The 288,358-nt window shown below is 37.7% G+C and overlaps 5 protein-coding genes and 1 long non-coding RNA gene across 16 annotated transcripts in view; 3 read left to right on the top strand and 3 right to left on the bottom strand.

The window, feature by feature from the left end:
* Positions 1 to 73,776: 73,776 nt before the first annotated feature.
* On the bottom strand, positions 73,777 to 225,289 carry CDC73 (cell division cycle 73). 3 transcript variants are annotated; one of them, XM_088154158.1, is made up of 18 exons: positions 224,948 to 225,037; positions 211,776 to 212,712; positions 208,896 to 209,001; positions 199,146 to 199,215; positions 197,666 to 197,728; positions 197,527 to 197,579; positions 194,447 to 194,535; positions 190,795 to 191,011; positions 177,193 to 177,291; positions 174,818 to 174,896; positions 157,475 to 157,539; positions 99,198 to 99,255; positions 94,380 to 94,415; positions 94,091 to 94,178; positions 88,048 to 88,209; positions 86,664 to 86,764; positions 82,733 to 82,874; positions 73,777 to 81,305 (listed from the first exon to the last, which is right to left on the bottom strand). In XM_088154158.1, the coding sequence occupies exons 2-18, from the start codon at positions 211,802 to 211,804 to the stop codon at positions 81,269 to 81,271; spliced, it is 1,494 nt and encodes a 497-aa protein (XP_088010284.1). In that variant the 5' UTR covers positions 211,805 to 212,712; positions 224,948 to 225,037; the 3' UTR covers positions 73,777 to 81,268. The 3 variants fall into 3 exon arrangements, with proteins under 3 accessions (XP_088010284.1, XP_025024536.1, XP_007421049.1); XM_025168768.2 differs by lacking the exon at positions 224,948 to 225,037 and adding an exon at positions 219,843 to 219,942; XM_007420987.4 differs by lacking the exon at positions 211,776 to 212,712 and having other exon boundaries at positions 73,779 to 81,305; positions 224,948 to 225,289.
* On the top strand, positions 119,599 to 128,011 carry B3GALT2 (beta-1,3-galactosyltransferase 2). The gene is made up of 2 exons (XM_007420986.3): positions 119,599 to 120,258; positions 124,708 to 128,011. Exon 2 carries the CDS (start codon positions 124,835 to 124,837, stop codon positions 126,101 to 126,103), a length of 1,269 nt encoding a protein of 422 aa, XP_007421048.1. The 5' UTR covers positions 119,599 to 120,258; positions 124,708 to 124,834; the 3' UTR covers positions 126,104 to 128,011.
* A 222-nt stretch (positions 225,290 to 225,511) lies between the features above and the next one.
* On the top strand, positions 225,512 to 232,226 carry GLRX2 (glutaredoxin 2). The gene is made up of 4 exons (XM_007420988.4): positions 225,512 to 225,719; positions 227,986 to 228,049; positions 229,417 to 229,593; positions 231,403 to 232,226. Exons 1-4 carry the CDS (start codon positions 225,682 to 225,684, stop codon positions 231,547 to 231,549), a joined length of 426 nt encoding a protein of 141 aa, XP_007421050.1. The 5' UTR covers positions 225,512 to 225,681; the 3' UTR covers positions 231,550 to 232,226.
* Positions 232,227 to 233,277: 1,051 nt separating this feature from the next.
* Positions 233,278 to 257,093, bottom strand: RO60 (Ro60, Y RNA binding protein). 4 transcript variants are annotated; one of them, XM_007420991.3, is made up of 9 exons: positions 256,915 to 257,093; positions 254,229 to 254,832; positions 253,018 to 253,238; positions 252,649 to 252,795; positions 248,566 to 248,703; positions 247,984 to 248,100; positions 247,022 to 247,135; positions 243,158 to 243,304; positions 233,278 to 242,466 (listed from the first exon to the last, which is right to left on the bottom strand). In XM_007420991.3, the coding sequence occupies exons 2-9, from the start codon at positions 254,806 to 254,808 to the stop codon at positions 242,314 to 242,316; spliced, it is 1,617 nt and encodes a 538-aa protein (XP_007421053.1). In that variant the 5' UTR covers positions 254,809 to 254,832; positions 256,915 to 257,093; the 3' UTR covers positions 233,278 to 242,313. The 4 variants fall into 4 exon arrangements, with proteins under 4 accessions (XP_007421053.1, XP_025024597.1, XP_025024587.1 ...); XM_025168829.2 differs by having other exon boundaries at positions 254,735 to 254,832; positions 256,915 to 257,089; XM_025168819.2 differs by having other exon boundaries at positions 256,940 to 257,087.
* A 1,379-nt stretch (positions 257,094 to 258,472) lies between these two features.
* Positions 258,473 to 273,677, top strand: UCHL5 (ubiquitin C-terminal hydrolase L5). 6 transcript variants are annotated; one of them, XM_088153426.1, is made up of 13 exons: positions 258,473 to 258,724; positions 258,840 to 258,939; positions 259,906 to 259,969; positions 260,493 to 260,598; positions 262,128 to 262,253; positions 262,330 to 262,391; positions 262,480 to 262,610; positions 263,106 to 263,169; positions 263,891 to 263,993; positions 264,898 to 265,011; positions 268,649 to 268,678; positions 270,661 to 270,759; positions 273,336 to 273,677. In XM_088153426.1, exons 1-13 carry the CDS (start codon positions 258,638 to 258,640, stop codon positions 273,378 to 273,380), a joined length of 1,131 nt encoding a protein of 376 aa, XP_088009552.1. In that variant the 5' UTR covers positions 258,473 to 258,637; the 3' UTR covers positions 273,381 to 273,677. The 6 variants fall into 6 exon arrangements, with proteins under 6 accessions (XP_088009552.1, XP_088009553.1, XP_007421055.1 ...); XM_088153427.1 differs by lacking the exon at positions 273,336 to 273,677 and adding an exon at positions 273,054 to 273,286; XM_007420993.4 differs by lacking the exon at positions 258,840 to 258,939 and having other exon boundaries at positions 258,473 to 258,719.
* Positions 273,678 to 284,913: 11,236 nt separating this feature from the next.
* Positions 284,914 to 288,358, bottom strand: part of LOC112541042 (uncharacterized) — a 6,681-nt gene continuing 3,236 nt past the window's right edge. Inside the window, exons 2-3 of the long non-coding RNA XR_003085076.2 lie at positions 287,203 to 287,286; positions 284,914 to 285,606 (exon numbers count right to left, since the gene is read on the bottom strand). This is a non-coding gene — a long non-coding RNA (uncharacterized LOC112541042). The remainder of the gene's footprint in view (positions 285,607 to 287,202; positions 287,287 to 288,358) is intronic.

Raw genomic sequence — 288,358 nt, 5'->3', positions numbered from 1 at the left:
CAGATCATCTACTCATGTTACATGCCCAAAGCCTGTGACTTTCTCCTTGCTGTTCATTACCCCATAAAAGATCAGTCTTTATTTCTTCCAGGAGTCCCTGATGCTCTTACAAATTATTTCCAAATCCATAATTTGAAGGTATCCATCTTTGACTGGTATATACCAGCACTGGATGTTCCATTGCTCTAAGTATTCTGATCACTGTTGTCCCAGAAATGTTCTCACTCTTCATGATTATATATCTGAGATTACTATTGCTTTTTCCTCTAGGAATAATTTTACTTGTCCATAATACTTTCTATCTGTATCTCTTCTTGAGACCAAGAAACCAAATCTATCTACAACCTTTATTTCCTCAGTTGTCAGTGAATTCACTACTTGACATTCCCTTTGTCTTCCTAATATTTAACATAAACTCAACTTTTTTCCCTTTCCATTTTTATTTTCCTAACAAGCTTTTCTTCTTTACTTTCATCTAACATATCTGAAATTGTTTCAACCTCCATTAATATTTCAATTGTAATTTCTTCTAATTCTGTCATTCTTATATTTGCTGTACAGATTAAAGTGACAGGGAGAAACGTTGCATATACTGTACTGTACATCTGTCTTAATCACTTTGTTTTTCCAAAGCCAGTCCTTATTGCTTCTGATTCATAGTAAATATCCCATATAAGAATAATCAGGTGTTTTAGGATGCCAAGTTGCCTTAGTATATTCCTATTCAGGGATGATCTACATAATCAAAGATCTTTCTATAATCCAAAAAGCATAAAAAAGCTTCCTTCAATTGTCATGCTGTCTCCATTATTCATCATGCGTTAGATATGTAGTCTCACACGTCTCTGCTTTTTCTGAAATCTGCATTTTTTTTTTTCCATCTATGGTTCCAATCTTCTTTGTAAAATCTTAAGAAAAATTGACTTAAATGAAGAATTAATGCAATGCTTCAATAATTGCAACTTCTATTGTATTTTTTCCTTTAATATGGGTATGTACACAATCTTCTCTGATCTATAAGCCATATTTGTTGACAAAGAGCTATTCAGCAGGTATATCAACTGTGCCTGATACTTTTCTATTTCTCAGCTTATTATCTCTTGTACCCAACTTTGTAATGGAGTCACTTCCTGAATATTTTCTCTCTCTGCAAATGTTTTACAAACATTTAAATATACAGTAGTTCTTCTATTTTCTTTTAATACTATTTGTCCTATTAGACAATAATTGTGATTATTCTTGAGTAATGTTATCTTAGCTGAATGATTTCTCTCATCTTCTTTAAAAAAAAGGTTTCATCATATATTTGTTATTTTCTTTTGTTTTCTTCTGTACATTTTGATTTTTTCCCTTGTCCTTTCTCGCTTGATGTTGAAAGTCTGCATTCAATCTTAATACCTCCTTCTTCTTTTCCAAGAATTTCATCCTCCATCTTTCCCTGATATCATGAAAGCCACTTGGATGTTTTCTTTTATGAAATTTTGACAATTGGTTTTTTCTGGCCTCAGTTTTCACAGGTTTTCTTCTTTCTTCCCATAGCTCTTCATGTTCTACTTCACATAAATTAAATGTACTGAATCTGTTCCTTCCATCATCCTATAGTTGATTGTACATGCAGTCAGAATATAATTCTGAATCTTGCTGGCATACTGTATCTACTTTCATTAATTTTCTAAGTTTAACCCATAAATGTGATATCAGTCTTTTGTTTTCTGTTATGTAGGATGGTCGTGCACTGCTTTGGATTCAATTCTCAAAAAAGTGCTTTGGACCATGAACATTACACCTGCCTGCAAATTTTAAAGCAGCCACATCTTTTCTTGGGATCACATGGCATCTACAGAAGGCAATGACAGAATCTGACCATTCAACCCTACCCCCACCCCTCAGCCATCCAGGTTTGACTGTGGTTTTCCTTCTCTTAGGTAGATTGGCCTCCCTATAACCTACAGAATCCTACCTGCCCTCATCCTGTTTGTGCATCAGCTTCAACTCTTACTTTTTAATCTTACCTGTGAAGGTGACCCTGTGAGGCACTCACACTCTAACCATCATCACTCTCAGTGTCATTGGGGCTATTGAGCTTTCCCTCTACATGAAGGTGATAGTTACCTGAAACACCAATATACATAATTAATTGAATGTGATCAGAGATTTCCTACTGAAAGAGGCTAAAGCAGCAATCTGTCAGTCCAATAGACTATCAGAAGTGTTGCTGTCCTGGTTCACATTTAGGGTGAGACAGAAAGGCTCCCAAGTTACAGCAAGGGGCTATGAAAAATTGAGTAGGAGAGGAAAGAACTGACTAAATCAAGTTACATCCAAGAATGTTGAAGGAACTTGCAGATGTTATTCTCAGGGTAAGAAATCATGGGGCAGGCATGATTCCAGGAAGCTGGAGAAGAAGCAAATATTGTTCCTTCAAAAAGAGACAAAAGAGACAGTTTGATATCAGTGTTGATACTGGGAAAACTGTGGAACAGATTATTAAACAGTTGGTTTCTGAGCACTTAGAAAATAATTCAGTGCTTGGCAAGAGCCAGCAAGTTTTTATCAAGAACAAGCAATGCCAAATCAACCCAATTTCCTTTCTTGATAAATAACCAGTTTAGTTGACCAAAGGAATGTTGTACACATAAGATATATACAATTCAGAAAAGCATTTGGCAAAGTCTCCCAAAAATCCTAGATGGCAAAATGTGGACTGGTTTATTCTGTCATTTTGATGGATATGGACAATATATCCTGGTTACACAATCATATCCAATGAGTGTACATCAGTGAGTCCACACTAAACCTGAAGGAGGCTTTGTTCTAGGTTTTGAACTGTTTAACATATCTGTAACTGATTTGGATTAGAAGTTAGAAAACTCAAATATGAAATGTGTGGATGTCACAAAACTAGGGGAGACGTGAACATCTCAGAAGACTAAGATTCAGAAGTAATTTGTCAAGCTGAAACAATGGGCAAGAAAGTGAATTTCAATAGGGATAAATGCAAAGTTGTTCATTTGGGTAGGAAAAAAAAATCAGAGGCATGTGTATAGTATGGGGAGATCATACTGGGAAGTGGCATATGAAGAAAGGATCCAATGGTCCTGGTAGATTGCAAACTGCATATGAGCCAACAATGATACATTGGGGGGGGGGGGCTACTGCAACCCCACCCTGCATCAAGAGAATCATACTGGTTCAAGATTCTCTCTATTCTGCATTGGTCAACCAGCACATAGAATTTTGCATTCTGTATTGACCACCACATTTTAGGGACATTATTGACAAACTGGACCATATCCAGAGGAGAATAACCAAGATGATAAGGCAACTGGAAAGAAAAATTATGAGGAACAATTAGAGAAACTGGGTATGTTTGACCTGAGGAAAACTGTGGGGAGACATAATAGTTGTTTTCAGGTATCTGAAGGACTGGCATATAGAAGATGGTGTGGACTTGTTCAGTGTTATTCCAGAAGACACTACAAGAAACAATGGGTGCAAATTACAAGGAAGTGAATTTCTCTTGGCCATCAGGAAGAATTCCTTAATGGTAAGAGATATTTAATAATGGAATAAATTGCCAAAGGAGGTGTGGAGTTTCCTTCACAGAAGGTATTTAAGCAGAGGCTAGTTGGATTTCTCTCTGGGCAGCTGTAGTAATGGATTCCTGTACATGGCAAAGGGTGGAAACAAATAATCTCCGAAGCCTGTTCCAAATCTTATATTCTATGATTTTTATGTCCTTGTAGATATATTCATGTGCATTGTGTGTGTGTGTGTGTGTGTGTGTGTGTTTTAAATGCTCTATACCATGTTGATTTAACTATCATTCTATGTCAAGGGAACATAATCCTGCAAACTGTGTAAACTATTCATATTCAATACATTTGTATGATTTGGAGTTATTTGGCTTTTTTCTATTTTGCATTATTGTCTTTTGCTTCTACAGAAGTGACTCTGTGATTACCTTAATGAATTCTTACCATGGCTATAATTGTTAATTAACATTTTCTTCATCTCAGAAAGAAAAGCAAGAAGTTCGAATACTATACAAGACTGAATAAATATATCTATGCTTTGTTAGTTTATTTTGCTTCATGTTGCTTTATTCATGATAAACAATAAAAAGAAAATGTACCCAAAAATTCCTTTGCAAGTTTTAATAATTTGACTTCAGTGGAGAAATTAGTCTGTCACATATAGAGGGAAATTGTTGAAAATGTGCACTTGGTGAATTACACAATGGAAAGAGAAAGAGACAGGAAAGAAAGAGAAGCTGAAATTGAATTATCTTAATGATTCACCTGAAAAGATTCTTTTTCAATAATACAAAATTACAACTTTATAGAGAAATAATGGAATATTATTTTTTGGTAAGTCATTTCAGAGCAGGGATCAGAGTGCAAATTACTATTATTTGGTGTAAATGGTTCTCCATTAGGATGTTGTTAATATGAAATGTTCTACGTCAAAATTCATCAAGAACTTCACCGTTGTGCCACCCTTTTATTAGCTATATTAATTTAATAAAATTACCCATAATCACTAACAGATTATATGTGCTTAACCATCTTCAAATACCTCTGTCCAGCTGAAGCTTGTGGGATTGTTTTGGATGGTGTTTTTTTTTTTTTTATTAAATCACCTGAGACATTTCTTAAAGAACAGGAAGAAGATAAAAAGATATACCATTGACCATGGTATCCTTTTGGGTCGGCTTAGGGAGCTGGGGGTGGGTGGCACAGTCCTGTGCTGGTTCTCCTCCTTCCTCCAAGGCCTGTCCCAATCAGTGTAGATAGGGAGCGAGACGTCCAGCCCGTGGCCCCTCTTTTGTGGGGTGCCACAATGTTCAGTACTCTCCCTGTCCCTTTTTAACATCTACATGAAACCACTGGGTGAGATCATCTACCACCATGGGATGAGGTATCATCAGTATGCAGGGGATACCCAATTATACATCTTTGTCCTAGGTGATTTAAGTAATCCTGTGGCCACCCTTTTGCGGTGCCTGGAGACTGTGGGGACCTGGATGGGGATCAACAGGCTTCAGCTGAACCCTGGTAAGATGGGGTGTCTGTGAGTTCTGTCTGTATCCAGAAGTTTACCATCTTTGGTTCTGGATGGGGTGGGACTGCCCCAGGCAGACCCAGTGCAGAATCTGGGGGTCCTCCTGGACTCACAACTCCTGCTGGAGGAACAGAGGCAGTCGTGGCTAGGAGACCCTTTGCTCAACTGCGTGTTGTGCACCAGTTACGCCCTTTCCTGGATCGGGAAGCCCTCCAGTCAGTCACTCATGCCCTAGTCATATCCCGTATAGACTACTGAAATGTGCTGTACATGGAACTACCCTTGAAGAGTTTCCAGAAGCTATAGCTAGTTCAGAATGCAGCCACATGGGCAACTTTGGGTGCCCCAAGGATGGCACATGTATCATCTTTACTACGTGAGCTGCATTGGGTGCCAGTTTGCTTCCAGGACCAATTCAAGGTGCTAGTCATCACCTTTAAAACTCCACATGGCATGGGACCAGGTTACCTGAGGGACCATCTCATCCCCATTGTCTTACCCCATCCCATGCCATTATCAGGCAGGGAAGGTAAGCTATGGACCCCGTCAATTAGGGAGTGTCGACTAACAGGGTCCAGGAAGAGAGCCTTCTCTATATGATCCCCGCCCTATGGAACACTCTCCCCCCAGAGGTGAGGCAGGCCCCTACTCTCCCAGCCTTCTCATATGGGGCTTGAGGAGGGATCACCAACCCTGGGGGTGGTTGGCACCCTGAAGGTGCTCCCAGAGGTTGGTAACTTATTATATTTTACCACCAATTCTTTGGATTATGTCATTTATTAATGAACGCCATTTTTATTGTATTTTAAATGGTTTTTTATTCTTATTGTTGTTGTAAGAGTCCAGAGTCGCTGTTTGAGTGAGATAGGTGGGGACTAAATTTGAAAAATAAATAAATAAATAAATAAACAAATAAATAAATAAATAAATAAATAAATAAATGGTATATTTATAGTACCTAACCAAACTGGGTTAATGAATAGCAAATTGTACCAACTGGTTATTCATGTTTCTTAGGAAAGAACCAGTCAGACTCTCCTTTGATTGTATAATTATTCACATTTGTGTTGCAGGTCTCTGTTCCAAAACTGTGCACAGAAACGCATACATTAAAGAAAGAGGCATATGAAATGCATTGTTGATTGTCATTCATTAAGCAATAACAATATGATTTACAAAATATATCTATTTTTATTCTTTAAATATATGATCCTTGAAAACAAAATTTCCTCTGAGTGGCTATTTATTTATTTGTTTGTTTGTTTGTTTGTTTATTTATTTATTTATTAAATTTGTGTGCCACCCATCTCCCCCAGCAGGTAACTATATTTAAATATTATTTAATATTTATACATTAAAACCACAACATATGCCATAAATTAAAACCACCATATATTTACAAAGAGAGAGAGAGAGAGGAAAATGAAGATGAAGATGAATGAACGAAGATGAAGATGAAAATGAAGATGAATAGGAATAAGAGAGGAATATGAAGCCTCATTGCTGATTACAAATGAAAAGTATTAACATATGAATATATTGAAAAGGCTAGAAGAATTAAAATGTTTTTGGCATTGGAACCAGAACCATAACAGAGTAGGTGCCAGGAGTGCCTTAATTAAAATGAAAAGATAAAACTATAAAAATAAAAATAACACAAAAATCACAGAGAAATTATCCAAGATTGTCTGAAAAAATAAAAGGCATGGATAAAGCAGTACATTTTGTTTCAACAGTGATAGTGAATATATTACATCCTGTCAAGTGTGACTCAGACACCGAGCAGGTCAAAGATTGTATGATCAAATAGATGCAGAATTTAAATGCAGCAACAGATATGCAACAATGGTAATTTCAATGGAAGAAGAGTATGAAGTTCACACTGAATATTATACATAGAGAAAATAAAGAGGTTTTATTGTTGGAATATTAGCCCAATCCTGACTGCTAAAATGAATGGTTTATTTTCTAAAAATTGCCAAAAATAAAATGATCAGGTCAGATCATTATTTCTTACATGGTAGCAATGTGTAAAGCTCAAAAATTTTGGAAAGTTATTTATACTAGAATGAAACAAGTCTTAAAAGTACAATTCCCACTTCAACCTGTGATATATTTACTAGATTTTACTAAACCATATAATGTGGCAAAGTATCCTGAATTAGTTTTGTACATGCGATATGCCTTTTATTGGAAAGAACATTGGATCCCTTCTGTCAAAGAATGGTTAACTAAGTGGTGGAAGTGGGCCTCAATGTCTCCAATAACTTTGTAGCTCAAAAGTAAATCTGATATAGAATTGCATTCAAACTGGAAATAATTTCTAAATTACAGTCGAATGCAAGGATTTGTACCACATCCAAAGTTTGGATTTCTCTCTGCATAAAGAGAGATAAATTTTTGTCTGATAGGACTTTCAGTAGCCTGATCAGAATTTATAGCAGTTAACAATTTCATGTTAAGATTTATACTGTGCTGACTGGTGGTTCCTAATATTTATGGTTTCCTTAGAGTTTAATAGCAACTTTCAAGCTTTTAAAATGATATATTCCGTTATTAATGATCAGTTAATGATATGCTGAAAAAATATAATCCATATGACATTTGTAAATCCCTTGTTTACTCATTTGTATCCTATTTTTTCTTTCTTTTTTTTACTTCCCCTGTTTAAATATTAAATATTAAACAGGGGAAGTAAAAGAAAGATAAAAAATGTATAATTTTATTTCCTCTAAAATGTCTAATAAAATATATATTTTTAAAAAGAAGATACCAGATCCTTCCTAAGTAGGGAGCTTCATAGCAAGGGTACTACAACAAAGACCTTAACTTGCATTATGTATGTCCCCAAAATATCTTATATATTACATAGCAGGAGTTGGGTCATAGCAGAAAAGTTGCTCTAGCAAATGCATACAGTATATTAAGGAAAGAGTTATGAACAAGTGATTATATATTTTCATTTTTTTAAGATATGAATATTTATAGAATTATGTGAATTTCAATAGAACAGATTTATTATGGACTTTCAGTTTGTTTGGTGGTTCTAGCGCAGGAATGCAGCTAATGAATACCCTTGACCAAAGAATGATACTTTCCTTCTACTGGAATGTTTAGGTAAAGCACAATAGGCTTGCAAGATTCTGTTATTATAGCCAGTCTCAATAAAGTATAGTTCTAGTCTTCCTATGGAGTTGATTTTCTGGGCTTCTTCCTGAAACTCTTCCATATATACAGTACAATATAAGAGGGAATTCTCTTAATCCCCAAAAGGAAAGCCAGACTGACCTTTATGAACTTTCCTACTTTCATGATCACTTTCCTACTTTCATGATCTTTTTAAATCATTCAGCTACTTAAGTCAATCTGGTAAAAACCAGGTATTTATTGATATGGCCATTTTTAGGGAGTCTTTTATAAGAACTGAAAGACCTTGTAATCAAGATGAACAACCATTTTCTCAAATAGGTGAATAGAGAAATAATAGCTGCTATCAGTCAAGACAGCAGGTGAGCACTGAAAAGTTCCAGCACGTATTGGATGTGTGGATGGAAGAATGGGAACAGTAATGGGTAGACCATCAGACCCAGGCCCAATTTTACAGTTCAACCCACTGTTACAACATTATGGCCCTCAAAGTAAGACACAGGACCTTTTTTCCCTGTTCAAAAATGTAAAGGCATCTGGGTGATTAGAGATGAATTGTTCAAGAAACATGGGATGTAAAAAAGATTCTGAACTGACCAAATTTCTGTAGTCAAACCGAAACAGATATTTGATATCTGAGAAACGTAAGTTTCTTTGGGATATAATTAACATTTCTAATTTAGAAACATCTCAGTTTCCTCTTGCTATACTTTCTCAAGTCAGCATGCAAGATCAATTCCAACAAAAAAAACTATGGAGAATGGCACCAAAGGGGCCCCTGCGGATGATGCCAAAACATGGAACAGTAGTTCCTGATTACTTCTCTCCTACAATCTGTATTTCATCTGAGGTTGAGCTTTTTACAGAATCTCAGAGAATGAACAACAGCTATAGAAATAATTACAAAACAGGATCAATGGAAGACTTTTTAGGTTTTGGGGCCCAGCAGAATTAGGAGATCATGAAGTTCCCATATGTGGAATTAAAGATCTATTATTAATATAGTATCTACCTGGAAATAGAGTCTTCTTGTGGATTTGAAAGGAGAATTAAATCAAATTATTTATATTGAAATCAAGCAGTTTGGAAAAATACATTGTATAAGGACTTTTTGTTCTTATATAATCATTTCATATTATCTATTTAAAAAAAAAACTTGGGGAATGTGACAGATTTGGATTTACCAGAATATAAACGTTGTGTTGTTTTGTAATAAATTAATAAAGACAAGCCTAACTGTGGCTTGAACAGTTTTTGGAATCAATAGAACTCAAGAGGTCTTGTTTTTAGGAATCCCAGTCAACTGGGATTGTCCAACTTGAAGGCCTACTTCTAAGACCCATATTCTTTATTACTTTCTATATTCCTTGGTGATGCCAAACCTTCATGCTCTTCCAGTGGTGTAGAAAATTAGCTATAGATTTAGAAATGATTGCAAGGGACTTCCCAGACTCTGTTCTTATCATTTGCATGGACCTTAATACTAAGATAGGCCCTTCAAAAGAGATCGATGAAACTTCCCAGGGCAGAGATTCCACCCCCCCCATCCCCCCATTGTGTTCTGAGGACAAAGAAAAAATAAAGTTGGAAGATATATGCATGTGTGTGTTTTTCAAAGAGAAATTCAAGCACAGCAGATTAAATTTGGTTCCTAGCTCTATTGTAGAATATTATTTTCTTTAATGCAGACAGAAAAGAAGAAAGAGATCCCATTTCTGTTATCCTATTTTTTGGTATAGATAAGCAGCTTCTGTTACTAGGTGTGGGACTGAGGGATATTGTTGGGGAAACATAAGGTTATGTGGTCTATGAAGACAAATAATTTGGTAGCTAGGGCTTTGAACAGCTCACAGATTCTGTTTCTATGACACCAGGACATATCTTTTGATATAAAGATTATAATAGATTGTAATAATCAGATTGTATCTAATTTAAAACCATTGTTAATTCATGTGAATCTTCAAAAACCACCACTACATAATATGGTTGGATCAAGAGTGCAGAAAGGCAAGGAAAGATCAGTCAAACAAATTCCATAACCAATGAAGGATAAGATCACACGAGATATTAGAAGATCTAATCAAAGGTCAATATAATTAACTTGTTAAGAGAAAATTTGCTGAATTACAATTGAAGGAACTTGATTGTGTGGTAAGGGAGAAGGATCTAGGAACTGGTCACATGTGAAATGGGTACTTACGTTTACCCACTTACAAGTAAATATTCCATTGGAAGTATGGATTTCATAATTCAATACAATCTTTGCTACAGCCTGGGAAGTCAGCAGACCACTAGGTGAGCATTTCATGATCCTTTTGGATCAATGTAATTCTTGGGTGCCATTTTTCTCTAAACCAGGTGTTGAAACTCACTGCTTAATTGGCATCTAACAAGGCATTGGGTAAAGATATAATCCCTGCAGATGGATACAAATATTCTGCCAATTGATGGGCACCTCTACTGGCTACACTGTTTACTTATATTAACAAAATGGGAATATATCCAAAGGGCTAGAGGCTGAGCATAATAGTATAAAGGTACCTATATACAAAAAGGGAGATAAATAAGAACCCAAGAATTATCAACCAGCCAGCCTTCTGGATATTTCTGTTAAACGTCATGCCAAGAAGTTATTACATAAATTGGAGATCTGGGTGGAGACTAATAGGACTATTTATAGTGAAGAAGCAGATTTTAGGAAAAGTCAAAACATACCCAACCATTACTGATTTTTTGTTTTATTTTCCAGTACTACAAAATATGTGTATGTACTATTCAGTGATTTTCCTGTTCCTTCTGACTCAGTGAAAAGATGTAAGCTATGGATAAAATTAGCAAATTCTGATACAAATAAGTATTGATTTATTTAGTATAGCACTTACATTCTACTTCGTCTACTAGAGTGACAGTAGGTTTATCTAAATTACTTACGGTAATAATATTAATGAAATGAGGAGGGAATACAAAGCTGTGTTCTTGCACCTATATGATTTAATCATTACATAAACCTAGTGGTGCCTTATTTGTCAGTTCCAGAGGGTTTTTTTTTTCCTCCATTTTTATGTTCAAGGAAAGTATCTGATTATATGATTCTTTTCTTGGAAACAAGAACTGGGTTGAAAAGACTGTGAGGAAGGAGGAGAAGAAGGAGAAGGAAGAAAAAGGACATATTTACATTGAGGAACAACTAGAAAGTAATTATTCCAAAACCAAGGTTATGATTGTTGGGAAACAGCCTAAAATACTTAAATGGTCTACCAGAGAAGCTATCATAAAACAGTGTAAGTAGTTTAAATATCTGTGAATAGTGTTTAATGAAACACTGTCTTGGAAGGCTCACACAGAGTGTATTAAAATAGTAACAACTAAGACAATTGGGATACTACAAAAGAAAGCAGATTAATAGCTCCAACATTAAAATTGTCCTGTGGGAAAATTACCTTGCAAATTCTGGTTAGAAATTTAAGGCTAGAATGCCTTCTATGTAAGGTTTTTAGAAAATCAATCTTTCCCACCTTATACAAGTTAAATTGGGTTTGGCATCAATTAAAGTTCCTGTTAATAAAGCCAATCTTAGCTTTTACAAGCATACAGGGCACCCCAAAAGTATTAAAGCTTAAAACTGCACTAGAACTTTGGGGACACCTTCTATTTCTCTAAGAATCCAGGTCTGTGGTTAGGCAATGCTTGGATTTGTTAATCTAACAAAAGCACTGGAAATCTTCCTTACATACGTTGTTGGACAAGTAATCACTGTTAATACCAACCATTCCTTTGGAATCTAAGGAACTATGAGAGTTGGTTTATAATTTAAATAATCCAAGGGTAAAAGAACTTTATAGCAATAACAAAGTTCTGGCCTTGGTGTAGTAGGTTGAAACTGGACCACAGAAGAGCTAAGCGTTTAGTTAATATAACCTTTCACAAAGCTCAGCAAACATGGCTTTAAGATAGCAAGCTATGCCTTCAGCAATGATTGAAGATAGATAATTGGCAGAATCCTATTATATAAAGACTACCCTTCTGGTCATTTATAGATGGCAGATTTTTTTTTTTTTTATGGTGCCTGTTATGTTTACCAGTCCATGAGAAGTATATAAAAAAGAGATGGCTATATCTCAACTCAGTTGAGACAAAGAAAAAAGTGTTTTCTTTCTTTTATCTGATTTCAATGAGGTATGCCATAGAGTGTAGCCCTATTTCCACTAGCAGCACAAATATTCCTTTAAACTGTGAGGAAGTTAAATGGTAGCATATGTGAGGCCAATGTGGAATTCAGGCCCCCTGTTTTAATTGCAAACATAGGTGTTTAACAGAGGAGGAGTGTTAGAAGGTTACTTTGGACATTCAAAAACCAAGGGCTTACTGAACCAGAGAGATTCTGTATTTGAACAAATGTAAACTCTTTGCAGGTTTGCCCAGTAAATGACCTATTTTAGTGTTCCTGATGGATAATGAGCTTAATTAATACTTAATAAATAGGATGAATGCTGAGTCTAATGAAGTACATACACTTCACATGAACACACAGGTGCATGGACGTGCAGCAGGATGCTAGGGTGAACCAAAAGAATGATGTGCCAAAGACCAAGAGAAAATCAAAATATCGCTGTTGGACAAAAAGTACCAAGAGTCAGGACATCAATTTCCATGATCAAGAACTGCCATGAACATCTAGATCCTTCCCCAAATTGTTCTCTAAATTATATCAATATTCCATGACAAGAGTTCAAAATTTTAGGTCATAAAATAGGGGATGAAAAGGTGCTCTGTAAGAAATGAGTGAAATGTGTAAGGGTATGCATATGGTGTGTAAGGATTTCTTCTTTTTGCCTGCTACTTCTCTCGCTACACTTTCCACACAGGGAAGTTGTTCTGGAATCAAGGAGTTATGAGACACCTTCTGATCATATCCGATTACTAATTTAGGTAACTTCTGTGCTTAAGCCAATTGGGAAAATCATATTGGTCAGCAATGTGCACCTCTAATTAGTCATGCTGGAATTGAGAAATGTATTGAAAGGGCAACTGTTCTAAGCTTTGATTCAATAAACATATACGGTTATTGTATTGTATACTGTTGCCTTCTGGGGTGATTGTGCCCACTGGGGACAAAGATCCTGAGAGGGGCAGAAATAGATTGTCTCTATTTTCCCTCTCCCAAGAAACAGGAAAGCTGACTAACTGAAAATAATGGAAGTACCTGGCCCTAGGCAAGATAGAGGAAGTCTGACAAACTGTAAGGGCAAAGCTTAATTTTCACCTCAACTGCTCAGTAATGCAAATATAAACCCAACAAAGGCCCAAACATCCTTTGCATTATAATTATTTCGCAGTAATTATCAGAAGTCCACTCAAGGTCATGAAATAGAGTCTTAAAAAACAATTTGAACCTTCACATATAAAAGTTACAAGAACTATTTTCCAAATCACAAACTTGAGGTCCAAACTAAATGTTGTTGTCCACGTGCATATCTTATAAACAGAATTACTAGAGTCAAGAAGCAAGTGGGAGGAGCAATGTTCAACAGAATATGAGCATGGACTTGCTGTTTTTCCTCCAAAATTAAAACAAAACAAAACAAAACAAAATAATGACAACCTACATAAAGCCAAAGCAGCATGTCCAATGGCCAGGGATTATGGGTATGTATGGACATGTTAATTTTTAAATGAAAGGACCAGGAAAACATGCTGGAAGCAAATTAAAGAACAGCCAAGGGGGCAAACATAGCCACAGACATTGTTTATAAGCTCAAATTATCTGTCTACAGTAAATATTAAGGCAAAAGTCAGCTAATCAAGAACACTGCAGGCAATAGTAGGTAGCATCCAGAGATTGTTCAACATGTCTATGTTATTCTTTTTGGCACTCTGTTTGCTGAAAGAGTATTTTGTCCCACTTCTTATTGTTGGGGAGACCCCAAGGCTCAATGAAACATGAGAATAGTAGCAAAAATCATCCTTGCTATGCTCGGACTGTGAATAGTCATGGTTCAGAGTATCCCTCACAGGAATTGTCACACTGCTGACTGTTCCCCCTCCCCAGCTATAATCCCAGTTTTCTCCATATGGGACAAGATGAATTAGGAGAAAGTTCCTAATTCTCTCATTCATTTTCAGGAGGCCAAAGAATGCTTTACACATTATTAGTTTGCATAGGCTCCTTTTTGAATGAACTCTTGAACACAAGATAAATATTGAGGCTTTCTGTTAAGATGATTTCTGGTGGTCATTTAGTACCCAACCAGCTCTGTTGATTTCTCAGTTGTCCCACACATACTGAGATATCAGTATTCACAATCATATCCTCAAGATTATCCTGCAAATACCCATCATTTAAAAATCTTGGGAGTGGTGGCCATGGAAGCTTCTCATAGTAGAGTTTTCACCAAGCTTCTTAGGAAACCCAAGTCTCCCCATAACATTCATTTGAATGCAATTAGGTCAGATGACAACATTGGCTGGAATATGGAAGAATGGTTGGCATTTATGCAACTGCAGGTGAGATTAGTTTCCAAACTTCTGCTAGAGGATGAAGTTCCTCTGATGAACAGAAGGCAAAACGTTATACGGTAACACAGTAAGAGTAGATCTATGTCTCCACCTTCACCCATCAACCTACTTGGGTTTGAAGCTTTGGCATCCAGCTACTCCATCTATCACTGACCTATGCAAGAAAAGACATAAAGGGACCTTAATTTTTCACTTAAACCCGTTTTGTCAATGAGATGGATAAACTAGTATCCAATTCTAACTCTATTGTCCTTGTAGTCTTAAGCAATTAAGGCTACTAGGATTCATACAAGGTGCTGCAGTACATCAGCTTTGTTTTTTGTTGGTCCCTCTTTGCTCCTCATTAGGCTGTGTCTAATAATGATAATTGTGGCTATAAGTACTCCTTTCATTCTGTATTCCTCTGTGCAAATTTCATTTATAATGAGAGACAAACAAATTCATTCCAATTATCTCCATCAGATTAACCACAGGAAGATGCCCTCAGATACAGGTATCCTGAATAAATTGAGCTGCAAAACAGGGAGAGAAAGGACTTTAATGAAGCCTGGCAACCAAGGTGGTTAATGGCTGGCAGTTCCTAGGGATCAGGATACATAACTTGTGGTAGTGCCGCTGGGGCTAATCTCAGTGCTGAAATTCAGGGCTCTGCAGTTATGGAAGCCTGAAAATGGCCACCCATGGAGAAAGTGCAGGACTGAAGGGCTTCAGAGCTGACATTGCTCACCATAATACAGCTTCTTTGCTCCCTAAGTCCATTGCCACCAAATTATCTAATTGAACCATTAAGTACAAAAAGAGGTAGTTACACTCAGACCTGGACCTATTGGCTTCTTTTGCAGACTAGGTCCAGTATCACTTCTGGGCCCAACTTTCTTACTGCAAAAGTTAACTAGATTTCTTTAATTGTGATGATAACATTTCAGGAAGGAGATGCTGAAATGGATTGAAAACCCTTCCTTCCACCAGCCCTACAATAGGAGGAATGAATGTTCTCTGGTCAAGGGTTGTCACAGGTCTGAAACAAGCATCTCAGGAAGTGTAATCCCTCCCCCCCCCCCCGGTTTTCATTATCATAACCCATTTTGATAAAAGCCAAAAGGCTGCTAAGTTGTCCTGATTATGTTTTATTCTGAGCAACTGCAAGTTGGCCTTTGTCTTGGTAGAATGAGAAGCTGATCTCAATAGCAGTAACTTGGGTCAATTCTTAATTCTAAACCAATACCAAGGGAGCAAACAGAATTCCTATATAATTCTGCCAAGGGAAGACTGAAATGGATACCCATTCTAGTGATACAAGCCAGCTTCAGGACAGGAATGTTTTTAAGCAGTTAAAACCCTACACGCATTTCCCCTAACAATCTCACTTCTACAGCAGCTGAAATCTGGCTATAAAACAGGTAGGTAATCTGTAGCACTAGAGTCAGTTGCAATCCAAGGCTAATTTTGTGTGGCTCTGGACCAAATTCCAAAACTCTTAAACAAAAGATGAGTTCAGACATCTAGGAAGAACTAACCCTTTCCTGAGTTTGAAGACAGAGAGAAAGGTGTGTTAAAAGAGGGAAAAAAAGAGGTTAAAAATTATGCTTGTCCCCAATGTTTTTTGGTTCTGAACCCACCCACCCCCCAATACATTTCAGCCCCTCCCACCTGCAGCACCCAGTAGAGTACTTTGAGGGGTATGTCCATTGACAGAAAAAGAATTGTCTTCCTTCGGGTTATAATGTGCTAGTTGTTCCCCCATGTCTGGTTTCTTTTCTTAATCTTGTATTTTAACCCAACCCTTCATGTCTTCCTTTTTCCACCTACACAAAGCAGTATTCTGAGTAGGAAATAAGGGGCATAAACCTGATTCCACAGAGTAATACAGCAGCTTTTCCTTTAGACCTAGCACTGACACGACAGCAGATCATGAAATAATTGTCTTACAGTATTCATTGGAAATCACAAGAAAATAACATCTGAAATACTTCTGCAGTTAAAATATCACTTAAAATAGAACAAATAACCTCACAGTTTCCCCACAAAAAATGTTGTCTTTAAACAAGCATACTTTGAATATTTTTGTGGGACTTTTACTATCACTTTTAAAAATAAAAAAATTTAAAAAAATTTTTTTAAGATTTTGACAGAGGAACGTTAATGGCCCATGACGTTGGACTAATGGGGACTAATGGGGTCACTAATGGGGACTAATAGTTAAGTGAGGACTGAAAAGGTTTCCTGCAAATGTTGGAAAAGGGAAAATCCATCAGAGCGTGGATGTTTCTTCCATAACATGGGAATCACTACATAAAAAGCCAGAGATTACAGGCATTTCAAGCAGGGCTTCAATGCATGTCAATTTGTACTATTCCAGGGCCACACCCCTCTTATTTCTTTTCTTTTCTTTTCTTTTCTTTTCTTTTCTTTTTTCTTTTCTTTTCTTTTCCCCATTTTTGGTTCATTTTGTTGAACTAAGATTGAACTGTTCCTTTTGCTTCAGTACATGAGAGCAGACATTTTTGCCTGAAGCAGCAAATAGCCTTGGACAATACTATGCAATATTTTGTACAGTATACTTGTACTTTTCAGCACAACACCATGAGAGCACAACAGCTTTTCATACTGAAAAGAGTTTTCAGCAGCAGCTATAGATGAGTAGCCACTGTAGCAGAAATGCCTAAAACTGACATAGAGTGAAGAAAGCAGGCAACCATAAATATAAGTCAGCAAGAATTCTCGTTCTGACAGCCTAGCAGTGGCTCTCTCCTGATTGCCTGGTTCATTTCACATGAGCTCAAAATGGCTGAAACGGACAAGAGAAAAAATACTGAGTGAACAATACAATAGCCATAAAACCACGATTCTTGTTAAGATATATTCAAGAAAGACGATCAGCCTCATATGAATGGAAATTGATTTTCATTCAAATGATGCAATTCCCTTATAAGTACCATTATACTGACTGAATCTAGTGAATCAGAATGTATCAAGAGGCACTTGCTGGGCATTCTGAGGTAAATCAAATGTCTCCAAGGGTACTCTCTATGTAGCCTGTTCAAGGTGATCCAATCTGCAGGCTAACATAATATTAAGACATTTTAAAAAGCAAATTGTGCTGTTATGCCTTATAGCACCAGCTGACCCATATATCAGTTCTGGGTGAGTTAGAAGCCAGTGGGCTTATAAGAGGAACTGAATAATACAGCACCTTGACTTTTTCTTTCTGTAACCATTTTTTACAATCCTTTTTATTCCCACACTCCTTTTCCATTTTTAGTAAAATACCTAATTGATGGAAGAACAGTCTATAACCTCAGTTTAATTGCTTTATGGCTGTTTAAGACCGCAGGATGAATCTTGATTTGAAACCTAAGATGAAACTTTCCAAGAATTCCCTTACTTTGGAACATGATGAATAGAGTTCAAAGTTCAAACAGAACTGACAAATGAACTGCATGTCATTCCTGCAGGTGGAGAAAAACAGCCGGATACAACTGGCATTTTTACTGGAGAAACAACAGAAAAAGGACAAAAGGAAATCTGTCCTTTGCCTGCATAATGGGAGTAAGGGTGATCCAAGAAGGTATCTCACCTTCTGTTGCCATACTGAACTGAAATGCCTCGACTGGATGCGAATGGAGGCAGAGCAAGTACAATTTTTGTATGTGGACCAACGTACCCTGTATTCTAGGAAGATCCTGGACAATGTAATTATAAGGAGCACTGGACAAAGTAATATTCACACCAGTCTAAATCCAGTCCATCTCAGTCTGAACTCTTTATATATTATTTGCTGTCAATTTTTTATGAATTAAAATCAAGTTGGAATCTGCTGTATTCTGTAAAATTTCTGACACACTGACTGTACTTGTACAACTCAGTCATGGGATACTCAACTCAGTTTTCTGGGATTTGCAGAAAATTGAAGTATAAACCAACTACCCAAGATGGATTCTTTCAACATAATTAGTTCAAATGGCTAGTTTACAATTGAGCATGGGGTGCAAACACAGCCAATTACCCCAATATACATTTTAAAATTACATTAAATGTTAATATTTAAATATTAAATAGTTAAATATTAATATCTACTAATCATCTACTAATATAAACTGATTTGTACATCAACTTTGAAATAGGTACTTTCTCTGTGCAAATATTTGAGCAAAGATTAATAGATCCTAGCCAACTTTAATTACTACTGCCTGCCCAGGTGGGATCTAGTTTGGAAGTTTGGCCATCTGAAAACTACAAACACATTCTTTTTTACATCTTTAACCGACCTGATTGGACTTGCTTAGGCAGTTGACTATCTCCCATATTCAAGATGTGCGATTTGTCCAAGGGGCTGGAGGCAGTGTCTTTCCATGATGCCCCCTCCCTGTGGGCTAGTCTCCGTGGAGAGATATTGGCACCAACTTTAGGATCTTTCCATGAAGCAATTCAAAATAAGTTGTTCCCCAGGGTTTTCAAAAGATAGTATTGTTCACAATTAGGCTGACACTGTGGTTATTTGGAATGGTAGTTGCTCATTGACTTTTTTACGTTATTGTTATTCTCTTACTTAGCTTATGGTTTTACCTATATCTTTGTTTTTAATATTATATCATTGTAAACTTCCATGAGCTGAGAAAATGGGCAACGTAGAAAAGTAAAGAAAAAATAAAATAAAATAAACTCACTGAACCAACCATGTTTCAGTTTAGCATGTTGTATGACTCTACCTGCTTTATTAATTTATGGGTCAGTGTGCCAAATGAACCTTGACAGGTGGCTTAATCCAGCAAAAATTATGGCTAATTTAACCATGAATATTTATACAATCCAAACACAGTCTATTTCAAGGGCAGCATGTTAATCCAGCAATTGTGTTAAGTAAAGAGAGCATTGTAGCCTACATGTTTTTTACATGATTATTATTAAAGAGGTGAAGGCATTCATTTGAAATCCTTCTTTAAAAAAAAAAAAAAAGACAAAATAAGCACACAACTTCATTTCACGTCTTGTCTCAACTACGACTGACTTCCTTGAAAATAACTGGATGTGATTTGTTTACACATGCTCAGAGTAAATAAAGCTTCACTGTTTACCTGGATTCTTTGAAGAAGCTTCCCAGTTTGAGGGGCCTCCAGTTGCATGGACCTCAATTTCCAGAATTCTCAGCAATAGCCATGCTGGCTGGGGAATTCTGGGTGTTGAACTTCATATATTTTGAAAGTGCCCAGGTTGGGGAACACTGTACTTGAGGGTATCTCTGCCCTTCAACGAGGTGAAAATACTTGGCAGCATAATCATCAGCACCTAGTTCCCACTCTCTCAATGGTTTCAAGGCAGCTAAAGATGTTAATAGGACCTATAACCACACAGACACTTAGTTATTCTAACAAAACAGAAAATAACCATGCAAAATGAGAGGCTTTTTTCCAGGCACTTGAGAACTGGTCCCAACCATGAATGTAGCAGGCACATTTAAAGTTCATTCTTTGCTTTAAGCAGCTATGTGCTATGAAACAGGCCTTCTAGGAAGGAAGGCTTCTATAATTTGCCGCATTAAGGAACTTTTAACTTGTTTTGTTTTGTATACAAGCATTTTATGGCAGTTATATTGAATCCATTAATTACACCATAACTAATTAATTAGACCAAAAAAAACCCCAAACCCACCAACAAATTAACATTTGTGTTTTCTCAACTGAGATGATCATCACTGCTGCTGAAAGAATTCTGGTAAAATAAATTGAATATTAAACCAAGTTTTAAATCTGAGCAGTACATATATGCTTAGATTGTAGCCCAACAAACAAAAGCTGGAACTACTTTGCAGTCCCTCCCCTCTCCCAAAAAAAAAAAATCTGGCTACAGATATCAAATGTTACATTAATATTAAATGTCTAATTTCAGCATCAATTAAATAAGGGAGTGGGAGAAAAGCATACAATATCCATCAGCATCATTTTAATTACAGTTGCAAATTTTAAATGACCACATTACAGCTACAATGCAATTAAAAGGGAGCCAAAATAAAATGTGCTAATGAGAATAATTTAATGGGGTGTTCTTGGACTGTTACAGCAGTCTATAAACCTCATGGGTTATTGCACTTTAAAAAAAAATCTACCTAATTAAAGGCTTCATAAAAGTAAATACATAATACTTACTAAAGAAGCATAAGAGCAAACATATAACTATGAGAAGTGATTCAAAATTTTTTTTAAAATAATAATTTTCCAAATAATGATCTCCTTTTTAAGAAATATTTTTATTAAAGTTTATATATATAAAAACTAATACAAATCTAAAAAACCTACAAACAAAAAGAAAAAGAAAGAAAGAAAGAAAGAAAGAAAGAAAGAAAGAAAGAAAGAAAGAAAGAAAGAAAAAGAGAAGGAAAGAAATGTAAAATATGACTTCCCTCTCCTTCCAAACAAGTATATATATTAACAGTAACTTAACACCTTCTCTATTATTACTAAAAAAAAAACCTTCTTTATCCCCTTTCTCATCCCTAAATAATAACCAAATTATAAAAAGTATTCAACAATCAATCTAATCAGCAAAAGGATTAAAAGTGCCAGTAATAAACTATAATTTTTAAGCTTAAACAAATAGGTCAATTTTGCATTTTAGCTTCTAAGTTTTTTCTGAGAAGTGAAACCTAAAAGATCTCTCCCTTTAAGCATACAAAGGACCAATAATAATCGCATACGTGTTTTAAACTAAACCAAATAAATCACTTTTGCAGGTATAGATCATTGTCTTACAGTCCTGGTCAGAAAGAGAAAATTCAATATTAGCAATCCAAGATCAAAACATGGACAATTTAACCTTGATCTGATAAATCCACTTTGAATTCCTTTCTCTTCTTTTGGAAAGGTTCAGTCTCTTCTCCAAATAGAACCCCAGATAACAATCTCTTATCATTCTCTTCCTATCTATTTTCAGAAAAGGTTTCAGAGATTTGGTATTCCCTTCTCTATGTCTAAAACAGGATAATTCTCAAAGTCACTCTTCCAGTCCATTACAGCTTCTTTCTCCATATCATTCTCATAATCAAGCAACTTTGAGTCCATCTTCAGATCCACAGCATCTTTTTCCATATCTTCCATTTCTGGCATTTCTTTAAAGTCCATTTTAGAATCCTTATTCAAGTTGTCCTCCACTGCTATTTTATCCAATAAAATATTTTCTTCTACAGCCTCTGCTAGTCCCAATTTTACAAATAGTTCCTGGACACACTGATTCCAAACAGCTAAAAATTCTTCTTTGGAAGAAAGATACTCCGCTGTTATGTTAAATATTACGTTAAAAGAGATATATTGTTAGTGTCTGTTCCTTCTGACCCTGAAGGCTGTGCCTTATCTTATGTTTATTTTCAGAAGCCAAACTTCCCAGGGCAGATTTTCTTGCAATTAAATCCAAATTCACTTACCATATTTTCTTAAACATTTAAAACAATCCTTTAAAAAGCTGTTTCAAATCCATCTAGCCTTTTAATTGTCCCCAATCAACATTCTTAATTCCCTTTCACTGTTTCCAAATGTTAAAATATTTCTTTTTTATCTTTAATCTTATTTTAGTCTTCTTTCTCCCAGGATAGTAGGAAATTCTCCCGGTGTACTGCAACTTGTCTTTCAGGAGGTTTTTAATTGCCAGATAAATCACAGATAGGCAATTTACAATGTTAGTTAAAAGAAGAAGTAAAGCAAATCTAGTGTCTTTTTGAAGGCTCCACACCACAGCTTGGGCTTGATGTTTCCCTTGACTCCCAGAGTGCTTCACCCGCTAGAGATTGCTAGATTGCAATCTCTTCACAGGGAATCTCTGTAAATAGTACCTGTGGGTGATCCTGTTGATCTCCTTTATCTGGAGATGACTCTGAAGAACTGGACCAAGGCCAACTCCTCTAATTGCCGTGGGCATCAGCTCCACAAAGAATAGAGCCGTATTCAATCAACCATTTATTCCCTGGAAGCCCAAATAACAATCTCCTGAAGATATCTGAATGGATGGGTTCATAGCAAAAGTTTAACTAGAACCAAGTTGCTCAGCATTTGGTGAATATGAACCCAGTAAACATTTAAAATTATGAATTTTTAACTATATCCATTCCTTATGTTCATTCTTACACAGTCATTGATACATTTTGCATAAGACTAGAGTACTATGTTCTATATGGAATTACCCTTAAAGCCACCACCACAAAGTTCAGCTAGTACAAAATGCCATTGACTCTTTTCAAGAAACTGTCAAAGAATGTTCTTCCACTATTACTGTCTATTGCTTTTTATTCAATTTGTTAGTTCTTATCTTTAACCCTTAAATAGTTTTATAACTATTACTGAAGGATGGCCTCCTTCCATGTGTCTCTACCATATACTTCATTAACCATTCTTATACAGGTTTTCAGTGAGTCAGTGTCTACAAATGGCATGACTCATCAATGGCAAAACAAAAAACAAAAAACAAAAACCTACAGATTGCCTTGGTTGGAAATCCACCTAGCTGAATTATTCTGGAAATAAGCTGAAAATTATGCTTATGGCATGAATGGTTAGTTGCTTTGAAAAAAGAAACAAAGCTGTTTTTCATAAGACTAGATATACCTCATTGTACTTGAAAAGACGGAAATCAGATTGAGGTGAGACACTTTTATTAGGAGTATTTCCATGTATAGATTGTAGATGGAAGATAGGATATAGTCTTAGCTCTACATGTTAGAAGGGATGCATGAAAAAGAGCCCTTCTACACATAGAGTTCATATGAAGTGCATATATAAAACAAGGCTCAGGAAATAGGATTCAGCTTGTTCTGAATGGAATGGCATATCCAGGTCTGATTTCTGGGGTTACTTCCACATGGCACTTTTTCAATTCCCCAATCGCTCCAAAGTATTCAAGGTCAATTATTCAATGGTCTTCATGCTTGCTGACTTTGGAAGTTTGAGAACAGATAAGAACACCATGAGGTAATTGGTGCTTCCTCCAACTAACAGGAGAGTGTAAAAATTGTTGTTCAGTCCATGCTTCTCTTCTTAAGAAACAGCAGCTCCTGGAATAACAAAAATCTTCTTGCCATTTGTTCAGCACAAAAAAAAAAGGGGGGGGATGAAATTGCTACCTCCTTCCCCCCTGTGTTTTCAGTACATGTATATCTGGCCACTGATTTGCAAAATAAATTTTTAAAAAGAATGTTTGGTACAGTGACAAAACTGTTGTCATATGGAATCTTAAGAATATCTTCCCTGTAATAATGCAAAGGACAAAATATTATACCTAGCCGCTGCAGAAGCTTTCTTTAATTTGGGAAATATAAAGAGGAAAAAATAGCTTCCTGCTTCCTCAAACTCTTTGTCACTCAGGTGCTGGTTCCCCTTGTCATTTAATAATGTGGAGCCAGGGTTATCAAAACAATCCAACATGTGGTATTTTACTGTGGTATCTATGGGGACATCCATAATGCCTATATCCTACCTCTGCTTTGTCAGTATCCTGGAAGAACAGGTAACTTTATGATTTTACTTTTTTCAGATTCCAAACTCTCTACAACTTGGATTATAGCAAAATATTATCCAGCGGCAGTGGAAATGAGGTACCAGCTATGGAGCAAGATCTTCCATAGTTATAATTCAGTTTACTTGCTGATCACCTTGATGTTATTCAATGTTCTTTTTTTTTTTGTAATTTTTTAGTAATATTTTTTTTCCTAGCCTTTAGCTGTAATAAAGTATTATGTATATGTGCATTGCATATAAATGTCACTGAATGCATCTCATCGTAGTTGTGCATTCCAGATCCTTTCCCCACAGCTGCAACCAAAGTAGTAGATTATAATGAAGAGCCTCAACTGGGTGACTGAGGGAGCATCTGTATATGCATGTGAAGGAGTGAGAGAAGGTGGGACAAAAGGCTGGGAGATGCAGCAAAGTAAGAGTGTGATACATGCTGCTTTTAATAAACCCAATCTTAGTCTGTCTGGTATTACAATCCCTTTAAAAATACTATTTGGCTTGATTTTAGCTAAAGAATATTTTTACAGGGATTATAAAACTAGACATACAGTGGTACCTTGGGTTACGAACGCCTCTGCTTACAAACTTTTCGGGTTGCGACCACCTCAGGCCGCAAAAATTTACCTCGGTTTGCGAACTCCGCCTCGGGGTACGAACTGGATCCGTGGCCATTTTCCGCTGTGACACGTGGTCCGCGGCCATTTTCCGCCCTTGCCACGTGGTCCGCGGCCATTTTTCCGCCCGTGCCACGTGGTCCGCGGCCATTTTCCGCCCATGCCACATGGTCCGCAACCATTTTTCCGCCCGTGCCGCGTGGTCCGCGGATGCTGGAATGGATTAACGGTAATCACATTGAACCTTATGGGAAAATTTGCTTCGGGTTGCAAACAAATCGGGATTAAATTCGTAACCCGAGGTACCACTGTACTAAGATTGGGTTTGCTGTTAAATTACCTGTGAAATCAATGCAACATCTCCCAGTGCAGGCAATGGAAGGCAAAGTGAGGAAAGAGTTCCTACAAATGGGAAAACATCACAACCTGGCCCAAGTTCCATGGAGTTCCACTACTGCAATTTGAGTTGTACCACAGCCGAATTGGAAGAAAACTGATTTGACTGTCTGAGCAGTGACCAAAGCAGTGTCAATGGAAAGGTCCTGAGAGTGCCTCTTAACTAGGACTAACAGATTTGGGCTGCATAATTATGAATGACCAGTAGGTAGTGGCAATGTTCTACAAAAGGTCTATTTAACTCTTTGCTGCCATCTACTGATCTTCTAGACGTTTGCAGCTCTATCTTAATCTTCAGGTAATGTTAGTGGCACATTGGATTTTTAAAAAGTAATGCATGCATTCAGCTGTGCATGCCTCAGTCTCCTTTTCAGACATCCCACTTAATCAATGGATGTTGGGAGGGAGGGAGACAACACTTGGGGAACCAATTGGCTATGCTTTTTCCTTGATGATTTAACAAACCTGCAATAAGGAGTAAAGTAGAATTCATATTCAGTCCTGTTCCTCTTTGGGTATTTCAGAATAATTAATGCCTACACATAGAGACAGATACTGAAGTTTAAACATTAAATAAGCAATGCAATATTTTTAATTATGGTCACTTATTTATTACCTCTTAATACAGTCAGCAATAAGAACATTCCTGAGGAGTGGTCATATTATAATAGTTGCACCCTGAAAACTCTACCAAAATCTAACTCTCACAGCAGCTGTTGTTAGAATTAAGCTGTCCTTCAATGGCTGTCTGTTCTCCCAAATACTAGCAGCAAAATCCTTCAGGGCGATGCTAAGTCTGCCATCAATATGCATTTAATGAATAAATGCTTTATCTGTAATTCCTACAGACCACGCAAGCCTACAAATCAAGGATTAATTCAGGCATTAGAATTCAAAGAATGGCACAGCTCACCCACACATTTTACAGAAAGTTAGTCAAATTCTTTCCATTATGAGCTGGCCAGCAGACCTCTCCTGAATACAAGTGTTTCTTGAGTTTCACATTCAGCTGTAATCAATCATCTGATAGGGTAGGGAAAAGATCAGGAAGAAGGGAACCTGAATCACCTTGGGGAATTCTGGGAGTTGTAGTTCCAGCACATGTAAAAGATGCTAGGTTGAGAGAAGGGAGTTCTACGGCAGGAATGGGCAAGGTCTAGTTCTTCAGCTTTGCTACACTTGAACTCTGCTAGCCCAGGCCATAACAGAAAAAGATGCAGTGTGCTAGGACCTGCAGTTCAGTGATACCTGAAGGGCCAGAGCAATGGTAAAAAGGAAGAGGGAAAAAATAGACTTTATCATAGCATCTTGTGTAAACCCAGCATAGTAAAGGGATACAAAGGCAGAATGGATTGGAGGGAGGAAATGTGGTGTTATTCATATCTATTTTTAGAGCTTTCATCAGGAATTGGTCTGAAAGAACTCTTTGTTTTCCATACTAATCTCCAAATCAGGTCAGTGGCAAGAGTCCTAATTTTGCAACTATGAGCAAAGACCACCACCACCACCCCACACACCCAATTGAATTATGCATAGGTACACTTCCCTAACATCAAAAGATTATAGCAACAGTCTCAAAGGTCTCCATGCTTGTTCATCATCACCAATTCCAGCTTTTAACAATTTGCTCCTCCCTTTCATGCTGGAAGTAGCTTTGATCTCGCTGCAGGGTCAAAGCTCAGGATGAAATAGACAGCTTAAGCAGCTGGGCTATGTCTTTGATTAATGCTGCTCAAAAAAGGTCAGTCTTCTACGTTGTCACTTCTTTTCCTCCGAAGAAGATCCATAGAAGAATGGCAGAACACTTGCTTGGAATGCAAAAGGTCCCACTAGCCCAAAACCCTGGAAAGCCTCTGCCATATGCTGTTAATGCTGGACTATGTGGACCAATAATCTGATTAGATAATAGAGCTTTCTCTGCTCAGATCTGTTAAAAACGATTACTGTTGTTTTATACAAAAGACAGATTTGGACATCTGGGGTAGGATACCAACATTATGAGGATCTGATTCTATCCAAGTGGACTGTGTGTCAGACAAGGACTAGAAGAGTCAGATCGAAGTCATTCTTTCATGAAGCTTACTAAAAATGATTTTGAGAAGCCTTAAAGATGCTTGAGAAGCTCAAACATCTTTAAGGCTTATCATGATGTGAGTTTCTTGAAACTCACATCATGATAAGCCTTAAAGATGTTTTGAGCTGATTTTATTGTGTGAGCCTAGTCAATAAATCATACTTAAACAAACCTTAGATTAGCATGACGTCTGAACCCAGTCACCATCCTTATGTTTAATCTATCTCACAGATTTTTTATGATGATACTAGTGGATGTGGAATCACAGGTAAGAATCATGCTGATATTCTTTAAGGAAATGTCAGATAGAAATATAGGAAATAGGTCTGTCATCCAAGGATGTCTTGTTGGTGAAGGAAGGATTCATTATATTCCTTGTCATTGCAGAATGGAAGGAAATGTTACAAGATCCCACTACTATCCCCAATCGTGTTATACATAGGAATGAAGGGATAAAGAAATCCTACCCTATCACTGGGGTGGTAGAATTTTGTGGAGGTACAGTATAAGTACCATTCTGCAGAAAGAGGGATCCCACCCTTATTCCTAGCCTGTGCCATAAGGAAACAGATTTTTTTTTCTTTTAAGTCTCAATAATCATGGCTACCATATTATCCTCTGGTAAAGATTTCTCCCCTTGCTTGTTTAATTGTAGTGGGTTGGAATTAGAGTAAACAAACTGAAACCAAACCTTTTGACAAGTTAGTCATTGCTTGAATTCTATGATTTCTAGTGAAGTGGAAGCTTCATTGAATTCAACAAGATTTATTGTCTACTAAATGGATATAGAGTCACTGATCAAGACATGGCTGATTTCTATTTAGTTTTATTAGAACTAATCACAGCAGACATAGGCTAGATCCAATCAAAACCTCTCTTAATTTAAACAATCAAGTTATTTCATTTAAAATAAAACCAAACTGAGCATGAAACTGAATCACAAGTATTTAGTGTTGCATCACAAAAGTTTTAAGAACATGTCTTTTTCAGTTTTATAATTTTATCAAGAGCTTGGATTAGACATTAAAAATGGTATATTCTTGTTAGCTTTATATTGCCATTGTTGTGTAAAAAAAATAATAGTAACATTATATTGTTGAACGTTTTAGTCTTGGATAGATGGATGTAAAAATAGAACAGTATTGTTTTTTAAAAAGTTCTTTTTCATCTTAGTATTTCTCAAGATATTCAATTGCAGCACTTAGAAGAAAAAGGAAAAAGTTGATAGAAAAAGAAAATCAAAGTTGATAGAACATTGAGAAAGTAGAGACAATTTTAATAAGAATACATTATTTTTAATTTTTAAAGAAAAAGATAAAAATGTTCATTTTCCTCAGAGAAACATCCATTGTTTGAGAGCCATTCATCTCACAGACACGGCTCTTTTCTTTCTTTCTTTCTTTCTTTCTTTCTTTCTTTCTTTCTTTCTTTCTTTCTTTCTTTCTTTCTTTCTTTCTTTCTTTCTTTTCAGACCATCCTACAGCTCAAAGATTTCTAGTGGGCATACTGTTATATTAAAACATAAAGCCAATAAAAATATAATATAACCCACTAAAATAATAACAGCTGAACATGAAAAGAACAAGATAAAACCCACACCAAGAATAAGAACGCCAATGAACACAACATAAAATAGAACTGGCAGCAAATTTAAATTGTTCCATTTCATAAATATGTGCTGTCTCCCCTCAACCTCTCCCCCCCCAAAAGTTTCTTTTTATGGTTATGTTCAGAGTACAAGAGAAGGTTACAAATAGGTAGCTTCTAAATCTCTAAGTTAACTTACAGGATATTCCATTCCCTTTAGGAATTCCCCTAAATATTTCCTGGCTAGGTATTTCCTATCTGGCTTGTCTGAAGGGGGTTCTAAGGAAGCAATGTCTGGATTTGCCACAGTCTCCATGGGAACTTATAGTGGTAGGCTACAGTAGAAGAAAAAGACCCACGCCATAAGATCCCCTCTCTCTCTAGCTGGAGAAAATGGGCCAAATATCTGCCCAGAAGTATCCTATTGATGTGGAATGCACTTTTTTCTCAGTGGACGTTCTGAGAACAAAGGCAGTTCTGTCATCCAGAGGAGGGTGTGGCAAATCTTAAATCTGTAACCAAGTAATAATAAAAAAAAAGTTTCTATCCACTTATTGTGAATTACAAAAACGTTCCTTTCCTGTGGTTATTCATTCTTAAAAATGCATTTCCGTGTATGAAATGAAGTTGTCCCCTGTTCCTGTTGCACCTGTAATCCTGGATATAATGGATGGATGTGGGTGTTTGTATGCATGAGCAGAGGGCTGGGTTTATATATCATATTAACACATTATTTGCTTACACATAATTGGACCATAATCAGATGGGGTTATGCAACATACTTTCTCCTTTAGAAAAAAGAACAGAATCCAAAATAAATATAAAACTAGAATTCACATTAGTTAGCATGTTAAGACAAGACCCCAAACCACATTATGTATTAACACAATGTACTGTATGTGCCAGGGCAGCAGCGTTGTCTAAACTATGCATGGATAATATTCTTAGTTAGGTCTAGCCTAAATTCCTATTGACATCATTTGGAATTAAGTTAGGACTAACTTGTTTAAACCTAATTGTAACTATATGTTTGGGGTCCAAGTTTTGTACTGAGCTATATAGGTGGTGCCAATCTATGTTCCGTGTGTGTGTGTGTGTTGTGTGTGTGCCTTTGAGTCAGTTTTAACTCCTAGCAATTGCCTGGACAAGTCCTTGTAGCTTTCTTGGCAAGATTTTCAGAAGTGGTTTGCCTGCCTCCCTCCTAGGGCTGAGAGACAGTGACTGGCCGAAGGTCGCCGAGTCTGAGACTAGAACTTCCAGTCTCCCAGTTTCTCACCTGATGCTTTAATCACTACACCAAACTTGTTCTACTGGATAGAAACTGCTCAGCAGTAAAACACTTTGGATCAGCGGAGTACTGTTTTATACACTTTCTTATGCATCTATATTTTATCTCAGCATGGCTTGTCCTAAGGCCAATCATATGATGTGAATGCATCAGCAGAGGCTAGTAGGGCATAAAGTTTTTTAAAAAGGTTATCCAAAGGATTTTATATGGAGGGAAATAATTGAGTACAAAAAGGATTGAATTAGCCATTGCAATGAGATTTAAGTACTTGCCTTCCCTGGTAGAACATCACCTAATCAAGGAGCAAAGAAAAGATGTGTACTGTATTATTAATTGCAAGAATAGAGAATGATATGCTTTTCCCTGATCATAATTATACATTTTTACCTCTTGGCATGTTTCTTGGTTTTCTGAATGTCGGGCACTCTACATGGATTAAAGGGTTGTACAGTTGTATGATAAAGAAGGCTTGGGTAAATTAGAAATGAAGAAAGAGCAGCATGTTGTTACTAGATCTAGAGAATCCTTCACATCTCATTTTCCAGAGGCTGGTGCTTTTGGAAGAAGGCAAAAAACTAAAACAGAGTGAGAGAAAATGCTGAATCCTTGCAATGAAAATCAAACAGCAGCCCTTTGAATGTCTAATACTCACCTCTGGCTTCAACAGTGCAAGGCACAAGCAACTCTGGGGAATCTATTAACTACATACAGTATAGAAGAACAGGATTAGATGCAGAATTGTGCATTTCCTCCTTTTTTCCTCCCTCCTGAGAAGGTCCTCCCTTCTCAGAAGGACCTTTGGGCTTTCACTTTAACCATAGTTAAGGAACAAAATAGAACAGATGCAAACCACAGGAAAAGCTCACTTTTCTTTTTTGATGTACAAAATGTGCCAGTGCAAAACACTAGTTAGCAAACAACACAGAAAGATGTTATTGTAAGTGATCATGGTGCCAACATAATTCACAGAGGAAAAAGGATGGATTATTCCCATCAGAGAAAGTAGCCTGGGGGCATTGTGGTAACATTTTTCCTTCTTAAGCAAAGAGTACCCAAAAATTCAAGTGCTACCTTTTCCACCCCTATTTGTTTCACTTCTGTTGCTTGTGATGAACCCCTTGAGACAAAATCCAGAATTAGAAAAATCAAACAAGATGGAAAAAAAGAAAAATGAGATCTTCAGAAGAAAATACAAATATACTTGCTAGCATTTTGAATGTACTGTTCGAAGCAGGAAGTTTGAGAAATGAATGACATTAAAAATCAATTTTACTTAAATAGGCTGGCATTAGCTAGGGGCTAATTTTTCAATTCAGTTCAGCATGAAAGCCAACCCTTAGACCAACAAAAGTAAATCCCAGGTGAGATAAGAGGATCAGCGTTTATAGGTCAGCTAAAGATAATACCGGAATTCCAACAGAACGCTGTTTACATGAAGATGAGAACAAAGATATCATTATGTCAGAAGTAGCCTCTCAAGATTATTAACGTTAATTCTGATGAGTTAACAGATGTTTCCAACAGAAAATAACACATATTCACGGAACAGATTGACAGCAATATAGTACTGATACTCCCCTGACTATGGCAAATGCTATATATCCATGCTTTTCAGGGCTATCTACATTGTTTTGTGGTCTACACAGTCAAAAGCCTTTGTATAATCAATGAAGCACAACCAGACATCTTTTGGAATTCCCTTGTCTGTTCCATTATTTATTAGATGTTTGCAATGTGATTGTGTGTGCCCCTACCTATTCTGAATCTAGCTCCTATAGCTGGCAGTTTTTGCTCCATGTGTTGTTTAAGCTTAGTCTGCAAAATCCTGAATATTATTTTCCTTGCATGTAAAACAAATGCAATTTTGGGGTAGTTTGAAAACTATTTAAAAGTGCTCTTTTTAGTATTGGAATATATATTTATATGTTCTACTCCCTTGACTGTGGCTTTGCTTTTCTTACCTGCTTACAACCCACAAATAACACTTTCACTGTATCCTCCTGTTAAAATTCCATATCCCCAAGTTTAGGTCAGTAAGGAATTCTGTTGAAACTATTAACCTTCCTATAGAGGAAGTTAAAGAAGACCACAGCTTTATGCATCTACCAACTCCCAAGGTGATAAGAATCAAGAAACTATACCATTCTAACAGATTAAAATCATTTGGTACTATTGTAATTTACATCCCACTTACCCACTCATGGAATTGAGAATGGGGCAGGGCACAGGAAAGGGTAATCTTAAAATCTGCATTGGAATCCCTTGCTGGTCCAAAATTGGTCCTGCAGTGGATTGAAAAGGAGAGAGTATGCTTCTTCCTGACGAAATGCATGCTTTCATAATTACAGAGGATTCAGTTTTCCCAGACAATCAGGTCACAGCAAGTTCAAATGCATTAGCACTTAACTGCAGAAGTCCCCAAACCACCAGATGTCATTTTTAATTATGTTTGCTGCCATGCCACTTGTCTCTCAAGGTGAAAAGGGAGAAGTTCAAGTCCACTTCATGCACTTTTATAAGGTTTTATATCTTTGGACCTATAGGCTTCTGGTAGACCAGATGCCATGAGAGGTATGAGTCTACTGTTTCACATATGCTGGATATAGTGGTGGTTCAGAGGCAGAGGTACTAAGTCTTGATCTTGGGAAAACTCAGTGATGGCTCTCCGATGGCTTCTGTGAAAATCATTTAAAATATTCATCTGAGAAAACACCCAAGTTTATCTGAACTTTTTGAAGAGGCAAAATTTCTAATGAGGTCAATCAAACCCAAGGGCTAAGCCAAGGATTACTTTACTGAAAAGGATTGAACCACACATTCACATCATATGCAACAGCACTGTAGAATTAAAATTCACTCATACAATTTCATACTTCTAATTATTTTGACACATACAGTTCGAAGAATAGTATGGTTTAATTGGTGTATGCATGAGGGAAAGAAAGTGAAGGTATAGATAGACAAATGACAATCTAGTTAAGTTATGAGCTTGTGGGGGAAAGATTAGGGTACAATATTATAATACTTCTATTTTGGTTATGTAGTTTAGGGAGTAATGGAGACATTAGAGTCTTTATCCAGAAAAGAAAGTGAAATGGGGCAGGAGATTTCATTCTGAGGATATTTTATTTAATTAATTACTTGATTGATTGATTGATTGATTGATTGATTAATTCTGGGCAAGGTTAAACAAGTAATTTGGAAAACTTTGCTTGATTTGATTCTTTTATAAGAAACCTGACAAAAGACTTCAAATGAGTAGGCAAAAGCAAATTTATGAAAATGGATGACCCTGAAGGGAAAAGGGACTGATAACATAAAGCAGGCTGCTATCATTTCTAGAAGTATAAAGGGGGTGATTGGATGAGAATAATAAAGAGCAAATGTTTATGTTAGCTAGTGTTGGTGTCAGGAAGGGAGGATGGAAATGCAGAAATTTGAAGGCATCAGATGGCCTCCATAGTAAGGTTGCCCCCTCACCTTACCTAATGTAACATTCTTGGTATGAGAGTAATTTCCATTACCTTTATAATTTATTGTACCTTCTTGAAAGGTATATAATCTGTAACCATGTAGACTTTGGGGTTTTTCAGCATTTCCCTGACCAGGAACCTGGTGATCACTGTAGGTTTGTGCAATAAACTATACTTTGTTGCAATAGCTCCAGATGTTTTGGTTCCTTATTTAGTGGGCATTTTCCCCACAACAATTCTTTGTAAGAAAATTTAAGCTTCTTTTTTTTTTTTTAAATGTAGTTACTAATATGACCATTTATACATCCCAATAATTAACCATCAGACCAGGCACCAACAATCTTTTGGACCAAGTGGCACACTGGAAATTTTGAGAGCAAGTCGTGGGCACGCCTACAAAGTGGTAGCTATAGAAGGCTTGGCCAATCCTAATCTAACATCCCTATACCAGAATCTAAACAAATAACTGGGCTGTAGGCATCTGCCATTTATTTATTTTTAAAGAATATATTTGGGTCTATGTAGGGCCCAGATACAGAGGCACCATTGTGTATTATTGAATTATAAGTTATGGAGAGGCTGGCACTCTGCTTTACCACATGTTCCCTATTCATGCTTCCTATTCATTTTCTTTCTTTTTTTTTAAACATAGAAAAATAAAATTTGGTAGAGTAAGATGTTTTATGGGTCCCAATGAAGATGTGACAGGGACATTGTTGCCACTGTCTCTGTGATGGAAACCCAGGCCTCAGACAATGGTAAGAGCATTGTTTCTAGTGGTTCACCAGAAAACTGATGGAAATGCTAAATGGCTTACAAGTGTCTAATTTAGATAGATTAAGATTTATTATAATTTACCAAATGACCTTTCTAGGCTGGATATCACTTCTATAGTTTTGCCTTAAGTGCCAGGCCTAGCTTATAAGACTGAGGCCTTCAATTTATCTTCTCTTTGAATTTCCAAAGCTTCTTTTGTTCTAGGATCAGACTACAGTAACACAATGCATATCATATGCATTCAGAACCCATGCTCTTTGCACTCTGGCCTAAAAGTATACTCTTTATGTATACTAAAATATATCAGAGTATGGCAACAATAGGAATGAAAATATACGAACCAGATCCAAAACATGGGATCCCCATGTGGGCATTGCTTATCTATACAATAATATTCACCCAAGCTGAAAGAACTGATTGGTTGCAACTTTGAATGCAGATATGCATCCGTATTGAAAGAATTAGTTGTTGCTTATAAACTTTCCTAAACATAGTCAGATTTGAACTGAAATTTGTATGTTACAGTTCCCAGTGCTTGTTCCCAGCATGCTTCATGATCATGTTTATAAGAGGTTACTTCAACAATGCTACCATAAAATACATAATCAGGTCTGAAAATAAGGCAGTTTGTTAGAAGTGAGAAAAGCACCAAATTTGTGCCCTTGTCTATTTTTTTCCAGCCCCCACTGAATTTTGATTTATAGTTGAGCACTTTGTGTTATAGCATATATAAACCAATCACAGGCAGGATCAGGCATCTTAATGAATACACAGCATTTATATGTATTGTATGAACTTAAGATCATTATTTTCACTCCAAAAGAAAAAGGTAGTTTTCTGTACCTCAAAATGAATAATTAATAGAATAAATTATTATTTATTTGAATGATTTATAAAAGCTATTAGCCCTCCTGAGTTGGAATGTCAGAACACTTAAGATCACAAATATAATAAAACAATAGATGAAAAAGAAGACTGAATAAAACAGTTAAAATCAAATAGCCTTAGATTATTTAGCTATTAAATTCACTAGAAGACCTTGGGCTAGTCACTATATATATTTCAAGACTGTTGTGTGGATAAAATGATTGAGTTCTTCCTGAATCACATATTTTGCCTTGAGATCCTTGAAGGAAAGTCAGGGCAGAAATTTAAATAAGCCATCAACAATGTGTCTACAAAACCATGTTCAGCTATTATTATCCCTTTGAGAAGCCATCTAGTAAGTTTTACAGCCAAGTGGGACTTTCAGCTGGAGTGTTCTCAGGTCCAATGTTCTAAATACTATACCATATTTCTTCTATATTTCTTTCAACCATGAGCTTTCCAAGTCCATTTTCATACAGACATTTGTGGTGAGGAAGACAGTAAGCCCTTCCTGTGTTCAACTACCCATGTCCACATTCATTAATTCTAAGTTGCTGCCATTACCAAGCACTTGACTTTCTTTCTTTCTTTCTTTCTTTCTTTCTTTCTTTCTTTCTTTCTTTCTTTCTTTCTTTCTTTCTTTCTTTCTTTCTTTCTTTCTTTCTTTTTCTTTTTCTTTCTTTCTCTTTCTTTCTTTCTTTCTTTCTTTCTTTCTCTTGCTTCCTTGCTTCCTTGCTTCCTTGCTTCCTTGCTTCCTTGCTTCCTTGCTTCCTTGCTTCCTTCCTTCCTTCCTTCCTTCCTTCTCTCTCTCTCTCTCTCTCCTTCCTTCCTTGCTTCCTTGCTTCCTTGCTTCCTTGCTTCCTTGCTTCCTTGCTTCCTTGCTTCCTTCCTTCTTTCTTTCTTTCTCTCTCTCTCTCCTTCCTTCCTTCCTTCCTTCCTTCCTTCCTTCCTTCCTTCCTTCCTTCCTTCCTTCCTTCCTTCCTTCCTTCCCTCTGCATTTTCCTCAATCACTCTTCTTTAGTTTGATGGAAAAGAAACTTATTCCCTTTTTTCCCCCATAAAAAAAACAAAAACAAAAACAAAAAACAAGACTAATGGGAAGGATGTGATATTCTGATAGTTTCCTAAGTTATGAGGCATCTATGAGAATCCAATCTTTTCTTCCACAAACACTTACCTAGTATTTTGACTTCCCATGGTTTCATGAAATCCCAAGGGAAGATGTCATAAGGGAATTCTTCCCTCCCCCCCCACTTTCTTTTTCCACAAGAGGAAACATGGGCATCCAGAGTCTACAGAATGATGGAGAGAAATCTAACAAATAACATCACTACAACAATAAAGTAAGCTCACATTCACAGCCAAAATAAATTTGGAAGCAATTCTGAAGTGCTCTAGGAATGTGATAGAAAAACAGATGTTTCTTTTGTCAGGGAAGAGAAACTGAACGGGGGGGGGGGGGGTGATGGTGGATTATCACTCATTTCTAACCGCATTGCCCAAAGACCAATCAAGATCCGCAATGGCTTTAAGTGACCATTAGAAAAAAGACTCATTTGACTTCACCCCTTCTGTCACCTTGCCAAGTACTGAGATTTGTTTCCTGAAATTTCTGAATGGTGGGAAAGGTATCTTTTCCACATGACAGAATGCTCCAAATAACCACTTAACATAAACACTGTGCCACGGTTAGTATGTTTTCACCCTATCCTCCATTCCATCAACTGGTTAAAGAAAAGATGAGTATCTTGTGCAGAAGAAAAGTATGTCAGAAGTGTGCATAGCAAATTGTCAATGTTTATATTTGATTCCTCCACTTTTTTATCTGCTACATGCCGTAATAATTTAATCCTCTTCAGGCCACATTAGCTTTAAGAACAGTGGGATAGTGCCAGGATGGCACTTAATGGCCTGACAGCTGTAGAGGATCCCAACATTTCTGAACTTGGGGATCTGGATTATTTATTTTCTCCCATACTTATGTGTTCTTTCTGTTTCTCTCATTTATTCTGGTTAAGGTGGTTTCCATAAGAATGATGTTCATCTCTTGTTTCTACAAGCTAACAACTGCCTACTTCCATGTCCATATGTACATACATACGCACACACAACTTGGGAGGGGAATTCAATGCTCCAATCATTTCTTTTTTTCAATTTCCATCCCATGTAGCAAAATCCCCAAAGAAAGATGGCAAGGAATGACCTTACAGTTAGGTCAAAGGTGCAAAATTTTCATCTGGCCAAGGACTACTAAATTTTGAGCTATAGGTTGGAAGCTATTTTCCAGTCATTGAAAATGACCCCAAAACAATAGAAACATTCCAAAGAATTGTAAAACCATATTAAATGATGGAATTCAAATTAATATAAGTTATTTTATTTAAAATGCCCTCTCCCACATAGAACCACTACAATAAAACTAATTAAGAATACATTACGTTCCTCCCTACATTTCAAATATAAACTAATCTTTAAAACATAACAATTGTATAATGGAATGTGGGAATGAGAGACTGGACAAAGAGATGCTGACAAGGAATGGTCAGATAAGAGACAGCATAGCCCACAGCTGGATAATGGGTGGGGTAAGAGGCTCAGAAGAGACCCTCCTTAGTTTCTCGGGTGGTAAAGGAGATGGCGGGGCAGGGGGGAATTGTACTTTGAGACTTGCAGGAGTCTGTCAATATAGCATTATAATAAAGTAGAATTAGCTCATCGGGTTGTGATTCCTATCTGGTTTACCCCACAAGGCTGACATCAATCTTGCAAATCTTGTACTCTCTTTGAAAGAGAGGAATTTCAGGAATGGCCTCCAATCCTCAAGGAACTCCACTATCCCATTCATTGAGAGGAACAATCTGGTGCTGGACAACTATCGGGACTTATGGATAAACTCAAAGGACACTTTGGGGATCCCATACAGAGAATGACTGCTAGGTGAGAGATCCAAAAGCTCAAGCAAGGACAGAGGAGAATACGATCATATATTTCAGACTCTAAATTATTTGTATAGGGTGGAATGACTTAACCCTGAACCCAGTTCAGAGAAGGGCTGGCCAAGGACCTAAGAGATGAACTGGTGAGGCAAGGTGCCCCAAATAACCTGGAAGACCTGTATCAACATTGTATAATAATAGATGCCTGACTGAAGGAATTAAGGCAGGGAAGGAATGGTAAGGGGAAAAGAACCTACAGCCTGTCTTCCCCCATATCCCCCTTCCAAGTGGCCTCTTTGGAATCCAGCATGGGAGATCCCATGCAAATCAGTGCAGCCAAGAGATCCATGTCATCAGGAGAGAAGCAAAGAAGAGATCGGGGACTGTGCTTCTACTGCAGGGCCCCTGGACATATAGCCAGATCATGCCCAGTAAAAGCCCCAGCTGACACAGCAATGAGATGCAGAACTTGTAAATCAACAAAGCACATAGCCAACAAGTGCCCAGCTCACTTTGAAGCAGCACACCAGGGAAACTTTGCTGGCCCTCTTCCCAAGAATTCAGAAGGGGGGCCCTCCACCATTTAAAGAGCGCTTAGACCGCTGATAGCAGGCAAGCATACCCAATTACTCCTGTTATTGTTACTTTAAATTCCAGGCAGAAGGTGGAATTTTCTGCTCTGTAGACGTGGGGGCAACCATTAATTTCATAGATATAGAAACAGTACAGAAACTAAAGTTGCTACTCAAGCTCTAGAAAGCCCATTGATAGTCGAGATGATTGACCGACAGCCACCAAGAACAGCCAATTTTGCAGCTTGCAGCTCCTTTGCAGTTGACAGTCAAAGAGCACACAGAGTTCATAATGCTCTATGTAACTGCCTCCTTGCAAGTGCCCATCATCTTGGGAATAGAGGGCTTCAGCTGCACAATCCAGATGTAAGTTGGGCATAAGGGACACTCTCATTCCTTTCCCCTAAATGCCAGCAGCCTCACTTACAAGCAGTGCAAGTTTACCCCTCCCCCCCCACACACACTCCAATACAGAAACTAGGGATGGTCTTTTCTGAGCCTCTTGCCCTGCCCACTATACAGCTGCAGGCTATGCTGTCTCTTATCTGACCATTCTTTTGGCAGCATCTTTTTTCCCAGTCTCCCAAGGTCTTTCCCACATTCCATTACAAATTTTCCCACCATCATTTCAAGATTAATTTTTTTAAAAACAAAGTCCCATTTCCCTTTTTAATTTGTAAAACCTATTAGATAAATTAATGTAGTTAATTGATTTTCCACTTCCTTCAACAGCACAGGCACATACTGTATATAGACATAAACATCTGCAATAAATAGGTTCCTCCAAAATTTGGTGCCTTCCAAATGCATTATTACAATAACTCCCAACTAAAATGACCAATCTATGCTAGCTGGGAATTCTGGAAATCTTACTCCTTTATGAGAGGGAAGAACTGAGAGAAATTGCTCCAGGAGAAGAGAGGATAATTTCCAAACCAATGACACCATCCAGGTTAAGGAAACAACTGGCAAGACCACCAAGGTATGATCCTATGACCTTACCCAATCCTAGGAAATCCATGCTTCCAGGACCTCTTACACAAAATTAATGTGTCCTCACACCACTAAAATCACTGCTTTAATTTTATTTAACCCAAGACAAGAGACATAGAAGTCTTTTTATCCTGATTTTCATTAGCTGACATTCTTTGCTTGCTTTTATGTAGACCTTCCATCATTTTTTGAGTAACCAAAGTCGGTACTGAAAAGGAACCCTCATGTCTTCAGCATTTTTGGTAACTTTTAGTCAGCCTTCCCTGACCTAGTGCCTTCCAGATTCTTTATACTTCAGTTACCAGAATTCCCAGCCAGCTTGGCAAACAGCTGAGCTTTTATGACCTGTGGATTGAAATCCAAAACATCTGAAGGGCTTGGGAAGGCTGATCTTAAGTCCCCTAATGGTTCACTGTGGGACATGCCTAAACCCTGTTGAATTCAATGTAATTTATTCCTAAATAGAAACAGAAACAATTGCACTGTCTGACTTTAGGAAGGAGAAATTATGCTTATTAATGTTTAATTGTAACCATTCTTAGTTTCTTATACACAAAGATTTGCATTTCTCTAGGCAAAAATGCAACAGCACTGTGTTATATGAGTAATGCTTAAAAGATAGGTTCCTAGAGGCCCTTTGAGCAAAATTATCCTTATTTGAGATCCCCTAATGTTTGAGGCTGTGTGTGTCTTTTATATAAACACTTTCAGCCACAACTGCTGGCCATCATATGTCTGATTACAAAACGAGGTTATGAAACCCATGGAATGTTTCCAGGCTTTTAACAAAGATCTAAAGACTGGTTGGTTTGTAAATAAATTGCCAATTTACATGTTTGCTACCTCAAATCAGTTAGAGATGCCAAGTATTTTCAAGGTGGTTTCCCCTTTGCCCCACTCACAGAACCAATAGAGCATCCATGAGAAACTGCTTGCATGTTTTCAAATCAGTGTTATTTTACCATCCTCTGAACTTGACAGTTGGCAATGGAATATATAACTTGCTATACAACAAAGGCTTTTGGAATGAGAGAGAGAAATTAAATTACTCCCAGTGCCTTGAAAAGCAAACAGACAGACTTAGTCCTGTCTCAAATTTCAAATTTTCTGACTTAAGCTGAGAGAGAGAAAGAGAGAGAGAGAGAGAGAGAGAGAATGAGATGTAAACAGGAACAAATCCAATAAGGAAAAGGGAAAGGGTTCCAAGCTGAATTGACTAGAGATATAATACACTTTATTTGCCTTTTCCATGCAACAGTTGATCAGAGGGAAGCTGATAAAAAAGCAATTGCACATACATACACTTTCTTCCTCCAGATCTTCCTGTGAATAATGGCATGGTCCTTGGTGGTAAACCTTTCATGTGCCTACAGCTTTATCAAAAACACTCCACATCCTCTTAACATAAATATTTATCAAGCATTACTGTGTTTATATAGATAAAATACACTCCAATAAACAAAACATGAACATGACAGCTAGTGGCTGAAAAAAGATGAGCATCGTAGAAGAATACTGGTCAGTAATGGGCTGGCAATGGATTCTGGTGGAGGCCTGCAGTCTAAGCTACTTGTCTCCCGTGCTGGCAGAAATCAAAAGGGTGTCCCCTGCACAACGTAAGGATTGAATGAAGGGTTGAGGATACTTCATGGGCTTTATGGGGCATTGATGAATCAACTGAAATATGATTACTATTTTTTTCTTTAAAAAAAAAAAGGCAACTACCAACCAGTAGAGATCATAACAGCCTGGCAGCAGGGTTGAAATAGCCGCCAGGGCAGCAATCAGCTAGTGGAAGGGAGTGGACATGTCAGGCACTGCAGCCAATCAGAGTTGGGGCTGCAGAACAAAGTTCGGGGCTCCGAACAAAGTACGTAAGACATCTGTTCTGAAGGGCTTAAGCCAGTTCAGGTCAGAAAACGGCAATGCAGAAATAGTTGGCTGTGGCTGTCTTCTGTTTTTTTGTTTACCTTCTCAGTCAGATCTGTAGTTCTGCAATCTCCTAGTAGTTTCCCATCCAGGCACTAGCCATGTCTGATTCTGCCTAGCTTTTGAGATCAGCCAAAGTTGCTATGTGCTTTCATCTAGATAGAGACTTCTTTCCTGTTCAATCATTAATACTACTTGACTTTCTACCAAGGACAACACTAAAAATTATTCTCTAGCTTTGCTAACAGAAGGACTATTAGCAGAAGTGTCCACAGGAGGGAGGGGGCAGTCAAATGATGAAAACAGTGTCACTTCACTGTAATGCAGGCTCTGCCCCTGTTTTGCCTGTGTCATGATATTGCACACTTATATGAAGGGGGTGAGGCTTGCACTGAAGTGTTGGATCCGGTGGATGCCTCTGACCGTTAAGGTTTTTTCCCCTTGTTCTCTATGAAACCAGGAGAGAGCTTCACTAGTAGTAAGAAATAGATTGAAGACAAATGGCTTTTATGTCCTCAGGGCTGGGGAAGCCACCTTTTGCTTTATTCCTAAACAGTATGTGAAATCTGCTTATCAACTGTTGCCAAATGCATTTGGTCTGCAAGCATAAGACTGAATCTGACACAGGGATGAAACATCTGGCCTATTTTTTTCATTTGTTTTGCTTGTTCCCCATCCCCGGCTTTGTATAAATCGTGCCTGCTGAACAGTTCTAGAGAACTCAAAACATTGCACACTTTTTTATGTTATTATATTTGATCCTCCCAAATCTATCACCCAACTGTGGATTTTGGGTTTTATTTTCTGATTCAGGAGACACCTGTTCCCAATGTGGAAAGCATGAAAGCGAGAAGTCAATGAAACTGGGACTAATTATAAAGTGCAGATGCAATCACAATGAAGCAATTGTCTCCAACACTGTTATGGGAGAAAAGAGAGTTGTCATGATTCTGAAGAATGAAATCCTAGTGGACAGGCAGCCAGCCTGTCAGCAGATCATCTCAGCACTTTATGAGATAAACAACCACCAATTCTTTTTTATTTTATTTTTTACATTTCTGCAACAGGCATTCATGTCGCTTTCATTACTTGCCAACTGCTGTGCAAATTGTCAACTGTTTGCCTGCCACCTTTTGCAGCTTTAACTTTAGTGCTCAGTATATTTTTTCTGATTCAGAAAATAGGGCCACTATTGGTGCCTTGGAAATAAAAATCAAACCACTTATCAAAAAATGAGTTCATTTTTCCTCTTGTGATAGAGATGTCTGAGGTCCTCAGCAGAACGTGAATCCTGCAGTTTCTCTTGTCTGCTCCTATGTCTGACTTCCTTGTTTATAAAGATGGTACATCACAACAAAGCATAAAGAGCAGTTGCTGCAGCACCTTCTGCCCAGCATGCCGGGCTATGCTCAAGAGGCTCTCTGAACATTACTGTATATGACCCATCCTCAGTCAGAGGCCTGTAATGCAACAGCAAATACGCAGAAGCACTGTAGCAGAACTACTGGCTGATCCTATCATTGCCTGAGTCATTCTTTGCGGGCAGTTACTTGTAGCAGTAGAGAAGGAAGCTGTATTTGCACAATGCACTGAGCCACAAGCTAGCCAAGCAGATTTTAGTCCAATGGGGAATGCCAAATCAGCCTGTGTGGTTAGTTTATGGTTCAGTGCATTGAGCCAATCCAGAAAACATCTCAGTTAACTACAGCGAGTGTGCAGTGTGAACCCAGCTAATCTGAGCCATTCATTCAGGTGCCTGTAGACAAAGCCATGGATGTTCAAAAGCATCCAAGGGGCTGTAGCTGATTCACTGAATCAGCTGGTGGGATCCCACTACCATCAGCTCAGTCATTCACCTGCTGACTTCTGTCAATGGGGAAGGGAGGCAGTTTGCTCAGATGGCTGTAAACCTCATAGCATGTATTCAGAACCCTCCAGGTGATTGTAGCAGCAACTACAATTGCAAGATGAGAGTCACAGGCTAGGGCAAACCCAAGTTTAACTTTCTGGTGTGTTAAATTCAGCCTTAAACCAAAAGAACACTATCACACTAACTTTATTTTGGGGCAGGAAACCCTGTGGACACAGTTAAGCCTTGTTCAAGATCTCTCACACTTGCACACTTAAAGTAAGGGGTTCTATCTTCTTTTGGTTTCTTTCAGGGAAAAATGGGGAGCAAAATGATCACCCTTCAACTCAGCTTTGTGGTGTGGAAGAATTTAAGTATAGCTTTTGAGCATAGCAACCCATAGCAGCTATCACTAAGCAAGGTTCAACTCTGTATTAGCCATTAGGTTTCAAGAGGAAGTTGGACAGCTAGAACTAGTGGGAAGTTGTGGCTTTGCATTTGACAGGGGCATCATGGTGTGATTATTTTTGAGTTCGGACTTCTTTGTACCCAATCATGTTTTTACACATCTGTAGTTCCTTGTTGCTTGAAAATAAATAAACCACTTCCTTTCTTTCGGGGTCCTGCCCTTGGAATGTTTCTGAACATGTCCTGTGGGCATGATCAAGTTTTGCAAACCCTTTTTAATAAAGCTGGGAGATCGAACAAACACTGAGTACTGAGAGGAGAGAAAATGAACCTCATTGCATTTCATGCAATTGGGAAGGGGGAAACAGATGTAATACTTCTTACAGATTTTTCTTCTGCAATGGAAGACTGCCAGACGAATGGCTGTTACACTCTCCAAGCCTAGATTGAATTTATTTTCCCAACATAATTCACACTTTCCTGAGACTTTCAAACAGATTTTTTGACCCTCACACCAATGACAGAACTTGACATAGAAACATCCATGGAAGGTGACTCTGTGCAAAGGTTGGAAGTGGGTCAATATTGTTGGGGGAGGGCAGCATTCTGATTAGGCAGCTTGAGGTGAGTGCTGTTGAGGTGACTAAGAAGTGTTTATGTCAGTGGTAATCTGACAATTGATCATTTTAAAATAGCCTGAAAAGGATGTCATCTCAGAGAGAGACACAACTTCAACACATCCAGGAGATTGATGCAATATGACAGTAAAAGGAACCCTTGTCCTTTCGCAGGTTCCTTAGCAAGGTTTCCATGCAAAACGAGCTTGCAAAAGCTGACCCCCATTTCTCAAGGTCAGAGTTCAGGAGCTAGTTGCAAATAAGCTCACCAGCCTTGCCTTGCCTCGCAAACACAGGATACACAGGTTTACTGAATAAACTAAACCCTAAATAGAATCAGTTTTAAAAAAACAAGCAAAAGCCAGATCTGGATCTCTTGCTGTAATCTAACACAGACATTTTAAACAACCTCATAAGTGCTTTCAGAAGTGACTTTGCCGATAAATTCAAAGGCAATTAATTTGCCTCCCATGCCCAAAATACTAAATTTGTCTGTCTGAATTGTACTTTGTTCATTTTGTTTTGCATCCATAATCTACATGTGGAGAAACAAAGAACCAGCAATTTTACATTAAAAGAGCACTCTTGCGTCATTGCTAGGGATTACAAAGAAATATATCAGAAATATTGCTGGGAGCAAATTCTCATGTTTCACTGCTAGTAGATCTACAGTGCCATGAATGCCAGACAGAATGAAGCCTGCCATCATTTGTCATTCCTCAGGTGGAAAAAAAAAATCAGCAGTGACAAGAAAGAGGGATTGCACTTTCTAAAAATTTCAGGAAGTTGCCAGTAAGATCATAGCCATAACTAGCAATTTATAAAGCATGCAAACTCTAAAGAAGGACAGAGGAACTACTTATCTGAACTTACTTTAGATAATGCAGCAGTTAAAGATTACTGAGAAATCATATGAATGTTTATGTGATCATTTTTCTAATAGTCTACAGCCTTTCAATTAAATCCCAAGGAAAATATCAGGAGGAACAACTTCTTCTTCTTCTTCTTCTTCTTCTTCTTCTTCTTCTTCTTCTTCTTCTTCTTCTTCTTCTTCTTCTTCTTCTTCTTCTTCTTCTTCTTCTTCTTCTTCTTCTTCTTCTTCTTCTTCTTCTTCGCTTTGGAAATGCAAGCAGCCAGTAAGGCTGCACAGTGATGGACATGTGTGTAGGAGGGAAACAATGGCAGCAGCATCTTTAGAGCTTCACTAACAGGGTTCAAGTCAAATTCAACTCTTGATGACTTTGTAGACTTGTCTATGTAGTTTGCTTGGCAACACTATGAAAATGGCTTTTGTCCAGAATGCTTTCTTGATGCTGTCCCAGCCAACCCTCCTTAGCTTTCTAAGATAGCCAAGGTTGGCTAGATGCTGCCACCTAGCTGGATGAACTCTCTGTTATCTTGCAACAAATATTACACATCGCTGGGAAAAAAAATAATGTGTAACATATCTGCAGAGTAGTCCAGGGTTCAGGAAGGAAGGAAGGAAGGAAGGAAGGAAGGAAGGAAGGAAGGAAGGAAGGAAGGAAGGAAGGAAGGAAGGAAGGAAGGAAGGAAGGAAGGAAGGAAGGAAGGAAGGAAGGAAGGAAGGAAGGAAGGAAGGAAGGAAGGATCATATTCACACATATCTGTCAATCATATTGAACCCAAATGGAGCAGAGTAGATGGTCATGCAGAAAGTGGAGACATATGGTTGAAGCAACTGAGAAGCAAGAAAATATCAAGTTATAGGACCTGACATCAATTTTCAGTTTCAGTTTTCTCTCTCTGTCTCTCTGAGCACTGAATATAGCTTGTCTCTAGTATTACACATACAAGCACATTACATTCATAGAATCAGAGAGTTGGAATAGAAGCTGGAAGTAATCTAATCTAGCTCCCCGCTCAGGACAGGCTCTGCTACTGCACTTCAGGTAGATGCCTCTCTCTGAAAACCTCCAGTAAAGTAAAACATATATTATAGAATGAGGCAACCTATTCCTCTAGTTGACAGCAATCACAGCCAATTCCTCCTAATATCGGACCCGAATTCAACCAGCTATTTTAACACATTTGCAAGTTTTCTTTTAAACCTTTAATAGATCAAAATTGATAAACTGATTTAAACCTTTGATTTATACACACAGAGGCACACACACATGCCCATCACGCTCTTCCCTTTCAGGATAAGAAATGTTGTAGGAAGCATAGAAAAGGAGCAAGGAATAGAGCGTTCATTGTGTTGAGACAATGAATCAATCTCTTTTTCTAATGCATGAGTGTGATTTTGTTTCTGATATCTGCAAAGAGAGATCAGAGGGCTGCCCTGAGGCCTTAACTTGAGAAAAGAAAGTTAGCAGGTATATTATAGTGATGTGTCTCCATGGAAGACAAGACAGGTAGAGAATGAACAGAAAGCATTCCTCATCTGAATATTTCTTCCATCAAGCTAGAGAGAGGGTGCAAGTTGCAAGAGTGCTGAGCGAGACAGACACACAAAGATATTAATTTGGACTGTATGAGCATCACATTTGCTGATGGACTCCCTGAGGATCTGATATGGGGCCAATAGACCTGACTGAGTATGGGAGCCTTCAAGTTTCCTCTGCTGAACTTGTACATTTGTAATATATGTATATAATAAAATAATAATTATAATAATAATAATTATTATTATTATTGTCACTTCAAATAAATAAATATATATATATATATATATATATATATATATATATTACAGAGGGCTAATTAAGTTCCACTGACATTCTTGAATTCATGTTTCAGACAGAAGAGCAAATGCAACAATGCATTGCACTGTATTTAGTAGAAAGAAAAACCATTCCTGCCCAGGAAGATTACACAGGGGAAAAAAAAAAAAAAGAATCATCTGCTTCCATTATTGCATTTTTGGGGAATCCAAAACCTTCCAATTATAAATGTCCCCCATGATAGGGGAAAAATAATATTCCTTTCATGTAAATAATTGCTCTGAAGCTGTCTTTATCCAATATTAAACATCCAAAGGAAAAATACCTCCATAAGCTATCATTCTCCAGAGTTCCTTAATAAACACAAACCATATTATTTAACAATTTGGATTTCATATCAACTACATGCCAAAACTATCAGCTAAAAGTAAACATCATTCAAAAACAACTCCTGCTCATTACTGCTCAAAACCACAAGTTTGATCAATATTAAGGTAATATCTTTGCTAGGTCAACTCAAGATCAGTAAATAGCAAGGAAGCTTTAGAAGTCTTTATCATAAAATATCATAGAATAAACCAACAGGGATTAGCTTTCTCCCTGCTGTTCTGCCTGATGGAGATAAATTGAAAGCCTATGCGGTAGTTTGTGACCTTGAGTTGGCCTAATAAAAGTTCTGCCCTAATATGGATTTTGCATTTTTCTTCTTAAAGAAAGATATGGCAACTTTACCATATCGTTGTCTAACTAATTCCTCTTGCCGCATGTCCGTTGCCTTCTTTTAACCCTCTCAAACAGGAGAATAGTTCTCAGATAAAATGTATCCTCTTTCAAAACATGTTTCGCAAATATTAAGAATTCTTGGCTGCCAAAGGTCACTATTCTTGGCACTCCAGATGGTTCATTTGTGTCTTTATGTATGCATGGGCATCTGTGGATGTGTTTTTAAGACACAGCAATAAGATGCACAGAATGTAGAAGCAGATCAAAATTTGCCCTCCTGGAGTGGATTATCCAGAAAGTCGTACATAAAAGTTCATTTTCATCACAGTTGTCATGGATTCAATGGCAATCCCACTTTTTTCCCCCCCAGTATATTTGGGTGATATGGTTTTATCAGATGTGGGTCTGATAGGAAACAGATCAACCCAGGTGGGTGGGCAATCTCAGACTGAGTTTGCCTTTTTGCTGCGTCTGTTTTCTGGTCTCTCCAGGTCACTTGGCAGACCCTGACCCACCCACTTCTTCTGCCCTTAATGTGCAGGCAAGTTTGTTATGCCTTCCAGATCAATGTGTCAGACAGTGGGACTTCACTGCTATGCTTTCACCACAGGCACACTTACCAACAGAGAGGAGATTCATGGGAACAGATTTCATTTCTTCTGCAACTAGCCAAAACAACAGAGCACATTGGAAACATTGCAAAGGAACGTTACTTGGAGACAAATACAGTATGTCCAGCTGATAATTTCCTTGCGTATGAAGTCTGTGTGTTAGGGCTTAAGTCTCCATTTCAGCAAGGACTTTCATCTCCAAAATAATGCAATCTTAGGATCTTCTCCTACCAAGGAGTACCAGTGCCTTTCCCAGACCCCGTGCCTTCATTCTTCTTTTACAGCAATATACTACGAGAAAGAATACTTCTCCATCTTACAGGGTTTCCATGAACTATTGTGTGCTAACATTTACTGTGCTTAGTGCTTTCCATGACAAGTGTCAGCAGCAGCTGTAGAGAATCTGTAGGCTTCTAAAGAGAGGCATGGAATATGTGAAAGAAAATGTAAAAAGAGCCCTTCTGGATGATCGGAACAAAGCTTCATATAGTTCATCCTCCTTTTCTCTAAGGTGTCTCAACAACATGTCTCCATACTGGTGGAAGTCACAGCCTTTCCCCATTATTTGCATCCTAGCAACTGATAATCAGAGGAATGCTGATTATAACATTTTGTAACCTATACCTGTATTTATAAATCAGTCATACAGCAACATTTTTTTCTGCTTTCCCCCCAACTTGTCACAACCAATTTGATGAGAAAGGAATTGCTTCTTTTTAAAAACAATGGAGAAGACCTGTTAGCCTTTCAAGAGGCACTGAAGACGTGGCTGTTTCCCCAGGCCTTTGGGTCAGGTGGATAGGTGAGCTCTGCTGTTATTGATAGGAATTTTCTGTGAATGGGGTTAATGTTTATCCTTGGGCACCCAGAATTATATGTTATGGGCTTTTCTGTTTTTTAATCCTTGTAAGATGCCCAGTTACTTGTGTGAGATGGGTGGCTGTATAAATAAAATAATAATAATAAATAAATGGTTGTTGATGATGTTCTCATGGGTGGCATATGGGTTTCTTGCGGTTACCTTGGTTATGGGATGGCTGAGAAGTATCTTGAAGTAGCCTATCTTCACTGTAGTTCATCTGTGTAGGATTGGCTTCCCACAGGGAAGAAAACCATGTGGGAATGCATTCCTTGGGGGATGTTGGTGTTATTCTCAAGAATAGGAATCAGAAACAACTAGGGTGGCTACAGAGTAATGGAGATCAATATCAAACTTTCCACCACTTCATAACCGTTAAAGTAAGCTTAAAAACACAACCAAGCAAAATTCTAAAGCACTCTGAAATTGTGACAGAAACAAACAAGACTCTTTTGTTTAGGGGGGAAAAAAAATCTCTCAGGAAATTCCAGACAGATCCCAGCAAAAGGTCAGTGTGGAGAAGCAGACAAGTATTCAGACTGCTAAAAAAAGATTTCCACAAGTTGAACTTGACTCTTGGTGACAACATGGATGTGCCAATGTAATTTTTTGGGAACAATATAGAAGTGGTTTACTATTACTTTCTTTCAGGAGATTTTTGACTTTCCCAATCAAAAATTAGCAGCAGACTAATCCAACAAAAAGCCCTTGAAATCCTATCTCCCACTCCACAAGAAAACCTTTTGCCAGATAGAGAAAGAATTCTATCTGTCTACCTTGTTGGCTATATCTAAATGGCCAAACTGTATTTTTTCTGCAACAGAAGTTTCCCATAGTATAGTTATAGTTGCACAACCAGTAACCAACACGAGCATTAATGCTTATTTATGCAAGTATTTACTAGGTGTCATGGAGACAACTAGTCACCTCACAGGATCTAGACAAACCAGGTGACAAAAGCTCATGGTAGCATCTTTAAAGGAAGCTGAAGGTTTACCTTAGGAAAAACATAAGAACAGCTGTTTTCGTGCCTAAATTTGCTGATACATTAGCGTCAGAAAGTATATGTTTCAATCGCAAGTATTAGGGCCTAACATTGTAATTGTTACCAATGTTCAGGAAAAACAAACAGAGTTACGTTCCTTCTCTTGACAATTCTAGCATATATTCTCAGTTAAATTCTGAACATTTCATTTTCCTGGTGGCCATTTTGGTTCATGGAAGACTTCCGGTTTATTCTTCTGACCTATTCTTTTCATGCAATAAAAACTGTTTACTATCCACTTATACAGACATCAGATTCTCTCTCTCTCTCTCTCTCTCTCTCTCTCTCACACACACACTTTATTAGCTCTTCATATCTCAGAGTGAAGATCTTTAGAAAGTATCCTTGTCTCTCACTTGTTTGCATATGCTAACTCCTTTGCAGATTGGGACCCTTTATCATCTCTTGATTCTTCAAGCTGACATTCACAAGGAGGTGCTTATCAGCATTTCTGATTACAGCATGCACATAGTTGCTTTTTCATAGGAAATGAATTCTGTGGAAATCAGATGCTTGGGCAAACATACCAACAGCATGGGAAGCAAGGATGATGTGATCCTGCATTGAAATCAGCAAAGGCTATTTTCATTTCCGAAAATAGCACTAGGAAGCTCAGAGGCATGTCTAAAGTCCTGTTTCAGTCCCACATCCCTCTTCACGGTTTTAACACAAGAACACTCCTCCAAGGAAACTAACTTCTCCTGAACCAGCTAGGATTTGCACATCCGACATTCTGTGGGGAAGCTTTAACTAGATGGAAACCATGAAAATAAATGGGCCCTATTAGGGATGGCCAAATCCCTCACATGGCTGCTCAATTTTCCCAACTGTAATTTCCACCCCACCTTCATCTGTTTGCAAATACTGTCAAAACAATGAAACCTGCAGTTTAGTTTATGAAATAGTTACATATGATTCACCTAAAATATGTATTTTCTATGAAGCTCAGAAGGGATGCTTTGTTTAAAGAAGGTTTGTGTCGATCACCCCTTTGAAATTGCTTCACACAGCTAAGCGTCCCAGCAAATGGAATTGCTTTGCTTCACTTCATCTGGGAGTTGCAGTAGCCAGAAGAGACTTGCGTGCATTTCCTGTGTATGGGAATCCTATTCAAGGCCTTGAATGATGCAAACTGCCTCTGTGAGGAAACTCTGTATGCAAATTCCTTGTATGCATTTAATTTTGAAAATGATCCCCCCCCCCCCCGCCAGCCTGTTTTATGCCCACTGTCCCTGGGCTGAAAACATTTTTTGTGCTTTTCTTTCATGTACATGTTTCTGCACATTAAAAAATCTTACACATTGCAAAACTCTGAAAAACACAGCTTTTGGGCATGCAACTTCATTTGAGTTCACATATTGATTCAGAAGTGTGAACTGAGCATATCCATATATACATTTTAAAAAACAGCCTGTAAATTCCTTCTATTTTTGAATCACCTTAGAAAGAAGGTGTTAAATGAACATCTCACATGTTACAGCAGCAAAATAAAGTCTGGAACATAAATATCATCTGCTTTTTCTCACACATCCCCGAGCATTTCTGTTTAAATGTGTGTATTTCAAGGAGGACACACCCACCTAATTCCTATCATTTCTTTCAGAAAAGCCAGCTTTTGCATCAAGAATTCTCCAAGTTGCCAAAAACATGCAGATATCTGCATTACCAAGCAAAAATTGTTTTGCACAAAAGAGTCCTCCAAGCAATACAGAAATATGTGATAGGGAGGGTGATTATCAGCCCAATTGCTCCACACCTTTCTACTGCAGCCTCCACATGATGGAGAAAGAAATGCCAAGAATTCATGTCCATTCTCCTGTTCAATTCTAACCAAGTGGGTGGAGGGGAAATCTGTATAGGGTTCCTGAATCATTCTTAAGCACAATTAACTCCCACAGATTCTAAACAGAATTATAAGGGATAATGAAATGGTATAAACACATCTCCTACTTTCTAAGAATGGAAGCCAAGCAGCAAGCAATCTGCTATTACTGAGAATATGAGAATTAGGGCCTTTCCCCACTGCTGAGCTGAAATGCTCTCCACCCATCCATGAATTGGTACAAAACTATACCTGCATGAAATTTGCTATCATTTATCTCGCCTCTATTTCTTTTGTTTCAAGTTACTGCCAGTCATCTGTCTTCCCTCCAAGTTAATGGGTGACATTTTGTACACCTTGAGGCTGCCCTTGGTTGAAAAAGTGTTGGAAAAAGGGAAAAAAAATATTACTTTAACACTAGTACAGGTAGTCCTCATTTAGTAATTGCTTGTTTAATGACCATTTGCAGTTATGATGGTGATGAAAAAATAACTTTGCAACCAAACTTTACATTTACAATTTTCATAGGTCTGTAAAGCAAAGGAAAGGTGAAGTAAGATCGTAAGCACAGTGGCAGTTTCACTTAGTGACTGTTTCACTTAACAACCAAGTTGCTGGTCCCAATTATAGACACTAAATGAGGACTTCCTGTATTCTATTTTTCAGTGATCTGTTAAATAAGGATAGATCTTTTACTGTTTAGATAGAAATTGTTTTTTTTTTCCTCTTCATGATCTACACTTTGCTGATTATTGTCATTGATGTTTATCTGCTAATGAGATTTCAGCAATAACCTGCAGTTTAAAAATTGACAGAAGATATTCAGCTATGTAAAACTAGTGAAATATTGAAAATTCTTATCTAATAAATTCAGTCTTGTTTAATCCTATTATGCTTGCAAATAGACAAGCATTGTAACAAGACATACAGGAATACTATTTTATTTCTGTAGTATATAACAGCAGAATCTTGAAAGCCTGCCAGAGTTTCCTCTGCCCCTCTTATAACAAAGAGAATCAAGGAAGGATTATTTTGAGTCTCTTTCCTATGTTCCCTCCTTTCCCAGAACTGAATTCTCATTTACTTTTTCTTACTGGTTCTCCTACTGACTCTTGTGTTCTTTTGTCAACATTTTCTCTGTACTCTTCTATATGATTTGTGTTTTCTTTTCTTTCTTTGCTCCCCCCGCCTTTTTTCTCTTTTCGTGTTTCTCTTTGCAAAATTTTTTAATAAAATATAATAAAAGCCACAATAGTATCTGACAATCAACATATCCCAGCAGTAATATGGAATATGATATGTTCTTCTTCCAACTTGCCTTTCCCCAGTATACCTTTCTATTCCTGTCGGTCATGTCTTCTGTCATCCGACTTCCTCCTGCCCTCTTAACTAGATCATCCCGAGGTATATTCCATGGTTGAGAATCATATTGGGTCTTCATTGGGCTATTTTTCCCACTAGGGAATTTGGTTCATATTACTTATTATTTCTTAGAGAACATGTGTGTGGTTAATAACCATCATCTGATAGTTGTGGAAACATTGAGTGGTGCCAGACAGAGGACTTCTGCATTTCTTGCTAATGGTTCTCACCCAGTTTTCTACAAGAGAATTTGCTGTAGAATTTTTTTCAAGGGGGGAAAGAACTTCAGAGAAATCCTCATGGGTATTATTAACTAACTTGTAATTGAATTACAAGATGGCCAAAGAATGTGTGTTAATGTCTGTCTTTCATTATGCAACTATCTCTCTAGGAGTCTGCTACCTCCTCAGCTCCTGATGTTAATTAAATCTCAAGGGGAGCTATCAAAAATAAAGTCCTTTCACTGGGCTTGTTCAGTTGGAGTGCTATTGTTATAATTAAGGGAGAGTCCAACCTTTGAAAATTGCTGAAACATTTCTCCCTCTGAAAAGCCATTTATGCCCAGCTTTTTCATTAAATAAAAGTTTGCTAATTTCGCTCATTGTTTTTCAGAACAATTCTGTACCTAGCATTTGATTGCCACAGGGCTAATTTCCAAGAAAATGTGTACAGGATTGAAATCTCAACCAGTCAGACAAACAATAAACTCCTGATTCTGAAGTCAGATGGGTTAGTTCTGACATTCAGCGATCCCACCTTTTGTGATCGGGATTAAACAAGATGTGAAAACTACTTAAGTTCAGATTGTTTGAGTTTTAGGTTTCAGCTCCAATCCAAAGCTACTAACTATGGATTTACTAAAGTGATTTTTTTTTTAAGCTCTCTCTCAGTCAGCTTCATGAGGAGGGATGTTATGGAGATATACAAACGGTATGTTTTAAAGATATGAAGGTCCAGGTGTCAAACTGTCCAGCATGTGTACTCAAGTAGACAGGTCTCTACAGAGCAGTTCAGACCCCCAACATGCCACAAGGAATATACAGCAGGGATTGTTTGCAAGCTTTCTCTCACACAACAGTAACTGCATTATGCTGAGGGCAATGGGAGAAGAAACACTGTCTTGCTATCATATCATGTGTGGGCTGTCAGTAATGAATTTGGACTGAAATGTCTCTTTTACTGATAATTAGTCATCTTTTTTCCTCTCTTAAAAAAGAGGTGAAAGGGAACCATTTGGTGAATTAAGCCTCAAAGGTATACAACCACCTCAGCATGAGTGAAATTAATCTCATGCATCCATTATCCACCAGTCATCTTTGGCCTCCTATTTATTAACAGTAAATTACACCAACCAGCCTGATACGATACTCCCTTGACCTCCATAATTAACTGTAAAGTGAACCCTCCCTGCCAATAGTAGTCCTCTCCATGTGAGAGTGCATGTTACAAAGCTGTCTCCCCCGAAATCTCCCCTGAAACACACACACACACACACACACACATACTTACACACTGCTCCCAGATTATTCCTCAACTCTACTACCACATTTTAAACCAGTTTTTGATCCTGATGAACTCAGACATTGATTCCACATAAAGTCAGGCTGGCTGTGTGGGTGGCTGCAAAGGGGGGCCATAGCATCCATAGGAAATTAAAAAATGGCAGCCATGACTGTGTGATCACGACCCTCTTTTTTTGCACATGCTATATGTGCAACTCACATGGACACCATCTTTACTTTTTTGAACCCTCCCTCCTTTGCTGGTGCCCCTGAAAGTGTATACTACTAAAGGGGTCTAGCTTCCAAGCTTTCATTTAAGAAAAAGTGCTAGTCTGTAAGCCTTCTAAAATTGAAGGTACAAGGCAAAAACCTGTTGTTACATTTCTCAGCCATATATTTTTAAAAGAAGGCTTATATTCTTGCTTTTCAAAGGTTTTACCCAATGAATGAACAATTTTAATACTGACAGATATACTGAGGACAGGAAAGTCATTTTTTAAAAAGTGTTCTTTTACAATGTCGGGCTACGCTGTAAAGATTGGCTACATTTGCCTGCCATTACCTATAGTTAAGTTAACAATAGTTTACTCAATCCAATTTTCTGTAATCACATAACACAGTCACCCATAAACTAACCACATAGGCACTTACTTGTCTGCACCTTCCTGCCTGCCTTCCCCTTCCTCCTCTTCCTCTTCCTTTTCCATTCATTCAACCATGTAGATTGGGTTTATAAAAACCCAGTCATAAAACATGGCTTTGTGTGACTGAGACTACTTGACTCCTAATCTCTGAGCTGAAAAGTGTTGTTTTCAGCACTTTCCCTTGCCATCATGTAGAATCTGAACTTGGAGGTAATGGAGAAAGCTATGAAACACTTTGCTAGTCACAGGTGATCCACTGGTGGGTTAGTGGCAGGCTTTGACTTGGCCAAGGAATGACCCTCCAATATTTCAGTGTCAGCTTTGTATTGTACTGGCTTTTCAGACAATAAGACTTGGTTGGACCAGAGAAAGAAAAGGTGAAAGAAATTAACATTTTTAAAGAAGGGTGGGGAACAAACAGATGGTTGACAAACAGGATTGGCAGAACTCTTGTGGGTGGATGATAACGATCATGGTAATAGTAATTACTAATTGTAATAAATAGTAACACTTTATAGTTCCAAGAAGCACTCTGGCTTGCAAAAAGAGGCTAGAAGAAACATCTATCAGTATCCTCCTCATTTCACTCCCCTATTAACGTCATCAGCTCTCCTTGTGATATGGAGTAGGCAACACATTTCTCCTTACCCTGGCCAAGCCCTCTGCTTTCCTGTCCTGAGCAAGCAATGGAGTATTAACAGGATAAGCAGGAGCTGTTAACAGGGAGAAGGAAGACTGTAGCATCTGCAGGGGAGATGTGTGTGTCAAAAAACTCAAGATGGTAACTAATAATATATTGAGCAGTCGCCACCTTGATTTTTTTAAATCCCCCTGTGAACGCCCCTGACTGTAATGTCATGTGAAGGAGGAATTTGCAGACTGATATTTCAAGACAGGCTCATCAGTGTAACTGGGACCTTGCTGGTTATGCTTTTTAGCATAATGCAGGGGGTTGAAAAACTTTGGGGTAGGAGTTCCCTATAAGTTTTTAAAACCTGCTCAGGCTGGCCTAGAGAATACTTGATCATTCCTGAAATTCCTCACCTTGCCTGCACATTCCCGCAAAGCTGGAGAAGCCCTGCAATATATAGATTAAAATGCAATTATTCCAAGCCCCATATGTATTTCTTTCCAGATAAAATGGTTAGTTTCATTCATGAGGTTTCAGGCAAATCCTTATCATTTGGGGCAGTCATAGTAACATAACATTTGAAAACCCTTGAGGTGGCAGTTTACCCAGACCCAGAAAATTGTGTGAGTATAAAATATAGAAAGACTGTTCTCATCTAATCCCAACAGAAAACATGTTTTCATCACCTGGCAACAGATGTGATGACAAGACAATTACAGTTCAAACTGTTGCCAGTGAATATTCAGGGACGGGGAACATGTGGTGGCACGCTTGAGCTTTTCCAGTTGGAGGGTGGGAAATGGCACAGGACACTTCATTTCCATACAATAGTTGCTAAGTAACTGTTATCTTAATCTCAGGATGGAAACAGGGAGGCCTTTTTATTATAATTTGCTGCTGTTTTCTTCTGTGTTTTCCCCCCATCACTTCCTGACTAATGAGACTTACTTCGGATGCTATAAGCAAAGTTGGTTGTGATGATTCAACAACACACCATTGACATAGGAGTGAGGTGGCTTGCAATCTTTCTTCCATTTTTACAACACTTGACCACTACAAAGAACTGGTCTTATTTTTGTTTGTGTAGCCAGTTAACACCTGAGAGCATGGTTTGCTCAAACCCAGATAAGATGGAAGATTAGCCAGCATTAGTTTTCCTGAAACATGCTGTACAAGGAGTTTATTTATAGTCTTTAAATGTGTCTTCATGTCTGGCTCATTTATATTTTGTATTTTAATCAGTTCAGCATACTATTGCTTTGAACCTGGAACCCAATAGCCATTTAAGATTTGTAGTGTTTTTGGAAGGGCAAAGCAGCTTGGGGTCCCCGTTAGAAACCAAAATGAGCATCTATTCTCAAAGGAGATGAACAGATGGATTAGTCCAAAATTTACCTTTCAGTCAGTTAAGGTAAAAGGAGGTAAGGAACAAATGAACTGTGCTTTAATGCTTAGGTTTATACCAAAATTAATGCCTATCTGAAGATGCTAGAACATAGCTGGATTATCGCTTGATGTAACACGAAATTGCCTCATTTGCCAAGTGTAGTTTAAGCACATACTTGGCATTCTTCAAATCATTCCTCCCACATTAAATTTGTGATGATCATGATGATATCTTGGTAAGACAGAGAGAAAAGAAGTATAATAGTCATGTAGATCCATAAGGGTGGGGACTCCACCAGTCATAACAGAATGCATTCTGCCCCAAGTGCCTTGGGTCCAACCTGTGTATGTTATACTAGTCTTTTTAATCTATTCTCCTGGGCCCACCATTAATAGGCCCATTCAGGTTAATGCTTGTAACCATCCACATTACATCCACTTCAATCCTAAAATTCTCTGACACTTAGCAATCTGATCCCAAGAGATCTCAGCAAGGACCAAGCAATCTAATCTGAGGAATCTTCCATTAGAAGATGTAACCGTTGAGCATCAATAGCCTGTGAAAGCATCTGAAAAGAAAACTCTGTTTACCTTGCCTTTCTTCACCTTTCCCAATCATTTCCCACTACCAGTCTTGACCATCTCATTCATCTTCATCATTTCCAGCAACCAGCAGTTGTTTTGAACCCATCATCTGCATTTCTACTATAAAATGGGTTAATCCCTTTAGCCTGCCCTTGCTGTGAAAACAATACATTTCTTTAGAGTGGTATGAGTTAGGCACTTTGTTAAATGGGATTCAGATATATTTCTCACGAGAATAGAACAGAATAAAATATTTTGAAGAACTCTTTGTGGTCCTAATGCAGACATTGCCCTACTATGACTTTACTGGAAACTCACTTGTATTATCTCCATAGTACAAATTAACATATGAAAAGCATATTAGATAAGAGTTCCCAAACCGAACATGTTCCACATTAAAAGAGCAAATTTTAGATGCTAAAAGAAAAGAGCTGTCATGGTGGGGCATGTGTGTGTATGTGTGTCTTACCCATTTACAAAAGGATTGCAATAGAGGTGTGACCAATCACAAAATACCAGTTTATCAGAATGCAAAATGGTAGAGAGGGTTGTTCTTTCCCGTCTTCTCTAGCCCGACAAGTTACTTGGTTTCTTGATTACCTTTGTATTTTCCCTGTGTAGGTTGGCCCATTTAAAAATAAAATAAGGAAGCTATTACAGATCTGGTTATTCTCCCAGGTTCTAGAGCCGAGTGAAGACTGAATCCCGTCTGGATGGATGTTTTGGTTATATATTGGTTTTGGGGCCATTCCTCATCTATTTTTGTCTTTCTTTCTTTTTTTGCTTTTTTAATTGTAAGCCACCCAGAGTCTTTGGGATCCAGGCAGCCTATGAAGTGTATAAATAAATAAGCAAATAAACACCCCCTCAAACCAACAAACCATCCTTCTCTGTAACATCTTAATTAAATCTTTTTACTCGGTCAGTCAATCATGCTGAATTCCTGAAATTAGCCTTATTCTTGATTTCCCAAAGAATAACTGGCCATCCACAGAGTTTCTATTACTATTAAAGGCTGAGAGCAATTTATGAAAATTAAGAAATGCCTGGAAGTACTGTATGTCCCTGAATTTTAGTTCTGAGTGGAAACTATGGATGTACAAAAGACTTTCCCTCCCAAAAACACACAGAGAACACAACTTGTTCTCTGTGTTTTGTTGGGAGGGAAAGGCTTTTGTATGTATCATTGATTCATTTTTTTTTTCATTCATTCAACTTTTATCCCATCTTTCTGTCCAAAAGAGACTCAAGATAGTTAAACATAAGCAACATTAAGACCTTTGGAAGCTTGCATTTATTTATTTTATTTCCTGCGACTGATATACCATTCTAGTCCAGCAGGATCTAATAGATATATTGTGCTTTAAATTTTGGCCCACTGATTGTGATATTCCCAAGTTTTATTTATTTAATTATTGGTGGGAGGACTAAAGCGAGGCTGCAAAACAATCTAAAATGGATTGGCCATAAAATGCTACCTTTGGGGACAAATTTTTTCACACAGAAGTAGTCAGGTGGAATGGGGCAGCTGGAACCCTGACCCCACTGTCTGTTGCAAGTCCGGTTTCTAAGATAGACATGATTTGGTGCAATCACTGTAAAATAATTCCCTCAAACAAAATGGGACTTCTGTTACAGAGTCCCTGAGACAATGTTTTTTGGTTTTATGCTTTACTATACTTCAGTCCCTAGGGAAAATGTAAGAGGAGGGAATATGCACCCAACACAAATAGGATTATCACCAGATGTACCACTATCACTTGCATTAATTGGCTCAGTTGAAGAATTAACAGAAACACCCAGCTTAGCAGAAGGCAATGACTAGAAAGAGGCTGACATTCCAAACAATACAGCAATATCAATTAAAGCTTTTATGACTTCCACTATTGCACAAGAAAAGCAATTACGATGAGTAGTCTCTAAGAAGCACAGCATTAATTTACTTTTCCCTTGAAAATGCTATTTCATGGGACAAACCTTGCATTTAACATTAATTACAAAAAATAATTTAGCTGACCCTGTTGTGGGGGCAAGGGCACTACTTTAAAACAATCTTTTTGATATTGTTTTTGCACCAGATCTGTATGGCTTTGCTAAATGACAATTAGTAAGAGACAGTCAGCTAATAAATGTGATTGCCAGTTCCTGACAAACTTTAGTTTGCTCATAACTAAAATTATGCCATTAAATAAAACAACACCCTACTGCAGGGATAAGCTTAAATACCGAACACTCTGTGACTTCAGTGCTTGACAAGACAGCTGAATATAGCTAAATAATGAAATATTTACAGTCAGGACCAGAAATATTGGGACATTGACACAATTCTAACATCTTTGGCTCTATACACCACCACAATGGATTTGGAATGAAATAAACACAATGTGCGTTAACTGCAGACTGTCAGCTTTAATTTGAGGGTATGTACATCCAACTCAGGTGAATGGTGTAGGAATTACAACAGTTTGCATATGTGCCTCCCACTTGGTAAGAGACCAAAAGTAATGGGACAATTGGCTTCTCAGCTGTTCCATGGCCAGGTGTGTGATATCCCCTCAGTATCCCAATTACAATGTGCAGATAAAAGGCCCAGAGTTCATTTCAAGTGGGCTATTTGCATGTGGAATCTGTTGCTGTCAACTCTCAAGATGAGATCCAAAGAGCTGTCACTATCAGTGAAGCAAGCCATCATTAGGCTGAAGAAACAAAACAAACCCATCAGAGAGATAGCAAGAACATTAGGCGTGGCCAAAACAACTGTTTGGAACATTCTCAAAAAGAAGGAACGCACTGGTGAGCTCAGCAACACCAAAAGACCCGGGAGACAATGGAAAACAACTGTGGTGGATGACCGAAGAATCCTTTCCCTGGTGAAGAAAACACCCTTCACAACAGTTGGCCAGATCAAGAACACTCTCCAGGAGGTAGGTGTATGTGTGTCAAAGTCAACAATCAAAAGACGACTTCACCAGAGTGAATACAGAGGGTTCACCACAAGATGTAAACCATTGGTGAGCCTCAAAAACAGGAAGGCCAGATTAGAGTTTGCCAAACGACATCTAAAAAAGCCTTCACAGTTCTGGAACAACATCCTATGGGCAGATGAGACCAAGATCAACTTGTACCAGAGTGATGGGAAGAGAAGAGTATGGAGAAGGAAAGGAACGGCTCATGATCCTAAGCATACCACCTCATCAGTGAAGCATGGTGGTAGTAGTGTCATGGCGTGGGCATGTATGGCTGCTAATGGAACTGGTTCTCTTGTATTTATTGATGATGTGACTGCTGACAAAAGTAGCAGGATGAATTCTGCAGTGTTTCGGGCAATATTATCTGCTCACATTCAGCCAAATGCTACAGAACTCATTGGATGACGCTTCACAGTACAGATGGACAATGACCCAAAGCATACTGCAAAAGCAACCAAAGAGTTTTTGAAGGGACAGAAGTGGAATGTTATGCAATGGCCAAGTCAATCACCTGACCTGAATCCCATTGAGCATGCATTTCACTTGCTGAAGACAAAACTGAAGGGAAAATGCCCCAAGAACAAGCAGGAACTGAAGACAGTTGCAGTAGAGGCCTGGCAGAGCATCACCAGGGATGAAACCCAGCGTCTGGTGATGTCTATGCGTTCCAGACTTCAGGCTGTGATTGACTGCAACGGATTTGCAACCAAGTATTAAAAAGGGAAAGTTTGATGTATGATTATTGTTCTGTCCCATTACTTTTGGTCCCTTAACAAGTGGGAGGCACATAGGCAAACTGTTGTAATTCCTACACCGTTCACCTGAGTTGGATGTACATACCCTCAAATTAAAGCTGACAGTCTGCAGTTAACGCACATTGTGTTTGTTTCATCCCAAATCCATTGTGGTGGTGTATAGAGCCAAAGATGTTAGAACTGTGTCGATGTCCCAATATTTCTGGACCTGACTGTATATTAGGTTTGACACCGAGCAAGAATGAATTCTTCTTCCTCCCATCCTCCAAAAAAGAAAACCACCACCTTCCCTGAAAGTAATGTGTGTGTGTGTGTCATGTGTGATGTGCATGCCTATCCTAGTTCATTGGTTATATTCACACATGCTTAATTATGGAAATAACCCCATTTCTAGGTTACTGAATTACTAAATGGTTAGTGAATTAACCCCATTACTTGGTTCACACCACACTGAATTCCATACTGTCAGAAAACGACAGACACGGGTTCGGTTGTCCAGTAGACAGAAGTTTTTATTGGGCACGTTTGCAAAGGTGGGTCCCTCCCGCAGCAATGGAGGAACCCCGAAGCAAGGTCTGACAGGTTTTTATACCCCCTATCTGTCCTCCCCCTCCTACGAGGGCTTGGCTCACAATCTCACCTTTTTTACCGCCCCGGAGCGCCGCTAATTAACTGCAAAACCGCAGACATTCCACTCAATCAGCGCAATACACATTCCAATCCCCACTTGACCCGACAGCCGCCCCCTGCCGTTTCTCTTCACTCTGGTGCGAACGTGCCTCTTGCCTGCAGTCTTTCCTCCCTCCTGCCGTCCCTCTTCACTCTGGAGCGAGTGTGCCTTCTGCCCATCCTCCCTCCTGCCACCCCCCCCCAAGGCTGCCCCATGGTGTACAGCGCTCTCCCCTAGCAAACATGGTTCGTTTGAGGCCCTCACTTCTCCCTGCCTTCTCACAATCCCCCCTTTTTCTTTTCACGCCTCTGTTGGGCCTCAAACCTGGCTAACAGGATTGCTCCCTCGTCCCGGACCCGGGGCTTCACACACTGGGACAATTCCCACAAGCAGGGAGGCATTGCATTAAGCAACATACTAGGACCAGTAAGGCAATGAAGCCAATAGCTAGCACAGAAAGTTGTTTTAACCAAGCAAAGTTAGGTAACCAACTAGTGAGCCACGACCAATTCCATCCCTCTGGATCTTCGGATATGCGAGAGGCTAAGGTCTTCAACTTGGCTAGTTTTGCTTCAATATAATTCTCATTGTTGGTTAGGTTAAAGCAACAAAGACCTTGAAAAGATTCACAGCCTTGTCCTGCCCTTAATAGGAGATAGTCTATAGCTATCCGATTTTGAATGACCGCCCTCCTGATCTCAGTGACTTCTTCAGTGAGGGCTGCAATGAGAGAGGATGTAAGGTTGACACTTTTAGCCAGGAGGCAGGCCACCTTCCTTAGGTCCAGGTAAGCTCTTCCGCTTAGTGCAGGAACCCCTACTAAGGAGAGGGCCAGAGTCATGGCTTCTGTTTCGGACAAGAGTGTCACATCACTCTCACAATCAGATGGCAGCTCCCTTTTTCTTTTTTCTTTTGATGGGTGCGCTTGCATTGGAGGCAGGGCATATAGAGAGGTCAGGCGCCCTATGGCACAAGGGCCCCCTGAACTATAGGCTGGAACATAGGTGTAAGCTTCATGTCCACATAACAAAAAGAAACCTTTAGGTAGGTATAGAGGGGTTGAGGCGTAAGGGATATTATAGACCCCTCCACAAGTGAAAGCAGGACCTTTTGAGGGCAATGGGGGGTACGGTTCTGGGTATTGTTGAAATATACACATTGAGTTGCATTGGTTATCCCCAAGAGATTTAGAGCCATTTGCCTTTGATTAGTCCAGGGTCTTGGTATGGGAGAAGACCCAAAATGATAGAACATTCCCCCCACGGGGATCATCCCCAGTGATCAAAGCTGTCTGTGCCAATTCTACGCCTTTATGTTGGTCATCTCCTCCCCTGCCTTAGTTCAGTTCCTTTTAAGTTTTACTTTGAGTTCGTCTCCTGGTTGGGCAGTCCACGGTCGGGGGTCGGGAGCTCGCTTAACCCGATGGTAGTGGGTCCAACCCCCCTGTCGGGTCCGAACCGCTGATTCAGTTGTCAGGAGAACTTGGTATGGTCCCTCCCAAGACGGTTTCAGCTTCTCATCCTTCCACGTCTTTATCAGGACCCAATCCTCTGGCTTGTGGGGGTGTTGGTCTTTCAGCAAGGGGGCCGTTGAGCGAGGAGTCCCTGTTTTCTTAGAGACAAGAGAGATTGTGACAGTACCAAGAGATACTTTCTTAGGAAGGCATCCTTTAGCTCGGGGATAGGCTTTCCCATTGGAGCCAGGAAAGGTCTTCCCATCATCAACTCGAACGGGGAGACCCCCACATCCTTGTGAGGGGCTGTCCGCATTCGAAGCAGGGCAACCGGAAGTGTCTTTGTCCAAGATAGCCCTGTTTCCAATCCCAGTTTGGTGAGATGTTGCTTCAACACCCCGTTGGCCCTTTCCACTTTCCCACTGGAGTCAGGATGCCAAGGGGTGTGGAGTTCCCATCGAACCCCCAGGCTCCAGTACCACGGCTTTACAGTGTCTACCAAAGCCTGCACCCCCCAGTGAGACCCTTCGTGCAGTTTCTCCACCATCCCCCTCATGTCAGCACGGCTCACTACTGGGGTCCCCTCAATTGTAACCCAATGACCTGCTTCCTCCCTGCAACCTTCCCTTTCCAGCAGCTGTGAGTAAACCCCGTTCCAGCCAAATTTTCCCGAAAGTGTGCACTACTCCCCAGGCGTATCGCGAGTCTGTGTAGACGGTGAGGGACACTCCCTTTCCCAACTCTAGTGCCCGTTTCAAAGCGTGCACTTCACACAGCTGAGCCGACCAGTCCGCTGGTAGTGCCCCCTTCTCTATTGTCTCTCCCTCCGCCGTCACTATCGCATATCCTGACTTCCTTTGTCCCTGCTCTACTCGGCTAGACCCATCCACAAACCAGACCTCACCCTCCTCCAGCGGGACCTCCTGCAGGTCCTCCCAGGTCTTTGTTTGCAGCTGCAACAGGGTGGAGCACTCGTGCTCCGCTGGCTCCCATTCTTTCTGCTCCCCCACAAGAAACTCCGCTGGGTTCAAATTCCTGTCTGTTCCTACCACCACATCAGGACTTATCCGGAGAACTGTCTCATATTTCAACATCCTCCCTTCTGTCATCCAAGCAGCCGCCTGCTGACTAAGCACACTTAAGATCTGACGGGGTGAATCATGGGGCTCCCAAAAGTGAGTTTTTTCCCTTCTGTCACTAACACAACAGCGGCAGCCACTGCCTGCACACAAGTCGGCCATCCCCTCACCACTGGTTCTAGGGCTTTGCTCAGGAAGGCCACTGGTTGATATTTCCCAGCCCGTCTCTGAGTCAGCACTCCAATGGCAGTTCCCCATGGGCTGTAACGTATAGGTGAAAGGGGGGGCCAAGTTCGGTAGAGCCAGAGCCGGGGCCGTCACCAGGCTCCTTCGTAATTCTCCCCACTTCTCTGTGTCCCCGTCTGTCCATTCTACCCTGTCAGATGATCCTTTCAACTTCTCATACAGAAACTGAGCCTTGCTCATGTACTCATCTATCCATAGCCGGCAATATCCTACTAGACCCAGAAACCGCCGCACATCTGTTTTAGTATGAGGGGGCTTCAACTGCATTATCCCCTGTATCCGAGAAGGATCAATCAACTTCTCGCCCTTCCGGAGTACATGTCCTAAATACTTGACCTCCCTTTCCACAAATTGGACCTTCCCTTTTGACACCTTCAATCCTTCCTCAGCCAACCAGTTCAATAAAGCCACTGAGTCTTCTCTCACCTTTACTTCCTTCTCTCCAGACACCAACAAATCATCCACATACTGCAGCACCCGAGAACCCCCAGGGGCCCGGAACCCCTGGAGTTTCTCTTCCAATGCCTGTCCAAACAAGAGGGGGCTCTCGGTGTACCCCTGGGGCAGCACTGTCCATCTCAGTTGTTGCTTCAGCCCACGCCTCCCATCCCGGGACAGCGGGTATTGGGCTTGCCGCAAACCCGTCACCCCTGGTTTCAAGGGGATGCTAATTGGGGCTATGCGAAACCGACCCGCTCCCCCCTCCCCTGCCCATACCTCAGGGTTCACAACCTCCACGTCCACCTCCCGCAACAAACACATCCTTTCTGCCTGTTCCACATTCCACAACTCTATTCCTAGACTACCCATTAGATCCCTTTCCAGCAGGTTCACTCTCGCCTGTGGGATCAGTAACACATCTGCAGTTACCTCCTTCCCATTCCACTCCAGTCTCACTTCCTCCAGTACATTTGCCTTGACCGGAGAGCCTCCTACCCCCATCACCGATACCGACGCGCCCCGGGATTTCGCAATCCCTGGGATCGGTGGGCACAGCAATGTTCAAGAGGCTCCGGTGTCCACGAGGAACTGCTGTTCCTCGCCGGTGGGACCCACCGAGTACCAAGGGTTCCCCGTGGGTCCCGGTTGGGGAACCATGACCCCCCTAGTCGTACAGGGGGAAACTCCTCTCATGTTCTCCCGATGTTCAGCATTATTGGGATCCCAATTTGGGTCTGCCAGAGGGAATTTAGTATTCGCGGCCGGGGCATTTGGGACATTTGCATTCCTTCGCTCCCAAGCCCCGAGCACAGCTCGCCGAATCTGGCCCCTCTCTTCTGGCATATAGAGGTGGGCTAAAATGTAATTCAGTTCCCCCAGGAGTATTCCACCGGGCCGAGAAAAAGTTCCAATTGTTCGGCGGCGGTATGGGCGTTCTCTTGCATACGAGGGAGGGTCTTTTTTAATTCCCTCAACTCACTGGGTTTGATGGGAACCATTACGTAACTGGTGACGGCCACCCCCTGTGCGTTCGTTCCATTCGGGACCTCCAGGACGGGGAAGGCACTGGCTGACCTTAGAATAAAGGGCAAGTTCTGAATGTCTTGGTTCAGCTGGTCCAGCTCTTTCCACAGCCCGGGATAGGGTGGGGGCGCCGGAGGGGGAGCGGTAGGAAGAGGAGGAGGAGGAGGTGGCAGCTCCCATTGGGGTCCAGTCAGCCAGAGGTCCTCCTCATCCTCCTGTTCTTTTTGGACAAAAATTTTGGCTAACTTGGGTCGAGGCCCCTCCCAATGAACATGGAACCAGACTTCCACATAGGGTTCCTGTGTTAACATTTTATGTTCCACAATGTAGTTTTTTAGTTGGGTCACCCAGTAATTACTGGGGATTCCAAGAGTATCCCAATGGTAGGGGAATTCGGGGTCCACTAGTGGATATTTTGGCCTCAACGTAATACTCAACGGGGTATTACGGCCGATTACTCACCGGTTCCCCACAGTCCGGTCCACGTCAAGGACTCCTGGCTGGCTCGCCAATTTTGTCAGAAAACGACAGACACGGGTTCGGTTGTCCAGTAGACAGAAGTTTTTATTGGGCACGTTTGCAAAGGTGGGTCCCTCCCGCAGCAATGGAGGAACCCCGAAGCAAGGTCTGACAGGTTTTTATACCCCCTATCTGTCCTCCCCCTCCTACGAGGGCTTGGCTCACAATCTCACCTTTTTTACCGCCCCGGAGCACCGCTAATTAACCACAAAACCGCAGACATTCCACTCAATCAGCACAATACACATTCCAATCCCCACTTGACCCGACAGCCGCCCCCTGCTGTTTCTCTTCACTCTGGTGCGAACGTGCCTCTTGCCTGCAGTCTTTCCTCCCTCCTGCCGTCCCTCTTCACTCTGGTGCGAGTGTGCCTTCTGCCCATCCTCCCTCCTGCCGCCCCCCCCAAGGCTGCCCCATGGTGCACAGCGCTCTCCCCTAGCAAACATGGTTCGTTTGAAGCCCTCACTTCTCCCTGCCTTCTCACAATACTAACCCAACAGGATAAGTCTCCCTCTCTCTTTCTTTCTCTCTCTCTCCCTCTCTCTCTCTCTCTCTCTCTCACACACACACACATTTAACATGTAGCACAAATGCATCTATTAGGTTTTTCTTTCCTGCTTTAAGTGTGTTCAATGAACATGGATGCTTTTTGCACAGGTGTTGCCTTGTGGGACGAAATGGAATGATCTTTTGCTAAGACAGCATGGGTTGAGGTTTTCCAGAGCTGTGAATTCTGACTGACCCTTGTTGCCTTGGGAATGGAGCTTGCATGACTCCATCAGGGTCATCTTCCTTACTTTCTATATTCCAGGAATCCCCAAACTCTTCAGCCCATTGACCCCTTCATGAAGTTTCAGATTGTTCATTGACCCCAAACATTTATTATATGAAAATAATTTAATAAATACTACTTTAAGTACTACTACTAACAGTGATAATAGTCTCATCAACCCTTGGGTCTCATCAATAGTGACCACTTTGGGGAACCCTGCTGTACACAATGATAGAACACTGAGCTCATTATTGCCTGATCTAGAGGTAAGCCACCTGGTACCTGTTGGTACCAGTATAGTCTTGCACACCTCCCTAACCCACCTCACTTTTCTTTTTTTCCTTAGATTCCTTTAATTTACAAATAAGTACATGACCTGTTGGCATGTTTTTATTATTTATTTATTTATTATTAAATTTATATGCCACCCATCTCTCCCAAGGGTGACTCTGGGCAGCATATAAATTTAATAATAAATAAATTTTACAAAGGAAAGCACTAGCCTCTAACGTCATCTTTCTTTACAACAATTCTTCTGAGTCCCACAGAGTAAAAATCAGTCCCAGTCATTCTGGACTCGGGGGGGTACCTAAATCAAATAAATTAAAGTAAAGTAAACATGCTCACTTACCACCCCTTTTCTCCACCCAAAAAGACAAAAGATCATTCTCACCAATTTGTTGTTTTGGAGCCCACCATGGCAGACCTTTAGAAAAGAATAAGCCACCCTCCTCATGGGAGCACTGCTGAAATTCTCTCAGAATCTTATGAAACTGTTGGAAGAAAAAGTTATCTTACCAAGTCCGTTTCTGAGCCGGGAGTAAAGACACTGACGAATTGCATGAAGTTAGGAGATTTATTCTTCACCCAAGTGCAGAAGCAATGACAGCAAGCAGTTAGGTGGGCGGCCACGCTGGACCCCCGCCATACAGCATATTATATACCTTTTGTTACATTCAGACCTACATTAAGATGTCATGACCCTCTGATCCAATCAAAGCCAGTTACCTTCATCCATACTCCTCCCTTTACCCAGGACCCCTTTCTCTGGTCCTGATTAAGATTCTCCCTTCTTGTATGTAAACTAATTTCTATCACCTTGATTGTTTACAGCCATATGTAAAGTATCCTTTATCACTCTGCTTGTTCACCGGGTGCTGTCCTGATCTACATCCCTAAGAAACAAGGTCAGGACCGCTTATCTCTCTTTGTGAAGGGTCATCTGAACACTTTTGATAATTTAAATAAGGTCAATTACTGTGAGGTCAACCATACATACAGGAAAGGGAATATTGGCATATTGCTGGGCCGGCTTTTACTTCATGTTACACAAGCAGGTAAAGGCAAGTGTTTAAAACATCTAAATGTCCAAATATCCAAAATGTCTACAAATATCTAAAATGTCTCTCTCTCTATATATATAAAATGCCTATATGTCCCAACCTTCTAACCAAACATTTGCTAATCTTTAGGCTATAAGGGCAACAATGAGTCTTTTCCAACCCTGCAAATTAATCTTTTTTACTCAATTGCCAGAAAGCATGTGCTGAGCACATGTGTGGCAGCAGCAATGAGAATGATGGCTACTTATGTCCTGCCAAAACAGAGCAAATGCCTCACCGAAGAGGAGTAAAGTGAGGTAGCTACTTGGGTCTCAAATAAACTCATTTTTGCAAACCAAGAATGTGATTGAGCTTAATCCACTGTCCCATTTTGAGAAATTAATGAGTACTTATTTTGCACAACTGAAATTAATAATAATAATGTAAAAAAATAATTATATCAAAAATTTACTCATACTTATTCAAAATAGACATAGATAACCATTGGATGATACAATATGCAACCATTATGGAAGTCTGGGGAATTTTTATCTGATTTATTGCAGAAATTGTATTTTAAGATCTTCCACTGCTGACATTTAACCCCTATGAGAATCTCGCATTCAATACAGAATCATTCTATGAGCTGCTAGAGGCATTGCAATCAAAAAGGAACTTTCTTCCATCTTTGGGGAGAATGAGATAACAATGCAACAATTTTTAACATAGTGATAAAAATAACCAGAAGTTTAAAGTCTCACCAAATGTAGGTATTTGTTGGAAGGAATAAAGAAATACAAAGCAAGACATTTTTAGTTTGCCTGTTTTCAGCCCCAACATCAATCACTGCCCATCAATGGAGATATCTACATAATCTTGCACTTGAAAAAGTGATAAAATTAGATGGATTGCCCTGCTCCAGAAGGTGTCTGATAAAATGCATTAAAAACAAAGTGGGAAATCATTTTATTGTGGTTGGCAGGATTTACAACTGACAAAATCAATACCTATCAGGAAGAATGGAGAATTTAAATGCTCTAATAGGTGTAAAGGAAGATGACAATGATGATAATAATAATAGGAAGACAAAAGCAGATAGAGTTTTGTGTATATACTGCAGATGCTAATTTGTCTGTATAGATCTCTGATTAGAAATAATTTTTCTTTTACACAGAACTAGAATACATCTCTAGATAGTGGGGAAAAGAGGTGATTTATGTGCTTGCTCAATCTGATGTTGAGGTGCTAATGACTGGCTTCATGCCCCAATCTCCCTCATTAAAACCCTCCTTATTTCAACCCAGGATAGACTTTCAGATAGATAGCAGGAGCAAAGGGTCCTCCTCACCAAAAGACTATGCACTGTAGCCACCTCACTGCATCATTATAGGGGCAAGGTCCCCATTTTGGAGTTAACTCTCTTTTGAACAAATCAGGTTTTCTATAAAAGAGTCATGGTGAAGTTGGGCATCTTATAAATTTAAGAAATAAATAATGACCTTCCCCCCAGTTTACAGAAGATGCACATGCCCTGTGGAGAACACTATTAAAGCAATTACAATTCTGTTTTGCATTAAAAAGTAAACAAATACTTGCATTGAGAAGAGTTTGGTACCGATATCCTCTTTGTTTTCATTGCTGAAAATGTTGAAAACTATCAGGAGGACAACATGCAACACACATAAAATCAGTGTTATGGGAATTCAGACAAAGCAACAAAATATCCAAGTCATTTTTTTAGGCAGACCATTAAAATGTATTATTTTTCTTATCAGTTGTAACCAACATTTGTTTGGGTTTATGTGAGTTGTTTCTACTAGAAATATCATTGACATCCTTGGAAAAGCAGCTTCTTTCAAACTCACATCAAAGAATCTTTCAGATTCCTCAATTTCAAAAGGACTTTTTAAGGTTGTATCACTGGTGGTGGTTCAGGATTGCTGCTAGGAAAACAAATAAACACATAGACACACACACACAAAACCAGAGTGCCTTTACCCTTATAAATTGAGTGTCAGATGTACACAAAATTTGGCTAAATAGACATTTCCCATAAAATTGTGCTTGAAACCCACGGTCTAAATGCATTCTGGTCAAACACTATCTCAGAATTTCAAAAACAGCTTTTACACTCCCCTCTCCCCCGCCCAAAACAGAGAATTGTGAGCAGAAAGAAGCCTGAAGTTTGTGTCATTGGGGTGGGTGCTGCTATTTTGGTTATTTATAGCCTCCAGTTCTTTCAAAGTAACACTGCTATAAACATGTTAATTCATCACAGGAACACCTGATCATGTAACATGTACTTCTAGATTCCATTCTAAACTACTATCCAATTGTCTAAGGTGATGTTTATGCACTTGCCATGCACATGATCCCATCTAAGATGACTCCCTTAAGTGAGGTCTCCTTGCAAACATGATTCACTCAGGATACATTTGTGAATAGATAGATAGATAGATAGATAGATAGATAGATAGATAGATAGATAGATAGATAGATAGATGGAGTCAAATTATTGTAGCTGTTAGGACATGTAAAGCAACAGTAGGACTTTTATTTTATCCCAGATCCCAATAATTCAGGTTGATCATCTATGTGAAAAACCACTTGTTTTAGAGTAACAGAAATCACATGAAAGTAAAAGCATCTGTTCTTAAAATTCCACATTAATATACTTTCATTGTGTCTTACAAAAATATCACTCCCCTCTACTCTGAACCTCCCTACAGGAGCCTCCCTTCAAAGTTAAGTGTAGTTCTTGGTCACCAAGTCCCTTGCTCATTGATAAAATACAGCCACCAGTACTTCACACACTTTAGAATTTTAGATTTGCTTCAGTCGCAATACAGCCCATAAATTTTTAGACACATTTTCACCTCTTGGATTAGTCATAAAGACCAAGTCACATCACCCAATTGGCATGTTCTAAATGAGGCTTAATGGGATTGAAGTATATTAGTGTTCAGTGTATGATCAACTTGCAGCTCAACAGACTTCTTCCTGCAAAGACTTAACCCAGAGCGCTACTAATCCAATCAAATCTGCTTACAGTGGTTCTGGCAGCACGCAATCAAACTAATTGGATCCAAAGCTGTCCTTTGTTCTCATCCACATTCTTCAGGGAATGCTTGGTATCTCATGATTCCTTGCACAAAGAGAGAATATTGGCAAGGCTTCATTACATCACAAACATTTTTCCATTGGATGACAGGTGGCAGCGGGTGTGGCTAGACTGTTGAAATCAGTGTATGGTGGTGTGCTGTCAAGACTTCAGTGAGTTCTGGAATGCAGAGGTTTGCATTTTTTTGGCTAGCCTTTCTTTTCAGCCCTTTTTCTGAAAAATTAGATATGCAAAACAGGACAATTGACTGAATGTAAAGCTTTTTTGTAAGTGGAATTACACACTCAACTGGTTTTTAAGTTAAATTTACCCTCTGTGGGTTGGTTAACTAGGTCATTTGACTCCTTCTTAATGGTTTCCATAGCACACTAATGCCTCCATTCAACTCAGGGCTACCAACTGGCACTTTAATTAGTCAGCTGACTCTTTGGAGGCACTTTGGTGTGGCATGACAGAAGTATACAAGTTTAGTTGGGTTCAAATAGGATGCTGAAGTGTAGGATTAAATGACTGCAGTTCACCTACATTTTCACCTTGACTTAGGCACTGCATTCATCTTTAAATATCTAAAAGCCTGTTGTCATTTTGCTCTGTCAGTGTTCTCTCAAGTGGATAAACTGTGCTTCACAAACAGTATTTGCTGCCGGGAAGAATCTTCCATTCATTTCTAGTGTTTATGTTGTGATTGCTATAATGGAGCTAAAACAGGACCATCCATGCACTCTTTGCTATTAACAGCCATGGAAACCCCCAGAAGTTGTCAGAAATACTTCTGGATACCTCATTCCCCCCTCAAAAAAGACACTTAATGGAGAGAAAATTCTTCACAAAGACTGTCTTCAGTGGCCGTAGAATGATGAAAATTCAAGTATTTCAGCAAGGTGTTTTGAATCTCATACTGCACTGCTCCATTACTATAACATTTTGTTGTTGATCCCAATAATTTTATTCATTATGAAACTGCATCTGGAGATACACAGCTGTGAGGAAAGATTTAACAATGCTAGAATTGATGCAAAAAAACAAGGAGTTGCTTTAAATTCACATAGGAAAACAAACATCAGGAGGCTGAAAGTACCCTCTCTTGTGAGTTCAGATAATGGGAATACATGCTTACAGATTCCATAAACTTTAGATCCCAAAACAAGCTACAAGAAAACACAGTTGCCTCAAGCTACTGCAAATATTCATGGCTTCTTTGATGATTCCCGAACCACTTTATTTCATGTTTCTCCACACCCTACCCTTATTCTTTTTTGGCCATTCCATCTTAGGTCCTTGATATCTGTTACTGCAGGTTTTAAAACAGCCTTCAGAGTTTCAGAATAAGTCAATCTCAAGATGTTAACATTCCAGCAGAACATCAAAGCTGGGAGTAACTCAAGCAGGTTGAGTCCTCAGCCATTCTGGCAACTACAATCCTGGGCATATGAAGCTCATTTAAGTCCCACTGATTTCAATGATAGAGGTTAGAAGAGGTTTAGGTTCTTAACTCTTATTAAATGGGACTAACATATGTCTCCAAAATAGCAATATTCTGTGAGTTGATTTATGTTTTTAATACATTCACAGCATCCAGCTGATGTTATTTCATATCAAGCTGCACTAAAAATAAATGGAAGAAATAATGAGGACTAAATGAAATGCAAGTTACTCAGAACAATGACTTTCTGACACTGGGTTGTGATGTCTGACGTTCTAAATACATGGAATTATAAGGGCTGCATTGTGTACTGTGTGTATTATTGCTTTGTTTCCTTTTTTTTAAAAAAAATCCTTTTGATTGACTTTTATCTTTTCAGCTTTTATTTTATGTACTGCTTTTATTACATTGTTTAATGCATTGCTTATTATAGTACTCTCAGTGACTTCATAGGAGCCAGTCTAGAAATCGTGCAGACATGGTTTTAAGCTTCATGATGCAAGAAAGCTAGAATATATATGCACTGAATATCTTAACTGTAACACAAGGAAAGAAGTGTCTTCTGGTTACTGGAATAGCTAGGCAAGGCTTTTAGGGGATACAAAAAATTAGCAATAAAAATGAAATCTTGCAATAACATATCCTCCCTGGAAATACGATTAATTACTCTTCCATTTAAGGATTAAAATATCTTCCAATTATTTGAACTAATTTGTAAGCATTATTTTGATGAATCTAAACTATCATGAAAATACTGCTTGGTGAACACTTGCTTTTTTCCAATATGGGTTGTTCTATACATATTCCATTTCTTTACAATTTCTGTCACTCATCATAGGAGCAAAACCAACATTACAAAATACATCCAGAAGATTCAGTTCTGTTTCCAGATTCTTGCTATTTCCTGAGTAACATTAAGATGTTGATAAGGTCTTTGTAGCAAAGCGAATAGCCACGGGGAAAAAAAAAAATCTAATCATCACTGATGACTGCAATTTTTAATGAAATCTGCAGTGTTCATTATAAGGGCATTAGAATAGCCAGAATTTGACATCTACCAAATCTGATTTACATGGTAAATTGTACCATTGACAATTGCTGCTGGCATGCTGGGTGACCTTTAACCTGCTAGGCCAACAATTCCTCCAAGCGGGGGCATTTAATTTTTCATGAACACATTGCCTTAATAAAGTGCTTGGCATTAGTTATAGCTTCTGAATTAAAATGAGCACAGCCCCACAACATTAAATTTTAAAATCATCATCTAAACCATTAATTTTGGCCAGGTTCTGTTTTGTGTATAGAGAGAGTTAGCGAGTACTAGCAAGTGGAGGCATATTTCACTGGGTAGGAACCTGAGAAGCTGTGCCATAAAATTTGTTTCTTAGTTGCCACAGAGAACAAGTGGTGTGTTTTAGGCATTGATTGAACTGAAAACAAATATCAAAGACAAAATTACCATTCATGTGAACTGACAATGGCATCGTTCTTGATCACACATTCATTTTAATTCCTTGTGGACTTGCAGTGATTTCAATACGTATATATTATATACATTCTACATCCCTACAAGAATTACAGAATAAAAACAAATAAAAACAGGTATCTAGATTCAAACTTTTCTTTAAAAATGTGGATAAATGGTCTTTGGAGACTAGAGTGCTTTGATTGTTCTATAGCCGAACTGATTACGTGCCATCAAGTCAGCATCAACTCTTAGATTTTCTCCATGATGATGTTTCTAACCTGGTCCTCCAGGTCTTCCAACAGAAGCCCAATTAGAGCCTAAGGTATGTTACAGTAGTCTTGCCAAAATGTGCAAAAGAAATATCTGTTGATTCATATACAGATAGTCCTTGGGTTAGGATGGCAATTGGGACTGGGATTGCTGTTGCTAAGTGATGCGGTCGTAAAGCACAATATCACGTGACCACATTGCTTAGCAATGACAATCCTAGCAGTTCCAGTTGCCATCATACCTCCAACATGCACGCGTTTAGTGGGAAGCAGTGGGAGTCCCAAGTAAGGAGCATAGGAGGGTGGGGGAGAGGAGGTCTGGCACAGTCCATACACAGGTGAAGGGAGGCCAGAGGAAGCAGGGTGCTGTGCAAGCATAAGGAGGTGGGGGGACTTACAGAAGCGACTTGCATCCTTCCCTACTGGCTTCCCCATTGATTTTGCTTGTGGGAAGCTGGCAGGGAAGGTCACAAATGGCGATCACATGACTGCAACCATCGTGCCAGCTGGTCATCAAGCACCTAAATCGCAATCACGATTACAGGGGGTGATGCAATGTCTGGAACTTTGAGGACCGGTTATAAGCACCAATTGTTCAGTGCCATTGCAACTTTGAACAGTCACTGAATGAATGGTTGGTGAGGATTACCTGTATGGCAAAGCTTTGGCCCTCCAATCATTGCTAAACTACAATTCGCATTGGCTTTGCTGGCTGAAGCTTGGTAGACATCATCTCCCTGGATGTGTTTATTTTGCTGATGGATGGTGTCAATGCTACAAGGCAGACCTAAGAAACCAGTGTGGTATAGGTCAGGACTACTTTTAACAGATATAGTAACAGAAACCTGCAAGTCTGAATGTGGTCCCCCCAGCCTGCTTTTCATTTGAACTAGAGAGGGGCTTGCCTGAGACATTTTCTCAACTTAGTTTCTTGGGCTGAGCAAAAGCTCTGCTCATCTGACCACTCTGGGGTCTTTTCTTCTTCTTCTTCTTGTTCCAATCCAGAGGAATGTTGGGAAGAAATTATGTAAAGAAATTTGTGTATTCTGTCAGCTAGGTAACTTTCAAAAAATAGAATAGAATGGGAACAAAACTGGTATGATGGGAGAAGTTAGCAAAGCAAAGATCAAATTAAAAAATGAACTGAGTGTGGCTTGGGACCTTGGAGAAAAACATGGGCAGGGACTTGGAATGCTGCTGACTGCTCCATTCTAAGCCCACCCACCCGTGTTCTGGTCATGTGATTCCCAGTAGAGAACTGCAGCTTGCCCTGTGCTTCCCAGTGTTCACAGACAAATACATTCAGATGCATCACAAGGGGAAAGCAACCCCCCCCCCCCATATTACACAGAAAAAAGACAAATACTGCCTATGGCTACTGCTGGGCCAGGGTTAAAAAGAATTCCAGAAACCAATCTGTGTGTGTTTTCCTTACCTTGTTGAATTTTTACAGAATGTTGACACATACAGAGCTCTTCTTGAGAATGAACTGCATCCTACCAGATATAGCACGTAACAAATGTAACAAACTCAGATGCGTAAAATTCTACTGTAATACTAAGCATGGATTTAAGATTGGAAAGAGCTGAAGATGGACACAGCCTTCTTACTCTGCCCTTCTTCAGATCACGTGTTGGGCTACAGTTCCTAACAATGAGCACAAACTCACATGGAACAAAAAATCTGTCCTGATCCTGGGCCAAGCATGTTCTTGTTGCCTAAAATGAATGGAAATGGCATTCGGAGACATGGCCCACCTCTGCCCCCACTCCTATGTAGTGAGGAAGGTGGGCATGGGGGAGATTAGGGGGTAATAGGTTGATCGGCCGGAGCAGCTGAAAGGGAGGGAAGAAGGGGAGGAAGAAAGGGGCTGGAAAATCCTGAGTTGAGTCAATAGGATATGCCATGTTGGAACATAAGCAGCAGTTGAAGGAAATATTGGGAATATTAGGGGGCTGATGGGGAGTGCCACACAGGGAGCCATGCATCAACCTCATGGTCCCCTTGCTTCAGCTACTTTCAATGTCCTTAGTATTTTCCCTGCTCTTCTCCTCCATTCACCCCCCAGGGCAAACAGAATAGCAAGAAACATGGATTAAACCAGCAATGTTTTGGTTTTGTCATAGGACACAGCTCATGCATACATAGAACATTTTGTACATCTCTCATTCAAACCCTTGTCCAGATTACTTTTGGGGAATTATAAAATTTAGACAAGTTGCTGCCTTCCCTTATGATCTAAAGGATGCATTTTCTCTAAAACTTCTAAACTTGCTTTAATCTGATCACTTTTGGTCGGAAAATGGAGCCACTTCAATCCCTTGACACAATGCTACCTCTTCTGCTACCTTCTCACCTTAGAAGCATACATGGACCTGCAGAAGTATTATTGTACAGGTATCTGAAGTTTGTGTGAGGAACCCCTCCTACCCAACTTTCTTTTGGTGGTTTTTAATGATGCAGTACAATTCCCAACAAATGTAGAATTGCATTAACACATTTAGCCTATGATTAAACTTGAACAGCTGAATAACTGGCTTACTGTATCAATGGAGTGGTAATGACTGGAACCACACAGCTTTATTTCATGTGGTCACATGGGCCATGGCATACACACACACACACACACACACGCACGCATGCATGCTCGACCCAAGATTTGTTTCAGGGAGTGGCAAAGACTATCACTCATTCTCAAAAAGAGATAGAAACTAAAGGAGGAATGAATAATACAGTACCTTGATCTGAATTAGCTATTTATCCTATACTAACTGAAATGATAGGAAAAAGTAATGCAACTCTTAAATGAGGGCCTATTAACAAACTCAACTGCATGGTTTATGTTAGGAGAAAAAGCACTGCACTCTGCGTGTGCAGAAATTTGTTTGCTATGGGAGTGTATTTATGACCCTGCTGGATCAAATTAAGGGTTCAGCCACTGCAGTGTTCAGTTTCTGACTGGGGGCAGCCAGATGTTTCTAAGAAACTCACATAAAGGCCAATGTTTCTAGTGTTTAGAGTCATACCAAGCTTGAAGCATAATAGTTCTCTTTAGCTACAATAATTAAATAAGCTATGCTATCATCTCATCCTCTAATACTGATTTCTATGTGCTTATTACACTATGCATTATGTGAAACAGGGCTTTGCACTTGAATAGTCTTGAACAGTTTTCAGGCCTATAGCTGCCACTTCTTTTTTAAAAAACAGTTTATATGACTCGCGTGTGTAGAGCCTACCCTATTCATTCTGATTACAAGCTATAGAAGTAAAAGTGATTCTTAGATGGATCTACCTTTCCAATGAAGTAACACGCTACTTCACATGCTAAGCTCCAATAGGACTCTGAAAAATAACATCAATAAACTATGGTCTTTTGAATTTCTATCCAGAGGAGTGACAGTTTTCGAAATTACAGTTCTATAAAATGTTAAAACCATCACATTATAGTTTTTTCCCCATTTGTACAAAATCTACTATGTACAAACAACTGTTTTTATTTAAAACATTTAAAGGTAAGAGCAATTTTAGTTCTCCATAGTGCTAAATGAAAGTGCTGGAAGACTCAACATTAAATTTGATTTCTGAAGCCCTTTTTTATTTTAAAGACATGTTGTATTCCTGATTGTGTCCGTCTATCTATATCTGTAGTGATCTTCTTTAAAAAATACTACTACTGTGGATTCTTATCACAGAAAAACCTTCCTGAAAAGCTGAAAATTTTATTCTTGCTGTAACTACAATAAAATTGAAATCACAGTCTCAGTGTACCAGAAATAAATATTAAAAGAATTTAGAGTATCCTAAAAATCATTACAGGGAGAAAATTTAAAAAGTTCACATTCCATTAGGAAATGTTACATGATAAACCAGTTAATAGAATGATCTAAAGGAAAACTAAAGAAGAATATATAGATATTTTACTTTTGTCAGATGCTCAGCATAAAAACATGGTTCTGGATTCAGCCCCCCAACCCCAAACTTTGCAATTTCTTCATCCCCTCCCAAAAATCCAAATCAAAGTAAACAATTATGTTAATTCTGTCTGTGCACTGGTATGCAGCATTCAGCAACTATATTATAAAATACAAACACACAGAAATAACATTTCCTTGCTCTCTTGTGCTCCTTCTCAATCAAGTAAACATGTTCTTTGGTTACTGATATTTTTTAAATGGAAATGCTGAGCAGTTATTACTGGAACTGGTGAGAATCTAAGTTTTCCCAGCAATTGAGATGTTACATTGAGCAGGATCCTGCCTTATATCCAGATTCACAAAATAACCTGACAAAGAAAGTTCCTGCTGCATCTCCTTTTTATACCAGTGCTAAATCTGGAAAAGCATGTTAATGATTGGGTGTATAGTAAAATGAGCTCCTTCCATGGAGCCAAGTCTCATTTCCATACAGTCAAAATAATGTAGCAATACCAATGGTAAAAACTATGTTGTTCTTCTGGGATTAGAAAAAAAGATTTTGCTAATCTTTAATTTTAAAAATCCCAGGTGCCCCAAATATAATATACTTGTGTATACAGTATTTCATATACACTTCAATATGGGGTCATATGAAGACACAATTTTAAAAGAAATAATTTGCATGGAAAATGTTGTAATTCAAATGTATTCATAATGACTCTTTTTACAGTTTTGGTAAACTATCATAACAAAAGAAACATTTTGATTTTTTTTCTCCCTTTTTTCAAAGACGGAAAGAATATACAATACATATACAGGTTGACAATTTGATTAAGCTAAAGCAACCTTCACTTAGCTCAGTTCCTAGAGTTCTTTAGACTAGAAGATAATACCAATCAAAACAAAATGTTTTTCACAAATGAAACAATAAAACAAAGAACCAAGAACTATGCTTAGAAGCGAAGTGGTTTAGAACACCTATCTCTATTTCTATATATACATACACACATAAGTTTGTAACCTTCCATGAAAATCAACCTATATTCTATTGAAGAACAAAAAAGTAATTGTAAAAAGTTTGCTAATTTAACAAAATGGGAAAGAAATGGCTGCTATCAAAATATACAATTTGAATTGCAGGCTAAAAGGCTTATGTTATTAAAAAATAGTTTTAAGCAAACCCCCCTGCTTGTTATAGAGAAGAACTGTTGGCCTTTCATTGCAACATGGTGATCCAACAACGTCTTATAAAAGATTGAATTATGACTCCTTCTTTATCTGTAATAATGTTCTTGACAAATGCTGACAGGGAAATTTTTCCTCTCTGGATCACAATAGTTTTCAGAATGAATTGGCAGTCAAGAATTCAGAATCTCAAGTGGGATTTATGCTTGACCATATACCTGCAATGTAAAGGAGAGAAAACCCACATTACCAGAGTTGATATCTACATACATTTGGAAATTAAGGCATGAATTCTCAAAAGGTAAAAGTGACATATACAATCCAAAACACGAGAATTAAATTTAAATGATACATACATACATACATAAAAAAATAAAAAGAAATTGTATGCATTTGTGAAGAGGAGTTATAATTAAATTTTGGTATCATCCATTCTACTTGTTTCTTTTGCTTCTTAGCATATTGTTTAGAAATGTTGTATCTGCTGAACTTTCTGCAATAGAAGACTTTTATTTCCCAACAAATGTGTTGTCAATTGCTATTTAATTGCATAACCTCCACTATTTTTATTGGCAGTCTGAAAACAATGATAAAGAGGGCAGATAAAATGAACTGCAGTAGTAGTTTAACAGGGCTATTTATTTATTTAATAATATTTTTGCAGTTCTTCAACCAAAAATCTCAGAGTGGCTACTAAACCAGAGATCAGCTGCAATTACCTAGCACAAAAAACAATGTTTCCATTTGTCACTTAAATGAAATTGCAGATGGCTCTCTAGGAAGGAACATCCAAGAACAGTATTCTATAATAGAAAATTCCATTTACAATCACCACTCTGAGACCAAACTTAATGGCTAAACAAATTCATTCAAGAAGAGGAATAGGTAGATTGGGGCTTTGCAAGTTAAAATTATTTTTGGAAAAGGACTGGGAACTAGTATTATGTTTTCCAAGACCGGTGAATTTTAGGTAATGTATACTGCTATATTTACTACTAAATGTATTGATTTTTACCAGGAATTTTTGTACTTTAGAGAAAAAACTAGTAGATTTTTGCATAGGTTACCCTTATATTTGGGATCTGCTATATGATGTGGAGGAGACATTTTTTTTCAGAGCTATTTTATAAAATTATAGACTTAATAAGTGAGCAAGTGAGAGTAACCTGATACAGCAAGCAGCATTCTATAGCAGTCCTTATGTCGTACTAGTCTATTTATTAAATGTATACACATATAAATAGTGGATGAAAACATAGTAGGTATTGCAATTATCACAAAAACAAGAACTAAGGGAAAGAAGCATATAATACATTTTTAGAGTGGGAGTAGCATTAGAAGCCACAAAACATTCAAAAAGATTAACATTTATATGGGATTTCAAAATTCAATGTGCCATTTTTATTTGTCAAATGTATAAAGCCACCTGACTCCATAACGAATCTGGGCGGCAATAAAACACAGCTCTTTATAAAGATCTATAAAGTTTATAAAGATTCTTCTTGTAAAATGAAAGAGTCTGGTCTATATGTTTGAAAAAAAATCTGTATTTTTAAATGGAAGTTTTTGCTTTCAAGATCAGTTGATGACTCCTAATCTTTAGATAAGTATACAGTTGTATTTTCCCTTTCAAATGAGTAGTTACCTGTCCAATGTTTCCCAGAAACGCAGGAACACTGGTCTGTCCAAGTGCCGTTTATGATAACTGAGTTCTAAAACTGTTACATCCCATTTCTGGACATTTGGATCTAGACGAACTTCATCATATTTAAGATGAAAGGCTTTAACTATATAAAATGAGAAAGAAGGCAGAATAATGAATCAATAATTTCCCAAATCCAATACATTTTGGAGAATTATGACAGAGAAAACAGAACCTAGGGGAAAGATTTTTTAAAAATGTGTGATAATGTTTTTATTCTAATAACAACTTTTTATCTTTTTATAATGCTTGTTTTTATTCGCTTGTTATTTTAATTGTTGTATGCCGCCCAGAATTGCCTTGTGTGAGATGGGTGGCTATATAAATGTGATGTTTAAATAAATAAATAACATTTGGTTCAAAAATATCATACTGCCTAAGCTATTGCTAAGGGAGTCTGTAATGATATTACTGAGAATGCAACGAAATTTGAATGGAAGCTCCATTTATGTAACAGTAGTGAATTTCTGGCTATCTCAATGCCTGTGAGGGTGGAAGCATTTTAACTTCCATTCCACTGGAATCTAGACAGTTCATTAGTCCACCGAGAACTAGTTCTTCACACATATGAAATCCTGACCAGAGTCCCACTATGAATCTGTTTGTAGTCCCATATACTCCCCATTGTTCCAAAGGCCAGCATGGTGTAATGGGTGCCATAGAAGAATAAGACTGGAGATATCTAGGTTCAAACTCAAACATACCTTAAGCTTACTGGGCAAGCCACTAATTTCTGAGAAGATAAAGCTTGTCAGTAACAGATTAAAAATAAAGCAATCCCCTACAAGTCTTCTATCTCTCAGTGAAGTAGTCCATCTCCAATTCCTAAATCTGGGTTTTGAGAATACTCTGGTTGCTTCTTATGGGATCATTCTTTAATTGTGGCTTATATTTATTTTATCTTTTCATAAAGCAGTATTCCTTTGTTTTTGAAAGGCTGTCTTTTATTATGGCGTTTGTTACAGACAGTTGAAATATTTACCTGAAGTAAAAGCTACATAAAATCCTCTGCCCAACTGGGGACATCATTTTAGTCAGTCAAATTCTAAATAGTTGCATTAACTGATGAATCAGATTTGGATGCTGTGTGCCTCTGCTGCTTCCAAACATGATCCTTCTTTTAATCCAGATTTATTTTAAAATCAAAGTGTTTTGTTATTAAATACATCCTATGGGAATTATCCCAAGAAGTATCATGCAATTTCGTGATCTTCATTAATGATCAATTACATGATCGACTCATTTGTTTCTTGTAGTGGTTAAGCTACTCAACTAAGCAAGGGGAGCAAGGCTCAAGACCACCCTCAGCCATGGGAATTTACTAGTTACTCTCAGTCTAGTCACTCACTCTCAGCCCAACTTGCTTCACAGGATTGTTGTGATGAAAATTTGGGGAGACACTGCTATGAATGCGACCTTGATGGTCTGGAGGAATGGCAGAATATAAATCTAAGAGAAACAACAACAACAACAACACTAATATACACCAACAGTATATAGGGGACTCCTGATTTATGTGGCTATTTTTCACATTCCTATACAGCCAATGAAGGAGCACTGCTGGTACAGAAAATAGCAATGTCAATTAAGAAACACATGAATAATATTTGAATACTATGGCTAAGCTATAGTCCAAAGGAGGAGGAAGAAATAGCTAAAGATTGTCAGCTTCCTCTTTCCAGCAATGGGCGTATTCTATGCTTGGAGAGCTCCTACTGCTAGAATCCAAATTCTGGTTCCAATCCACATTTGTGAGATGGATCCTGCCCACATGGGAGAATCTGTTAAACGGCGGACTCACGACAGTAAGTTACCTGTGAACTGAATATTCAAATCACCATGGCAAAATATTTTAGCAAGTATTTCTATAATATATAGATAGAACAAGAAAAGTCTGATAACAGATATAGGAAAAGTGGATTTTCTTTCCATTCAAAACTTTGTAAATTAAGTACATCAACTTTATATATTAAGAACATCCTTAGCATTTTTTAAAGCCTAATCTCATATTCTATTACTGTACATCAATTTTTCTTTAAAAAGGAAGTACATTAACTATATCTAAATGGAGAATTTATGCACTTAACAAAGAAATCTATGCATGTTAAACCGACATTTTGAGTTTAGAGAAAAAAAACTGAATAAGGATCAATCTACAAAAAGCGACCTTCAAGTTCAATAGAGTTGCATTAACATGTGATTGTAAGTAAACTTTTAAAATGGCATTCAAATAAAACATTCATGTTGGTTAAAATGCCAAAATATAAAAGTTTCCATTCCAAATGCTAACTTTATCACAAACATCTGTGAACTGATAGGATAAAAGACATTATTCTTTACAGGAGCAAACAGTGCACCGTCCACAGACAAATGGATTAGAAGTCAAAAGCGGCAGACTTTTGACCTAGCATAGAATTTTGACTAGCATAAATAATAATGTGAGATACTGCAGATGAAATCTAATCCAGATTTCATTTTAAATGTGCAATACATTTAGACTTATTGCATCTCACTGTAATCCTTGTGGAGTTTAAAAGTTAAAATTCTTTAAAAGTAGATTTTCACAGTTAAGAATTTAATTTTTATGTTTAAATCATGTTTTAATGTTCTATACACATTTTTTTTGTATACAATAATTCTATATAATTTTTTTAAAGTAGAAAATTGTATAGAACTAAGAAAGTTGTTGGGATTCAGGATGCCCTTTGATATTGTAATTCAGTTTAAAATGACCCTGAGGAATAAGGCAGAAAACAAGGCAGAGACTTGCATTTTGACGAGAAATACGAAAAAGGCCTATTTTATCAAAAATACATTAAAAACAGTATCTACTCTTTGATTAAAAAATGTAGATCAGGGTTGACAGCAAAATTGAGGCATCAGCCCCAAGGCTGGATTTGCATGACTGCCTTATTGCTGATATAGAGTTGGGGGTTCTTTATGCATCTTTTCTATCTACTACACAAATCTTTGGCAATCTGCTGTTGGGGCTCTTCTTCTCATTGGCTGGCAGACCAGTGGTAACTCCTTTAGGGTATTTCAATAAAGCAATTTTGTTTTAAGTCTCCATTGCTTTGGTTCATCTTTCAGTGGACTGCTTCTTTTCCATGACTTCCTCTTTCCTTCCTTCCTTCCTTTTGTTTTTTGTTTTCTTGTTTTTTTTAAGGTATCAGTCCATAATAAACTTTGTAATTTGACATATGTAAACATGCTTTAAAACCAGGTTAGTCATCATAGTGGAAAAAATCCATTTGCCTTTGCTAATATTTGACTTCATTTTTGAAGGTCAGGAGCTACGTATTTCTAGCAGCAAACCTAAGAACTGGTCAAGAGACAGTATTTACATCATTACACGTTAAACTTATCTGTGCTCCAGTTTGCTTGCTTTATGACAAGCAGTGAGAAAACCCCACATAGGCTACCTACACCGTGGTTCTTTTCTCAGTTCTTAGCCTGACTGTTGTGACTTCCAGTCCTATTACATTCAAGAGCTAGGCTGAAGTCCAAGGTGAGCCATGGAAACTTCCTAGATGGCTCTGGGCCAGTTACTCTCTCTCAGCCCAACCTGCCTCACAGAGTTGTAGTTAAAAAAAAAAAAAAAAAAAAAAGGAAGAAAAAGAAAAAAAGAAAAAGAAAAAAGAAAAAAGGAGGGAGTGCTATGTATATTGTTTTGGACTCATAAAAAGGTAGGATATAAATTCAATAAATAAATAAATAAATAGAAACTGGAATGCAAACTGAGTTTGCTAACTAACAGAATATTTGATCACATCAGCTTTGACAGTAACAGAGACTTTACCATCAAGATATAATACAATAAAAGTAATTTATGATGAATATACAGCAGAAAATTAAATCAAAATAAAAAGCTTACTTTTTGCAAAAATATCAACAGGTGATCCATCAGGTAATAACCATGGCCAGCCCTTGAACTGCCAAGCAGGACCCTGCACAAACACAGCTACAACACGGTCCCTAGAATATAGATATTAAAAGGGAGAGAAGCACTCACATTTCAATCACTAAAAACACATAATGGATTGAGAGTAAGAGTGAAGCTGTTTACCCTAAAAACATTAATATTTTTCATACATTTTTCAAATATATCCTAGTTTTGTTAAATTTCAGAACATTAAAGTCTAAACTACTGACTCAAAATCTTCTCAACAGCAATAACAAAAAACAACAACAACCCACTGGTAAACCTGTAATCTCAACCCATATGATCAGTGAATTCTTTTCTTTTTTGTAAATCACTCTGAAATATTTTTGCCATGATGGATGGGATAAAAATATTATAGATAAACAATCATGAAAAGAGGGAAAGTACTGATTTTGGAGTAGGGAAATAATCAACAGAAACCATTTTTTTTTTTTTTTTGGTGCTTCTGCCAAAATGCAACCCAATGTATTCTGAAATTTGGGGAATGAGAACCCAGCTTTCTTTTTGCCAGTTAGCTCAGAATTACAGTTGAGGGACGGGCTCTATTAATTCAAAGAGAGCCAACAAAATGTCATATCTCTTTCAAATACTTATTTTATTTTCATGTATTTAAACCAGGACCTTATAAAGCTCAAGTTTAACTATGCAATTCTCTACCACCTTATGGTATGCTTTTAACTTAGCCAAGTTCCCAGTTGATGTTGACAGAAGTTCTAGATAGATGCAATAAGAAAGTGGTATTATAGCAAAGAACTAATATATGTGGTAGAAATATAAATTTAATTCACTATGTATTACCCACTTATGGGTAATAACTGAGATCTCCATATCCCTTGTTAACAAATGTTTGCATATATATCCCAGCTGTCCTTATATACTTTCGTCTGAGCAATTCCAGCACATGTTATAAAGTACCTGGAAGAAAAATCAAGGAAGGCATTCTCACAAGTATTAAGCCAACAGTGGCTCAAACCATTTTCAACACTTCTTTTGTACAGTGGAAAAATAAAGTCTCCTACATAGTTTTTGTAATCTCAAACTATACAGTGTACTGCAAATTAGAATCATCTTAAATAACAGTATACCGTCAATCCCATTGGACCATAAACACATGACAAGATTAATAAAATATCCAATAAAAAGGTTTGAAGATCAGAATGATAATTTCAGTTATGTAAGTAAGGGGGCAGCAGATGGCTCCATATCAAAAGTGAAGATATTCAGGAGAGTGGTTAAGAATATATTATGTGCAACTATATTGATTTTACATTTTGGTTGAGGAAGACATTATTAGTAACAAAACACTCTCTCTTACCAATCTTGAGGCATGAGTTTAAGAGGCTGGTCAACAACACGATATGGCACTGTAACACTGACTGTAGTTCCACCAGGCTGCATTTGGTCTTTCCTTCTCTGTATTAAAGTTTCGTTCTCTCGCTGACAGCCTTGCTTTTTCTTTTCATCAGATGGTACAAACCTTAAAAATAGAGATGGTGAAACAATATTGTAGACTGATACTAACTGATTTCATACAAAGTAAAAACAGATAGTACCTACTGTAGATATAATTCAGAAATTGATAATATTGGACTGTAAAAGTGAGCTTCTGAGTTTTTCAAAAAAATCCCTTGACCAGTATCAAAGAAATCAAATTACATCATTTCAATTATCTACACCTTACTTGCAAAATTACCAACAATTCTGTAACTTCATACATTTCTCTATTTCCTATGTAAACTTTCTCAAACTTTCCCTTCATAATTATTAAAGGTATGTCTACAGCAAAATCAACTTAACATAGTACATATGTTAAGTCTCCTGCAGTACAAGAAATGACGAATCCAGTGTATTGTGGCATAACTTATCAGGCTAAGTCTAGATGCAAGTGAGATTTGGCTTATAAATCTTATGTCACAATGGTACAAAACGCTATTTCAACTAAGGAAAAGGCTAGGTATCCCAGAAATAATAACTGTTATAAGATCCCAATATTAGGGTTCAGTTTAGCAGTAGATTCTGCTCAGTGTCTCCAAAAGTAAAATCAATACCTGTTAATGAATAAATATTAATTTATTTAAAGATATTCAATCTCTATCATCCACAGTGGCCAGAGTAGTGATAATGGGTCAAATTATAATTGTCTTTTCCAATTTGGACATTTAATTGTTCATGAAATTTGTTTAAAGTTGGAAATTCAGACTAGTGGAGAAGATAAACACCATTTACAAAGCCTATCTATGTAACAATATGGATTATAGAAATTCAAAGAGTATGATTCTACTAATATTTTTATTGATACAAAATCTTTAGGATTATATGTGTGCTAAAACAAAAAAGACAACCCACTACCAAACCTTTACCTATATATTTAAGTGCAACAATGCTAATGATTGAACACAAACACTATATTTAAACAATGCAATTTATTGTATTTGTTTGCTATTGAGAGTAATGAATAGTTTCTCCTTAGAAACAGTCAATAATAATACTATTATAACTAAATGCCCTATTAATTTCCATCAGTTTGACTAAAGAAATTGAATTTACCACTATAGGCTAATGCTTGTGGTCTGTTGGTAATGTTCTCAAACAAATATAAAGTTAAAATAAGCAAATTATACACTCCAGACTGCCAAACCTTTTCAATATTAAATAAATAAAATGAATCAATTCAAATATGATGGTTCAAGGAAATAAATTTTGATAAACTGGCATAATGCAAATAAAATCATGCTACTGAAACAGGAAAAAACAAAATGCTGAAAGATCATTTTTATATGTTTTATATTTAGGGAGCAAAAATGCCATCATATGGGAATGAGCCTCTCATCTGCTTTTAAGACTTCCTTATTTTCCTAATCACGTTCAAGAAATCTTAGTATTTCCTTGGCAATGCAACTGAAATTATTCTTCTTCTGACAGATAGAACTTTATTTTGGTCATTGACCAATAAAAATACATTCAATAAAACAAGCAAAGCAAAATTATTCCCTAATATCAATAACTGTTGGCAACCATTTGTGGGTGAAGCTTACACATAATGTAGCAACATTTTGCTACTTTTAGAGAAATAAATTTATCTTGGCTGTTTAACAGATAATGCAAATAAAAATTATTGGAGTGCCACAGAAATTTAAATAAAAGGGGGATAATCAACTGATGGTGAGTGTCCCTGTAGAACTGACAGTGCAGAAGAACATGAGCTGTGGTTTCTATGGCACCCGTGTCGCAGGGGCCGTATCGGGTTTCATATGGGGTTTTCCCATATTTCCCTTCCAAAACAGCTCTGGCAACACAACTGAAATTCTGCATATTTTGGAAAATCCACCGTGTGCAAACAATGGAGAGACAGCAATTGGGAGTTCAGCAAGTAGTTTCATATTTTATTAATTCTTTTATAATTTATTTATATTGAAAAAAATAGTAAATATTTTGGCGCTAATCCACTCTTTCTATTCATGGTTATTTGCCTAGTACTTAACACAAATGATTGCGATGCTCAATTTATCTATCATAAACAAAATAAAACAACCAAATATGAATGTATTCAGACAGAGAATATAAAAAAATCAGAGCAAAATTACCAAGCAATTCTGTTATAATTTCAATCATTTCTCTATTTCTCATGTAAACTTTGTCAAACTTTCCCTTCATAACAAATAAAGCTATGTCTACAGCAAAATCAACTGTGATCAACTTTTAAACAAAGATTTGAATTTAAGTTTGGATCCTAAAACTACTGCATAAATAGGAGGCACTCCTATCTGTAAAATCAGTTACTTATTTAAGCAAATTTATATAGCTGAATATATGATTTAGTACAATGATATTACTAATTTTCCTCATTTCCTTCAATCCTTTGCACTCTATGAACATCTGCTCTAGGAGACTACCTCAAGCTTTTGCTATCAATTTTCAGTGTGGGAATCTGAGAGGTTGGCAAATTCTTGGAAAGAGAAAGTTGTCCATTCTAATTCAAGTTTGTAGTGGGAAACTGGATAGTAAGTATAGCTAATGCTATTCAACAATAGTGCTATTATTCCATAAGGGATGCTAACAATGGAAAGGAGGGAAGATCTGTTTGGGAAGGGAATTAAGACTTGAAGGGAATCTTTAACCCACTTTTGATTTTTTTTTTAAAGCATAGCTAGGAGATGGCTACTATAATATTTGTACTGTGATTAACTGTAATAACTTTTTTTAGACAAGATACCAAAAGTAAGATTGAGATACATGGAGATAATTATGCTTTCCATATATAAAAGCCATGTACATATACATGTTTTTTTCAATATTTATATCAAGTTAATTCCATTAACTAGTTGCTCCACAGATTTAATGCAGAACCATTTATTTTTCCAAAAAGGACGGCACCAATTTCTTCTTAATTGCATGTAATTCAGAAAGACATGATTAGCAGTTTTTTTTAAATATGCCTGGATGCAGAAATATGTTATGATTTTATCTGATAAATGGCACTAATTTGCACTCTTTTGATTGCATTTTAGTATGTTTTAATCTGTAACAGACTATTAACAGGTATCAGAGAACAAGTTATTTGTGTGTATGTCTAGGGCCCCAGGAAACATATGTCTCAAGAAAGTTTGACAGTATACTTCAAAAACTCTCAGTGTCTCTAATAACTAATAGGTTTATGGATCTGCAAAAAGTCCAACAAGAAGCAATTCAAATTGTTTAAAAAGACTCTTCCTTCATGAACTTGCTAACAATTGAGGGCTGAAAATTCTATCACCATTTTCAACAATTTCTGCTTTACTCCTAATCTTGATATTAAAAACTTCTTATAGAAATCTCTATAATTCTTGTTTCCTTTTTTGTGTCCTGCTGTGAGGATCTGACAATCATCTGATAGAATATTTGCTGCTTTTAATGAATAATTGTCCTTTTCTTTCTTTAATCCCTCTTTGACAGATATACAAAATAAAGGTAAGCATATATACAGTGGGGCAAAAAAGTATTTAGTCAGCCACCAATTGTGCAAGTTCTCCCACTTAAAAAGATGAGAGAGGCCTGTAATTTTCATCATAGGTATACCTCAACTATGAGAGACAAAATGGGGGAAAAAATCCAGAAAATCACATTGTCTGATTTTTAAAGAATTTATTTGCAAATCATGGTGGAAAATAAGTATTTAGTCAATATCAAAAGTTCATCTCAATACTTTGTTATATATCCTTTGTTGGCAATGACAGAGGTCAAACGTTTTCTGTAAGTCTTCACAAGGTTTTCACACACTGTTGCTGGTATTTTGGCCCATTCCTCCATGCAGATCTCCTCTAGAGCAGTGATGGTTTGGGGCTGTCGCTGGGCAACACGGACTTTCAGCTCCCTCCAAAGGTTTTCCATGGGGTTGAGATCTGGAGACTGGCTAGGCCACTCCAGGACCTTGAAATGCTTCTTACAAAGCCACTCCTTTGTTGCCCAGGCGGTGTGTTTGGGATCATTGTCATGCTGAAAGACCCAGCCACATTTCATCTTCAATGCCCTTGCTGATGGAAGGAGGTGTTCACTCCAAATCTCACGATACATGGCCCCATTCATTCTTTCCTTTACACGGATCAGTCGTCCTGGCCCCTTTGCAGAAAAACAGCCCCAAAGCATGATGTTTCCACCCCCATGCTTCACAGTAGGTATGGTGTTCTTTGGACGCAACTCAGCATTCTCTCTCCTCCAAACACAACGAGTTGAGTTTAGACCAAAACGTTCTACTTTGGTTTCATCTGACCATATGACATTCTCCCAATCCTTTTCTGGATCATCCAAATGCTCTCTAGCAAACTTCAGACAGGCCCGGACATGTACTGGCTTAAGCAGGGGGACACGTCTGGCACTGCAGGATTTGAGTCCCTGGCGGCATAGTAGTGTTGTTGGTAGCCTTTGTTACTTTGGTCCCAGCTCTCTGCAGGTCATTCACTAGGTCCCCCCATGTGGTTCTGAGATTTTTGCTCACCGTTCTTGTGATCATTTTGACCCCACGGGGTGAGATCTTGTGTGGGGCCCCAGATCGAGGGAGATTATCAGTGGTCTTATATGTCTTCCATTTTCTAATTATTGCTCCCACAGTTGATTTCTTCACACCAAGCTGCTTGCCTATTGCAGATTCAGTCTTCCCAGCCTGGTGCAGGTCTACAATTTTGTTTCTGGTGTCCTTCAACAGCTCTTTGGTCTTGCCCATAGTGGAGTTTGGAGTGTGACTGTTTGAGGTGGTGGACAGGTGTCTTTTATACTGATAACAAGGTCAAACAGGTGCCATTACTACAGGTAACGAGTGGAGGACAGAGGAGCCTCTTAAAGAAGTAGTTACAGGTCTGTGAGAGCCAGACATCTTGCTTGTTTGTAGGTGACCAAATACTTATTTTCCACCATGATTTGCAAATAAATTCTTTAAAAATCAGACAATGTGATTTTCGGGATTTTTTTTCCCATTTTGTCTCTCATAGTTGAGGTATACCTATGATGAAAATTACAGGCCTCTCTCATCTTTTTAAGTGGGAGAACTTGCACAATTGGTGGCTGACTAAATACTTTTTTGCCCCACTGTACACACACACATCCACCTGTCTTACATGAGTGACTCTGGGTGGCTTACAATAAAATAAAAACAATAAAATACATAATATAAAAATGAAAAAAAAAAACCCACATAGCAGCCAAGCTTCATAAATAACCTTCAACAAAGCCAAGAGATGGGGTCTATCATACTCCTGGGGCTCTAGGACTTGGACAGAACCAAATTTTAAGGGCCTTGTGAAAGACCAGCAGGGTAGGGGTTAACTTAATCTTAGGTGAATTATGTTCCACAGAGTGGGTGCCATGGCAGAAAAGCCCCTCCTGTGGGGCCCCACAAGCTGACACTCCTTCTTAACTGATGGCACCTAGAGCATGCCCCTTCTGCCAGACTGAATGGGATGGGTAGAAACAATTGGGGAGAGATGGTCCTGTAAGTAGCTCGGTCCCAAGCCATGCAAGCCTTTAAAGATAACTACCAGCACCTTGAATTGCACCCAGAAGCACACTGGAAGCCAATGCAGCTTATGGAGCAGTGGTGGCACATGCATCACAAAACTGACACCAATAACTGCCCACACCGTCGCATCCTGCACCAGCTAAAGCTTCAGAATGCTCTTCAAGGGCAACTTTATATAGAGTGTGTTGCAATAGTCTAATGTGGAGCTTACAAGGGCATGTGTGGCTGTGGGCAGGGCCTCCTAGTCCAGAAATGGGTGCAACCAATGCACAACCTAAAGATGTACAAAGGCCCTCCTAGCCACGGCTGCCACCTGCTTCATTTATACTTGAAAAGAGACTTTTATCATGTATATCTTTTAGTTACTTACTTGAGATCCTGCAAAAGGTCTTTTGCATTAAGCATAGTTATTAACGAGGTGGTAGCTGCTGGAATAATGATAATTGGTGTTCGAGATCCTGTAGAAAGATATATATTTTTAAGGCAAACAGGTACAATTTTAATAAAATGCAATTTTCATCATCATCACAAACCCTTCAAGCTCTGGCTGAACAATTATATAAAAATTTAAGAACTAATTAATAAATTATCACAAAATCCATAATATAAGATGTCAATTTTATAAGATAAAAACACCTGTGAAATTAGAAGCAACTCACCTTTTTTTTGGTTTGGAGGAGGCCTTGCTTGGGAAACTATGGGGAAAAAAGCACAGAATAACTGTTTTATCCAATAAATTTTGATTCACCATGAAATTAATGAAATTTCCCTAGAATCTATCTGTTTAGGAGATTAATGTTCCAGAGACAAAAAGGAGTATGGGTAGGAAAGGTCTCAGATAGTTAAGAGCTTCTCTTCACTGTGGAAGAATTGCATGTAAATAACGGTACTATTTTGGATTAACTGAATCACTGAGAAGTTAGCAACCTTTCTAATCTATTTTGCTGACATAAGTATGTAAGAATGTCCTCTCTTCTCAGCTACCAAAGACAAGGTACCTCTGCTTCTTCAATGCAGAGTGAGGACTCAACTATCAGTTTTGACTCTTGCATATTGGTTGGTTAAAAATCAATTAATAGAGGATTAATCTAATAAAGGGTATCTTAAGATGGGGCTTCAGAACTATAAGAACAGTATCTTCTTTTGTTTCAAAATGTTCAGGGAAGCTAATGATCAAAAGGATTGTGTGTTAAGTGAATATTTGATGAATAGTTCTTGTTGAGTAAGCAGAGGCTGCTTCAGATACAGTAGGAGAGATATAATGCAAGCAGTTTTCAAGGAGTAAATTAAGTGAGCAAATTAAGCAAGAAAACAGGAACTTGGCAGCAGAATTTAAGGGGGAGGTTCTATGATAATTAATAGGGAATAAGCAAAACGTTTCTACTGATTGTGACTTAAGAAACAGATCTGCAGACAGACTGAACTCTGCAGACAAGACCTGCTTGTAGCATATTTGTATGCCTGATAGAAAACAACCTGGCATATATTTACAAGTACAGAGTTGTAATGGTGCTTGAAGAAAAAAACAGAGGACTGGGACAGAAGTGACCATACATTAGCTCATAAGAGACAAGGATTTATCAAGTGTAACAGAGGCTGTGTAACCCCAGAATTCCTTGTGGGTCTCCTATCAAAGTACTAACTAGGCCTGACCCTACTTAGTTTCCCAGCCCAGGCAAAGTTGTCCATGTGGTGCTTACTCCTAAGGCTGAACTGTTACTACATGAAAGGAAATATGATTTAATAGGTTTAATGAAAACCGGATGGGGTAAGACCCATGACTGGAATATAGCAACTGAAGAATACAATTTGTTCAAAAGGAACAGAAGTAATAGAAAAAGAAAAGTTGAACTTCATGTTAAGAATATCCACATCTGCTTTAGTAATCAATGTAAATGGAATTAGCAATACTGCAAAAAACATTTCGGTTGGAATAAGTGGAGGAACTTATAAAAACACTATTGTTTTGGTGTCTAGCATTGCCCATCTAACCAAGTAGTTGTGGATGATGCCATTTGAAAAATGTTCAAAGGGATATGAAATAACAATTATGTGGAACTTTAATTAATCTGACATGTGCAAAAATGGCCCTCCCAGGAAATTCCTGACTTGTCTTTTTGACAACTTTTCCTTCAGAGAATACACAAGAAGATGAGTTATATCAGAATCAAGCATAATCACTAGATTTAGTTGCAGTGCAAGTAATAGAAGCAATGTAAAGTTGGAATTGTTTACTGTAATGGGAACCAAAGCCAAGAGTGATTAAATAGTATTCTTGGACCTCAGAAAAATAGATTTTAATAAATTCAGAGCAACTGTTAAACAGGTATCTATGGCAGGAAAAGCTAAAATGAACAAAATATGGGTACACATTTCTAAAAAGTAAATATTAAAAGCACAACTGCAAATAGTTTTAATTAGGAAAAAGAAATGAAATCAGAAAAATACTTAATAGAGTTGAAAAACAGAAGACATACAAGAGGTAGAAAAAAGGACAGGTCAAACCCCTTTTTGAGTTTGAAGTGGGCCAACTATATAGGCCACTGAGTCCAATCCCTGATCAGTCCAGGAATCTAAGTTAAAGCAGCCAAATTCAGCAAAGGGAGAACATATGTATAATGGATCTCACTGTCACTTTTACTGTTAAAAATATTTTTTCAAAATACAATCAGAATCCAGCTTTCTTGTAGCTTATAGCTATTATTTCATATCCTGAGCTATGGAATGTTGGCGAACAGGTCTTAATCTTTCTGTGGTGTATACAGAGTACTCTTTTATCCCCCCTCAGTGTTTACTTCTCTAGATGAAACATTCCCATTTCCTTCAGTCTGTCTCCACAGGCTATACTTTCAAGTCCCCTGATCATCCTCATTGCCTTTCCCAGAACTTTTTTACTTTGTCTGAATCATTCTAAAAGTGTGGTGCCTAATTCTGAAAACACTTGAGTGGTACCCCATCAATGCAATATAAAGTATGATTTCCAAATTACTTCCCATAATTTGGAAATTATACTCCTGTTGAAGTAGCCTAACGTTACATTTGCTTTTTTTTTTTTTTTACTGCCATGTCATATTGCTGACTCACAGTTCATAATCAACTACTACTCCAAGATAGTTTTTAACAGTACTACTACATATAACTAGATAGGAATTAGAGAGGAAGTATTGAAAATACTAGCTCATAACGAGCTGAGATTGGTGAAGGATGCTAAGGATATCAAAAAGGACATCTTCATATATTCAAACTAAAAGGAAGAAAAAAGAATCACTTTTACCAGCTCATCAGTAAAGATGGAAAGGCTAACAAGAAGAGTTGGAACTACACAACTTTCACTTTAGCTCAGGTTTTTTTTGGAAATGTATGTGTTCTACCAGACAACTGTAAAGAATGGACTGAAAAGGCAAAACTAAAGCTTGAGACTGACAGAAACATTACTGTGAAATATCTTTTTACTTTGAATAAATTTATCCCCAGGGACAGATGAATTGTATCTAAAAATACTGAAGAAATTTGTTGATTGCCTGTCTGAATCTTTATGTATTGTCTTTGATAGGCTGGATGACTGGAAGAGGGTGAATGCATCCTAGTTTTCTAACCGTATCTCATTTTTTAACTGAGCAACTTCCTTAATATATTATGGGAGTGTTATAAAAGTTGATACATCTTAATTTAAGCAAAAACATTTGAGAAACTATAGCATGGCATTCTGATTAGCAAGCTAGTAAGGTGTGGGCTTGATGAAATGACAATTAAGTGAATGCATAGATTCATCAACAGTTTGTCATCTACTGGGAGTAGAGTATCAAGAGAGATGCCACAAGTTTCAGTCCTGGGCTATTTTTACAACATTTTATTAATGACTTGGATAAAGAGGTAGGGGAATACTAAATACATTTATGGATGACCCAAATTGAGTAGGATAGTTGACTCTAAAAAAAATAATAAAATCAAATAACTGTAATAAGCTGGAAAAATAGACTAAAAATAATGGGGATTGGGTGGTAGACTTTCCAACACTATGTAATTATTTAATTTGCTAAATGGTTTCTGGATTGCATCCACACTGACTTCAAACAGCATGTGTCTATGAAATTCTATTAAGAATTCATACTTTAAAATGATAGGGAATAAATAAATGAAAATACTAAAGAAATTTAAGCATTTTTTCTAGAGAAACCCTGAGGGAGTACTTTTTCCAGGTGCTTTCTGGTACTTTGTTTATTTCTTTGTATCCTGCAATATGGAAGGTCAATCATGATATGGGCTTGCTTTTGTACTGATGAAGCCTGTGCAGGGCTTTCAGTTAATGTGTGTGAAATCGCATCTGGCAGTGTGATCTCATGTGCGGCAGTTATCCAGATGCATTTCTGCTTTTGCTTTTCTACCCTTTTCATATCATTGCTTGTCAGTTCCAAGCACATTCTTATTCTCAACAGCCCTGGTGAGATAACTATGACAGGCAGTATGACCTTTCTAAGCACTGGCACACAACTGCAAAAATAACAAAACCAGTAAAGAATCCCAACATCATGCTACTTCAAATACATAAGCATTCTATCCTGAAATCATTTTTAGAAAAAAATTAGCAATGCAAGGTAACTATTTTAGACTTGGTATATAATTTTTTTTAGCAATGGCTATTTAACCAGCAGTTTTCCATTATTACTGGAAAAAATCCTGCAAATACTTTTGTCTACAAAAACTGAAGAGACTGTTTTGATTTTTGCTTTTAATTGGAAAGGCATCAGGGGCTGTTGTCATTAAAAGACTATGTTATCTAACTCATATAGAACCCTTCTATTTTATTTTATTTTTTTAACCTTCACATTATATTACTTTTTAATAATCTACTAAAGCCATTATCCCCTCAAGTGTTTATAAGCCTGAAGCCAGATAGTCATTATTCAGCCTTAGAAGTATTTATATGGTATTCATTACTAAATTTTATAATGGGTACTATCTTCTGAAATGTATCACAAGGAATACAATAGGTCATATAAATATTTCCAGTACTGAAAGATGACTTGTTCAGAATATGCATACATCATACTTCTTGCTCGGCTGACAGTTCTTCTCAAGATCCTAGGTAGTGCAGATAAGCAAACAATAATGTGATTTGGTAGAGATCCCTAGCCTTTTTGCAGAAGCATACCTTCCAAAGATCACTGTACACAGCAAAGAAATGATTGTTAAAGTACCTGAAATTTACAGAATGCATGTGTTCCTATAATTATTGTATCACATTATCATGTGTGCAATCAGAAATGTAGATGCATTCATTTGATTTTAGATTTTTTTTTTCATAATTTAAAGATTAAGGCTTCAGTAGTTCCCTAGAACTAGCCAGTACTAGTACTATTCAAGTCAGAGTGAATTAAAAGCTGGGTTTGCATTTTCAACATAGTGCCTTAAAAAGAAAAAAAAAGTGTATCCTTCATACTATGATAAATATAAAGTAATAAATCCACTGCTTTTACCTGGCCTTGCCACAGGCTGTGCTGCTGGGGCCTGAGTCTTTCGTGCTGAAGCTCCTTCCTGTAGAAAGAGAAGACACACAAAAGCATAAACAAGCTTACTTGACAAGAACATAATGTTAAAGCAAATTTTTACCAAGGGATTTTTTTCCCAGCAACTCATTTATTATATATTTTTTTGAAAGCCAGAAAGACATTCCTTTTGTTTGGTAGAAGAGTTAGCTAAAGAAATTCAAAACAGTGAAGACATTGAAATGGAATACTGTAATACTTTTTTTTAACTATAGATGGACAATATCCACATGTCTATCTATGAATCTGATTCTCAACTAGGGCTAGATTTTTTTTCCCAAAAAACCTCTTTGTTTTGGTAAGTAAGAACACAACTGCCCAAAGTTCACCAAGTGCATGAGTCCAGGTCAGTGTTTACTACCAAAACTGCTGATGCCTGCCTGTGTTGAAAAATGGGGACTAAATGAAGAAAACAAGTGTTTTAGGGAATAATCCAATACTGAAAAGCTGCTGGTTGAGAGGCTGTAATTAGTTATTTGATGGAAATCCAGTATTGCTGCTAGCATGCTAGAAAAAGTTCTGCTACAGCATCCTTTTTGGCAAAACTCTTGACACAATCTCAGGACAGCCAAAGCAGTTCTGAGATATGGGGAGTAGTAGGCCTACTACTGAATCCGTGCTCTTGAAATCCATAACCATATCTGTGCAAATTAAACAGTTACACATTAGAACAAAAAACTGCAAGAAGGATTTCACTCTTATTAACTTGAGGGGTAGGTGGGTGGGCTGGACAAATGCCATCAGAGTGATGAATATTTTGCCTATCTTGTATGATAGAGCATAACAAGCATTACTAGCACCCACACACAATTTTTGTTTAAGTTTTACTTACTCATTTATACATTATAATTTATGTGCCACTCAATCCCCAAAGATTCAAAGTGGCAAGTTTTGTGTATGAGGTAACCCTTCATGACAGAGGAAGAATGGAGAGTGTCTGAAGCTCAACTAACGTGCTTTGTTCTGGCACTTTTTACCCAGAAAAGCATTATCCTTCACTGGAATGAGGAAGCTAGCTTCCAACACTGGCCCCTAATTACTCTGACAACAATATTACAGGACCCAGTAAAGTCACTCACTGTAGCAGGGGAACATATATTTGTTCATTCTCCCATGTAACATATGCCACAATCTATTAAGAATGTCCACTATGTTCTACTCTGAATAAATTGGTCAATATCTATGCAAAAAAGAAAAATGAACACAAGTAAGGAATCCAGCTCAAAATAGGGCTCAGTTAGTTTAATTGCTGTCCCCCAGCCTGTGAAACAGCACAAAGTATGCCAGCATAAACTTGCTCTACCCCCATAGCCAAACTTGACTCTGCCTTTTGAATGAATTCAATGAGGAGTGCTGTCCTAATAGTTTAGTGTAGGGAAAGTTTAGACGTAGTGTCTGGTAGATTTTTTTGCACCGGGAAAAACATCCACCTATCATTCTCCTGAAAGGGGGTTGGGGAGGACCATTTTGATATAAGACTAGAGCAATGGTTTAGCCATCTGTCAAGGCTTGATCAGTAGGGTGGGTGAAGGCTTTCTTCTTCTGCTTTAAGTGGAAGCCACTGCCCACCACAAAGATCACTTGCAGTGCCACCCCACAGGTGGTGGGTGGATAGTATAAAGCAGGATCATACTTTACTGTGTGGCCACAGTCACCCTGAACCCATGTACAATAAAGCAAGAGAACCTTTGTCCTCATGCTTTATTAGAAAGCCTTTACTGACCACAAGGTACATCTACAGCAAAGGTTTTCAAACTTTTTCAGGCCTCAGAACCTGTTTTTTTTTTTTAACACTCTTCTTATGCCTGTTGATCTCTACTTCTTGTATAGAGAATTGCCACTTGAAGGAGCCTTCCACCTTTGCTGGGATCCCCAGGACATTTGTGTTATTAGGTTCTGGAAGGGGAGAAGCAGTCAATGGAGGGTACGGGATGGAATTTTCCCCAAACTACTGAGTCTATGTAGACAATCATAAGACCAGGTGGCCAGTGAAGGTCATGAAGTCTGGATGCCTGGTCTTAACTGCTGATGTGACTAGCTGCCAGAAGATCTCTTTCCCTCTTTTAACAGAATGTATTCCAACCTGCTCACTGATTGAAGAATGCTCTTATCTTTGTTCAGTGGGAAGGACAGGTCCATGTGTCCATTAGGGGGTCCAATTAGGGTTTTGCAGTCTTTCCCAAGAATCTGGAGGAAATCTAATATTTGAAAGAGCTTTGTGGAATGGGGGACTGGTTATTCCCCTTCTTCCCAATCTGATCCTGAATGAAGATGTTTGAATCATGCACAATCAGGGATGGGGTTGAATCACTTGGATATTTGGTTCTTTTCCCTGGATGGTGTCTTGTGTCTTGATGTCTGCAGTGAGGAACTGGATAAGAGACTGCTGGGTGTGTGTGTGTGTGTGATAGGGAACAATGCCATTTCCCTTCCCTCTCTTTGCTCCCTGTAAGCTTTTGCCACTATAGTGTGGTTGGTCATTGGTGTGAGGATAATCCAGAGAAGCTGCAGCCCATTCAAGATGCTGTGACCTTCCCCAACATTTCTGGAAAGCAGAAGGCAGTGGAAACTTCAAGAAAAGAAATTACCTGGCAGAGCCAGTTAAAATTTGGAGGAGGCCATGGGGGTGATCAAACACTTAGCACTGCCAGTTTCCATTTCCTCCATTACCTGGACCATCAAGAGGAGAGGAGACAGGCCCTCCAGTGATTAGGTAAGTCAAACAGCCTGTGGATTGCATCTTTTGAGGAGATTATGGCAGTGAGGCAAGAGAATATGTGGGTATGCTATGGTGGTTAGTCACTGGCTTGGTCCCAAGGGTAGGATTGTAAGAAAGTTCCTTCAGTATCTCCAGGTTCCTGACAGAATGGCATGCAGTGGGGATGGGGGTAAAACAAAAGGAAAAGAAAGCGGGGAAGATGCCAGACAGAAAAGGCAGAGATCTGTAAAGATTGAAGGAGAGCAGAGCTGATGGCCATACATACACTTTGGCACAAAGCAAAGCCAAAACCTTGGTGCTATACCTTCCCTAGGAAGCATTTTCAGACTCTTCTCACTTTGCCTCTGTAGCAAATGGGAGCTATTCCAGTGCAGAATGTCCTGGTTTTGTTGTAGGATAATCCATTAAGATGTCTACATCTATTTGATGGCCACAATTCTCAAAAGCAAGACAATCCTTGGTTTTGCTCTAAATCTTTCATGTAATTTATTGGAGAATTAAGAGAAATTATAGTATGTAGGGGAAAATTAAGGGATAAAAAAGAAATACATAAGGGATCAGATTCTCACTGTGAATTGCTAGGTACTCAATTGCTTTATGCTTCTCTGCTGTTTATCTTTCAAATAAACTTTGCCACTGATTACTCTAAGCTTATTCAGAAAAAAACAATTTACACTTCAGGCAAATTTGTCATAAAGAACCAGAAAAAAAATCTTAAACCATAATAAAAGCATTTGTACAATTTGTAACTTTAATGAGGCAGGAGAGAGGATAAGTTTGTTTGTAACTGCTGTGAAGAAGATCGGAATTCAGTTCTTGATATTTCTTTTCTTCTATTTGTATTTCTTAATCACTTTGCTTAATTCTCACCTCACACTTCTTTTATCTTACTTTATCTTATTTCATGTTTATCTTTTATCTATGTGTAAATTTCTCATACAAATTATATATAAAAAAGCATTTGTACAATATACATTTGGCACTTGGTTAGAAAGTGCTCTTTCATTAAATTATAAGTATTTTCTTCTGACTTATGTTATGCCAAGTGGTCCAAAACATATGGGAATATGGGGCCACTTGAAGAATGCATTCTAGTGCCAAAGTCAATAGACAGAAAGCATTTAAATCTAAACTGCTGCAAGAAAATCAGTAACATTTACAAAGAATGGTATAACTCACTGGATTTTTTCTAATAATCTCATGTCACTGATACAATGGCATCTAATGGATTTTTTGCTTCCACCTCTTCTAATTTATCCCCAAAGGCTAAGAGATGGGGGGGGGGGAGTATTCAAGAAGCACAGGGACAAAGAGTGAGGGTAAATCCCATCGTACAAGTTTAAGTCTGTATAACAGTGGATGTGGTCCACAATGTCTCTCCCCTTAAAACAGCATTATAAACAGGAAAACAGGAGGTACCTAGCAGTTGTAATAATTTAGATTTACAGATATAATGGGATTAGCCTGTCAGGTACTATCATGATTTGGTTTGTGACAAAAGCTATGAAGTGAAGCCAAAGGAACAAAAATTGATGTCAGATCCCAAGTTTTAAGAAAAGTCCAAATGCTACCTCTCACACTCTCCTAAATTTCTTTGAAGAGGGATTACAGTAAAGGTATACTTCATTATTTGCACAGACATGTAGTGATATAGTTTTAGACAGACAGACAGACAGACAGTGTTGGGAACACACATGCATACATATTCACTAGTATAAGTTACACATTATGAAACATTTACCAATTGCCAATATGCTCCATTTATGGTCATTTCAATCAGCTGCAAATTTGTGCAGGGCAAATACAGACAGGCATTCTATTTGCCTGCCTGCCTGTCTAATTTGTATGCTGCTGTAATCTCCAAGGTATATATATACCTCCAAAAAAATTACAAACACCAAACTGGTTATTTTCCAAACATTTTCTGAAAAAGTTCCTTTTTAACCAATTTCCAGAATGTCCTCCAGGTGGATGCCAACATAACTTCAAGAAGGAAGTTGCTCCATAAAATTAGAGGACAACACCAAAAAAAAGGCAGGGACTGTAGCACATCTGTTACATGGTTATGATGGTTTTCACCCGTCAATAAACAGGCAGCTGTATTTTGCACAAAGCAATTTCCAAGTGGTTTGCAAATGTAGTACCATACAGAATGCATTGCAGCAGACTATGGTATTCATGCAGTGATATATAAGCAATCATTGCCAGGCCCTCTTGCTCCAAGTAGGGCTGCTACTGGTGCATCAACCAATCCTGGGCAAAGACCTCCCCGACCACAACCTCCATTTCTCCATCCAGCTGCTGAGTATCAGCAGCAAGTGTAGAGGAATGTGAAGATACCTTTGGTGAAAGTATGCAGAAGCCATTAAAGAAAATAAAAGACAATTCACCCCTGGGAAAGTGGAAGGTGTGAGAAAGAAACTCAAAATAACCTGCCCTTGATTCCACTTGGTATAAGAGGGGGCAGAGGGAAACTGCTATTATACCCTATAACATTAAAGTAACACTCCTGTACTCCTGGCAGTATCTGTTTCCTGTCCTAGCCTACCTCAAAGGGCTGATACTGTTAATACTCTCTCTAACCTTTCCCAGTGATTTCATGCATATATTGCAAAGGACCAATCCCTGGGGCATATTACAAACAGTACCCACTAGGCTAACTTCTCTCCCACCCCCCACCCCCATCAACTGTTCAGGAAGGAACAAAGCCATCATGAAAAAGTACCTCCAATCCCCAACCCTTGCAGGAGGTCCAGAAAGTTACAATGGTCTATAGTGCTGAATGCTTCCAAGATATCTATCAGAACCACAGGGGGTAGATTCCCCCATTCAGGTTCTGATGTACACCCCAGCCTTAATCTGATAGGAAAGTGTCTAGAAAATCTAATTCCTCCAGGATGCTCTGCAACTGATGCTCCACTGCTTTTCAACAAGCTTATCCCAAAATGAGAAGTTGGAGATTAGGTGATAGGCATCTAATTGTGGCTGGGTCCAGGAAAGATCCCTTGGGAAGCAAGTATGCTGCTTAATACCACAGTTTCCTTCAAGGCTGTTAACATCATTCCCTCCTCTAATGGGATACTGACCATCACCTGTCCATTCCCTGGAGGAGTCAGGAGGGGCATAGTTCTAAGCCACAGGTCTTATTCATTTCATCAGAGTTGGCAGGCCAAAAGGAATCTCATTTAATAGTACAAGATGCTGCCACAGTCATCAATTCAGACCCAGCCTATTTAGAATCAAAACTCTGATAAAGGTTTCTTCTTGTAAAGTGTTATGCAAAAAAAAATAGCTTCACCTAAAGGAAGTGTGCAGCCTGATTAGTGCCACTGGATGACTATCGTCTGACACAATTATGGTGGAGAAACACTGATGCTTCTCTGTCCTTATCACAACACTGTAGGGCTGAATTTGTGCTCAATCAGATTCAGTGTTAATCCTCCTCCAACAGTGCTACAGATGTCATTCTGTTGCTTTACTTTCAGAGTTTCTCAAAAAACAAAATGATCTCCCAAATTAGCTGACAGAGGCCACTCAGAGGCAATTGTAGCAAGGACCTGAACTGCATTCCAATTCCAGAAGACAACCAAGCATTCAACAGAACTGCTCACTGGGTCATTGAGAAAAGTCTGCTTTGCAATTCATCTATCTGAGGAGAACTTAGGAGGCAGTAAATCTCATCTAGGCCAAGAACTGATACGCCAGAACAAAAGAGTTAATTTAATGACCTCATATCCAGATCATGTGCCAGCAGGTCCAAGTCAAAGAAGTCTAACTTGTGTCTCTATCTATGTATGTTGGGTCTGAGATTACCTTGGACAAGGGCATGGTTGCCATGGAGGCTGTGAAACTTGAGTCTTCCAAAATTATGTCCCAGGGGCATGAAATGGCTATAAAAGAGGGAACACCAATACCAGCCTGCAACATTTATTTAAGAAAATGTATTACAATGAATTTCTACTTCAGTGACATATAAATCCAACAGACTGATAGATGGCTGGCAATATTTTTCCAAGTTTTTCTCAAGTCACCTCTGCCAATGTAACTATAAGCTAAGAAGATAGTCTGCATTAATGATCAATTATAAGGGAAACAACATATAAATTCTCTCAGCATTTGTGTTGGATGCATGCATTTTATTCCTTTTTAAAATGTTGTTTTAAGACTTCATGGTACAATTCATGAAACAGTAATACAGGCATCCAAAATCCAATCTCATTTCCTGTCCACTTGGTTCAGATGCAGAAGAAGCCACATAAATTGCAACCTGCTGTCATTAGACATTCAATGTCAGTTTCTGGCAATGCTCACAACAGTCTAGCTCCATCTCCATGGCACTGGCAGAGTTATGGAAGGGAGGACGAATGGAAGCCTGAGGCTATTCTCTCAGCCAATGCTGCATGAACTGAATGAGGTGACAACTAAGTGCTCCTAAGCTAGACAGAAGCTTATGCCAGCAGCAAGGAGGAAGAGAGTCACAATCATGAAGGCAAAGAGCTGTCTATAGAAATAAATGGAAATTGAGCATGATGTTTCTAGTACCCTTCAAGACCACAAAAGTAGAACATGTTTCTACTTCAAAACAGAATGGGAAAACTTAACAAGGGAAACCAATAAAGTTTGACTGCTGATCAGCAGAAAGGAAAACCAGGAAAAGGACAGGGGGGAGTAGAAAGTGGAATGGAATGTCTAGAAACTTGAGAGAAAGCTCTTCAACATTTTGGAGCACCATACTCTCTATAAAGCAGAAACTGTTTTCTATATATATGCTGCTCAGATATATTTCTCACAAGCTTGCTTTCTTTAAAAAGATAAGACAAGATTCAGATCTCAGAAAGCCAATGTGCATCTAAGAAACCACAGGATTTTGGTTTGCTTAAATCTTTGCAGGACAAAGAAGTAAAACATACAGGAAACTATATTTTTAGAATAATGTCAGAGGATGCTTTTAAAGAAAAACTCTCTCCAATATAACTAGCATGTGTAATGGCTACAGTTTTTCTTATAAGGATATGGAAGCAGCTTTTGTGGCCTAATAGTGCACCTTTGTTATTTTACTCCTTTTGCCCAATTTCATAGAACATGATTAAATTACATTAATTTCCCCTTAATTCACTGCTCACTTCATTTCACTCCAAAGAGGCAAAAACTAGTTATATTTATACTATAGGTACACAGTAGTACTGAGAAGCATAATAATCTGTGTCTAAAAAGCAGAGTTCAAAGATTGTTCAAATTTATCGATTTAGCTTGTGGAGAAAGCAGGGAAGAAAGAAAAGAAGATTTCATAGTTATAAAAGCTATTATTTAGCAAGAAACCTTACATGTGAAGTAATATATAATCCAGAGTTATTCCAATATCTACCACAATGGCTTAATTCTTAAGTTTACATAAAGTCTACATGGGGAGATGTGATTGCAATATAATTATACACATATAAACATAATAAAAGCTACAGAGTATTACACCAAAAGGCCATCTAGTCCTCCATTTTGTTCCCATACTGTCTAAGCAGATGCCAGTGAGAAGGTCACAAGCAGGAGACCAGTTATACCATCCCTTCCCCATAAGGATTGCTCATTTCTGTCATTCTCTGCAATGTGAAATCAGGAAAAAACCTCAAATCACAGAATTTTCCCAATATTTTCTTCATTACTAACAGAACAAGAAATTATGACTCTAAAGATTCATCCACTGCTTTATATATGTCCTGAAAATTTATGTATGATAAAAGTTCATTTTTAATTTTAATCAGAATACAAAACAGATGTTTGAGCAACATTACATATAAACATTACACAGGGCAGTCCAGAAAAAAGATAAAGTATTTGGTTAAAAGACAGCTGAAGAATACCTATTATAACAAATTTACATTGGAAATGGGATGATGTTTCTACCACTAAAATAAGAGAAATCTGTACCTCCCTGGTGAGACTCACAGAATTTTCTACTTCGTTAAACAGTTAACATTTTGGCTGCTTCTCTCATAAACACTATCTATAATGTCCCTGATCTTTGCTCATGGCACGCTGCAGTCTAGACTGTGTAGGCTGTTTTGGGAGATACTACCCATCAGAAATCTACAACTGTGTCCTGATGTCAATTATACCATGATTAAGAGACAGGAAGTGAATATATGTGTGCAAACTCATTCTTCTTTCCCCCTATATTTTGATTACTCCTATTAAAATATGGAGAGAGAACCAATTTGCTAAGTGCTTTCTAGTTACCACAATGTATTATTTGCAATGCTAGGTAAGATAGAGCACCAGGATATTTCATTTGCTTTAATGATTTGAGAAGGCATCACAAATTAACAATCCTTAATGATACTAAAATGTCTTAATTGTGCAGTGCTAAGATTAAAAATAATACACATAACAAACAATTTTGAGATAGAAACATATATTTTGGGGACTTAAAAAAAACAAAACAAAAACAAGGCTATTCCTTGGTAATTCACAGTTTTGCTTTGTTTTATTTACCACATAGGAGATAAATCTTAATTAATGGAGGGAAGGCAGAGACTTGAAGATCTCCAAATAAAAGATTTAATTGATCCTTGATCTATTCAACTCCACAGCATGAATCTTCATAGTAAATACAGCTGTATTTGTTTGCAGTGTATCAACAAATGAGAATGTGAACAATGCATTCTACTTGCTGGAAAAGAAATTAAAGACAACAGCGACACTTGTGGCCATCTTTAGATTGTCACTGTGTTTATGTGTTGGGGGGGGAAGTCTACTTTTTTATAATGAATTCAGCATGTTCTTAGAAAAAAGTATACATGAATCTTGTAATTATTTTGTACCATTGATCAAATGATACCCAAACAACCTAAAAGTTTAAATGCAGATTTCCCTGTTTACTTTTTAAACTCTCATAAAAGACATATCAAACTGTAACTGATACAAAGGTTGCACCATTGATTTTAAATGGCAAATACATTTTCATAACCAGGTTTTGGAGCAACAAACACAGAAGCAGAGCTCCAGAAGCATTGATGGATCAGTGTTTTGCTACAGTGGTTGAGGTGCTGGGCAATGGGGAGGCCTAGGTTCTAGTTCACTCTTGATCATAGCAGCTTATTGGACAACTTTGGGCCAGCCATTCTCTCTCTGCTCAACCCAACTCACAGGGTTGTTTTTATGTGGAAAAAGGAGAGCAATGCCTTGAGCTCTGAATGAAAAGTGGATGTAAATCTGATGAACAAATAAAACAAATATTTAAATGCAAGTATTTTATGTTAATTTGGAAAAAATTCCAAATTACACCACTTTATGAAAGGGCAGAGTTAAAATATGAAAACTGCAACTAGTGGTTGGGAAATCAATCTCTGTAAGGTCAACAAGATGTTTTCATCTTGCTTACTGGAAAAGCAAACCATGTGTTTGCACACAATTACACAGAATTCTGGATAATCCTGGCTTATCATTTATCAGCACTGTGCCCACACAGAATGCGAAACCCACTGCTGCTTGGCTCCTTCTGCCAGCCAGAACAACTGCTAGAATAATTAGAAGTTAATCAGGAGGCAAAAGCTTTATATGGTATCTGAACGAAGCCTTGTAGCATGTTGCTCCCAAGATCATACTATCTCCTTTGTTTTCTTTTAATATCACCATAGATTTTAAGACCCATTGTTCTAGGCAGGATGGAATACTCAGCAAAACTCTTTCATGTTCTACAGCTGTTTCCTATCTCCTTAAAACCAAGAAATATACTGGGTTAAAAAGAAGTCTCTCTTCTCTAGAAGGAAGTCACAACATCATTTTAGTTTCTGTTATCCCAGTGGAAGAAAATTTCTCCCAACAGAAAAAATCAAAATTGCCTGATTCTCTGTGTATATTAACATTTAGGTGGCTTCCTTTCTGTCTGGAAAAATGAAATCAATATGAATAGAGAAATATGCTACCTACATCACTTAGCTGTAATTGTAAAAAGGATTTATGAAACTACTTCCAATAGAATTAAAGGTTAGATAATTTTTTTCTGGAGTGAGACTGAGTTCAGATCAGGATGGGATGCAATTTGTTATTACCCTAAAGAGAGAGAGACAGCATTCCTAACTGAACTTTATTTATACAAATAAATCACTTTGTACACCCAAAAGGGGTTTGATCACAAGCACCCATTTTCAAGAAGAATAGGAAAGATAGCCAGCTTATATATCAAACATTATTAGCAATGTGCTGGACTTACTAGACTTGCTGGAAAAGGAAACTATCTTTGAAGATGAACAATGAGATTTCATATCAGGTAGGTCCACTCTGGATCAGGGTTTAGTGCTTTACAATCTGAAAATACAGTCATCTAAAGCAGTTTTGTATGCTGCCTGCACAGGCTTTAAGCAACTTTCCAATCTATTTAGGGGAGTCCTTTGGCATAAATCCAAAGTCTCTGTACACAGATAATGTAGTATTCTCACAGATGTCAGGAGATTAAAAGAGAGCACTGGTGTACAGATTACACTCTACACATCCATTTTGAAAAAGCCAAGGTTGTCCATTTTCCCAAGCAATTAGAAAAACTGACTTGGCATATCACAGTGTATGGCATTAAACAAGTAGCATACTTTGAATATTTACGTTTTATGTTCCAATCACAGGTTTTACATCCCATATACCTCACTAAACATCCAAAGAATCTCATCCACTAATATTTTTTTCTTCTATTTCAGAGGTACAAAATACCTTCCAGCAGTTCTAAAATTATTCTGCAGCTTTCTCTAACTCTGACCAATAATTATTGATCTTCCTGGAAACAGTGCATGGTTGACATTCTGCAAGGCTTTGGAGCAAGGTCAGGTCAGCACCAACCCTGTTTGCATTCAGAAGAACTACCATAACTCAGGTTTTTTGGAAAGCCTTTGGGGATTAACAGTATGGTAAGTCCCCATATAAACAATGGATCCAGAAGAAAACTACATCATGTAAGTTTATAAATCAACAGTTCCTGTCCATTTCCCCCCTAAAAATACAAAAATTTATAACATTTTTTATTAAAACAATACTTCAGCTTTAGAAAAATAAATATATAGCTTTGGGAAATGACACTTTCCCTTTAACACTTTTAATAATATACATAGAGCAGGATGATCAATATAGTTGGGGTCAAATAAGACTTTTCAGAAGCTGTAACTTTAATAGAAGATTTCTATAGCAATATGCAACCTTTCAATAAAGAACAGATAGAGCAATGAATACGAGACCAGCTACCATGGCTTTTTCTGGTAAATCTTTGGTGAGATATATATTATTACCAAAGAACTAAATGCTTCCCAGAGTCAGGGTTGTTGCATTTACTTGCACAATCAATTTAAAGCTCAAAAATTATTTTAGTTGTGAAAAATAAGTATAAATTAAGAACATTGTCTACTTAATTTTAACAACTAAATAATATTTCAGCAATGGAAAACCATAGGCTGTCTAACAACAACAAGTGAGATGTGAATCAATAAGGATTCTGCAATTGCATGTTAGAAAAGGTTACAGATAAAAGTTAAAAATTGAAACATAAGAGGCAGGAACCACAATTCTAAAATCTGGGCAGATTTTATGAAATATCTTAATTATAACAGATCCACTATTGGCAATAATTATGATATATGGTAAATATGAAGGGGTTTAATTACTTTTTTGCCTGCTAATGAATTTTATTTTTATTTTTTTTTACAAATTATGGATTTATGTTATTCAGTTACTTGATAATGTTTACTAATTGCTATTCAATATACACACATGAAGGTTTACTCTTGTGATTGGTTTGATATATTTTCTTTGTTATTCTATTTTATTGTTTCTATTTTCTAAAGCTGCTTAGAACCTTTTCAGAACTGAGTGGCATGTAAGTTGCAATAAAAAAAGTAATATAATATTTTCCTGTGGTGTCGCTGATCTTGGGTTAAAAGAAGGTTGGAGCAAAGTTTAAGCAAAAAACTCTGGACCTGGAATTCCTAATTGAAGTTAGCAGAATTACTATGTGGGCTGTTTCTGGAAATCATAAGAACTATTTCAAACTCACAGTTCCTAAAGGACTTTCATACTGATATGGATCAACATTTTATCATTGGATGTTCTTCAGAGTAAATTCAGAAAAAAAATAAACTTTGCTGAAAGAATCTGACTTGTGGAGTAGCTGCTACTGAGTCATAGGTTCATGATAAGTTCAGTATAATGTGGTTGACAGTTCATCATATCATTATCTACTCCTACGTATATTCCACTGTATTGTAATTATTTATCATTAGTTTATCATTTCAGCATTTTTCAGACCAGTACACCAGGTATATAGAACTTTTTATAGTCCAAGGGCCTCACAAGGTCTCTGAGCAACAGTTCAAAAAGTAGTGAGTAATGATGTAAATTAAGTTTTCTTTATTTTTTAAAATTTAATTAATATTAAATACAGGCAATAAGTTTACTCTCCAGTCATGGATATAACAACTTTCTTCCTTTATCATATTAAAAAAAAAATGGAGGTCTTAGGATCTCAGGTTGTGTACTTTTGCTAGAGGAACAAATATAAGCAATGAGACTAAGAGTTAGCAAAGAGAGGTTTATAGTTCATGGAAACCATGAATATTTGTTAGTATATTTTCAACAAACTGAGATGTATTGATACAGTTTGAACCACTTAGTTCACATTAAAATTTTGCTATGCATAGCACCTATATCAGAACATTTTTTCAAAGCAGATTTTTTTAATGCTCAAACAATTAACTTGTGGCTCTTTTTAAAAGTAAAATATTACTGAAGCTGCCCTGCAAAAAGATTAGTAGACACCACACTTGCTAAACTGAATGTTTTGCAAATTGGTGATTCATTTTTTCTCCTGAAATACAAAATATTATGAAAAGACTGTTTATATACTGCTTTTCAATCACACATTTTCCAATCCCTTTATATAATAAAAACATGGCTTGCAAGCATGTTTCAATAAAGGTCTCTCTGATCTCAGTAGGGATGAATTTCACATATAATTCCACCCTTGAGCAAAGGAACAAGCTCAACTCATTTTATGCCCAATTGTCTATGTGGGTTCTGAATTCTACTCAGATAACAGCTGCTCAGAAGGAGACAGTAGCTCATGCCAAACAATTGTTCTTGCAGCTGAGCTAGAATCATAATATAAAGAAACTTGAGTTGTCTCCTCTTGCCAACATCAGAGAAAGTTCTGATGGCCTTAGCCTCAGCAAAGCACAATCCCTTCCTGAAAACATATACCCCTCTCACCATAAATCTGGAAGCAAAGCAGAACAAGAAACAATGCCCAGGCCAGAAGTTAGGTATTTCTGCTCCTGCCAAGTATTTTTTTAATCAAGTAATTTACTAGGGTGGAATTTATTGCAGCCTACAGCTTTCAGTCATAACACTCTTGGTATCTAATTAATATCACAACACAGTACTAATCTTGGTCCACATAATATAGAATAGCTATACCTGTGCAATGATCCATACTGATAGAAGGAAACCCTAACCCATTCAAGGTATTCTTAGTTAAGACAGGTGCTTCAGTATAGTAGCTTACATTAGGCCCATCTGTTCAATGATCTGGTCATATTTATGACTATGCAGTCATTTTTCGAATTTTCCCCCTCTTCCCTCTATACTTGGTAGTATTAAACCTTAAATTAATGTTTTACCTATTTAAGTATACAAATGTATATACTAAAAGGTTATTATTTTAATACATTACTACACTTTGAATTTTCAATTAAAAATATGGTATATACAGATATATACTACGGAATTTCATACAGAAAGCTACTTAATGAAACCTCAGAGCTACTATAAATTTTGAGGCAATAAATACTCTGACTACTGTTCAGAACATCTGAGTATCCCTAAAATAAAACACATTGTGTTTTGGTTACTAGCAAGAATGACCATCTGACCATATTCTAAACTATTTCTAGGAAATATGCTTTTTGGAAGCCATTCTTGACAAATCAGCAAATCCTTGGATTTTCAGTACTTTATCAAACTTCATAGAAGAAATACTATCAGTCTGTGAATTCAAAAAATAAAATGAGCCAATTCATCCATCTGTCATGTTTTTCACATAATCTATTGATAACTTGGAAAGATGAGAGTAATGTGTTTCTCAGCAAGAATATGATCAGATAATAAAAATATGCAGCTTCTTTAAATGCCTATTCTTATTTAGATATCATCTGAGTGTTTTATCAGTATTCTTTTACCAATACAGTGGTACCTCTAGTTACGAACGCCCCTACTTACAAATTTTTCGAGATACGACCAGCTCCGGCCCCAAAAATTTACCTCGACTTGCGAACTCACCTCAACTTACGAACCGGATCCGCGGCCATTTTCCACCCATTCCACGTTGTCCGCGGCCATTTTCTGCCCGTTCCATGTGGTCCGCGGCCATTTTTCCGCCCGTTCCACGTGGTCCGCGGCCGTTTTTCCGCCCGTCCCACGTGGTCTGCGGCCGTTTTTCTGCCCGTTCCACGTGGTCCGCGGCCATTTTCCGCCCCTGACACGTGGTCCGTGGCCATTTTTACGCCCCTGACATGTGGTCCGCGGCCATTTTTACACCCTGCCGCGTGGTCCGCGGCCGTTTTTCCGCCCCTGACGTGTGGTCCGCAGACGCCGGAACGGATTAACGGTAATTACATTGAACCTTATGGGAAAATTTGCCTCGTGTTGCAACCAATTCAAGTTGCAACCAGAGTCACAGAACGGATTAAATTCGTAACTCGAGGTTCCACTGTATTCACCTCAATTATTCGTCAGAAAAGAAAATTCAACTCTTGATTCATGTATATTTTAATATAAATTGTGTCTGGTAAATTGTACTCATTCTTAAAAAAAAAAAAAAAAGACAGCCCCTTTCACAAGGAAGAAGTATATTACAAATTTAACCCTGCTATACTTTTGGGATAACAATTGATCTCAAAGATTATTAAAAGCATGAAAAACTTTTTCTCCAATCTTTGACACTTCACAGTTCTCAATATTCTTCTCCATTAATAGGGTACTAGGGTACCTAGAATTTAAATTGAAGAGAAAGGAAATGAAACATTCTACACATGCAGCATTTTTATCTAAATGTCCCTGATATGACGAAAACCTGAAATTAAAAGCACAATAGCTTCATTACCATTTTTGTAAAAGATAAGTTAACCTTTTATTTATTGATATGTTCAGAAGGGGGTTTTCTCTGAATAAAAAGCTTGTGAGTGAAATAGCTAGACCTATATGAAGTAAGACACTGTAAGTCATTATAAATGCTAGATACTAAATTTACATTTGTAGTACTTGGCTATAAATAGCAACCCTTTTCTCCACAATTCTGCATTATATTGGATTACTACCATATACGTTTCATTACTAACCTTAACAATACAAGTTTGTCATTATTAATATGGCTTTACTGTTTATTCCTGTCTTTGCCAACATCAGAAACTAAGTGTGTTTGACTTTTCCTTAGAAAATCCTGAAATGGGAGCTTCCGGGGAAGCAATGGTGGACTGAAGACAGCTCTGTGAGAGTGGAGATGAGGGCCATGGCAGAAAGAGGGGCCAGTGAATGGATCGGCCCCTCAGAACCCCTCTCCGGATCAAGGAGAGGACTAGGATTACCCACAAGTTTGCTCCATACAGAGGCTCACCCATGAAGAGACTATACAATAGCAATTTCCACCAGGTTTGAGAGCTCTGGGAGCCAGGGGAAAATCATCCTGCCTAACCCGCAGCTTGGCACCTTTAAATGGACACTGGGTTTGCCCACTTCCTTTCTTAGCTATCTTAGGAAAGGGCTTGTTACTGATCTTTTGGATGCTAAGAACCTTCTGAAGGGCAAGTTTGATTATGCCAGGAGAGCTTCCTTCTATCCTGGATGAAAGAAGTTTCATGTGAGTTTAAGGATTAAAAAGAAAAGTTTTAATCTTTGGACAACAGCAAAAGAGGGACTAGAATATTGATTTTGGAAAGTTAAGGTGGCCATACGGACTTGAAAGAATATTTCCTATGGGTTGTTTAAAATTTTATAAAAGCATATATGAAGATTTTGAAATTAACTATAAGAAATCCTCCTGTGGGAAAGTTTTACTGATTGGAAAATAAACATATGATAAGGGGAATTTGAAGGTTGACTAGAGGGAACCAGAGAAAACTAAGAAATTAAGGCTGTCCGGGAACAATGAACTCACAAATTATTTTCAAGATTGTCTGCCACTATAAAATGGATCTAGCAGAGGTTACAGAAGAGGAACAGATTTTACTGGACAAAATAGAGATTGAGGCTGACCTGAATGTGGATTTGAAAATGGATTTTAAAAAAATGCCAGACTACATTAGTGATATGGACTGCAAAATATGATGTAGATTTGAAAACGGATTTAAAAATGACGGATTAGAAGAGTGACATGGAAAAAGATGCTAGAATGGATTTACAAATGAAACTGGCTGGTATTTTAGTAAGTAAATGAGATATATAAATAATAAATCAGAAGAGTGACTTGGATAGCCTCTTTATCTTGGATTTACAAAAGGGACGCGTTAAACTACTGAAGCTGTTCCTGACAGGAGACAAAAAAAAAAAAAAAGGTTAAGAAATCAACTTGTGGGATATCACTTGACTGGATAAAAGACCAAGCTTTTTAAAAGTAAACGGAAGGATTATAAAGTGAATTTATTTGATCAGGGTTAAAATATATATGTTGTGGTTTTTGGTAGATATTAATGGAATTTATTCTTGATCAGGACTGAATGATGCAGCTTTGAAGATTTGCTTAAAAATGGGGAGATTTTTTTTTTGATTAATTCCTCAGAGAAAGTGATAAGTTGGAATACAAAATGGATTTATTTGATTAAGATTAAAATATATATGTTATTATTCCTGGTAGCTCTTAATGGACTTTTGCAGAATAGGACTGAATGATGAGCTTTTCAATTTGGTTATTGATAAGAGATGAAATATGGGAAGAAGAGATCTTTTTTTATTATTGAAATATTAGAGAAGGTGTTAAGTTACTGAAGTTGTTTATACTCATGTGGAGGGAGGGGGAGTCATTTTTCTATGTTTCTCCTTTTCTTATTTTTTTTCTTTTTCTTTTCTTTTCTCTCTCTGCACTTTTTCTTCACTTCACTTTTTATATTTCTCTTAGTTTATATTAGTCTTTTATCCTTGTATTTGTAAAATACACACACACACACACAAAATTCCATAATTACTTAATACTACATACAACACTGTGATACCACTGCTTGAGATGAAAGACTAGAAAAAAGGATGTGGATGAATGGTATTGTATTTTATGTCTATACTGAACTTAGTTGTAAGAATGTAATAAATAAAGCTTCTGCTGCTGATACTCTTCTATATCCTCCACTCCCCTCATAATTCCATATTGATTTTCTCAACATGGTGAACCCTGGAGAAATGAATCAGGAATGGACCTTGTGAAGAATTAGAACACAGTGGGTTCAGAAGGTTTTGTTCCACTTCGGGTAAATGAACATCTATTCTGAATTATCTCACTTCATCTTGTGATCTGGCCTTGATGAAATCCAATGTACATACTTTGACATGACAATACTATACTTTTGACTCCTGAAAATTTCACAAAATCTGGATGCCCATAGATACATGGAAATACATTTTCATAAAGACCCTTAAATATATCCTTTTAGCATTTAGTTTCAGCTTTCATGTCATAGCAATGAGTTCTAAAGCTATTCTCCGCAGTCTGGGCCTGACATGATGACGTGAGAGACTGATTAGCCAGAATCAATTAACATAGTCAAGGAGTTCACTTTAAACTATTTCATTGGCTCAATTACAGAGAGTGTAAATTCTTAAGTTTGCACACCCCACAGAAGAATTTATATTACTCTCATTTTATCAATTATTTATTACATTTATATCCCACATTTCATCCAGGAATTCAAGGTGATACAAAAATTTCTTCCTCCTAATTTTCCCTACAAAAATCTGCAAGGTAGACTGGGCTGGGAATGACTGGCCCAAAATCACCGAGTGAGTTTCTGTGGCTGATTACCACCTAGGTCTCCTCATTCTTAGTCCAGCCCCTTAATCACTATACTGGCACTCATAATGCGTGACAGACACAATACATAACGGAGAAGGAGAAGAAAACATATCAATGTTTTTCTAATGCCAGCTTCTGTAATAGCAGAAAGTAGTCAACACAAAGTCAATTTTTTAAAAAAAGTGATCAGGAGTAGAGAAGGCTATCAAAGAAATTATAAATCTGTTACTTAAATATCTCTCCTGGGTACACTGATGGAAAACATTATTAAATTTTAAAAAGTACCAGACATACAGAATACTGTTTTAAAAAAAATGAATCAAAGTGGCTTCTGAAAAAGTCCTGAATTCGTAATCTTGTAAAGCTTTGGGGAATGTCAATAAATGTGTAGAACAATGCTCTGGTAAACACTGTTTATTTGGACTTTCAAAAGGTTTTCAACAAATTCCTTTACAAAAGACTCCTAAAGAAGTCACAAACAGACAATTACACTAGAGATTTTACCTCAGGAAAAAAAAATGAATGAGGATCTCATTGTTAGGAACATTTAACCTCTAACATCTTAAATATTAGAGATGTTTAACATGATGCCAATCTTAAATAAAAGAGCTGGGAAAAAAACTTTTCTCCTTCCAACAGCATAAGAACCATGGCTCATCCTATGAAGCTCAATAGAGGGAGATTTTGGAAAGAATAATAATTAAAAAAAAACCTTTATTTACACAGTAAAGAGTTAAATTATTCAATTTATTATCAAGTATATAATAGTCCTAATAAAGAGGAAATATAATTAAATTCATGGAAAACAAAGCTATCAAGGACTGCACGTAAAGGTGGTTATATATAATCTCCCTATCAAAGTCAATGTGCCTTTTAATCTCAGTTGAGATGAAGGAATCCAGTGGAAGCCACAATGATGTTACTGCACAAATGCATCATTGTTGCAATGACATCATGATGCATATGACATCATTTGACCCCCTCTCATATGTGCATAAAAGCAATGGTGCTTTTGTATTCAAGCCTGGCTTATGGGATTCTAGAAGGTGCTTGTTAACCGCTGTGGAAATAGAATGTGTCACCAAATAAACCTATGGCCTGATTTTTTTTTTTTAAGAAATGAATATAAAATTATTACCCTGATTATGTAATTCTGTTTTATATTTAAAATATGGTAGAGTTCAAACTGGCAGAAGCTGTTTTGACTAACATTTTCAAAATAATCCATGTGTCTAGTAAAAGTAGATAATTTTACCTCAGGACAACTTATAAAAATCTCATAATAGCTTCTGAAAAATGCTAAAGGTCAATATACTAGAGAGCTTGTACTTATATAAAGCAGAAATCTGTCTGGATTAAGTTAAACTAATATCTGACATTAAGAAACATTTAGGAAGTGCTAATGTATAGCACTAAAGATAAAGGCAGGCAATTGGGAAAAACACACTCATCTAGTCAATCCCCATCATCCCTCATTTTATTCATTCAATGCTATGCTGGATGTGTATCGTCTGCTGAAGAGAAGCAAAAGCAGTAAGCTCTCTGGCTGCTTTCAGATTTAGTCCGAATGAATGCAAAGTGTCACGTGGGACACAGCCAAGCAATGACGTGAAATTCTGCTCTGTCAGAAGACAGCATCTGTCAAAAGCCCACATTTAAACTGCTGCCTGCCCGTGCAGCAGCTGAGGAACTACGGATTGGATTTTTCAGAACAAAACCTTCAGCTAAATCCCTTTTCTTCCTCACATCTTTCAACTCATCCTTTTTGGTTACTGCCTAGCAACAATGAAGAAAGTGGGCTAAATCTTATTATCAAATGCCAGAGAATAGCTCCTGATTCTAGCTCTTGCTGCTTTGCCTCTCATCGCCACTAGAAATATGGATACTGAAGAGAGAACACAGCACTGCATTGTCCAAGAAGGGAACCACCAACTGTAAAAGCTTCAATGCATCTATTGTCAGCAGCAGTCAATGTCTGTGAGAATGGAAACTAGAAGTGCCGCTTCCGTCTCTTGAGAGATGACCGCAGAAAAATCAAGAGAAGTACGCTGGTGATCAGGGAAGGTAGCGGAGCAGGAAGCATACAGATGGACACAGTGGATGCCTTGAAAAGCAGTCTCAAGCAGCAGGCTGTTGGGGGGAGGGAGATGAAAGCATGGCTGATAGCATCTTTTTGGCTAAAGGGATGGTGTGCCAAAACTACTTGCAGTGGGCATAATCCTTTCATGCTACAAATGGCCTGAACAAGGAAGGTATGTCGAATCATTGTATGATATTTCATTCAAGTGCATGATTTGTTAACAGAATAGAGAATACTGTCATCCACTCACCTAGAAGTCAGAGTTAATGCTTTTATGGATGATTAACTGCATATCGATGTATATGTATACGTAGGGCTTTCTGTGTGCACAGCTGATAAAAATGTGACTGGATTGAAATTTCCTTAGCAAAACCATCACTTGCAGTCAAATGTTAAGACTGGAGAGGTTATAAAAATGATAAAGATGATGAGAGATTAACAGCAATAACAGATGTATGTATGTATGTATATGTATATAATCTGCTTCATCCTCTCTTTGTCTTAAAAAAAATCAGTTAATCACACTAGGCAAGATTTAACTCTTACCAACTGTAACCCCGAACACCAGTAACACAGCTATTATGTGACATATTCTGAAAACCATCAAAGCAGACTAGGCAGTCCAATAAGTTCAATAGCATCTTCAGCCCTTTCAAGGTTTGATTCATTCTCTCAGTCCCTAACACACAGTGCCATCTGATTATCATTAGCAGCCACACCTGGTTTGACATACACAACCCTCCAAAAAAGGGCTCCAAAGAAAAGGATAGTGATTTGGACTATGAGCATCAGCATCAGCATCATCTGGATATGATAAGTAACATCAATAACCATCAGAATCTCAGAAGGAAGCATCGATATACTGTTTCCTTCAAGATGGGAGTATATATCACAGCATTCCAAGTTCTGAGTAGCATGTGATGTTTTGGGCTGTTTAGTAAAAAAAAAGAAAAGCTGCTATTAAACAACTAAATTGCTAGCATTTCCAGTCATTTAAACTTGATGGTTTTGTTTGAAATGCTTATTGGTGAAAAACACAGGTTACTTATCTGCAATAAAAATTTAAGACCTCAATCTATTGCAATTTTAATACTGCTTTACTGCCTGGGTCCTTCTCTTCCAAAACTGAGCCAACAAGCAATACTAAATCATTAAAGACTGTTAAGCATAAATGTGCTTTCACTGCCCTAGGCAAAACGAACTCATAATAAAAATAGGAAAAAAAATGGAGAAAGCTGGTTTTGAGAGAATAATATGACACAATCAGAGGTAAATTATAACAATAGAATAAACAGCTTGAGAACACATATTTTGAAACATCTATCATAGGAAACAAGCATGTATAGTGCTGAAGAAACCTTAGTCAAAATCATTTGCTTTGCATTCCATGGATTTTTCTTTATTAGGGCTTTAAAATGATTAAGATTCCCCCCACCTCTTAGTTCTTCTCCTAAAGTATTAATGCAGTTATGTCAAAACTAATATCAGGCCCTGCACAATACAGACATTAAATAATTTGTTCTGCTTGATATATCACATTCCATTCTTTCCTTATTTTTTTCTCCCCCCAAATATTCTGATTACTGACTGGGACTCTCAAGAAATAGAAATAAATTATGGGCAACTTAAATATGCAAGTGCATAACCAAAACAAAGTAATCTCAATTTAGTATTCACTGTGAGCCTGAGCAACTGAAAATCAAGGAGGCATTCAGCATAGCTTTTTAATATAGGCCATGATCCAAAGTGGCCCATTTATGATCGGAGAGCATGCACTAGCTTCCCCTGTTCCTTTCTTGTTCATCTCACTTAGTGCCATGGAGTTTCCTGACCCTCAAGAGTGGCTTTTGGGGACCACTTGAAGCTGAGAAAGGTCCAGAGTGCATGTGATGCTACACGTAGTGTTTTGGATCCTAAACTATAAACACTTTCCATTCTGCTGAGAAACCAATTTTAAAATTTACATATATCTATGTATCTGGGCACGTTATACTAATGAGAGTACTTAAATTAAGTGCCCTCATTAGTTATAAAATTGTAACATGATACATACAAAACATTAAGTTACTGATATAAGAGCATTTGCTAATTTTCTAAAGAAAGCAATGTAATTGTTTTCAGTTAGGATAATGTTAAATATTTTACATATTATTTGACTGAAAATAATATAACAGTAAAATTGGTTAAAACTTAAATCACCTCATTATAATATAGCTGTGTGACATATGCTTTAAAGAACAAAAGATTAACCTTTTTTGTGCACTGTTAAGTGTACTGAGGATATAGATGTAATGGACAAATATATTTAAATACTTAAATACAGAAGACCTATTCCAAATAAAATCTTGTTCTAAAAAGAAGTAGCTTAGAGGAAGTCCTTACGGTGTTCTCCACTTAGCTGCACCAGTTAACTTAACTGTACCTCAAGTAGTTAATCCATGTACAAACAAATCATCTAAAGATGATGATTATAATTGAAAAGTTTAAATTATAAATCAGAAATTATTAGAATATAATTTTAACGAATTTATCCAGGGTTTATCTTGTTAATGGTTAAGCTTGAAACCTTTTAAGTTCACAGGGGCTACTTTAATAGGATATTTATTGTTCCAGAGAAAACAGCTTTGAGAATTTTAATTCATAGCTCAAGGATCGTATAAGTTTCACAAAGATGTACGGCATCCTACAATTCAAAGCTAAGCCTACTATTTGCTCCTCCTAGTGGTAGTTAGTATGATTAACTGTAGCTTTTGTTCTGAATGACAGAAAATACTTCTTTTGAGACACTAAAAGATTTGCTATGTGTTCCACATTGTACTGAATTCTCCTTAATGTGGTCTACTGGAAAAATTAAAAGACTGTGTCCTCATTAATTTCAAACTATTTTTGCTATTGTATATTTAAGTTCTTATTTGAGGCAACACCATGTTTAAAGCCAATTGAACATCACAATCCCTCTCAGTGACATTTTTTGAAAGCAGAAACTGACATGGAATATGTCATCCATGCAAAACATAACTAACTCTTTTAAATAAAGAATTAATGCCTATTGGGAAAACGGTAGAAAGGGGAAAAAAGTCTTTAAGAGATAGCAAAGCCATTAAATGTTATACATGTACATTTTAAAAATTATTATTTCATATATATATATATATCCTATGACTTTTATTCCAGCTCATGGCCCCAGGGTTTTAAAACAAATGAGAGGGGTGTATGTGTGTGTGGAATAAAACACCAATTCATATCATGTTCGAAGAGGCTCATTTGACGATGATGTGATTTGAGTTTTAATATGCAGTATCATGAAACTTCCCTATTAACTCTATTCTAGAATATCAAAGTGAAATAACAGTGGGAGACATTTTATAAAATTTTAGTTATAATCTACCAACAATATTTGAATGAATATTGCTTACAGTATCTTATTCAACAAAGATATGAACATTTTTTCTATGAAGACTGATTTTATTTCTAGGAAATACTATTGCTAGGCATAGGAAGTGGGTCTGTATCTGCATGTATGCAGTTGAAATCCGCAATGAATTACAACAACGTTTAGAAACTAAAGGGATTCTTATTAAATGTAACTTTTTGACTATAACACAATCATGTAAAGAAAATAATCTCCAGTTCTATTATAATTTTTAAAACATATTTAAAAGGATCAAAACCACATGTGAATCAAAATGTTCAATATTTGTTAATTCTGAAGGATGTTTTTGTGAGATATCTGGATCCTGAAAATTAATTTTAACAGATGCATCTTCTCACTGACTTTCTGAACACAGCAGGGGCCAACAGAAACAAGCCAAGCAACATACTGTGACTAACAGAACTCTGTTATAATCAATCTTTTATGTCTGTCCCTCTATCAATATATGACAATTTCCAAACAGATACTGAGACTAAATACTGTGAATCATACTAGCTAATGCATTCAAATTAGCTTTAATTAGTTCTCGTAATCCTTCCTCTAGTACCAGGTTCTTTACATTTGGTCTTTACCAAGGACCCTTCATTTGCAGTATCTTGAGACTTGGTTTGATTCAAGTCATTAATCATCTTGCTCCAAGCAAACTTATTTTAAAACATACAGCCCAATAAGTAAAGCATATGGAATTGTAGCAGCCCTGTTATTAGAAAGTACCTTTTTTAAAAAAAGTTTTGTCTGTACTCAAGAACTTCAGTGGCAGATGCAGAAGGGATTCTTGAGGATAGAAAGTTTGAAAACCACAGGCACATAATCTTCTTTTGTATCACTGGCATGTATTACTCTTGTAGCTTTTTAAATTTGCAGTCAACATGCGCTTAAGAACAGCAAACTGGACAAGTATTGGGGTATGGATTTGAAGAATATGAGTTCAAAACCTGCTCTGCTTAGAACTAATCAAGTAAGCTTGGGAGCTAACTTACCAACTGTAAAAAGGGAATAAATAACCAAGATAGTTTGGATGCAGGCCAATAAATCAAGAATAATTTGAAACATTAACAGTAGTATATAAGATACTAATGCTGTTTCCTCTTTCTGTAAAAACCCTCTTCTTTTTGCTATGTTCCTTATAAGAATGGAAAGAGCAACCTTTGAAAACTTATTCACTTAAACCTCCTTTGATTTTTGCAGAGCTCACCATTCACTAGCCATCTGCCTATAAAAGACGCAAGATGAATTCCATGAAATAGCAGTGGATTCCAAACAAAGAAAGCACTTCCTTCAATCATTCTCATATCCATTATCGGATACTTACAACATGCTTCAGTGGAGAAGGCGGCATTGTTGCTTTGCCAAGATGACCTGGAATACCAAACGGTCCCTCTTTCGCACTCACTTCATTGGTCTACTCTCTCTTGTGTTCCTTTTTGCTATATTTCTGTTTTTTAATCACCATGATTGGCTGCCTGGGAGAGTTGGATACAAAGAAAACCCTGTGGCTTATACTACACGGGGATTTAGATCAACAAAAAGTGAAACAAACCACAGCTCTTTAAGGACCATTTGGAAAGATGCAGTTCCTCAAACCCTGAGGCCACAGATGATAACTAATTCCAATGATACAGGATTGTCGCCTCAAGGAGTTACTGGTTTAGAGAACACGCTCAGTGCCAATGGGAGTATATACAATGCAAAAGGAACTGGTCATCCAGCTTCGTATCATTTTAAGTACATCATCAATGAGCCTGAAAAATGCCAGGGGTCAAGTCCATTCCTAATACTTCTTATAGCTGCAGAACCAGGTCAAGTGGAACCTCGGCAAGCTATCAGACAAACCTGGGGGAATGAAAGCCTGGCACCTGGGATTCAAATAGTTCGGATTTTTTTGCTGGGTTTAAGTATTAAATTAAATGGATACCTTCAGCAAGCCATCCTAGAAGAAAGCAGACAATACCATGATATTATCCAACAAGAATATTTGGATACTTACTACAACTTAACAATTAAAACACTTATGGGGATGAACTGGGTGGCAACCTACTGTCCAAACGTTCCCTATGTTATGAAAACTGACAGTGACATGTTTGTAAATACAGAATATTTAATACATAAGCTTTTGAGGCCAGAGCTGCCTCCCCGGCAAAAATACTTTACTGGCTATCTAATGAGGGGGTATGCACCTAATCGGAACAAAGACAGTAAGTGGTACATGCCACCTGATCTGTATCCAAGCGAACGCTACCCTGTATTTTGTTCTGGGACTGGCTATGTGTTTTCTGGAGATTTAGCAGAAAAAATTTTTAAGGTTTCATTGAGTATCAGACGATTGCATTTAGAAGATGTATATGTAGGCATCTGTCTTGCCAAACTGAGAATTGACCCAATGCCCCCACCCAATGAGTTTGTCTTCAATCACTGGCGGGTTTCTTATTCCAGCTGTAAATATAGTCATCTAATTACCTCCCATCAGTTCCAGCCTAGCGAACTGATCAAATACTGGAACCACTTACAACAGAATAAGCACAATGCCTGTGCCAACACAGCAAAAGAAAAAGCGGGAAAATATCGTCATCGTAAACTGCACTAGAAGGGACTTTTCTAAAAATACTGCAAAGTGTAAAAAGAAAAATACAGTTGAAAGCATGTACAGTGAAAAAAAATGATGTGCTTAAGAGGGAGATATTTAAGATGAAGCACTTAATGTATGAAAATTATTTTTTTAATTTAAAAAAAAATTATCTAATTCTTTAAAATATTACAAGAGGAATATTAACCAAAAGGTTTTCAATGGCAGGAAAGAGAAAGATCGTATCAAGATATTCGTGTTAATGTGCAATAATAAGCATGCACAGCTTGGTGGTACAATTGCTATTTTATGTGCCAATAAAATTCACTACGCAATTATTCCATATTAATTTAATTTTTAAAAGATTAAAAAAAGAATGGAAAAGAGTGAAAAACATAACTGACAAAATACAAATCAAATTCCTCCCACTGACGGAAGTTTCAACTGAGTATATACATCATTTTCAAATGTGATTTTATGTGGCATCAATGCCATCAGAAGGTTTAAAGAATTCCCTTGTTCCAACAGAGATAATGTCTTGGAATAAGAACACTGGCAACTGGAATATAAAATCTCATACTGATCATAGCTTGTCTCATTAAAATATTCTTAGTGAACTGTTTCATTGTAGAACAAGTCCTTTCAATAGTGAAAACACTTAGATTGCCATATGAGATTCCCATTATTTCTTGACAATTTCTACCTAATATTTTAGTAATATATCAAAATAGAGGAACTGCTTTTAGAGACCACAGTGGGAATATACTATGTTTAAAGGCTGTATTTATACATTTCATTTGGAAAATATTTAACATTCTATATAATGTTAAAAAAAAAATAGGCATGTTTCAGTTTTCCTGATATGCCATCTATTTTTGCAATTCACACAACAGGACCCACTCAACGAGAATTACTCTGGTAACTAAAGTATAAAAAAAGGATCTGATCCACTCGTTATTACATACTTTAGATTCAACTAACAATGTTCTCCATATTGACCTTCCAACTGCAGCTAACAGAATGGAAAATTGTTAATAAAACTATCAATTTAATCCTGACCCTTGGTGAATAAGGAGGTTTTAAAACTTACAAATGATAGATGTAGAAGGATTCCTTAATAGTACTTTGCTGCAGCTTCAAATTGGTAAAATTCATTAATATTAACGCTAAATGGTTGAGATCATTGTTTTATTTTTTACAACCACACTTCAAGCTTAAAGACGTTATGATTTCAAACTTCAAAGATCTGGCTTAAACAAAACAAGAGTTGTCATCAGAAAACTCAACTCAGTCCTTCCAAGTACTGGTGAAAAGCAGATACTATATTTGCAAAATAGGTGAACATTTTCCAGAGGTTTCTCTTCATGCAATGACACTAGGCTGCCACCAATTTGCATACTTGTTCTCAAACTGCAGTTCCTATATTTCCTTGCCATTGGCAATGATGGCTAGAGTTGATAGGAGCTAGAGTTCAAAAACATCCAGAGGGCCATATGAGGCACCATCCCTGATTTAGAAATGTATTTAACAAACTAGCAGATAAATGAAAACCGGAAGATACAAAAAGTCATATTTATCCCATCCAGTGCCTTTCTGAAGAACTGAAATATGCCCATCATATTTCTAATGTGAAATTGCAAAATTCCACTGGCTGTTTTTGCCCATGATCAATCTAATTAATTATGCCTGCAGTATTCTTATTACCTACAAGCATTAAAAACCACAACCTCATGCCCAACTTGGGAGAAATTGCTTCACTGGTTTACAGAACACTTGTGCTGGCTTAAATATGAGCTCATTAAAAGGAAATCAAGCCATAGAAAGTTGAAAAGGTATGAAATGGGAGCATCCATAGTTCCTATACTGATGTAGAAGATTTAATGGGGAATAAGTTGTGGTATTATGTTGTCTGTTCCCACCCTCCATCAAATAAAGTACTTTCTCTTCACTGTTCAGATGATATTCCTTCATAATACACAAGTCCAAATGGGTTAAGTTTCTCACTCACAATAAAAAATTTGTACTAGAAAACAGGGAACAGGTGGATAGTTTCCTTTAAAACAAACAACAGAATCTGTATGCAATCAGATTTATGGTTGTAGCTCCTGCTTCATTATAATCTGATTTCTATATTTCTACAGTTAGTTAAGCTACATTTTTGTAAGCATACTGAAAACAAAACAAACTGTCCAAAATCAAAATTTTGTACATAGTAGTGAGCAATTAAAAACTAAATCAATTTACTGATAGCAATAAAACATTATTTAGTTTGATGGACTTCTTCTGACAACAAAAACTGTTAGCAGTATAGTTCCAATGATGTTGCTCTCTTATTCTTAAAGAACTATCCTAAATGCAACAACAAACTTTTAACATATAAGGGAAACCAAATGGGGTCTATTTACAACCAACAGAGAAAAGTGGAGAAGTCACTGCCTTTTTGAGTTATTGGGAATTGCCTCCTTTTATTCTCAATGGATTGGAGCCAGACAAAGCTGATTGCACTGAAGTTCCACTGAAATTAATGAGATTGGTTACACAAGAAGTCTCAATTGTTCCAATGGAAACTAAATAAAATTAAAGCAGTTGGGATACAATGGTTTTAATAGATACTGATTTTTCCAACTATAACTAATGACTATACAGTGTGTGTATTTTTTAAACATTAATATATTTTTGTTTTATGGCATTACATTTTATGAAATGAAATAATTTAATATTTTTGCCCATGACCAAAAAAAAAAAAAAAAAAAAAAAAGCTTGTAGGTCTCAGCTGTTAAAGGAGGAATGGGTAAGCCATAGCCCACACGTGGCTTCTCTATATTCTCAAATCATGCCACTGAATGTCAGGCTTAGAATGGCCACATTTCAGTTGAGTGATTTCAGGTCTTTGGAACTGTGGCTATAGAGTCTGAGGATAAAGATGGGAGTGATTTGCATCCATTCTGATTCCTAACCTAATCCCCTGCAAACTTAAAAAAAAAGGGGGGGATACTAACCCTGCCTTTTCTCGTGATAATGACAACATTACTGGATAACCTCCTGCCACACTCAGTTGGTTAGGAAGCTGAACTGCAGTCCTGGCTCTTCAAGTATTAGAGAATTGGATTTCCAAGATGTAGATTCAATCTCTCAGGATAAAAGTATTTTAAAAAAAAATGGGTTGAGGAAGCCTGATCTTCTGGAAGTAGAAAAATGTAACTAAAATAATAAAAGAGGTAGTGATCACCTACATTTGCATGCCGTAAGTAAGAGTTCATTTCCTATAATCACTTATTAAATTAACCCAGTTACAGGAAAACAAACCCCAACTCTTGGTGATCCATTGATGTTTGTCATTTTACACATGCAAAGCATGATAGCTGTGATTACTTTATGACAACTCTAAACAGAAAGACTGCCCTAGTGTTTCAAGGACATATGTGTCGTGATAATGCATGTAAGGTTGAATGAAGATTCTGAAAGAGGCCCTTCACCAACTCTGTTAACACAAGCAAAGCTCTACTTCTCAAAGCCTCAAAACGACTGTGTATTTTGAAAGTACTGTTGGCCTCTTGGAAGACTGTCCACAGCATTCTGGGGATGGCTGTGCCTACCAGGTATTATTCTTTCCTGGCAGTCTCAATGGAAGAGTTGTCTGTGCATGTATATGCAGAAAATCAGGAACAGCCTTCAAAGGAGCAATGTAAGCCTTGAAAGAATGCTGGTGCTCTAATGCTTTGAGGAGGGATGCTTTACTCATGCCAACACATGTTGTGAAACACTTCTTTTGCATGCTTTGCATAAGCCTAAAATCCACCCACCCACCCACCCAGTTTGTACAGCAACTGTAAGCCAAGGCTGTTTTTGTCTGTATTAATAAAGATATAGTAATGGTATAACTATGGGAAGATTATTGTATCATGCAATGCATGCCATATGTAACAGTGGGCACCCTAGGTTAAGAACATAGTAAATACACCATGGAAACCATCTTAACATCTACCATTAAAATATATATCCAGCAAACTGGAATCTTAGTTTGGGATACACCAAAATTTACCGTTTTTTCTTCTCTATCTCAATTTCCCCTTTGTTCCCCAATTTTTTGTTACTGCATATCCAGATTTTTACACAGGGAATTTTCCCCTTTTATAAGAGGGAAAATATCCTTGTATTTGAAAAGAGATTTTTCATCAATTCTGTTTAGTGGACAGCATGGACACTTCCAGTACTTTTTATGGGAACTGTATTTTATTCACTATGAACTAACCTTCAGAACTACCTTGCAACTGCATACCATTTTGTAATCTTTCAGTTTGTTGTTATTAGTTATAGTAATATTTGGCAATATTCTCCACAAAAGAACTCATATGTATTAGATTACAGGTGGCTAAAAAAAGAAAGCTGTTATTAACTTTAGCTACTCTGTTTCATTAGGGCAATTCTGTTCCCAGAAGAAAGGAAGCAGATAAACAGAAGCAATAATGATCTTAAATTAATTGGAACACAGAATTATGAAATGTTGTTTCTACATATCTATTTTGTGTGATTAGCAATAAGGTAACTTAATCTTTAAGATAACCTACTGAGTCTGATTTCAGCTCAAGAAAATTCTTTCAATCCATTATAATACTGAGCTTTTACCTAGTAACTAGCATCACAAATACCAGTTTTCACATGAGGGATACTTAACTTTTTGATGGCTGAGAGCCATACATGACATGACTTGCAATGGGTGAAAAAATTAGGCAAAATGAGTGGAGCTAGATCCCACTTGACAGGGATGACATTTTCTATTTTTAAGCGGTTTTTAATGGAGGACATGTCACTTAATTTTTTTAGTTGTACTGCAGCTTATTCTGCAATGGAACAATGCTAATTTTTTTTCACAAATCCACAAGTAAAAGGGTCAATTCAGAGTCGGCTTTAATTCATTCAAGACAGAACGGAGGTGTTCCCAATTCCTAATTCTCCCTAGAACTCTGCCCCCAACATATGGGATAAGCCCAGCTCAGGTATCTTGCATGGAAGACAGCTTATTCTTTATATTTGATCATTTAGTTGGTTCCAACTCTTTGTGACCTGATGAACAACAGTTGTTTGTTTATTCATTGATACATACAATTTGTAGGTCATCTGACTTCCAACAACTCTGGGCAGCCCTAAGACAAACCCCTCAAAGCCGAAAGCAGCCTTTCCCCCCCTTTCAGCCCAGCACAAACCAGCCCCACCCCTGCCCAAGAGCTCCAAAGAGGCTTTGCACTGTGAAGAATGGCAAAAGAGCCAAAAGCAGCCCTTTCCCCCCTTTCTCTGCAGTGCTCCCTCTCATCCCTGGGAGCTGGCTGAAAAAGCTCTGTGCCGAAATCTAAGCAGGATTTTGGCATGGAGTTTTTTTTCAGCCAGTCCGCAGAGTTGAGAGGTAGTCTCTCGACAGGTGGCAGTGGCTTGGAGCCCTCCTTGTCAGCTTCCCCACTGATTTTCTGGGGAAGCCGGCAGAGAAGATTGAAAATGGTGATCACATGATCCCGGAGTGCTTGGCAACTGCAAGCCGCTGCTGCCTGCCGAGAGGACTCCCTCTCGTCTCTGGGGCTAGCTGAAAACGTCTCATGCCAAAATTCAAGCAGGATTTTCAGCCACAGAGGATTTTCAGCTCCAGAAAGGAGAGGCTTCAGAAGCCTCTCAACTCTGGGTCTGAAAATCCAAGCGGTTCTGAGGCCCTCTCGCACCCAACCCCCACTGAACCCCCTTGCTCCCTCCCCCACCCTGCAGTGCTTGGGGATTGCAACTTCCTGCCAGCTTCCCCCAGACTTGAGGGTGAGAAGCCGGCAGGAAGTTGCCTAATGACCAAGGTATTCACTTAATAACGGCAACTGGGACTGCCAGGATAGCAGTTGCTAAGCAAAGCAGTCAGTGATAATTGGTTTAAACCCACATTGCTTAGGGACCTAAACTCCGGTCCCAATTGTGGTCATTTCTTCATGCAGCCTTCTAATGATCCAGCTCTGACAGCGATACCATATGTAACAACTGGGAAAACCGTGACTTTGAAAGTATGTGTCTTCATTGTCAGTGATCTTTCTCCACACTTGAATATTTTGTCTAGATCTATTATAACTTCTCCATGTAGCTGGCAAGTTTTTATTTCATGGCTTTAATCACCATCCCCGTGAATACTTAAGTCTAGAAAGATAATGACTTACTACATCAATTTTTTTCTCACATATATACATTGAGTTGACATTGCCTGTTGATACAATTTTCGCTTTTAAAATATAAGCACTAGATCAGCTTTTTTACTCTCCTTGTTCACCCTCAACAAGATTTTTAAAAAATATCTTACTTATTTCCAACCATCAAAGTGGTAACATCAGTATAACTGAAGTTGCTAATGTTTCTCCCAGCAATTTTAATCCCAATTTCTATTTCTTCTGTCCCTACTTCTATTCTATTTATAATGACACATGATATAAATCAAATAAATAGTGACAGCATACAATCTCAGTATACTCTTTTCCCAATTTTGAACCATTTAGTTGCTCCATATTCCATTTTAACTGTTGATTCTTGGTCATAATGTAAATTCTGAGTATACCAGAGCTACCCACAATCCCCAGTCAATAGCTTTAAACAATCTATAAAACAAAAATGGACATTTTTGAACTCATTTGCCTGTTGTATTATCCACTGGATGTTTGCAAGATGATCTTGTGTGCTTATGCCTCTGCTGAATCCAGCTTGTACACTCAGCTTCCTCCATATATTGTTGAAGTCTGGATTGGAATATCTTATTTATTTATATGGTATTTATTGCTTAGCTCAATAGTGGAAGACCCTGGGTGGCATACATACAACAAATAGAAACAAACAAAAGAACTCCTACCACAAAAACATCATCAGAAGCAAAAAGCAAAAACAAAAACAAAAACAAAAAAATCCCACCATTTATGTGTCCATAATTATCTGGCAAATGCATTGCCCTTTTGTGGTACTGGAAATTAAGTGGATCTTTTCCGGTACCCTGGCCACTATATTTTCTTATAAACTGTAAGTTATCATGCAAGATTTTAAATAGTGTGGTGTGTAAATTGACTTGTTAGACAGTAATATTATAATGTGTATTTTTAATATTGTCATGTTATTTTTAACCCTCTGGTTTTTCTGTGTATTCTGCCCTGAACTACTGGGAGTAAAGCAGCATAGAAACGTTAGAAAAATAAAATAAAATAATCAATTCCTGCATCTTTGTTGTTATCAATATTTTATAGGGACCGTTTTTATTTCATTTCCCAAAATGTACCATCTCTTCTTTATTTTGCCTTGTCTTCTACCATGCCCATTTTCCCCTTTATTTCTCTAAATTATCTTGTTTTTTGCACGTTATCTTCAATTTCTTTTCATTGCTTATTTACATACTTGTTGTCTACATAGGATCTTGCTCTGTTATGGAACTAGGTGTCTGGTTTAGCAATTTTTTCTCTGTCATCTTTTGCTTTCTGCCTTTCTTCAGCTACTCTCAGCATATCAGCAGATAGCCATTTTGTCATGGATTTAAATTCATAGATCTTCAGGCACTCTATCAAAACGAATCCATTTAACTGGTATTTTATCTATACTACATAATCATATGGGATATTGCTGAGATTATATCACGGTGACCTGATGATTTTGTTTTCTCTCATTCTGAGTGGTAACTTTACATGAAGAAATTTGTGACCTGGGCTACAGTCAGCACCAGATCATTCTATCATTTTTTAGGTTGCATCCAATCACCGACTGACACCCTTTTGTTAGTAATGATGGGTACCTCATTTCTTCTATGATTATCTTGTCCACAGCAGAAGATCTGATGCTCCTCTGCTTTGAAGTGACTTATTTCATTCCATTTCAATTTGCTTCTTCCCTTAATGTCAAATGTTCAACCTTGACATTTCTGCTCCAAATGTTTGCTCTGGTTCAGTTTTGACATTCCACATATCTTTGGTGTACTTATACTTGATATTTTTCAGCATCAAATTTTCCTTCTGCATCAGAAGATGGACATCCTTTTGGTTTTCATCTAGCCATATCATAAACACTAGTACCACTCATATTTGTTCTCTGTCTTTCCCCAGTAGTGTATTGAGTATCTTCTGAACTAATTCATGTTTTAGAATCTCATTAACAATGTCCTGACTTTGATTATCAATTTGGTTTCCTGGCAGAATACTGACTGGGTTGCCACTTCCTTCTCCAGTGATTCACTCACTCACTCACTCACTCACTCACTCACTCACTCACTCACTCACTCAGTTGTTATGTTTAGTTGTGCCAGTCACAGCATTTAGGTATGTGGATGTATGGATAAACTGAGACAGAAGTCATCAGAACTCTTAGTTTAATTCCTTGTGTTCACTGCCATTTCACCCCAATCCTGAGAAGCTGTGAGAAGATAGCTGTGGCTATCATAACTATCTAATTAGCTTAAGGACTAATTTTCTTTTAGAGAATCAGTGTATCTATAAACGTTAAGTGCTTCATACCCTCTATCCCAATACTCAGCAATAATCCATTGATATAGGATATCATTTTTCCTTGCCACTTTCTATTCCCTTTGTATAAAAACTCATCAATTTAACTGGCTGTAATCTGCCATAGATATTTCTCAATGAAGGATTCATTACATTCTGTCTCAAAATCAGAATTTAAAGGAATATATTAAATCTGACAATCTCTACCCCCAATATGAAGAACATTTTGTCCCCTTCAATGAAATGCAAAAAAGCTATGAATACAGGTAGTCCTCACTTAACCACCGTTCATTTAGCAACCATTCAAAGTTACGATGGTGCTAAAGTGACTTACAACTGGTGCCCAAAGTTATGACTGCCACAGCGCCTGTGGGGTCATGTGATCATGATCTGGTTGTTTGGCAACCAGCTTGCATTTATGAAGGTTGCAGCATCTTGGGGTCACATAATCGCCATTTGAGACTTTCCCAGCCAGCTTCCAGCAAGCAAAATCATTGGGGAACCATGTGATTTACTTAATGACCACATGATTCACTTAACAACTGCCACAGAAAAGGTCGTAAAATTGGGTCTGGTCACGTGATGATTCACTTAACAACACTTGCAAAAAATGTCATAAAATAGGATCTAGTCATGTGATGATTCACTTAACAACTGCTTCACTTAACAACCTAAATTCTGGTCCCAATTGTGGTCATTAAGCGAGGACTACCTGTACTTTAAAAAAAGATTTCATAGGCATGTAGCTCAAAAGCAAACACCCTTTTCAGTGGCATGCTTTTTCATTAAAGCAACAATAAATAGTTCCACTAAGCTTAACACATCTGTTTTACTTAAAAATAAGAAAGGACCATGACCATGGGCATTTGGGATGGGGGGGGAAGCAAGCGATGAAATATGTGTTGTGATGCAAATCTTGGCCTTTACATATTTGTATGCAATATCACAATGCAAATATAAAATGGCGGAGCTTGTATTGTATTATTACAACATGTTTCATCATTTGGTATCATCATGGATACTTATACACAGGGCTGAAAATTTTGCTTCTGCTCCCACTAGTGATGTTACCGCATTATTGCCACATTCTCTGCAGATCTAGGAAACATTCCTTCACATATAGATCGGACATTTCTCCATCTAGAAGATCCACCAAAAATGTCCTTCACATATAGATCGGACATTTCTCCATCTAGAAGATCCACCAAAACTACAGGAGGGCAGAACACTAGGATCTGACTGATAGTCAGGAATAAACTAATATAAAGCAGATCTCCAAGAGAAAACAACAAGACAATGTGGCTACCTAAGATCTCTTCTCCATGAAGCTTGGCTTGTGGCTTGTTTAGAGTTTACCAAGTTATGTGAACCCAACATGCCTGATACTTTTGACCAAGAGTGTTTTGATAATGATATCTGATAATGTTCTCTGGCTTGTTCCCACTGGGCTACATTTACTTGGCATCAACCATAAATAAGTCACAATTAGTAGCTTTTAAGCCATGTAAATATAAAGAAAGAAATGATCTGGCCAGTGCACTCACCAAAACTTTAAAAGCACACAAATATTTTGTGTATGTATAAATGTGATCACTAACACAAAAATGACTATCTCATCTAGCACATATTGTCTCCATTTCATTTCTCTCTTAATTGTTCATTTCATTGTTTTCCCCACTTTCCCAATCATGGGAGAATGTGCATTTGTATTTTGGGACGATACTGCATATATCTGATGAAGTGGACCAGAGTCCTGAAAGCTTATTATTACAGAAGGCCTTTTTTTGGGGTGGGTGGGTTAAGGTATCTAAAAACCTGAATAAGAGATCATGAAAACTTTTTTTTCAATAAGATAAAATCTTGAAAAGATGTATATCCATTTACATGCAAAAGATCCAAATTTGCACTCCAAAATCATCATGAAAAACAGGAAAGATCACATAGCTGGGGAAAAAAAAAGACTGCTGTTTCAGATTTGGAAGAAACACAGCCACCAATACAAATAAACTGTTTAAATTTAAGAAAACATTCTATATTCTCTTGTGGTGATTACAATCTGACCAAGAGCCAGATTTGGAATATAACTGTAGAAACACTGCTCACATTTAGAATGGACATTTGAAGAGGCTACATATAAGAAATACAGAATAAGCTGAAAGATATACTACAAATAAGTAGTTACTCTCATGGACAGAATGTTCCTTAATATTTTATTTTAAGCCAGTCACTGTATTATGAATGCCAGTGAAAACTGATTATAGTGACAGGAAATAGAAACTTTTTTCATGTCAAGGGCAGATTTATGTTGCTTCAACTGGAATCTGCTAGAATCTGCATTCTTGCAGTGGTCATAATCAGAAGCAAAGTGGGAGCAGACATAATACATCTTACTTACATGTACATTAACAGTATAATCCTACAGAGATGGGCTGGTAGGCAAACTTGGGTGCTCAGAGAACTGACATTTTAAAGACACTTCAGGTTCTGAAGTTCATGGGTGGTTATATGAATGTCACTATGGTTGTGCATATCCTTTCTTGACATCCAGTCAATAACTGTCTGTGATAGGAAGAACACACTGTGAAGAAAATGCCCAAGCTCTTCCTCCCATAGTTTTCTAAGGGACTTGCTGTACCCTTTTTGGTGGGTCTCCCCTTTAAACAAGGTCTGGCTAAAGGGGAAGTATGGTAGAGAAAGGAAGAAAAGGAGTGGTTGGTGACAGAGGAACTGAAGAAGGGAGATGGGGGAAAAATGAGAAGTTGAGAAGAAAAAAAGGAAAAGAATCCAGAAGAGAGTTGAAGACACCCAATCTGAGCAGTGGAGAAGCAATGGAACCAATGGGGCTAGCAGAAGTGACAGAGCAGTAACAATTGAGATGATGACATGGAATAGTAGCAGCTTTCCAGCAGCTTGAAGGGAAAAAGAATAGTCACAGGCCGTCCTGGGCAACAGAGGAGACCCAGTGAAGCCAAGCTTGGCAGCTGTAGCAGGAGCCTCCTTCTCCCAAACCAGGCTCAGCCAGTACAACCCTAACACCATCAGCAGCTAGAATTTCCTACAAGTAGACCAAGTACCAGAGAGCCAGTGCTAGAAATCTGAGCACCAAAGAGCCTAGCAGAAGCAAAGAACAGCAGCTATGGAGTTGTTGCTGCCACCAGCACAGTAGACAAGCTGTAGCAGTCCTATGACAATGCTATCAATCCTTCACCCAGCAAATGGTTCAGAGACACCATGCAAGTGACTGTGGAGATGGTGAGTTGTGGGAGAACTATAGAAAGTCTAATGGCTTAGAAAGTAGATCTAGAACAGGTTAAAAACAGTACAGACCTCAGTGGTTGCAGCACCTTTGGGTACTCTTCTATATTCCATGGTTAGCTTTTTGAATTTTCATGTTTTTTGTGACAGAACACAGAGAAATAGGCAAGCAGACAAACATGGGAGTGCAGTAGCTAGAATGACCTCAGGTGGGGGAAAGTTAGGGAAATCTCCCACATTTGGATAACTATCCAGAAAAACTAACTCTTATTGATATATCCCATGGGCTGACTACATTAATTTGGCAAAGAACCATTTATAGTATCCCACTGCAGTGGTGCTATTAGGTAAAGGTAGAAGACACACCACTGATCCCTAAGTTTAGATACTGAAATATAGTTTATGAATGCTTAAACAAGATAAAATGTCGTATTTTCTGAGTATGTATTGCATCACTAAAAAAAAAAATTGTGCAGTTGCTAGTTCCAGTAAAGGGAAACATAGCAAAGCAAGAGAGGTCAACTTCTATTTCCATGTCAAAATATCAAAAGGCTTTGACTGCAGCCATATTTAACAACACTCTGAGTAGATATAATACTAGAGGAGGAGACTGACATGAAAACATAATAGCAGGGTGATAATTCTAAAGTAAATCTACACAGAAATCAGTCAATGAATATTAAACTACAAAAGAGGCAAGAACATACTAAATGTTGAAGTACATTTTCATTTAAAGGGGAAATGTTAATTGTGGCCCTTAGTACAGAGCAACTCAAAAGATATAAACTAACTATAGAATGACAACACCCTTTTCATAGTTAAATAGAAGGCTCTGGCCAAACTACCATGTTGTCATGATGTTATTACCATGGCAACAATTGTAAGAGTTCTCTTCTAAGTATTTAATATCTAACAGCTTCACAACAAAGCTAACTAAATGATGGTAGGGACAGAGTTGAGTTGAGGATCTGTGACTCAGAATTGCTGCATATTAAAACCATTTCCTTGGGCTAAAGTGGGAATTAAGTCTTATGAACAGAACAATTCATGAATGCTTATAATATGCAATCCTGCTAAGTTTAAAAACTATTTATTTATTACATTTATAAGCTGCCCTAATCTGTACAACATTGGGTGGTTTACAAAATACACCAGTAACAATAATAAAAATGCAACTTATATAATCCAAAAGAAAGTCTGGGGGGGAAAAAAAAACAATAATCAATTAAACAACCAAAACATCTCACAAGGGGTCTACTATCCATTCTAACTCAGGCCCTGGGGACAGAGCCACATTTTATGGGGTCACTTAAAAAGGGTGAAGGTGGGGCTATACAAATCTCAGGTGGGATAGTGTTCCAGATGGAAGGAACCATGACAAAGACGACCAGCTTCCTGGGTCTCATCAGGTAAGACCATTTAATTATGGGACCTTGCCCATGCCAACTCTGTCAGACTGAAACCAAGTCCCATGCAATGAAGGGCTTTATAGGTGATAGGCTTGCACCCACATGTCTACTTTATACCCAAAAGCCTACTGATAACCAGTGCTGCTCACGGAGCAGATGTGTTACATGTGCATGCTCATAACTGCCCATGCCACAGCATTCTGGACCAGCTTTAGTTCCTGAGTGATCTTCAAGGGCAGATTCATGAGTAGCTCATTGCAACAGTCCAATTGAGAGGTGACCAAAGGATGATGACTATCTTAAGGTCTCCTGGTCTAGGTAAGGGCACAACTGGCACACTAGATGAATTTGTGCAAAAGCCCTCTTGGCGTCAGCTGCCACCTGCTGCTCAAGCAAGAGCAATGAATCAAAGAAAAATCCCATGCTGAAGAGTGAAGTGCAGTCCTCATTCAGGATCAGAGATGATTTATATTTTGAGGTTCAAAATTTCAGTAATCATTCTATGGCTTATGTCAACCAATGTGGTAAACTGGGAAATTACTGGGAAATTTTGGAATATGCTTTTCCAAAATAAAGTACTGGGAAATTTTGGAATATGCTTTTCCAAAATAAAGTAATTTTGGGTGTTTTAATGGAAATATTTTAGAAACCAACTGAAATTATCTCTTTTAGTTTTTAAATTTAATGGATTTTAAATTTCTAGCCCATAGGTGCTGCTCCTTCCCACAAGGAGGTAGGACTTATGACTGGGGTGACTGATGGACCCAGTTGAGTTTCTGAAGGAGTTTGAGGTTTGTCCTATGGATCTGCAAGGCAGTTCAACTGACTCCCTTGTTGTTGCCTGAACAGGTAGGTGATGTGGGTTGGGGTTGGGTTGGATTGTCCCTATGTGGCATTTTATTGTGTGTCAATCTCAGTGGGCTAACTGGTTCTCTGAGGACTTGTTAGAGATGGGGGGGGAGGGGAAAGATGCCTTGCGATTCTGGGTGGTTTTCAGCAAAAGCCCCAAGTATTGGGAGGGCACTGCAATAGTCCAAGTGAATAGGACTTTCAAGAATTTCATGTTTCCAGGCAAGGCTACAGTTGGCACACCAGCTGGGTGAATGGACTCTGGCTACAGTCTCTACTTGCCCATACAGAAGGTCTTTCAGAAAGTATTTCAAGTCACAAACCTGCTCCTTCAGGTTTGTTTCCCACACCAAAACAACTACCCCAGTTCAGCCCTACTCCAAAACCCACTTGAGATCTCACAGATCTTGAAGAGGGATTATTTTTTAGTAATATTAAAGAAGGTGTTAAATTACTGTTAATGCATATGCTTGTTTGGAGGGAGGGAGGGGGAAGTCTCCCTCCCTCCCTCCCTCCCTCCCTCCTTTCTGTAGGTCTTTTAGTTTTGGATTAGTTTTTAATACAAAACTAAACTTTGTACATATAAACTTTAATAAAAATATATATTAAAAAAGAGATCTCACAGATCTCATAAGCACAGTAATGGAATGCCTGTGGTTTCAGCCTAGCTGGAAGGGATTGAAGAAGTTCCCTCAAAGGCATGTCATTCTGAATATGGTGGGATATACTCTTCCTCCTTCTTCTCTAGGAAGGAGTTTGCTGGCCCTAGAGCTGTGCTATAATGTAGTTGCTAAATGTCCTGGTTGCTCCCCATGCCTGAGCTATTGGATCCTCCATCATTTGCCAGGAAACACTATAAAAAATTATTCAAGTTAACCAACTTGTGAGTCCCAGTACTATTAGATCTTCCACCAGATCTAAACCACTTCTGGTTTAATCATTCCCAGAAGGATGACTATGTGATCTCCAACAGCAGTTTAGCAAACCCTCCTGCTTCAGTTTAGCAATAAGTTCTTAACCCAGTAGTTCTGAGACAGCCTAAATCTAGTCTCCCCTTGAAGGTGGGGCTGTTCAAATCTCCCCTGTCAACACAGAAGAGACAGGATCTCATCCTACAATAGCAGCGGCAGCAAGCTTCCCATATCAGCTTTCAAATATTCCTGGCAGTGGGGCCACAACAATGTGTACTTCCAATCAGCATTCCAATCTGGGGTAATCTGGAGTAATCTTCATTCTATAGGGTACAGTTCAAAAAGTCCTCATTCAGCCAGGTTGACTCTACTTCCTGATCTTCTGGACTGTCCTCCAAAATGACCTTTCAGATGGTCAGCTTCCAACAGCAGCAGTAGCCTACAAGCAGCTGCCTCTGCAGAGCCAGTTCCCAACTGCAGAAAAAAGTGGCACCTCTCTTGATCACCCACTTCCTCACTGAATGCTCCTTTCCTCTGGAACTGATTTATAAACATTCATAAGAACACAATCTCACTCTTCAATCTAGCTGCTACCTATGTCCTCAGGGCCAGATAACTTTGCCTTCATTGCCTTGCCCATCTTCTTGCCACTCCTCACTTGTTAATGGTTATAACAGAAGTACTTTTGCATCTCCCCACAAGTCTTCTTGCTGATGGTGCCACCTACACAGCCTCTTCACAGTCCACAAATCACTCATGTTACAAGGATACATGGTTCTTTCCATGGCTTCTGAGTAAAAACAGTCCTTGCCCTCACTTCTTTTCTTCCCAAGTTTTCATATCCTCCATTTTCACAATCCAAACAAACAAAATAATTGAACTGGCTTAATATTTTCCAAAGAGGCTGAAATCTTACTGCTGTACTTCTGGCTAAAAAAACTTCAGTAGACTCTTCTACTCAGATTCCGTTTAGCTGCCAATCTTCTCTTTAATGGATACCTTCTTTTTTTCTTCTTTCCTTACCTCTTATTCTTTATTCTTTTCCTTTCAACTGGAAAGCTGTTTCCTTCTGTTCTTATGTAATCAATGGCTCCTTTCCTTCTATTGATTTTTCTTTTTGATTTCAACACTATTTAGCTGCCAAGGCTTTTGCTACTAAATTCAACTCTGATCTCTAGGTCTTTCTCAAGGAGGCATCTCAGAATCAGCAAAACAAAACAAAACAAAACAAAACAAAACAAAACAAAACAAAACAAAACAAAACAAAACAAAACAAAACAAAAAACAGAAAGCACCTTGCACTTATCTCAGGGCACTTACACATAGGATGAATTCTGCTCCTTAATCTCTTCTCTTGTGTGGACTGGAAAAATTCAAAGGATGAAAAAAGCTTTCTGAGAGATTAGGAGAGGTGTTAAGGCACAGTCTACCATGGTAGCACGTTTGATGGAATTGGTAGAATCTACATTGAGTAGAGCAGTCTTAATACTTTATTCTATGAAAACCATCATAAGCATCAGCTCATAAATTCTTAATATAGAACTAACGACACATTTTCTTCTGTGTTTTTTTTTTTCCTCTCAGTTCTCTGTATATCAGAACCACCATCAGTAAAGGATACAGATATGACAACACAAATATTTAAACCCTGGTGAAGGGTTAATAGCTTTAATATCCTGAAATAAATCAATTTGAACTGCAGCTGAAACCTACCCAAACTCATTGTTAAACCAGCAAAGCCAAACATAGTGGTCACTACTTGTGTTGGTTTAAAAGCATAGTAGTAATAACAGTATTAATTTTCTACTTGAAATCAGATATTTCCCAGATGCAATTTACCTTCAAAAATATAAACACACTAATATCATATCCATCCAGAATTTAACAACAGTTGTGTATGAATTCCATTAAACTGAGGAGCCAAAATTAATGGAAAGCTTTAGAGTCTCCCCTCTCCCTATATTTTCTCATTCAGCAAGAGCAACAAACATGGAACCATCAAGTTTTCCTTTCATATTTATAGTCAAAATGAATAATCATTGCAGGTTATATGTTTATAACATTTTAGATTGCTACAGCATAAATGGGATACATAAAAAACCAGAACACTTTTTATCCTCCTTCATAGAAATATAGAATGTAGGTGTTGGAAGGGAACATGAAGATCATCAACTACCTGCCCAGGGCATAAATCTACTATTGCATCATTCACAACAGCTTCTGCTTAAATAGTTCCAGCAAAGGGGCATCTACCACCTCCTGAAGCAGTCTGTTCCGCTGCTGAACAGCTCTTACCATAAGGATTTTTTTCTTGATGCCCAATTGAAATGTACTTGCTTGTAATTTAAACCCATTAAGGTGGAGCTAGGCAACAACCAAACTGAATAAAAATAATACATTTCTTGCCTTGTCATATGGAATTACTCAGAAAAATCTTTCCCATTTTTTATGTGCAGCCCTTCAGGTACTTAAAAGAGAGCTATCATGTCTTCCGACATATTTTGCCAGGTTACACATACCCAATGTCTCAAATTGTTCTTAAGTTTTTCCTTACCTTGGTTGCACTCATGTGAGCACATTTCAATTTGTTAATCTCTTTTCTAGAACATGAAGCCTAAACTGGAACCCATATTCTAGGTGCATTCCGATCAATACAGAAGAAAATGGAACAGTAACTTTTTAAAATCTTGACACTATATTTCTGTTGAAGCAGCTTAAGTTTGTATTTGCTTTTGCCAGATCATATTGCTGGCTCATGTTTAGTCTGTGAAACATTAAAAGATCCTGATGATTTTCATCATCACATCTTCTCCATCCTATACTTATACTTTTGATTTGTTTTTCCTATCCATACGTATTTGTATTTTATACTTCTGTCAAAATTCATCTTGCTGATTTTTGCTGAATGCTTCAACTTGTCAAGACCCTCCTGAATTTTGCTCCTGTCCTCTAAGGTGTTTGCTGTCCTTTGGGTCATCCTCAGATTTCATCATCATATTCTTAATATTTCATCCAAATCATTTATTAATATGACACCACTTGACACTTCACTTTGGCTTAATGAAGAGCCATACAATCACTGGGTATGATGGTTCAATCAGCTCTGTTTTCAGCTAATGTTAATATAGTTCAGCCCATCTACTCTAGTAGAAGCTCACAGGAAACTTTGTTGTTATAAAACCAATACCTGAATTCACTGTTTCCATACAAGCATGCAAGGCAAATCTTTAGCATACAAGTGACCCACTCTGTAGAACTGACAGCATCATAACGGACGTATTTGTACCTACATTTTGACAACTATGAAAAGAGGTTTGCCCATGTAATTACATTTTTTTCCATTAAAATAGTTTTTCCTGCTTTCCTGCTTTTTCTAGAATGTTTATCACAGTTGCATGCACTCTTTATATCCAGTATGAAATCTATAACAACATCAAGTTCAAATCAAACAGGGCTATTAACCAACTTCAAAACAGCAACATAAAAACTGAAGTAGTAATTTAAGAGCACCTGGAGAGTATTGTTGCAGAACAACTATCTGTTAACAAAACACATAATTTGTTCAAAGACTGATAGCTAAGAATTTTGGTAATTTGTGCACAGAGTACTATGATGATCTATAGTGCAGTATGTTCTGTGATACTTAGAGCTGATGCCATAAGGATACTACATCTGTTACTCTACAGAGTTTATCACTATTGCCAAGGAGTTCCACTAGCTCTACAAATTCAGGTAGATATAGGTATAGCTTCCAGACTTTAATATCACAAACATTCAATGCTTTCTGCATGGATAGACACATGTATCACTTCCTTTTATTTTAGATTATGGAGTCCTTGGGGTTCTCTGAGCTTGGTTGTTTTCTTGCAAATGTTTCATTACCCGGCTAGGTAACATCTTAAGTGCTTGAAGATGTTACGTACCGTGGCATGCCACTGTATATAAACAGAGAGCAAACCCCACTCCCTTCTAGCACTGAAGATGTTACCTAGCCGGGTAATGAAACATCTGCAAGAAAACAACCAAGCTCAGAGAACCCCAAGGACTCCACAGTTTAATCCTGAGCTACACATATTCTTTTCTATTGGTATTTTAGATTAACTTAAAAAAAAAAATCCAAGGTCTTTTTATTCTGAATGTGAAATAATTTGCAGAATGGGATAAGTCATTTTTAAAGCACACATACATGCCACAAACAAGGAACAGACCTACATTAAGAATATTTTTGTAGATTAAGTAATGCATTACATGGGGTCATCATTAATATGTATAGGCAGGTATGCTGAGTCTGTAATCCTCAAGTTATGATGCTTTAATATGTTATGTATTTTACTGTTAGCCTACAGTAAAATTGTGGACTCATATGTGCTTATGCATGTAATGTGCTACATGTCAGTACTATGTTATTTTTGTACGTTGGGGTTGAATAATCATAATAAAATCGAGGAGGAGGAGGAGGAGGAGGAGGATGAAACATTATGCTTTGTTAGGGGGAAAATATAAATGCAGGAGATTCAAAATTTATGGGTGAAGTTTACTTCCATAAAAGAAACTATGTTTTCCAAGCAAACCAAAATTATAATACCATTAATACAGAATATTTATTTATTAGATTTGTTTCTATCTTTTCTGTACAGAATCTTGAAGTGATACACACAGAGTTCTCTCCTATTTTTCCCAACAACAACAAACCTGTAAGATAGGTTGGGCTGAGATAGTGACTACCCGAAGTTATCCAGTGAGCTTCCATGGCTGAGGATGGAATAAACAGGGGTCTCCACACTCCTACTCCAACACCTTAACCACTATACCAGTTTGAAGTACTAACTGGAATGTTCATTTTTCATAATATTCAATATTTATTTAACATTTAATACTCTAATTTGGATGGATAATCACACTAACCTTTTTTAAAATTTTGTTTCACATTGTTCTTTTTAATTTTAATCACAAACGCTTCAGCTTTTCTTTCCAGAAAAAACTGCTTCCTTTATCAATACAATCCTGTATGTGTTTATTCAGAACTCCCACTGAACAAAATTAGACTTTCTCTGAAGCGCACCTATCAGTTTACCTATTCCATTTTCTAATTTTTAAAAAAATATATACAAAATACACCAGAGCTGTACACAGAATTCCAAATGTGTTCATTCCATAAATTGCTATTATGACTGCACTTTCATTTTCAACTCTTCCTTAATACATTGGCTCCATCAAATAAACACCACAATGCACTGGGAGTGCTGACAAATGTATAGTCAATTCGCAAGTGGTACTGGGGCTGGGAAAACTGTGGATAAGTGAATGTGAGAGAACACCTGTTTCTAAGTGAGAGGCAAAGAGCTGTGAATTGGCTGCAGACATTCTACAGATATAAGACCTCCCATGATTCAGTGAAGTAAAGGATCTACAATTTGTAGGAATATTACCGATCTGTAAACTGGAATACTAGCCTTTTCTTTATAATCATTATATCAACATAATGTAAGTATTCAGTATTCCAAGGGAAAAACAAATCTAAGAACAACTGTAGTAACATCATTAATGGGAAATAAAAACAGGGAGGGATATCTAATTTTTACTTGATGATCTTAAAGTATATTACATTTTCAGTGTCATAATTTTTCATTTTTAAGACTGAATAATGTGAATGGATGCTATCATCAAGTCTTAAAATATTTTTTAAAATCTCAATAAATATAATTGTCAACTAACACTTCAAATTTGCCTAAATATTCAACTTACAAAACTGTCCTTTATTAAAGTTTCTTATTTTAGCTCTACCATTTTTGGTTGTTGGAAAAATTATCATAGTGTACAGCACTTAAAAACATGATAAAATCAGACTGATACAGAACAGCTAAAGTTTTCTAAGCTAAAACTTTCTGGAAAACTACAACAGTGCATACTTATACAATATAAAAAGGTCAAACGTTCTCATTTTCGGAACATTTCCAGATTAGCTGAAGAAATGTTTGTTTGAATTGACCTTTTTAGACAATACCAGGACATTGATTTGTGCATTTGGTTACTCAATATTCCCCATACTCTTTTTTTTTTTTTTACATACTCTATGTTAATATTATAACATAACAACAACCCCCAGTGAGGCACTACCTTGACATGGTTGTGGGGCTTCCATGCTCTGAGAAGGATGAGAGGTATGCTGGAGGTTCAACCATACTGGACAGGTCTCATCAGAGGAGCCAGACAAAGAGTGTCTCTCCCATAAACAAAATGGTGAGATGTAATTTACAGAAACCCATACCAGATCAATTACTGCTTTGGTCAACAAGGACCACAGTAGGTGTTCTAGTTCCTGGACATCTGGTGACAAGTGGGCTACAGGACTTAGGGCTGTTGGCTGAGCAGCCAGGGCCAGGATCTGCAGAACTACTGGAAAAAAAGTTGTTTACCTGTTGCAAATATACAAAGACTGAAAACAAAGAAATAATGATCTGTTATTACAAATCAAGTCCAATGAGAAGAGGATATCTGAAAAGAACGCACCGCTTCTGGAAAGAAGAACATCCAGAATCAGAATTAATAGAACAGTGGCTAGCAGATCAATGTCAATTTATAACACACCCAACTTAACCAAATACACCCAGATCGAAATACCCAGAATCATGGACCTCATCAACCTCTGCCTCACCACCTATTTTCAATTTGATGGATAAATATACCAACAAATCAGAGGCACACCCATGGGATCACCACTGTCAGGACTCATAGAAGAGATTGTAATGCAATGCCTAGAAGCTCTAGCACTTCCACACATACAGCCTAAAATATGGATCCAGTATGTAGATGACACATTTGTTATAATAAAAAAGAAACAACTAGAGAAGACACATGAAACCATTAACAACATCTTCAAAGGAATAAAATTCACCAGAGAAGAAGAAAACAACAACACACTACCCTTCCTGGATATCCTCATCAGCAGAGGAAACAACAGGTAATTAGAAACCCAAGTTTATTGGAAGACAACCCACACCAATCAAGTACTCCACTACCAAAGCAACAACCCGACCTCCCACAAGAGGAGCTGTGTAAGAACATTATTCAAGCGAGCTCAAACGCATTGCAGCAACCCAGAAGAGCAGAAAAAGGAAAAAGACCAGCTATACAACATCTTCCAACATAATTTTATCAAAAAGTGCCTGACCACTCAACCTACTACAACACAACCCATACAAGCCATGAAAAGGCTCACACTGCCATACATCAGAAACGTCTTAGAAACCACCAACAGATTATTACAACCAGATGGCATCTCGGTAGCACACAAACCAACAAAATCACTCCAAAATATCCTAAGTAAACCAAAAGACCCAGTTGCCCAAGAAGAAAAAACAGGAGTCATCTACAACATACAGTGTAAGGACTGTAACAAACACTACGTAAGACAAACAGGCAGAAGACTAGCAGAACGCATCCATAAGCACCAACTACCAGTCAGAAGACATGATGAAAATTCCTTAATTGCACAACACATGGACAGACTCAATCACAGTTTTAACTGGGAAACTGTCAGCATTTTAGACCAAGCCAAATCCAAACATGCAAGAGAATTCTTGGAAGCTTGGTATTCAGACAAGGCAGCAATTAACAGACACATAGAGATAAACAGCATCTACATACTATTCAAAAGAGACAAAAGACCAGAAGATCGCCTCACCAGCATTCAATCACCAGCAATCATCTCCAGCAATCATCACCCAGATAAGCAAAGGTCACCACCAGGCACACAATCAAGCAGTCAGAAGAGCAAAACAGAACCCCCACCCTCACCAGCACTGGCAAGGCAGGCCACAGCAGATAAATAGAGAGCAAACCTCATCCCATTTTAGCACTAAAGATGTTACCTAGCTGGGTAATGAAACATTTGCAAGAAAAGAACCAAGCTCAGAGAACCCCAAGGACTCCACAGTTCAACCTTGAGCTACAGATATTCGCCTCCGTGACTACAGTATATTACAGGTACAAGAAGGTGGAACAGTTCAGTTATAACAACAAAGATGTGGCCAGGGGCTGACTGGAACAGATCATGAACTGTTCATATGCAAGGTCCAAGTTAAGCTAAAATGGAAGAATAAAGTAAATCAATTTCCACAAAGAGAAGACAAAGCCAAGAAAGACAAAGATCTCAAGAAGGAATTTAACGACGAATTTCACAGAGTTGTTAGAAGGGAGAAGAAGCAATAAAGACATCAGCTGTCTTTACAGACTTGAAAAAACAACATGTAAACCAACTCGGAAAAACAAGGAAGTCTCCCAAAAGATCCTCAAACTTAGAAGAAGGTTCCAACCTCAAACCAGCATGCTAAAAGATTCCAAATGTATCTGATTCAAAGAAGATAAAAGATGGAAGGAGTATTCTGAAATCTGTATAGTAGAGATGTCAACATCCAAGATATCTTGGAAGATATTTTCTATTTACAAGAATGTTTAGTACTAGAAAATGAAGTTATATCAGCACTCTGGTCATTGCTAAGTCAGAAGGCTACAGGAATTAATGGTCGGTCAGTCAGCCGGTCAGTTGATCTGTCTGTCTGTCTGTCTGTCTGTCTGTCTGTCTGTCAACATAAGAAGAATCTCTAAAGATCCTTTTCTGGTGCCTGGAGGATCTAGATGGGGGAGAACAGGCTTTGGCTCAACCCTGGTAAAACTGAGTGGCTGTGGGTTTTAAAGTCCCCCTGGTTCTAGAGATGTTCCATCTCTAACTCTGCCTGGGGGCGCATTTTCCCAGTCAGAATCATTAAACAAGCTGGGGGTTGTCCCAGACTCATGGCTCCTGCTTGATGAGCAGGTGGCAGTAGTTGCTGGGGGGGTGGCTTTTGTGCAGGTTCAGTTTGCATATTAACTGCACAGATTTCTGGATTGCGAGGCCTTGCTCATGGTGATTTAAGCCTTAGTTCAAAGGCCTTGGAAAAGTTATTCAGATGCTATGACATCTCCACACTTACAAAGAACAGAATCATGCAGGCAATTGTTTTCTCTGTGAACCTCTATGGAAGCAAAAGTTGGCCTCTGAAGAAGCAGAAAAGAAAGTATATTGACACTTTTGAACTTTGATGTTGAAGAAATCTCTGAGAATACTATGATAGTCATAGATAATAAATAAACAAATGGATCATAAAACAAATCAACCCCGAGTTCTCATTTGAGGCAAAAATGACCAAGCTTAAATTAACATACAGGTAGTCCTTGAGTTATGATGGCAATTGGGCCAGAATTTTCATCACTAAGCAACACAGTTGTAAAGTGCAACATCATGTGAGCATGTTGCTTAGCGATGGCAATCCTGGTTGCCGTCACAGCCCATGGACTACCTGTATGTTAATTTAAGTTTGGTCATAATTTAAGCTTGGTTGCGGTTAAGTGAGAACTGCACGGGTCAATAAGTGAGTACCTCACATTACCATGATTTCCGACTTCCTTTAACTTTGCTTGTGGGAAGCCAGGAGGGAACGTCGGAAATCCCAATCACATAACCATGGCTCGGTGCCGTTCTAATTGCAATCTGGGCACTGAGCACCTGGATTGCAGTCATCTTACCGTGGAAACGCTGTGGTGGCCAGAACTATGAGGAACTGTCATTAAGTACTATTCGTTCAGTGCCGTTGTTTACAGTGGCAATGAGTGTCCCACTGGAAGACCAGAAGGACCAGACTGGAGACACATACTGTAATCCTAGAGAATCTTACCTGGGTTGCTAAAAAGTTAACACTGACTTGATGGGACATAATCAACCAATCTGCAACAATCTCTGACTGGGGCAAGTTGATATTTGTGGACCCTTTCAAGTCTATTATTTAGAGTTGAAGTTTAGTTTAGAAGTTTATTCTAAATTTCTCATGTGTCCTGAGATAATATAACAGATTGATTCTTGAACACTGAAGGCTGTAGAATTAGCCATAACTTTAAAATAAAATTTTCATTTATATTCACATACTACAGGAAAGCTAAAATAAAAATACATCCTATATATTTCTTGAAGACTTTATCTTTAAAGAAATACTCCAAGACAAAAAAAGGAGCTGTTCTATATTTTAGTCATCAAAAGTTAAAAAAAAAAAAAGAATGAGAGAAGAAAGAGAAGATTTTAGATTTATTATATGAAAATAAAAATTGACCACAATGAGAATTCTGCTCTAGTTCCAAAAAGCAGTAATGGTAGTCTACCACTGTTTCATTTACATCCTCCTGCCAGCAATATCAACTAAACAATTGAAGAAATTTCCATGGAACTTTTACTAATACATCTGAACCTGTAGTTTATTTCTCTCCATGGCAACCGTAACTGGTTCCCATATTCCTCTCAGAATTCCAGCACATTGTGGCAGCCAAAATTTAGCCGTTGTTTTAAGATGTAAAAGATAGCAATAATTTTAATTTATTAAACTTGTATGCCACCCGACTCTCAGTGACTTTGGGTGGCTCACAGCAATCAAACAATAAAATCAATAAAAGATAAAGATAAAGATAAAAGATGACAAGAGAGATGAAGTGAAGGGTCTCACTCTGCTTCACCAAAGGCCTGGGTGAAGAGCCAGGTCTTCATGGCTCTTTTAAACAACAGCAGAGTGGGAACCATCTGGATCTCAAGGGGAACTTTGTTCCAGATAGGTATTAACATACTTTTTCTAGTTTCCAACTACAACCTACATTATTTACATATGAAGAAATAAGGGAAACAAAAAGGAAAAATCAATTATCATGCAGAAATTGGTTATTAGAAACAAAGAAAATTATTGTTCAGCAACAGAAATTCATTAAAATGTAGATTCATCTGACAAAAGCTAAGCATGGCAATTAAATAAGAACAATTCCACAACAAGCCAATAAATGTAAATTAACATTACTTTTAAAAAGTCCACCCTTCACTATCTGTTCGGGGGGGGGGGAACAACTTTTCTGTGTTAGCTCACCAGGTAATATATAAAATGTAGACACTTGTTTTCATTATTTATATATTTTTACACACACACACACACACTGTAACATCTCATCTTTAAAATATGAATTAAGTATGAATATGTTGTCCCCTACTTCCCATTAATCATAGAAGAGGATGGAAAACAGAAAGAAAGAAACAGTAGAAGCTTGGAGGATGAGGAATTTCAAGATGCTAAACTGCCAAGGATTACTTCAGAATACTACAAATTTAGATGAAGAAAGCTGTCATGCTATATAGGGATTCTGGGTAGGATGATCTGTGTCCATTGTAAGGAAGTAATTAGTACCTAAATCAGATTACCCAGCTCTTAGGAAGGAGAATCACAGTAATAATGGGAGACTACAACTATCTGGACATCTGTTGTAAAACCAACTAAGACTACAAGGTCCCCAAAATTCCTCAATGGTCTTGATGTCTGTTTCATTTTCCAGAATGTTGAAAATAAGGAGATCAGTTCTTCTACACTATGTGCACAATTATGAGGCAGGTTGTATTTTTGAGGATGAATTTCATCATTGAAGAACGACAGTCCTCTCAGTCAATCCAAAATGTTAATAAACCTCAAACCTGAATATTTAAGAAAATAAAAGTGAGGTTTTGGCTTTCTTAGGAGCATATCTATGTGTGCACAATTATTGGGCAACTATTAGTGTGCAGAATTATTATGCAACTAAATGAAAAACAAAAATTCCCCCATCTCACTCGTTTATTTTCATCTGTTAAAGTGAGTATAATAAACAACTCAAAATTTACGAATAAACATTTCTGATATTTCAAACAAAAAATCAGTGACCAATATAGCCACCCTTCTTTGCAATAACAGTCATAAGCCTTCCACTCATGGAGTCTGTCAGTTTCTTGATCTGCTGACAATCAACTTTTTGTGCAGCAGCAACCACAGCTTCCCAGACACTGTTCAGAGAGGTGTACTGTTTTCCTTCACCATAAATCTCCCGTTTGAGAAGGGCCCACAAGTTCTCAACAGGGTTTAGGTCAGGTGAGGAAGGGGGCCATGTCATTATTCTTTCATCTTTGAGGCCTTTACTGGCTAGCCACACAGTGGAGTACTTCGATGCATGCAATGGAGCATTGTCCTGGATAAACATCATGGTCTTCTTGAAAGATGCAGATGTTTTCGTGTACTACTGCTTGAAGAAAGTGTCTTCTAAAAACTGGCAGTAGGTTTGGGAGTTGATTTTGAGTCCATCTTCAACCCGAAAAGGTCCAACTAGCTCATCTGTAATAATACTAGCCCATACCAGTACCCCACCTCCACCTTGCTGGCGTCTGAGTCAAAGTGGAGCTCTGTGCCTGTTACTGATCCAGCCACAGGCCCATCCATCTGGTCCGTCAAGAGTCACTCTCATCTCATCAGTCCATAAAACCTTTGAAAACTCTGTCTTCAGATATTTCTTGGCCCAGTCTTGCCATATCAACTTATGTGTCTTGTTCAGTGGTGGTCGAGTTTCAGCCTTCCTTACCTTGGCCATGTCTCTGAGCACTGAACACCTTGTACTTCTGGGCATTCCAGGTAGGTTGCAGTTCTGGAATATGACAGCACTGGAGGATAGTGGGTTCCTGGTAGCTTCACGTTTGATTCTTCTCTAATCTTTGGCAGTTAATTTGCATATTTTTTTCTCAACACGTTTCTTGCGACCCTGTTGACTATTTGCAACAAAACGTTTGATGGTTCTGTGGTCACATCCCAATATCTTAGCAATTTCAAGAGTGCTGCATCCCTCTGAAAGACTTTTTACAATTTTTGACTTTTCAGAATCAGTTAAATCTCTTTTTTGGCCCATTTTGCCTGAGGAAAAGAAGCTGCCTAATAATTATGCACACCTTGATATAGGGTGTTGATCTCCTTAGGCCACACCCTCCCTCATTACACAAATACACATCACCTGATATGCTTATATCCAATAAGCATTCAGGTTTCTACAGCTTGGAGGTGGAAAATATGCATAAAAATGATGATATGGTCAAATACTCACTTGCCGAATAATTGTGCACACAGTGTAGATCTGATGCTAACCAAGATAGAAGAACTGGTTTAAGAACAGCGTAATACTGTAAAAACAGTGGAAACCCTGGGAAAGCATGTCAACTTGTGATTCAAGATGCTATAGAAAGAGAAATGGGAACCAAGTCATAAATACACACACTAGATTTCAGGAAAGCCAATTTCAACAAGTTTAAAGAAGTATTAGGTGGGAATCCACTGACAAATATCCTCTTATCAAAGCAAGTTGATGGAAGTTGATGATCCTGGGAAGTTCCCCAGGATGGGAACTTCTTAAAAACAAGACTGGAAATATAATCATACACCACTTCAATGAGGGGAAGAAATGGTGGGGGCATGGATGAACAGGAAGCTTTTGGCTGAGCTAAGAGTTACTTATAAGGAACATGTGTAAGAAATGGAAAATGGGTGAAATCACCAAGAAGGCATGCCACCAAGTATCTAATATTCACAGAAAGAAAGTTAGAAACAGTAAAGCACTAAAGAAACCCAGGCTTGCAAAGGAGGCTAGAATCAACAAAGAAGTCTTTTTTGGCTATGTCAGCAAGAGGAAGAAAAAAGGTGGGCTTGATGCTTGAAGTAGATGCCAAGATGGCCAGGGATTATGTGGAGAGGTCAGAGTGCCCCAGTTCCTACTATGCTTCAGCCTTTTATCCAGAAAGGAGAACTATATTCCACTGGACCAAAGCAAAAATGAGAAAAGGAGGCAGTGGTAACCCAAGATAAAGAAAGAGATAGTTACAGAGTCCCTAGCTTAATGTCTTAAAGTCCCCAGGACTAAATCAGTTACATCTGAAAGTCCTTAAGGAGCTTGTGGACATCATTCTGGAGCCCCTTCCTCTGATCTTTGAGATATCATGGAAGACAAACTTACTGCCAGAAAATTGGAGAAGGGCACATGTTGTTTTTATCCTCAAAAAAGGAGAAAAACAGTAACTACAGACTGGCCAAGTTGATGTCAGTATTGGGCAAAATGTTAAAATATATTACTAAAGACTTGGTATGCAAACATTTTAAAAAGAATAGAGTGCTTGGCAGAACCCAGCTCAGATTTATCAAGAACAAGTCATGCCAAACTAGCTTAATCTCCTTCTTGACAGAACCAATTTAGTTTACTACAGGAATGCCTGGACTTTAGCAAAGAACCTGACAAGGTCTCCTGTAGATCCTAACAGACAAGATGGAAAAATATGGGCTGGACTATATTACCATTAGATATATACAGAGCAGGTTGAACAATTATACTCAATGAGTATACATGAATGGTTCTGTGTCAAACTGGAAGGAGGTGATAAACAAATAGCAAACCATGTTCAAAATATTTATAAATAATTTTGATGAGGTATCAGAAAGTATGATGATCAAATATGTGGATGATGTAAAGATATGGAGATAGCAAACACTATGGGAGGACAGTATGAAGGTCTACAAGGATTTTGAAAAGTGGGACACTGAGCAACAACTAGTAAGATGAATTTCAACAAGGACAAATGCAAAGTCCTATATTTGGGAAGGAAAAATCAGGTAGGGAACATATGAAAAGGATCTGGATTTTCTGGTGAATCACAAATTGAACATAAGCCAGCAGTGTGCTGAAGCTGTGAAAAAAGCAAATGCAATCCTACACTGCATCAACAGAAATATAATGTCAAGATGAAGAGATTTCACTATTTCTATTCATCACACCACAACTAGAATACTGTGTCCATTTCTGGGTGCCATATTTTTCAAAAGACATTGAAAAATGTGTGTCCATAAAAATAATAGAGTAAGGGGCCTGGAAGGAAAATATGAGAGAACATTGCAGGTGCTATTTATGTTTAGTCTGGAGAACAGAAGATTGTGGGGAGATATGATAGTTCTTTCCAAGTACCTGAAGGGCTGTCATGTAGAAGATGAGACAAACTTCTTCAAAGTTGTTCTAGAAGCCATGACAAAGAACAATGGGCTTAAATTACAAAGATGCAGATTTTGGTTGGATATCAGGAAAAAAAATTCTAACTGTAAGAATTATTCAACTATGGAACAGACTTCCTCAGGAGATGAACTGTTCAATGTTGGAGTTATTTAGGCACATACTGGATGTGATCTATCAGTGATAATGTAGTAGTGAATTTCTGGCCTGGACAGGAGATTGGACTAGATGATTTCTGAGGGCCTTGCCAATCCTTACATTCTACAGAATAACAACTTCAAGACGTATTTGCAAAATTGGAATTATGAACATACTCATTTGCTGTACTTATTACATATAATTAGCACAGAAAAGTAAACCATAAACTCAGTCAGATGAGTGATTTGCAATTGTGAAATGACATTCATTAGCTACTTCCCAGAGGGAGTTCCTAAATCTTAAAGAGGATTATGAGCACGACGTATAGTAACCACTGCCAACTTAATGCTACATAAATTACACTCCATATTTCCTTCAGCCTGCGTAACAGTTGTAATCTGGAGATGTAATATCTGGAGGGGTCAAGTTTGAGAAAACTGAATTGTCACATATAATCCTGCATCTTTTTGTTTTGCATTAACAGAATCTAAGCAACACTCTTCCTCACTCATGTTATTAATGTATCTAGCCAATTGTCACCATTAGTATGTTGAGAATAATTAATGTTCTCAAGAAAACATTTTATTTGTGATATCTAAGAATACTCTGACTGGTATTCCACATGGCACACAATTTAGGTCAAAACTTTGTTTTTTAGTTTTAGCTGCTTTTTTAAAAGTCTACAACTTGAATTACAGAAAGACTAGGAATGACATAAAAACGTATGGAACTATTTTATGAGACGGGGAATTTAAGCAAGTTAACAGTAATTGGCTCTGAGACAGTCATATTCCAGGCATTATTTTATGTTCAAATTAGTGAGAGTAAACCAAAAGTAGATGCCCAGACTTTTAGACTGTATAGTGGTGTCTATTCATCAGATTTATATAGGCATACAGATGGCAAAACTCTTTAATGAGGTTTCTATACTAGTTCTGTAGCATCTGTCTTACTTGCATGGAGATCAAAATAACATTTGTTTGTGAACGCTAAACCCGCTTCCATAAAAGCAGAGAATTTAAGACAAGCACAGCTGAAACATCATTTTAGGGATATTCTGATTTCAGCTGTTTGGGAAATTACCAATATGAACATGAATTCTCCTTTCGAAAGGACGTTCATTTTATGTGCATTTGCTGTTATTTAACTTGAACTGTTGTTATATGCCAGAGTATATTATAAATATGTTAAAAATTTTACCATTCCAGGAAAAAAATGGTACCCCAAAGAACTGCAGGATTCAGGAATGTCAAAGGAGAAGAAGCATATATCCTTAGCTATATACAAACCTGTGTCAGGATAATTTATGTTTGTTGCCATGCAACACAGACTTTTCTCACTGTAGAAAGCAATACTGAACATCTGTAAGAAATATTTTGAACATTTCTTCACACAGCATTGCAACAAATAATCTTAGCCAATATTATGTTTACTTACCGTTACGGACTTCAAAGTCATTCCATGGTAGGTACCCATAGTGTCAATCTTGAAACCTTCCGTCTCTGTGGAATTAAAAACAAAAAACCCCAAAACCGTTTATGAATATTCTCACGTGGAAATTTTACAGCAATTAAGATTAATTGACAAATCATGATAAAAGAAACTGATCCAATGTGGACTTTTGTTTGCAAGAAAAAAAAGGCCATATAAGGAAGCAATATTCTTATGATAGTTAAATATACCTCAAACAGACTAAATGTTCAGATGGTATTGAAACAATGGATAATAGTAATCATTGCTTTGCTTTTCTATTCTGTTCCATTTCCAGTGATGGTTTTGAAATTTTCTTTTTTAGACTTATTAACATACATACATACATACATACGGTGCTATTATGCTGCTGAGCAAATTCCAGCCTCTCAAAGCATTCTTAGAAATTGGTAGGCGACTGTCAGACTTCATGTACTCACTTGATTCACTGCTCTTCAGATGCCTGAGCCCACCCCACCCCTGAACACAGCAACTAGTAAAGGCACAAATTTCAAGGAATCAGCAAGCTTTTAAAGCTTGCTTTTACATAGAAGCTTTATTACAAACTAGAAGAAGTCATATGCTTGCAGAATAGCTACTACAGAATATAGACATCTAGCCATAGAAACACACACACACATACACACAAACACCCATAGCATACACACAAACATATATGGGGTTTTGGGTAGGGTAGTACAGAGCAACCTTAGCAGCCTGACTTCTGGAAAATGTTTTGCAACCAACTACACCTATCATAGAAAACATCTTGTGAAAGTCCCCAAAATATGTTCTTAAATTCCAAATGTGCTCTGTATGCCATAAACTATGATTTATACATCATAATGGGATAGGTCCATACATTCTGTGAAGCCAAATCAAAACATGTGCATTATGGCTTCAGAAGTTATGTCAATCCAATGGTAGTGCTGCTCCAGGCCCAGCCTTCCTTGACTTCAGATACTAACAGCATCACAATGTTACAAACATGACAATATTTTACAACAGGTACAGCCAATTTCATGAATATAAATATTGCCTAGAAAAGAAGTTTTCCTGGAAAATAAGTCTCTTATTTTCCAACAGGAAAAATGCCTGCAAGTTGTACTTGCAGTACTGAAATGCTTCTTCCCAGCTTCTGCTCCCCTTTCTATAATGTAATTATGAGACATGGTACCACTTTTTAAAACCATAGTTGTCATTTGTAAGAAGTATATAACAGCTTAAACAAAACTAAACTAAAAAAAAAAAAATGAACACCACTTTCTCAACCTAAATAAAAAAAAAAATGGAGCAGGATGTCAAACACAGTGTTTTCAAAGTAATTCACAGCCCTGAATATTTACCATTCTATTACTATTTTTGCCATCATTTTCCCAAATAGCATCTGAATAACAATGAAGACTAGAATGCATGTCATCTGGATTCTAGAGTACACTAATGAGCTGAAGAACAACATACAGTCTTACAAAAAGGTAGTCCTCGCTTAAAGACTGTTTGTTTAACTATGGTTTGACGTTATGATGGCCTCAGGAAGTGTTTTACAACCTGTACTCTCACTTACAACAATCACAAACGTCACACCCCCCCTGCACTCACATGATTACGATTATGACCTTTTTTATGATGGTAGTTAAGCGAATCACATGGTTAAGTGAATCGTAATTGCTAAGCAAATTACGTCAAAAAAGCCCATTAGGGAAGCTGGATTCGGTTAACGACCACATGATTCACTGAATGACCGCAGTGATTCGCTTAACAACTATCGTAAAAATTGTCATAAAATTGGGTCTGGTCATGTGGTGACTCGCTTAATGACAGCCCCACTTAACAACCAATTTTCTGGTCCCTATTGTGGTCATTAAGCGAGGACTACCTGTATATTCAGCAGCTCAGAAGGCTTTTCTGGAGATACAATTTCACATACCTTTTTTGTTGAATGAACAACAAAGTCTTTATAACAAAGGTTATAAAGTTAAAAATCCTCCTTAACTCTAAATATTATCAACCCTGTTAAAACAGTTTTTCTCACACATCTCTTAATTGAGCATGTTCATAAACCCATATGACAGAAAATGTGTTGTTTATCATAACAAGTTATAAAATGTTCATAAAATTTCAATATTATTACTTTCTTATTGATAGATACAAAACTATTCTAGATACTGACAGATAACCAGTTATTGTCCTTGTGCATCACAACTGATTTTTCCAGTTTGTTTTTAATACTTGCTAATGGGACTACATTTACAGGTTTATTCATGGTACTATCTAATCTTTAGTTTAAGGCATGCCTAAGTATGTAATGTTTTATACAGTGAACATTTGTTTCTAAGGTTAACTGATTTTATCTATTTTAAAGTACACTCAATAAAACTGTACAATAGCTGCAGTGTGAACATAAATGGATTTTAGAGGCAGTTAGTGATTGAACATACAGTAAGACAAAATATGAACATATGAAGCTGCCTTATACTGATTAAGGCAGTATTTTTTAAGAAGCAAATAGGAAAGAAATCATAATTAATCCTACTACTTGGGTTATATTTACTGGAATTGTCAGGGGCTTAGCTAAGAATTTTTTTGCATCTGTATGTTCACATCACTCAGTTATGGCATACTTTTTTTTTTTTTTAAAGAATTTTAATTACAATAGTAAAAACTAATACAAGCTAAACTTAGAGAAAGAGAAGAGAATGGAAAGAATAAAAAGTACAAGAAAGGAGAAAAAGAAAGAAAAAGAATAGAGAGAATATAATAAAGAAAAAGAAAAGAAATATATAAAGAAGTTACTTCCAACTTTCATCACAACAAGTATAAACAAATTTAATAACTCTTCACTCCCTATAAATTTCCAACTGACATAACACGCCTCATCTGAATGAGATCTGAATGTGACCAAATATGTATATCTAGGTAACAAGCAAAAAGTTAATGGAAATAAACAAATGCTTCTTTGAAAAGCAAATACAGGAATGGCCTCAGCTGCTGAAATAATAATTCAGCACTATAATAGGCACCTCTAACAATGCAAGAGCAGGCAAGTACAACATGTGGTCCACCAAGCAGCCTTGTGCAAACTGCCAGCATTTTTTTTTTTGAAAACTCAACAAAACCACTGCTGCCAAACATTTCCACCCCCAGGAAGGTTCTAGTGTTGCCACCTAGATTTTCACAGCCACCTCTACCCTGAAAGACACAATGCCAGCATCTGCACGCCTCACTGACATTGCCAACCACCACTGCTACCGTATTGGTAGCTGCCAGATGCTCAACATGCCAGCTATTCCTTTGTGGCCTGCAATTATTTTTAAGATATCAGTATGGTCTTTGTTGTGCCAGCCTACTCTAGTGATTCTTGTTAGATCTACGACATACTCACATCTGACCAACACCCAATCCCTTCTAGTAAGGGGGAAAAAAATGCTGGAAACTCTTGTCCTTCAAACTTCCATAGAAGTAGCTATAGATAAGGGAAAGGATCCAGGTCCACCCCAAGTTATGACATGAAATCTTCCAGGATGGAATATAATCTAACCCAGACTGTTTGGTTCAGCGAGTAAAGAGATCAGCTTCAAGGAGCTGATTTTATTTTGCAGGTTCTCACAGCAAATGGCTACTTTCCTTTAATACTACTTTTCTCTGAGGACTAATCTCCATTTTGGACATGGCTACCCATGCTCCTTTATTTATATAGGTAGTCCTTGCTTAGCAACCACAATTGGAACCGGCAACTCCATCACTAAGGAAGTTACCATAGATCATTAAGTGAGACATCATGTGGCTGTGACTTGTGATTTTACTGCTGGCTTCTCCATTGACTCTGTTCGTTGGAAGCCAGATACGAAGCACTCAAATGGTGATCACATGACCCAAGGGATGCCGCGACAGTCGTACACACCCACCATTGCAAAATGCACTAATCTCTATCATGTGACCATGGGGATACTGCAACAGTCGTACATGCGAGGACTGGTAGTAAATTTACTTTTTTCAGTGCCATTGTAACTTTGAATGGTTGCTAAACAGAGCACTCATTAAGCAACTTTCTGTACCTTCTCTTTTGAAGCCTAATTCTTTTTTTAAGCTTAATATTAATCTGGGTTTCTCTTTGCTGATGTAAGTTTAATAAACCATCTGATCTCAGTTGCAATCCCAGAAGTATGCTTTCTCTGTCATGGCACCTACCCTCTGAAATGAGGTTCCCCCCAAATCTGGGTGGCTCCTACTCTGATTGTATTCCAGAGGATCTTAAAGACCTGCCTCTTCTCCTAGGCTCTGGGCTAGGGTGGTTGGAGCCCTTTGCTGGTATATGATATGTTTGTTATTGCTGACCGGATTCACCATCTTGTATAATTGTTTTATGTTCTATTTCTGATTATATATCTGCTGTTTTTATCCTATAAGCTGCCCAAAAGTCTATTTTTGATGAGTGGGATCTAAGTCAAAAGAAATAAAGGAAGAAAATAAATACATACATACTTTTCTAAGGAACCAAACCACTTTTGGGGGTGGGTGGGTGGGAAGGAGAGAAGACTATTTGATTCTATGCCATTTTTTACTATTACCCTTTTACAACTATCCAATACTGACTTCATATAGTGGCTCATGGTATATAGCCAAAAAGACAGACCATCATAGAATGTAAAACTGCTAATCTGGCTTTCTAATCTTATTGCTCTAAAATAGTTTTATGATGCTCTCGTGGCTGAAAATGAAATACTGAAGTCAGGATCTTCAAACTATCAAATTATTTATGAAAAAAAAGCATTCCAATTCAGCTCTTTGACTTTAAAAAAATGAGACTACTTATTTATCTGACTTTTACAAAACAAGACTACTTATTTATCATAAGATACCAAAGAATATTTTGCTTATTATACTGAAAAATATTTTGCATATTTAACACAATTATAAGAAAGTATAATTTTTTAAAAAAAAAAGAGAGAACAAAAGATAGAATCAAAAAGCTATATCATCCAGCATCTCTGATCTAATCGTTATTTTTTAAGGGAACAGTGAGACATTCTTCCACATGGGTCCATTAACTGATATCTCTTTGTTCACACTGTTAAGATACCCTTAAGAACATCCAACTAGTTTGCAAATCTGGACACCAAAATTTTACGGTAAATATGAACTATGTAAGAATGCAGCTTTATTTAGTACAGTGGTCCAGTGGATTTTGGTCTTCTGGCTATAAAAAGCATTCTCTGTGTTTAAAGATGGGGCCTTCTTGTTTTAAATTTCAATTGAACTCTGCATCATACAGGTAGTTCCCGCTTAATAATGGTAACTGGGACCAGAATTTCCGTCACTAAAAGGTGTGGCCATAAAGCACATCATGTGACCACATCATTTAGCAACAGCAATCCCAGCAGTCCCCAATGTTGTTAAATGAGAACTGCTAGTTAAGTGAGGACCTTATGTGACCATGACTTGTAAATTCCTGTGGCTTCCCACGAAGTCAATGGGGAAGTCAGCAGGAAGTCACAAGTCCTCTCAGGCTTGCAAGCAGGCTGGCAGGTAGGTGAGTACTGCACAGTGAGGTGGGGCAGGAGGGTGCTACAGAGAGTGCGTGCAGGCTAGGGAGGGGATGCTGCTGCACAGTGCAAGAGGGCCAGGGAGAGGGTGCTGCAGTGCTGCATGAGTGAGCTCATGAGTGAGGGGGTGCTGCACAAGTGTGTGTGGGCTGGGGAGGGGATGCTGTGGCATCGCGCAAGTGCATGTGGGCTGGGGAGGGGGTCCTGCAGTGCTACACAAGTGCATGTGGGCTGAGGAGGAGGTGCTGCAGCTTGAATGCATGCTACACTGGGATATCATACTCTGCAGTGGGGCTCCTCCAGAGAAAAAGCAACAGGAGCAACTTGCAACCTTCCCTGCTGGCTTCCCCATTGATTGTGTTTGTGGGAAGTCGGCAGGGAAGATTGCAAGTGGCGATCTTGTGACTGTGGGACACTGCAACCATCGTAAGCCCCCGACTGTGATTATGTGACAGCAGAGATGCTGGGATGGCCATAACTTCAAGGACTAGTCGTAAATACCACTCGTTCAGCGCCATCAGAACTTTGAACAATCGCTGAACGAATGGTCATTAGCTGAGGACTACCTATGTGGCAAGGTATTTTTAGAGTTTTTATCAATTTCATTAGAGGTCAGTCTATTTGTTTCTACAGCAGTGAGATTATTGTGTGCATATATAATTTGAGTGTTGCATATATGAGCAATTTACTTTTACATTTAGCTATATTTTGGGGTACCTTTATGCATCTATATTAAGCAATGAGGCAGTCTGGTTTTGAGCTAGAGAAATACCCAGGAATCACAACCTCATTTTTTCCAGCAAAAGTGATTTTCTCTAATTATTTTCTCTAACCCTAACCCTAAAGTTTTGGAGAAAACTAACAAATGTACAGAGTGCTGGTTTTTTCTCCTCCCCCCCCCCCTTATGAAGTGAACCTCTGCAAGTCTAGTTATTTGGTCCTATGTCTTTTATTATTTATTTTTCTGTTAGCTCTTCAATTTCCTAAAACAATGTACATGTTGTCCAGCAGCATTTGAGGTGCTACATGGATACTCACAGCCAAACTTTAACTTATTTCACAAAAGTTGTACATTTTCAGCAACTGTTGTTCATAAATACCTCTGTGAGATCATTCAGCCAATCATTTCCAGAGCCTTTGCTGACTGCAACAAATCCTTTCATGTACTGTAATGTTAACTAAAGGAAACTGCTGAGAGTTGAACACCACTCTATTCTTGTAACACTGTAGTACATGTCCCATGAGAACATTCTGCACACCTGAGTAATTCATCCTGTAGTATTTATTTGTATCTTTATCCCACCATGTAAAAAAATAATAATAATAATAAATGCTCATTTCTACACTCAACACAGTCAGTGTTTTATACCGATTTCAATCAGGATTTAAATATGCCTAAGCCTTTGACCTACAAATGGTGTGTACAATTGTTTGGTGGTTCCATCATACAAAAATCAATGGTGGGATTTTTGACTGACGCTATGACATCTATATCTGAGCTCTCATAGGACTTCATCTTACACCCTTTGCTATTTAACAACGACATGAAATTACTGATTTAAATCACTTGGAATTTAGTAGTTGCCACTAATGCAATAATAAAATGCAGTGTTCTCTTGTCAGACCAAGGTATGCCAATGTAAATATTTAATTAATGCTTGACTGCAGTAACAGACTGAATGTGTGCTAATAAATTAAAACATACTTGTACATCTATAATTGTAATTAGATGCTCACAGGTCTTACTTCAAAATTTTTTACCAGCTTAGGCTGGTATACCAGCTATACTCATACCAGGATAAATAGCCTCTGTGTTCAATTTGCTGTTTATATAATTATAAAGCATTGCAGGTGAAAACTATTATTTAAGGCCACCTAAAAACTTCAGTTAAGGTAAAGAGTCAGTTCCTTGTAAGATGAGCGGTGTCTAAATTCAATGAATGAATGAATGAATGAATGGAATGAATGAATGAATGAATGAATGAATGAGTGAAAAACGTGATACCTTACAATACTGACTGGAACGTGCATTATAGGCTCTGGCTCCCTTTTTTAAGACACAGTTCTAACTACTGGTGTTAACTGCTAAACCCATTCATGGCCATAGCACAGGGCCTGAAGGAATACTTTGTCCAATGTATTCCAACTAGAAACCTGAATTTTCAATGGCTATCTTAATTATTTTTTCTATGTTTTTGCACTGATTTTTATGTGTATTTTCATTATCTCATTTGTATGTAATCCTGAGACCTTCTTGCTATAGAGTAATTAATAACAATTTGAATAACTACTAAGCACAAGGAGGATCACAAACAGGCTAGTGAAGGGTTCTCAATTTACACTTAACTTTGTACTTATGAACCAATGCCTGATCCAAAATTAAAATTTCTGAAATTTGTACTTCTCCAAATTTTGCAATATGGCTTTTCAGTTAAAAATGTTTACAAAAACGTATATGTTGGGGAAAATTCTATACAAATATGTCCATATTAGTAAAAACTACTTTTTTAATATATTGGGAAAATTGGGAGCAAAAATATACATATTAGGCTAACAAAAGTCTGAACAGAACTGAACAAAAGTCAGTATTCTAAGAGGAAGCTTTATAAAATATAAAGGTAGTCCTTGGTTAATGACACTAACTGGGACTAGAATTTCCATTGCTAAGCGATGCAGTCGTAAAGTGTGATGTCATGTGACTGCACTGCTTAGCAACGGCAATCATGATAGTCCCCATTGCTATTGTTCAGTGATTACTGTGGGTTGTTAAGCGAGGACCTCCCAGCGACTTCCTGCCGGCTTCCAACAAGCAAAGTCAATGGGGAAGCTGGCAGGAAGTGGGTAAGTGACTGCTGCCGGGTGGGGGAGGGTGCTCAAGGGTGTGTGAATGGCTAGTGAGGCACGATGCAAGCGCAGTGGAGCTGGGGGATGGTGCACGAGTGGCTGGTGAGGCACAGCAGAGCTAAGGATGGTGGAAGGTGCATGATGGTGCAAGCAGCCCCAGAGCTGCAGCACCTCCCCACTGGAGGTTGGGATGCTGAGTCCAGTGGAGGGGAAGCATGTGAAGATGACAAAATTCAGCTGGGGGGGGGCAGTCGTAAATGCATGCAGGGCCAAATTTTTATCACATGATCATGGGGTGCTGCAGCGGTCTTAAGTTTGAGGACCAGTCACAAGTCCATGTTTTCAGCATGACTGTAACTTCAAATGGGCACTGAACGAATGGACGTTAAGGGAGGACTACCCATTTTCAAATGTTTGTGCAAAGCATTTTTACAAAATAAAATAAAACCAAACCACAAAGAACAAAAATCTAGTCTGGAGGGTAATGGAGACTGAGGTAGATATTACTATCTTAAATAGGTATTTCATCTTGCTCTCATGAAGACTTGGTCATTCTAATACAAATGCTGACATTTTATAGCAAGTGCTATAACAGTAATATGGTAGTATACTGTCTTCATATATTGCCAATGGCCTCTTTCAGCTGACTGATATCTTGCAAGGATGCTAAAGAACTACAGGACAATGGAGTTCAAGCATTCCACTATTATAGGCAGGTCATTTTCATATCAGATTTGGATTGGTGACACCAAGCCTTCCCCATTCAACTGAAGGACCAATTCAGACAATCTGATTACGGAAACTTAAACAGGGGTATGCAAAATACTATGTCATGGCAGAGTCTGGCCCAAAATGTACACAAGCCATCCTGAGACTCCACAGAGCCAGTGAGAGCTCTTTATTCCATCTATAATTAAACAGTTTACAGCCCAACCAGTTGCTCATATTGTACAGGGCACAATTGGGCCCTTGTTCAAACTGTGGACACTATAAATAAAAATACAGAACAGATTTTCAAGGGCTCTCTTTTGATCTCCAGATTTGTCCATAATGTGATCAAAAGTCAGAAGCTGGGCTGCCCAGAATTGAGGCTATAGCTTGGCAAACAATATTCTTTCCCTGGCTAAGTCCTAGTTTAGTTCCTACAGTATTATTATTAACTGAAAAAGGCAACTATGCATCAATGTTCAGTGGTGGTTGAACATTACAGAAAATGCACCCATGTGCTATGTTACCTCAGTTTCAGCTTTTTCTAGATGTAGACAAGGCTAAAGATGCCATCAGACAATGGACAGAGGATACAGAGTCTCAGAATGACTTCAGCCAAGTTATAGGAATTTATCAGCCCATCCAGGAGACATATAGGCTCACCCATGCAAAATACTTGAGTGGATTTGGAAATTTGTTCTTCACAGTATTAATCTAATAACTTACTACATGGCTCAAACATTACATGAGTGAATGTTTTACCTGTATCTAGATTTAAGAAAGTTGAGATTCTTAAAGGCTTAAAGGAGATTCTTAAGAAAGTTAAGGAGTATTGCTCTGGTGTTAGAATTGTTAATTTTTTTTAAGCTTTAGTTTCACTATGGAACAGTAATGTGTACCATAGGGTTGTGAAATAGAGTTGTGAAGATATTCAAGGGGATGCTTTGTTTAACAAAATTTCAAGTGAATGAGCCTCCTGAAGCCACTTTCTGAAGCAAAATGATCACCTTGCTTTTAAGAACAAAGCAAAACGGTTAGTCTCCTCTGTACCCCCCTACAGCACTTGTCTTTGCCAGAAGAGATGAGAATTTTGTTGGCTTTGCATTATGAAGAACTTTGCTGAGGTGAACCAAAGCCATTTTCCATAAGTCCACTATCAATGCAATTGCTCCCAATCTAGGATGATAATACTAATTGTTCAGTGCTATCTTAAGAATCTCTTAGCTAATTAATAAAAACAATGCAACCAAAATTATATAGAACGGCAAGATTTTAAGTTTTTTAGAATGCTTTATCAGACAAAAAGTTGAAGGGTTCTAAGAAATCTGAAAACTTGCAATTATATAATTTTGGCCTAAGAAAGAAATTTCCTATTTGGATCTTAATTTTTTTCTTCAAAGTCAGCATAGCTATTATTCCTAAAAATTAGAGACTAAGTACTGTATATTCCTTACATAATCCCTCAAAGTTTTACAAAAACTGTTTAGTCATAGAAACGTGGATTGCCTGCTTGGCAGAATTCTTATGAAGAAAACTATGACATAGGAACTTTATATATACAACGGTTACAAATTATATATGTATACAGGCCATACATAAAATTTTATAATTCCATCAAAAAACATGAAACAATTCAGAATGAGGCTGTGGAAACTCAACATTACTGATCTTTAATAGCTGAGGCCACCAGAGTAGAAACCAAGCTTCACCCTAGCCCCATTTCAGTTTCTACATCTATTTACTTCTATGTAGACAGAGCTGCTTTCACATGTATAGAGAAATGTAAAAATCTGCACCCAAGGACTTTTTCCCCCCCAGTAAGGGTGAAATACCATCTTCAAACACTGACAGAGAGAATTCTTAGCTTGCTGACAAGGATCCAACAGAAAAGTAATTTTTAGTGCAACGTAAATATACTGCTTCATTCCATTTATTTATTTTTTATTTTATTTATTACATTTTTCAACCGCCCATCTCCCCCCAATGGGGGAACTCTGGGCGATTCACAACAAACATTAGAACATAAAATATATAAACACATAAAACCTTAAATTAAAACATTACTAAAAAGAAGAAGGAGAGTCCAAGAGGATGAAAAACCTGAGGTTGAAGGCAGAGGCCTCTATGAGGCTAGCCATCCCCATGCTTGAGGTATTCCCTCCCCACCCCAGGCCAGGTGGCAGAACCAGGTCTTCAAAGCCTTACGGAAGGCCAGGAGTGTGGGGGCTAATCACACCTCCATGGGCAGGATGTTCCAAAGAGCAGGGGCTACCGCAAAGAAGGCCCGCCTTCTGGACCCCGCCAGTCGAAGTTCTTTCACTGAGGGGGTCCGAAGCATGCCCTCTCTGTGTGATCGGGTGGGATGGGTTGAAGTCATAGGGGAGAGGCGGTCCCTTAGATAACCTGGTCCCATGCCATGTAGGACTTTAAAGGTGATAACCAACACCTTGAATTGGACCCGGAAGCAAACTGGCACCCAATGCAGCTCGCAGAGCAGAGGCGTTACATGGGCCCTCCTTGGGGCACCAACAATAGCCCGTGCAGCTGCATTCTGGACCAGCTGTAGCTTCCAGATACTCTTGAAGGGTAGCCCCATGTAAAGCGCATTGCAGTAGTCTATCTGGGAGATAACAAGGGTGTGAGTGACTGTTTGAAGGGCATCCCGATCCAGGAAAGGGCGTAACTGATGCACAACCCGAAGTTGTGCAAATGCCCTCCTTGCCACGGCTGCCACCTGCTCTTCAAGCAGGAGCCATGAGTCTAGGAGGACCCCCAGATTACGCACCGGGTCTGTCTGAGGCAGCACCACCCCATCCAGCACCAAAGATGACAAAATCCCTGAAACAGAGCAGCCATTAACCCACAGCCACTCCGTCTTACCGGGGTTCAGCCGAAGCCTGTTGTTCCCCATCCAGACCCTTACAGCCTCCAGGCACTGCGAAAGAGTGGCCACAGCATCACTTACTTCACTAGGGATGGAGATGTATAGCTGCGTATCATCAGCATACTGATGATACCTCACCCAATGATGATGGATTATCTCACCCAGCAGTTTCATGTAGATGTTGAAAAGGAGCGGAGAGAGAACCGAACCCTGCGGCACCCCACAAAGGAGGGGCCGAGGATGGGACCTCTTGCTCCCTATCACCACCGATTGGGATCGGCCCCGGAGAAAGGAGGCGAACCAGCACAAGACCGTGCCGCCCACCCCCAATTCCCTGAGCTGTCCCAACAGGATACCGTGGTCGACGGTATCGAAAGCCGCTGAGAGATCAAGGAGAGCAAGGATGATCACATTTCCACCATCCCGCTCCTGCCAGAGGTCATCCATAAGTGCGACCAATGCCGTTTCCGTTCCATATCTGGGCCTGAAACCTGACTGGAAGGGATCCAGATAATCCGTTTCCTCCAGAACCCTTTGGAGCTGTGATGCCACCACTTTCTCAACCACCTTCCCCAAAAAGGGGAGGTGGGAGACTAAACAAAAATTGTCCAGTATAGTAGGATCCAGGGAGGGTTTCTTGCACCAATGCCTCCTTAAAAGCAGCTGGAAACACTCCTTCCTGCAAGGATGTAGTAACCATCGCCTGGATCCAACCACATGTCACCTCCCAAGCTGCTTTCACCAGCCAGGAGGGGCCTGGGTCAAGATGGCAAGTGGTGGCCTTCACAGTCCCCAGGAACCTGTCCACTTCCTCAGGAGCAACAGGATCAAACTGTTCCCAGATAACTAGGTAAGAAGAGTCACCAGGACGTGATCTGACCATGAGAACAGGGAAAGCTATAGATCTCCCCTCAGAACACTTTGCCATTGCTCCGACAAGAAAACCAAATCTGGCATGTGGCCACTATCCCGGGTTGGGTCCCGCACAATTTGAGACAGCCCATGAACTCCCGAGCCGCCCCTGAAGACCGCCCCAGGGACGGTAGGTTGAAGTCTCCCAGAACCATAAGCCTGGGGAACTCCACCACCAGCCCCGAGATGGCCTCCAGCAGCTCAGGCAGGGAGGCTGCCACACAGCAGGGAGGCTGGTACAATAGCAGAACTTCCAACTGTTCCCGGGTGCCCAACCTAATAAAAAGTGTCTTACAGCCAGAAACTTGTGGAGCAATGCCCCTGAAGGCTACTAGAGATTCCCGGATCACAATAGCCACCCCTCCTCCCCTGCCCTGGCCTCTCAGCTGGTGTCACACCGGGAACCCAGCTGGGCACATTTCCGAGAGGGGCACCCCCCCCTCGGGCCCCAGCCAGGTCTCGGTAATGCATGTCAGGTCTGCCTCCTCCTCGGTGATCAAGTCACATATGAGGGGGGCCTTGTTGATAACCGACCTGGCATTAAGCAGCAGAAGCCAAAGGCCAGGGTCCCTAAGAGCCTGCTGACGAGACTCTGGGAATGAGCCAGGAGGGCTGGAACACGCCACCGGTAACACACATCAGGGGCATCTTCCCCGAAGATGGCCCGCCCTCCAGCTCCCGCCATATCATCCCCTACCTGTCACCACCTTGAGAGAGTAGTCCACCACATAATCCCTGGGGGCTATAGGCCCAGATACCTCCACTCCTGAACCTCCAGGTTCCCCAACCCGGGGCAAGGGTCCCTCCTTCCAGCGACTCATCCTCAGTCACACCCAAACACTCGCAGGTGAGGGAGGGCCGCCCCGGCACACAAGCTTGCACTCTCGGTCCACCAGGACCCACCCCCCACCAAACCTTACACTCCCACACACCCTCTGCCACCCTGCACGACCTCTCTCACTAGTCGGCAGGGTGGACCTCCCATTCATTCCCTCGCATCTCCTGTCTCCCACCCAGAAGGTGGAGCCTTCATATATATATATATATATATGTATGTATGTATGTATGTATGTATAATATATATTTGCATTTAGCACATGCAAATATACATCCATGTGACATAAGATAGATATTCAATTGCTGACTGAAGCCAATATGGAGCTTTTTCTTTCTTTATCAGATTCTTCTTTTCTTTTCTTTTTGCATTCATTAAAATATTTTGTATTTGAGTTTCACCACATGACTTTTCATAAAATGAAGAATTCAATAAAACCATAGATGAGTGCTCAAGTTGGCTTTGAAGATAAAAACAAAATTTAAAGCAGTTAAAAAACTAGCAAAATTAGTTTGTATGAAATGAGATGATGAGATAAAAATTACTTAAAATATAGCAAAGCTACAAAACTCAGTACTGAAAAGATACAGAAGTGCCAAGACAGCAGCAGCAGCAACACTGAGGGCAATAAAGCAAATGATAGTCATAAGTCTGTACTGTTTTTACAACTTAATCCCATTTTCCACTTGCACATTTGGTGTTCCAAAGAATGAAAATTGTCTTTATCAGATAGTAACCATTTCTATCTATTAAATGATAGAAATAATTTTTGATCTATTTTTCTTAGAGATTTCTATCTGTTAAACCCACAGGTGTTTATTCACAAAATATGAAGCTGTGTTCCAGTAATTAGGGACAGAAGATAACTCTGAAAGGGTTGAGAATATTTCCTTTAACAAAGCTATTAGCAACTGGGAAGGAAATACATTGACCAACCCTAATTTCTATTATTTTCTTCCAACTTTAAGAAACTAAACATCACTCCATTATCAGAAAGGTTACTATTTTTTAGCTTCATATGAATTGAATGATCCTAAAGTCACAGTAACCTTAAGGGCAATTGCAAAATATACTAAAAGTGGTATATTTTATACAGGCAATAGTTTAACTACATTAACTACAACAGCATTAACTGGATGATCTCTTAAGGGGATGGAGGGAGGTTGTGGAAGAAAAAGGCCGGGTTTGCAATTTATACTAACTCATAGGTTTTTTTAAACAATGGCTTGTTAACATGCTCTAGTGACCTGGTTCCCATATAATAGTAATCCATAAATCATGTTTTGCAGACAGCTGTGTACCTACCATGTAAACCAAAGCCAGTTTTATGGATTAGTGTGTTATAAAAATCAAGGAGTTCAAGGTGGTATCACAAGAGATGACCTGTGATTTTTTGACAACACAATACAAATATAATACTAATGGCATATTTAGCTGGAGTGATTGCTTGTGGATTATAGTGCTATGCATTAAGTTGTGGTATTACTACATTAGCTAGGAAAGTCATTAGACAAACGGGCGGAGTAACAAAAATCTTCCTGCATTTATTTTAAATGCAGTAGACTCTAAAACAATTGAACAAATACAAAGTCCTTTTAAATAGTGTTTGACTGAACTAGTAAATAAAACTGAGTAGGAAGGGATTTTTAAAAAATTACTAGTTGTGGCAGAATTTATAGATTTTTGAAAAATCAATTATGGAACAAAATCACACCTAAATATATCACCCAGGGCAGATCATAAAATCCCATAATGGAAAGAAAAGTTACATATGAAACCTCTAAATAATGCAAAATGCTGATTAGTACTGTAAGAATATGAGACATTACATGACCTCTGATTAAATAAACCATCCATGAAGTGTATCAATAACTTACAAATATATTCTCAGAATCTAATTTCAAGTTGTCACAAATGCAGTAAGGGTGCATTCAATACATTGATCAAAGCATTATTTACTTGTTTATTTGCAGCTTGTGCAACCTGCTTCAATCAAAACATAGGCAGGTTATAATGCAGTAAAAATATAAATGCAAAACAATACATGAACTGTAGATACCTCTACCAAGATGGATGCCTTTAACAGGTAACTGGGGTTAAAGGTTATATGGAATAGGCCCATTCTGGCTGTTTTTTGAAGTGCCATGAATGGCCTGCATGGATTTCCAAGGGTACAGAGTTTTTAAGTATAGGGGCCATAACAGAAAAGTTATAATGTACAATTATACAACCATCACCCAACAGATGAAAAATAAAATACTCAACAGTTCAATAATCATCATCATCATCAACAACCAATATTGTGTTTAAGGGATCTTGAATAAACCATACGGTTATGAACGCCTTACTCCAACCACCCTCGTCTCCCAGTTTTACCTATGTTTACAGATAATGGTGCAAACCACAGTTCACTCTTCACAGTTAAAAAAAGTTAAGAATTCAGAGATATTCCAAGCAGAAGGAACCTATATCTCATATACAGTACACAGAAGTTATTTATGCCAGGCTATGATGCCCACACCAAGTCCTTGCTAGCTTTGTCAATATTAGATAATAAGGCAAATGAGACATTTATGTGGCTAGGCCTAGAATAATAAATTGAAAAATAAATACATTCCTTTGGAGAAATGGTTAGTTGGACAGATATAACTGTCTGCAAATGCACGCACATAAGCGCATTAAACCGAATCTCCTAGAATAGCATAGGAGGAAAGGTACATGGTTTTGACTTAAAAGGTGCTGTTTTAAGCAGAAAAATCAGAAAGTATTTTTTATAAAATATATGCTGCTTGATTTTGTAACAATGTCTTGCTATTTCCCAGCTGCTGTGTGTTTTTATTTTCTGTATTATATATGTTTTTATCTATTTTACTGTAAGTCACCCAGAATCACATAAGTGAGATGGGTGGCTGTATAAATCGATTGAGGTGAGGTGAGGTGAGGTGAGGTGAGGTGAGGTGAGGTGAGGTGAGGTAAAATATCTATCACGGATATTTTTCCAGAATTACCTTCTTTTTACTTCCTAACATTTATCAAAAGTCCATGCACCTCTCAAGTAGTGACTGCAATACAGAACAGCTAATTGATGGCATCTCATATATACACATATACAGTAGGAAAAGAAACAATGGTTATGCTTTCTGAAAATCAAAGCGGTATGTACATGTGGTATAAAGGCAAGATTCTGCTTAATAATAAATTAAAACAACCTGGATATATCATTTGTCAGTAAAGCAGGCTTTTTAGTAATAGAAATGCAAAATATAAATGATTACTTCAGTTTTTATGCTTCATATTTAAAAAAAAACACAGTTGTTCAAGAACCAACTTGTCAAAGCTGATCAATGTTTTCAGCAGAGGTGAAGTAGGAAAGCGATGCATCCAAATCAACATTGTATAAAAGACAAACACTGATCTCTAGTATCATTATAACAAGCAATAAGTATAGTGGAAACTAATTTGTAATAGAAGCAAAACGATGGCATTTAGTTGTTTTAATTACTTTATTATTATTTCCTAGAGTCACAACTGAAAGCTCCAAAAACTTTGAAATGTGTTTCTTTCATTGTGATGCATGTTCTTACCTTCCTTTCCTTTAAATCTTTCCTGATCGTATCTGTTGTAGGCAGCTGGAATAGGCTGCTTGTTCCTTAAAGTTGGATCCTGAAAATAAATGGGAAGGGGATTTTGTATGAGTTACATTTGTTTGCAAATATTATACATTTATGCCTGAATAGTATAGATAACAGATAAATCACTAAATATTTAGATACACTGAAAGAAGGCTCATTTTCAATCTAATTTTCTGTATAAATATAACACTAAGTTTTAAATCTATGGCTAGTCCTTGGGTGTAGCAATCGAGACTGGGATTTCCGTCGCTAAGTGATGTGGTCATAAAGCATGACATCACATGACCTCATTGCTTAGCACGAATCCTGGCAATCCCAATTGCCATCATAACCCCAGGACCATACAGGTTGTTAAGTGAAGACTTCATGTGACTGCGAAGTGGGAAGAGGCAGGAGTCCTAGGCAAGTTATGGGTTGGTGGGCTGGTACCACGGGTGGGCGCTGGAGAGTGTGGGGCTTGCTGCAGTGTGGGGCCTGAGATAGCAAGCCCCAGTGCTGTAGCAAGCTTCAGCAGCACCAGTCAGCCTCAAGCCCCACACTGCTGCAAACCCCACACTCCCTACCGCCTGCCTATGGCACCCACCATCCCACCCAAGGCTCTCACCTGCCAGCCTGCTTGCCTGGGACTCCTGCCTTTTCCCAGGCTAAGTAGAAGATGAAGGTCAGTTGGGGGTGGCAGCAGGGGTGGGCAGTGGCAGGGAGACAGTTGTAAATGTGGGTGGACCCAAATTTTTATCATGTCACCATGGGGGCACTTGACAGCCAGAACTTTGAGGACTGGTCATAAGTCCATTTTTTCAGCACCGTTGTAACTTAGAACAGTTGCTGAATGAATGGATATAACTCAAGGACTATCTGTACTTAAAGATACCCAGAATTAGTGAAATACCCAGATTTCAATAATTCAGTTCACTGAGGCCGACATATTACTTCCCACGTTAAGCATAATGAACAGTAGGCTATCTCCCAACTTTAAAAGAAGAAAGGTGTTTTCAGAATACTTGAGTAGTTGTGTGTCAATCCTTTCTCCATTTAATTCCAAAACTGGAAAGAAAGCTAATGATTGGCATCTATATGGCTCAAGTAAAGTAAATGGCTTTAGCAAATTATTGCTTGCCATTTCTCCTTGATGAAATGCTTCCATTTGGTTATTCCTCTAAAAAAGGATTAGTGGAAAGAACCATCATAGAGCTTATATTCTTCTGCTGCCTTACCTTTTCCAAGAGAAAGACTATCGGAAGGAAAGTAAAGAGAAATGACTAACGTTTGTTGGCTTGGCTAAGCCTACTAACTAGGATTCAAGTTGAAAGTTACTGCAATATTGAATCAGTTGTTTTTAAGCTACTCATAATTTAGCTGATCTACATATTTATATCTCACAAAGTATGGCATCAAATCAATCATGGGTGAAACAGTTCTCACTTAATTCCAGTAACATATGAAATCAGTTAGTCATCTGGTTGACACAGTCCAGCGTCTACTCTTAATATGGCCAACTTAAGTGCTGTTGCAAGTTTCAATCTTCATACAGATAGTCCTCAGTTAATTATTGTAATTGGGACCAGCAACTCCATTGCTAAGCAACACAGTCCTAAATCAAAAAATCACATGGCTGTGCTGACTTATGACAGCAGTTCCAGTTGCAGTTGTTAAGCAAATCATGCATAGTCATTAAGCGTGACATCATGTGACTGAGACATGCAACTTCCTGCTGGCTTCCCCACTGAATTTTGCTTATCGGAAGCTGGCAGTGAAGGTTGCAAATGGCGATCATGTGACTGGGACACGGCAGCCATCATAATTGTGTGTCAGTTGCCAAGCACCTGAATTGCGATCACGTGACTGTGGGGACACTGCAACGGCTGCAACTTTGAGGACTGGTAGTAAGTCTCCTTGTTTACTGCCTTTGTAACTTTGGTCACTGAATGAGTGGTCACTTTGCTTCAGCAGAAATGAATTTCTAAATAAGCACTGTTTGAATTTAGGTATGCAAATTATATATAAATTTTGAAGAGTGTAGATGCTCATCCTAATGCGGCAATACATTTCAGTTGATCCATCTTTAGGAAAGGCATTTAGTTTGAAATAGCATGTGTACAGTATTTATTCCAAGCAAAGCAGTCATTCTATTGACCTCATATACCAAGTCAATTACCATGACAAAACACATAGAAAAATATTAAATGCATAGTTCACAGTTAAATGCATCTACATAACATTAGAAACGTTTTTCTTTGAGTAAAGAAAAATGAAGCAAAATGAAAAAGAAAGAATTTCCATTTTTATTTTTTCTTTAAATAAGATTTTATTTTCTACTGCAGTCTTACCATTGGCGCAGTATTTGGTGCTGGTCGTTGCTCAGGTGCACGGCCTTCTTCTCTAGCTTTGACTGACTGAAGAATTGCAAATATGTTCTTGGCAAAGTTCTAAAACAGGCAAACAAATAATAAATAAATAAAATATTGTATTCTCTTTCTTTTATACCATTTCAGAAGCCACTGGTTACACAAGTATGATATAAACTTTAAAATGAATATTCTTTAAAAAATATAGCTTTGAGACTACAAATAATTAGACATGCAGCTGACAACGAAAATGAAACTGTTTTGACATATGTATTTCATGGATGAAATTGAAAGTGCCAAGTTTAACTCCTGGCATTACTACTACACTGGACAAGGTAGAGTAATTGCACAAATCCCATGGCACAAGGTGGGTACAATCTTCACAGCAAACATAAGACATATCAGCTATTTAGAATACACTGAACCTATTCTTACAAAGGTTTCACACTTATCCCAACCTTCCCACTTTTAGATCCTAAATACTATATGTCAACAGTTATGGCCAAAATACTGAAGAACTATAGAACTTTATGTAAGCCAATGGACCAATGAGTAAAGCATCACCAATATAGGAAATAATCCTATATATGAAGAGAAAAGGTAATTCAACCAGAAAGGCATTTCTTAAGACTGTATTTACTGAAAACAAGACACCTCCCCACACTACATTTAAGATTATTCTCCCCCCGCCAAAAGGAAGATATGACAGGGAGAAAACCCCGCTTCTTCTGCTTACATATCATATTCTCAACAAGGCTAAGACTCTTACATTTGAGGAAAAAAAATAGCCTTCTTTTTTTGTGAATAGAGTAGCATATTTTGTCAGTCATTTAAAGAGTATGACAAAGTAAACATTATAAATATGTAATTTTATGTTATAAAATTAGTTTTAAACTAATTATGGATATTATTTTAAAAATGTATATACTATTCCTTTTCCAAACCAAGAAAATGGGTCCCAGCTCAATATGCATACAACAGGTAGAAAGCAAGAAAAAAGTAAGCCTCGAGGGCAGGTAAAAACATGCAACATTTAAACTGAGAAAAATGCTCTTTTAAATATGTTCAAAGAGAAGTTGCATAACTAAAGTGCATTATTCTGTTTAAGAGAAGCTTAAAAATGACAAATTAGCATTTTATAAAAGGCTCATATTTAACCAATTTGCATCAACTCTCAATATGCACTTCTTGTTGAATGGCATATGTACACAACAGATGTCCTCCATTACTGATAATTCTAAGTAATAATGAATGTATTCAGCAGCTGAGCTCCATAAAAACATTTGTAATGCTAAATGGCTCTATCTTATTCATTATCATTATGAAAACATTAAAAGCATAACAAGTAGATATATACTATAAGTTTATATAAACATCAAGGGATCTTGTGTTTGGGAGTCTTGACTTGAAATTTGGACTTGTACTACTTTATATATTTAATCTTCCATTTCCCCCCTTCTTTAAACTTAAGTAAACAGAAGGAAATTAATTATAGTCTGCTAAGAACATATATGTAAGATTAAATGAATGATAGATGTTCATGATAACTTTTTTCCTTTTTGATAACAGTAATATTAAAAAATAGATCTAATATGCTGCACCAAAATTTAAATGCCATTTCCTCTGAAATGGCAGAGGAATGAGTAAGCACTGTAATGCAAAAGCTGTGTTTCATTAAACAGACTCCAAAATAACAAGATACCATACTTTAAGCCTCTCTGGGCTAATGGAGGTACAACTGCTAATTGCATTTATCAAACCAGGAATCATCCTACGACAAGCCTTCCTTTTCTCTTCTTTCAGTTTAATTACAGTTAAATTATTTTGGTAGTCCCAATATTAACTGCACAAGAGTCTTAAAAAACAAACTTATTTAAAAGGTTTCCTTTGCCATTGCTATTAATTCCAGTTTGTCCTGGAAATTACTTTATGATTTGACCTGAGCAAGATGTTCATTTTGTAACCACAAATGTGAGTCTTGTTTACTTTTTTTGAGAAGGTGAAAAAGGTTTTTGGTATAATTATTTATACCAAATATACCGGTTATTTCAGCCCGCCCCACTCGGTCCAGCACAAGGGACAGTCAAAGAATTTCGACTAGTGGGGTCTAGGCAGAGGGCCTTTTCTGCTGTAGCCCCCACCCTATGGAATTCCCTTTCCTTTGCATAACCTAAATATTGTTAATTCACTGAACATTTGTCATTCATTCCTTCATTCAATTTAAGGAATTGCTTTACTTTATGAAAAAAGTCAGGACATCAAAAAAAGTGAAATAGATGAAATGCATCCAGATAACCCATACAAAGCATTAAAAAAAAAAAAAAAATCTTACCATGGTTCACCCACCATTCTGCCCCAAGGCCTGGGAGAAGAGCAGGCTTTTCAATGTCTTTCAGAACATCAAGGTGGGAGCCATATGAAATTCTGGGGGGAATTCTGTTCCAGAGGATAAGTGCCATGACAGAGAAGGCATGCCTCTGAGGCCCCAACAGGGGATTCCAAGTACACCCACTCTGCTGGATTTTAGTGGATGGGCAGACACTATTAGAGATGGGTGGTCCCTTAAATAATCAGGCCTTATGCCATGAAAGGCATTATAGATAATAACCAGCATCTTGAATTGTACCCAGAAGTCAACTGGCAGCCAGTGCAGCTCACAGAGCAATGGTGTCACATGGCTATACCGTGGCATGGCCATTACTGCTTGCACTGCTGCATTCTGGACCAGGTGTAGCTTCTGTATAGTCCTCAAGGGTAGCCCTGTGTGGTATTCAAGGACAACCCCATGTAAACTACACTGCAATTGTGAGGGCAAGAGTGACCATCTGAAGGGACACTGATAGGAACAAGTACAACTGATCCACTAGACAAATCTTTGTAAAGGCCTTCTTGGCCACCAGCTCCTTGAAAAGGAGTTCAAGATGATCCCCAGGTTATACATCAGACTCAAATAAAAAGCACTACCCCATCCAAGATTAAACTTGGAAGATATCTCAGGCTCAGGGGCCCAAAAACCCAGAGTTACTCAGTCTTATCAGGATTGAGACTAAGTCTGTTCCTCCCCATCCAGACTCCACAGCCTCCAGACAGCAGGACCATACATCCACACCAACACTTGGATGGCCTAGAGTTGAGTTGTTATCATCAGCATACCGATGATACCAGACCCCAAAACAATGGATGACTGCACCCAGCAGTTTCATGTAGATATTGAACAAAAAAAAGAGGGGGAGAGGAGGTTTGAGCCCTGTAGCATCCAAGTGAGAGACCACAGATTCAACCTCTCTTCTCTGTCAACACTGACTAGAACTGACCACAGAGAAAGGAAGATAAATACTGTAACACAGTGACCCCAATCCCATGGCCTGGAGCCAGTTCAGAACAATACTGTGATTGACTGTACCGAAATATGCTGAGAGATCAAGGAGTACAAGAATGGATGTACCACTTCTGTCATGGCTCCACCAAAGGTCATCAACAAGCACAACCAAAGCTGTTACAATATAGTAACAGCCCAGAGTCACTTTTTGTGAGATGGATGGTATCTAAATTTGAAATATAAGTCAGTCAGTCAGTCAGTCAGTCAGTCAGTCAGTCAGTCAGTCAGTCAGTCAGTCAGTCAGTCTACCTGAAATCTGACTGGAAAGGTCAACATAATCCACTTCCTCCAGGGTCTAGAGCTGTTGCCCAACTATTTTCTCACCTTCCAGAAAAGGAAAGGCTGGAAACTGCACAAACATTCTCCAGGATCATTGGGTCCAGCAGTGGTTACTAGAGGAGGGGGCACACTGTCGCATCCTTCAGAATCAAGGGAATCACCTCATCTCTCAGAGAAGCTGATACCACTGTATCCACACAATTGTAGGTCTCCTCCTGAGAAGCTTTAACCACCCAGGAGGGGTCTGGATCTAATAAACAGGTGGCTGAGCTCACAATATGAAGGACCCTTTCTGCTTTATCAGATGTCACAGACTCAAACTCATCCCAGGTAAACCAAGAAGACCATCCCCCAGACGCTGCAATTGGATTTACCCATGTCAAAGTCCAACTCTGAGAGAAACTGAGTGACTATCTGCCAGACAGCTAGAGTATTCTCCACAATGGCCCAGTAGATGTTCCTGTGACTCATCCCTCCCCAGTCAGGAGTGAGTCACCTTAAATAGAGTCACTGGAATGCTATCGGCAGATGCAGTAAGGGCAGAGAAATAATGGCCATTTTGCCACCCTTATGCCAACAATGTAATTCTGAATATGGGCTCTTACTCATATTGGGTCAGACTCACTCTTCATCTTCTTCCAACGGCACTCTAGGCACCTCTCTGGTGCTTCATCATTCTCCTCAGAGAACTAAGTTTGGCACACAGGGATAGGCCACACATGGGCAATCCGGCCTCAGCTACCTGCTTTGACTAAACTGTCCACTACATCCTCAGGATAATCCTAAATTCTCTCTGAACCCCAAGAGAGCATGTAAGTTGCTTGGGTGCACTGTCTCCCTGTGAGGTAAGGTAAGCACAGCAAATGGAATGACAACCATAGACTGATATGACTATAGTGATGGATTGATGGTAATATTTTCTGGTATCAGACCGGTTCACAAATGCCCTGAGACAAAAACCAGATCCAAGACTACCAGTATGCAGCACACCTTCAATGATTTGGTTCCATGGTTGCCATTTAGGCCATGAACTCCTGAGCTTCCATGGACTCAATATCACCTTGCAGCAAATTAAAATTCTCCATACTAACAGTCTTGGCTAGCCTGGAGATGGGACCCAGCAATTCAGAAAGGGATTATGTAAACCTCACTCCATTCTAGCACTGAAGATGTTACCTAGGTGGGTAACAAAACGTTTGCAAGAAAACAACCAAGCTCAGAGAACTCCAAAGACTCCAGAGTCTCACATCTGGTTATTTGTGGTGCAGAAAATCTAAGATCCCTCAATGAGTCATGGATAACAACAGTCCCTTCAGCCCCTGGGCCCACAGCTGATGCCAAACCTAGAACCTGGGCAGGCACATCTCTAAGAGTGAAACTCAGCCCCCCTCTCCCCGCTCTTTTAAAATTATCCAGAAGCTTCAATGACTTGCAATAATCAGAACCCTGTTCATTATAAAGGACTGGCATCATATCACTACAGTACTATTTTATATACTAATTGACAAATAGCTGTTAGACTAAATTAGTTGTTCTACATCTGTTTCCTGATCTGGGCACCCTCCAGCCATCCAGGACAGGGTTGAGAATTCTGGGAATTGAAGGCTATACATCTGGATGTTCCCTGAGTTGAAAAACAGTCTTTTAAATCAACAGTGGGCAAGCTTTTAATGGCTAGGTGCTATACTTTTTTGAAGTCATCAAAGACTACATTGGTAGAGGCAATGACACAGTGTAAATGAGCAGAACTAGGATTTCTTCAAGGTTTCTGTTTTGTTTTGCTTTTTAATGGCCTCAAACTTATTCAATGGCTTGCATACTTTTTTGTCTGCTGCCCAATCAGAAAAAGAAATCACATAGCCATCAATTGGTAAGACAATTTCACGGACCTCTGGGAATCATTAAGAGAATGTTGACTTTTCCCAGTCTTGCTGTAAACCTGAGAGCATGCTATGGGGACTCTCACAAAATGGATGCCTTTTTGGACATGGCCAATCAAAGGACACTTATTGACCAGACTGGAGCTTGGGTTGGGAATTGCTTCTTTTTTTGAGTCCTTTTCTGGGATTCTATTGAAATACTGAAGGTCTATAACCAATTAACCTCCTGAGATTTAAACATTAGCAACTGGAGATGCACAACATAACATTCTGAACTGTAGTGCATAGAACTGAAGTGTCAGAAATGCCTTTTCAAAAAGTGGGATGGAAACCACTGGTTGCTAGGAAAAAGGAAATCTTGAAAAACTGTCCAGTATAATTCTTACAATCTATTGCCTTCAGGATGTACAGAGAAGGGACATTATTTAATTAACTCCTTCCCCAAGCAAACCCTCCCCCTCATTCTCACAATCTAGAGGGTCTTTTAAAGTTTCAGAAGCAATTTGTAAAATATCATAAGCATCTGTGGGGAAGGGATAGAGGAAAAAATAACTTTCTTTCCATGATACTTAACATTTTGGGATTCAACACCTGAATGCTGCAAGAGTATTTTCTCAGCACATGTTGTACTTTCTAGTTGCAAAAATGATTTCTTGGACTGCTCCTGGAAATCACAGTATGACATAAGGTTCAAAATAACAACAGAGAGGCCAGTGTTAAATGTAAATCACTTTCACTAGTTTTGCTTTCTGACAGAATGCTACTCTTCAAAATGCCTTCCTACTTTCAAGATGTGTATGTTATTGTCACCAAAGGAAAAACAGAAACACCATGCTCATAGTACAAGTAGTCCTTGAGTAACAATAGCAAACGGGACTGGGATTGCTATCGCTAAGCAACGCGGTTGCAAAGTGTGATGTCACATGACTGCACTGCTTAGCAATGGCAATCGAAGCAGTCCTGATTGTTGCCATAACCTAACACACACAGGTCGTTAAGCAGGAAGTGGAGGGAGTCCCAGGTAAAGAGTGCGAGGGTTACGCAGGGGGCTGGAGGAGGCCTGGTGCAGGACACGCATGAGTTGAGGGAGGGAGTGCGTGAGCTCAGAAAGGCTGGGGAATGAGGGCACAGGATGCATGTGACTGTACGGAATTCAGGGAAAGAGGGCACAGAGTGTGCGCACATGTGCGATCATAGGGAGGCCGTGGAAAGAGGGTGTGGTGCATGTGTCATCGCAGGGAGGCCAGGGAAAGAGGGTGTGGGGATGCATATGCACGATCACAGGGAGGCCAAGGAAAGAAAGGCCAGGGGTGGGGAAAGACTGACCCTAGCAACTTGCAACCTTCCTTCCCAGCTTCCCACTGACTGTGGGGGAAGCCAGGAGGAAAGGCTACAAATGACGATCACGTGACTGCGGGACACTGAAACTAGTCGTAAGTGCAAGCTGGTGGCCAGGCACCCAAATTTTGTTCACATGACTGCAGGGGCACTGCAACAGCCAGAACTTTGAGGACTGGTTGTAAGTCCCTTTGTTCAGCACCACTGTAACTTTGAATGGTCGTTGTACAAATGGCTGTAACTTAAGGACTACCTGTACATCAAATATAATTATTTTGATTCTAGCTATCACTTGCAAAATAACAAATGAACTGAACTTTTAATTCAGTGACAACAATGATGCAGTTCACAGGCTATGTGAAATCAGAACTCTCTATATAATTTTTTTTATTAAGGATTTTGATTACAATAAGAAAAACTAATACAAATTAAATATAAAGAAAGAAAAGACAATAGTAAGAAAGAATAAAAAGTGCAGAAAAAGAAAGAAGAAAAGAAATATATAAAGAAGTGACTTCCAACCTTCATTACAAGTATAGAAAAATTTAGAAACACTTTAAGGTTACAAACAGATATTTCTTCATTCCATATCCCATCCCTTATCTATAAGCAGATCCATAAAGCATCAACTTTTCAATCCTGATGTCAGCAAAAAGTCCATAAAGGGTTGCCACAACTTTGCAGAAAAAAAAAAAAAAAGGTGTGTGTGTGTCTTATTTTAACCTTGAACAAATAAACCAACTTTATATTCCTTCCTTTTATTTCTAACAGTCTTAATCTTTAGTTCTTTCAAATATTGTTGTAGGACTTGATTTCTCTTCAATTCTTCTTTATCCCATCACATAGACTTCTTCAAAGGTTTAACAAGCCTCTTTTGTAGATCCAATAAGGAAATATTTTCCAGGTCATTCTCTTGGTTGGTCATTTGTATTTCCCCTTTCATTTTTAAAACTTCAACCAGTTTCTCTTGAATATCCACTGAAGTGTCCTTTTCCTTTTTTTTAAATATAATTTTATTGAAAGTTTTAAAAACAAGAGTAAAAATTAATACAAACCAAACAGAATAAGAAAGAAAAAAGAAAAGGGAAGAAATAAAAGAGAAAGCTAAAGTGTAAAAAAAAAAAGAAAAGGAAAAAAAAAGAAAAGAAAGAAAAGGAAAAAGAAAAAGAAAAAGAACAAAAAAGTGGAATAGGAAAAAAAAAAGGTGTAAAGTGGCTTCCGATCTTCTTTAGAGCCATCATTAAGTACAACTGTAAATTTACCTCTTTCTCTAAAGTTACATTATTCTTTCTATATCTATCCTATCATCAAAACCACAGATCATAAGCTATTTTTTTTCTGTTTTACGCAAAAAGTCCATAAGGGGTTTCCAGTCAGCAATAAACTGTCTTTTCTTTTCTTTTTTCTCTAATCAAACAGGTCAATTTGGCTATTTCAATAAGTTCTATTATCTTCACCAATCATTCCTCCATTGTAGGTATTGCCAAATCTTCCCATCTTTGTGCATACAATAGTCTTGCTGCAGTTATCATATATAAAAACCAAGTTCCATTACTTTTTTCCCAACCGATTATCCATTAGTCCCAAGAGGAAAACTTCTGGTTTCAGTTGTATATTAATCTTTAAAATCTTCTGAATCAGTGTATGCATTTGAACCCAAAATCTTCTAGCTTTTTTGCATGTCTACCAAGCAGGATAAAATGACCCTTCTTGTTGTTCAAATAAAGCACCCTTTTCCAAATCATTCTCTTGGTCTGTCATTTGTAGTTCCACTTTTGGTACTTTCTCTGAATTGTCAGACAAAATTTGCTCCACATCTGTCATTCTCTCATTAACAACTTTTGGGTGTAATCTCTCCATAGAATCAGACATCATTACTGACACTTGATATTGTACTGTAGCTACTAATTTCTAGCTCCATTCTTCAAAAATTTCCTTTAATATTTCCAATGTTATGACGTTTTGTGTCATTTTGTGAGTCCCAGTACTAACCAACACCAAAAGCAGGCTTGTATTTATTTTCCCTTCTACTTAGAGTTCTTAGTCCCCTCTAGTGTCCAGTTTCTACAATCATAAAGTCACTTATCTTTGTTATAAATCAAGATAGCCAGAATAATTCTAGTTCCCACAAAAAGCTATTTTTCACAGTTAATTCCAAAATCTTATGGTAAAAGTCAATATTCCAAATTTAACTGGACCCTCAATCCATTTGTAACTTTCTTAGATCTAAATCTTATTTAGTTTTTTGCTGTTTATTTCAAATTCTTGAAGTTCTTAAGCTTGTAATTATTTTTCTTTCATTCAGAGTTGAAGCTAAACTCATCCAGCAACTTTTGAAACTTGTCATTCTGAAGATCTTTTATAGCTTTAAGATAGTTAATAGGTAATTTCTGAAAGTGAGGCTTGTGAATTTAGTGTCCTTTAAAAGGTTCCACCATGGTTGCGAGGAAGATAGCTAATTCCTTCATCTCCCAGTGTTCAAACCCATGAAACACCACAGTCCTTGGTCTACTTGTGAAGAGCAGCCATCTGCAGCACATGTGAGTGATCTCTCATCCTCTTCTTATCCAGAGAAGTTCCAAGGAACCGGTCCACTCACTGATTCTTTGGTCTTTGCTGCAGTTGTCGGCTCCGCTTTTGCGGAAATGTCTTCAGTTTGCGATGCCTCCCTCAGAAATCTGTCAAATCAGAACTGAGGCTTCAGAGTCTCCCAGAGAAATACAGCTGAAAAAAAGGCTGATTTTATTTGTGAGATAGGGAGGTTAAGAAGCAAAGTAGGTATCATAAGCATTGCAAACATTTAAGATACCATTTTACCTCTTAAGAACTTAGAAAAAACAAAACAAAACCAGCAAAGAAGTCCTGCTCCCCCCACCACCATTTTTCAAATGCCACCTTTAGCATATACCACAAATCCTTGTGCAATATTCTAGCTAAAGAAAATAGTGTATCCAATCTACAGCTGAACTGAAAACTGGATTTAAAACACTTTATCAAGAGCATAAAACAACATACCATTTCATATCTACCAACCTTATTCATTTTCTAAGTACAGAAATGTTGAAATTAAACATTAGTCTACTCTATAAACAAAATCTGATTTATTTTTTCTTGATGAAGGATTCTCTCTAATAAATTTGTCCAGGATTCCTGTTACTATAATGAATATAGGACTTGGCAGGAAAACAATTCAGATGATACTTTACAAACAAATTTCATGCCTTATTTAACTTGCATTATCGCATTTAGTCTATCATATTTTCTATTAAAACGTTCTCAGTGTGAAATAAAAAAATGAATTAATTCCATAAACACTATACCCAAGTAAATCAGGAAAACACTGCATAGAAATTAATGCTCATTTCCTTTTCAGTTATACAATCATTATTAAGACTTGTTTTCAGTAACAGCACAACTTTAAGCTTATTTGCTTAGAAGTGAGGCTAGCTGAAGATAATGAGAAAATTTCTAATAAATGTTCTTAAAGCCCAAAGCTTATTTTTTAAAGCCACTTGAATTAAAGTGATGGATTGAAAATATAATAATGGATCTCTTGAGTTTCTAGTTGTTGTTAGGTAGTTAATTCTTTTCACAAGTGGTAAGACCCTGAACCAAGTTTCCAAAAATTATCATTTTTTCTCACAAGAGTGGTAATTAAAAAAAAAACAAAAAACTTCTTTCATTCAGAAAAACGCTTGGGTGTTTATTTCTTTCTATGAAGGCACCAGCAATTTAAAAAACATTTAAATAATAACAATTTATGTAAAATTGTTAAGCAGTCATAGAAATACAAAAGCATAGCACAGCTGGTAGAAGGGTTCTGATTTTGCAAATGCTCAGTATGTTTTGTAGCTTGATCCTATACACCATTATTGAAATGAATTTACAGAATTTGGTCCATGCACGTAAAACATAAGCGTTCTAAAAAGCAGAATATAGCACATTTTTGTTTGTCTGCTTTTGTAACGTAACGTTTTACCAATAGGGTGATATAAACTCTGATAACTGAGCTTGCAGAAGCAGACTGCCATATCTCTTCTTTGCACAGCCAACACTCTTGTCCTAAATAGTGCCACACAGAGGCCCTGAAAGACTGAGATCTGCAATCACGCTCCGAGGCGAACAAACATTAGCTGCAATCAGTATGCTTTCACTGTTTCAGAAATCAACTGGTATATACAGTTTGAATTAATGAAAGGCAGAGCTACAAAAATCTGGCCAACCAGTAGAGGGCAGCAAAGACTTAAGAAAACTATAACTCACTGCTGCCATGTAGTAGTTGACAGGATTTTTGCAGCTCAGAGTTGGTAGCTCTATTGAATGGGGAAAATGATTTAGATCAATTATTTCAAACTGACTTTTTGTGTGTGATATTCCAAATCGCCTTGATATAAATGTTCATACAACTTTTAATTCAAAATATTCTAAACTTAAACATACTGAAACTTATAATCAGAATGAGTTGGCAACAGGAAGTCTTAGTACTTTAAGACCTCAGAATTACACTTATGAGAGTCATACTACTGGTTAAAATCTTCACAAATATGTAACAATGGCACCACCTAGCGGTCTGATAGAAAATAAATGTAAAAAAATAATTTCCTTTTATATTTCCTGGGGAAAAATGTAACATTTTTATTATATACATGGATTTTTAAGAATTCATATTTTCTACATAAGCAGTAAAATGAATTCACTGTGAGGATTTTTAGGGAAACAAAGCTAAACTAATCAATACTATAACATACTGCAAGATTCTTTAAATGTCATTTGAAAGATTCCAGTCCACAAATTCCAAGTTAAGATTACTTTGCAGTATAAAAATGTAGATAAAGCCACAGTAATCAAAGGAGACCTCCCTAGAGAACCATGGAAAATGAGCAGAGATAGTAACCTTCCTTCACTACTCTGCTAGTACAGAAAGATTAAGGTGAACCTGCACATCATTCAGAGAAGAATGTGGATATAGCCTTGTACTGAGCTAATTAAGGCACCCAGAACTAGAATAAAGTTGGAAAATAACCTGTAAGTAGTGTCATTCTGAAACAATATCAATAGTGAATAGAAGAACAACCTTAACTCTAGTTTCCAAACCTAATATTCAATGAGCATTAGGAGATATGCCTACCAAGGATGAAAAAACAAGTAATAATTTTTAAAAAGAGGAAAACAGATGAATTTATACACAATTATCTGCTCTTTTACATACACCAAAGGCTATCTTCTGTTTTCTTGGGGCTTATCAAGATGAAATTTGACATAGCATGGATGCCATTATCTTTCTGAGGAGAGTTTCACTAAAATTCCTACCCTTCCATATATAGAGATATCTCTTGAATAAGAAGCACAGTATCTTTTTAAGTTTAGCAAAATGTCTGGACCTGTCCCAAGAACATGGGATTAATCATGACATTTTCTTTTTTACTAAAGGAACATCACTGAGGTATTGCCACAGTACTTAGATTAGTGACAATTTAAATACGTTTGTGGAGCGAAGTGTGATCCTTTTCTTAGATGTTATTATTTAGTCAGTGAGAGTTTAAAATACTGATTTTCGGAAATATGTTTGTCAAACTCCCATTTCCCATAGTGACCTCAAGCATGTAAAGCAACCAAGAAGCAAAACAAAAAAAAGTCATGGTGCACTGAATCGTGACAAGAATAAACAATAACACTTATGTATGTACATGTGGGTAGGTAGATGTATATATGACCAAATGAAGCCAAATACCCATCCAGGATAGAGCCCAGCTATAATGTATATTCTTAGATAGGCATTTCTCAAGAAAATTTCTAAAGAGTGCAATACTGCAAGTTGACTATACGCTTTGTTCAACGCCTACTATTTAAAAGAAGCCAGCCAATATTTTAAACTGCTTAGTATTTAAAGAATTCAAATGAGGAACAGCGAGATTTCAGGCATATGTTATCCACTTTCGGGTGATACACCTGCTGCAGTTGGAATAATTAGACAATATCACAGTTACATGTGAGATCTTGTAAAGTCTCTATGGGAAATGGGAGTTTGACAAACATATTTCCGAAAATCAATATTTTAAACTCTCACTGACTAAATAATAAAATCTAAGAAAAGGATCACACTTCCCTCCACAAATGTATTTAAACTGTCACTAATATAAGTATTGTGGCAATACCTCAGTGATGTTCCTTTAGTAAAAAAGAAATGTCATGATTAACCTCATGTTCTAAAGAAGTTTCTAGCATACTCCCAAATTTACTAACACTATAACAGATGCCATCATAGAAATAAACTGATTTTAAGCCATTATTAGTTTTCACTCACAAGAGCAGTGATATATGTCTTTAAATAGGAGCCACATTGTATACATTTACTCTGGGATAATACTAAAGGGTTTATCCAACTATAAACCATATGGACTGTTTATTTCTCTATCCATTTAATCAGTCACCCATTAAAATATGAAAAATACATATTCCAAATTCTAGACAGCATACATTTTGGTCTTACACTCTAAGGATCTGTAAAATTAGATCCTGAACATTTTTCAGAAACTAAAATCTTTTTATTTTCATCCAGTTTTGTAATCCACAGCTACATTAACTCTCAAGCTGGAGCTCTAATATTTGCTTAGTGTTATCTACTGCACTTGCTAGTTTGCATCTATTTTCTCTCATACATTAAAATGTATTGTGATATTGAATGAAAATCTAATAAGCCAATCTTACCTTGCCTGTGCTTTGTAAAATGGTAGTTCTTGTCCTCCATACCCTTTCCCTGCTGACAATATCTCTAGTAACATCAACTTCTGCATCAACAAAACTTCTTTGTTTAAGAGCAGTTATGTCATCATCTAAATCAGTCTTAATTGTGGCCCTTTTCTTGGCCATAATTTTGGCTTTGATAGCTGCGATTTTCTCCACAGACATGGCTTCAGATAAAGATCTAGAGAAAAATGGTTAGAAACTGGAGAAATTAGAAATTGGTACTGGCAGTTCAGTCATGCCGCTAAACAAATACTTCTCTGATAAACCACTAATCACTTAGTTTTTCAACAGAATTTCAATTCTATCAGTAGATAATTGCAGAGTTAAAACTGCAAACAAGCTTGTTTTAACTCCGCCTATGATCATTCATTAAATACTTGTATTCATGAGTATTAGGAGGAAAATTTTAACATAACTAAGAAAATGAAAAGTAATGAAATAGGAGGGTATTTTATGATTGTTGTCTCAACAACATCATCAGCCTAAAGATGTAAATTCAGCACCCCATTTCTGCTATTGCTCAGTGAGATGAGAACAGAAGCGGTAAACCAAGAATTTTCTGATTGTTCAAGTGATGCAAAGATTAGTAGCTAATCTTTTTTAAAGACAGGAGAATAATCCAATATTAAGTAAAGCAAGCTACACGTTCAATATATGTGAGCTGAAGCCTGGCCTCTTTAATACACATTCAATACAGTGTTCTTCTATGGTTTGACATTATTTTTGAATATAGCCAATATCTGTACTTCATCCGGCTTCCTGAGAACTGCAATTACTTTGGGGCTGTCAAACTAGGATCTGAAATCATTGTTTAAAACAATGGCAAATTGCAATTTGTAAAGTATATGGTTCATTTTTACTACTATTTTATTCAATTAGGCTTATCCCTTCTTAAGTTTAAGAGTGCAGTCTTACAATGTAGCACACCACAATACTCTACTCAGAAGTAGTGTTTGGCCTGACTTAATCCTAGGAATTATGCATCAGACTGAAATCTTAATCGAGGAGGAGGAGGAGGAGATACGTTTCTAAATAGGAAAGGCTTAAGATGTGAGTGAAGAGGCAGCAGTTTTTATGAAATCTGAGAATGACCATGGAAGACTGGGGGGGGGGGGATTAAATCACTAGGGAATGATCAGATAAAGAGGGGTAAGGAGGTCACAACTGAGTAATGGGCAGAGGAAGAAACTGAGAAAGGACCCGCCCTAACTGATCAGGAGGTAAATAGGGATGGCAGGAGATTTGTACTTTCAGACTTGCAAGATTCTGTTAATGTAACCTTACAATAAAGTAGAATTAGCTCATCTGGTTGTGTTTCCTGTCTGGTTTACTGGAAGGACTGACAGTAGTAGACAAACTTATTTTATTTGGAAAAAATCTAGCAGTATCAAAAAATTACATTAAACCCTTTTCCACAACATGCTTGTTCTATAAATTATGGTATTCTCCTTATGTGTCTGTATTTGAATATGATTCCCCACCTGCAGTCTGAAATGGAAAGTTCCAGTAATGTTGAATCTCTTTTTTGAATAAATTGACTCTAAAATAAGTTGCATAGTAGAAGCATATAAGCAGCTGCCAAATAATGCAGTTTAAGTAGTGAAAGCTCTATGTGTGAGCACTAGAGTGCAAGTGTTCAAAATCTATTGTTAAGAAACGCTGTTTAAGCCTGACCTAACACTGAATTCTACAGCACTTCACATATATTGCAAATAATCTAAAGTGGGCAGATGAAATCACTTCTCACTGCCAAGATATTTTTAATGAATTATAAAATAATTTGTTCTGTCTTCTTTTAGGACTTCAAATGCCACAAATTACAGGTAGCCCTAAGATTACGGCCATTCATTCAGCGACTGTTCAAAGTTATGATGGCGGTGAACAAATGGTACTTACGATGGGTACTTGTAGTTCTGGCACTACTCTGCACCCGGCTTGTGAGTAGGATGTCACAGTGAGCCGTGGTCATGTGATCACAATTTCCAACATCCCCTGCTGGCTTCCCACAAGCAAAGTCAATGGGGAAGCCAGCAGGATGTCAGAAGTCACAGTCAAGTGAGGTCTCCAGTTAACAACCCATGTGGTCCTTGCTTAATGATGGCAACTGGGACTGCCAGAATTGCCATCGCTAAGCAACACAGTCACATGACATTGTGCTTTACAACTCCATCACTTAGCAATGGCAATTCCAGTCCCAATTGCCATTGTAAGCCAAGGACTACTTGTATTAACATAAATATATGTATGCATACAAGCAACATTTTCTATGGGCAAATAATTACTTGGAATGTTACTATGCCATACAATTGTAAGAATGTTTACTCAGAGGTAAGTCTCATTCATTTCAATGTGGCTTGGTTTATGGAAATATCCAGAGGCTTACTACCCCGGGAAGTGAGAAAAATCAGTTATCTTCAACCCCAAATGTATAGCAATAGTAAGTATATGTGTAGTCTAGCATTGTTTCATTTTATTTGACTTTAAACTAAAACATGGTACAAACAGTATTCCCATATACTGTTCTAAAATGGATAATGCAATCTCTTTGCTAGTCAGAATAGCCTCCCTTTATTCAAGGTCTTCTCAGTTACTATTTTTCAAGTGACAGATTCAGTGATCTGATCCCTTAGTTCAAGTTAACAGTTTAATTAGTGTATATTAAATTATGGCATCAACACAAATTTTTGTATAATTTTTCCCTGAAATGTTTTAATCATAAAAAATTAATTTACACACACTGAATATGAAATATAATTTTCTCTTTTAATGTTTTGTAACTCAGTGAAGACAGTTTTCCCACACTACCTATTACAGACCTTTTATACATGTACTAAAAACAATCTCCTTTTTACTAAATTTTATATTTTGTAGATGAAGCTTAATTTACGCTGTCAGGGAAGAGAGCTGTTTTTACCCAATAGCGGCAAATCCTCTGCCCCTAATTACATATGCTTAGAATGGTAGCTGCATCAAAAAAGAAAATATATTTGCAGTATCTGGCATTATTTGCTGTATGGGATATGTGGATTTTCAACAAAGTTAAAATAACTATTCTGATACTACTTAGCTTTGAATAGGATTCTGCAGCTATTTATTTATTTATTTTATTTTAAAACTTCATTTCTACCTTCTTGTCTCTATTTTATTAAATATAAAACTGAAGTTGAGAAAGCAACTCACCCAGGGCCATAAATTATTTCCTGTGCTTTCTAAGTCTTCCGGATTTCAGGATGCAATCATATTTTTCATAAGAACTGAATCCCATGGGATTTACTTTACAGTAAATATGAAAAATTTACACTGAACATCCAATATCAGGAATGTCAGGGTATTCCTTTAAATACCTTTTTAGTGGGGCATCTTTTAATGGTATTTCTAGTTGTATATTCCAGGATGAGATATATATTATATGATACACACACACACACACACACACACACACACCTGTAAGTTATTTTGTGCTATCTCCATGTTTCTATCCCAAGGTATACTGAATTTTAACAACTTGCCATTTTTGCAAGGAAAATTTTCAGAAAAATCTAAATAACTAATGGCCATGCTATTGTTAAGAAAACTCTTAAGTTAGGAGTAGCATGAACAAAGCAAAACTTGCCTGATCTGCTCAGTCTGCACAATGCCTTCCTTATGCCCCTCCAGCCGAGCTGCCAGCCGCTCTTTGTCAAGCCGCACACACTCTTCATCCTTGTAAGGAGAATATTATTTATAAGATCATCTTTATTTCCTACTAGGATAAATAATTAAGAGTCCACAAAGATGTGAAGCTAGAACATTTAAATGAAAGACTATCTGTCCACAGTATGCTCTTTCCAATTACTGTTTAGCCACTATTATCAATGTTTATATTAACTATTTCTGAATAAAAATCAGTTTAAATTTCAGGTGTTCAATCTACCCAGAAAAAGTTCAGAAAGTCTCTTAGAAGTTATCAGTCTCACACTGTGCAACTGATGTTCAATCTTTTTCTGCATCTAAGTGAATATTCTCTTTAGGCTGTTCCAAGAACTGAACAGGAATCAAAATACTGGCAAACTCGTTCCATGGCTTTAATCATTTTTAGTTAATCAACAGAGCTACTCCACCCATACTGAGTGTCAAACTGAAAAAATAAACACTGTAATATGGAAAAATTCAATGAGACTAATTGAACTCCTTTATTATTATTATTATTTATTTAACTTGTCCCCACCCATCTCCCCACAATGGGGGACTCTGGGCGGCTTACAACACACTAAAAACATAAATACAATTAAAAGTTATAAAAACCAAGCATTAAAAAATAAAAAAGCTAAAAAATCCAAGAGGCTGATGGGGGCCACACCAGGCCGCTAAGTGGCCAGCTAACCCCATTTCTGATATCCTCCCTCCCCGCCCCAGGCCAGATGGCAGAGCCAGGTCTTCAAATCCCTCCGAAAGGCCTGGAGTGAGGGGGCCTGACTCACCTCCGGGGACAAGATGTTCCAGAGGACGGGGGCCACAGCAGAGAAGGCCCGCCTTCTGGATCCCGGTAAACGAAGTTCTTTTACCGTGGGGATCTGAAGCATACCCCCTCTGTGAGATCGGGTGGGACGGGTTAAGATCATGGGGGCAAGGCGGTCCTTCAGGTAGCCTGGCCCCATGCCATGTAGGGCTTTAAAGGTGATAACCAACAACTTGAATTGGACCCGGAAGCAAACCGGTACCCAATGCAGCTCACGGAGCAAAGGTGTTATATGGGTCCTTCTTCGGGCCCCAAAAATTGCTCGCGCGGCCGCATTCTGGACCAGCTGGAGCTTCCGGATATTCTTCAAGGGTAGCCCCATGTAGAGCAGATTGCAGTAGTCTAGCTGGGAGATAACAAGGGCATGAGTGACTGTTCATAGGGCATCCCGATCCAGGAAAGGGCGTAACTGGTAGACAACCCGAAGCTGTGCAAAAGCCCTCCTGGCCATGGCTGCCACCTGCTCTTCGAGCAGGAGTCATGAGTCCAAGAGGACCCCCAAATTATGCACTGGGTCTGTCTGGGGCAGTGCTACCCCATCCAGAACCAACGATGACAACGTCTCGGATACAGGGGAGCCATTAAGCCACAGCCACTCCGTTTTGCCAGGGTTCAGCTGGAGCCTGTTGTTCCCCATCCAGACCCTCACAGCCTCCAGGCACCGCAAGAAGGCGGACATGGAATCACTTACCTCACCAGGGATGGAGATGTATAGTTGAGTATCATCAGCATACTGATGATACCTCATCCCATGGTGACAGATGATCTCACCCAGTGGCTTCATATAGATGTTGAAAAGGAATGGAGAGAGAACCGAACCCTGCGGCACCCCACAAAGGAGGGGCCGAGGATGGGACCTCTCGCTCCCTATCACCACCGATTGGGATCAGCCCCGGAGAAAGGAGGTGAACCAGCACAAAACTGTGCCGCCCACCCCCATATCCCTGAGCCATCCCAATAGGATACCGTGGTCGACGGTATCAAACGCCGCTGAGAGATCAAGGAGAGCAAGGATGGTCGCACTACCACCATCCCGCTCCCGCCAGAGATCATCCATAAGTGTGAACAATGCCGTTTCCGTTCCATAGCCAGGCCTGATAATCCGTTTCCTCCAGGACCCTTTGGAGCTATGTGAAGCCACCACTTTCTCAACCACCTTCCCCAAGAAGGGGAGGTGGGAGACTGGACGAAAGTTGTCCAGAACAGTAGGATCCAGGGACGGGTTCTTGGGGGGGGTGCACCAACGCCTCTTTAAAGGGCGCTGGAAACACTCCCTCCTGCAAAGATGCTTTAACCATCGCCTGGATCCAACCATATGTCACCTCCCGAGCTGCTTTCACCAGCCAGGAGGGGCATGGGTCCAGATGACAAGTGGTGGCCCTCACAGTCCGGAGGATCCTGTCCACTTCCTCAGGAACAACAGGATCAAACCATTCCCAGCTAACTAGGCAAGAACAATCCCTTTTATCTCCCCAGACCCTGTACCACGCTCGGAGTCCAACATGGAATGAATCCGAGTGATTTTATCCTGCAGGTGCTCTGCAAATTCCTCCGTGCGGCCCTGCAAATGAACCACCACATCCCCCTTACCAAGGAAGGACCTGGTGATCCCAAACAGGACCGCCGGGCGGCACTCTGCAGACGCAATAAGGGCGGAGAAGTATTGGCGCTTTGCCGCCCTTATCGCCACAATGTAGGCCTTAATAGCGGCTCTAACATGTGTTCGGTCGGATTCAGTCCGTGTCTTCCTCCAGTGGCGCTCTAGACGTCTCTTAACCCTCTTCAGCACTCTCAACTCCTCCGTAAACCACGGGGAGTATCGGGGCCGGCGTGGCAAGAGAGGTCGCAAAGGCACAATCCTATCCAAGGCCCCGGCCGCTTCTCTATTCCAGGCAGCAGCCAGGGCCTCCGCTGGACCGTGCAGCAGGTCCACAGGAATATCCCCCAGCTCCCTCTGAAACCCTGACGGGTCCATCAGGCGCCGGGGGTGGACCAATCGCCTCCCTTTAATCAATCAATGGATGTTGAACATTGCCATTTACAATTCTTAAGTTGTAGATCAAAAGGGATGACTTGCCTTGATAATAGCTATACCACACAGAAGATAATAATGGAAGAAAAAAATCTGAACAGGTTTAAAACCACAAAACAAGGTTCATCTTATTCCATAAAAACGTTGCATGAAACCAATTTACCTCTATTCTTGGTTTTTTTGCTTCTGCTAATATTTCATCAGCTGCTCTTTTAACTATAAGAAAAAGATAAATTAGTAAGGATTAAAGAGGAGTTTTACAAAAAATTCTACTAATACAGTATTTAATAATTAAACTATACCTTGAGTAGATCGTTGGAGACCTATTTCCAATGGTGCGCTTCTATCTATACTCGACGATGTTGCTAAATATTTATAAGTACAGAAAAAATATGAATTAAAGCTTTTAAAATGTTCAAAAATAAAGCAGACATATGAACAGAAAAACTGAAGCAGTAACCAGACTATATGAAAATATTACAACATGAATCCCCTGCATGATAAGCATGGTTGCCTATGTGCCTATGGAAGTGTTCCTTACTATCAACCAGGGTTCAAGTTAGTCATGGCACAATATTCAATTCAAGTTTGATGTTTCCAACATCTATTAGAATAACCTCATTAGGCTTTCTCAAGTACTGAGCAAGACTGAAAGTACCGTGAGTCTACTACAACTGAGAATTGGCTTTAAGCATTTTTTCTACTATCAGCAGAATTCCCTTGGTACCCACCAGGCTCCATGTTCCACCTGATGTTTTAAAAATATTACTTTAATTAAAAATAATGGGGAACCTAGCACATTGCACAGAAAGTGTCAACGTTAAGCATAATTGTTATGCTCCCCCAAAAAACTTCTGGGCCTCACATACATCCTGCTGTTATTCTTAAAAACTGAAATAATAGGAAACTGCAATCCAATGTTCTGTTTCAGAAAGTTTCCACCAAAATGGTAGAGGGCATCCTGGAAGGCTAAGGGGAGATAAGGGGAGAAAGCCAGTAGGGTGTAGTGATGAAGGTGTCTGACTAGAAGCAATGTGACCAAAGTTCTAATCCAACCTCAGCCACAGAAACTTCCTGGGTGTCTTTGGGTCAGTCATCTTCTCTCAGCTCAACCATAGGGCTATTCTTCTGAGGAAAATAGGAGGGAACACTATGCATGCCACCTTGAGCTTTTGTAAAAAGGTGGTATATAAATCAATCTCTCATTTGTCTTCCAGTAAATGTGTTGTTTTTGACATGATAGTCTTTCAGAGTTAGAGTGCACCCAATAGACTCTAAAACTGCCCAATATAATGTAGTCTCACATTAGGAACTCCTGAGTAAAAACTAATTCTAATACTTGATCCATAGTAAGAAAATAAGTACTATTTGTCAACAAGAATTCCACTAACACGAGGGACAAGGGGGAAATAAAGTTTTTTTCTTTTTTTCATTTTTTGGGGGGGCCTTCATGTTTTATTACTGACTTTTTCACACTGATTTTTTTCAGCAGTTTCTTCTTTTGGTTTTAAATCAGGGCCACAGAAACACTCGGTAAAAGAGAAGAGAACTATTCAGAACTTGTTTTTCATTTTTAACACCAGTTAGACTTATCTTTGACACCAGATTCAATTATTTTTATCTAATCAAGCAAAACTTTTGATTTGGTATTTTAATTTCTGACAAAGGTACTAGAATTATTTTGCCTTTTAATGTAAGAGAAAATGTATCATTACTCCTGAATTCTTAGTCATATTTTTAGGAAGAATACTAAAACAATAAGCAGTTATGCTTTTGACTCACATGTTTCTCCATTAAGATACGCAAGGAGATCTTTTCTGTCAGGTCTTCTTACTACAGGAATGTTTTCAGTCTAAACAGAATAAAAATACGGACTTAATTTAGTAATCTAAAAATCCCAAAATTGGTATTTTGCTGTGAGCCGACTTTATATCACAGATTTGAACATTGTATTTTTGCTTTGCTATATTAGTAGATTTGAAAGTTTAGCAAATATAGCAAAGCAAAAATACAATGTTCAAATCTTGAAAGACATATTAGTAAATACACTATCATCTACATGATCATATTTTGTCAGTATTCAAGCTGAATAAAATTACATTCACCAGAGAATTTTCTGACACTAGCACTGAGAGTATTTCTGTATTGTTTAGATATCATAACATTACAATATTTCATTTTAAAATATGTTGCAAGAATGCTAGACAAAAGGAGTAATTCACAAATTTCTTCTGCAGTTCTAACATATGTATCAATTTTTTTCCTCATCTAAAGTTTGCAGCTGAACCTAAATCACTGCCAGGCATAGCTTGAACTAGGTGACCACTTGGTACAGCTGTTATACAACTGAGACAGAAAAAAATAGTTTCAACAGAAACAATGAAAACCTTCATAGCTCGACACTTAAGTAGTTGCAGGACAGCCTCCCCCAAGTGAAATTGGCATGTCCAACCTGTACATACTATGCAAAATTCCTGGTGATTGCCCATTTCTGTGAATTATAATGAGTGAAAGTTTATACAGTGCATTCGGAAAGTATTCAGACCCCCTTCACTTTTTTCCCATTTTGTTGTTGCAGCCTGATACTACAATCGTTTAATTTCATTCTTTTTCTCATTAATCTACACTCAGTACCCCATAATGACAAAGTGAAAACAGAAGTTTAGAAACGTCTGTAAATTTATTAAAAAGGAAAAACTGAAATATCATATGTACTTAAGTATTCAGACCCTTTGCAACAACACTTGAAATTTAGCTCAGGTCCTTTCGATCACTGCTGAGTTGTTTCTACACCTTGACTGGAGTCCACCTGTGGTAAATTAAATTGATTGGACATGATTTGGAAAGGCACACACCTCTCTATAGAAGGCCTCATAGCTGGCAATGCATACTGTATCAGAGCAAAAGCCATGAGGTCAAAGGAACTACCTGCAGAGCTCAGAGACAGGATTATTGCAAGGCACAGATCTGGGGAAGGCTACAAAAAAAATTCTGCTGCACTGAAGGTTCCCAAGAGCACAGTGGCCTCCATAATTCTCAAATCGAAGAAGTTTGGCACAACCAGGACTCTTCCAAGAGCTGGCTGCCCGGCCAAACTGAGCAATCGGGGGAGAAGAGCCTCAGTAAGAAAGATGACCAAGAACCTGATGGTCACTCTGACTGAGCTCCAGAGATCCTGTGTGGAGATTGGATAAAGTTCTGGAAGGACAACCATCACTGCAGCCCTCCACCAATCTGGGCTTTCCAGCAGAGTGGCTAGACGGAAGCCTCTCCTCAGTGCAAAACACATGAAAGCCCCCTTGGCGTTTACAAAAAAGCACCTGAAGGACTCTCAGACCATGTGGAACAAGATTCTCTGGTCTAATGAAACCAAGATTGAACTGTTTGGCCTCAATTCTAAACGTTATATCTGGAGGAAACCAGGCACCGCTCATCACCTGCCCAATACCACCCCAACAGTGAAGCATGGTGGTGGCAGCATCATGCTGTGGGGGTGTTTTTCAGCAACAGGGACTGGGAGACTTGTCAGGATTGAGGGAAAGCTAAATGGAGCAAAGGACAGAGATATCCTCAATGAAAACCTGTTTCACAGCGCTCAGGACCTCAGACTGGGCCGAAGGTTCACCTTCCAACAAGACAACGATCCTAAGCACACAGCCAAGACAACACAGGAATGGCTTAGGGACAACTCTGTGAATGTCCTAGAGTGGCCCAGCCAGAGCCCTGACTTGAACCCTATTGAACTTCTCTGGAGAGACCTGAAAATGGCTATCCACCGACGGTCCCCATCCAACCTGATTGAGCTTGAGAGGATTTGTTAAGAAGAATGGTAGAAAATCCCCCAATCCAGGTGTGTAAAGCTTGTCATGTCACATGTCGAAGCTATAATTGCTGCCAAAGGTGCTTCAACAAAGTAGTGAGTAAAGGGTCTTAATACTTAAGTACATGTGATATTTGTTTTTCCTTTTAGTAAACTTACAGACATTTCTAAAATTCTGTTTTCACTTTGTCATTATGGGGTACTGAGTGTAGATTAATGAGAAAAAAAATGAATTTGAACGATTGTAGTATCAGGCTGCAACATAACAAAATTGAAAAACATGAAGGGGGTCTGAATACTTCCCAAATGCACTGTAAGTGCTGCTTCTCAGCAGCAGCAGCATTATTTTATCAAACAGTCTCCCATTAGAAATTAGATTGGTCCCCACTGTCCTGGTCTTCCTAAAAACTGATTTATTTCAGTTAATTAAATTAATTGTGAATAATTTTATAATAATTTAATTACAAATTTAATTAATCATAGTATTAATTAAATTAATCAATTTAATTAATAAACTAATTATTAATTTAAATGAATTATTAATAAAAATAATTTAATTAATTAATAATTTAATTAAATAAATTGATTAATTTATTTCAAAGGGTTTCAGAAGGGGCTGGGGGTTATCCCCGAGATCTTGCTGCATGGTCCAGTGGAGGTTCTGGCTGCTGCCTGGAATAGGGTGGCGGCCAGGGCCTTGGACAGGATCGTGCCTGTGCGGCCTCTCTTGCCCATTCGAACCCATCGCTCCCCATGGTTTATGGACCAGCTAAGGGTTCTGAAGAGGGTTAAGAGACGCCTGGAGCGCCGCTGGAAGAAGACAAGGACCGAACCTGACCAAACACAAGCTAGAGCCGCGGTTAAGGCCTACTTGTGGAGGTAAGAGCAGCGAAACGTCAGTATTTCTCCACTCTTATTGCATCTGCAGAATGCCGCCCAGCAGCCCTGTTTAGAATCACCCGATCCCTGTTGGGGAGAGGGGGTTTAGAAAATCATCTAGAGGGCCATGCTGAGGAATTTTCTGAGCATCTGCAGGATAAAGTTGCTCAGTTCCGTTCTAAGTTGGACGCCAAGCGTGAGGCATGGTCTGGTGAGATGCCCGGGGAACATCTTTGCCGAGTTATCTGGGACCAGTTTGATCCTGTTGATCCTGAGGAAGTGGACAAGATCCTCTGGACTGTAAATGCCACCACATGCCCTTTAGATCCATGCCCTTCCTGGCTGGAGAGGGCAGTCAGGGAGGAGACATGTGGTTGGGTCCTGGCGATGGTTAATATATCCTTGAGAGAGGGGGTGTTCCCGGCGACCTTTAAGGAGGCGCTGGTGTGCCCCCTCCTCAAGAAACCATCGCTGGACCCTACTGTTCTGGATAATTTTCATCCAGTCTCCCACCAACCCTTTATGGGAAAGGTGGTTGAGAAGGTGGTGGCACTGCAGCTCCAGAGGATTCTGGATGATACAGATTATCTGGACCCCTTTCCGTCATGTTTCAGGCCCGGATATGGAACAGAAACAGCACTGGTCGCACTTATGGATGATCTCTGGCGGGAGCAGGATGGCGGTAGTGCATCCATCCTGGCTCTCCTTGACCTCTCAGCAGCTTTCAATACCATTGACCATGGTATCCTTCTGGACCGACTCAGGGAGTTGGGGGTGGGTGGAGTAGTCTTGCATTGGTTTGCCTCCTTCCTCCAGGGCCAATCCCAGTCGGTGTTGATAGGGGAGGAGAGATTGGGCCCACGGCCCCTCCTTTATGGGATGCCGCAGGGTTCGGTATTCTCTCCTCTCCTTTTTAACATCTACATGAAACTGCTGGGTGAGATCATCCATCTCCACAGGATGAGGTATCATCAATATGCCGATGATACTCAGTTATACATCTCCATCCCGGGGGAAGTAAGTGATGTTGTGGCTGCCCTTTCCAGGTGCCTGGAGGCTGTGGGGGTCTGGATGGGGAACAACAGGCTTCAGTTGAACCCTGGCAAGATGGAGTGGCTATGGGTTAATGGCCCCTCAGTCCCTAGGAATTTGCCATCTTTGGTTCTGGATGGGGTTGCACTGCCCCAGACAGACCCAGTGCGTACCTTGGGGGTCCCCTTGGACTCACGACTCCTGCTCAAAGAGCAGGTGGCAGTCGTGGCCAGGAGGGCCTTTGCACAACTTTGTGTTGTCCGCCAGTTATGCCCTTTCCTGGACTGAGAGGCCCTTCGAACAGTCACTCATGCCCTGGTCATCTTCAATATAGACTATTGTAATGCGCTCTTCATGGGGCTACCCTTGAAGAGTATCCGGAAGCTTCAACTGGTCCAGAATGTGGCTGTGCAGGCGATTTTAGGTGCATCAAGATCAGCACATATAACACCTTTGCTCTCTGAGCTGCACTGGGTGCCAGTTTGCTTCTGGGTCCAATTCAAGGTGTTGGTTATCACCTTTAAAATCCTACATGGCATGGGTCCAGGGTACCTGAAGGACCATCTCATCCCCGTTACATCAACCCACTCCACCTGGTCATGCAGAGAGGGTATGCTACAGACCCCGTCTGCAAGAGAATTTCATCTGACAGGGTCCAGGAGGCAAGCCTTCTCTGCAGTAGCCCCTGCCCTTTGGAACACTCTTCCCCCAGAAGTGAGGTTGGCTCCCTCCCTTTTAGACTTCATAAAAAAACTGAAGACCTGGTTTTGTCATCACGCATGGGGTAGGGATGGGAATAGTCAGTTTTGGGGTTGGCTGGTTCCCTAATCTTACCTTTGACCGATATTATCTGGTCACAGGCTGAAATAATTTCATCATCTCTTGGATTTTATAGTATTTAATAATTGTATTTTATATTTGTATTATTTATGTTTTTACTGATTTTAAATTGTTTTGTTGTGAACCACCCAGAATTCCTCCTTATGGGGGAGTTGGGCAGTGATATAAATTTGATATATAAATAAAATAAATAAAAATATTATGCAAAAAAATGTTGTAGTCTGGCATCCAGAGTTTGAATAACTAACAATGAATTATATGTTTCATGCAAATCTGTGATATTGTTAAAGCAGGGATATAAAACTTTTTCTTTAAACTCAGAGGTAATATTTTAAGAAATGAGCAACAAAGGACAAACAAAGTTGGTTTAATTTTAATTTAGTACGCTAACATGATTATTCTATAAATTTAATTTTTTTTTCCATTGTGTAATTTGGCAGTAACTATTCTAATGCCTTTGGGTGAGAAGGGTGCCTTCAGACCACTTTTCCCATGACAGTTTTACCCAATATTGCTTAAATACCTTTGTATTAAATCTGGAACAGAGAGGAAAGAACTTAATTAGGGATTTCATATATATATTTATTTATATATCAAATTTGTCACCACACATCTCATTGAAACGGCTCTGGGCGAGTTGTATACTTATACTTTTCTGCAAAAAGTTATATACAACAACAGATATGGGGAAATTTCAGAGTCCTTCCAGCAGCGAAGCTAGGAAAATGAGTTTAAATATGTTAACATGTAAAAAAACATTGGAAGGTGAAAGTTATGGTCAAAGATTAAATATTATACAGTGGCTAAAACTGGAAAGCAAGCTCCAGCACTACTCAACCACATACAACATAGCCTAAAATAAACAAATACTCCAATAATATTAATAGATGTTACAAAATATTTTTGGATAATCTACATGAAAATTGGAATAGATAATTATATATTAAAAAACTAATGGTCTCAGATTTTATAGAACACCAAATATCTTTCTTACAATCTGAAACAAGATTAATTTAACAAAAAAAAATTATTAATCACCTCAATGGATGGTTAAAATGAGTTTGTTATTCTCAGTCTTGCACATTTCAAGGCACATTCATGCATATGATTTAGCCATGTCTGCTGGTAGTTCCTTTTTGCTTAGACATCAATACTGCGAAAGAGAGGGGGACTACCAGCATACCCTTTTTCTAATTTTTTGTTTGTTTCCTTTGCTTTTTTAATGTTTTCCTCAAAATATTTTAAGGAGAGAGAGAGAGTGAATATGTATACAGTGGTACCTCGGGATACAAACTTAATCCGTTCCGTGACTCTGGGCGTATCCCGAGTTGGTCGTAACCCGAAGGAAATTTCCCCATAGGGTTCAATGTAAATCCGGTTAATCCGTTCCGCCCTCTGAATTTGGTCGCACCCCGAGGCAAATTTCCCCATAGGGTTCAATGTAAATCCGGTTAATCCGTTCCGCCCTCCGCCCGAATTTGGTCGCAACCCGAGGCAATTTCCCATAAGGTTCAATGTAATTACCGTTAATCCGTTCTGGCGTCCATGGACCACAGGGAAAGCGGCCGGGCGCGGCGTGGTGCGGCGCGAAAATGGCCGGGTGCAGCGTGGCGCGGCGTGAAAACGGCCCGGCGCGGCGCGAAAGCGGCCCGGCGCGGCGCGGCCCGGCGCGAAAACGGCCCGGCGCGGCGCGAAAACAGCCCGGCGCGGCGCGAAAACGGCCGCGGACCACGCGGCAGGGCCGGAAAAACAGCCGCGGACCACGTGGCACGGGCGGAAAAATGGCCGCGGACCACGTGGCACGGGCAGAAAATGGCCGCGGACCACGTGGCACGGGCGGAAAATGGCTCGTACCCCGAGGCGGAGTTCGCAAACCGAGGTAAAATTTTGGGGCCAGAGCTGGTCGTAACCCGAAAAATTCGCAAGCAGAGGCGTTCGTATCCCGAGGTATCACTGTATTTCCTTTTTTTTAATTCTAAATTTTACTTAACCAATCAAAAAAGAGAGCTTTAAAAAACCCAAAAGTTTCAATAGATTTTAGATTACTTCCTTTTCAACAAGAAATAATATTTTAGAAATTTCTTCAATGTATTTATGTTGCTGGAGATGCACAGAAACTAACACTTTAAATGTATTGTTTCATTTTGTTAAGAAGCAATTACATGGATTAAGATTGAATATGCTTATATTCTATTTCAATCACAGAAGAATTGGCTTCTGGACAAAGAAAATGTACTTTCAATCAAAAGACTTAGTTTTCAGCATCAGAAATACAAAGATATGGATTCAGTGGTTTGCAAAATTGTTTAATATTGAACAACCATGAATGACTGCTATGAATCATGACTTCAAATTATTGATATATACATGTCTGTAAATATATATTTTGTAAGTTTTGGGGTTTTTTTCAGCTTTTTTCTCTTTTATAATTTTGTGCATTTTAAAAAAAATTTTTAAATTTATTTTGTTATTTAAAAAAATACTGAGTTGTATCAGGTTCCTGAAATGAAAATGAAGCTTAAAGATATAGCTGTATTGTTAGATTATATCCCCAAAATTTGGAACTTATCTATTTACCAGGAGCTGTGGATGCACCATGTGTGTTGCAAAAAAGGTGATTCTATATTACTAGAAGGATGTGTATATACCAGACTTTAAAAATTCTCAGATTTTGAACTTTTTATTGACAGAAAGGAAAGATCATTTAATGTGGCTTATGTTTTTTTTAAAATGGAATTGTAGTAATTTGTGAAAGTATTTAATAAACATTTCTTGTATTGCAGAAAAGTAATGTTACTGAACTTGACTGTTCTTCCTCTTTTCCTTTTTACTTTATTTCTGTTTCATATTTATGTTAATTGCTAGTTGTATTATTTTAGGTTTTTATTTTTGTTTTTAAAATATATAAACTTATTTAAATTAAATTGCATGTGTAGCTTTCAAGAAATTCAATAAAAATATTCAAAAATATTTTATTCAGCAATTAATTACCTATCTGTAAAATGTGAATAATAACCTAATAACGAAAGGAATATTCTGACCAATCATAATATTTCATTCTTCACTTCTAGGGGAGTTATGGTGAACTGAAGGCAGCTCTGCGAAAATGGAGCCAACTGGTTCCTTGGTCTTTGCCAACTGAAGGCAAAAACCAAGTAATGAGTGAGTGGACAGGTTCCTTGGAATCCCTCTGGATAAGGGGAAGACATGAAATCGCCTACATGTGCTCCAGGCAGCTGCTACCTGCAAGATTGCAGGACAGCGGTTTTCTGCAGGTTTGAGTGCCAGGACACCACAGGATTAGCCATCTTGCTCGCAACTGCGGCAAAGACTTTTAAAGGATGCTAAGTTCACAAACCTCACTTTCTAATCACTTTCAGAAATTGCTCATTAACTGCTTCTAAACTATTAATTCTAAAGTACAAAGAGCTTCTCATGGGAAATAGATCCTGTTTTGGTTTTTACACTGATAAATAATTTCATGATTTCAAAAACTGGACACTAGAGGGGACTAAAGATTTTAGGTAAAGGAAAGATATGCAGGCCTGTAAGATGGTGCAAAATGTTATAACAATAAAAATACTGAAGGAGATTTTTGAAGAATGGAGCTAGAAATTAGTAGCCACAATATCAACAATGTCAGTAATGATATCTGCTTCTATGGATAGACTTTGTCTAAAAAATGTTAAGAAATGTCAGATGTAGAACAAATTTTATGTGACAAGGTAGAGATGGTATTGAAAGTGGATTTACAACTGACAGGCCAAAATAATGATTTAGAAAAGGATGTTTTCACTGGATCTACAAAAGAAACTGGTTGAGATTTTAAAATTTAAAAGAGAAATACAAATGACAAACAAATAGAGTGACCTGTATAATTTTTTTTATTTTTTCCTATTGGATTTACAAAAGAGGCTTGTTAAAGCCCTGAAGAACAATGGGACTTATGCAATGGGACAAAGAAGAAATGAAGAGAAATCAACTCCTATGACAATATTTGAATGAACTAAAGATTAAGCATGTTAGAAGTAAAAGTAAGGAATATAAAGTTGGTTTATTAGATCAAGCTTAAAACAAGGTATGATTGTTACTTCTGACTACCCTTTACAGACTTCCTGCTGATACCAGGACTGAAAAGATGATGTTCTATGGATCTGTTTATAGATAAGAGGTGGGATATAGGATGAAGAGATCAATGTTTGTATCTTTAGGGAGGATGAAGAGTTACTAAATTTGTTTGTACTTGTCGTGATGAAGGTTGGAAGTCACTTCTTTATATATTTCTTTTGTCTTTATTATATACTTACTTTTCTCTTTCTTTTTCTTTTCCCTTGTACTTTTCACTCCTTCTATTCTCTTTTCTTTCTTTAAGTTTAGTTTGTATTAGATTTTACTATTATCATATATTCATTCATTCATTCATTCATTCATTCATTCATTCATACATATATATATACATACATACATACATACATACATACATACATACAAAATAAAGCAACTCTTCATTCTTCAAACTAAAATTAACATATTGGAACATACAGGCAACATAAATACAACATTAAAAACCAATTTTAACAATGTGCTAAAATACAATATCAACTTTAAATTCAGCCATAGGCAGGTAATTCTTTACTTCAGTTAAGACTACAAATCTAGTTAGAATATTCAATTCCAAAAAAGTTCAAATGAGTTTAATGTCATTTTCTTCCAGGTAAACAGATCTGGGATAAAAATAAATAATAAGCAGCTTAACACAGCTTTTGTAATAAGATTTAAGGTGGTCAAGACCAAACTACAACTGAAGTAACAAAGGCTAAAAGTAAACAAAATTGTGAATGCTCTTCTACATTTTTTTTAATGATGTAGAAACAATCTCTTTTATTTCTTTTATATACAAGATTGTTTGCACATAACATAATTAAACAACGCTAAGCTCTTCCTCCAGGAAATTTACTTACTGCCGCACGACGGACATAAACAGGATGTGAAAGATGTACATTATTCAACAGGAACAAAATTGAATCCAATGTATAGTACTCCCTTGGCTGGCCTTCTTTTCCTGTCCTGTATAGGATAAAATGAAAATTGGTTTACAAAACCGCTGTAAAAAGAACATACACAGTCTATGATTCTGACTATAAAAAGCAAGAAATATGAACTAATTAATGACTATCACTTTCACTCTATATTTTGTTTCTTCAGTGCAAAAGCCAAGGATAATAATCCTTGCAATCTCACTTAAAAGAAAAATGTATTTTCTTGCAATTTCTCTCTTTTCAACTTACATGTCAAATGTTCCAACTTGCATTCAATGAGATAGCGAGCTTCAGAATCACTCTTCTTGTTTTTTGGATAAAATGGCTAACTACAGTTCAAATATCTGGGGGTTTGCAACCATTCAGTTTGGAAGCCAAGGCTGGTATTCTTGAAGAAATAAGGTGATCTGGGGTCCACTTCAAATATCAATAAAACCTAAATCAAATCTCAAGATGACTAACTATTTCTATAGCAAGTTGCATGCCTCCACTGTTGCTAGATTACATTCAGAATTCTTACTGTATTATCATACTCCTAGTATTCTGCTGCATTAAAATATTATTCGCAACTGCTCTTGAAAAATGCCCCTGAAAAATAGCTTCAAAAAATTTAACATTGAGATCACTTATACAACCTTATCTAAGTAATCAAACAGATTAAGCAAATAACACCACTGCTTTGTGAGCTGCATTGGTTGCCAGTGCGTTTCCAGGTGCAATTCAAGGTGCTGGCTGTCACCTTTCAAGCCCTTCATGGCTTAAGACCAGGGTATGTGAGGGATTGTCTTCTCCCAGTTGCTTCTACCCATACAATCTGGTCTGGCAGGATGGGCATGCTTCGGGTCCTGTCAGCCAAGGAATGCCAGCTGGTGGGGACTAGGAGACGTGCCTTCTCTGCCATAGCCCCTGCCCTCTGGGACATTCTACCTCCAGAGACTAGGATGGCACCAACTCTGTTGGCCTTTCATAAGGCCTTAAAGATTTGGTTATGTGCCTGGGCCTGGGGCTCCTAGTGTGTTAAAGGCCCCATTTCCTGGTTATATTAACATCTATGGTTATGATTTTTCTCGGCTGCTATATATATTTATTTTTTGTATTGTGTTTGAACTTGGTTTTAATTAATGGTATGATTGTTCGCAGCCCAGAGTCACTTGTTTGAAATGGCAGCCATAGAAAATGAATGAATGAATGAATGAATGAATGAATGAATGAATGAATATTCAGAAAGAATAACTGCAATCTGTCTGCCTTCTATAGAGGAGCTATATACTGTGAGGGTCAAAAGGAGGGCGGAGAAGATATCTGCAGATCCTTCTCATCCTGGACATAAATTGTTTCAGCTTCTCCCCTCAGGACAGCGCTATAGAGCACTGTATGTTAAAACATCTAGACACCAGAACAGTTTTTTTCCTCATGCCATTGCTCTACTGAACACCTAATTAATGCAGTATGATATACTGGTTGACACTGCATGAAGTTATGACTGCTAAGACGTGACTGATAATGCTCTGTAAATGTGAATGTATGTTAGTTAATAGCCGCAGTACTATCTTTCCTCTAATTCTCCTCTTCTGACTGCATAGTTTTAGCATAATGTTATTAGTATTATTATTATTTTATTTTACTTTACTTTACTTTATTATTCTTATACTTGATGCTATGCAAACACACTGAGAGCTCTTTGCACCGAAGTCAAATTCCTTGTATGTTTACATACTTGGCCAATAAAGTATCCTATCCTATCCTATCCTATCCTATCCTATCCTATCCTATCCTATCCTATCCTATCCTATCCTATCCTATCCTATCCTATCCTAAATTAATACCATAATGAGAACAGGTATCTATAAAATCTTTGATTAGATCTGTGCTTTGAAGGTACAATTCTCCACAACTGTATGATTTTAGAACTCAAGAACTGATTGTTCAAATGAACATGATTGGCAATTAACTCATTAGATATGGATAAAAATAAAAATCTATTGTTTTTTCTGGGCATAATGACTAAGAGAAGTCCCCTATAGAATTACACACTATTTGACACATATCAATTGATGCCAACACATAAAACTCATAATCAAGTGTATTGCCAAGTGTCAGGCAATGGCCAAGGGCCAGACAATTGGATTTTTGAAGATCCAGAGACAACAAACACACCAGTAAGTAAGGAGATTTTAAGCTTTATTGTTAACTCTAGCAGAAAGATTTAAACAGAAACACAAAGCATAACATACCAAGCAAGATGACAACAAATCTCTGTTCAGCTGTTGGTAGCCCCAGTGGAACAACGTGGAGAGACCCCGAAACGGCTAAGCCACACAATACTGAATGCTAGGCCTGTATCGAAGCTTCCAGCTCAAAGGATAATACCAAGGTCTTATCAAATCTGGCACTACAATCTCATTACCTTGTTTCCATGGTACTGAGATTGCAGGACCAGACCATGGCTAGATGGTGCACCTGTTCATCACGTAAACTGCCAGAACCCTGGAATGTAAGAGCCTGGATACAGATAAACCAGTGCCAATTTAAATAATCTTGAGGTCCTCCTACATCTATGTGAAGATTCCTACCTTCTCTTTATTTACCAAGCAAGAATGAAAAATAAACAAGTTAAACATCATTATGACTCAGAATAAACTCTAAATTTCTAAAATCTTAATATGAAGGACAAATCAAAATATGTCACTACGTTCCTCAAAATACAATGGTCTTCCGCAATGCCGCTACATCAAGGTGACAATTAACAGCCCATTAGCTCTTCTTAAGAGCAGAAGTACACACCATAAAAACCTTACATACCTTAACATACAAGTTACACAATTCTGCATTCCTGGCTTTTCTATTGTTTTAATGGTAGATTGTTCATTTATTAATCTTAGTTATGTTTTTCAACTGAGTCCTTGAGTTATTTGGTTTTGTAGAATGTCTTTATTAGCTACTTTGAACTCCCTATGGAAAGACACAGAAATCTTATAAATAATAAATAAATAAGCTCTAATGTTTCAGCTATGGTTTAAAAATAGCAATAATGGGTTATTCAGAAACATATAAGAATGTCCAAAGCCTTACTGATTGGCTACTACATGGCTCATTATCATAAAACATGCATAGGGAACTAATCTGGTGTAGTGGTTAAGGCATTGGAGCAGGAAAACAAAAACCCTGGTTCCCATCCAGCTTCATCCATAAAAGTTCACTGAATGACTCTGGGCTTGTCCTGAGTCCAACCTATCTCATAGGGCTCTTTATGTGGGGAAATACTGAAAATGGGAATGCTATAATAGTGCAAATGAAACCAATGATTAGTTGTAGAAAATCTACCTGAAAATAAGAACTAAAATATGAAGGTGAAAATACCATTCCATTATAAAATAAATTTGGAAACAAAAATAAAACAAAGCATCTTAAAATGTTCCCCCGCAAAATGCTGAAGTATTTTATAAATACTTTACAATGGATATGGCTACAAAAAGAATTGTAAACTGGTCAACAGATGGATATTGTGGATTTGTCAATAAGTCAGTAAAATTTGTAAAAGAATTTCTATCTAGGTTACAATTGCATATTTTCAGAATTACAGTAACAACTGAAATATTGAAAACAAAGGAACAAGTTCTATTTCTAGATTTTCAGGAATTATCCAGTGGTATCTTTCTAATGACAAGTAGCATCTGTCAGCAGAATGGATTCTTCTCTTTCCACTGATGTGGATATTTGAAGGAATATTACAGCAGATCTGAGAAGGAAGAGGAGAAAAGCAGAAGGGGAAGTCTTTTTGTACAAGAAAGTAGTGTTTAGATACTGGTTTCTAAGACTACATCAAAATTTTAAAAAGCTACTTCAGTATGTACACATACCAAACTCAGTTCCAAAGATTTATTTGTATATCCCTCACAATATATGGTAACAAAAATAATGTTACCATATTATATTTACGTCAATACATTAATTATCAAATTTCAGTTTATGGCCATGTATTATTTTAGCACATAATGATATTAATAAAGATCAATAAATCATTATATAAAACAGGCTTATTTTTCCAGAGAGAAACATTTTCAGCGCTGTATGGTGTACAATGATAAAACAGACAGAAGAAAGCTGACACTATTTGCTGTTCTTTTTCCTGCAATTACTAGCTCTTTTACCCTTTCTCCTCATAAAGAGATAGTGATATAAATACATTTCAGACAGCGTTAAAAATGGGGAAGAAACATTCCAAGGCATTTTTACAGGTACTAGAAATATTAGGCACCTCACCTCTTCTACAATTTACTACACAACTTTTTGTTGACAAAGTATCCACTGGAGAAAGTCGACCTGCATAGTAACTATACACTGAGTGAATCCCAGCTGCATAAAATATTCTTCCAAAAGTTAAACACACTGAAAATGTCATGCTTTAAATTCATCAATTGAAATGAACTATTATAGTAGATGTTACATTGTTGCACTGAGGTTAATTTACTTTTTTTTTTAATTCTTTAAAGCATACTCAATTTTCCAAATTCAAAGTAAACAATTATATTTCCTGTAACTCAACAAAACTACATTTACACCCAAAAAAACACTATATACATAATTAATGTTTTCTATGACTTTTTCCAATATTGCATGTTGATTAATTTTTCAAATTAACTTTTCAAATATCAACAGAAAATTGTTTGCACTCTGACAGTGCAGTGAAAATTTCAATGTAAATTGGCTTTCTGTGCATACCTGACGAATATATAGCAATACAGAGGATTTAAAGAAATCAGATTTTTAAAAACTCATATACTGTACTAAGCTTTTCTTAAAGAACATTATTTCAAATTTAATTAATAAATTTAAATTTATTCACCCAATTTAAATTAGTTTACATTTATTAAACAAATAATGCATTTAATTTTTTAAAAAATGTATGAAAACATATTAGCCCTACATTTATATTCCTAAACAGGATCAATACAAGGGCTCCACCCACTAAAATGATTTGGAACAAGTACTTTGGGGAGGTTTTGAGGAACATCTTTAATGCAACTCTTAAGGAAGCCACATAATTTTTCATGCTAATGTGAGGTCCAAAAATTCTTCTCAATCACTTTTGAAGCACACACAGCCTTAAAAACATATATCATATATCTTAACTAATTAACTATATTGATATAGATTCAACCTCTTACTGGAACTGCTTCTCAGGTCTTTGTCTGCATGTATATCCTAACTTTTATCTATACACATGTGTGAAGAGAACACTATTAAGATTTTTGCAGGGCAACATAAGTATCTTATATTAAGATAAAACAATCAAGTTTAGCTCAAATATGTACAGGCCTTATCACAAATCTTTAGAAGAAAAGTGATTGTATTACTATACCCTCAAACACTGGACTTTTGGACTATTTCTAAAGTCAATGACAGAAGACAATGAGAATATAGCATTATGGGTCACCAAATAAGGAACAAAAAATATGCTAGGGAAACCCAATGTTTCTGCTCAGTCCCCCAGATACAGGTTGTCCTCATTCAGCGACCACTCGTTCAGTGACCATTCAAAGTTACAACGACACTCAATGAAGAGACCAATCCTTGTATCTGCGGCCATTGCAGCACCCCATGGTCACATAATCGCAACTGGGTGTGTGGCACCCAGCTCACAATTACAACAGTTCACTTCCAGAGAGAGCATGGTGAACTGAAGACATCCTTGGAAAATGGGGACATTATAGCTGAAATTTGTGGCCGGATGCAGATTCTGGGTGGGCAAAATCTCTCTGGAGAAAGGAGAGATCTTGAGATTGCCCACATGCACTCCTGACTGCTACTTCTCATGAGTAAACTGCAGGAACCAACATTTTCATGGTTGGCTAGTGAGTGGAGCAGCTGGGAGTCAAGGGATTCCATCTAAGCTCATAGTCATAATGTAGCTTTTTTGGACTCAAAGTTCAGCCAATCCTCATTTCTTAAATCACTTTGGATTTTTTTTATTGAGCTTTTTAAATATTGAGAACCTCCAGAACAGCAAGTTTTATGGTATTGACTGGGTGAGTTTTCTTCAATCCTTTATGAAAGAAGTTTTAAGTATGAGTTCTTGATCTATAAAAATTTGGGGTTTTTTTTTGGAATTAACAGCAAAAAGGTGATTGGAGTGTTGTTTTTAGAAAGTTATACACAGACTGAGGATCCAGAAGGATTTAGTATAAATGGATTTAAATTAAACTAGCCATGTTCTTGCATTTGGAAAAAAAAAAATGATAAGATGGGACTTTGAAGTTTGGACACTAGAAGACACCAGAAGCAAATAAAACAATGGATGTACTGAGAGATATGTGTGAACAAAAGATTCAGAAGTTACTTTTAAGGATTTCTGCCATAACTGATTGACTAGATGTTGCTACAGAAGAACAAGTTTTACTGGACAAGAATGAAAACAATTCAAATCTGGACTTAGAAATGACAGTCTACAAGAAGTATATGGAACAAAATGAAACAATGAAACAAACAAAATTGGTGAATGTTTTAATAACTAAAAAGGATATACAAATAATACACCTAAAGAGTGACTTGGATAGCCTTTTTATACTGGATTTACAAGAGTCTTGTTAATGTTGTCAGCGACCTTGTGAGAAGAGACAAAGAGAAAATGAATCATGTGTTGCGATATTATCTGAAGGGACTTAAGACCAAGGTTATTGGGAGTAAGGGGAAGGAATATAAAGTGGGTTTACTTAATCAAGGTTAAAATAGATACAGTGGGGCAAAAAAGTATTTAGTCAGCCACCAATTGTGCAAGTTCTCCCACTTAAAAAGATGAGAGAGGCCTGTAATTTTCATCATAGGTATACCTCAACTATGAGAGACAAAATGGGGGAAAAAATCCAGAAAATCACATTGTCTGTTTTTTAAAGAATTTATTTGCAAATCATGGTGGAAAATAAATATTTGTTCACCTACAAACAAGCAAGATGTCTGGCTCTCACAGACCTGTAACTACTTCTTTAAGAGGCTCCTCTGTCCTCCACTCGTTACCTGTAGTAATGGCACCTGTTTGACCTTGTTATCAGTATAAAAGACACCTGTCCACAACCTCAAACAGTCACACTCCAAACTCCACTATGGGCAAGACCAAAGAGCTGTTGAAGGACACCAGAAACAAAATTGTAGACCTGCACCAGGCTGGGAAGACTGAATCTGCAATAGGCAAGCAGCTTGGTGTGAAGAAATCAACTGTGGGAGCAATAATTAGAAAATGGGAGACATACAAGACCACTGATAATCTCCCTTGATCTGGGGCTCCATGCAAGATCTCACCCCATGGGGTCAAAATGATCACAAGAATGGTGAGCAAAAATCCCAGAACCACATGGGGGGACCTAGTGAATGACCTGCAGAGAGCTGGGACCAAAGTAACAAAGGCTACCATCAATAACACACTATGCCGCCAGGGACTCAAATCCTGCAGTGCCAGACGTGTCCCCCTGCTTAAGCCAGTACATGTCTGGGCACGTCTGAAGTTTGCTAGAGAGCATTTGGATGATCCAGAAGAGGATTGGGAGAATGTCATATGGTCAGATGAAACCAAAGTAGAATGTTTTGGTCTAAACTCAACTTGTTGTGTTTGGAGGAGAGAGAATGCTGAGTTGCATCCAAAGAACACCATACCTACTGTGAAGCATGGGGGTGGAGACATCATGCTTTGGGGCTGTTTTTCTGCAAAGGGACCAGGACGACTGATCTGTGTAAAAGAAAGAATGAATGGGGCCATGTATCATGAGATTTGGAGTGAATACCTCCTTCCATCAGCAAGGGCATTGAAGATGAAACGTGGCTGGGTCTTTCAGCATGACAATGATCCCAAACACACCGCCCGGGCAACGAAGGAGTGGCTTCGTAAGAAGCATTTCAAGGTCCTGGAGTGGCCTAGCCAGTCTCCAGATCTCAACCCCATGGAAAACCTTTGGAGGGAGCTGAAAGTCCGTGTTGCCCAGCAACAGCCCCAAACCATCACTGCTCTAGAGGAGATCTGCATGGAGGAATGGGCCAAAATACCAGCAACAATGTGTGAAAACCTTGTGAAGACTTACAGAAAACGTTTGACCTCTGTCATTGCCAACAAAGGATATATAACAAAGTATTGAGATGAACTTTTGATATTGACCAAATACTTATTTTCCACCATGATTTGCAAATAAATTCTTTAAAAATCAGACAATGTGATTTTCTGGATTTTTTCCCCCATTTTGTCTCTCATAGTTGAGGTATACCTATGATGAAAATTACAGGCGCCTCTCATCTTTTTAAGTGGGAGAACTTGCACAATTGGTGGCTGACTAAATACTTTTTTGCCCCACTGTAGGTTGCTATTTCTGGCAATCTTTAATGAATTTTTTCTGACTACGGCTGGAAGATAAAGTGTTAGTTTTGTTTTATAGACAAGGGTTCTATGTGGAAAAGGTTGTTACATTTTAAACTTATCTGATTAAGGTTAAAATAGCTATATTGTTATCCCTGGTAACTTTTATTGGATATTTATTGATTGTATTTGAATTATGAGGTTTGAGGGGTTTAAAAATAGAAAATGAGATATAAATATAAAAGGAAGGAATTCAAGTGGGTTTATTAGATTAAGTGTATAATAGATACGTGGTTATTTCTGACAACCCTAATGAACTTTTGCTGATTGGGATGGATGATGAGGCTTTGAAGATTTGTTTATAGAGAATGAGGTGAGATTTGGGGTGAAGAGATTGTTTGTTGTACCTTAAGAGATGATAAGTTGCTAAAATTCTTTATACTTGCTGGGATGGAAGGGGAAGTTACTGTTTGTTTGGTTTTTTTGGCTTTTCTCCTTTATATATATTTTTCTCTTTTATGCACTTTTTCCTTTTCTTCTTTTTTACATTTTATAGTTTGTATCAGTTTTATCTGTATAATGTAATTTTTAATAAATTACAAAACAAAAAAACATAATTACAACAGTTGCAGCACCCTATGGTCACGTTATCACCATTTGTGATCTTCACTGCCGGCTTCCTACAAGCAAAGTGAACAAGGAAGCTGGCAGGAGGTTACAAATGGCAGTCAGATGACATCACGCCTAATTACCATGCGGGATTCACCTAACAATGGCAACTGGAACTGCTGCAACTGCTGTCATTAAGTTGGCGCGGTCATGTGACATCACACTTTATGACCGTGTCACTTAGCCACGGAGTTGCCAGTCCCAATTACCATTGTTAAGCGAGGAGTTACCTGTAGAGGGCATGTTCCTGGTCCTTTCAACAATGTGATCTTGTTGGACCCAGGAGTTGTGCCCTCTTTGTGAAAGTGCCTGCCCTGTGGAAAAGCATCCCTCTGGAAATCCAGATCCTGTTAACCTTTTGCAAAGCTTTGAAGATTTGGATGTTTCCCCTAGCATTTGGGCCAGGAAGTTAGGTGAGCACTGCTGTTGATGTGGCTTTTTGAGTAGGAGTTGCTTTTTTTTTTTTTTAAACCTTGGGCATCATGGGTTGCATGCAGATGCTGTAGTTATTGTTTTAATCCCTGTCCACCGAGAATCACTATTGTGAGATTGGCAGCCCTATAAATTATTTAAGTAAATAAACAAAGAGCAAAGTCATTTTGGGGGAACCAAGCACAACAGGGATCAACTAGATTTTGGTGCAGAGAAAGAACTGAATACATTTAAAGCAGACATCAGGAAAAAGAAATAAAATCAGAGAAGGGACATAATCCTTTCTCAAAGATAAGACAAAGCATAAAGACTGATCATGATTATCTGAAATTTCACTGTGGACACAGTGTAAGCTGTCTTCTATCAGCTTCAAAAATCACACAAGTTCAGATTTTTTTCTATGGGGGTACACTTGTAACCTGGGAGGGGGATTGAAAAATTTTAACATTTTGCCTTGGGTATGTCAATTAGATTTGGATTTTTGAGTATTACTAAGCTTACAAAGTGATTTTCCCCATGCTTTGATGATTGTCTGGTTCAATTAATCATAGATATTTGAATGATCTATTATTACCAAATAAACTTTTAAATTGTACTAAGATGCTTATTAGTATTTATTTATTAGCCATTATTTATTATGGCTAGTCTTTCTTCAGTAAGCAAATTAAAAAAAAAAAAAAAACTGAGTAAGAACATGTTTTTCTAAGATCATTTTTATTTGATAATTTAAGAAAATGTGAAAATCCTATTTATATTTAAAATAATTTTTAAAACCCCATTTAGATTATAAAAATCTTTTTTAAAAACTTACCTTTTATCCGAGATAAACCAATTAATTTCAAGACAAATTTTGGAGCATTAGATTGTCTGTCCACTCTGAATTTCACAATAAACATGGAACACTTGGTCTCTGGGGCAATTTAGGGTTAAGGGAAACAGCACAAAAGAACCTTTGTTCCTTATTGCCATGTGTCCCTTACTCATGTATATTTTCCAGAATAAAAGACATATTACATTAGACAATGTTTTTAAATCAGGTATTATTTTACTTTATCAGGTCTTTACTCATAGTCATTTTTTAATTTGTTACTTATTTATTTTCCCTTTATTAGGGTATCACTAGGCCAAGGGCAGGAAAACACCATAAAGGAAATCAGGCAATATTTTTCAGAATGCAGATTCCTATATTCTCATATTCAAATCACAACTGAATGTGAATATTTTAAGGACACTACAGGTTAAAAAGAAAATCATACAAGCTATTTACAGTGGTTTAATTCACATAAAGACCCAACTCATGGTTTGTTACATTTAACTGACTAAAGTAACATGCTAAGCCCTAAACCATCATTTATGAACAGCATTACTAAAGCTAAGCCTTTTTTTTTTTTTTTTTTTGAGAATGAGAGAGAGAAAGCGCATGCACATACCTTTTGATCCAGGCTTACAAGTCCTGGTTGTATGAATCAAATAACCATGTGAATAATGCTTTATTTATGGTTAATTATCAGATTCCTCAGAGAATATAATCTGTAGCATCAATAGGAAAAGTGGTTAAATTCATTCTATTTTGAGATTCATTAACATATATGAAAAAATGGGTCTAAGAATACTTCAGCATTATGCAGCCCAACCAAAATTTTATTCAGCAAAGCCATTTTTATATGAAATCCCTAACAGCTCTAATTTAAATTCTTCACAAGCACAGAAATTTAAACTCAGCTTTTCCTTCATCTATGGCTTTAGTAAATAGCTTTGACTGTTTAACTATATACACAAAGAAAAAAAAAAACATTTTCTCCCTACTTTCTACAAAACAAATTTATAATCTATAAAACTTTTATTTATCCTGAGAACTATCAGCAAGATTATATATAAAGAATGGGCATTAGAATAAAACGGAGCAACTTTTGCTGAGAAGTTACTTTCTGGTTTACATTATAATTCCCAGTATATCCAATACTGGATCACTTCAAGATTAACTTCAGGTTAATGGTTGTGGTTTTGCTTTTGTTTAATTTTTAATTTCTACATTTGATTATTTTTTCAAAAACTGCAAACATAATTAAAAAAATAATTACATTTGCAGATATATGCATAGGGCAAAAATTTGAATGTGTACTTGGCTGTATCAAAATTATAATGGATAAACTGAATTTTTTCCAAAATCACCATGACTTACATTCTATTGATTTCAAATGACTCAAATTCAGCTAAATAACCATATCAGCACAAGCAAAGAACTTTTCTCAAAGCATTAAACCAGCTACATATTTCAGAAGGTTTACAGGGATGCTTCAAAGACTGTTCTTGGTTGTCTGAGTATGTACATCAATGCATAGTTACTTGGCTTCATTGGCAGTTCCAACAGAAATGTTGTCTCTAAATGCATACACAAAGACAACTGGAACAATGTTCAAAGCAGCCACACAGGCAAAGCACATGGTCAACCATGGGCTATTGCTTATCCTAATGGGTGATTTTACTGGATGCTCTCAAGTTTGACTGTATCAAGAGATGTAAAGATCAACAACTAAAAGCAAAATCTGACATAGAAAAAAAATCAGCGTTTTAACTTTCCTGCCAAGTTATTTGACAGAGAAGTAGAATATGAAATATTCAAAGTGAGTCTTAGAAGACAAACTTAAGAGAAACACTACATAAAAGGAAATACACACACACACACATACATTGTTTGAGAAGGAGAACTGAGAATTTTAGAACCTGTCAATCTTATCCTTTAATTAATCCAAATTAACCTACAGCTTTCAGAGTGTACAGCAAAAAGAAGAAGAAGAGGAGGAAGAGGAAGAGGAAGAGGAAGAGGAAGAGGAAGAGGAAGAGGAAGAGGAAGAGGAAGAGGAAGAAGAAGAAGAAGAAGAAGAAGAAGAAGAAGAAGAAGAAGAAGAAGGTAAAAACAAATATCCTTTTCCTTTCTTTCACTGTGAGCTCTAAGTTATTCTGTAAGTCAATCAGCTGGGAAAGGAGTACATATGACAGAGATATGCAATCAGTGATTATAATAAAAATAATATGAACACAAATCCAATGATAATAAATCTATTACTTATTAGGAAAGCTCTGCAATTAATGTATCTACCTCTCCCATTACATTGTCTAAGAACAGAAGGGAAATTAAAATGCACTGAAATATACTGCAGACAGCAAACAACCAAATTGTAAAATGATCAGAGTGAGAAGAGATTTTAATTCAAAAATCTTGCTCAGTCACGAATGCATTAAGCTGCCTTAGTCCAGACTTCATATCTCAGCCTAACCAGATTAACTGCTGCAAGGTTTAAAAAAAAAGTTTCATTTCTTAAAGGAAAGATTTACAAGTAACAAATAACTATAATTAGACTTCATATTTATATAAAGAACAGCAGCCATATTTTGGTTAACGTCACAAGAGACCTGGGAAATAGGCAAGTATTATTAAGCCTATATTATGAATGAAGAGGACTGTGAGTTAACAGAACTTCCCAGTGAGTTAACAGCAAAGTCAAGATATGAATGTAAATCTCCTGAACTCAACATCTTCTCCATAATAGCAAAAAAATATCAGAGAGGATAATAATGGGACAATATATCTAGCTATCTAGAACAAATAGACAGTGAAAAAGAACACAAGCTTGAACAAAAAAAAAAAAACTGCACACATAAAAGCTACCTAGAAAAAATGTGAGTGTCAAGTGAAGGTAGTTAAAGAGAACAAACCTATTACAGGGAAACTGCTTTAATTATTCATTTATATGTATAAAGTAGAACCCTGAGATCCAAGCCACATAAAGTCATAAAGACCGCAAAAAAAAAAAGCTCCTTTTCATGCAAAAGGGGGGGGGGATTATTCACCATATGACTATATTTCTATAGATAAATTATTCTTTATATAAACATATTAACTCTACTTATTTTAGTTAAATTTAAAGTACAAGGACTAAAATCAAATTTAACTTTTGTCCTGTTTCCTCACCCATTGCTTTTTATAGTACTATTTCCAACCCAGGATAAGTTGTATGTCAGAGAAACTGAACACCATGCTTGTTGGCAGGATTCCTGATCCAAAGAAAAAGAAATGTAGGATCAAGCCCAGGAATCTGAGCCAAGCAGTGCTGTGAAAAAATACAACAGTTCACAAAGATAAACTCATGAACAGAAGGTATTTGAGAATACAGGCTTATATCTGCTTGGGATATAGACGTGCTAGACCAGGAACTCCCTGTAGTCATGTAAATCACTAACATGCATACTAATATGGAGATGCCTATATAACTGAATTCTTGTAACTTTTCAAGGTGTTCAGTCCCTTGCTTTGCCATGAGTTCTTGAAACATTTCTGGTTTGAGGCTTCACACTGTTTCTGGATACCTTTGTGTAACTCCTTTGAATTTAAAGATGTGGATCTGTTTTGCTTTTTAGGCTTTTTCAACTTTTGAATTCATAATTTCATAATTAGCTTCCTATAATGTTCTGCTGTCAAGATTAAGTCATAAAAGAGGAAATTGAAGCTATAGTGGAGACAAGACATTACATTCCCAGAGCTTACTGAAAGCAAACATATCAGGAAATACAGTTAGACCCATCTGAAAGTTCATAAAGCACTCAAATATACAACTGTTATTCTTGCAACAAAAATCTTAACATGTCCTAAAAACCACCTATTTTAGAAGAACTACTAGGTTTTTAAAAAGGGAGGCAATTTCCAGAAATTACAATGCTGCTTAGATAAATCAATGAAAAATGTTATTAACTGTACTAAAAAAGAACAAAAGAGAAATAAGTCTTACAGAAGAAAGAAATATCTTGCTCTCATATTCTGTTGTAGGCTCTCAGAGAGACCTGGTTGACTATCAGCAAAACAGATAAGCTTTAGTTGAATCTAACAAAACTTTTCAAATTGTTTTTAATGTTCAAATTATGAAAACAAAGAGTAATGTCAGGTTTACTGGTAAATTACCTTTTTATAGTAGCCAGCAGAAAAGTTGTATTAGAACAAAGTGATGCTTCCTTCTACAAACAGTACGACATGAAGTTCTTAATAGCCAGATGGCACAGTCCTTGTAAGATGAATAACACTTCAGTTCACCCCAATTTTTTCTTATCCAAATCACATCTGAAAAGTCGTATCAACAAAAAACTGGCTGTTTCTATGCCACTCTATAATCTGTCCTTTCAAAGGTTCCATAAAAGTAGTGGGGGCTTAAAGGGGAACACAGACTTTTCCTGAGTCCTCATCCTATCATTTTTTTTGGGGGGGGGGGAGAGGGACAGATATAATACTACCACAATACACATATGCAGAAAGAAGCATACAAAAACACAGTTCACTCACTGTGGTAAGAAATGTGTTGTTTGTTTTGCGCTTTATATGTTGTATGAACTCAGCTACTATGCTTTGTAACCCATGGCATAACATCATGTATTATAAAAACCCAGTCAACTATACTTTATTCAGTAGCATGATTTACCAAATCCAGGTTTAGTATGATCTATTTATTTCTTTTCTTCAGTTTATCCTAGAAAGTGCAAATTTTGTACTCTACAGAATGAAAGAATACATGAATCAGGCACTGTTGGCTATTCGTTTGCATTTACCTTCATTACACATATTAAGACTGTAGTAGTTGTTTTTTTACAGCCCCAACAACAAACATTTTCAGTGACAGATAACAGGAGCTTCTAAGGCTGAAGACCACTTACTGTAGTCCCAAATGTGCACTTTTTCGTCTCCCTGTCAAATTTTGTTGTATAAACTGACCCACCTCCACCTCTTTTTATAGCAGCCTCCATGAACAAAGAAGGAAAATCTTCTCCTGATATGGAGATTAAAACGACAGAAAGACCCTCGTTAATTTGAACTCTTCTGCATCTGCATTTTGCTACAGACATAAAACTCCTAGATAATCAAGAATACAACTCCCTAGGTTGAACAGATTTACTTCCAGGTGAACACACAAAACAGGATGGCAACCTTACCTGCTCACCCCTTCCTTCCTAAGGACCCTACCCAAGAGACCACCTTCATCCTAGCTCTCTCACACCTTAACAACTCCAAGTAAATAAATTATCTTTTGGCCATGCTCCATGGAGTCCCACCACACGTGCTTCCAAGCGACTATGCATTAAGGCTCCGCAAACTCCACATCCTGGTTCGGGGAGTCCTTCCTAGTTAACCTGGCGGCAGCAGCAGCAGGTGCGGCCCCGATCGGCTTTTTGAGAAAGGGAATTAAAGACACACCGGAAAGCAGAGGCAATACTGGCTATTGGCCCCAAGCACCACTTCCGACGTCCCGAGTCAGCACAGCGTTAATCACGGCCGGGCAAGCTAACCCGCCTGGCATTCCCGGACTGCTCGGGAGCAGCTCGCTGTCCCTCAGGGAGAACCATCGGCCGAGCAGGAACAGTTTCTTGGTCTGATCCTGCAGGACGCCGTTTTTTTCGGTCCCTCCCCATTCGGGTGCAACGCGTGCGCCCTCCTTTGCCCCCTTCCCCGCCTTGCATTCAGAGCCCGCGGGAGAAGCTTTCGCAGACTCACCCCCAGATGACATAGTTCGTCTTGACGTTCTTGGGCCAGGAGAACTCGCCGAAGATCACTTCGTCTCCTTTCACCACAATCTCCTTCTTCTGCGTGTTGTACTGGCGCAGCACGCTCAGGACGTCCGCCATCGCCTCAGCCTGCCTCGCTCGCTGGCCTCGAGACCCCGGAGAGCGCCCGCTCCAGTGACTTCCCTCGCGCCGCCTTCTAGTGCGCCTTCCTCCCTACGCTCTCTCGCCTCGACAGCCGCCTCGCCGCCTGACTGTCAGGCACACAAACCGACCGCCTGACTAACCAACCGACCGACCGACGAACCAACAACCCCAGCCGCCGCCGCCGCCGCCAACACCACCGACTCCGCACGCGCAGAAGGGAAAAGAGAAAGAAGGACCCTACCAGTCCGCCTACGTCTGCGCCTGCGCTCAGAAGAAAAAAAAACACTCCTTGACCCCGCCCATGACTCTTCTCCTCCTTGAAGGGAACGCCGAGAAATAGAAGATCCGTCTTTTTCGGCACTGCGACCCACCTCTTTTCTGCATCTCCACCGCTCGCCGTGAGGCAGAGCGTGATTGACAGGAGGAAGAGCCTCTCAAAACGCGCGAAGGGAAGTCGAGTTTCAAAGGAATGAAAACAAACAGGCAATGGAGTAGTTAGCCCCTGTTGTTGAGGGCCCTGGAAGAGAAGCAGACCTGTCTTCCGGGGGCGGAGTCGGTGCTGCTGTTCTCATTCGGCTGATGGCTTTGAGGGCGCTGCGGGGGCTTTTGGTGCTCAGGTTGGTAAGCTCAGAAAGGATGTGCGTGTAAACGAAGGCAACTTGGCCTGATCCGGATGGTTTGGTTTGTAGTGATGCTATAATACAGTATACCTTGTTCTGTTTTGTGAGTTAAGGCGGTACGTAAGGGAATTGAACAGTCTTAACTGTATCAATTATTGTAACATTCAGCTGGGGTACCCTGTAAGGTTGGTTCTTTACGCGAGTCACCTTACACTGTCAATTCATGGGTGTTTATTCGTGAATAAATAAAACCTCTAATGCAGGGGTTCCCAACCTGGGGTGCGAGACGGAATTTCAAGGGGTGCGACAATTTTATGCGCTGAGTTAAAAGCTTGCTTGTTTAAATTCAATTAGTTCACCCGCAATTAGAAATTAGACTGCTTCATTTTCAAATGTGATACTACTTTTATAGGGGGTGCGAACATTAATCATACTTTTCCTAGGGGTGTGGGGCATAGAAAAGGTTGGGAACCACTGTTGTAATGTAAGGGAATGTATTTGGCCAGGATTTAGCTTTGAATCTCTAGGGTACTTCCTGTCCTGCACAGAAAATGGAAAGGCCTTAGGCATGCAGTGAAGTTGCTCAGGTGCTGACAGGCAGATGCTTTGGCCAGGCAGCCTCTCTCCCAAGAACAGGTTAACAATGAAGATTTTCGGGATGATCGTATATTGAAATCCCAAAGATGATTTTGATGGGAAAAACTAATATGTGCGGCGTATACATTTAATAATAAATAAATAAATAAATAAATAAATAATAAAAATGTTGTTAAAGAATATCCTGACTCTGGAAATGTATAACGCAATCATATGCTTAGTTTCCTGGCCTTCATACTTTTATGTTTGAGTCTGAGGAGAGGGCTGCTGCTCTGGAAGTGTGGCTTCCAGATTGGCTTTGGTGATAGGTCTCTCTGGCTTTTATGTTGTATAGTGCTTAGTTTTACTTGATTTCATGAGTTATCCATTGTTAGTAGGTTTTATAGAGTCTAGTTTGTTCTTCTTTATCATAAAGTGGTTATCTGTTTGATATTCCACTTTTATCTCAGAGTTAGAGCTACCTAGGTATGTCTACTCTGTACTTTGCTGTATTCTAATTTAATTGATATTTCTCTCCTTCTGTAGAATGCTTAGTTTTTAAACACAGTATGAAGAATGGTGATGACAATTTTATAAGCAGTAGTATAGGAAGCTTACTTTTTCCTTTAGTTTACTAGTTAAGTTCTGTTTTAACTTTCGTAGAGGTGGAAAACAGAGCTTTGATTGTCAACGTCATATACGTGGACATATACATATACTCTAAAAAGAGCTGAAAATGTAATGTCCAGATTGGATAACTTTTTCATATTTGGTGGCAATGTTGTGAAGCTCAACAATTTTGGAAAATGGTTTACATCAGACTAAAACAAATTTTAAAAATTTATATCTGCAAACTTCTTACTGAATTTTACTAAACCATAACTTCCCATGAAGTATTCTGAATTTGATCTGTACACGCTGAGTGCTGCGAAGATACTCTGTTTCTTACTAGACAGAACATTTGATCACCTTTGTGGAAGAATGATTAAGTTGTATGGTTTCAAGTCCAAAATAAGTTCATATCTTAAAAGTAAATGTGATACAGAGTTTAATTCAACTGGGAAACAATTTCTACATTACAATTTTTATGTGAATTTGTATGACATCCAAAATTTGGGTTTCTTTTTACATAACATATTATTTCAGCTTTATAGGATCTTTTAAATCAGAATAGACTTTTAGTTGTATGGATATAATGTATTGTAATTTATGATATATACTGTGCTAACTACTATTCCTGGTATTTATGGTCTTCATAAAGCTTTATGGTGATATGTAGTTTTTTTAAAATTATATAATCAGCCATTTATAACTATTGTAATTACAGTAATGAAATGAAAAACTTTTTCTGTAATACTTGTAAATTTCCTATCTATGTACCTCATACTCCCACTTTTTATCCCTTTTTTTTGTTTACTTATTTTTTTTTCTTTAAAACGTTCAGTGCAAATACATATTTTTAAAAGGCTACAATGTAGTAATTCTTAATTTGGAATGAGTACTGTTATCTAAGACTTTAATCAAAATTAGCCTTAGGTCTATGTGTCCAAAAGGATTGTGCCACTTAGTTGGTTACTTATGTATCTTTTGCTGAAATTCACAGTGTGATTGGTTGTAACGCTGATCTTTAAGTACAGGATTGTATTATAAATAGGCCGTAATATTCATTGCAATGGCTTTCTTTTAGAATGGGGAACAATTCATCTGCAGCTACAGCAATATCTAATACTGCTACAGCTAACCAGATAAAAGTGAGTAAATATGATTAGTCTAAATGTTGCTTTTTATGGGACAAGGATTTTATTTTTTCTAAAATATAAAATGTAATTTTGAGTCATGTTCCTGTTGTTTGAATTGAGAAGCATGTTGACAAAACTGAGTCTTTTTTAACAAAAGATAAAGATTCTGGGAGTGTAATGCGTATTGTTATAGCTAAGAAGTCCTACAATATTGTTGAAGTTGTTGATTTTTAAGTTTACAACTCTTGTCATGGCTTCTGACCAGGTATGTTTAGGAATATAATTTTAACCTGGGTATAATTTTTTAACAGTAAGGCAGTGATAAGCAGCCTTTTTTGCTGGTCATGGACCACAGTTAACATTTTTGGAGTATCTCAGGGCCATACATCATAGAGATCATCAGGGAAGATTTATGGTAAGGAATTGGCAAGGGTTTTCCTTTTACACTATCTTGTATGGCTTACACAAGAGTTTTCCTAAATACCTGTTTCAGAATGGCAGGAAATTGTGCTGTCAGTTTTTTTGCAGTTGTAATCAAAGGCATGCCAAGGGCTGCAAAGAGGATTTGAGAGCCACTTACGGTCCTAAAACAGAGAGCTGCCCATTCTGCACTAATATCTTTAAACAGTACTGGAAGTGTGTCCTAGTAAAATAGCTCAGTCCATATAAAAAGTTTGTTCCAATCTGTATCAAGAAGCCCTTAACTTCAAACTTTTGGGGAATAGCAAAAATATAGTAGATTCTAATTATTTTAGCTGAGAGGGTTAGCAGTCCCATTCAAAATAAAGGAAGTTTGAATGAAAAGTGAAAAGTCATGTTAAATCAAAGCATGCTAGCTAACTCATTTATCAGTATAGGCTCGACTGGAACATTTTGATTATTGGTTTTTTGCCATAATATTGAAGATTATAGTTATGTATTTAAAAAAAAAACATCCAAGTATGTAGAATATGTTTCCTTGAGGAATAAGTTGCCTTTTCTCCCTTCCAGTCTATCTTACTTACACTTCCTGGTAATAAGCATAATGAACTCTGCAAGGCTTATTTCTGAGTTGGATACAATTGTACTATTAAAAGTAAATTAAAAAATGGTTATACGTAAATGAAATTTACACTAAGATGGGAAGAGGATTACATCTAAAAATCACCAATTTTACAAACATTAAATTTAGACTTAGTGCCAAACATGCAGGCTGGGTTAACACTGGCCTGCCAAGCTTGGTTTAATCATTGTTGAATAAGCTATTAATTGTCTGGATTCACATTAAACCCTAAGCTGTAAACTTAGTTTGGGCTTTGAATTCTGTGTGAACCTAGCCATAAATTCTTTCAGTTTCCTTTATGCATACATCTCATATAAACTTTTATTTAAATCCATAGGATGCTATATCAGATAATTGTGTTGTGATCTTCTCAAAAAGCACATGTTCCTACTGCAAAATGGCAAAGAAACTATTTCAAGAAATGAATGTGAATTATAAAGCCATAGAACTTGATAGATATGAAAATGGAAGTCAGTTTCAGGATATTCTTCATCAAATGACAGGCAGCAGGACAGTGAGTACTATTTTTTATCTTTGATCTACAGTACACGTTTCAGAAAGGGGTTACTTCATTTCTAGATAAAAATATTTTTTGAAGAAGCACATAGTTTATGTAATAAATTGGGCAACATATTGGATGTTTTCAGATTACAGAACAAGCTACCATCTTTAGTTTGGATAAGATGACAATAAATCCTGCATGGAGGCATCCCATGGTTTTCTAAGTTGTGTCCACTTGCAAGAGGAATCAGCAAGTACAACTGGAGTAGTTCAGAGTTTGTCCAGAATGTTAGTGAATTTTACCTTGCCATGTCATTCGAAATGGTTCATAATATAACAATAGTTGCTACTGTAACGTAGGTATTTTTTAAAATGAAATTAAATATGTAATCCATACATATGTGACTGTTTCTTGCAATAGCTGTTGTACAAGTTGCTGGGATGTGACAATAAGAGAATATTGCTTCATGTTCTACTTGTAGTCTTGAAGGCATATGATTGAGCACTGAGAAATAAACATATACAGTGGAACCTTGGGTTACGAACGCTTCTGTTAACAAACTTTTCGGGTTACGACCAGCTCTGGCCGCAAAATTTTGCTTTGGTTTGCAAACTCCGCCTCGGGGTACGAACAGGATACGCGGCCATTTTCCCTCCCGTGACACGGTCCACGGCCATTTTTCCGCCCCTGACACGTGGTCCGCGGCCATTTTCTGCCCGACACGTGGTCCGCAGCCATTTTTCCGCCCGACACGTCCGTAGCCATTTTTCCGCCCCTGACACATGGTCTGCGGCCATTTTCCACCCCTGACACGTGGTCCGCAGCCATTTTTCTGCCCCTGACACGTGGTCCATGGCCATTTTTCCACCCCTGACACGTGGTCTGCAGCCATTTTCTGCCCCTGACACGTGGTCATAGGGAGGGGGACTCTCCCTCCAAGCAATAGCCGCCTCCCTGTCCTCCACGCCAGAATGGATTAACGGTAATTACATTGAACCTTATGGGGAAATTTGCTTCGGGTTGCGACCAATTCGGGGTGCGACCAGAGTCATGGAACGAATTAAGTTCGTAAACCGAGGTACCACTGTATACTGAACAGAGCTTTGGTCTGATAAGAGTAAGATTTTGGGGGGGGGGGTCCTGTTTCTATCAGATATTAAGATCAGTGTTATGTATTTAAGGGTTGTTCTCATTTAAATATTATTTCATTTTGAATCTGGTATGAGTACAGCATTTTGATATTTTAGCAGAGTGAACTTTCCTTATATAATATAATCTCTAACCTTGTCAAAACTAGTGAGGCATTGCTGCAAAATTTTCACTGTTCACAGAATGAGTATTCATTCTTTGCTTATCTATATCCTTGTTCAGTTTGTTTGTTTGGATGACAGCTTTCAGTCTGAATTTGGAAATTTGAATCAACCTTGTGAATTCAACCTTTCAATTTTAGATCATAGTTGAATATTGGCATTACACAAAAATTAAAGTGCTAAATTGAGAAATGTTACCTGTGTTTGGTATTTGGTATTTCACTTGAATTCCAAAGGATACCTGCATAAAGAATCAGAAGAATGCACATTGCTAGATTTAGATTGGAGTAAGATGCTACTCTTGGATGTCAAGGGAAATCACTGTTACTTCTCTCACTATCTTCTTGGTCTCAAGGTTTTTTATAGAGTCTGATTCCTCCAATGTTTGTAACAGAGTATCTTAATAGAGTATCTCCCTTGATTCATTGATGACATAAGTAGAAGCAGTATAGTGTGTTTCATTCATGTTTGAACTATATGCTTATAACATTCATTTCTTTATATTCAACAGGTTCCCAGAATATTTATCAATGGAAACTTCGTTGGAGGTGCTACAGATACTCAGCGTCTTCACAGGGAGGGTAAATTGCTTCCATTAGTTCACCAGTGCCAGATCCAAAGAGAAGGAAACTCAGTACCCTCATATAGTTTTCCTTGACTTTTTAATACATCTTGACAATCTTTAATTTGTAAATCCAGATTTGACTTTGGCACCTTATATGTACAAAAATGCTTCAACAACCTTGAATTGCCCCAAAATATATTAGCTAGTAAATCTGCAGGCTGCAACCCTATAGTGTTTGATCATAGAAAACTAAGCAGCTAGATGCACAAATGCTGGAATAAACCTTGTCACATTAGTTGAGTTCTGGAAACTAGGTTTAAGAATTATGCCACCTGCACTCAAATTTATAGTAATACTCCAAGGAAGATTTTGGTATAGCTGTGAGCACCTGCACAATGATCAGATGCCCTCCATGAGAGTTTTATCATTGATTGGTGTTTCTGCAACTCTGTACTAAGCTGTATAACTCTGTTGTCTGTGCATGCCCCGTTTCTCTCAGCAAACTGAGCATTGGCAAGTTGGCATGTTAAGCATAAAATGTGAAGAGAGACCTGGACAACACAAAATTAGCAGGTAGAGTGCTGGAAATGGATACTGGGAACAGACGAAACAGCAGTTGGAAAGGGAGAAACTGAACTCAGAGAAGCATTTTCTTTTCCCTGTTACTTAATTCTTCCTTTCTCTTCAACATATTCCCTTCTTTTCAACCTTTTTCTTTTCTTCTTCTCTCTTTGGAGCTTGTTTTTTTTTTTTTTTCCAAAACCACAAAACCACAAGCTCTCCTTAGCCCCAGCACATGCATTGGGATTAGGAGTGAGGGGAATTTTTTTTGCGTGTGGTTAAATACATAGAAGGAAGGCCTCTGCCCCCTTTTAAAGTCATATAGAAAGGGAATACCAGCAAGTTGCAAAGAATAGCTTGAATGCCCTCTGTGGAGAGAGGCAGAATATAAATTGAATGAATAAGAAGCCCTTTTGGATAAGATATATAGACTAGTTTTAAATAGATTGAAGTTCTACTGTATTCACTTGTACCTACATGTAAGTACGTATACAACTGTAGTTTGCACTCTCAGCTTTGCTAGTCTCTGTGCTTAGCAAGTAGGACTTCTGTAACATGGGTCTTCATTCTCAGCAAAGGCACCATCACTAACTTTTTCTCAGTTCAGATATGTCCAAGGTTATCTATCCTTGCCTGATGTAATATTGGAGATTATTTAGGCAGAGTATCAGAACCACCCTTCAAGAACACATCACATGAAGGAGTTTTGGTCGGGAATTAGGTATCTAATTCTAATTAGGTAAAAAGGACCTCATCAGCTATATCCAGCAGAATGTTAGTAAATGATTCATAGACGGGTGAATACTTTCAAAGAAAAATTTGCAAAAAGTAATATGCAAGTCAGATTGAGAGGTTTTTTTTAAAAAAAAAACCACTGTTCTTGCTGTCCTAGTGACAAGAAAATCTTAGTTTTTTGTGAGATAAGAGGTTTAAAACATCTAGATTGCTAAATGACACATTTCATTATCAAAACCTTTTGAAAATGTGACCTCTTTGTGGCTTGCAATTGCATGGTATTTATGAAATAGTACTTTATGGGTATATGACAAAAAAGGTTATTGTGACCTACTAAATGCTTTTTCTGTTTGTATAATATATTTGCATTAAACAAATACCAGTTATTTATTAGAATTTTCCACTCATGTGTTATGATTAACTGTACATAAGCTGCATGCACGCATCATATAGAATGTTTTTTGAATTCCACTTTTCAGCCAAGTATTGTATCCTAAAGCAGACTTTAAAAAAAAGAAAGAAAACCGTACAACAATTGGATATAAGACATAGCTGAAAATTTTACCAGTAGTGCAACAAGAAGCATCATATGTCAAAGTGTGAACAGAACATCAGATTATATAATGGGGTCTCTTAGTGTAAAGTCAATCCTGAAAACAGTTTTTTTAAATCTAAAAATATAAAATTAATGAGCTTATATCATGCTTTGTCTCCAATTTTTCTTCCTCCCAAATCACCATGTAAGAGTAAACAGGACAGAGGACATTCACAGAGAGACCTACCCATCCACCCACCCATCCATTCACAGAAGCAAAATATCAAGAACAAAAACAACCACATGGAATTGAACCACACATCCAGCAGCCATAGAACCACAATTCCAGTTCACCTTTCTGACCACATATTACCCTAGTAAATAACGATTGTGGAGTCATTAAAGGTAATTAAAATGATGAGGTGCATAGAATTTATTTTGCACTTGTTCTACAAAGCATAAAGCACTTAGGAACATTTCATTTACATTTGTATCTAAAAACAGTCATTTATTTACTCAAAATGAAGGGTAGGATTGCCAACAAACCCCCTGCTCTCTGATAATGTTTAATAAGAAAGGGATTGTACCTCAGTTAAAGATGTACTCCTCTCCAAAAGGAAATCCAAGGCTGATTATTTATTTCAAAGTGGAAGTCACATACCAAATACTAGATGTTTATTATAAAGTTTTGACAGTACTGGCACTGTTTTGCTTTTTTAAAAAATATAAGCTTCAGAAGAACATGATTCTAATGAGAGGAGCAATAATTTAACCCTTTTCCTTCTAACAATGTTTTTCCATACAGTCACTCATTAAAATTATGATGCCCAAAGGTAAAAGCATCTGAAGTGAAAGAGTGGGAAGAATATTGCGATTTGGACCAGAAAATCATCTGGTGGAGCAAATCATCTGGTCAAACAGTCCTCTCCTTCACCTGTTAAATTATTCTCAGGGCCCCACTGCATCTATGACACATGCAGCTTGCTTCCACAAATTAATTGCTTTTGCCCTTTAGAGTGATGAGCAGCAACTTCTAATTGTTGCTAAACACTGAAACTTGTTTCTATCATAAAGTTTAAATAAGGAGGTTTGTTAGCTTACTGGCATTCTTCCTTTTTATTTTAAAAGGTATAGTGTATCTTTCATATACAAAACTGTCAGACACAGACAACTGGATAACTGCATTGTTTCCTGCTATCAGAATAAGTTTTGCAAAAATCTTTGTAACCCTGTTAAGTATTTTTTATCAATCAAATTAAACATATACATTTCACAATATCCATACTAAATTAAAAAATGTACATTTTGCACAATATTTCTGCCTCAACATTTCTTCAGAAACTCACTGAATCCTCAGCTAAAGGATTCAATTTTTTCACAATGTTAATAAATTAATGTGGTCTATGGATTGCCACTTAAGGATAATACAGATTTGTATATAGTGCAAAAAAACAGATGATGAGTATTGTGTTATCCTGATAAAACTACAGTAATGTGTAAAATTAGTATTTTCAAAACGTTACATTTTTAAATCCTTGTACACAAAATGATTTGAGCAACTACCAGCCTTTCCCAACAGAGTACTGATTATATATTCTCCAATCTCAGAACATAGCGACATTAGGCAGAAATCAATTATTCTGGAAAAAAGTTACACACCTACAGATTTGAATGACTGTCCGTTTCTTATGGCCATGTGTTTTAAGGCTTTCTAAAGGCAATGGTGACACTTGATCAAAGTAAAGTTCTTTCCCCACCACCAAATTAAATCTCAATCTATTACAAAAATTTTACCCACTGTTTATTTTAACAGCATAATCTGAATACCTGGATATAAATGTTCAGCAACATTTCAGTTGAACTACATATTGTACAAATATGTAGAGATATCCAGTTAAACCCAAGTGTTGCATGTTCCATATTAATGTACTATACAATATTTGTTCATTGGAGAATTGAGACACTTGATGATGTTTTGCTGTTAAGAGTTGTTCAACTTAAAAGTATAAATGCAAGGTCAATTCCTTTCCTAAGCTATCATCTTTTAACTAAGTTCTGCCACTCCAGCAAGTACACAGTTCACATATTCTTCCTTGGCATTATCTGCTTATAAGAACAATTAAGTTATTAGCTTAGTCTTCTTTCTGAGACACTAGTTTACAATGTAGCTGGATGATGCTTTTATATTAAAGCATGATCTCATGCAATTTGATATAATATAGCTAGATCAGACATTTTTACTGCAATGGAAACAAGAAATTGATATGGGTTATTTATCAAATATTCTTGATATCCCAAATGACTGTCAAACTGGGTGCTCAATTTCTCATACTTACTATCTATCCTGGATAGATTCCAATGAGAAATCTTTGGTATTGTATTCAACAAAGCAGGATGCCAGTTTAGTAATGTCAGTACGTTCTTGGCATATATAAATAAAGGTTCTGAAAGATCAAAAGAATCCCTATATGCCTTTAAGAGATTACCAGTTCAGGGTATTACAGAGTTATTGTGCAGATGACACTTTCTGATTCACTGATCATGAATACACAATTCAAAAGCAGCCATATGATCACACATTTCCTCTTTTTTTGAAACCCTCTGTGCTAGCATCAATCAATAGCACTAACTGGTCAGCACTAACCAGAATTCAAAGTTGGAAACACTAAAATTCATCATTAATTCAAATTATACTGAATTGTGATTAGAGTATGTGCCAATATAACCCCTAATAATGGCTGAGGCAAGCAGAATATAGAAGCACATACTCCCACAACACCCTTTAACAATATTGAGAGTGTTACATTTGTATTAAGCTAAAGGTACAATCTACAATTTAACAAAATGGTATCAAAGACTAATTCTAAAACAAGAACAGTGACTATTGAGAAGAAAAAAAATGGAAATGTCATCTGTAAGAGGCAAGCCTGAAAAAGACATCAGTGATCACCAAAAGAAAAAAGATGGAGTAGGATTAAGCTGACATGGACAGAAAGTGCATTTGAGTGTCACACATGAATTAGCAGCACTACTAGAGTATGAGGTAACTTTCGGATTAAGTAAAACAGCCAGTGTTGTATAGTGATTAAAGTGCTAGAGTAAGAGTAGAAGAGCAGTGAAGCCAGATGGGTGACTTCGGGCCCGACATTCTCTCTCAGCCCTAGATGGAGATGTTGAAAAATACCTACCTACCATGTAAAAATAAAAAGAAACATAAAAGTGGTTGAAAATAAACAATTCTCTGTATATTAATGGTTTAACAAGTTTTGTTCTAGGCTCTTTCTGAGGATACACAATTCTCAAGTGAGACTTTGGAATGGTACATGCAAACAAGGCAATTATAGACCAATATTGAATAGGACCTTACTTTGGATCTAATACACAGTATTAGAAAAAAATCAAATTAATTTTGTTGTAGTAGTGGTAGTTTATTAGTACTTACTATTTTACAACTTATAACTATTAGTACTTACTATTTAGTAGTAATTTATTATGCACTTATAACTTAGCACAGTATGTAACAACTGCTCGCATCCAATTAAAATGATCAAATTTATCTGTTTTACAAACATTTTCCTATAAAATGTTTTTTGACTTTTAAAGTTTTGTATGTCCTACAATTTGATCAGCAAACAGTAACTTAACTCTGCTCAGGAAATTTTTTCTAATGCTCCATTTAAAGTCCACCTTTATGCCAAATTATGCATATTTCTTTTAATGAAACAGCTTTACAAGTCTCTCTTAATTAATTGGGTAGGACTTATAAAAATTAAAAGCTTAAGTTTATTATATTAAGTATCCATTCTGTGGTTTATGGTTTGAATTCAGTGTCCCTGCCACTGAAGGAATAGCATCCACAAATGGATTATTTCTGTCCCCTCCAATTCTGCTCTGGAAAGTTGAGGAACTGTCTGAAGCAAATTTGGGGTATAGCCAAGAGGGGCAGAGAGAAGTCATACTCATATTGGAAGTAACCCCAAACTAACTGAAAAAGTATGTCATTGCCATTAAATCCCATAATCACACTCATTTTTAACATAGGATGAGTTCAGTCTTGAAGCATTCAATTTTTTTAAGGTCCCAATTCATCTTGCAGCCACTCTCATAGCAACTAATTACCATGCAAGAAAAGGAAGGCTTTTCTGTCTTGTCAATACACAGAGAATCTTTTATTCCATATTACTGACACCTATGAAGATTGCAAGAGTGATTTAAATATAATGGATTATTTATCCATGGTCACAGGCAAGTAGACCAAATTTTCCTGCCTCCCCTCTCCCCGCCTCTCCTCTCCATCAGTAACATGTTCTGCTCAAACTTAGCAAACTCCACTTTAATCCCCTACTGCCACCCCATTTAACAGGATTCCCTAATCTGCACTGGAACATTTGGGAAACAGTATTATGGATAAAAGGGAGAATGAGGCCACCTACCTGTTATTGGTAGATCTCTAGATTTAATTCAATCCAGAACACAGAGAAGAATGAAAAAGGTCTAAGATAAGGGACCAAAAATGACACCTCATCTGTTATAGCTGCTATTCTATTCCTATTTCCTTGCTTATTCTACTGCTGCTTCTGCAATATGGGTTGAAAAAATTTAAATAACTATTTCACTTTAACAGCAAAATTAGCATATCTATACAAAAAGATAATTCCTACATTTTATTATTTTTAAATAAAATATAAAAATTTGCTATCACACATTCCTTGTTGAACAAAACAATTCAAAGCAGTAGTTTGAACAAATTCAGACTGAATGTACTTTAGCAGGCAAGTTGGCATAATTGTTTGTATTGCTCAGTGATATATAATCAACCTTTTTTCCCCCCAAAATTAACAAATTTATAAAGAATAACCATTTTTTAAATATTAGAATCCAAATATGTTAGTTCTTCTATAATTTTGTTTTATTCATGGGGAAAATATATCAGGATGAAAAACCAGATCTTAGGCAAAAATTTAAAATAGCCCCATATCTACCTGCATGTGTCCAAGGAAAGCTTTGATTTGTGTATTTCCTAGAAAACAGCTGTCCAATTCTCCTGAGTCAGGAGGCCAACAGTTTTAATAATGGAAGAAAAGTCTGAAAGCCATTTATAATATGGCAGGAAAAGAGGTTGTACATTCAACATTACAGAAACAAATACTTCTGCATGACATATCTTTATACTGGTATATTATGTAATACCCTGGAGCTTTAAACTAAGCTCATGAACCTGCTGGAGCTTTCCCACAAATCTATGTAAATTATACATTTTGACTTTTTAAACTTCATTATTCTGGTACTGGCATTCCTCCATAAAGGAAATACAAAAGTCACATCTATTTATAAAGAGGGTAGAAGCATGTTGCAAATATAGCTGCATTCCTTCTAACTGAATCAGTGCCAAAAGACCTACAAGGGCACTTAGGTCAATGTCTACTTATACAATTAGCTTATTCTATAAATCACAGCTATAATTAGATCTTTGCAAATGTCTTGCAAGCCACACATTTAGAATTAAAATTAATCTATGTGTAGCAACTCCTTCCAGGCTCAGCAACCATTTTTTATACTTGTCAGAAACTGTCAGTAGTATCTATACACCAGTCAGGCATATTACATTATGTTGAACATCTCTCTCAAAAACGAGTCATCATCATCATCATACGAACCATAATCTTTATTTTTTTACAGTTAAATAGGAAATGCAGTAAGAATCCTCTCAGAAAATAGACAAGAAAACTAATTTAGATAATATTACCCAAGGTGAAAAGCCTTGCGTGGCACTGTAGAAACCTTTTTAGCTATTTAAATATTCTTTAATAAAGATAATTTACAGAAAGATCAATACAGCCACAAGTTCTTCAAAATGCATGATTTTAATACAGCAGCTGTTGATCAACTGCTACTTCTATAAAGAGCAGAATAACGACAGATCAGCATTTCCAGAGCAACCTCCTCCTCTCTAACTATAGCAAAAATTGATCATTATTCTGACAGCATTATTCTAGGACTTTTCTAAAATTGTAGCTACCTAAAGCAGGCAGGCTGCTTCTACCAAATCACATCCAAATGCTGCATGAAACGGTTTCCATTAAAAAAAAACAAACCCTCCCTTCTCTACATACCTATCCACTCCAGCATCTGCTCTAAAAAGCCCCCAATTCTCCAGTGCAAATTTGCTGCAGACAGGAGAGCTGAAATAGCTGGGGGAAGTTTAATCAACAAGTCTTCCAATCAAATATTACAAACCTATATTATCACTTTTTATTTAGTATCAGATTCTAATACGCATAACCTGCGGTGCAAAATTTTGCCGAGTAGACATAATCTGGGTTATTCTTTCAGCATTACTAATTGGATTTGAGGAGCTTTCCCCAACTTCTGATGTGTTATACCACAATTTCTATCATCTCCCATCCAGGTTGGGGAAAACTGAGTCAAAGCAAATTCTCTAGCCATTTTTATCTAAAAAAAATTGGCAAGCAGTATGTCTGGAATTATGAAAAATGTGAACAGCTATAGAAAGTATACAGTGAGAATCTTTGGGTAAGGAGTAGACAGTTGTCACAATCTTCATTATCAAATAGTTTATAAGATTATCAAGTTGAATTCATTAAGAGCATTTGGTTATAGAATGTATGCTACTACAAACGTGCACTATACATATATTAGACGAAGGTTCCCTCCAGATGTTACTAAATTATAAATCCTTGGCTAATGGTAAGGAAGGCTGGGAACTGCATTTTAACAATATAGGGAGAGGGCACAAGTTCCCCATTCAGCATTATCATTTGGGTTTTTTTTCTCGATTTGCTAAGTCAATTAGGTGTTTTTCAAAGGCAAAGGGTATGTTCATTTGTCAAAATAACCCATTAAGCCTGGCTTAGTAACAAATTTGTCTGCAAGCACCATATGCTCAACAAAAAAGCAAGTGCAGCTATTAAGCCATCTGTGACTTGGCTAGCCCGAACAACTGAAAGTTTTCCTCTTCATCAATTCCGCCAACCCTGCACTGCAGTAAACACTCTTGCTACAATAAAAGTTATCCTGATCTTTCTGCTATATTGTATGTCATATAGGGCTGCAGCAAAGGAAAAGTGTCCCAAATCAGGCAGAGTGATTTCATACCAAGCAGGAAGTTTATGCGTTAGGTTAAGAACCCTCCGCTTGAATATAGGAAATTGCCTTTCACACTATTGCCTCATATGACACAGATAGCCAAAATTCAGGAAGGCTTCCTGATCTATAGGAGAAGGTTTGGTTTAGGGGACTCTAGGATAGGAAGAGAAGGAAGAACAACATCAGTTGTGAAACTGTCTTATATAAGCTGCCTCTTTCTTGCTCAATCTATCAATTTACTACTTTGTAACTTTTTTTCCTTCAATTAAAAGAGAATGTGTTGTTTACATGCACTTATTTTCAAGGGCAAAGATGGGAAATTTGGAGTTCAGCAACATCTGGAATGCCACAACCCCCAGCAGGCCTAACTAAAATGTCAAGAACATTAGTTCAGCCATTAGGTTATCTTCTTACCAAGGGCATTGTGGGAAGAGCTAAAATTTTATGGCTGGTCTTACTCTTGATTTGTTATCACTGCTGGTAGTGATGGTCCTTAGTATGAACTGCATTAAGAGACAAGGGAATCAAGATAGGTTGAGTGCTGTTATATTACCTGCCCTAGGATCATACAACCCTTATGCAAACCAGCCTGGTGATGAAGCGGGAACAAAAGTATTTTATGGCCCTGCTTCTATCATCCATTCACTTAACACAGAATTTGGGCAGGGAATCTCTGTGTTTGACCAGCTATTCATATACAGAGTATATATAAATTAAAACAGCATGTAATCAGCTCTCTTGATCTCACAGAGACTCTACGTTCAAGTAGACATGCTGACACAAAAAGACTACTCTCCAAACGTTAATACAGAAAGACAGATCAGCCATCTTATTTCAAGGCAGGGCTAGAAACATGTCCCCACTTCTGTTTTATTGTGTAACTATGCTGTGTACAAGTAACACATGAATAGGGCTAGTTTTATTAATAGTCCCTATTCTTGCTTCTTTTTGCCTTTTTGTCCACTTGCTTCAGGGGATATAATAAATCGCGTTCTCTGTAAAGAATATCAGAAAATAGCTTTACACTTACTTGATGAAGTCTTCTACTCTCCATTGTCAGGAAATAAAATACAGACCAGTTACCCCACTGTTTCTCAAACTTGGCAACTTTAATATGTGTCGACTTCAACTTCCAGAATTCCCCAGTCAGCCATGCTGGTTGGAGAATTCTGGAAGTTGAAGTCCACAATTAAAGTTGCCAAGTTTGAGAAACACTGATTTAGACCATAATGTAGCCAAAACTGCTGATTTTTGCAAGGCTTGTTTTGAAACAAAAAATAATTTAGAAGGCTAGAGTATAACCAAGAAGTCAATTTCCCTGGGAAGAATCCAGTTGTTCCCAAATATCCTAAAACTTCTCAATACAAAATCTCTGCTAAAACAAGGAGAGCATCAAGTTGCCAGAGGTAAATGTGCTGTAAAATAATAGGAACTAATGAGCAATGTAGAAGTAATATAACCTGTAGTGCATACGTGGCTCATTTTTCCTAGGCAGTACAATAAGTTATTCAATCAAAGAGTTGTTAACCTAAAACAGTGTAAAAAGATGATGTCCTATCTCATCCTTTGATTCCCTGTGACTAATGCAGTAAATTCATTCTAGGAAAATAAAGTCTACAGTGATGTAATACCTTGTCATAGTTAAACTAATATAAAAAATTAAAAGCATTCACTGTATTTCATATTTAGTTTTAAAAAGCAATAGGAAGCCTTTTAGAATTATGCACAACAGATGTAAACAATATATTCAGAAAGGAGAGTTTGCCACTGCCTGATTTTACATCCCTTTTCAAACGTTAAACATTCCAACTGGGGTATGAAACTTAGCCTTGAATTAGCAGAGTCTGTTAACTCAATTGATAGGTCCCAGTCAAATCTTCAGGAAGTTAATAGCTTTAGAAAAGTGGGTGCTCATAGGTCTAGATCAAATCCAAAATGAAGTTTTGAATGACAATGGGTGTTCCTGTATCAAAACCACAAATATCCAGCATCCCTTTGTCATCTGGGTCTGCAACCGTAAAGCTGCTGGATGTCATTCCACAAACTATTAACTTGGATGGAATACCCATTCTCTATAAAAAGACAAAGAGAGACAGAAAAACACTTTTTTCAGATCATAACTGCATAACAACAAATTATTTATAAAAGCCAAGTCTTACAGAGTTTATTACTGAAGTGCACAATCCATAGTCTTGCCACCTCCCTGGGAAGTGGGAAGGCTCCCTTTCTCTCAGTATTTTGTCAGGATTTTTGATCCCAACTATCACTGACACAATTAGGGAGACCTGAATGTGGCAAATGGGGGAAATATACTGGCTTTCTTAAATGTACACTTTCTGTCTTATCTGCAGAAGCCCTTTTCTTTTTACTGCTCATTCCTTCTGCTTTGCCCTTGAATAGCTTTTACTGCCTCTGATGACAAGCACTGTTACATTCGTGGATTACTTATGTGAGCCCGGTATACTTCTAGATGGTATGACTGTAGTGCAGATCCCTAAAAAGCCACAAGCAGTGCTGACACAACACTAATATAAAAAGGACTGAACTAGCATGCACTAAGCACAAAATCACCTTATATATTTGTATTTAATTCTATTTTAGGATCATAATTATATTGTTTACCATATCAGATATAATGGTTTCTGAAAATGGTCCTTTGTTATACATAACATACATCTTCAGAAAGTTGGCAAGTACTTAAGAATGCAGGATTTTATAAAGGAACATTTTTTTCTTATTTTGCATTTCATAAAGAATACTTACCTCTCTGTACTGCCTCAAGGCTGTGGCAGGATGAACATCTCCAGCAAAAGTCTCACTATCCATGAAGATAATAAAAACATCAACTGCTACACCTGTCTTTTGGGCCCACAGCACTGGAGAAGAACAATTGGTGGCACCCTTGGGAATCTATGATAAGTAAGAAAATCATTAAGAACCAAACAAGCCAGCAAATATTACATAGCTTTTTCATTCAGCAGTATTTCTGCCAGGGGATCCCATTCTGCAATGGGAATGTGAACCAAAGCTTATATATAAGAATTCCAGCTTTGTTGGTTGTATATCATATTCTATATAGTGAATGATGGTTTCCCTGGGAAGTGATCAAATGCCACCTAAATTATTTTTGCCCATCAAACCAACATCTCCTGTGACTTGCAATATCAGTTCACAGTTTCAGACAGAGACCTATACTACTTGCCCATTGAGCCTTTCCTCTGGAGATGCCAAACTGATAGGCAAATGGAGGAACACAACAAAGCAGTTTTAAAGGCAACCCATGCAGCTACAGAAGTTCCTGTTCCCAGAGAAAGGGAGTAAATTTTTTTCTGGCCTGAGGGCTAATTTAGTGGCAGCTGATTACAACACATGCCAACAATTCACAGAGGCCTTTTTCATCTTTCACACATGCACAGACAAATCCACAATACCCATAGCATGTAAACAGGCATACAGGTAGTCTTTGCTTATCAACAGTTCATTTAACGACAGTCCACAGTTACAACGGCCTTGGGAAAAGTGCTTTACAACCCCATGGTCGCATGATTGTGATTTGCGACCTTTTTTGTGTTGGTTGTTAAGTGAATCACCATGATCATTAAGCAAATCACATGTCATTAAGAGAATCACATGGTCATTAAGTGAATGCCAGCAAAAACCGTCCATTGGGGAAGCTGGATTTGCTTAATGACCACATGATTCGCTTAACAGCCATGTGATTCGTTTAACAACTGCAGTGATTCACTTAACAACCATCATAAAAAGGTTGTAAAAATCAGATGATTCACTTAACAACCAAATCACTTAGTGACCTAAATTCCAGTCCCTATTGTGGTTGGATAGCGAGGACTACCTATACATATACAGTCTTATGAAAAAGGAAGTACACCCGCTTTGAGTTCTGTGGTTTTATGTATCAGGACATAATAAAAATCATCTGGTCCTTAGAAGTTCTCAAAAGTAGGTAAATACAACCTCAGATGAACAACACATGACATATTATACCATGTCATCATTTATTTTACAAAAGGAAAGCCAAAATGGAGAAGCCAAGTATGAAAAACTAAGTACACCCTTACTGCTTCCATAGGTATGAAGAGGCTAAGTAGCAGCCAGGTGCTGCTAATCAAATGCCCTCGATCAATTGATCATCAGCAAGTGTGACTACCTCTATAAAAGCCGAAGTTTTAGGAGTTGGCTGGTCTTGAGCATTGAGGTGTGTGTTGACACAATGCCAAAGAGTAAAGACATCAGCAATGATCTTAGAGAAGCAATTGTTGCTGCCCATCGATCTGGGAAGGGTTATAAGGCCATTTCCAAACAATTTAAAGTCCATCATTCTACAGTGAGGAAGATTATTCACAAATGGAAAACATTCAAGACAGTTGCCAATCTTCCCAGCAGTGGACGTCCCAGCAAATTCACCCAAAGGTCAGACTGTGCAATGCTCAGAGAAATTGCAAAAAATCCAAGAGTTACATCTCAGACTCTACAGGCCTCAGTTAGTATGTTAAATCTTAAAGTTCATGACAGCACAATTAGAAAAAGACTGAACAAGTATGATTTGTTTGGAAGCATTGCCAGGAGAAAGCCTCTTCTCTCTAAAAAGAACATGGCAGCACCATGTTGCATTTGAACAAATCCAAGACTTCTGGAACCCTGTCCTTTGGACAGACAAGATCAAAGTGGAGATGCTTGCCCATAATGCACAGTGCCACATTTGATGAAAACCAAACACAGCACATCAGCACAAACATCACATACCAACCATCAAGCACGGTGGTGGAGGGGTGATGATCTGGGCTTGTTTTGCAGCCACAGGACCTGGGCACCTTGCAGTCACTGAGTCGACCATGAACTCCTCGGTATACCAAAGTATTCTAAAGTCAGATGTGAGGCCATCTATCTGACAGCTAAAGCTTGGCTGACATTGGGTCATGCAACAGGACAATGATCCCAAGCACACCAGCAAATCTACAGCAGAATGGCTGAAAAAGAAAAGATTCAAGGTGTTGCAATGGCCCAGTCAAAGTCCAGACCGCAACCCAATTGAAATGCTGTGGCGGGACCTCAAGAGAGCTGTGCATAAACAAATGCCCACAAACTTCAATGAACTGAAGCAATGTTGTAAAGAAGAGTGGGCCAAAATTCCTCCACAACAATTTGAGAGACTGATAAAGTCATACAGAAAATGATCACTTCAAGTTATTGCTGCTAAAGGTGGTTCTACAAGCTATTGAATCATAAGGTGTACTTAGTTTTTCACACATGGCTTCTCCATTTTGGCTTTCTTTTTGTAAAATACAGTGGTACCTTGGTTCACGAACGCTTCTGTTCACGAACAATTCGGTTCACAAACAGCTCCGTTCGCAAAATTTTGCCTCCGTTCGCGAACGCCGGATCGGGTGACGAACAGGATCCGCAGCCATTTTCCCTCCTGTGACACGTGGTCGCGGCTTCCTGTAGGGAGGGGGACTCTCCCTCCAAGCAATAACCGTCTCCCCACCCGCCTTCCTGTCCTCCACGCCAGAAGTCGCGTTGAGCAAGGTTAGTGTTCTCTCCCTTCGTACTGTATTTTGTTTCATATTTTTGCGGTTTAAAAAAACAAACAAACATATAGTTCAGAATGGATTAACCGTATTTACATTGAACCTTATGGGAAAATTTGATTCGGGTCACAACCAGAGTCACAGAATGAATTAAGTTCGTGAACCGAGGTACCACTGTAAATGATGACATAGTGTAATATGTCATGTGCTGTTGTTCATCTGAGGTTGTATTTACCTACTTTTGAGAACTGCTAAGGACCAGATGATTTTTATTATGTCCTGATACGTAAAACCATAGAACTCAAAGAGGGTGTTCTTTCTTTTTCACACGACTGTATGAAGATTCTATCCACACTGCAATGAGGCTCATTGCAGCATAGGATAGGGGAATTTTTATAGAAGGCTGCACTGTACAAGATGGAGAGGACTAGTTTTGCTCAGCTGTAATTCCATCTCCATTCATATTCCTTTCCTTTCTTTTTTTTAAGTTATTACCAAGAGACATCCTCTGCAAATCCAGTGCTGATTCCCATCCTCTTCTGCATCTACCCTCAATACTTATTAAAGTTCTTTAATGACTTTGCCCTAATCTCTCTTCTGTTTTTATTTCCTTCTATAAACCCACACACACAATAATAAAATTCTACTGCCCCAAACTAATCTACATAGTCTGATCTATTAAGTGGGCTCATTTTACTCTTTTACTCCTTATCCTGTAACTTGCTGGGCAATATAGTGTCCATGTGCTTTTAAATTATATATTAATATCCAGCCTCAAGTACAAATCAAAGCGTATCCATACACTCTTACATCTCTTATTACAATTACCCCTTTTCCCTTTTCCTTTCTAATGAAGTTTAGGTACCGGATTCCTCAGGTCAGTGTTCTTTCTTTTTTTACTTGGTATAAATATTATCAAATGTTACATACATGTAATAAAAAAATCTCTTGAAAATAAAATGCTTCCGCGAAAAGATTACTTGTTTAAAAATTATTAAAATACTTCTTTCCATAATAAATACATTTAGTTAAGTATTCTCATATAAAATTACAGAGTGACTTTAATCATATTAGATACCTCAGACATTTTCTGTAATACTTGTGGTAAAGTCATATCCTCAGTCACAAGACAAGGAACTACTTCATGGGAAAAAGCAACAATGTGGGAATCTTTTTCAGTGCGTGCAACAACCTGGTGAAAACCAAATGAGCGAAAGTAAAAACAGAATGTTATTTTCCTGTTTTCTTAAACTAAAAAAGCATTTCTCTACCTCAGGCTTTCTGTAGTTTTCAAATGCTTCATAGCTGTTTCCGCAAGCCTTTCCTCTTCTAACCCTCTGCAACATCCTCTTTCCTCTAATTCATCCCTCTTCTAACCCTCTGCAACATCCTGGCTCTTTCAACTTTTATTTTCTTTGGATGCAAGTGCTGAAAATGCGATTACCAGATCTTGCACAATGGTTCGTTCTTGACTTGTAGAACAGGTACTGAATGGGTGCATCATCTTGGCCAAACATTTGCTTTAGCAAGGGAGGCATTAACCACTGTAAAGATGCTTTGTTGCCAGTTCTAACTTGAGCAACAAGAAAATTGTTAGAGACGTGGCACGACAAGATCGGGTAGGAAGGCATGGAATGAATGAAAGATATCAACATGTCTCCAAATATTCTCCAGCAATAAGTCACTCAAATTCCAAACGAACACAGGCATTTGGGGGTCAAAGGAGGAAGCATACTTTTGGAAAGCATCGACCATGCTATCTGAAAATAAACAGGATAACTGAGGTTCCATTTATATCTGAATAAATAAGTAGGCCAGGAATTAATAGATTTTTTGCCTGGAGTGGTTTGTTGCTGTTTTTGCTTCAAAAATATATTTTATAGTCTGCTTTTATATTTTAAAATCATATTTATCAAATCATGAGGCAGATATCCTAGGTTTTATCAAATTACATCTCTTCAGGCTTGGAAAGGCAGAACACCACCATCACATCCCAAAGTTTGGGACTAAAAAGAACCATAAAAATGTGATGTTTCTTACCATGCACATTGCTGCAGCAACTGTATTGGCATTCAGTACACTACCAAAAACCTTTTGCAACATAGAATCACTAACATCAACTGCAAGCAAGAAACGTTTTCCCATTGGTTCTACTGTCTAAAGAAAGAGGGAGGGGAAAAGTCAGAACACATAATGCTTTCCATCATTTTTTTTTTTAATGACATGACTTTTCATAGCATGTGAGTGCTTCCAGTACCAGCAGTATCATTCAAAAAACTACTAGTCAATTATAAACAAAAATATAATACAGTTATATAAAGAGAGGTCAGTAAATGTTCCTCTCCACCACCACCTTTCCCCAAATGTATGTTATAGCTGAGGGAACCCAGCATAGCATAATCTGTAGACTAAATCTTCATGAGTCTTAGATAGGGAAAAAAAGGAAAACAACAGCCTAGACTGTTATGGACTGCTCATAAGAACTCTGAAAATAAAAATCCTAGGAATATTTACCATCCTGCCTTTAACCTTTATTACCAAAATCAGAACTTCCCTAAACAGAGATTGTTTAAATTGGAGACTTACACTGAAAATAGTTAAATAAATATTCATAAACATTACCTTGAAGGACTTGTAAAACGAAGCATTTAGAGCTTCCAAGATGTCCTTGTCTGGTTGCCAGCGTAGTTTTCCCCGATAACCACGTTCTCCTTTATAGTTTTCTAGTGCAACCAAAATATGGAATGGGTGTATTCGAGCCTAAAGAAAGAGTTTTGTAAAACATACTCAATATATTAATTTCTCTTTCTAGCTGTAATTTCTGTTAATAAGTATGTTATAAGCTCAATGATTTCTGTAATGGAAAATTATATTCCTTTAGGTATTCTGGATACAAAATGAAATAAAACTTTGCTAACATGCGTCCAAAGTATTATTGCTAGAAATAACTGCTACAGTGTCCCTTAGAACATTTTTTTTAATTCATCTAAATGAGATAAAAAACCTTTTTAAGTTATTCATTCAACTGTTCATTTCATTGGTTATGAGAGATTCAAATTTATGTGATGACTTCAGATTCGGTCTAGGAATCCAAATGATGCTGCTTCATTCTCTTTGCCTTCTGTGAACCTACTTCTCAAGAAAAGAAATCTTTCCAATATGCAGTTCACAGCCAATGTTCCCCACAAAAGGATAATTTTTTGTACAGTATTCACTTTTTCAGCAAAACAATGATTCCCCCATCTAAGCAGCAGAGAAAACACGCAAAAAGAAAGATGACTGGATTTAAGAAGCTCCCCTGTAAAAGAATGAATGGGAAGAAAGTAAGTTTACAAGCATATTAAAAAATCTTGGATGCTGTCCAACTTCCCTCAGCAACGAGAGTTGCCAACTTCCACTGAGATCAATCCCAAAGCTTCTCCATCCTGAACAAATCAATGTGGGAGAGATCATTCTCCAATAAATAAGAGGGTCAAGATCAAAACTATTACTTAATGACTACTGATTACTTAATCCACTTAGTTTGGTGTAGCGGTTTAAGGCACCAGGCTAGAAACTAGGAAATTGCAAGTTCTAGTCCTGCCTTAAGTAGAAAGCCAGTGGGATGATTTTAGGCCAGTAACTCTGTCTCAGCTCTAGGAAGGCAAACCACTTCTGAAAATCTTGCTAAGAAAACTATAGGGCCATGTCTAGGCAGTCACCAGGGGCCAAGAATGATTTGAAGGCACACATGCTTAGCCACACATAAAAAAAGCCTAAATTACCTATACAATAAATCACTCCATCTGTAAAATAGTAATAGCTTTATTGTTAGGCACATAAAACTAGGCAAAAGAGAGGCATTGAAAATACAAACTGATATAATAATACATTACAACTCAATTAAACTGAAAGGTCCATTATATAATAAGATTATCCTCTATCATACAAAGTAAAAAAGTCAATAAATATTTATTTTAAAGCAATTTCACAGGATCCTGTGAAAAATAAGCTATTTAGTATTTTCTTAAGGGATTGGTATCCAAGCATAATCCTGGTAGAAGTCTATTCCAAAAAACTGGAGGCACGTAGAAAAAGCTCTTAACCAGGATGTGGCTATTCCAGTATGTGGTAGAAACAAATAACTCTAGACCAGTAAATGTGGACAAGTGCACAGATAAATGAGTCACCAGCAGATCTTTCAAATAACTAGATGTATACAGGGCATAATGTATCAACTCATGATAATTTAATAAATAAATAATTTAATAATAAAAATAAAATAAAAACTCATGATATTAAATAAACTCATAATTTAATAACTCAATTTAATAAAGATAATTGGTACTATTATCTTTATTAAATTCCCAACCAATGTAACAATTGGCAATAAAAATAGATAAAGGCTAAATAAGGAAAGTCAGAATAGTACAAACAACCGCATTCTTGACACAAATCAGAAGGCAGAATGAGGTCTTGTGTAATGTGTAGAACTACACATTCTGTGAATATTTATTAAATGGAAGCAACAGAGTTTGTTTTTTTTTTCCTATAAAAAGCTTTAAACATGATATGTCATTTATTTTGACTCATAGGTTCCTCAGTTAAAATTAATTGATCCACTGTGTGCATGCATGTATACATACTTACACACACACATTCTTTAATATACAAACTTGCACTCACATATGTAGCACACAAGTACAAAATATATATCCAAGAAAATAAGAAACTGTTCATGGATATCTGGACTCAGCAAGTTCTATATATGCATATTCTAGACCAGCCCTTCTCACATAGGTTTCCACAGAATCTTAGGATTTCAGAAGAGATTGTGGTTGAAATTAAAAAAAAAAAAAAAACTTTTTTCAACTTTGTACATCATGTAAAACTAGCACTCACAGTGGCTAGAATTTTTACACACTGGGCCTCAGCTGTGTATGGTTTTTAATAACTTTACTACTGTATTCAATATTGTCAATAAATGTTCATGGTGTAAATATCATTAATTGCAATCAATTTACAATATTCATTTTTTAAAAATTCTACCAGGACTACCTTTAGAAAAATTAAATCCCATATTGTCTTATTTATTTAACATAAATGTATTATGTTTGCCTTGTAAGTTTTTAAAATTTATGAAAGGGGAATAAAGAGATTAATTTCAACAAAGCTAAGTTAAGCATAACTATATATTTTTTTCAAGAAGTAGGGAGCTAAAAAGTCATATTTAGTTTGAGATAGGGGGAAAAACTACTCTTGCAGAGACCATTCTTCAGTAGCATCTTGTACAATAGACATCTGTTGTAAGACTTTTAGCCTACTTGGATAAGGTTAAAAAAAAAAAAGTAGGATTTTTTTTTAAAGGAAAAACTGAAGTTTCCTCTACCCACATTACTGACTTGCATTAGTTAATACCTTTGTGGTGGAGGGGGAACCAAACAAAAAGAATAGACTAATAAATTGGCCAAAATAGATAGATCCACAGCAAAAAAAAATCAAAAGAGCATTGACAATTATTATTGGATTATTATATCTACAACTTACTGATCATGCTAATGCACTAATAATAACATGCTATTGTAACATTACATGCTAATGTAAACATAATAATTTTTATGCAAGGGTTCCCTGAGACCTGAAAATTATTCCAAGGATTCCTCCAGGTTAAAAACTTTAAGAAATGCTGCTCTAGATTAAATCCCACTAAGTTCTAACACTCTTACTCCCAGGTAGGTGTGCATAGTTTGATGCTATGTTGGGGGCAGCTCTGTTCTATTCAACTTACCCTACATGCACTGGGACCATAATTGGGGAAGAGATCCTTAAGGTACTGAGCTGTTTTTCCCCCCTTCTGTTTACAAAATAGATATGGATTAATAGAGGCCTTTCTGTTGGGAGTGCAAGGAAACCTAGATATGCTTAACTCTGTAAGTCACTTTGCTCAGTTGTTCCTATCAGTAAGTATGCTCAGCCCATCAGTATGCTATGGCCTTATGCTGTTATTTCTCCCCACGCATATGGGCTGAGTGGTTGCAGTGGAGAACCTCTCCAACCAGACAGACTCTCCACTAATCAATAATTCTAATTTTCCTGATTCCTCATCCTTGTCTTCATGGATAGAGGAGGTTCTCCAATGTAGAATCTCATCCTCTACATCTGCAGGATCTGCAAGCACTCCTTGAAACAGCAGCAGCAGCTTCTCCACCCCTCCTGCTTTTTTTTTCAGCCCCTTGCTTTTATTATTTGTTCCTCCATTCATTTGCTTGCTTTTAACAGCAGCATCTATTTCCAAACCTCAATAAATGAATGATAGCCCCTTACAATTTATACATGATTATCTGATACTTTACTAACATATCAACATTTCATCTTTTTCTAAGAGCAGTCCAAAACTGATTAACAATTTTAATCACTGATTAACCATTTCCTAATATTTTTTTTTCACACAGGAAAAAAGTATTTTCCTAATGATATGACAGAAGGGTTGTTGAAGCAGAAATAGTGAATCTTTCTCTCCTTTGACCATTCCCTTTGTAAGTCCAATACCTAGAATGTTAATAAATATTTGTCTTTTGGATATGCTATAGTAGTTTAATTAGGCATTTATGCAATGATTTATTACAATGAAGCTTAACTTTCAATAGTGTTTTTTATTAAAACGTCAACTAACAGAATATTGCTAGAATACAATGCAGGCAAGAACAATGCACACAAAATCCTTACCTTTTTAAGAAGTTTTTCATTTTTTAGTCTTTCACAAACCATTGCTACTTCTGGACTTCCTGGTTCAAGAACAGAATTTGCTGTCATTTTTCCCAGGTTTTTCAATACTGCTGTTAAGGGCATGTCCTGTAGCAGTGCTTTCCATACCTTGTACAAAATGAAATTTGAGGGTAAGGAAGAGAAAACTCATGGTGTTTAAAGAAAAAGGTATACTCAGTGTAAATATGCATAACTTTATCATAATCATGTACATATAAGAATACACGTAAAATTTGTTAAAAGTGCTATAAAAACAGAGGACTAGTAAAGTGCAAAATATAACATTATGTAGTGTGATTCAAAGTATTATTGTTTACTTTATTTCCTTACCTCTTTAGATTTCAAGTGACTTGTCAGGAGGTGTTCTCTAACTAAACTATACTCTTCTATCAAATGAATCACTTCCAGTTCATCTGTTGTATGCTTTACTCTTTCCACTGCTTCTAAATACTTCAACACTTTTTCAGCCTCAGCAGAAAGCCTGCTGTCTTTATATGCCTCTTGGACCTCCTTCCATCCCTTCATTACATACTTAGTGACAATGGCCAGGCCTGTTGAAATAGAACAAGTTTTATTTGTAATCTAGAAAATACTTTAAAAAGAAATATGAACTTCAAAACAATTTGAAGTTACAAATATTAGGCTGGAAAGTGTATTTATTTTGCATTTGATATTTTCTGGCATCTTAGCAAAACTAGCAATTTGTCTATCTATTTTACCTTGATATATAAATAGTGGAAGATGGTGTAAAAGCAAAAGAACAAATAGCTTTACTATTTAATTAAATACATATGCACACACACAATGCCTTTTTCACAATTTATTCATTTGGTCCTCAGTTTTTAGGATTGTTGGTCGTGGGCATTCTTTCTGGTGTAATTCTCCATTGCTTTTGCGATTTGTAGCAGTTAAAAAAAAAAATCAAGGAAAGGTAACAATGGTTTTTTGCCACCTCCTTATCTTCTCTGATAGACAGTGAAGATCTTGTTTTATATGAATAACTAAACTGTCAACTGGCCATCTTTAGCCATATTTAGAATATGTGAAATTACTTTAATTAAAACATATTTACTACTTCTAGAAAAATCTCAAGGTTTTGATTAAAAAAAAAGGAATGAGATGAAAAATTAAAAACTCATGTATGAGTTTAAAATTTATTGGAGATTTTCCCCCATCCATTTGACAGTATAATATAAAATAAAGCAGTACATTAATAAATATATTTATTTTAAAAAGTGAAAGTTGTGTATTCTGTCCCACATTTAGCACTGTTATACATCAGTTTGCTTTTCTCCCCACAATTAAAGTCATGGTTTAATTTACAGAAGTACACTTCTATTTAGGTGCATGATTTGCACAGATATATAACATCTACAAAAATGCCTGTGTCTATAATACCTAGGTTATTTCAGACAAAAACTCCCTAGCTTTATACAGGTGGCCTCCTTTCCTCAGTCCTCACTCTCTTTTGTTCAAACACAGACAAAATTACTTATTGGAAACCATCCTTGTTGAATCAGAACATCTCCAGTTGTTGTTACCTTCATTTGCAGGCTTTAGATGTGATAACCTAAGAAGGTCTTTATGACACCAGCCATTTTTCTTCTTGTATGCTGTCACTGCTAAAGCAATAGCCATGTCATTCTTTCCATTGTACCAAATTGCAACAGCTTTTCTCAGGGCACGGCCCCACATGCCACATTTCATGCCCTCCTTCAGATCCTTTTTAAACTGGATGAAAGTGAAGAGGTGGGTTGGTATACGACAAATTTCAGGGACAGCCTTATAAGCTGCTTGTTTGGTTTTTGCATCAGAACACTGTGAACAAATGGCAAGCGCAAACAATACTGGTTCCTGTTTTGCTGCTCTACCTTCCTGGCTGAACGTCTTTATCTCCTGTACTGCTTCATAACCTTTGCCACCTTCAATAAGCCTCAGAAGAGCGTCTACACTTTCAAAGCTCAATTTTTGTTCCTTGACACAGAAAGCACCTCCTTCAGAACCAAAACACAAGAAACGGCGCAGTCGAGTCATGTCTGTAACTTGCCATGCACATCCACCTTCAGAGTTTGAAATCTGGCTTTCATTGCATGGTTGCATTTGACTTGCTCCTCCTTCCATTGTTTCTCAGTATAAAGAGGCCTCCTGAAGAAAAAACAAAATCACTTCATCTATTTGTACTCCTGACTTTATGGTGAGTTTTATTAAGACAGTTACTCAGTAAAAATATTTATTTCAAAACAAATCTGGCAACGTCTCATGAAAAGGATATTCAATATTCAACAAAAACCTTGAGAATGAGAATCTATTACATACAAGATATACTAGATGCAGTAAGTATGAGAGATGATCTCAATTTCTAGATAACTATTCACTGATATAATTCTAAAAAATTAACCTAAATGATCTAATTGTTATTAGACAATGCTAGTGACTCAATACTTGAATTTCTTCTTCAATCCCAGTGAAGGGTTTTTCACACAGCAGGCCAATGGAATCAGTTGGTCAGATATATTAATAAAAGCATATTTTGAATTTTTTGAAAGATAAAGTAACTTTCATAATTCTTATCTACCCTATGCTGGTCTTTGTAATTAGAAGTCATTCTGCCAATTGAAAACATAATCACTGTACGTGCATCCAGAGACCAAAATATTTTGGTAACTACATGTGTATGAAAATCCCTATCTCCAATGCATCCCTAGTAACTGAGATTTAAGAATTTCAAGTTGTCATTTATTTGATGTATATCTTCCAGTATACTAAGAATCCTACAGTTACTTTTAATTTCTGAACTTAAAATATTTTGCCAATTTTATTTTTTTCCTTACATCATGTATTATTTAAAGATAGGCATGCTTATTTTACATTTCAGAACAAGGATTCTGATTGTCAACATATAATTATTGCTTCAATTAGGTCCAGTGCAGTACCCAATCTGAAATATCATGTTCTTAGGAAACATGCAATATTTTGTTTTTAAAAATAAGTTGTGTAAATGTGCTAATGAAATCCCACCCAAAAATACATATTTTATCATTTGAAACTGAAATTAAAACCAATTCCCTCACAACATACAAAAAATATTTTGAATAGCAAAATTTTAGCACAATTCCTAAATTAAAGAGGCACTCTCTAGTCCAACAAAAATGCACTACTGACAGGTGTGCAATTTTAAAAAATTATTAAATTGTTTTTAATAATTTCTTTAAGTAGTTTTCATTGATAAAACAATATGAAACTTGAAATACAATAAATTTAAACATAAACATTTCCTTATTAAAAAAAATAGTATAAAATCCTGTAACATAGTTCAGAGCCAACTAAATGCATTATGTGCCAGCCATTCAGGGAGAAAGCAGTTATGAGTGCAAGATTCAACACAGTGCAGTTTTTCATTTGTACCCTACCCATTTTCCAATTTGCTCAAAGTGCTGTATCTTAGCTTATTCAATGTTTTCTGCTGTGGAAGAGATTAAACAAAAATAGCTATTTATTGGATCCAGCTCAACACATTCCATAGCTAAGTTTCAGTTCAAATTTAATATTTTCTGCAGCAGTTCAGGCTGAACAACCTTTTTGACAGTGAGACTGTTCATGCCAAAATCTACGATACAATAAAGAGTGCCTCTGAGGATATAAAGAATTCATGTTTCTACCGGATGTAATCAGGTAATTACCATAGATTCGCTTGGGGAATTATGGTATTGAACTTCTCACACAGCTACGCACCGAGCAGCCAAAGAATATTACATGCAATGATCTACCAACCTACTCAGATCTTGCAAAACCTCTTCGAAATCATTAACCAGACACGTGCAGTTCTTTATTCATGCATACTACGGTATGCACATTCCTCACGACAGCAAGTTGCACGGTGGCTTCTAGCGCTATCCTGCATTATTGTTCAACTCACATTTCCCCCCTATCGAGGGTGCCCCAGATGGATGACTCTGGAGATCCCTGGGCTTATTGTGAACTGCTTCTCCCCACCCTCACGAGGTCAGGCGGTAACAACTGCCTGGATTTCCTCGGCTTGTGCCACCGAGCTGGGCATGAATGAGCGACTGACAAAGAGAGAAAGGCGGCTCGCTTCGTCAGCGCTCCTAGGCCCAGCCTGAGCAATCCCTGGAGCGCAGCAGGGCGATTCCCCGCCCGGGCGAGGCGGCCTCGCTGCTGGGAGCCTAAGGCGGGTTGGGCAGCGTTCCCTGCACATGCACTCCGTACCTCTGTGCAACTGCGGCAGCCTCACCGGCTTTCGGGAGCGCAAGGAAAGGATCCGTTTCTCCTCAGGCGTCCTCCCCAGTCACTCCTCCTTACCCCGCCAAGACTGCCTGACAACTTCCCTCACGCAGCAAAAACAAGAGGGAGGGAGCCGGATGGAGCAGCGGGGCTAGCTATCGTCGCCTCCACACAGATGACGGGTATCCCCAAGACCCGGATGCACTGCCCGTCCCCCCCCCCGCCCCGCAACCCGTATCTGTCTCGCGGAGTTATCCCTGTGGTCTCGCAGGCACAAAGAGCCGCAACGCTTCAGTCTGCTTTTCTGTGGGTTGTGCACAATGCCATGAGCGGGGTACAGTGCTCCCTAGGTGTTAATCCAAATTTGGTGCTTGAGCGGAGTACACCAACCTGAACTGGAATTGCAATACTGTATGGATGGGCTGCAATTTCAGCTGCTATAATCCTCGGACATTTTGGCAGGCAAAATTCGTGGTGGCGAGGATTATGGGAATGTAGGAAAGCGTATCTGGAGGAGAGGAGTTTGAGGACAGATTTTGACATTTTAATTTATTTTTTTTATTATTATTATTATTATTATTATTATTATTATTATTATTATTACTGCAACCGGCTAATCTAGCTACATTGCTGTGATTCAGTGAGGGATTATTTTAATTTTCCGAGAAAAAGGAAGACAGCGGTCCTTGTATTAAATTGAAACCAATGGAGTGCAAGAGCCAATTTGGTATAGTGGCAGCAGACCGTGAGTTTTAGTCCCGCCTTAGGCACAAAAAGAGTCTCCCTCTCAGTGAAACGAAGGAAAGGTTCACAGATGCGTTATCAGGTTCAGTCACCTAAAACCTCAGTTGGAGCCACAGAATGAAGGGACAAAATGACTCAGATATCAGTCAGTGGCTGCGTTTGCACAATATTCTACGCTGTAATTAGCAACGTTGGATGGTACTATTAACATGCTAAACTAACCAAACAAGCCTCAGTATTATGGATGAACGTGATGATTTGTTCACCCAACGCGCTAAGATATAATATAGTTATGGTTTGTCATCCCTGACAAGCTGATTTAGCGCAAGCTGAAACACTGCTAGCATAGCATAGCCACCCAAAGACATTTTAGTCTAAGTGTTGTCTGCCTCCAAGCTGTGTGACTAGTTAATGATTCAATATCACATGAATACCGGAAACTGGGTTGAGTAAACCAGGGTTTACTTATAGGTAAGCATATCAATGCAAACATAGCCTATAAGCCGCTGCCCTCTTGGCCTTTCGACAAGCAGTTTAACAGGAACTTGCTCCTGTTAAACCAAATGCAAAATAATAAAAGTACCACCCCGCCCACTTGACATGCACCGGTTTTACCCTACGCTTAAGCCCTAGCGGTGGCGGCTCTTTAATTGGAAGCCGGAAGTGAAGCATGTGAGACGGTTTAGCCTCTCATTTCGTTGGTTAGTCCTTTCGCTCGTCTTCACCATAGAGAAGATGAGACCGCCCTGTCGAGAACTAAGCCGCCGGCCGCTGAGGCTGTTGGGAAAGCGGCGGCGTGCCTTGCCTTGCCTTGCCTTGCCTTGCCTCCGACCGTCTGCGGGGTGGGCGAAGGGCGCGCGGTTAGCGCAGAGGGGCGGCGCGTGAGTGAAGCGAACACCGGAGCCTTTTGCGAAGTCGCGCGGACCGAGAGGAAGCAGGACGGTGCGGCGGCTTCTTGGACACCATGGCGGGCGGGGGCAGTGCTGGCGAGTGGTGCCTCATGGAGAGCGACCCAGGCGTCTTCACGGAGCTCATCAAGGGGTTCGGTGAGGTTTGTGGCTGGGCTGCCATCGCGGCCCCTCTCTGAGGCGGTGGGGCGAAGGAAGCCGAAGGGGGGACTGGCCAAAGCGTCAGATTCGACCCTCATGGGCTCGATTGGTTCCTAGGATTCCCAGCATCGGTTTGCAAATGCCTCATTGGTTAGGGATGGATGGAGACTCTGGTCATGTACAGAACGCGGTTCCTTGGTTAACGACTGGTTTGCAGGTCAGTCATTCGGGCAGTATCCCACCGTGCAGCAATTCAGGGATAACAAGCCACAATGACTAAGGCAAAAGCTTGCATGCTGTATTATTTATTTAGCGTCTTGTGTGAATCTTTTTTTTTTTTTTTTTTTAGAAGTGGGGTGTCCTATGACAGGATTATTTCCTCCCCCGTGTAGAATCTCTTTTTGCAGATCAGAGTTTTTGTTTTTCTTCGATATTAAAACACATTTTGATGGGAAATGGAAAATAAAGGTGATGTTAATATCCCTTTCCTGCCCTAGTAATGGGTCTGGAGGGTAAAATTTTGATTTGTTGGTAACTCTAGTAGGCATACCTGTGATGAAGGCACAGATATTTAACAAAAGGAGGTAGCTGTATGGAAATCGTAATATGTATTGCCTCCCATTAATTTGGGGATGGGGGAGAAATGCATACATACCAATTTGTATGTAACACAGAAGCTTTCCATCAAACTGACTTTTAGAAAAAGAGCAGCAGTTCCGTTAGTTTTCTCTCTGACATGCATTTGTAAATTTGTACTGGTTAGATCAGCATTTATCATTTTATTTCCAGTTTTGTCTACAGCCTAGAATTCCTAATGGTCTCCCAATCATGTACTAACCAGAACCAAAATTACCCCCTTTTTCAAAAGCAGTCAAAATTGGTGGTGACTGCTACTTTAAATGTGTTAAATCTATATTTCAATTGTCTATCTATAATTATAACATATAATGTAGCAAATGCCTGAAAGTGTAATATGTGTGCATCAGAATTTTGTGACTGCAAACACAAGTGAGGCAGATGCTTGTTGAAGAGCTGGATTGACTTGTAATTCCTTTTTAAATTAATGCTCAGTTTCACCCTCAGATTTTTCCCATATAGAATGGCCCTGGATGGCTTCCAACACTGCTGCTCTATTTTGCCTAACTTTCCTATTTGTTATGAAAAACTATTTCTGAATTTTCAGGTTGCAGAGGAGCACAGGTTGAAGAAATATGGAGTTTGGAGCCTGAGAACTTTGAAAAATTAAAGTAAGTACATTGCTTGTAGTTATTTACCTTTTGTATCCAGTGCTCATCCTTGCTTTATAAATTAGGTCCTGCATTTCCCTCCAGCAGACAAAGGAGTTTTTGTCGGAGATTCAGTCAAGCAATTCACATTATTGGAAAAACAAAAGAAGACACCTTTTAGATTCTAATCCTGTATAGTTACTTTTCTCTCAGATTGTGGGTTCCAGTGGGGAGGGGACATTGAATGCTGCTGGAGAGCTGTGGAGTTATTTGCTCTGCCTGTTACAAAGTGCCACAGTCTAGGTACTCCATCGCCCAGTAAGGAGCTATATATTTCATGCAGAATAGTTACAGAGGGATAGTATGACTTGTAAGTATGACTCCCCAAACGTTTTTATAAGGCATAATATTTCTTTTCTTTCCACCTGCTAAATCAGTTACTGTTCTGCGTTTTAATTATAATATATATGCAGTTAGTTTTATTTCCAGTCAGTAGTAATGTTTCAATTTTCAACGTGTTTATTGTGTTTTTCTTCATCTATAGGCCAGTCCATGGACTGATTTTTTTATTCAAATGGCAACCAGGAGAAGAACCAGCTGGTTCTGTTGTTCAGGATTCTAGATTAGATACATTATTTTTTGCTAAACAGGTATGGTAAATTGAGAAAATCTGTGTATTTTCTAGGACAGACTCTTTTTAAGTAAAATAAATAAAAATTATGTTCTAAAATATTGTGATACATTTAAATGAGAAGGAAACCTGGCAAAACAGGTTCAGTGAAGTTCAGATGATAATCATTTTGGGCATGGAGCCAGAAATGTATGTAATGTGAATTCATATTTTAATATTACTAAAGACATGCCTGTATTTTCTGATTCTAATCATGGAAAATGTTCCATGATCTGCAAAGCTGTGTGTATTTAGCTAGAAGAATGATATATAGTTTGCCTGTAGAAGCCTTTTTTTTAGCAAATTGATGGAGGATATATTTTTAAAACTATGAAATTTTCCATATACATTTCTTCAAATATTCTTTATTAGGAAATTGGGTTGTTTGTTTGTTTGTTTGTTTCAGAATTTTAATCTCTACAATATAAACCTCCAGAAAGAAAATCTCCAAGTATTTAACATGGAACAAAATTTGTTTGATTTGGAGATTTGATTTGATTTGATGTCCTAAGATAGCAAGGAATAATGCAGTACAGTTTAATTCCAATGGTATAATATATTTTGGGTCATCCATTTTTCATGAGGAAGTCATCCTTGTAAAGTTTAAGGGTGAGTGAGGTGGAACTTGGCAAGATGATTTTTCTAGTGTGTTTAGGGATAGAATGAATTGTGGCATTGCAATCACCACTGTGATCTGCTTCAAGAAGTGGTCTCTTTATCTTATTGTTTTGTTCTTGTCTGTAATGATTCAAATCCAAATCTATTACTACTTAGAGGGAGGTAAGCAGCAGAATTGCCATTCTTACTTTCTGATTTAATTTTTTTTTTTTTTGGAGAGATAATACGTTAACATAATCACATGAGAATATTCAGTTAACTCAGTTTAATTTGAATGGAAGATTGAGAAACAAGAATTTTACTTAATTTAAGAATGTGTGATGCACTAAAACATGGTCTAACATTTGATTTCAGAAAATAAGATTTCACTATGTACTAATTATTGCTTAAGTAAATCTTAATTCCTAAGTTTCCTTTAATTTCTATTTGTCTTTTTTACTTTTTTGTTTTGAATCCTTTGAAGGAAGAATTTCCATGTGCAGAACTCTTTAGCAGCCAATTGTTACTATTTCTTAAGAAAGCATGTGTATTTATGGTTTTCAGACAAGTTATTAACAAAGAAATTACTGACTATTAAAGCCCAGCAAGTTGAATGGCTCATGCAACCCTTAGCCCATTTAATAATGCAAACCAAAATAATAATAATGACAACCACAAACAAATGGTACAGTATGTGAAGCTGTTCAGGGCCAGTTAGGGGAATAGATGAACAGCTGTAAGCTGTTTATATAGATAAAGCTGAAGTATAAACCATTGCATCAAATATATTTGACCGTGCAAACATAGAACCTTGTAAACAGTTCTATAGTTGAAAGTGAGTTGCAGCAAGTAAAGTTAGTGATGTGTATAATTTGACTGCGCTAAATTAAATTATTTTTATACTCTTTACAGGTAATAAATAATGCTTGTGCAACTCAAGCCATAGTAAGTGTGTTGTTGAACTGTACCCATCAAGATATCCATTTAGGAGAAACGCTGTCTGAATTCAAAGAATTCTCTCAAAGCTTTGATGCAGCGGTATGTGTAAAATAGTTTTGATATTTTGGGGAAACATCTTGAATATGAGCAAACATTACATTATTTTCTCTTTCAGATGAAAGGCTTAGCATTAAGTAACTCAGAAGTGATACGGCAGGTTCATAACAGTTTTGCTAGGTAAGAAGACATTGAAATATTTCCCAAGTAAAATGTATTCAGAGGGTATGGTTGTAATATCCATTTGTGTGTTTCACTTCTCTTGCAGACAACAGATGTTTGAATTTGATGCGAAGTCAACAGCAAAAGAAGAAGATGCCTTTCACTTTGTCAGCTATGTTCCTGTAAATGGTCGATTATATGAATTGGATGGTCTGAGGGAAGGTCCAATAGATTTAGGTAATATTTTCATTTCACCTGTGTAGTTGTCTATTTTTTTTTTAATCTCAGCGTTTTTAACTGTACAGCATGACATTCTGAATATATAAATATTTTGGGGGCTACTGGCCATGTTTGGAATTTTGGGAGCAGATTGCAGATACTGTCAGAAAATGGCTGCCATGATAGATGTTATCAGTCAAAATTAATTTAACAAAATGTACATTTATACATTGTTCCCTTTCATTCTAACCCTAGAATACTGTTTACCATCCCAGATTACCTTTTTTTTTCCCCCTGAGTTGGTCACACTTCCAAAGAACTGGCCTGCAACCAACCCACCACTTTACTTTTTATGGATGCTTAGGAGGCCCATATGAATGCCAGAATCATTATTGGGAATAGTGATGACAGCAGACCTCATATAACAAAGATCAAGTAACTTGATTTTATGATTTCACATTGCAAGCATGTGTACATGTATTGATTTGTATTATTTGTGTACTTCCTGTTTAGGAGTATGCAATCAAGATGACTGGATCAATGCTGTAAGGCCTGTCATAGAAAAACGGATACAAAAGTAAGTGTTTCTAACTTGTATTTTCAGCTGTTTTGCTTATGAAAATTGAATGAACAGATTTAGAGTTTGTTCTTGGTAAGCTAGTTGAAGAGAATAAAGCAGCGGCTTTTCCTTATTCAGTTGTTTGGAGAAAACAGTTTTTTGGAAACTCTCATATGTCAATCTCGTGATCCACGGGCACATTTTTATTTGGCTAATCCAGGAGCAGTTATGTTGGAGTTGTTGGCATGATAGAAACATGGATCTAGTGTAGTCATATCAAAGCACCTGCTGCCATTTTTCCTAGGAAGGGAATATATGGAGATGATAATATGAAATGTATTATTTCATCCCCATTTTGATTTAAATTAATTACATTAAAACAGTGTTTAAAATTTATTTGACCTTCTGCAATATTTAAGCCTTAAACCTTAAATTGGCTTTCAGGTAAGCATAGCTGATAAGTGTACATCAAGTGATTGGAGTCATATCACAATGCTCTTAACCAGGAGTATGTTTTGCATGTATTGACAACTATTAAATTAACACTTGAAGGGAACTTAAAGGACTCTATTACTGAACATCTCCTTTTTTTTTTTTTGTGATAAATAGAGGGCAATATTCAGTTTGAATCTTTGCTTTGCTTGTCATGCATTATGAAAATGCTCCTAAATGATTTAATATCTGTGAGGCTCATAATGCAGTAACAACAATATGTAACAACTATGTTCTTATTTTGCAGGTATAGTGAAGGCGAAATAAGGTTTAACCTGATGGCAATTGTATCTGATAGAAAAATGATATACGAACAGAAAATTGCGGAACTGCAGAGACAGCTGGCTGAGGTATTTATCAATTAGATAAGTTTCTTTGTAATGGTTGGGATGTGAGGGTTAGTGAATGACCTAGGAACATCTGGTGCTACATAACATTTCAGAAGCTAAATAGCTGAGATTCATGTAAGAGTGATTTAGTAATATAATGCTATAAAGCAGGTATCAGATTTTTCTTGTTCCTTCTTTCCCCCTCACCCATTCAGTATCTAAGCATTGCGATTTTCTCTGGAAACTTGAAAAGCGTAAGTTAACAAGATGAAATTAAACAGTTTGTATCTTCAGTTTCTTACTTAATTTCAAAATACATCTTCCTGAAACTATTACAATTATAAATAATCTATCCATAATGTTTCCATTATTTTCCTAAAAAGGTAGATTCTTCTAAACAAAACTGCATTAAACGGACTATGAAAAATGTGGCTTCTTGGGTAGAATATCAAGCTGCAAAAAATTGCATTAGCAAATTAAGTGCAGTTTGCCAAGCATTAAAAGCAAGCACTAGAAGGCAGCAGAGAGCTGGACTGTTATGCTCTAATTAAGAAGTTTTTGTTTCATTTGATCAATAGTTCTGGAAAACCCAAAGGATTACATACAGTCTTGTAGCATTATGATTGGTCCTAAACTAATACTGCCCAAATCGAATAATACTGCCCAAATCCTATAAAATAAATATAGGATTTATTTTTCTGATATATTAGTATAGCTTTCTTAATATTTAAAGTTTTTAAAAAGAGTAGTGCAAAGGGCCTCTCTCTACTCGTTTTAACAGAAAGTCTGCATCTGATGCTGGAGCCTGCAAAGTCTGGAGTCAGCTCTTTGGTTCAGCATATATTATCCATGTTCTATATTTCTTGAATGGATGCTGTGTTTAAAATGCTGATATTCAACTTGATAAAACTATTTTTCCCAAAAGGAAGAGCCGATGGATACAGACCAGAGTAGTAATATACTAAGTTCCATTCAATCTGAAGTTGCAAAGTATCAGATGTTAATTGAAGAAGAAAACCAAAAATTGAAGAGGTACAAGGTATGTAAACTGCTCACTTTGAATGGTAAAAAGAGCTAATTTGTTTGAAATGTTAACCTTGTGCTGTGTTGTTCCCCACAGAGACGTAGCCACTTTCAGATAATGGTTTCTTTAGTGTTCAGAACAAAACTAATCTTAAAAACAAAATACATCCAAGATGAGGGTCATTGGCTGCCTCTTAGAATAAAAGACATTAATGCCACATCACCACTACCACCCATTAAAAATGACCCAGATTTCCAAAGTTATTGTCAAATTGCATAAACAAGAGCCAAGCAAATGAAGCTTTCCCTTTTTCTTCTTCCATAGTATGTTTGTTTACAGCTTTCCCTACTGTCCCTCCTATTTGCTCACACAGAATAAGTAAAGAGTGGGGAATAAGGGGCAACAGCAGTAATGGGTAGCAGGACAAGCAGGACAGAATGCCTTTGTAGCAACAATATCCATGGTTTGGTGTAGTAGTTAAAGCATCAGGCATCACTGGAGACCATGAGTTCTAGTCCTCCCTTAGGCACAAGGCCATCTGGGGGACCTTTGGCCAGTCACTCTCTCTCAGCTCTAGGAAGCAGGCAATGGCAAACCTCTTCCAAAAAACTTTGCCAAGAAAACTGCAGGGACTAGTCCAGGCAATTGCCAGGAATCAAGACTGACTTGAAGGTACGCCCCCCCCCAAAAGAAGGAAATACTGAGCAACTGACTAGTTGTCTAGTTCCTGCTTACTGTCCCCCCGCCCCCACAGGACATTCTAAAGCTGCTTACTACTTAGTTTCCATCCTGTTGTCTTCCCTGATGTATTTCTGCTACTGCTATAGCAGGAACAGTTGTGATAAGAGTTCATCTTAGTTTCTATTCCCCACTAAACAGAAGTTGCAGGTGAAGCCCAGCGGGAGTGAGAAGGTTGTGATTCACTGATACGTGCTTTTGGCATACATATCCTGTAGATTCTGTGGTTCACAACCAGTGTGGATCCAAGTCTGTTGGCTGGCTGGGAGCAAAAATTTGACCAGTGCAAATATTTCTCAATTGATTAGTAATATTTTGAATTTTAATTTCTTATTTTTGTCCTTTGTGTAAGATCTGAATGTGAGTGTTTGAGAATCATAGAGAAAAATCAAGTGGTAGACTGGGTTGTTTGCATATTCCTTTATTGAAATACATCAATTTCATCTTAAATTACTCAAAAGTAATAATTGCATTTATTTAATTCTTTTTTCTCCTGGCTCCACCCACATTTTTCTAGTATGTCTCTCAGCACCCATCTCAAAGACCAAACGCAACCCTTGCACCAAAAAATATTGTGTCCTTCCAGCTCAAAGAAATGAGTTTAGATGTTTTTGTGGACCCAGCTTCACACTGGTTTCTCTGAGCATCTATCAACAGTCATCACTTTACATGGTTTCTTTATATTGCCCTATTGGACTTCTGATTTGCTTGTACCATGCCCAGAGGAGGACTCTGTTTCTACATTGCAGAGACAAACTGATATTGATGAGCAAACAATCTTTCAGCTAATCTTTTCTATCACTACCATATTTCTAATAGAAGAACTCCTGGTCAGTTTCTGCGGAACCAAAAGATTTCCCAGAGCACAGTTTGAAAATTGGAGTGGGGTGTGTATAGAAACAGAAAATATACCTTGGAAAATTACATTAGCAAAACTATTTATAAAGAAGAGTAAATTGCGTATGCTTCATTCATTTGCCTTCTGTTACAAAGCAGTTCTGCAATTTTACTGAAAGTTCAAAGAAAACATTCTCAAAGAACAATTCAGTCTTGTGAAAAGGTTAGGCACCCCTAATAAAATTGTATGTTTCAATAAATTCCTAAATGAACAGATGGTGACACAACATGGGATCTTTCTTTAAATTTATGCTTAATTATTTACATGTGGTTGTTTACAGATTCAAAATACAAAAAGAGTGAATGTGACATGCAGAAAAGTTTAGATACCCTTCCAGCTGATTCAGCATTTTGTTTTGTTTTTTACTGTAAAATGGTTAGTAAAGCCCAAAAGGTTAACTTGCTAGGTCTCCTGTTAACCCAGTGAAGACAATTACATACATAAACAAATACTCTAACTCTTCTAATTTCTCAGTTTGTGATGGTCTGCTTTCAACAACCATGGTTAAGCAGCTCTCTGAGCATTTGGAAATGAACAAAATTCATTCTTAAAAAGCAAGGGGAGGCTATAAAACAAATCTCAAAATGGTTCCAGCTAGCAAGTCCAACTATAAGAAACATTGTTAAGAAATTGAAGATAAATGAAACTGTTGAAGTCAAGGCAAGATCTGGAAGACCAAGAAAAATCTCTGTTACAACTGCCTGAAAGTAGGACAGACTTGCAAAATAGAACCTACAGTTTTCTGAAAACAATCTACTGAAAAGTTTGCTGACACTTGAATGGTTATCTCTGGGTCCTCAGTAGGTTCACAGTAGAGCATGGCTTAAACAACAATTTACATGGGAGAGTTGTCAGCAGCAGATCTTAACTGATTGAACTGTTTGGCCATAACCAGCAATATACACTTGGGGAGGTCTCAGGTGTGCAGGAATACTTCTGAGCTAGAAGAACAGTGAGGAAAAAAATCAAAAGCAAGAGTAGAAATCCTCTTAACTGGCTATAGGAAATAATTCAAAGCTGATATTTCTGCCAAATAAGATGTTAAAAAATAGGGACTGGAAAGGTGTCCAAACTTTTGCATGCTATATTCATTGCTTTATTTTGAATCTGTAGATCTGATTCTGTAATAAGTATGCATTCAGATTTTCAGAAATATACTGTGGTTAATTTTGTACCATGTACAGGCTATATCAGCTTCTATTCAGTTACAGATTAACTGAACATACAATTTGATCAGATTGTCTAAATGTTTGCATGCTACTGTACTTCATGTTGATAATAAGTAAAGTTTTTGTTTTTTTAAGTACAGGAATTTTGGAGGGAGCCTGATAACTAATTTTGGACTATTGTTTAGTACCTTTCTTTTAGACCTGAAACAATTTTCTTCTGAAATTATGTCCAGTAGCGCTTATTGAATTATTGTCTTAATCTGTTGGGCATACTGCTGGAGTAGAAAGATGCTTTGTCATTTAAGTTCATTCTTAGGACTGTGGAAATAGATAGCTCCCTTGTTCTAAGAGAAGCCTTCTTCAGTGAGCATTGTGTGAGAAGGCTGAATGGAGCCTTAATCTGCATTGTTGGCTTCCAGACTGGGCAGTTTTGCAAATGATTTGGGCAGTCCCACAGTCTGTGCCAAAGCTGCCCAGCCTAGAGCTCCTTTGGAGTCTTGGTCTGCCTGCAGCGTGCACTGAAGCCACTGGTATAAAGCTGTCTTGGTGGGCACCTGGTTTTGACCTCTTCCCAGGTTGGAAGCACTTCAGCCATTCCTGCAGAAGGATATTGAGAGGAACGTTTTCCTTAACACAGCTTGAAGTAGTTCCAGGTATCTCAAGATTGCTTTGGCAAGGTTAATTGCAGCATTTCTAGGCTTTGAGAAGGAGAATCACATTACCTCCAGGGTGTGAATCTCTTTGTTGAAGAGCTGCTTTGCTCAGGCCTATTCATTATATTTCATGGCAAGTTTTTAATCTCCCCTCCCCATACCTTTTTGAAATTTCTTTTCTACCTTGTTTCTAGGGGGCAGTGCAACCTGATCCCTGCAACAAGGTCAGATAGCTTGTAATCTAATTCATTTGGTTGCTGTTTTCAAATTCCTCCTTTATTTCAGCTTGCCTCCATAATTCTGAATGTATGATTCTTAATGGATCAAATAACGGTGTCACCTTATGTTTCTGTGGTCATTGTTTTTGGAACCAACCAGGTTGTTGAAATAGACAACTAAATTCAAGAGGTACTGCAAGAGGTACCTCATGTTGGAAGACTGGCATTTGTGCAACACTGCCTAATGAATGGGAACATAGTAATTTGAAATGTTCCTGTTCACAAAAAGAAGGCCTGACTTTGGTTGGTCATCTGACTTTATACTGCTCATGCAAAATCTATGTTGCCACTTGTTAATTGCAGATTAAGCTACATATTGCAGCTATGTTCTTAACTGTTTTCCCTGGTAAGACTGATCTCACAATCTCACAATGGGATTGTAATGTATATAATATGTGTTATTGTTTGATTTATATATGCACAAATAGTGTTTACATGATGGAATGTATATCATCTTGCATAAATTGTATAAGATTATAAACTAAGCTCAGTAATATAACTTTTGACAAATTCTGATTTTATTGGTTTATCATTTTAATCTGCCTATTCTGTAAATAGATTCTCATATTTTTAAAGTTAAAAAAACAGTTGAAATGCTAAAATATCTAAAAATGTAACAAACCAACAATATACTAATAGTCATTTCATTTATACAATCTCATCAAGTTTGGCAACACTTGTGTGAAACACAGTAGTGTATATATACGGTATACACCTTTGCATTACCTGCTGGCAAAGTAAAATACAGTGCAATACATATGTTCAAGTAGTCCCAGTTTAAGAATGAGTTCCGTTCCAAGGTCTGTCCTTAAGTCGAATCTGTATGTAAACCAGAACAATATAATACTGTATAAGTAGTATTGTGTAATTAACTTAAACTATTGTGTATTTAACTCGAATTTTGCTACAATAGGCTCTCCTCTTAACTATGGGTCATCCGTAAACAGGGCATTCTTAACCCGGGAACTACCTGTAATCCACCAGTTAGGGTTCTTAAGTTCCCACAGCAGTGTGTGTTTGAGAACAGTAATTCCGCCCAGAGTCACTGGTTTGAGATGGGTGGATGTACAAATTGAATAAATTATTATTAATAATAATATAATTTACCTGGCAGGTATGCAGTTGTGAGCAGTTTTCTTTTCTTGGGTCTTATGCTTAACTGCTTCTTTCTCTCCATGCTTCATTTCCACTTCACCCAACTCTTAATAGCAGCAGAAGCATGTCTTTTATACTGAAGTCATCCAGTAATAAGCCAGCCCAGTCACAGCATCAGAACAGTAGAAACACTCAAAATGGCATGGCTCAAAAGAGGCTTGGTTTGCTACTACCTCAGAACAAACCTTTTGGAATCTACATTTTGTCCCATGATGCTCAAAATGGCCATTTCAAATGTAAAACTAGACGGTTTTGCACATCCTTAAATGGCTAAACAATTGCATTGAAGATTTCCATTGAAGAAAGGATAACTACAGAATTCAGAGAACAAGTTACTTAACAGCCTAAATGTTCATTCTACCTCTTGAGGCAGTTAACCTTCCAGACTAAATCCATATTTGTTGCCAGTCACATGTAAATGCTGAGCTTAATTCTAAAAATTGCATTCACTGTAATTTAGATTACAGTATTGTAAAGAGCTGAATATATATCTTGACTGTGTGCAAGACTGAGAATGCCACTGTTATCACTGATAATTTTTTAACTTTCCTGGTCCAAAAGGATTATTAAGATAAGGTGGAAGAGTAGCTGAAATGCTCTTATTGCATCCATTAGCCATAATCTCTATCCTCCTCCCTTCCTTTTTTCCATCTCTGCCCCAATTCCATTCTAGAAACTCTGTAGTGCTTTTATCCAGGAGCTTGCCTCACAAATGTGATTCTGTGTAATGGAATCGAATGCTAATTCATGTCATGTTCCTTCTGTGCTTACAGATTGAAAACATTAGAAGAAAACACAACTACCTGCCATTTATCATGGAATTGCTGAAAACATTAGCAGAACATCAGCAATTGATTCCACTAGTAGAAAAGGTAAATGTTGTTTTATGAGTGAATTCTAGGCTTTTATGAATGTGAGGGTTTGAGAATAGCATCTGCCTGAATGGAAAATTAAAAGTAATCACTTGCAGATTTCTCTTTTGAAGAGAGATAAGCAAGAAGGCTATTGTGACAAACTTTGTGGTGGCTGTGCAACCACTAGATGGCATTCTCTAAGCATAGATGCATTCCTCTAAAAAGTTAACATGCAGAATACCTGTTATTTCTCTAACTACTTTGATTTGGTAGTGTTTTGCTCTATCCTCTGTGTTCCAGTTCTAGCTATAATACTGATTTACTGACACGGCTAAGTTCCAAGCACATTTGGGGAAGAAAGTAACATGTTTAGCCTGTCCCCTGTTCCCTTAGGGCTATTAAACAATGCAATGGTTCATCTAACCTGATTTTGATTCTTACCCTGAAACAGCTTTGGACATGTTCTTCCTTGGTACTCTAGATGTAAAATAGGAGATTCTAATGCTTAAAAAAATCCATTTAAATTTGTATTTTATCAGGCTTCACCAATGAGAAATATTTTTTTTACTTTTAAATGAACCACAATGAATACAATCAGTTACTTACCTTTCACAGTTTTAACAATATATGTTTATACCAGTTCAGTTCTTCACATGCTATCAGGCTGTCATCAGAAGATTTAAATACATGTTTGAGAATAAATTCTATTGAATGTTAGCAGGGGGGTCCAAATGTAGCCATACTTAAAGTATATGTGACATAAGTGACATTTAGTCATAGCTAAATTAAGTCTTATTGACTTTAGTAAATCATGTCTAAGTATGAATAACATTGGATCTAGCTCTTTGTAGCTTATGTGATGAATTGCAAAGGTCTTGCTCTCTTTTAACATGAGTATAATTTGGTGTCAAAACCATACTTAACATGCAGGTTGGTAGGGGGTAGGATATTTGTTCTTCAGAAGGAGTGTTGTCTAAACTCCTTTGTTTGTTGTCTAAATGATGTTAAACCTGCAGTTTTGATGTTTTCTGCCTGAAAACAGCAGAAATCCACACCAGCTATTTTTAACAATTATGTCAGATGGAGTTACAGAAACAGAGCTCATTGGTTGCAGGTTGGTCACTTTTGTCAAGGATCTTGATGCAGGCAGTTTAAATCTACTTTGATTCAATAAGAAGCTGGCCATTTTAGAAGAATATATCAGCCCTTATAAGTGCCCTTTGTTACAGTTAGGTGGAATGATTCTGATCGTATTGGTATGGTTTCAGATGGTAGCTACTTGCTGTTCCAGAGAGATCTTTATTTAAAGAAAGCTTCCTTCATAAGATCATTCAGATTGGTGCTTCACATTGAACTTGTTACAAATAGATTCATCATTTCATCAGCTGAGGAAAATGTCCTTAATTTTTCAGATATCATACAATATCTGGATTAAATTGGAGCTTTCTATTACATTAACAGCCAGTAATTGAGACTTAAAATAGCGGGTAGTAAACTTGTATACCGTAGCAGGGGATCTTTTGCCTATTGGACAACCTCAGAAGATATATTGGTATTTTTACACTTTTCATTGACCTTTCCCATAGTAATGTACAGGAACAAAATAAATCCTTTGAAATCTAGCTCCCTGTTTAGAATGTAGTGATCTTGAGATAATTGTCCCGTAACTGGCATTAATTTATATTGGAGTCACAAACTGGCAAGTTTTCAAATTCTACTTCTTGGTAAAAAGAGTTTTATTGGATCTTAACCAAAGTACAGTGAAAAGTTTTTCTAAAGGTAACCAGAGGAGATTTTTTTTAAAAAAAGTTATCAAGTTCTTTCTTTGGATATTAATGCCTAACTTATATAAGAGCATGCAGTTTTTATCTTTATAAAACACTAATTGCTATTTTGCTACTTGACACAGGGAAAGAAATGCTGATAATAAAACTTGATAGTTATAGTCAGTAGTTGTATAGAGCAATTTGAGATTGCATGTACCATTAATGTCTCATCAAGCTTTTAGAAATACAACAGCAATACTAGTGCTCCAGTGCCTAGCTCTAGCTCTCAATGCCCAATTATGTGGATTTATGTCCTGCCTTTTCTCCAGAAGCTCAAACAAGCTTACATGCAGATCCCTATTTTATCCCCATGACAACAACAGTTTGAGGTAGATAAGATTAAAAGAGAATGACTTCCTGAAAGTTCACCCAGTGAACTCCCATGGCCAACACTTGGCCAGTATACCATACTAGCTGTTCTGCAATGCTGTTTTGAGAAGTGAAGCAAACAGGGATTAGCAGAAATTATGATTCTTCCTTAAACAGGGAGCGTCTGCTGCATCCTGATTCGCTCCACAAATGGATGGAGGTGTTCTGCTTGCAGAAGGGCAGGACTACATCAGCATGGATACATTGGCTGACAGATAAGGTGAAAACCTCAGCTGAAAATCATAAAGAATGGTTGATCTGTAGTATGTCCTGTTCATTTATTAAATATTTCAAGAGAATGCAGAATCTTGTAAATGTTGAGTTACAGCAAAAAAAAAAAAAAAAAACACCTGTTATTAAAACAGTGCAAAATGCTTTCTATCTGCCTTTATTTTCTAGGCAAAAGAAAAACAGAATGCTAAGAAAGCTCAAGAGGCCAAATGAAGACCAATGTCTTTACAGGGTGGCTGTCTGGAGAGGAAAATGTGCTTCTGAATGTCTTTGTAACCTTGCAAGACTTGTACAGTTTAAATTTGTCCAGCACACATTTGCAGATTTGTAACAGTTTGTCCTGTCTCATTTGCACGGGGTCTACAAATCTTCCCTTTTTCCCTGTTGCTATCATGTGCATGAACTACCACTCAGTAATGGTTTTAGAATCTCTGTCCAATTCCAGTATATAACAGTGATTTCTGACTGATTCTTCATATTTAATCAGGAAATGCTGCTGCAATTTGTATAGACCCAAATTGGTGCAAGTAATGTAGAACTTTTTACTGTAATGAACATATTTAAAATATCTTGTCTCTTAATGAAGCCGTGGATATATAGTTATGTGAAGAGAGCTTAACTTATTTTTACAAATAAGTTGGCCTATCTTTGCTTGCCACCACTACCTATCTTGGTCTTGGAGTTGTTCAGTGACTTGCCCTGAGTTGTTTTTATGGAGTTATGTCTACATTTTCTACACAACTGAAAGTAAAAATTTAACAGTGAAATGATTGACAAAGACCAATGCATAAGCGTAAGAGTTTATTGCTTTAGTAGAAAAAATAATAAATATTCCCATTTTTATTTTGGCAAATTATTGTATGGTATGATAATTCGATATACTGTATGGATAATATGATTTTGTGGGGAAAAAATTCACTTCTCTTGAACACTCTCATCCCTCTACAGCAGTATTCCTTTCATATTAGCCCCGTGGTCTTCACCTGAGTCACACAATCTACTGCTCTTGGGAGCAGAGTGACATTGCAGGTGGCTGTACTAGTAAATATAGATTATAGAAGTGATTGTAGTACTTGGGGAAGGGTATTAGAAGCCTTCCTCAAGAAGTGGATACAGGATTGGGGAACCAGGAAAAGACTCCCAACTCTAATAGAAGATTTAATTAAGTAGTTCTAAATTCCAGAAAATTGGATTAAATGAGTAAGCCATGACTTGGGAAACATGCCATGCAAATGCAGTCAGTGGAATCCAATCCTTCATTAGTTGCTTCTTCCAAATCTTTAGAACAGATTTTTTTTTCTTTTCAGCAATTATTATAGAAATAAGTCTCAGTACAGGAATGATAATTTGGACAAATCTCAGATCTAGCAGTTTTTGTCAGTTTGAAAGTCCACTGAATTATGTTCTGTTAAATTGAAAGTTTATGGTATATTTTTAAAAAATGGGAGAAGAACCTGCTCTTACCTTAAAGGAGTGCTGTTTATGACAAAACAAGCAAAAGCAAGAGTATCCAGACAAAAAGTGTCCCTTAGGAAACAGAAAAGTTGGCGAACCCATGCCTTGCATCCTTCATCTAGGTGAGAGGCCCCAAATTATGTGCACTACAGATCTTAACGTCCCTGATTCTTCAGCTGACTGTGGCTGCTGAGACTTATAGGTTGGCAGCATCTATTGAACCTTGGATTTCCCCACACGTGATCTAGGATCTTGGGTGCCTTTATATTACTGAATCATATTTCTGCATTGTGGACTTCTGCAGAGTCCAATGTGTCCAGGTTTGAGGCACTATATTTGAAGGAAGTGTATAAATCAGCAACAAAGACAATCAAGGAACTGGAGACATAAGATTGAATATGTTTAGCCGAGGAAGAAACGAAGAATGGGCATGCTAGCCCTTACCAAGTGCCTTAAAAGTCACACAGCAGCTAGTCAAGATTTGTTCTCCGTGCCCTGAGTGCAGTACTCAGAACAATTGTTGTTATAATAAAGTAGTTTATGATTGAACATTAGGAAAAATTTAATAAAAGTGGGTGCAGTTTGATAGCAGAACCAATTATGAGAGAGGTGGTGAGCTCTTTGCTGAATGTGATCAAGCAGATGGACAAACATCTGTTGGGGATGCTTTAATTTTGAGTTCTTCACTAAGCAGGGTTTGGATTTAATGGCTTAAATGGTTCTCTTTCCAATTCAGTGATTCATCCCTAGGGGCTACGACAGTTGTTGCCAATGGAAAAACTTACACCAAAAGTCTCATATTATAAAACGCTGGATATTTCCTTAAATTGGTGAATCAGCTATCCCCAAAAGGAAAGATTGGGCTTCAGTATATACTGAAGTTGCATCGGGCAGTTGGGTGGTCTTTCATGTTTATATCCTGCCCTTCTGTTTTGTAATCTGAGATTCTTAAATTGACTTAGCATCTTAAACAACAAACACATATAAACGGAGAAAAATGGACAACAGCAGATTAAAAAGTCATGTTTTTCAGGCCAATCTGAAAACAGGAATCAAATATCAGTTAACAGAGGAAAAGTTTACAGCTAGTGCCACGAGGCCAAGAAGCTGCTGGCTTTTCTAGGGTAGAACATTCCATATGCAGATTCTAACACAGCAAAAAATAAAGTAGTACCCCTTGTATGTTGTACCTATGCTGTAGCACGGTAGAGATTGGGGCTTCCTCAAAAGACATGAGATGGGACAATCATTTATTCTAGTTCAAGCTGTGACAGATTTATAGAAGAATTAAGCATCACAAATAATCAAAGGCGGGGATCCAAGCTAGACTGCCCTACACAATATCAAGTACTGCTAGTAAGATTATGTATACCAGGGATTCTCATACTATGCAACATAACTCCTGGGGGATCACAAGCAAATCTGAGATAAAATTGGGTTGGGGCTTGCATACACGTAACTAGAGCACTGTCAGAACCTGTTCTGTTTGGTGAGTCTTGAAAGGGCTTACGCACCCAAAGCTGGATTGCTGTTAGAACTCTTGCTTAGCCTGGACAAGCCAGCAGCTGGCTTGTTTTGGAGTGAGTTCTGTGAGCCTCACCAGTGTGCACCAAAAGCCAAGTCACTCATAATTTGTTCCTGCTCTGTCTGGACAACCCAGCAGCAAAGTCAGGATCTTCTACAATTGCTGCTTTAAAGAATGTGTATCAATCCAAATTAAATCTGGAATGGAAAATGGGAGTGATGGTAAAAAAAAAATTAATAATAATAAAGGCAATTTTAGAATTTAGACAAAACTAAACAAGCTCATCCTGTATGTTTATGTATGTGTGGGTGCATGCACACATAGATGATTTTAAATTTGATTGCTTTATTATTTATTTCCAATAAAAAGTTTTTACCTTATAAAGTTACAAGGTTCTATATTTGTTTTATTTGATACATAGGCTAACATTCAATTATTAAAAGTAATTGTTACATTTATTTTTCACATTTCTTTAGTGTCATAAGAGTCAGGGCACTGTACCAAAAGTATCAAGATAATAGCTCTCCTTAGACACATTTTGTACCAGCTGTATCTTTACCAGCAGCCACATATAGAGTAAGTTACAGTAATTTAACCCCAGTGAAATCATTAGTTGCATTAATGGGGGGGGGGCATTTTGTAACATTCATTTATCATTTTAGGGGTCTAACACTGCAAAGGTTGAAAAACCCTGATGTAGACTAATCAAACTGTGTTACTCCTAACTTTAAACCAAATATATGGTATTTACATTATTTTTAGAGCAATTACTTTCTCCTAGTACTTTCTATAATCTCTAATTACCCCTTACAATGCCAGGGTAATATTTTCTGCAGTAATTAAAGCTGATGGTATCCCTCAAGATACATCTCTGCTTTTTCATTGCATGTGAAAAACAATGTTTAGAAGAAGCCAAGCATTTAACCTGCACAAGAAATGTTGTCTATTAGTCCTTTAGAAATCAACGTTTCATTAAGGATAAGAAAATATAAAGATGATGCAAGCCTGATACTGTAACATATATAGTTTATTTGATAAAAGAGACTTAATTAATTCTCTAATACATTCACTGCCTGTAATTACTTTTTCAATTCATACATACAATACCTTTGAGACGTGACTTGTAGGATTTTTTCCTTCAGAGGAGCAAAGAAAGATTGTGCAAATTACACAGAACAAAGCATATATTGCTTGTTTCTTAATTTTACATATAAAAACTGTTACTGATAGCTATATAGTTCAATGACTAGGGTAGAATAAGGGAATAGTGTCTCTCCAGTTTGATATCTAAACAGGCAAAGTAGGACAAATGGGGGGAGGGGAGGAGGACACACTATCTTTTTAGCTTTCTTGGCATCTGCAACTAAATTTACAGTGAAAAGCTGCCAAAAAAAAAAAAACCTTACTTAGGCCTACATGTATAGTAGTCCCCAGGTTAAGAACGTCCAGTTTACAGACAACCCATAGTTAAGAATGGAGCCTATTGTGGCAAAATTCAAGTTAAATACACAATGATTCGAGTTCAATACACAGTGGTTTGAGTTCATTACACAATACTACTTATACAGTTTTATACAATAATACTGTTCTGGCTTACATACAAATTTGTCTCAAGGACAGACCTTGGGAACAGAACTTGTTCTTAAACTGGGGACTACCTGTATGAAATTACTTTTTCCAACATCAGAAAGACTGGTTTTTAAACACAATATTTTTCCAAAAAATCTTGACCTTCAAGAACATATGCTAGCGATAACATAGCATCAACAAGAACACACTTTTCAAATTTCACCATAGAAACATATGATGAGTCGTGATCTACAGACTCCAGGGATCATAGATTTGAAGGGGCTGGATTGAAGCCATTTGCAAGAATCCATAAATAAATTGAATAACATAAATCTAGACTGTTGAGTTTGTTGACAGACAAGGAAAGGAAAGAAGCAGACAATTTACAAGGTCATAATACATGAAAGTTTAAATGACTACTGTTGTGAAAACAATTCAAAAAAACCCCAAGATACTCAAAAAGCTGGACAATATTTGATTTTAAGGCTATGCCTGTTGGATGGAGGACACGAGGACAAAAAGAAGGACATGTCCTTTTGCCAGACATCTGGTAACTCTACTTCAGATGGCTCTTTTAGCAGCAACATGGCCAATGAGAAGGAATGCTGGGAGTTATAGTTCAGCAACATCTGGAGAGTTACAGGGTCCTCATCACTCTGTTAAAGCAATCTGTCTGAATACAATTGTGTGGCATTTTCCCCCAGCGGTAGGCTTTCTCTACTGAAGAACTACAGCAGAGCTTGAGATATTTGGGAAAAGAATTTGTCTATTCATCCCATGGGAAGAACTGTTTTTTGCTTGAATCATACTTGAACTTATTGCCTCCAACAAAGGGCACCAGTCAGAATATGTTACTTTGGCAGTGTGGTCAAGTCCGTAAACAGACATGTTTGAAAGAATCCAAGATGGCACCTACTTGAAGTTTGCACAATGCAAACACTGTCTAAAAGGCAGCAGCCAATGGCATTAAATGTACTTTCTTTATCTGAGGTTTTTCCCTCAGCAAGTTCAGAGGAGCAAGATATACTAATCTATAGAATTCTGTCTCTGTATCACATCAGAAGTAGCAGATTTAGCAAGTAGTGCAGAAGGTAGATTCTGGAGATGCATAGATATATTGAAATGGTGGACTCCAGCATGTTGGACAGGAAATTTTAGATACATTGTGTTATAACTTCATGCTCTGCTTGGGAACCTTCAAGGGCATGACCAATAACATTAGAATTTTCAGACCTGCATATGAAGCTAAGGAGCAAAACTGTTGCCTTAAACTTTACTGTTTTCCCCCTTAATCCTATCCGTTCACAAAAAAAGAGGGTTGAATGTATTGCACTCAACCTGGAGATGTGTGGACTAAAATTTACCTGCCTCTGATATTGAAAGTGAGGCTTTGAGCAGAAACATATTATACTTCCTACATGAGTGCTACTGCAAATGCCCTTCCTGTGGCAAACTCTTCCTTCATAAAGTTTTGGTAATTATACACCCAACAGATGTCAAGTTGTCTAATGGCACATTTTCCTATCCAGGCCACAACATTGGCTACTGGTGGTAGGACAGTCATATAATGGAGCCAAACACACACAATCAGATGTCTTTAGCTATAATAAATATACTTGTCATAGGGGTGTCCTTTCTATTGAATGTGGTGGCCAGTACATTCTGTACATTTGGGGCATTTTTATGAAATTGCAAATGATGTATTGCATATTTAGGTTTGCTCTTAAGGTAACCTAGACTGTTCTTCAGAAGCAATAATATTTTGATTTCTTGGTAGCTAGCCTTATGTAAACCTGTAAATATACTTCAAGTTCCTTGGCACTGATTTCATTATTTAGATACCAGTGCAAAAGCAACATTTTAAAATTGCAATCCTGGCAACAGAGTTATAGAAACTTGGTTATTAATATGAGAAGAGAATTGTTTGCACAAGACAGTGTGACTTCAGTATAGCAGCAGCTATCTTATATTCTCATGAGAATGCCATTTTTCACTGCTTATTTGAAAACAAAAGAGATGAAGACTGGCAGGAGCCTCAAAAATTCTGAAGGGACTTCTTGAGGAAAAGGGGAAAGGAAAGAATAATATTTTGCTTTCCAATTAGGCGAGGGTTGGTGACTGGCTTCCAGACAGCCAAAACGCACAAAGAATATCAAAACCATTGTTTGAGATGTTTAGAATGTAAGTTCATGGTAGTCTCATCAGTGTGTAAGAAAACGTCCTGCAGCTAAACAGCTAAACTTAATAATCTTCACCTTTAACATGCTTCACAAATAATGTACTGCTGACTTCATGCAATGAAGATTAGGATGGTCCTGACCCAGCTGGTCTTTCATAAGGCAATAAAAACCTGGTTCTGTGCCCAGGCCAGGGGCACTCAGTGTGTGAAAGGATCCGTCTCTTGGCTGTATGAGCTGCTGTGTATTTTAATGGTTGTAATTTATGATGTACATAAATGTTTTTTATTTGATTTGTTATTGTTCACTGCCCAGAGTTACTTGTTGAGATGGGTGGCTCTATACATTAAAAATTGATGGGGCTGCCCTTGAAGATGTTCAGGCTATTCTGTTTGTCCAAAACTATTCAGAAACTGTGGAGCTTTCAAGAAAGGCAAAGCACAAGTGAATTATAGAGTTCGTAGCCTGAAATAGTCGTTAGGTTATATGGCTAGAGAAATTCAAGGAACAATTGTGGCTATTAAAGTAGCTACTTTATGGAACTGTGCTACCTAAAAGTCACATGCAGGTAACTGAATTTTTAAGGATTAAAAGATCCAATCAAACTAAACAAGAGAGTTTTATATATCAAACTGATAGAAGGCAACACATTTCCCTTTCTTCCCTTTACTAAGTATATCACACTTTTGCCTGATCCTTTCAGCTGTTGTGTGGGAAGAAAGCAGCATCTTAGATGATGGAAAATGTGACTTCACTGCACTGTTTGTCTTGATGAGATTGTTATGTGGTAGACTCCTACTTCTATCAGCCTTTCAAAATCACTCTGTCCCAGAAGGTTTAATGGAAAACATGTTGGAACTTTTTGGCTAAGATATTGATCACTTCCCATTGGAAAAACTGTGCTTTCTTCTTTCTTTGCATTTTCTCATTCCTCCAACTTGGCCTTTTTCCAGCCCTTTTTTGTATTCCATCTCCCCTAGCACAGGTTATTGGGACTTTCCATATTCCCAACATTCTTTAAAAAAGAAGAAGGAGGAGGAGGAGGAGACTTCTGAGCAAATGCTGAGTTCACACATTGTGTTAAATCAGACTGTGGTTTTGGCTTAGCTCAGGTAAGAACCCAGCCATGGTTTATGTCAGAGGTGGGCTATGTGAGGCAATCCCTGAACCATCCCCATTTTGCATCACCAATTTGTCTTCCACTCATCACAAAATGTTAGTTTGTCCAAAAGTTCCCCACCCTTACTTATGGTCCTACATTATTTACAAAACCAGCCATTGCATTTTCTTTGACTAGGCTGTTTTAAAACACAGTTAACCTTAATGTAATTCAGTCTATGTGTCAACCTAAAATGGCTCATTCAGAAAGAAATTATTAACAACATTCAGTTTGCCTAAACTATCTATTCATAATTAACTGTACTTGAAGATACAGATGTGAATTAATGCAATGCATGAAGTCAGCCCATGACAAATGGACTAAATTCATACAACCTGCTAAGCTATGATTTATTTAACCATGGCTTACTTAACCATGGCTTATTGAATCAAACACAGAACATACAAACCATAACCAGGTTTTTATCAGCTGGGAATTGCAGTCCTAACAATCTGGAGAATACTAGGTTTTAAGAAGTTGCTACAAGCCATGATTTACAAATCATCATGACTGTTAATACAGCACACTAATCATCATGAATGTATTATTACATCATCATGAATGTATTAGGGAGTCCTAGTAGATTACAGCACACTAATCAACAACACACAAATAGACTAATAGCTTAACATATTGTGTTGTTTATTCTATCAATAGCCCTGAGTTCAGGAGCAACAACATTCATGGCTATTTCCACTAATGTCCTATTTGGGGACTACCCAGAGATAGATAGGCACTGAGATAAACTGGATACTGAATTTACTTACTGTTTTAATCCAGTATGACTTTTTTTTTAGATCCTAAGAGTTTATCCTTCTGTGTGTGTGTAATATATAATGTTTTTCTTTACCATATATGTTTTATCTTTCTTCATTGTGGATGTTTTAAGATTATTTATACATTACTGTTACCTGCAGGGAGTCCTAGTAGATTACAGTTGTATACAGATTGAACAAAATAAATTAAATTAAATTAAAACAAAACAAAACAAAACAAAACAAAACAAAACAAAACAAAACAAAACAATGCTCCCTTCATTTACCTCACATGAGTGAATATCTCTCATTCATTTTGGGAGCGTGCTGCAGAACATGTGTTATAACACATAGGCTACATGTACTCTGTAAATACAAGTCAGTCATAGCAGTCATTGGGAATTGGTCCTGGAAAATTGTTTGAAAAGTTCTTTGTCACGTTTCTGGAAGCAAAGTCGTCACCAGGCACCAGCAGTACAGATTTTTGGCAGATATTTTTATGTGGCTTCTCAAAAAATAACAGCTTTCCCTCCTTCTTTCCATATAAAGGCAGAAAGCTATACATGAGGTAGAGAAAAACTGTGTCCAAATATAAAACTCAACTATCAGCTAAATGGCATTAGAACTGAAAGGACATATTTCAGGAATCTGTTTCTGATGTGGGTAACTTGCTCAGAAGTAAATGTTTAAAGTTATCATCACACATTTAAGCTTGTCTCTGCAGTTATATAGACCAGGTTTGCCATTTACATGGAAAATAGCATTTCTGGCCATGTTTTTCAGCAGACCTAGGCACTAAAATGTTCCATTCAGAGGATCTCAGTGAATTCCATGGATCAAAATCAGTCAGTTGTCATTGTCAAGACTACTGGAGAAAGAATAATATCTATTCCTGTAAAGCAAGCATGACAGTATAAGTTGTTGTTGTTTTTTTAATGCCTCTGAAAGCTAAACTGACACCCTTACTATGGTCAGACTTGCCTAGATGCAACTCATTGTTATATCTCACAATGTTGCAGGAAGTTCTGAAGCACTCAGTTTAGTTGGGGAATGGATTAGCCAAGTTGGAAGCAAGTAACTTTAAAAAGATTCTATCTGGAGGGCCCATAGAAACTTAACATCAGTTTTAATGTGACAAGCACTCCTTGGCTTCTCATAAAGAAAAGAACTCATTGTTGAAGGAGCTCACCCAGCATCCAGGAGATCCAAGCAAGAAAACATTAATGTCAATTTAGTCTCTACTTGCTTGGTTTCCAGCATCTGGGATTCAGGGCCATACAATTTCAAAATTTGGGTGGGCCTGTTAATTAAACCAATGGCAGCCTTATTCTCTGTGCATTAGTCCGAGCCAATGGTTACATCAGATTTTCTTTTAAATTAAGTTTTGTCTGACAGGAAGAAATACTTAGTTTGGAGTACTCTCTTTTATTTATTCAACTTATATGCTGAATATACAGTATATTGAGGGAGGCTGGACTGGAAGATGAGTGTGGTTTTAAAATAGGAGGAAGAAACATTAAGCCTGCACTGTACTGATGACGCTACTCTGATAGCTGAAAATACCATGATCTGCAAAGCTCCAGTAATGAAAGTCAAGGATTACAATGAAAAAAAAAATGGGACTAAGATTAAACATAAAGGAGACCAAACTAATGACAAGAGTATAGCAAGCAGCCTTAGAATTGACAGTGAAGATACTAAAGTGGTAGATACCTTTTAGGATCAACTATCAACAACAAATGAACTAACAGCCAAGATACACACCAAAAAATACCTGATAAGATAGCAATAAAGGCCTTGGAAAAGCTTTCCAGATGCTGTGATGTGTCTGTACCAACAAAGTCTATAATCAACTCATTCATACGTTGCAAGCAATCCCAGGTCTTCAATTCACTGAGCAATTGGGGCCATAAAATTGTCTTTCCAATATTGAAGGCCCAGTCTCTTACAATAAGAATGGGATGGAGAATCGATTTCCTTTGTCATACTATCAATCTTCCTATCTGTATATTATTTTAGCTGGGAGAACAAAACTGTAGGCAATATCCAATATTTAGCATCAGGAAGGAATACAGATATATTATATTACTGTGGATTTTATTTTTATTCCTTGCCTAATACTCCCAAACAAGAATTTGCCTTTTTCAATGTTGTTGCATGCTGAATTGATATTTTCAGAGTTATATTCACTACAATCTTCCAGTCTTCTTCCTGTTTAATCAATACCAGCCAGTAGTTTCCCAGTTAGTTAATGCCATTTATATGCTTCCTGTTAATCCTGATGCTGCCTGTTTCTTCAGGCTAATTATGTTTCATAGATGAAGTCCATTTGAATATCAGACATTCTAGGTATTTTTCAATTCAGGGTGGGGAGAGGGAGCACAGTTCTTACTCTCCCTGAGCATTTTTGAGAGTTGTTTATATCCAGTTGCTTGAATATCTCCTCAGAAGTAAGCTCTTTAACTTGAATGCATTCAAAAGCTGAGCCTCACACACTCTTCTTTTTAAATCTTTGCATCTCTAATAACTGACATCTGAAATGAGGCCCAGGGGAGGCAAATCTCTCACTGGCATAGATACTAGCAAACACTGGCTCCATTGGCCGTCAGGGTTATTCTTATCTGTGTACAAAGCCATTGACCCCATTTCTAGAGGGAAAACAACACAGTAAAATAAATCAGGTCAATTATATCCTGATGTTGTGAAAATTGATGCCAGAGACCTGAATGGAGTATATTTGGGTGCAACTTCTCAGTAGTTTTTGATCCATTGGACTCTGGCCAGAATCTGCTTCTTTTTAGTTCCACAGTTCCAGGACTGATGGAGCCAAACATTGTTGTGAGGAGGGGAAGGGGGAGCAGAAGACTTCTATGCATGGTAGATGAAATTTTCACTTTTGGCCTTTCATCTGCCCTCAGGTTTCTAGTACATGAGTACAGTCCTGGTGCAGATCTTCCCTTCAACTCTAGTCCCAGGAGACAGCATAACATTCTCTCTCTAAATGAGTAGGCAGAACAAGTTAATGCAACTCATATGCAGAGCACTCACATTTACACACATAGGTCATGTGCATATGATCTATATGTGTCACATAGGGACAGGAGGATTGAAAAAAGCTGCATAAATTCTAAAGGCCCAGGCACTTTACAAACTAAGTTTATCCAATCAAAATTAAAGGTGCAGTGTACTCTGTGGAACTCCATGTCCCATGAATTGCAGTGGGATCAATATCTTAAAAACATACCTAATAAGAAGGATCTGTATGCATTTTGTTGAGTAGAGAGAAAGGAAGAATACTTATGAAGATGGTGAATGCGGATCAGGTTTTCAAAGATGTTTTCTCACAAACTGACAGTCATTCTCTTGTTTCTTTATTATGCCAGATACACAAAATCTGGGCTGCAAAAATCCCCAGACAACCTCTAGGTGGCAGCAAAGGGTTAGAATTTTCTGAATCTCTTTGCTGCCACCTAGTGATTGGATTGCTTGGGTTTTTGCAGCTCAGGTATGTTATATTTCCAAAGAAGCAAACTTAAGAGCCTCTGAGATAAAATGTAAGGGCCACCAGTAGAGATGGGTTCTGTAAATGGGAGTGGGAAAATCAGAAAAATGCATGACATGAGGGACAGATGATGAAACATGCATCAAGACAACATGACACAAAACTCATGATATACTTCAGTCAGGCACTGAAACACAAGTTGGTGAAGATAGCATTTGCATCATGGTGTCACCATGCACACATCTCGTTTTGACATAATCTTGGTTTACAACAGATGTCTGTGAGGAGAGGTTGTATCTGTGAAGAGAATAGAAGGCAATATATTAAATATGAGTAAAAAAAAATGGAGGTGAAGGAATTACCTTCATGTTGTTCTTGTGATTATCTAGTAATGTCTAACTGACTACTATCAGGAACTCTAAAACAGTTTTCCTTGACCAGGTGGCTTCCATATCCATTGTCTGGAGGTGATGAGAACTGTATCCAGTACCTCTGGAGGGTATCAGTTTAAGGAAAGCTGTGGTGATCTGATCCAACAAGGCTCTTAAAAAAAAAATGTATTGTATACACATATCCATACACACCCGCAAAATCTTAATCATACACATACTATACCGTCTCAGACAGGAAGTCAGCTGGTGTAATTTAATCACTCATGTATCTATTGATCCTCCCTTGAAAATATATCATTATTTCCTGTTTCCCTGCTCCCATACACAGTCACTTTTAAATTAATTAATCTCTGTCAGGCCCCCAAAACAAAAATAAGTCCAGTTGAAAAAAAGAGAATGATATATTATCTTTTAAAAAGGCCTCACTGAACAAACACCATGATATCAACATGAATGGAAAATCTCATGTTTTCCATATAGCTGCTGGTTTCAGATTCAAATGAGTAATGCTTAAACTATATCTTGACATATATTGGTTCAGTACTGTATACAAATAGCTTTTGCTTTATCTTTTGAGTCTGCTGATCTCAATCCCTCACTCTGCAAATATTTTAGTTCAACAGAAACATCACTTCATTAATTCCACTGTGGGTATAATGTTTTTCTGCATTCTGCTGGTTTCTCATTTCTTTACCCCCTTAATCCTTGGGCATATAAATATATTTGTAGAGTTCAGTTCCATATAAAAATAATATTTCAGTTTTGATTAATGCATGCTGCAACTGACACTGATGCAATATTTTTCCCTATTGTCCTATCCCTCATATCCTGAGAATATATAGATATTGGTCTATAGAGAGAGAGAAGGTAGAAAGAATCAGCTGGGGCAACCTTGGCCATGCTGTCAGAGAATTCTGGGGGCTGTAGTTTTAATGTATATGGAAAGCATCAAGCTGGGAAAGGCTGAGGTATGGTGTTTGGGGTTAGTCCTGACCTCTGTTATAAATTACTATGGATCTCAAAGATGTCTGTGTGTTACAACTTAGAGAAATGTATATATTGCAACACACATTTTTATTGTATAGAGCGACATAGATAACGGAGTTTCTAATTTATACAGCACAGCCATATTATCACAATGAAAAATTTGGACATAAGTGTTTCCTTCTCAAGAATGCTCTTTTGTCCCAGTGTTTTGACCATGCAAAGGCAGATTATTACTCCATGGTCTGCCCAAATATAAACAAAGGCAAATGAAAATGGGAAACTTATAGTGTATCTCAACTATGCAGCTGTTGTAAGATAGTCATTAACTTCTATTGACCTATAATGTTAAACTCCCCCTGTTTGCTCTGAACTGAACTGTTGTGGGCAATAAACCATATGGCAAGTAGGGAAATATTGACCTTGATGATGTAAGTCTGCACATTTGCAACCTCCTAATCATGTCAAACAAATAAGAGCCAGGCGGGCTAAAGATAGATACTGAAAATCCTTTTACCTTTCTTGAAATGGGCTGCATCAGGAAGTACAGGAAATTAGCAATAACCAGTGACATACTTATGTTTCAATCGAGAACTTGTTCCTGTTAGGAAAATTAATTTCAGTTAGACTTAGGGTACATATCTGAATGGAAATATGTCTATAAATTGGTCTATAATAGATAAATGCTGATTACTGTCATCGTCCTGTTAAGCATGACAATCTATTCATCTTGGTTGTTAAGCAAGGAAAACAGTATCAGGAAAGATTGAGGAGTGGAGTGGTAATTGTTTATTTATTTATTTTATTTATTATTGAATTTATAGTCCACCCATCTCCCCCAGAGGAGATTGTTGAAGTGACAGTGGTATGAATAGCTCCCTGTGGCAAAGACATTTCACCTGCAGATTTAATCACATTGCTCAGTAACCGGTGCCTTCTACTTTCTTAGTTTGGTTGAAGAGTGTAGCAATTGAATCAACTTTTCATCTTCTACTAATAAATACTCAATGACTCAGCTGAACCTTTTCACACAAACAGCATGGACAACTATTTTGTTTTTCCCTTTAAAAGTTAAAAAAAATAACAAAGGAAAAACCTTGTTCACATGTTAAAGAGTAGTAATGTATTTAAACAAACTATATCATCACAATTTTGGGGGGCTGGCAGCTATATCGCCTAACAGATTTCATGTTTTGGAAGAGGAATATGTCACATCCACAACTGAGCAATGAAATTAAAAAAAACAAAACTGTCTCCTTCTTCATCTCAAGCCAAGTGAAAATGATCATTTCAGTAATTCAGCAACATAAATAACAATTGGAACTTCTACTTCATCATCTGAATATTTGGATGGCCCCTTCCATTCTGGTTTTTTTTTTTGGGGGGGGGAATTCATCAGGGACTGGAAGGCTGTGATTCCATTCCTTCTGTTTGTGGAAGTGATGATAATGATGATGATGATGGCGGTGGAGGATGATAATTCCCAATCCTAACCCTAACTGATATAGTCTTGTCAGGCTTTCGAGGTAGACCAGACAGGAAACATCACTAGATGAGCTAATTCTACTTTATTGTAAGGTTACATTAACAGAATCTTGCTAGTCTGAAAGTACTTCTCTCCCACCATCTCCTTTACAGCCTGAGAAACTAGGGAGGGTCTCTTCTGAGCCTCT

Source organism: Python bivittatus, unplaced genomic scaffold (genome assembly GCF_059951505.1).
Source record: "Python bivittatus isolate LINGU-HERP-01145 unplaced genomic scaffold, Pbiv_v1 ctg000700_np1212, whole genome shotgun sequence".
NCBI classification, from domain to species: domain Eukaryota; kingdom Metazoa; phylum Chordata; class Lepidosauria; order Squamata; family Pythonidae; genus Python; species Python bivittatus.
The sequence above is the reverse complement of the archived record's forward strand: the minus strand, read 5'-3'. Positions and strand labels throughout refer to the sequence as shown.

What these genes read in the sequence shown, in the direction of transcription:
- CDC73 (XM_007420987.4), bottom strand. Translation starts at nt 225,078, where the DNA reads ATGGCGGACGTCCTGAGCGTGCTGCGCCAGTACAACACGCAGAAGAAG. An exon ending in ACGAACTATGTCATCTGGGG is followed by an intron (nt 209,002 to 224,947) that starts GTGAGTCTGCGA and finishes TATCCTATACAG; the next exon opens with GACAGGAAAAGAAGGCCAGC. An exon ending in AAGATTTAAAGGAAAGGAAG is followed by an intron (nt 157,540 to 174,817) that starts GTAAGAACATGC and finishes TTAATTCCACAG; the next exon opens with AGACGGAAGGTTTCAAGATT.
- UCHL5 (XM_088153426.1), top strand. Translation starts at nt 258,638, where the DNA reads ATGGCGGGCGGGGGCAGTGCTGGCGAGTGGTGCCTCATGGAGAGCGAC. An exon ending in GAGAACTTTGAAAAATTAAA is followed by an intron (nt 259,970 to 260,492) that starts GTAAGTACATTG and finishes CTTCATCTATAG; the next exon opens with GCCAGTCCATGGACTGATTT. An exon ending in AAAAATTGAAGAGGTACAAG is followed by an intron (nt 265,012 to 268,648) that starts GTATGTAAACTG and finishes CCTTGTTTCTAG; the next exon opens with GGGGCAGTGCAACCTGATCC.
- RO60 (XM_007420991.3), bottom strand. Translation starts at nt 254,808, where the DNA reads ATGGAAGGAGGAGCAAGTCAAATGCAACCATGCAATGAAAGCCAGATT. An exon ending in TTGCTGCAGCAATGTGCATG is followed by an intron (nt 247,136 to 247,983) that starts GTAAGAAACATC and finishes GGTTTTCACCAG; the next exon opens with GTTGTTGCACGCACTGAAAA. An exon ending in CCTTGAGGCAGTACAGAGAG is followed by an intron (nt 242,467 to 243,157) that starts GTAAGTATTCTT and finishes GTCTTTTTATAG; the next exon opens with AGAATGGGTATTCCATCCAA.
- GLRX2 (XM_007420988.4), top strand. Translation starts at nt 225,682, where the DNA reads ATGGCTTTGAGGGCGCTGCGGGGGCTTTTGGTGCTCAG. An exon ending in CGGGGGCTTTTGGTGCTCAG is followed by an intron (nt 225,720 to 227,985) that starts GTTGGTAAGCTC and finishes GCTTTCTTTTAG; the next exon opens with AATGGGGAACAATTCATCTG. An exon ending in CTACAGCTAACCAGATAAAA is followed by an intron (nt 228,050 to 229,416) that starts GTGAGTAAATAT and finishes TTAAATCCATAG; the next exon opens with GATGCTATATCAGATAATTG.
- B3GALT2 (XM_007420986.3), top strand. Translation starts at nt 124,835, where the DNA reads ATGCTTCAGTGGAGAAGGCGGCATTGTTGCTTTGCCAAGATGACCTGG.